Here is a 266,160-nt window from a genome sequence, read left to right as displayed (position 1 = left end):
AAATCTTGCTATAAAGAAACCTAAAGGGTGTTATGATTCAATTAAAAAAAAGAAAATGGAAAAGTCCGAAAAATGGAAAAAATGGAAAAATTTTTGAAATATAAACCGACTCTCACATGATGAAAACGTGTTAATTTTGCCTCAGTACAAGTGAGACTGTGCAGGAACAGAAATAAGTGTTCTCATAAGTGCATAATACGTACATATACAAATACGTATACACACATATATATATGATATACATATAAAATATATATTTTTTCTTTTTTTTTCTAGCATGTTTGCGTTATTAGTAAAAAATTAAATCGAACAAACAAAATTATCAATTATATAATTTCTTCTACTTATCTGGATCATGAGGTGAGTTTCATTTAATTTAAAAAAAAAAAAAAGAAAGGAAAAGAAAAGAAAAAGGAAAAGAAATAAATCAGTTGAATACCAAAAATGTTACGCGTTGATTATAATAAAAAAATAATGAGATATTATCATCGTGCGTTATTACAATGATAAAAAGGGAAAAAAAAAAAAATTAAAAAAAAAAAAATAATAAGTAAAATAAAGAAAGGGCGTACGGTACACATATTATAAATGCACATATATATATATATATATATATATACATATGCATAGATATCGCGGAAAAATATAAAACACGTAAACCGTGAGAAATCATATTTCATATCCCCTTAATAAATACACATAAAGGCTATATGGTATTGCGGTCTGACTGAATTAAAAATTTGCATAAATACGTAAATAATATATGTAATATATATACATATACATATATATATATATGCACTATGATACATAAAAAATATACAGATAAGTGGGGGGGGGGGAGTTATTTATTTTTTTTTTTTATTCATTTCTGCATCATTTTAGTGCATTGAATAATAACATATAGTACAGATAGAGTTCGAACTTATTTATTTTTTTTTTTTTTGCTAGGGCACTATATCACTTTTGTTGTGCAGCGCATTTTTTGTATGTACTGTTCAGGTCATTATTTTTCTACGAGTTTTTTTGTGCATCTTAAGTTACTTTTGTTAACCTTAGAAAAAATTATTCGCTCAACCATGGGGCAGGGATACCCTGAACTACGGGCATTTCTTCTTTATCCTTGAAGGATAATACTACTCTGTTTCTATCGCTAGTTTTTCTTTTCACAACTGTAGCGTATAATCTTAATGAAATACTTACAAGTAAGGCAATACAAATACATATAAGGCAAATAACGAGAAATAAGTATATTTTAGAATTAAAATCTTCAACGGATTGTGCACTAACGATTCCTTTATTTATGTAATTGCTTGTTGAAAAGTAATCGTCTTCATCATCATCGTCATCATCGTCGTCGTCATCATCATCAGGTTTTGGACTTAAGTCGTTGATACTTTCTGCATTATTCCCCACAATTTTTGCTTCTTGTAAGTCATCATTATATTCGGCTTCAATATCGTTGAGTACGGAATTCTTCTTTTCTTCTACTCCATCAACAGAGCTACTGCTACCACTACTATTATTACTGTTCGTACTTTCTCCTTCCCCTCTGCCGCTACTACGTGCGTCATTCTTACCTCCAAACCTGAAATGCAACTGTACAATATTATTTTTTTTGCTAGTTTCTGCTCCCTCATTTACTTCAATGTAACTATCCTTATCTATATCTGTTGTACTGTCTGTTCCTCCATATTCTGTATCCTCCTCATATATCTTGTCATCATCCTGCTTTCCTACATTCTCAAAAATATACTCGTTTTCATCAAAATTTTTGTTGTCCTTACTACCGACAATACCACTACTACTACTACTACTACTACTTCCATAATTATTATTGTCCTCTACACTATTACCATGCAAGCTGTTGTTGTTCATCCTATTATTTTCAACATTCAAAACAGATGTTATGAGATCATTCTCCACGTTCTCCAAGTCGTCCAAAGCGTGAGTTCCCTCCTCCTCATGGCCTGCACGTTCAGGTTTCCTGTACTTGTTCATAATATGGCTGAAGTTGCTCTGGTACAACCTGTCAGGTTTGCTAGACTCATCGTTACTACCGCTACCACTGTTGCTACCACTACGGCTAACACTAACAAACGTGGGGGTCTTTTCCGACTGATGCTTCATAACCTGCAATCCTTTGTTCAGGAGATCCACTAATACAAAAGGGTGTATATCTTGCACATTCAGAATGTTAAGCTGAGAATTTTCTTTAGCGAAAATTTCAAGAGGGTATCTATAAGGAGCCATGTTTTTATCAGGTAAATCTTTCCATAAACAAGCAGACTGATAATTTCCATTCGCTTGTACCAAAATTGCATTTTCATGTTCTTTTTTTATTATATCATCATGTTTTTCATAGTTTACATTAACAAAGTTAACATTCTTTACATATATAGCTGCACCAAATTCAAACCAACCTCCATATTTGTAATGCATAGATATATCTTTCAAACAACTAACATCATCATGGATCAGGTTATCGCACTTTAAGTGTTTAGTAATACCAGCAATTTCACTTATTATATGTGGATTTAACTTTTCATAATTTGCTTCATCAGATAGATAATTATAAAGAGTAACAACTGGTTGAATATTATCATCATTAGGATATATCTCTTCCTTTAATGCATCTAAAATTTTTTGTAGTCTTTCTATTATTTCATTCATTTTGTTTGTAAAGTAATTCTTCTTGGCTTCTTCATAATTTTCATTCTTTACAAACTCATCAACGAAAAAATCTTTATTCAATAAGATTAAAAATATATAACCATTTTTATTTTTTACATTGTAATATTTTGAAAGAATATTATCATTGTTATATCCTAATGTATTCATATAATCCTTAACTGATACCATCACTACTTCAAACCCTTTGTAGTTAGTGCTTATCTTACTTTTAATTGTTTCATGCCAATTTTCTATTTCGTCTTTCGAATAACTTAATATTTTTTTCTCGTTTCCCTCATCCTTTTCTTTCAATTCATGCTCTCCTAGTGAAGTATTCGTTGCATCAGGTGTACCTTCCGCTACTACGTTAACTGCATTTTCTCCTGCATTATGATCGTCACTAGTCTTATCACTCCTAATCCTATATCCACTCACTTCCTCAATGCTTCCCCTATTGTAGGTCATGATAAGGTCAGCTGGATGGGGTAACTCATGTGGTAAAACATTCAACAAATCCCATAAGAACAACTCCACTGAATACCTCCAATTAGCATACTTGTTTCCTGGGAAATCTCTCCACAAGCCTACTACATAACCATTATTAAATCCATCATGTTTTTGATTAACTTTTTGTTTGAATTGCTCTATTTGATGTGCTGGTATAACATTTACTTTTTCTAAATCATATTCAACTGGTTTATATGTATAACCCTTTACAACCATAATACCTAGGAAATGAAACCAACCTCCATAAAGTTTATGCATGTCTACTTTTCTACTTTTCATATCATCAATATATATGGGTTGCGTAACTTTGGATAATTCTCCTAGTAGACTCATATCTAACAATTTCTTGGTATGATCATATGCAAAGCAATCATCTTTATATAAATACTGATAATCATAATTTTTAAAAAAAAATTTATTTTTTAAATTATGTATTATAGTATTCATTAAAAATGTAAATTTCCTTTTAATAGCTATATACTTATTACTTGAATAAACTAAATCTTGAAAAAATAATTTATTTGCTGTTACTACTAATACCATTGTATCATCAGGTAACTTAATGTATGCATGTTTATTTGGATCTACATGCTTATTATATTCTTTTACACTTGTCGTTGAAAAATATAATCCATTTCTATAAGCCAATTCATTTTGTACCTCTTTTCTAAAATAATTTATATTATTCAACTGTGGTTTTGTTTTCTTAAATAAAAGAAATAAATTATTCCATGTTTTATCTATATTCATCTGTTTTTCTAAATTATTTACTCCATTATTCATAATGGATTTCCTTTCCATCAATTTTTTGTTTTCCTCTTCTTTTTCAAAGCTATCTTTATTAGCTATTGTTGTAGTGGTTATCTTTCCACCCATCTGCTGCTCCTTTGCATATTCATCGCTTTCGTCCTTCACTTCGTCCTTATTTCCATCCTCATTATCATTATCATCATCATCATCATCATCGTCATCATCGTCGTCATCATTGTCAATAATGTCAACATTATTGTCTGCATCTTTATCCTCCTCGTTCATTAACTCATCCACTTCATCATTCTTTTTCTCTTCTACGGACTTGCTTTCCTTCATTTCGTTAGTAACCTTGTAGTTCTCTTCCTCACTGCCGCTAGTACCATCAACGTTCTGGTTGACATTGCTCTTCACAGAGTCAATATCCTTAGGGACAAATCTAACTTCTATCCCATCACCTGCACTGTAGTTCATTTCCTTCTCCTCTTTTGATTCTTCCATTTTTTCGGCCTGACCATGTTCAGAATTTTTTGCCTCATTACTCTGACCTTGGGACTCTTGGTCATTTTTCAAAATTTGATTGTTTTTGTTTACTTCGTCATGTTCATTATGTTTGATATGTTCCGTATTTTCCATATTTTTGTCATCTTGATCGTTTTTTTCCTCTTTGTCCTCCTTCGATATATCATCGCCTTCTATGATCCCATTGTTCATGTTGCCAGGCATGCGTGAATCATCTCCAAAGGTAATATTTAAAAATCTATTTGGATCGTCATTGTTAACTATATTGTTTAATTTTAACTCTACTGACTCAAAATTTAAATATACAAAAACAAGTACCAAATAAAGAAATACTACAAATTTATTTGACAGTATCATTTTATGATATATGGGAATGGAACCTAACTTTTTGCGTAGTTTTGGCTAATCGTCTTCATATATATATATACAACGCACCTCAAAGCGCTATGCACATATACATATACACAATACACAGTGTATATATATATATAAACATATATGGGAATAAACGTACATGTATTATATACATATATATATATATATATATGTATATATATGTACAAACACGTTTACATACCTACACCTTCGTATACATATATATATTATATATACTAAAGCGCATTACGTTAAAGCTGTAAAAAAAATAAATAAATAATAATAATAATAATAAAAAAGAACGTAAACCTACGGCAATATATTTTATTTTCCTATAATTAATAAAATTTTTAAAATGTCTTCTTTCTTTTAAAAACGAAAATTAAAAAAAAAAAAAAAAAAAAAAAGAAAAAAAGTTGAAGGATTATATATAAAAAATAAAAAAAAAGTAGGGCACGTTAAACGGGGATGAAGAAAAAAAAAAAAAAAAAAAAAAAAAATGGGCTTTTTTTTAATTTGAAGTACTATAATATATTATACATAATAATACCCCAGTGAACGAATAAAAAAGACTAATTACGTTAACCTAAAAATTTTATTCCATGAACATATGCAACTGTAAAGTACATGCAAATGTGAATGTATGTATGGTTCACATAACGCCCTTTGTTTGACCGTAAAAATTTTCTATTAATTATTACTATTATTTATTTTACTATAATATGCAAAAGAAAAAGTTTAAACATACATTAATCGCACCTAGTTATATATACATATATATATAAACACCTTACTATACACATATTATTATTACATTTGTTTAATTATACATAAATACTCATATATCTTTAATACATATGGTTAAACACATATATGAATAATATTATACGTGCAGTTACATATATATATTACATATAAGTATAAATATATGTATAATATTATTTCATACACAAAATAATAGTAACAAATGTACAGTAAAACACAAATTTATATTTATATATACATATACATATGTATATATATATATATATATATATATATATATATATATATATATATAAAAGAATCAAAACATTGTAAATTATTATATATAAGTATATTTTAAAAAAATCAAAACTTCTGGCGTCAATCTGAATATAAGTATTTATTTATTTATATATGTATACATATAATATAAATATATAAATAAATTTTAATAATTTATACGTATAAAATAATAAAAATACGTTTAAAGGTAAAATGTTATTACATAATATATATATATATATATATATATATATATATATATATATATATAAATGTATATGTATATATAAATGTACATGTATATATAAATGTAAATGTATATATAAATGTAAATGTATATATAAATGTAAATGTATATATATATATAATATATATATATTTTTATACTTGAAAAAAAAAAAAAAATCAAACATAAATTTTTGCTCTTCAAATTTATAAAAAAAAAATTAAAAAATGGCACTGTGCACGGTGAGAAGAATATTATATATAGTAATAAATTACAAATGCAAAATTATTATATAGTAAATGTACATTTTTTACTTTAATAAACACGATAAGTATAATAATATGCGATTTACATATATGTATATATATATATACTATGCATATTCTATATATATTATTTTTCTTTTAAAGTTTATCTATTTTTGGATTTAAAAAAAACTCGAAATCTCACCTTCCTAGCATGAGAATTATTTTTTTTAGGTTTTTAAAAAACGGAAATACTAGTAATATCATTTATTATATTTATATATAATATATATATATATAAATATATGTATAAATATATGTATAAATATATGTATAAATATATGTATAAATATATGTATAAATATATGTATAAATATATGTATAAATATATGTATAAATATTTGTATAAATATATACAATAGCGAATTATATAATTCTTTATTTTTTTATGTTTTTAATGTACTCCAAATATTTTAAATGTACACTGAACTTCTTACTTGTTTTCCTCTTTTTAGAAAAATATTTTTTTAAGAAAATTGTACATAAATGTATATGTAATGTATGTACTGTACTGTACTTCTACTGTACATATAATGTATATTTATTTATTTTAATTATTTATTTGTTTGCTTATTTTCTTTTTTGTACCTTTTATTATGAAAATATTAATTTTACAATTTTTTAAAAGTTATGGAAGGGAAATATTACCCTAATAATGGGATATGTAAAATAAAAAATCTTTTGCAAGGTAGAAAGTGTTATATGTATATATATAAGTACCATTATTGTAAGTATTATTATGTATTATTATGTATTATTATATATATATATATGTATTTGTATATGTATGTATTTGTATATGTATGTATTTGTATGATATGTATGTATTTGTATGATATGTATGTATTTGTATGATATGTATGTTTTTGTATGTATTAGGTATGCATGTATTATTATGTATATTTATATAATATATATATATACATTTTTTTTTTTTTTTTTTTTTCCGTAATGCACCATAATTGATCCTTTGCACTCTTATTATCATTTATTTGAAATTAAAAAAAAATTTAAGGCGCCGATACTATGGATGATTATGATAAAATACATACATATAAAAATATTTATTTTATGTATACATATATATTATATATATATATATATATTTAAAGAAAGATACAAACCAAACATACATAAAATAGTATAATAACATTTAATGCATTTATATACTTATGTAATTTACGATTTATCCAAAAAAAGGAAAACATATTTTTTAATTATCATTTCATATACCATATTTTAATACTACAATTTATATGCTACTACATCTTAAGTATATATATATTACATAATATATATAAATATAAAATATATTTTACCCATTAAATAATAAAGAATGGAAAAAAAAAAAAAATATATATATATATATATATATATAATATATAATGCATATAAAAGAATATTTATAGTTCGTTTCCCTTTGTTTAATAATATTTTAATTTTTTTTTCTTTTTTTCCATTTGTTATCTCTTTTTTGCTATTTTCAATGTTTTATTTTCTCAATTTTTTTTTTATTCTCAATTTTGTATTTATTCTCAATTTTGTATTTATTCTCAATTTTGTATTTATTCTCAATTTTGTATTTATTCTCAATTTTGTATTTATTCTCAATTTTTTTTTTATTCTCAATTTTTTTTATTCTCAATTTTGTATTTATTCTCAATTTTGTATTTATTCTCAATTTTTATTTATTTATTCTCAATTTTGTATTTATTCTCAATTTTGTATTTATTCTCAATTTTGTATTTATTCTCAATTTTGTATTTATTCTCAATTTTTTTTATCAATCTTAATCTTTTTTTTATTTTTATTTTTATATTATTTTTTTATTTTTTTTCCTCTTCCCCTTTTATATATAAACAGAAAAAATATGTGCGAGTCTTTTCCCTTTATGGAAAGGTTTAAACTACATAAGTGGGAAAAGAAAAAAAAAGAAAAGAGAATATAAAGAAAAATAAAAAAAAAAAAAAAAAGCTGCTACTACTGTAGCTAGAGCTAAACTGAATTATGTTAAGAACAAATTAAAAAAAAAAAAGACAGTATTTTTATATTTGTGCACAAATTTATGGATAGAAAAATTAAGAAAAAAAAAATAATATAAATATATATATAAGTTATTGATTATAATACGTAGTGGTATAATATTGTGTATATATATATATATATATACATATATATACACTTATAGCAGTAGGATACGGGAGGGGGATGGTAAAAAGGAAAAGTTTTTTAGTACATCGCGCATTTATTTAAAAAGTACTTATTATATATCTGTCTGCGTTTTGTTCAGTGTATAGGATGTACATTCGTGTATATTATTTGTATCATACATAAATTTTGGCTGACCTCTGCTTAATTAAAAATACTACAGCCCAAATAATATGCTTCGAATATGTATACATACATATATACATAATACATAAGCATATATATATATATGTATATATTTGTATTAATTTTACCCCAATACGTGCGCTTGGGTATCATGTACAGTACGCACAAATACAGTGCTATAGTTACATACGGAATGGGAGTAGTAAAATTTTAAATGTGCGCCACTGTACTATTTAATTAATGTACTTATGACTGTACGATTATTTTTTATTTTATTAATTATTGTGCATGAATGCATGAGACTGTTACGACTGTACATAATTAAAATGTATAACAAAAACGGAGGATGGACAATGGAGTTCCTTTGGGAAAGAAAAAAAAAAAAAAAAAAAAAAAAAAAAAAAAAAAAAAGAAAAAAAAAAAAGATATATATATGAACATATATATCAACAGATAGTAATAATATATATGATAGGAACATAAATAAACAATCATTTAATGAGCGAATGATTTTTATAAATAATACGTCGCAAAGCATGCAATCAGGGAGGAGTGCCACTTTGCTAATTATAAAAAAAAAAAAAAAATGATGCAATGAGCATAAAATTTATCTCTTTTGGAAATTTTTAAAAGAGGCCAAATGACAAAGGCCCATTTTGCAAACGGGAAAAAAAAAAAAAAAAAAAAACTATATGCGGCAAATAAATGTATATATATTAGTAAATAAGTGCTTAAATATTTACTTGTGCGCATACATACATATATATATATACTACATATATATATATATCCTACATATATATATATGCTACATATATATATATATGCACAATGCACATCGTTCCCGCGTGCAAACCTAGCTTAGCCCTTCTTCGTGCGCATGTGCAGGGGCTTCTGCGTAGTTAGCGATTGAATGTACGTGATACCTTGGTTATAGGTTTCTTTTCTCGTTCTTGTCTTTCTTAACATATCTTTTGAGTAAATAACTGGTAGAGATTTATCCAGTAAGTTTTCATAATGTTCACTAGAATGCATATTATTCCAAACGTCAATTAAGGTGTTTATAGCTTTTATTTTGCTAGTATAATCCCAATACTTTGATCTCTCTAGTACCTTAATAGTATGAACGACATTATTTCTATACTTGATATCCTTTGGCAAGGAATGAGCAACACACTGTAAGGTCGGGTATCTCATATAGCTCAATTCTTCTTCTTCTGTGTTTATTGGTTTACTATTTTTTATTCCACCGACATATTTTTTTTGTATATTCGTTTTAAACGATTTTAAGTTATAAAAGGGATAATTATCATAATAATACTTAGTATTCTCTGGTAGAATTTTTAATATTTCGTTTATAAATCCAGTAGTATTCTTGTCTTTATACATTTTTTTTTCTCCATCCTTCATATCAGCGTGCTCATAAGATGAACCATCATTTAACAATTCTTTCCCGGTAGATGAGTGTTGCCACTTTTCATGTGGACATTCCTTCTTATCTTGGTGTTTATTCTCATTTGTTGCATTCTTCATTATAGCGCTTAAAATTTTTAATGATGTGGTAATGCTTTCTTTAAATTTCTCTTTAAAATCATAGCTGTAATGTATATCTCCTCTAAAAGAAACTAAAGGTTCATATACCTCAACAGGTACATCGGCACTATTTATTTTTAAAACAGTTAAATTAATTTTTCTGTTCATATAGCTTTCTATTAAACTCTCTTCGTAAGGATTTTTAACATACTGATGAAGAATAAAATTAAATAATGCATTTTTAAATAGCATATAAGGATTTGTATATACGGCAAATTCGTTTATTAATGTCGGTTTTACTTTATCTAAAATATGTTTTCTCAAAGTGTTAATCATAATATGTATAAAACTGTTTGATATGCTGTGTTTCGTCCTATACTGGCTGTTCAGTAGAGTAAAAGCTTTGCTATATATATAAGATTTATACAAGTCTTCAATAAGAGTGTATTTCTCTATATGTTTTAACTCTTTTTCTTTTTCTAAACTAGTTCTTTCTTCATATATATCCATCATTGTTATATCGTTATTGATTCTCTTTTTCCCACGTTTTTCTTGTACAAAAGAAGGTTTCCTTAGCTTCATCAGTTTACTTTTCCGTTTATTTTGAACTGTATCTTGTGTCGCATCATGTTCTTTATTCAATCCTTGCCCTTCTACACAACCCACAGTGAAATCATAAATAACCTTGATATCCCTCTCCTTAATATTTTTCAATTGATCTTTTATTAAATTCATTTTATCATCATATCTTAAATTTTTGTATTTCTCTAATAGCTTGTTCACTATATTTTTTTCCCTATCGTAGTATTTCACTCCTGTGTGAAGATGCATTCTATTCCGCTTGCACACATACCCGTGCATTCCTCTGATCCGTCTTATACGCAAATATATAGCAGTCATTTTCGAACGTTTGGGCAGCACTTGGATTGACGTACTTGCTCTTAGTTGCGCACGTATTTGTACACGTGTAACATTGTAGTGAAGCACGTCACTACATGGTGCGTTTGAAGCCGGTCGTATCGAACGTTTGCTCGTTTTATTTATTTTGCTGTTTTTGCTGCATTTTGCTACTTCTGCTTTATTTAGCTACTTCTGCTTTATTTAGCTACTTCTGCTTTATTTAGCTACTTCTGCTTTATTTAGCTACTTCTGCTTTATTTTGCTACTTCTGCTTTATTTTGCTACTCTGCTTTATTTTGCTACTTCTGCTTTATTTTGCTACTTCTGCTTTATTTTGCTACTTCTGCTTTATTTTGCTACTTCAGCTTTATTTAGCTACTTCAGCTTTATTAAGCTAATTATGCTTCATTTTGCTACTTCAGCTTTATTAAGCTAATTATGCTTCATTTTGCTAATTCTGCTTTATTAAGCTAATTATGCTTCATTTTGCTACTTCTGCTTTATTTTGCTACTTCTGCTTTATTTAGCTAATTATGCTTCATTTAATTTTTTGCTTTCTTTTTTTTTTTTTTTTTTTTTTCCAATACATCATCCATTTCGTACCCTCGCGAAAGCATTAATGCTATAAAAAAGATGATCGTAAAAAGTGCGTTAGTCAGAGGGTTATACTGCACACTTCAGTTTTGCCGGAAGTTCCTTTGCAATATATACAAATATATGTATATAACTTGCTGCCCCTGAGAAGAATGAGCATATGTATGTATATGCATGCCCGTATATGCTTGACGACTGTGGATGGAACTGAGAATGCCCAAAAAAAAAAAAAAAATACATAAAAGTGTACGCAACTGTGCAATTTGCATGGGATTACAATAAGCTTTTGACTAAACTTTAATTCTTTCTCTTATCGCTTTTTCTCTCCATTCCGCGTCTGTATTTTTTTTTTTTTTTTTTTTGTTAACTCATTCGAACGGGCATTCCTTTTTTTCCTTGTGCTAGCTATATTATTATTACTGCCATTGCCACTGCCACTGCCACTGCTACTGCTACTACTACTGCTACTGCTACTGCTACTGCTACTGCTACTACTACTGCTACTGCTACTGCTACTGCTACTGCTACTACTACTGCTACTGCTACTGCTACTGCTACTGCTACTACTGCTACTGCTACTGCTACTGCTTCAGTTTTTTTTTTTTTTTTTTTTGCCCGTTTCTCGCCGCACTCACTCCAGGAAAGAGCAAAACATCACGTGGACCTCTTTGCCAAGAATGATTTTGCAAACTGCTAAAGGATTAAGTGGAAGAAAATGTATTCGCTTTCATCGCCAATTTGTGCATCGTTATAGTGCTAGTATATTGAACAGTCCGACTTGTACAAATGGAAAAAGTGTACGAGCTATTTGTTTCAATAATACCAGTGAAGAAATGAGTAAGGAGAAAATAATTTTTTTAATAAAGAATATACAGATAATAAATTATAAAGAGAAGCATGTGCTAAATCATGTAAGTAATTTATTAAAAAAATTTATAAATGAACTAACTATTGATGATATATATTTGGTTTTACACACCTTTTGCAAACTGAATTTTACAAAATATTCCCTATACAACAGTTTTGTAAAAATTATTATGAATAAGAAGCCTTCAATGAATACAAGGATATTAACACAGCTACTAATAGATCTTCATAAAACGGCATCCCTAGACATAAATATGTTAACCTTTTTTACTGAGTATTATATAAAAGATGCACTAAACAAATTTTCCTTATTTGATTTATCAATGATCTTGTTTATCTACAACAAATATAATTACAACGACTCCGAAACAGTTCGCCAAATATGCCAAGTTCTTAACTCGTGTTTTATGCCCATAATCGATCAGGTGGGGTGTACAAACGGGAGGAGGCGTCGAGCCCACGTGCATGCACGCATATACATATACATATACATATACATATACATATACATATACATATACATATACATATACATATACATATACATATACATATACATATACATAGACAGATATTTATTTATACCTTATGTATGTACGCGTGTCGAGTAAAAGCGAACGTATGTTTGTCCAAATTGATTCGAGGATTTAGAGGCACCGTTGAATAATTTTTTTTTATTTTCCATGTCTTTATTTTGTTTTTTCATTTTTTCTTTTTTCTTTATTTTTTTCCTTTTTTTTTTTTTTTTTAAAGGACAAGGGGGTACTAACTACAATATTGCTAAGCTTATCCATGCTAAATCTGAATTATGGAATGTATTTTAATTTGATAAAAGAACATGTATATAATAATTATGAACAGTTTGAAATTAAATATTTGTGCAATATTTCTTATTCTATTGCCTTATGGATTGCCACTAATTCATTAAGAGATGAAATACTGAATGATGTATTAAAGACTATAGTAAGTTTGTTGTTAAGTAATATAAGTAAACTTAAAAATGAGGAACTGAAGCAGGTAGGAAAAAGGGGGCGAATATGCAGAAAGATGGGTAAACAAGTGCGGCGTGTCAGCATGCACACATAGATACATATACCCACACGCACACTTATATATATATGTACACACATATATATATATATATGTACACACACTTATATATATATGTACACACACTTATATATATATGTACACACACTTATATATATATGTACACACACTTATATATATATGTACACACGCTTATATATATATATATTTACACACACACATACATATATTTATTTATATATACACACATATGTTTATTTGTACGTATGCATGTACCTATTCATACGCGATCATACAATGCAATTTTTCTCCCAACATCTTTTTAGGTACACATAGTGTTATATCTTTTGAAGAACATGGGGGAAAACTGCCAAGACGCTATAAACAAAATTGAAAAGAAAAATATTAGAAATATTATTACGGTTTCAAAGATACAGCAGCAGGTTGAGAAGATTTTCAAAGAAATAGGATTACGTGCTGAGAGGGAACTACCTGTAGGTCCTTATATGCTGGATTTTGCCATAAAAAAAAAGAGGGTACTCTGCAGTGCACGCTGCGGTGCACGCATGCATATCTGCATAATGCGCAAATAAGCGTATGAACATGGACATGTTAATACACACACACGCACGTACATACGTGCGGACCAAATTTTTACCGCGACTGTCAACCTTTTCCTTATTTCTATTCCTAGATTTGTATTGAGATTAACGGATTCATGCATTATTACACTTTTGGAGGAAAAATAAATACCAAAAGTTCCCTTAAGTACTATATTTTAAATAAGCTTAACTGGAAAGTAAGACGTGAAAACTCCAACAAACAAATAGTATGTCTTTCACGTTTGTGCAATTGAGTTTGCTATATATAAGCACTGACAAATATGCATATATGCACATACATACATATTTATACGAACCCGTATGTATGCAACCATATATATCTCTTTTTGCTTGTCCTTTTTTATAAATAGGTTATTACAATCGAATACATGGACTGGAAAAACAAGTCAAAGGAGGTTTGAAAAAAAAAAAAAAAAAAAAAAAACATGAAGGAATGAAAAGCTCGAAAAGACAAAATAATATGTGAATAGCGCGAAAAACAAATAAAACTGTGCACACTCGTTTGTTACACATTTCTTGCTGAAATGGCACAGTGCATACACACACACGTGAATGATTTTTTTCTTTTCTGTGCAGGACAAAATAAAATACTTAGAGACAAATATACTACACGAAATAAAATGATGACATAAGGGATATCCCCTTTTTGCAGTCTTTTGCGTATAACCAGTTAAGAATTAACAAGAAAAAAAAAAAAAAAAAAAAAAAATGCACCATGCAAAATGATAATTATTTAATGCAAAACGATAATTATCTAAAGCAAAACGATAATTATCTAATGCAAAACGATAATTATTTAATGCAAAACGATAATTATCTAATGCAAAACGATAATTATCTAATGCAAAACGATAATTATTAATGCAAAACGATAATTATCTAATGCAAAACGATAATTATCTAATGCAAAACGATAATTATCTAATGCAAAACGATAATTATCTAATGCAAAACGATAATTATCTAATGCAAAACGATAATTATCTAATGCAAAACGATAAATATCTAATGCAAAACGATAATTGCCATATGCAAAAAACATGGTCGCTAATTTTTAATTTTCCCCTTGAGAAACGAAGTGTTGTTCATTGGACATACAGCACTCTGTTTTGCATTTTCTGCTACCGTTTTCAAATCATCTGTATCCAAATTATCATTTTTTTTTACATTATAGTATGTTAATGTTTTAATGTGCCATTTGTCTTTTTGTTTACGTAAAGTGCTTATAATCTTCCCTTTTTTTTTGTTGTGTTTTTTACTTTTGATGTTAATAACTATACTAGCATTGCTTTCATTTATATATCCTGTCCAAAATTTTGAAAATATCACTTCTTCGTATTCATCAACTAATTTTTTATCTTTTAAAACATGCTCTTTTACTATTTTTACGGCTAATGGCTCTTCAAAAATCATCAATAATAAGTTAATAACACAATATGAAAATACGGAAAAAAGAGATAATAAAACTGTGTAATATGTGATATGTACCTTATAATCCTTTAAAAATGTTTTTATCATCATATAACTTATATATTCTTTGTTAACTAAATATTTAGACTGATCTTTGTTTAAAACAAATAAATTTTTTTTTTTTTTGTTTTTTCCTTTATATGACAAAGGGGGTACTTGCTTCTCACCATCTACTTTTGTTTTTACTGACGAGGTGATTTGCTTTTCTGTGGTACTTCCTACAGACGGAGAAGACATTTTCCTCTTATACATATTCCAAAAAAATACCCCATAATTTTTCATTTTCATTTTTCCTCACCTGATAAGGCATATTACACTAATGAAGAAAGTTCTCAAGCGCAATTTTGTTGTTTTGCTTTAAGAGCTGCCCCATTTGAGGAGAAAAAATATGCATTTTTATGAATAGCATATGAAAGAAAGTACGCGTATAGGTATATGTAGACGTACATGTATACATGAAGAAGCAAATAAAAAGTACGCTCCTCTACACAATGGGGCTAACAATTATTCTTTTCCCCTCGTTCAACTGTAGGTAATTTCTCAAATCTTAACAATTGGAAGTGTGAAAATGCATTTTTCATTTTATGTAAATGTAGATACGTCTTTTATTTTTTTTTTTTTTCTTTTTGATCTATATTTTACATTCCTGATATTTTTTGAGTTCTGAACAGGTTATATTTTTCAACCTTAGCAAGCAATGTTAGTTGTTTTTCTCAAATTTTTTGTGAGTACTCTATTTTCTCTTAAAGGGAAGAAAACAAAAAAAAAAAAAAAAAAAATGAATTAAATTAAAGGTATAGCCTTTTTTTGAACACAAAAAACATTTAAATTAAAGGTATCGCTTTTTTTTTATCAAAAGTATATTTTTATTTTCAAGTAATAGTATCTATTACAATACCTTTTTTTCTCCTCTCATAAAGGTATGTGCATTTCGCTGTTATTAGAAATGTAAAATCTTCCTGCACTGTTCAGGATAGAAATTCTAAATTTTTGCTCATACAGAATATTTTTATAAGGTACAATATTACAAGTAAATGATTTATGTGCACTTTTTTTTTTTTTTTTTTTTAAATATCTCATATAATTTCTTGCATGTGCATGTTTTTTTTTCTCTCCACATTTGTGAATACACACAAATATTTTTGCGTCCATTTAACATAATTTAGTTTGAATAAAGTGCTATTGGACTGTACTTTTTAGCACGCAATGTACACATACGAGCATGTGAGCGTGCAAATATACGTATAAACGTATACATATATATATATATACTTACCCGCGCACGGGTATTTGCTGCCTCGTTGCGGATGGATATAAAAAAAAAAAAAAAAAGCATAAAAGTCTGTAAAATAATATGCACAGTAAATATTGTACGAGTCTGCAAAATAATATGTACGAGTCTGCAAAATAATATGCACAGTAAATATTGTACGAGTCTGCAAAATAATATGCACAGTAAATATTGTACGAGTCTGCAAAATAATATGCACAGTAAATATTGTACGAGTCTGCAAAATAATATGCACAGTAAATATTGTACGAGTCTGCATAATAATATGCACAGTAAATATTGTACGAGCTTGTAAAACGATATGAAGATAAAAAGGAACTTTAAAACACTCTCTTTTAATTAGCCAAAGCCGTGTCTGCACTTTTCATACGCCTCTTATTTTGCTTGAAAAACTGCAACTATGGAAAAATGCTATCGTGAAGACATAGTACTTTTCTTTTCCATAGAAAATTTAGAAGAAATATTGAATCTTCTTAAAACTGTCCGAGCAGTAAAAGGAGGATCTTACAAATTGTTAACTTTGGGTAGCTCGAATAATTTATTTTTCAATTCAAATGATTATTTGATAACGAAAAGTAGGGTAGAAAAAGAAAAAAAAGATGACGATTTGCTGTTATCTACTCATGAGGAAGAAGAATGTCCAAAGAATGAAATGTCAGACGTAAACAATATGAACAGGCAAGGTGATGAAAAGGAAATTAAAAAAACCACTAGTTTGTTATCTTCTTTAAATACAAACGAGTTAAAGGAAGGAGAAGAAAAAAAAAAAAAAAATGGTAAAAATAATCATCTCTTCAGTGAAAAATACATAAATGATGAGAACGAACTGATTAGTAGAGAAATATTTAAATATTTATACAAGAATGAAAACAATATGAAATACACAAAAAAGCATAAGTTATTAACACAAATAATAATGGACGCCATCATATACGCAAATAAAATAAAATTAAATATATACAAATTAAATCTATTTATATCAATTGTAATTATGACTTTGCATAAAATTATGGAAAATTTAAAAGGGAAAAAAAATAATAAAAAAAAAAAAACTGTAAACTATTTTATAAGTTTGTTAGAGAAAAATATTAAATATCATGAAGAGTCAGTAGAAAAGGTAAGAATCGCCAATTCGGCTGAATTAGACATTCCAACAGTCGACAGTTTAAATAGAGAATGTATTGAACAAAATAAAAGGACAACGGAGGATGATAAGAATATGGGTGAGAAAATAAGAAGTAGCATCAAAGGGAGGAGTGACAAAGGAAGGAGTAACAAAGATGTAGGCAATAAAGCCAGTAGGAATAGTTTACCTAAAGAAACATGTGTTGATGAAAAGAACATAAAGACTAAATTCGTAGGAGAAACTGATAATTCAAACCAGCATTATAATAAATATAAAAATAATAATAATTTAGAAGACAACAATGTACACATGACCGATATAAATACAGAAAATTATGACGAAAAGGAAATTATACTTTTACAATATGATGAAGCGAAGTATATAATAAAATACATGTTTGACAATATTTTTTCCATTTATCATATGTTTGAATACCTTTTTTTATTTTCCTCTTTTCCTGTAAATTTAACCTTTACCAATAGCTTTACAGCCATATCACCAACACACTTATTTTCTACCAGTGATGAAGTGATACAGGGTAATATTTATGATCTTTGCACTTTAATAAATTAAAACACACCTTCCTTTTTTGCTCGATTTCGATCATTAGCGGTTATTCGTCCTTTTCATTCGTTCACTTATACACCCTTCTAATTTCCTTCTTCACAAGTGCAAACATGTGTGAAGAGCTTCCCTTAATACGGGATACCCTTTTAAGCAAAACATTGCACATATGAGAAGTGCACATACGTACAAATATGTACGCGTACATACCTGCATACGTGTATTTTCATATACTTACATTTGCATACATACGTACATACATACGCGTACACATGTGCGTATACACACCCATGAGCACTCTAGCGCGAAATCTCCGCAGTAATATTTATCCCTCACTTTTAATTCCATTCCCCTGATTCCCCTCCCACCTTATAGACAAAGAAAAACTGGAAGATAATGAATTTTGCTCTAATACTTACATAAAAGAAGCTCTTGACGTCCCTCTATATGTTCTTGATAAATTTTATGATAACATCAACAAATTTAAGGAGAAGATTAACGATATTGTCTCTTAAGTGCTTCCCTTTACAAATAATGAAAGCACATCATGGAAATTCTTGAAAAAATGAAAAATACAAATTGTATACATGAATAATGACAAAACATGTGTATAAAAAAAAAAAAAAAAAAAAAAAAGTAGGCCGTATAAATGAATAATAGAATTCGTAATGCCAGATTAACCTCTTTGTTACGCCTCTCTTCTTTCATGTTTATATTTACGTTTATTTTATTTATTTATTTACACATATACTTATCTATTTTACTTTATTTTTTTTTTTTGCCACCATTTGACTGAAATTTTTATGAAGAGTCTTCTATTCATGGAGCTGTTATTCGTTTCTTTCATCTTCGTAGTTTATGTATAGACTTTATTTTTTTTTTTTTTTACTTGAAAAATTTATCAATTTTTATGCATACAACATATAAAAAAAAAAAAAAGAAATTTTTTTTTTTTTATTAATTTCTCATTTTACTGATGTTTGTGTATGTCTAATTATATTATGCTTGTGTTAAGCCTTTAACAGTTGTAACAAAAAAAAAAAGAAAAAATGAAATAAAAAAAATAAAAATAAAATAAAATAAAAAAAATAAAAATAAAATAAAATAAAAAAAATAAAAATAAAATAAAATAAAAAAAATAAAAATAAAATAAAATAAAAATAAGATAAAAATAAAATAAAAATAATAGTAGCGACTGCAATAGTAATAATAATTAAATACATTCAATAATGTGGAACACGTCGTTGTATTATCCTGTGTGCATATATTCCTGTACGTGTACATGTATGTACGCGAAGGAAGCTTCACAATGTGCTTATGTATTATACACATTTCACACATCATATAAGGATAATTGTAAAGGAAAAAAGGAATTATTATAATGTATTCGAGATTTAATCCATAAGGACATCATATTTAATTTAGTATCTTTTATATCAATTGGTTTTGGGAATAAGGTATTATACGCATAATCAATTTTTGATCTTTCTACATCATCTGCATTTAAATAATTTTGTATGTTTTTAAGAATTCTTGAATCAAACCACGAAAAGTTGTTAAAACATTCGTTCATCATATTTGTATCTTTCCATTCAGATGACATTTCATAAGCTGTCATCATTTTCAAATCTCCTAACAACAAATTTAAATTATTCCCACTTATGTTTCTTTTTTCTTCTTCTATTTTTTTTAAACGAGTACTACAGCTGCTGTTATCATCCATGTTCATTAGTTGTAAATTTTTCTTCTTAGAAAAAAAAAAAAAAAAAAAAAAGATACTCTTCAGCTACGTGGTACGATACGCTAAAGCTAAATTTTCAGAATTTTTTCAAATGTATATATATGTATATACATATATGTACATATATTTGTACGTAAATGCAAAGAGTACCTGTTAACACATTTCCAATATTTCAATGTACTATTACTATGCAATTTTAATTAGCTTCGTTTGCTTTAGGGGAAAAATATTCTTATAAAATGTTTTCTTTTTTTTCCGATTTTTCCGAGAAAATGTCGATATTAAGAGGAATCATTGCAGTGTTTTAACTTATGCATACTTATAAATACATACATATGTATACGTACATATATATACGTACATATTTATACGTACATATTTATACGTACATATTTATACGTACTTATTTATACGTACTTATTTATACATACTTCTGTACACGCACATATATATACATATTTTATGTATGCTCTTTTTTTTTTTTAGCAGGGTGCCGTTCGCAGATCATTTTATGAAATTATTTCTGAAAAATTTTTCAAATAAACGGAATGAATGACATTGTGTTAGTATTATTTCTTCTCAAGTTGACACTTTTTTTTTTTTTTTTTTCTTTTTTTTATCCCCCATTATTTTGTAACATCTTTAAATGAATTGTGTGTTTACACCTATGAGTTATTTTTATGTAAGTTAAAAACTGAAACCTGGAATAGTAATCTGTTTCCCCATTTTTTTTTTTTTTTTTTTTATTTAGTTCTTTTCTCATATGTTGAATAGCACATTTTACACATAAAAAAAAAAAAAAAAAAAAAATTTTCCCAAAAGAGCAACGCTCGAAGAAACAAAAATGTTTTTAAGATTGTTTAAAGAAAGGAAATATATAAATCGCCCTAGCATAATTTGCAATACAAGAATAACTGTAACTTATCCCTTTATGAATGATGTACGTTTTTTAAAAACATGTCATAGTGAATATCATAATATACAGGAATTAAAAATTAATTTACCAAGATTAAAATTGAGAGGCTTACCTTTTGATGTGTCCCAAGAAGAAATAAAAACATTTTTTAAGAATTTTAAATTGTCAAATGAAGAGCATTCTATTCACATAATTAAAGGATTAGGGAACAAACCCACAGGACATGCATATGTTTACTTTGATGATGAAGAAGAAGCAAGAAATGCTTGTCAAGCTTTAAATCGAAAATTTTTAAGGAATCGATATATTGAAATATACATAGATTACGTTTTTAATCACAATATAACACCAGTCAAAGAGCACGTGACAACATTGATGAGGGACAGATATAGAAAAGACAACCAGTAAATTGTGAATTCATGTTTTCTTCCTTTTAGGAAAGCCCATGAATGAAATGGGAAAGTTGATCGTGTCTCTCGTATGATATGTAAAAAAAAGGAAAAATAGGAAAAAAAGAAAAAAATGCAAAACTGAAAATTGATAATTACAAATTGAAAATTATAAATTACAGAACTTTAAAATAAGAAAGATTAAAGGGTTCATTCGTCCCTTTCAAGCTCCTTACATGTTAATTTTTTCTACCCATTAATTTATTTATGCCCTTTTTTTTTTTTTTTTTTTTCTGCTTTAACAACTCCTATACGCTTTTTACCTTTTCAGTTTTTACGTAAAATTTCCATCTTTATGTTGTAAAAACCATTGCACATATTTTATTTATTTATGTAGTTCATTTTTCTTTTCTTTTCTTTTTTTTTTTTTTTCCCCTTTGCAGGGTTTTATTTATGCTTTACATTTTTGTACATATACTTATTTTTTTTACGTTCCCCAATTTTTCACCCAATTGTTGCGTATGAAAGTTGAAATTTTCTCATTTTTCCACTTGCTCATTTGCCCATTTTGTAATTTCACCTTCCTCATACAAGATTTAAACACCAGTTTGGGGGCATATATATTTATATATATATGTATATATATTACAAACCAAGAAAATAAAAAAGAGCTCATATTTAAGATTTTACAATTTAGCTACTTATAATAAAAAAAAAAAAAAAAAAAAGTTTGGAGTTGTTTTTTTCTTTATGCATAGAAAACAAATAATTAAAAAACCTTACGTGTACATGTATTTTGTGTCTTTATATGTATACACATTTTTTTTTTTTATGTGTGTTGTAACTTTATTAAACCAACATTGTGCTTATTTTGTGTGCCATCAATATTTTTTTTTTTTTCCTATTAACATATTTATGAACGTTCATAAAATAATGTACATAAAAAAAAGTAATGTGCATAAAATAACGTTCATGAAATAACGTTCATAAAATAATGTTCATAAAATAACGTTCATAAAATAACGTTCATAAAATAATGTTCATAAAATATTGTTCATAAAATAACGTTCATAAAATATTGTTCATAAAAAAAGAGAATGCTATCAAATAAAAGAATATACATGTATTTGTATATATGTATATATATATATATATATATATATATATATATTTTTTTTTTTTTTTTATTGAACACGCTTGCAGGGATAAATTTGAAATGGCTATAATTGCGTAATTACTTTAATTTCCGGATTTTTGTTCATTTCTTTTAATATACACATGACATATATTTACGTTGTTATACATTCAACGCGTTATAAAAAAAAAAGAAAAGAAAAAAAGTTACGTTTTCATTATTTTTCATATTTAAATTTTACCAATTTAACCATTACAACACTTGTACAATCGCATGTTCATATGTTGTAACACTCACATATGCACACATGAACACTGTTGACACATTTACATCTGTGCCTATTTATACATTATATTTTCGATTTGTCCGTGCATTCATATGTACATGTGTTCATGTGATAATTTATTGTTATAAATTTTAGTAAAACATGAATATTCTCACACACTAGACTACTATGAATCAAATAAGGGTAAAAAAAAAAATGGAGTTACTTGAAATTCGAGAAAAGAAAAATAAAAAGGAAAGGGAGCCACTCACACAAATAACAAAAGAAACGAAAAAAAAAAAGAAGAAGAAAAAGGAAAAGGAATATAAAGAAGAAAAGGAACGGCGTGAAATAATCCTAGAGGACCAAAGGAACGAAATAAATACAAACAAAGCAACAAACGGTGGAGCAAATACAGAAACAAAAACACTATCGAATAGCAGCAGTTTACACATTAAGGAGTATACGGCGCTCCCTTCGAAAGGTAAGGAAACAAAAAAAGACGAAAGTGGTAAGAAAAATAGGAAAGATAAGAATAATATAAAAGACGCAAAAGGTAAAAATGGTAAAAACGATAGAAAAGATAAAAATGATCGAAACAAAAAAAATGATCAAAACGATAAAAATGGTCGAAATGATAAGATATATTTAAAAATCGAAAGAGGAAAGAAAAGAACAAGTTCCGAAATATCAGTCATTCGTAAAAATGCAAATGCGGTAAAGGCACCGTCAGAGGAACTTTCAAATTTTCAAAAATTAAAAAAACAAAAAAAGAAAAAAAAAAGCTTCAAGCAAAATAAAGAACTTAAAGGGGGAAAAAAAGATCTAAACTTAAATAAAGAAAACGGAATTAATAGAATTAATGTCTCAAAAAATGAAAATGAAGAAGAAAATTCACCAAAAGAAAGGAAAATAACAAATATCGGGGTAAGGATTCTTAGCTTGACATCTTCAAAAATTGGAAAAATGAACGATAATAGCACTATAGAGGTTAGTCAATCCAAAAGCTTCAGTAAAAAAAGTATGGAAATGCATAGTGGACAACCTGGGAAGAATGCTAATCTTTCCTTTCAACTTAGCGAAGCGGTACAAGTAAAGGGAAGTGAAACCTCTCCCAGGTATGACAGTGGCTGCAGTAATGCACACAACAATGATTACAATAATAACATCAACAGAAGTGGTCAAAACAACTTTGATAGACGTGGTGATAATGAGTCTGATAGGCGTGGTGATAATAACTATGGGAGAAGCCTGTTTTGTGAACTTACGGAAGCAATAAAAAATGATACCAGTGGTCTAAACGATAACAGTAATTTAGGTATTCTATTGAAAGAGGAAAAAGATGAATTTTACATTAACCTTAAAAAATTAGACATGAAAAAATTGAGCTCCACTAAATGTAACGATCTAATTAATTTAGGAAAGGATTTGAAGAACAAAAAGTCGAAAAATAGTTTCAAATCAAGTATATCCAAAGGTGTACATATTTCATTTTTAAGCGACGCTAAAAAAAGACAGGGAACAAATAAAACTTCTAAAAATGTAAAAAAGAAAAAATATAATAGTATGGGTATAAAGGGAAAAAGTAATACGTACAAGGAAGAAGAGTCTTCAAAAAAAAGAAAAAATATTGAATTAATGCATATCAAGACAGAAAAGAAGAAGATAAAGAGCAAAGGGAAAAGAGAAGAAGCAGAATTAAAAAATAGAAACAGCAATAAAAGGAAAAAAGTAAAAGAACGTAAATGGGTGAAGAAGAAAGAATTACAAGCAGAAATTGTAATGAAAACGGATGAAAAGAGCATGGGAGCACAGTATGAGAAAGAAAAAGAACAGGGAAAAGAAGCACAAACGAAATCATGCGTGCAGGGAATAGGGGAAGTGGGAGAAGTGAAAGAAGCGGAAATAGTGGAAGAAGTGAAAGAAGTGGGAGAAGCGGAAATATTGGAAGAAGTGAAAGAAATGGGAGAAGTAGGAGAAGTGGGAGAAGTGAAAGAAGAGGAAATAGTGGAAAAAGTGAAAGAAGTGGCAGAAGCGGAAATAGTGGAAGAAGTGAAAGAAGTGAAAGAAGTGAAAGAAGTGGGAGAAGTGGAAGAAGTAGGCGAAGTGGAAGAAGTAGGCGAAGTGGAAGAAGTAGGCGAAGTGGAAGAAGTAGGCGAAGCGGAGGAAAAGGATGAAGAAAAGCGGAAGAAAAAAGTGGAAGAAGAAAAAGAGGAAGAAAAGATAGCAGAAATAGTAGAGGAGGTAGAAAAGGAAGAAGCGGAAGAAAAAGTGGAAGAGGTGGAAGAGGTGGAAGAGGTGGAAGAGGTAGAAAAAGAAGAAGCGGAAAAGGAAGTGGCGGAAAAAACAAGTGCAAGGAAAAAACCTAAACCTAAGCAGAAAGTGAAAGTGAGGCAGAAACATAAGGTGGCAAAGGAAAAAGAGAAAAAGAGGGAAAGTGAAATAAAGAAAGGAATGGGAGGCGAAAGGGAGAACAAAAAAGACGCAGAAGGTAATGAGGTAGGCAATGATGTAGGGATCGACGTAGGCATTAGTCTAGACAATGACAAACGAGGCGACGAAGTAAATGTCGAAAGGCGTAAAAGGAGGAAAGGAAACCATCTACTCAAAGAAGAGAATAAACAGTTAAAAAACGTTCATAAATATAATTTAAAAAATAATGAAGTAGACAAAATATTGAAGAAATATTTGAATTTAAAAAGAGAGGAAAATGTAAAAAGAGAAGGAGCATATGGAAATGCTATAAATGATATTCTTGATATAAAAGAAAAGAAGTTTAAAATTGACACAATTAATTTTTTTTCTAATTTTAAATCAGAAGAATGTTTTCATGATATTTTATTTTTTTTTGATTCTTACGATAAAAAATTAAAAAAAAAAAAAACGAATAAAAATGTATTGAAACTACTTAAAAAATTATTTAAATGTGAATCTATTGAGTTAGATGATATAAAATTAATATTGCAAATATTTGACAAAATTACTGAAAAATTTAAAAAAGAAATTAAAATAGTACAAATAGTAAGATGCTTTGCAGAAATAGAGAATATATCTAATTCGAAATCGACGACAGATAAAAAAAAACAAAGTTGTAATGACCATGATCAGAATAATAAGAACACATGGTGCAACAATAAAAATAAAATGTATCTATTATATGACCATATACAGGATGAATCCATAATTAATCAGTTTAATAAAAATAAAATGTACCATATAATTTTTAACCGTCAAAAAGAATATACAAAGGAATCACGAGCTTTTCGTATGCTTCAACAATGGAATGATACAAACAAATTAATTATGTTAAGAGATAAATTAGAAGAAATTAAAAAAAGGAAAATTCTTTCAAATATTCCTCTATCGTATATACACTTATTAAAAGATAAATTAATGTGTAGCATACTTAATATATGTTGTTTAAACAATTACAGTTTGTCTAAATACGAGTTCGAATTCCCCCCTTATCCTTTCTTATATCAACAAAAATATGCTCATGATACCCTGGACAAGAAAAAATTGAATACAAGTTACGGAGCCAATTATTCCTTGAAGATGGGGACAGCAATTCGTGTCTTAGCATCTAAATAATTTTTCTTCTTACAGAAGCCCCTCATTTGCGTAAGGTTCTACTCTGAGAGCTCGTTAGCACATGCACATATGTATATATACATACATATACATGAGCGCGGATGTGAGGACTGCCATTTGTGCTCCGCGCTACTACACAGTACCTTGTTCTACTTCATTATTACTTTGTTTTATTTTATATATTCAGTGTATCCAATATAAGTAGCACATGATCATCCTTTCACCCCCTTTTTTCTTTTTTTTAGTAGAATGTGTTTTTTATAAAATAATTTTTAATAAATGTTTATAAATATAAATTATAATTTTTTTTTGCCATTTACTGCCAGTTTATCGCCCATTTTGTTTCTCATTTTTATATCCCTAATTATGTTGTAATACCTTGCACTAACGTTCAGCAAGTGGTTCTTTTTTACCGTTTTAAACTTTGTTTTTCATTGTATGCATATGGACGTATATGTACATACATACATACATACATACATTTTTCACGTTTTATGCTTTCCTTTTTTTTTTTTTTTTTTTTTTTTTTTTACACTAATGAGGGCGATAAAATGCAATGAATCGAATTAATTCAAATAGAAATAAAAATGGATACTTATTTAATGCCGCTAATATACAGGCATATGTTATCTTCTTTTCTTTGAACAACACCTATTGCTATTTGAACATATTTTATTTTAAAAAATTAACAAATTATACGTAAGTGAAGGGGAGTTATAAAACTTAACTCTCTACTTGGAAATAGAAAAAATGTCCAACACGAATAAAATGAAAAAGGTCTAAATAATTAACGACTTAAGTAGCAGGTAAGCATGTAGTACATATGTAGGTATGTATGTGTGTAAGTATGTGTGTATATACATATATATTTATATATATGTGCACATACAAAAGATCACGTGAAAAAATATAGAGAAGATAGCCATACAACTCCACATTTGGGGACAAAACAAAATAGTACATTTAACATGTGCACTAATAAGATGTACTAAATTACTTCCACTGAGACAAATAAAACGATTTAATGAAAAAATATATTAATTCTTTACTTTTTAATGCATGTAATAAATCTAAAACGATATCAATTTATAATGTATAAGCATATGATGTACACTCGATTTTACGCAAGGGCACAAGGATTGTCTGTCATAAATGTAACAAAAAAAAAAAAAAAATTAAATAAAAAAATTAATAATTGTATAGTTAAATGAATGAATGGATGTACGGGTGAACGATTGAACGGATGAACGGGTGAACGATTGAACGGATGAACGGGTGAACGATTGAACGGATGAACGGGTGAACGATTGAACGGATGAACGCGTGAACGGATGAACGAATGAAAGAATAAAAGAATATACGAATGAACAGTGCGTACTGGCTAGTTAAAACGTAAGCTCATGCACATATAATATATTTATATCGAATCGCATGACAGGTAATATATATATATATATATATATTTATTTTATTTTATTTTATTTTTCAAGCCAAAGAGTTCGCGTTTTTTGACAAATTTTTCAAAATTTGTATGTACTGATCAGGTATTTTCGTGGAATCGTTCAGGTTATTTACGGCTTTACAAATATGAGGCATATCATGTTCAATGGAGAAAATATTGGTTAAAAAAAAAAGAAAATTCAAATCCCTGAAAATATGAACAATGTCCTTTGTATGACGTAATGTTTTTATCATGTTATTAAACTTTTGTAAAATATTATAATAATTCGTATTACTAGGATAAGGGAAAAAGTAATTATAACTACTTTTATGAGAAAATATAGGTACATTATTTACACAAAATAAAACATCAATTTTTTTTAACTCCATTTTTTTAATAAGGACATTGTCTTTACATTTTAAATATAACTCATTCATAATATCTATTTCGCTATCAAAGTTTTTTATTTTCATTTCTTTTTCATTGTTTTTTTTCTCAAATTGTAGTATACTATTTTGTTTTCTCATATCTTTTATCATATCATTATTTATTAATTTAAGCAAATCATAATTAATTTCATAAGCTTCTACTATGATGGACTCAGAATTTTTATTCATACCAACAGTTAGAGTGATAAACGGTTTTACATAAGCATTAGGTATTTTTTTTTTTTTCAAACTTTTCTGCTTTTTATCATGTTCATTTGTTGTGTTGTCATCATACATTCCCTTTTTTCTTTTCACCCCAATTGCAGAAATGATAGTATGTTCATTAGTGCTGCTACTATGCTTTTCATTTCTTACCTTTTCATGTTGATGTAACTCCCCGCCTTCCTTTAGTTTATCACCCACCTTTGGTTTATTTAAAACTTCTTTCATAACCATTAAGGATAATAAAACTTCCTTTCCTCCCATAGGTATGAACAGTTCATTATCTTCATAATTAAGCATTTTCATTTTCTTATTTAATTTAATAAAATTCTTTTTTTTTTTATTAGACATACTGATGTCTATACCAATGTCAGGATAAGCATAAAGGAAACCAACAACTTCCAAACCTAACATCTTAGCTAGCAAATCAGCTCTCTTTCTGTCTTCACTATATAGTAGATAATTCACATCATAGTTCTGTTCTGACTTATTGTTCATAGAAAAAAATACATTTTCGATTTTAACTATCTCATTATTTTCTTCATATTTACCATATAATATACCACAGAACAAATTATTATCATCTAGATTCTTATTTTTAAGATTGTTGTAATTTACTTCATTAAAAAAATTTTGCACATTATATAAGCACGTTTCACTAACACTTACACTTCTACATAGTGAATCAAATAATGGGTTAACTGACACTTTTTTATTATTCCTAAAATGTAGAAATTTCTTTTCCTTTTTATTTTCGCTTAATTTTTTTGTATCATTTTTATCATTGTTTTTATTATGAATCAGACTCTTTTCAGATGATTCTGACCTTTTTCTATCACTTTTGCTTATTGTGCAGAAATTCGGTTTGCTCGTTACACAAAAATACGATTTGCTTGTTGTGCAAAAATACGGTTTGTTTGTTACACAAAAATGGTGTTTCCATGTTATTTTATTTATTTTTAAGCATTCACATTTAATTCTCGTAAAAATCAAATAAAAGTATATTAGAAGAAGTATGCTTCTTTTCATTGTTCAAAAAAAAAAAAAAAAAAAAAAGGAAAAAAAATACTTCTTTACTGAATACACCTCATTATTAACAATTCAGAAAAAGAAAAAATATCCACAAAAATTGAAGAATGAAAATAAAATAAGAACAAATTTTTACTCCTGCTCATGTTGCCGTTCCTATTTTTTTTTTTTTTTTTTTTTTTCTAGCTATTTTGTGTCATCAGAAAAATGGTCAAATATTCAACAGGGAGAGAAATTTAACAATAATGTAGAAGCTGCATACAAACTGAAGTTTAAGAAGAACATTATAACTTGCCAATTTACGAATAAATAGAAATGTAATATTTCATGTAAATGCGAATATATGTGTGTATTTCTGCCCTTACATAAGTGCATACCCAACGCGGAAATATTAACTGTGTGGGGAAAGAGGATGAAGAAACAAAAATATGAAATTATTTAAAGAACACAACCGAACTACTTTTCTTACATAATAAGAATATTGCAATTTGCATTATAAATTACTTTAAAACTTCTAACGAGTTAGCTTCAATTTATTGTGCGTATCAAGGAGAAATATGATAACGAAATTACAAATTAATTAAACCTCAAAATGTATTTTCAAACGTCTTTATTTTTATTTTATTGTTTTAATACATATATATATTTGTACATTCGTATGTATGTATGAATAAAACATTCAGATTACATAAACGTTCAAGAAAAAGCAATCTTAAAATTGCCCTTTCTTTTCTGCAAATTCATATTTTTACGATACACACAAAAATATATACGTATATGTGTGTGCTAGTAGATATAAACATTGAAAGTGTGTAGTAAAAGTACACCATTATTATATAATTAATCCTTCTTATATCCAAATGACTTAACGCTTAATAAAGTTCCCTTTACCGTATAATTTTCAAAAAAAAAAAAAAAAAAGGTTAAACAAAATGACGACAGGACGAAAAACAATAATATATAATAAAATACTGATTATTTTTAAAATATGTTTTTTTATTTCATTTAATTTTGCTATTTTTTGGGTGGAGAAGAGGTAATTGCATACATATATATATATATATATATAATTTTCAAGAGAACAAGAAAAACTTTCCCTTCTGATTATATATTTATTTTAAAACTGAGAACTAAAATACTGTAAACAATTTTAATTTTTCAATTGTTCACAAATATATATATACATAATATAGACATAGAATATGAGCATATGTAGGTAATATAATTTATACTATGTATTATTTCGGCTTAATATGTGAGCGTACCACATACAATGTTACATTGTTTTGTATGTATATATACATATATATGCTTATTATTATTATTATTATTTTTTTTTTTTCCTACATGTTTTTTAATCAAAAAAAAGAATTGTTCTTTTACTTATGACGAGAAATGAAATTATGCCTTAACGGAATTTTTTTTTTTTAAATATAGTATTATATTATAACGCTGAGACATTCTGAAGCTAAATGGTTACAAAATGCAAACGAACATTTGTTACGCGAAAAGAGAAAAACAAAAAATCCTACATGGAAATAGTTTCATAACGATACAACATTGTTAAAGCTCTATATATATGCATTTATAATACGTTAATGGCACATATATATATATGTATATATAACACATAAATTAGTACTACCTTTTCTTTTCTTTTTTTAAATTATCATACAATCTGAATCCTCTTTTTCCTTTTTATACGGTAAAATATGCTAATAAAATAGCAAAGAAACAATTAGAGAAGAAGTATGAACAGCTCAGAAAAAAATAAAAATACTTAAAAATTGGAAAAAGCGTGTACAAAAAAACTCGTTTTAAAAATATACTATAGTGAACACGTGTTAAGGGGACAAGAATAACGGATACCGTAATTTTAACAAAAACAATGGTTTATATATATATATATATATATATATACATAAAATATTACTTATGGGTTTAATATCAGCACATAACGATTATAAGTACCTAAAAAATATATTATATGAAATTATTATTTTTTTTTAATATTATTAATGATAAGCAAAAATATCCATTCAAATAGTGTAAGGATAAGACAAATTCAACTATAAGGTGAATTTTTTACATATATTTTTTCGTAAAAAACAATACACAAATATAAATATATTTATATATGGGCTTATATATTTATGCATTGTGCTAGTAATAAAAATAAATAAAACATTTTAATTCAGAAAAAATAAAGACGGTTAAAGGTAAATTTTTTACTTGTAAAAAAACAATTAACCCTGTTTTAAGGTACGAAAAACTTAAAAATTTTGAAAAATATTTCAAAAAAAGAATTTTAAATACAAAATAACATAGAAATGATACATCATAAACTATTAAATAAATTAAAAATATTGTAAAAATTTTTACATAAATAGTAATTTCAAAGAAATAAAAAACAATTAAATTACAATTTTTTCAAAATGAATTGGAAAAACAAATAAAAAAAAAAATTGAAAATAAGAATACTTAAAAAAAAATTTGTGAAAAAAAAAAAAAAATGAAAAAGAATTCAAATTAAAATCAATAGAAAAATAAAAGAAAAAAAATAAAAAATTTTTGTAGATGTGAACCCCAAGTTATATTTTTTTAACGTACATAAAATATATATATATATATATATATATATACAATATATATTGAATTTTCAACGTATAGAAGAGATTTATACCATTTAAAATAAAAAATGCACATAAGCTCTTGCATATATATACATAAATAATACATACATAAATATATTATTTATGTTTCTTATAACCAACGTGAAAAGGAAAAAATAGTATATTTTCTTCGAAAGCAAAGATTGTCGTTTTTGAACGTAAAAATGAAATTTTTTTAGCATACCCCAAATAATCTTAAATTCTTTTTTACGCATGCTCAAAAAAAAAATATTATCGTATTTATACCCATAAAAGTAGTGAAAAATATAATGTACTTTTCTATTATATTATATTATATTATATATATATATACATAAGCATAAATGTTTGAGTAACTTCAAAATTTACGTTTATTAATAAAAATTTTCACATCTTAGTATGTATTTATTCCCATTTATATATATTATTCATTATACATACTTATTCTTTTTTAATATATTTTTCTTTGCATTTTCATATAATTCAGCAAAATTGATTCTCTTTAGTATTAAAAAATTTTAATTATAATATTTCATATTTTTTTTTTTTATCATTGAGGTCAATTTTTTTAATACATACATATTGTATATATATATATATATACATATATATAAATGTATATAATGGATGTATATATGTAAACTTTTTATATATTGGTGAAAAACTTTTTTTAAACCCAAAAAAAAAATTTGGAGTAATATATAATGTTTTAGAATTTTACCAGTACATATTTTTTCATATACTTTTTTCCATTTAATCTATATTTCTTTGTATGTTTTTAGTTCATCCATTTCGTTTCTATATATTTATAAATATATAAAATATAAGCATTATTGCATTATATAATATATGTTTATGAATATTTATATATATGTTTATATTATATATTTTTATAGTTGTATATATATGTATATTTATTTATTTTTACACGGAAATTTATAGAAGCTTTTGTGAATATATTTATTTTTAATGAGATATAGTATTTTTTTATTTCCTGAATAAGACAGATACGTAAGAATTTTTTTTTTTTTTTTTTTTTAAATAGCGAAATGTAAGAAACGCTAAATGTCGAAAATGTTATATTGTCTGATTTTGTAGAAAATTTTGTTTATTGCAAAAAATTTTAAGTACATGTTTTTGAGGAAACACTATGATTATACGTTTATTTATTTACCAATACATGTTTGCATATGCTTATGTATTTATATGTATATGTATATGTATATATATTTATTTATTTATATTTTTATAAATATACATAATAATTATACATACATACGCATGTACACGAGTACACTACACTTGTATATTTAATTGTACTAATTGCGTAGTAGAGTATGTCTACGTGTTATGTTAAGACATTTATGCTTGTATTTTAATACAAAAAGTACTATTAATAATAATAAAGCCCAAAATTGTGAAGTTTTGAAATATATATAATATATAAATATATATACATATATATAATATGTATGCATATATATATGTATATATATTTTTCTAATTATATTGTTTGGAATTACATTTTGAAGCATCCATTACTAAACCTATTTTTCGTGTTAACGCGCATGTATAATTGTATATACATATATACATATATGTGATATTTTTTATTTTATTTTTTTTAATAGTATATGTTGTATTTCAACTTGTACGTTTGACATATGAATTATGTATATATTGTATAGTAATTCAGAAAAAAAGGAAAGAGACAATATTAAAACATACATTTATTGTAACTTTTAGTAATATATAACAACCTAGGTAGTGATATAATATATATATATATATATATATATATATATATATATATATATATGTGTACATGTATCATAAGAAGTGTATGTCAAAACTATATGCACACACATTTATTTTTAATAAGTAGTATGTCTGCTAGCTTTATATGTTTTTCTTGCATATTCCATATTCATTTTATTAATTTAGGTGATTTCATTTTTTAATTTATTTTTTTTTTAATTTATAATTCATGAAATTCACAATTTATGAAATTTACAATTTATAAAATTACAATTTTATATTTTTTTTTAAATTTAATTTTAATATTATTTTTTATTTTTATTTTTGTTTATTTATTTATTTATTTTTTTTGTGAATACTTAACAGTTCATAAAAAAGTGAATTTTTTTTGAGATTATTTCCTGCACACAATAATTTATTATAAATTTGCACGCACGCAAATATATTAAATTATTTATGCATTCATAAGGGAAAAAAAAAAAAAAAATATATATATATATATATATATATATATATATATATACACATTTATACACTTATACGTATACAGTACATATTTATATATATTTATATACATTTATACGTATATATATATTATGTATATGTAGTATATAAAATAAGGAAATTTTGGACAAAAAAAAAAAAAATAAAAGAAATTAACAAAAACAACAAATACAGGAAAGGAGTTTTTTATACATTCATATGTGTTTTTATATGTACATTATGTTTATTTATATTTAAGTTATATTTATATATATACAGTATATATTACAATTTTCAACGTTTTAACAATTATATGTACATATATCTTTGCGCGTATATATAATGAGTTAAAGCAAAATTAACGAAGTGCAAATGAGAAAAAAAAAATTTATACTATCAGAAAAAAAAAATTTCATTACAGTATTAACTGGTGCATAAACACGCTATATTATATTGAAAAGAACGAAATTTACGGCAGTATATTAAGAAATTTTTTGAAGCTTGTATGTTTCACGCAGACGAATATTTTAAGGTATAAAAAATATAAGAAAAAGGTTGAGAGTAAAAAATATATATTCATGTGTATTTATATACGTATTTATATATATATATATATATATATTTATATATATATTTATGTACGCACATGTGTATTTACTTATATATGTGTATATATGCATTTATATATATATATATATATATATTGTTTACATATGTGTACATTTATAATATAGTTATATTAATATTAAAAATTGCATATACATATGTAAAATATATGTATATTATTATTTAATTTATATGTATGTATATTATATATATATATATATATATATATATATATATATATATATATATATATATATATTGTGGATGTAAATTTATATAAAATTTCTTTTTCCCTTTTTTTTTTTTACAATAAACCCATTTTTTCAATGAGTTGTACATATTTAATAGACACATATTTATATGCATATATATGATTCATTGTCATTTATGTATTTATAAGTTTAGACATGCTTAAATGTAATGCATGATTGATGTTGAAGTATACACATGAGCACGTATAAATATATATATATATTATATACATATATTTTTGTATATGTATATTTATTTACATATATATTTATATGCTTATATATTTATAAGCATTTATTTATATATATACATATTTATAAACATGTATATTTATTTACATATAGGTAATTAATTTTTATTTTATATTTATTAGAGTGTTTGTTCACCTTTCCCCACGTATATAAATTCATTTATTTAAAAAAAAAAAAAAAAGGAATTAAATTTAATTAACAAAATAAGAATAATTTGTTTATGCTTATTTCTATTTAATATATTGTAATTTTCACGTTCATATTATTGTGTGTGTTTTGTGGATGTACAGTTGTGTTAGCCACATATATATATATATATAAATATTTATACATATATTTATGTACAAATACATTTCTTACCTATATTTATGCGTATTATATATATTTTTTTTTTCATAGTTGTATGCTCCGCTTGTATATTTTTCATGTAGTGCAATAAAAACTATATCTTTATTTTCCAATTCAATAAATGCTTGTATTATATAATAACACTTGTCATGATTGTTTATATACATTACATATATACTTATATAATGAGCTGTTTTTATAGTAATGAATAAATTATGCATTATAATTATAGAAGAATATTATTTTACCCTTTTTCGCAATTTTTGATTTGCATATGACAGTACCGTGAAGTTTACTAGTATATAAATGTATATGTTTATGTATGTATATATTTGTATATATACATATTATTATGCATTGTTTCTACCTTTGTATCATTGTTAATTAGAGTAGCTCATTTTTGTGGTATTTTACTATTTATATGAATTGTACACTTATATACGGAACATAATAAAATATGCGTTATTACATTAAAGAATGTTTATAATTATACTTTAAATGCTTAGGTGCATATATTTTCGTATCGTTTGTAACGAGTATGTATGAAACAATTATTTTGTGAAAAATTTAGAGAGAATATATCGTTGTATTTATTTTTTAAGAAAAATAAAGTACGTAGAGTGAAACATATACGTACATACATATTTATGCGTACATATATATGATTACATATTTATGAGTACATATATATGATTACATATTTATACTTACATATATATGATTACATATTTATGCGTACATATATATGATTACATATTTATGAGTACATATATATGATTACATATATATGATTACATATTTATGCGTACATATATATGATTACATATTTATGCGTACATATATATGATTACATATTTTTGAGTTACATATATATGATTACATATTTATGCGTACATATTTATGATTACATATTTATGAGTTACATATATATGATTACATATTTATGTTTACATATTTATGATTACATATTTATGCGTACATATTTATGATTACATATTTATGCGTACATATTTATGATTACATATTTATGCGTACATATATATGATTACATATTTATGCGTACATATATATGATTACATATTTATACTTACATATATATGATTACATATTTGTGCATACATATGTGTATACTTATATATGTTTTATTTTTTATATGTTTTTTTTTCAGTTTTTCATTTTGTCGTTCTGTAACCATTATCAAAAATTGATATGTATAATATTTACATTACAAAATATAAATGTAATATAAATATTAAATTAAATTGTTCTATCCTACTTAAAAAGATTTTTAAGTCCAATTTTTTGAATAATTAAGAGAATTATAATACCATATTTACAAATAAAAATAAATAATCGTAAACAGAAAGAAGGGAAGGAAGCGAAACTGGGGAGAAGAAGACCAAAACTTATTAAGGCGAAATAAAGGTGGGAGAAGCAGGAGAAGTAAAAGTAGGAGAAGTGGTGGCAAATAGACAGGTGGTGAAAAGGTATGCGATAAGTGAAAACTAAAGCGAAAAAGAAAAGTATAAATAAATATATACAAATACGTATGTATGTATGTATGTATGTATACTTGGGTGCAGATACATGTGTATAGATAAGTGTGTATAGATACGAGTGTATAACTACGTATATATTACGACATGTATATATATATATATATATATATATATATATATATATATAATAGAGCGCGTGTGATGCACTTGTTTGGCCTTAGCATATTTACAAAAAAAGGATGGATAATTTTGCACATAATAATTGCCAAAATGATAATGTATTGAATGATAACAAAAACAGTAATAATTTAATGTCAAATTTTTCAACTAGTGAATCAACGGTTGATGGAATTAATACATCAGTAAAAAATTTGGTAATTTTGAGTCCAAATAAAAACACCAAGTCGCTTGAAAATATATCAAACTCGGTGAACACCATGAGCAGCAACAGTAACAACGGCAGTAACAGTAGCGTGAACAGCAGCTTGAACATCAGCAGTAACAATATGAATGTAAATGTAGGGAGAGATACAGGGCATTATAACAGTATTGTGGATATCGAACATTCCAATATGAAAAATGTTACACCAAATTACTTGAACCAAGTTAATAATAATAGTAGTAATAACCACAGTAATGCCAGTATCATTAACAATATGAATAACAATATGAACAACACTAGTAGTAGTAACGTGATGTGCCCCCCCGTGTACTTGAGCAATTCTACGAATATGAGCAACGTGAACTTGTCAAAGAACAACACTTTTAATAATGGCATGTCGAATAATGACACGACCATTAGTATAACGAATAGTTTATTAAATAATAACGAGCAGAATATGCAGATGAGGCAGCAGATAGGAATAATCAAAAATGGAGGTGGGGGGTTGCACGACTCTTACCAAAAATCATTTTTATCGTCATATAATATGAACAATATTTCCATGAATTCAATGAATCATCATCTTTTAAATAATAATGTTGTAAATAGATATAGCACCATGAATAATTATTCACCCCTTCAAGATATCAGTTCCAATGCGCTTATGGCAAATATGAAGTCCGCCGTGCATGGTGGCAGCAGTAATAGCAGTGGTAATAATAATAATAGTAGTAGTAGTAATAATAATAATAATAATAATAGTAATAGTAATAACAATAATAATAGTAATAATAACAGCAACATCAACAGCAACAGTATTAGCAGTAATGATGTGAAGCCAAATAACAAAGACCTAAATTTTATGACACATAATAACATAAAACAAAATAATTTTATAAATAACAATGTGTGCTATCAAAGAAATGATATGCTTTTACGAAATAATTCAAACACGTTTAACATGCATGGTAATTACTATCCTTCGTATGTAAACAATGGGTTATATGGATCATCGTCTAACTGTTTCAAAGCAAATATGAATATAATGAATAGTAATAATCCATCTTTAAGTAATTACAATCACCATCCCAACACCTCCTCCACTTTTGAAAATGCTGCAAAAAGTGGTAGTAACAGTAATAATCATATTAGTAATAATAGCATGAATAACGCTAGTAATAATATTGGTGGTAGTAATAACATTGGTGGTAGTAATAACATTGGTGGTAGTAATAACATTGGTGGTAGTAATAATATTGGTGGTAGTAATAACATTGGTGGTAGTAATAACATTGGTGGTAGTAATAACATTGGTGGTAATAGTAATAACGTAAGTAATAGTAGTAGTACGAATAATTATTCCAGTAATCTAAATACACCAAATTATGTGGATAACATTAATTGTAATGCGCTAGGTATGTTAAGCAAGGGTATACCAGGGGGAATAGTAGTAGGAGGAGGTATAGATAAGTCAATGCAAATGAAGCCCTCTCCTAATAATATGAGTTCAAATAGTTTGAACATGAATAATGGGCATATGATAAATGGTGTAAGTGATAATGGAGGTATGCATAACAGCAACAATAATTCCAACTCGAACGTAAACAAAAGTCATCTAGGTACAGACGCATCAGGCTTACCAAATAACGTAATTATGAATATGGTTAACAACAATATAATTTTAAATAATAAAATGATGAATAACATGATGATGAATAGTACTAATAGTAACAATAAAAACATTAGTAACATGATGATGAATAGCAGTACGAATATTAAAGGTATTGGAAGCATATGTAATATAGCAACCTATAGGACAAATAACATGTTAGATAATAAATCTAATAATGTAGGAGATGTTAATAGTAATATACGATTTCATCCCATGAATAATATGTATAATAATAAACTGCTATCATACAATAACAATTTAAACGAATATCCGTATGATAACTTTTCAATGAACCACATGACTTTAAAAAGTAGTGATGATGGTAGTGTTATTAACAAGGATAAAAATGCAAAGGAGGAAATTCTGACAAATGGGAAAAAGGGAATGACGACAGCAACCGGAAGAGTAATTGGTGGTAGTAATAGTTTATCTTTGAAAGATAATAAAGCTGCTTCTTCTGTGATGCCAAAATCTAGAAAGAACAAAGGAGCAGCAGTAGCAGCAGACAGTTATATTTCAAATGGAATTTTGATGAACAATAGTCTAGATACAGGTGCTTATAAAAAGCATAAACATATCGACATGGAGGGGAGTCATAAAATGAAAGAAGCAAAAAATGAAATGAAGGATCTAGGAAGTAATAACTTTGAAATGATGGGTAATGTGGGGAGCATGCACGTTATGGGCGGTATGAGCAATATGGGAGGTATGAACAATATGAGCAGTATGAACAATATGAGCAGTATGAACAACATGAACAGTATAAAAAATATGAACAGTGCAAATAATGCATATTCGCTGTTCCCCAATTATAATGTAAAATATCCCATGAACGTTGACATGTTTAATAATTTGAATTCATATAATATTCAGAACAAGGGTAATATGAATAACAGCAGTAATAATAATTTTCAAAACTTAAACATAATTAATAGTATAAATGACATGAACAGTGCATATAATAATATGAACAAAATGACGAACATAAATAATTATAATATTATAAATACATATGGAGGGGGGGACAATAGGTATAATAATAATAATAATAATAATATGAGCAATATTGGTAGTAACAATAACATCAGCAGTATGAGCGGTATTAGTGGCATGAGCAGTATTAATAACAATATTAACAGCATTAACGGAATTAGCGGTATTAGTAATAATAACAGTGCGTTAAAATCAATGGACAGCGGGAAGTCTTTTAACGAGTCGCTCCTTAGTAATAATAACAACAGTGCACATAATGGTAATAATAACCTAAGTAATATTATAAACATAAATAATATAAATAATTATAACAATATGAATAATTATATAAACAATCGCAATTATGCAAACGATATTAATATGAGAATATTAAACAGCAGGAATAATAACATTATGCCTGCGCATATGGGTGGTGGTGGTAGTAGCTATCATATGAATATAGACCAGTTCAAGAACGAAGAAGAGTTTAACAGCGGTAGCGTCAACAATAGCAGTAATAATAACAATAGTAGCAACCCTAACAATAACAATAATAATAATAATAAGAGTAATAGTAACAGTAATAGTAATAGTAATAGCAATAATAATAGTAATAGCAATAATATTAGTAATTGTAATAGTATGATGATGATGAGCCACATAAACAGCATGAGCATGGGTAGTAGCAACATTAATCATCTTGTAGGTAGTACGAATAATAATAACAAGTACCAAAGGAAGAACACTAATAATAATGGCCCAGGGAGACAATCGACAAAAACAAAGAAATCAGATATGAACAAGAAAGAAAAAAAAAAAAAAAAGAAAAAAAAAATGTTAGTACTTTAATTGGATCTGAAGATGACAATGATGATGATAACGAATTGTATGTTAATTCATATGTAAAAAAAGCTGCTACAAAAAATGGTAATAAGAAATCATTACAATATGATGCATTTGATGAAAAATATAATGAGAAAGCTCGAAGAAATGAAAAAAATGATATTTTTGTTTCACCTAATATTGGAGTAGTAGAAGGAGGAAGAACAAATTTAAGAGAAAGAAGGAAAGTGTATAATTATGCCCAGATGGATAATTATTTTGAAACCGATGAAGAGGATAAAAAAGTAGATGAAGAGAAATATTTGTTAAAGCAAGAGAAGCAGAGCATGGGAGGAATAGACCGAGTCTTACACCACAGGAAAATTATTGATTATGATAATATTAATAACATAAAGAATAACCCCTTTCTGCACATCAATAAGAAGGGTAATAATAAGTCAACCGATGCGTCCACTGGCGCCAATGATGACAAGGTCGCCGTGGTCAGCCGTACAGCGGTTGGTAGTCAGGTGATTGGTGATGTAGCAGTTGCTGGAAATGTAAATGGTGCCAGTTCTCTCAATGCGGAGGGAGGAGTAACCGTTGGTGGAAATGAGAACGTAAACGAGAGCAGCAATAGTAATGTTGAGGGAGGAAATGACAAAGTAGCGATGTTGGCTAGTGCTACAGTTAGCGGTGAAACAAATGTAGATAATGAGGATGGAAACTTGGATGATTTTTATGAAGAAGAAGATATTGTTGATGTAAATGAAGTAGAATTTTTGATAAAATGGATTGGCAAATCACATATTCATAATTTTTTTTGTACATACGATTATTTAAAGCATTTTAATGGTTTAAAGAAAGTAGACAATTATATTAAAAAAATAAAATTGTCTTTTCAAAAGAGGAAGTATATGACTGCTGATGAAATAGAGCAGGAAAAGATATACACGGAAATAAAGAAGCAAATAGAAATGGATGCAATACATGCAGAAAGAATAGTAACACATAAGATAAGTGAAACAACAAATGAACAATTATTTTTAGTGAAATGGATGAGTTGTGCATATGACCAGTGTACAGAAGAAACAAAACAAACGCTGATAGATCATGGTTTTGAAAATTTAATTGATGAATACTTTGATAGAGAGAATAAAATATATGGAATGAAGGCAATTTCGAGTGTATGGAATAGAGGACCTTTGACAGCAACCAAATTTGATCCATATAATGAAACTCCTTTTTATTTAAATGCAAAGAAGTTAAGAGCATATCAGTTAACAGGTTTAAATTGGATAGTAAGTAGAATGAAAAGAAATTTAAGTGTATTATTAGCAGATGAAATGGGATTAGGTAAAACAGTACAAACGATTGCAGTTGTTGGTCATATGTTATACAAAGAGAAACTAGTAGGACCATATTTAGTAATAGTTCCACAGTCTACGGTTGACAATTGGTTAAATGAGTTTAAGAGTTGGTTACCCCAGGCTAATGTGGTATGTTACCATGGGAATGCAGTAAGTAGAGAATTAATAAGGACACATGAGTTAAAGAAAGTGTATGTACCAAATAAAGGTTATAGATACAAATTTGATGTGTGTATTACTACACCATCAATACTAAATAGTGTGAGTGATGTAGAGTTATTGAAAAAAATGCCATGGCAATTAATGGTTGTGGATGAAGCACATCAATTGAAGAATAGACAATCAAAAAGATTTATAGAATTAAAACAATTTATGGCAGAATCGAAGCTTTTATTAAGTGGAACCCCCTTACATAACAATTTAGAAGAATTATGGACCTTATTACATTTCTTAAACCCACAGCAATATACATATTATGAATCCTTTCAAAAAAAATATAATGAAATTGAAAACACGAGTTTAATTGGTGAGGCTAAACAAAAACAACTAATACAATTGCAGCATGAATTACATGAGGTTATTTTAAGAAGAGTGAAAAAGGATGTAGAAAAGTCTTTGCCAAATAAAGTGGAAAGGATATTAAGGGTTGAATTATCCCCAATACAAATAGAATTTTATAAGAACATTTTAACCAAAAATTATGAACAACTAGCCAAAGCTTCTGGGGGTGCTAAAAATTCTCTACAAAATATATGTATGGAATTAAAAAAAGTGTGTAATCATCCATTTTTGTGTTGTGAACCAATAGATAAGGATGAATATAAAGAACGACTAGTGTACTCAAGTGGTAAGATATGTCTATTAGAGAAATTGTTAATAAGATTAAAAGAAAGAGGAAATCGTGTTCTAATTTTTTCACAAATGGTAAAGATGTTAAACATCTTGAGTGAATACTTAACACTTCGAGGTTTTAAACATCAACGATTAGATGGAACTATGACAAAAGAAATGAGAAAAAAAGCAATGAATCATTTTAATAGTAAAAATTCTGATGATTTTGTATTTCTATTATCTACGAAAGCAGGAGGATTAGGAATTAATTTAACCTCCGCAGATACTGTTATTATCTATGACTCAGATTGGAATCCACAGAACGATTTACAAGCAGGTGCTAGAGCACATCGTATTGGTCAGACCAAGACAGTTCAAATATACCGTTTAGTAACAAAAGATTCTATTGAACAAACCATTTTAGAAAGAGCAAAGGTGAAGATGGTATTAGACACATTAGTTGTACAAGGATTAAATAAGAAGCAAAATGACAATGTGAATTACATTGGTGCAGAAGGTGGAAGTGCATCCAATGGTTTTACAAGAGAAGAACTATCAAAAATTTTAAAATTTGGTGCTCAAAAATTATGGGAAAAAAATAGCTCTAAATATTCCCCACAAAAAATGGATGAAGAGAAAGTAGAAGAAGAGGAAAATGTAATCAAAGGAGTAGATGTAGATTTGGATAAAATTTTAGAAGAAGCAGAAGCAAATGAAAATGCAAATAATGCAAATAAGGATTTAAATTCAGAACTGAATAGTTTACAAAATGCCAATAACTTTTTTAATAGTAATAATAATAACTTGTTTGGAAATGCAAACAATAGTACTGGTACAAGCGGAGGAGGAGGAATAGCAGACGATCTACTCAGCTCGTATAATAATATTACAGAATTTAAATATGAACCACCAGCAAATTTAAAAAGTAATATATATAATGATTCAACTAAAGCAGATGAATTAGATGAAGAGGAAAATGATAAAGATTTCTGGGATAAGACTATACCATTAGAGGAAAGATTAAAACTGAAGAGGATGAAAGAAGAAGAATTATTAATACATGTACCTAGGAAAACTAGAACAAGAGATATGAGAAATGTGTATGTAGAAATAAGTACACCTACTACTGGTCATAATAATGGAACAAATAACAATATGCTTGATGATGATGATGATGATGATAGTGAAGAATATACTGTCAAATATCATAAGAGAAATAAAAATGTGAAAAAGAAAAGGAGAAGAAGGACATCTACACATATTACTGAAAAGGACAAGTTCCGCTTATATAGATCTCTCTTAAAATTTGGAAACCCAGTTTTGCGTTTAGATGATATACGAGAGGATGCAAAATTAGTTAAAGTCGATAAGAATGTTATTCTCACGGAGTTGAACAGCATAGTAGACACATGCAAAGAGATAGTAGAGAGAGTATCTAAAGAGAACACAAACAATAACAGCATCAACATCAATAACAGTAACATAAACAGTAACAACAACAACAGCAATGACAATAACAACATGATAGTGATGATGAAATCGGAAGATGTTGTCCATCCCCGACGAACTGATGAGGACACACTCGAGAGGGAAAACGACGTGGGTGCGGATGATGAGGATGATGATAATGATGGAGATGTGAAAGGGGAAGTGATGAAGGATAAAGATGAAGAACAGGGTAAGGAGAAAAGGAAGAGGATGAAGAGCGGGACAACTGACAACGGCAACGATAAAGTAATGGTAACACCATGTGATGATTTGAATAAAAAGAAGCAGGAAGTAGAGGAGGGTGTTGATAAGGACAACATAAAGGGGGAAGAACATGTTGAAAGTGATGCCAATTGTGAAATTGGCGAGAAGGAGCACAAAGGGAATGAAGAAGTAGGGGAAGAAGAAGCTGTAAGAGAAGTCGAAGGAAGAGAAGATAAAGAAGCGGAGGAAGAAGAGCAAGGCGAGGAAATAAAAAATAAGGACGGAGTTACAAGCATGCTATCGGCAGATGGAGAACAAAACGATAATAATATAAAAACGAAGGAAGTGGGATGTAAAATAAAGAAAGACAGTGGTACGAGTGGAAGTAGTGGTGGCACTGTTGCAAGTGATACTTTTACAAAGTTTATGGGATCAATGAAAACGAATGGAGTGGAGGAAGAGGGAGAAGAGAAATTCCTGGTTAAGGGTCAGATTAAAGACGAGGTTAAATGCCAGGTTAAGGATGAAGTAAAGAACGAAGTTAAAAGCGAGATAAAGGGAGAGATTATGGAGGAGGTGAAGAACGAAGCGGACAAAGTTGGTGATTCGAACAAATTCAACGAGTTCTTAAATGGTAAGGACAATGAAAATCTGTCCAATGATGAAAGCGATTCAAATATCAAGATAAAAGGTAGTGAACGAATAAGGAAAATAGATGCTTATACATTTTATATAGGTACGAATAGAGCAAATGCTATAGATCTTTGTCAACGATTGCAATTATTTAAAAGTTTACACGATTTTATTAAAGAACAAAATAATGATAATGAATACAGCTTTAAATTACCGTTAAAAGCGAATACTACTAATGTAACACCTGACTCTGTGCAGGATAAAAATGCAAAAAGTGGTAAAGGAAAAGGTAAAAAGGAAGAAGAGGTTAATGGAACAGGAACGGAGGGAGTTACTGAAACGGTTGTACATACCTTTTCATCTCTGACCGTAGATGTGAATGCTACAACAACAGTTGAAACTACTGGAGGTGCAGCAAATGGAGCAGAAACCGGAGCAATAACGGGTGGAGATACAGCAATCGGATCAACAACTGGAGTAACTATCCCCGACGATTCGGAAAATTATTTGAAGTTAAAATTGCCCGATTACATATTCAACCATTTAAGAGATTTAGCGACAAAAGATGTAAAGGCTTGGTCAAAGGAGGATGATGAAAATTTAATTAAAGGAGTATATGTATACGGTTTTGGTGCATTTAATGAAATATGTGCAGATGTAAATTTAAATCTAGCTCATATGAAAAACATTAAATGCGATAAGGTTAAAATGAGGTGTGTACGAATATTAAAAATGATTGACGAATATAACTCTAGTAATAAGAGAGAAACGACTAGTAAGAAGCGAAGAAGGACTAGAAGTAGAAATAAGAATAGTGAAGGGGTAAAAGAGGAGAAGAGTAGTAATAGAGGTTTGAGTAGTCGTAACAACATTACGAAAGATGAAAAATCGGAAGAAAACAGCAATAACAATAACAGTAATAATAATAATAATAACAATAGTAGTAGTAATAATCCTAATGCAATGGGTAGTGGTGGTGGCGGTAACAGGCAAAATCACTACGGAAGAAGAAGCAGCGAAAGGGTAAAAACGGCTAACTTGTTTGAGGAAAGAGAAGCTAATGAAGAGGAGGTTGTAGTAAAGAGAAGAGCAGTGGGATCTGGTTTGAAAAAAGGGGAGAAGGATAATGTCAATAATAATTACGGAGGTGGAGTAGGAGGTATTCATGCAAATGCCTTGTCGGGTCGTCAAGATATTGAAACGCTCGCACATGAAAAAAAAAGAGGAGCAAAAGTAGTTTCATTACGAAATGAAAGTAACAAAAGTGGAAAAAGCAGCAAAAATGATAAAACCGGAAAAAGCGGCAAAAGTGGAAAAATCGGAAAAAGCGGAAAAAGTAGTAACACTAATGGGAACGGACAAAGTAGCATCAGCGGCATCGGAAATTTAAACAGTATCAGCATGAACAACAACAACTGTGTTAGTAATGGTAACGATATTAAGAACAATTGTATGGACTCATCTGAGTACTCCTCATCGAACGAAAACAAAAATAAACGTGGTAAAAAGAAAAACATTGAGGATGAAAATGACGGCAAAGATAGAGAAGATGAAGAAGATGAGGAAGAAGATGAGGAAGACGATGACGATGAGGAAGATGATGACGGTAGTGGAGGTAATAACAATATTGTAAGGAGGAGTTATAGAAAGAGTAATAAGAACCAGTTATACGAAAATCATAAAGTTATTAGAAGAAGAAGCACAAGATCGCGAAAAAGTAATAACGATTCTGTTGTAGGTAGCGAAGGAGTAATTAACAATGAACAAGAAAATTTTGAAAAAAATAGTTATGACAGTGAAGAGGAACAACAAGAACAACAAGAAGAGGAAAAAGGAGAAGAAGAAGGAGAAGGAGAAGGAGAAGGAGAAGGAGAAGAAGAAGAAGAAGATGGAGGAGATGAAAGGAAAAAAGAAAAAAAAAATCAAAAAAGAAAAAAAAAAAAAAGAAAATTAACAGAAGATGAAATTCTAAATAAAATAAAACATTGTAATATAAAAGAAATGAACCAACATAGTATAAATAAATTAGCAAAAAAATATGTAAAGAAATATAAAAAGTTGTTGAAGGTTGTAAAGAAAGTCGTACATTCCAATGATGGAACAGCAATTGAAGAGTCAGATATAGCAATTACTTCAAAAAAAATTGATGATTTTATTTTGTTTATTGGTAAGTACATTGAGAAATTAAGAGATGTATGTCCGGACGATGAGTGTACAGAGATACTGAGTAAATCCGGATGGGAATATGTGTCGAAATTTATGAACGAGTCATGTGAAAATTTAAAAAAAAAATTTGAGCAACTGAAAGTGGCAAACCCCAAGGGGGAAGAACAGTAGTAGTAGTAGTAGTAGTAGTAGTAGAAGCAGTAGTAGAAGCAGTAGTAGCAGTAGTAGAAGCAGTAGTAGCAGTAGTAGAAGCAGTAATAATTACTAAATAACGGAGGATATACATGCATTTTTTTTTATTTTAACAATATCTTGATTTTAAACCATTAGGCAGGATAGCTACTTGGAAATTAAAACATCAAAAACTGTATTCAAAAAGAAGAATGCTGTACCGTATTAGATAGATGCATTATTTTTCCGTTGAAAAAACTTGAGGAAATTGGGAATGTTGGAAATATTGGGAACGTCAGATAGAGACTTATGGCGACACGAGCAAATCTATTTTTAAAACCAGATCAGTGTGATAAGACTCATGTGGAAAATGAACAAAAGTGGCTGACAAGAAAAGGGGAGAGAGGAAGAGAAAAGAAAGCTGATAAAAGGGACAAGTAACCAAATGTTTAGATATAAGCAGCAATAACTAGAAATAAGAAGTGTTAAGTGGGAGAATTGCGTATTCAGCAGTTTGACCGGATAAAAAAATAATAAAATAATAATAATAATAGTAATAATAGTAATAATAGTAAAATAGTAATAGTAACAGAAAAACAGTAACAGTAATGTGAATGGTTTGGATTAATAACACAAAAAGGAGTACATATGGTAATGCTACTGAATACCCTTTTCAAAATGACAACATAAAAATTGTAATTAGTCTTTTTAGCGTGCAAGTGTTACATACCTCTGTATACGTTTTACTACGCTCGCATAGGAGTATTTATCAACTTTAAGAATACGCAACATGGCGTTTCCACATGCAAGTTAACGTAGTTTCCAAAAATTTTTTACATAAATTATATTACCTATGTATACATATATGTGAGCCTTTTAAAAGGATTTATATAAATACAAATTGTTAAAACGAATATAGACGTCGCGTACATTTTACCGAGTTGTTTTTACATTTTCTATTGCGATATCTTATTTGCAGTTTTATTTGTAGTCTTTCTTTTAATTGTTTTTATTTATATTTAATTGAGAAAAGTTATAAACGACCAAAAAGAACAAAAAAAAAAAAAAATAAGAAAATAGGAATCAAGTGTACCACATCCGCACATGCTTTTTATTTCCCTCTACCTATAATAAAACTTTTTACAAATGAAAAAATAAAACATTATTATTTTTATGCATTTTATTTTTTTTTTTTTTTTTTTTTTTTTTATATACCGCATGTATGGACGCGTGTTGTATGCACCTAAATGTATATATATATATATGAGTAAATGCGCACACACCGCGTACATATGAGTATGTTCATGTTTTTATGTTTTATCGTACCCTGTGTTTAATTTTTTTTTTTTTTACATTTTATGTAATAATGTAAAATACAGAACTTTCTTAACCTTACCAATAATTTTTTTCTAATTTAAACATATTTTTTATTTTCCTCCATATGATTCGAAAGGGGATAAAAAACATCGTGCGCTAGTGTTTGTGTGGTGGTGGTTATTGCCCACAAGCCAAGTGCATACCGTGTCATACCATGTGGTTGTTATGTAATATATATATATATATGTATATATGTAAATGCCTGTATGAATACTTAAAGTATTATTGCATTACTTTCTTTAACAAGGTGGGAGAGAGAGCTTGGTATGCAGTGGGTTGGGGGGGAAGTATCCCCATACTATAGGTAAAAGAGAAATGCCTTCTTTTTATGCTGTAGTGATCTTTTCCAAATTTGATGGGAGCTCTTTTCAATCTTTTCAACATCGCTAAGCGAAAATTCGTTGTTATCATTCAAAGATGTTGTGTCCTCATTATTACCACCCATGTTAAGCAGTTGGTAGTAATTTTCATTTGAATTTTTTAATAGTTGTTTCCTTTCTGAAGCTAAGTGATAATGTTTATGTTGAAGTAGATTCACTTCTTTACCTGGGGTATCTTTCTTCTCATTTTTGTTGGTATCATCCATGTTCTTTATATAGTGATAATCTTTTTCGGAGTTAAATAATGTCGTTTCATCCTCTGTTTGTAGAGAAGAGGCAGAGGGAGACACTGATTTTAAGTTATTGCTAATATTTTTACCATTACTACCACCATTTTTATTACTATTATTACTACCATCGTAGTTTTTATTTTCATTTTTGTTATCTTTTTTATTTTCTTTTTCATTTGTTTTCTTCTCTTTTTCTTTTTTTTTTTTTTTTTTTGCTATTTTACTTGATGCCGATTGAGGTGCTCTTTCCCGAAAAATAATATTTCCACGAAGAGAAAATTTCCCCTCATTAAGTGGTATTGCTTCACAAATGCCCACTGATAACTTTTTTTTTTTTTTTTTTTTAATCATGTATTCTGACCAGTTACAACTTGACCCCTTTTTATTTTCATGTGCTATGACTGATTCGTATTTACTACTATTGTATTGTGGTAAAGACCACATTTTTCTATTCTCCATAAAATATGAAGAATATGCCATTTTGTCAGAGTTCTTTTGACAACACCACGTTCCGATATTACTAAAATGATTTGATAGTAGTGATATCTTTTCATAATTTTCCTCTTCACTTTTTGAAGTTAGGTTAAAACATGTCTTTCCATTTTGTGTATATCCATTATCACAATGTGTGACTTCCCCTTTGAACAGAGTTTCGTTTCTCAAATTGCTCCTTACACTTTTGTTGAATAGACTACCACTACTTCCACTATTTGTTACAAATACATGTTGAATGGTATTCGAAATACTGTTTCTTTTTTTACTTTCAAAAGAACTGCAATAAATAATATTCATATTGTTATTCTTATTTGTATCATCTCTTATTATCCTTCTTTCATTAGCATTTTTTTCGGTAGAACGAAAGTCTTCTTTGTTTTGTTTATTTATATCTATTTCTGCAAAATTAGACCAACTCCAACTTTTTCCTATTGGCTTTTCATAATGATACATATATTGGTTTATTATGTTATCATTTTCATTATGATGAATACTGTTGTTTTTGAAAAAGAGTTTATTTCTTCTGCATTTAACATGGATTGCATCACCTTCATTTGGATTCCCCCTCTTCTGCTGTACCTTCATCTCTTCGTTGCTTACCACTTTACCATGAATACTTTGTTCATCTGAAGATGTACAATTTTTTTTTTTTTTTTTTTTTCCAGTACCCTGTAGTTTGCTATCTATTTCATTCGCAAGTACACCACAGTCGTTTTTCGAAATAGCACTTGTGTCAAAAAAATTAAGAGAAAATTTCTCTTTCCTCAATGTGAAATCATTGTTATCTTCCTCACTAGGTGCTACTTCCATTTCGCAGGTGTTCCCGGCATACCCCTCCTCTATTTTACTACTATATGACTTCTTATCATCGTGTATATGTATGTTATTGCTTTTGTGCATGCTGTAAGATTTATATTTATTTTCATCATAGGTCCTTCGCATCTTTTTTAAATTTTCTCCCGGTAGTCCATGCCCTGAGATAACGTATCCCCTATCAAGCAAAGGATAACCCCTTTGTCGGTTATCACTTAGCTGAATGACGACTTTCTGCGTATCATTTTGGCCGATGGCACCTTCCCCGTTACATTTATAATCTCCCTTTACTTGTAAGCTGCTAGTTCTAGCGAATGGATCACTTTCAAGAGGTATTTGCACGTCTTCCTGCATATCCTGCTCTTCCTGGTGGTGGTCCTCATGCTTTCCCTTCCTAGGAACATCCTCCGTTATTTCTTTTATGAAAATGATTTCATCATCGGTATATAAGCTATATTTTAAATTATTTTTTTTGTATATAATATGCTGAGGAATTTTAAGCGAATTTGAATTTTTACTAATAATGGAGTATTTTCTATCAATGTACGAACTAAAATTTTGTTTATTTTTTTTTTTTTCACATTTACCTTCTTCATTTAAATCGTTGCGTTTTATTTGAATATTTTTATCATATCGAATTTCACTTATACTTTTCTGAAATCTTTTTCTTCTTAAATTTTCAACTTCTCCATCACTTGAAATTTTTTTAATATCATAGTCTTCAAAGTAACATCCCCATGTTTTTAAAAAGGGGTTTAGAAAGTTTATATCCGTTTGAATGTAAGTGTTTTTAAATTTTTTTCCTTTTTTCCTTTTACTCAGTATTTTATCTAGTTCTATGTAGAAGTTTTTGTTCGGCTGTGTTTCTTGTCTATTTTTGAGAAGTTCGCACCTAGAAATGAGACACATGAGGGCGCGAACATGTTCCTCTGTCGGTTCATTTGATTGGAAGCACGTACGTACGCAAGTGAACTCGCGCATATATACACACATATACATACACGCATATACATACACGCATATACATACCTATATATACATACATATATATACATATATATACAGACATATATATACATATATATACATACATATATATACATACATATACATACATATATATACATACATATATATACATATACATACATATATATACATACATATATATACATATATATACATACACGTACGTACGTATACACACACATTCATATGCGCGCGTACGTTCCGGCGCTCCGTTTGTGCACTCACTTGACATTCAGGGCCCTTCTGATTTTTTCGCATTTTCCCTTTAAATGTTTTATTTTATTTCGGAGTTTTATATTTTCAACTGCAAACCAATTCTTATCACTTCTTTTATACTCAGAGGAAGGGGGGGTATCATCCCTCTCCTCCGTACTCTCCTTGGATATGCATGTGGAATCGTAAATTGTGGAGGAAGGTGAAGAAAGGCTCCCCTGTGTTCCCATTATTATTGTCTACTATTTAAGAAAAAAAAAAAAAAAAAAAAAGTTGGCTTTAAACGTATATTTTTATATAATAACTAAAATGGCTATTACGCGCTTGACGGGTTGGTAAACGGGAAAAATGGAGAAAAATGAGGGGGAGTAGAAGATGGGAAGTGGAGAAGAAGCAAAGTATAAGATGTAGAGTGGATAATTGGAAATCTAGATTAAATATGAAGCCACAGGAACAACTGTTGTATGTCGTGTGAGGTTATATCGAGAAGTTTACTTGAAGAACAAGAGCTCAAGCAAGAGAAAACAACAACATTAAAGGGGAATTATCCCATACAAACGCATGTAAATTTACGTAAATAGCAGTATATAGACATAAATATATGTAAATAGATGTAAATACTCATAAATACACATATATTGATATGTGTACATATTTATTTATTTATTTATAACAGTACTTGCTCTCACATGTAACCAAGTCCATATTTAAAAAAAAAAATAAAATAAAAAAAAGTTAATCGCACGTTAATGTTAAGTCTGCATGCACATTTTTAAAAATAAATAATTTTCAAAAAATATAAAAAATATATTTAAAACTTCTTAATGTGAGTAATATATACCTCTCAAAGGCATTTGACAGAACAAAAGTTTAAGAGAACAGTTAGAAATTATTTTAACCATATTTTTTATTTTTCTTCATCCTATTCCTTGCGCCACACAAGGGGTTATCTCCAAAGAAGGTTGTCTCCTTTTTCCGAAAAATAAAATAAAACAAAATGCAGCAAATTTAGCAAAATATAACATGATATATCAAAGTGTAACATAACATAACAAAATGTTTCAAAATATGCCAGAATATAGCAAAACATATCCACTCATTTGATCCGTGTGAACAGTAGCTCTAGAGAAAAAAATGGGAACCTGGATGAGCGAACGAAAGAGGATCAAAAACATTCAGCTTAAATGCATTTTTTTTAAAAATTGTGGCAGTCATAATGTATATGTCTACGTATATGTATACGCATATATGTATACATATTTGTACGCGTGCATGCTGAACGATGTTGCAACAACATTTTAGAATAAAAGCATAAGAGTGAAGTACTTCACCTGTAATTGGCTATATAGAAGGAATAAGGGTACCCGTAGAAACATCTGGGGGGGGGAAAAAAAAAAAATAATTGTCCTTGTAAGTGTTTCTTTTTTTTTTTTTCGCTTTTCATCCACTGGATCCCACTTTCAGACTCCTCGTGGATGTGCAAAAGGAGTATTATAGTTACTGTTCTCTTTAATCATATATACACCATTTAACATTTTATTATGCAAAATGGGTCCTTCACGTTTGCAGAGTTACGTGAAACATTTAAACCGAATAATATAAATGCATACTTTCAGTTGTGAGTTACCTGTACAGGTGTGGAAATGTTTAACATGGAACAATTTATTGATATATTTAGAAAAATTAAGTCTTTTTTTTTTTTTTTTTTTTTTTTTGGACTGTTTGTAATGTATATGTAGGCGGCTACTCTAAGTAATGTAAGTGAAAAAATGGACATGAATTTACTCAAAAAAAAAAAAAAAAATAGAAAAGAAGGGTGAGAAGGTGAGAATAAATTAATCGGATAAGAAACAAATTTACTGACATAATATTGAAGTCTTAATGACGTCATAACAACAGTATATTGGCATGGGGTAACAGGGTGCTACATTTGGCCTTCTACATTTTAGCAGGGACGAGTTTGAGATGGGGATGGGGGCAGAGTGCTCAAAATATATGTCTCTGTAGACATAATGCTGACAATTTTAGTTATATATTTATTTATATATTCATTTGTTTTTCTATCTTTTTTTTTTTTTTTTTTTTTTTTTTTTTTTTTATTTCCCTCATGAGCACTGTGTTGTAGGTTCTCTTTTTCACCCCTCTAAGTGATTTCTATTTCCACAAATAAGTAAAATATGCATGTATAACTATCTGAATAAAGTTTACCTATATTGATATAGCGGTCGAATAGGGTGTCTTCGCGCAAGTAGTGTGCAGTTGTTTGTACGTGAGGGTAATCCATTTTTATATAAATAATTATATTTACAATATATAATATCACTTCTTATTCCCAGAAGTATAGGTGCTAACCGCATATCAGCTATCCTTGTCATCATCTACGGAGGAGTTTTGGCTACTTCCAGCATTAACCTGACTGGATATTCTATTTCTTTTGTTATTATTTCCAGTGAGAAAGACAATAACAACAAATATTAGAAATAAGATAAAGAAGAAAACATTTAACAAGTTTAAAGTTTCGTCAACAGTACAATGAGGAATATTCTTAATTTTGCAAATTTCCGTATGTTCTGAACAACAAATGAATCTCCTTATCCCATCAGAGTATAATTTCATACTACTAATATTTTTAGTTTTATGATAAAAAAGATTTCTAATAAATCCTTTTTTATGTTCAACATATGTCTGTACATCATATAACTTAAAAGCACCATAAGCATAAACATTACAATTTTTAAAAAGTTTAAAGGTTTCTATAGGTACTTGAAAAAAAAACAAAAATTGATATACCCCTTCATCATATACTAAATTTTTTTCACTCGTATATTTTCCCTCGGATTTTATATTACATTGTAATTTTAGTCTTGCTTTAACAGCTTCCTTCGATGGGTTCCATACGTGCACGAGGACTCCACATTTGTCTTCATTTACTTTATCACATACATCTGAGTATAAAATGTTGATTATTCTTAACTCATTCAGCGTTTCCATGTAAAAGATGATGCTGTCATACGCATTCCTGTCCTCTTCCCCTTCAGGCGCTTCTCCCCCTTGCACTCTGTAGCGCAGTTCACTACTGCCAGGGTTATTACTGCGCATGCTGCGTATGTCGTTTATGCCTTTTACATCACTTACACTGCTCCTTCCTCCCATCCCCGTGTGGTTTTGGGTAGGGGGATTGGCCTGTCCATAGGCCATTGGGGCAAAGGAATCCCTCATAGCCAGGTTTTGCTTCTTTTTGTTTCTTAAGTTTATAATAAATTCCGTGCGGTCTTCCTTATAATACTCATAAGCAACATAATGATGGATATTAGTATCTGTGAAATAATCAACAGTTCTTTTATCAGCATTCTGTTTATTATAATCTTTTTTTTGAAAAATATAATGAGGATATTTTCCATTTATTACTGGTAATTTTGTGACTATATCTTCATTTCCTTTTGTAAATTCTTTTGCTTTATTTAAATATGATTCTACTGTATTTTGAATACATTCATGTTTAGCAACACAGTGTTGTTCCTTCTCACTTGAATTAAGATTAGAACCTATGATCCCACAAACTTCTTCACTACTCTGTGAAATATAGTGTCTTGGTATTAGTATAGTTTTCTTTAAGCAGTTAGATTCAGTATATGTACACCTACTTTCATCACTTTCTATACATTCAAATTTATCAGCTATGTTGTATGAGCATCCATAATCTAACGTGTCATATTTAATATTATACAATTCTTCAGGATAAAATGGGTATAATAAATAATTATTATAAAATTTAGGAATAATAATATCATCAAAGGCGGATGAAGAATAAGATATACTAACTATCTTGTTGTTATCATATATGTTCATAAAATTGGTTAACTCATCTAATACATATCTATAACTTGTTGCAGTTAAATTTGTTTTTTCTTCATATAAATTATAGTAGTCGGAAAAACTTTTTTCCTTTTTTATAATTGTAATATTAAAAATAAGATATAATTTTACTTCCTTTTTAAAACGAAATATTGCATAGAATGGTAGTAAATGACGAACACTTCTCTTAATAGACACTAGTCTTTCTTTAAATAATTTCCTATTCCACCTGTTATCTGTAGGACATTCTAAACGCATATCTTTAGGGAAATCCGGATATACAGTATTAATATTTTCATATGCAAAAGGAATATCGAAACAGGAACAACACATAGAAAAAGACTTATCATTAAACCCTTTGAAGACAGGAATACTTGACCTTTCATGAAGATTCATTTCATATTTCATGCATCTATCATGTCCTCTTTTATTCTGTTTATCAAAGTCATCATCTCCTCTTTCATAAAAACCTTTATAGCTATATATCGATTTTTCAGGAGCTATTCCAGTATAATACATTGGATAAGCTACTATTAATTTATGTTGATGTATTATTAAATAATACTCTTCTTTATAATGCCGTATAAGCAATAATATCCTCTGGTTATTTCCTATGTTTACTTTTATCTTAGTTTGGTAGTCGCAGTTCTCATCTTCCGCACACTTTACTAAAACTTCCCCGTACGGAGGTGCTTCCTCCTTCTTTAGACCCTTATTATATTTTGGGGTATTTGAAGTCATTATTTAAGCTGCCCTGCTCTTGGAGCCTCGATTCATACGCACGCATGCACGAGTGTGTATATATATGTGAGAGACTGCGTTTGTATATATATATATATATATATATATATATATTATATATGTATTTATATATGCTTGTATGCCTGTACCTTTAGAAAAAATTAGGGCTGCTTCTTTGGGCGTACGCAAGGCATATAAATAAGAATGTGCATGCATACATGTTTATATATGTACACATGTATTTGCTTGTGTATGGTAGTTCCCCCCTTGTATTTGCACTTTCTTATTACATGTTTTCCTCCCCCTCAATTTCCAAAGTTGTCCATTCGCTTCCCCTTCTTTTTATGGCAAAATTGAGGGAAGTTTTATAATATTATATATAAATCTACTGCACTGTTTTTTGTCACTCCTTTCGTGAGTCCGAGAGCATTTTTTTTTTTCATCTTATATAAATGCGAATATTGCTTTTTATGTATTTATTCCCTTTAGTGCCCCACGAGTACGTGTGTGTGTACGTATATATATATATATATATATAAATATAATATTGCTCTAATGAATATTTATTTGTGCCCGTATTTAAGCATTTGCGTTTTATGTTCTTAGTTGTTGCCCTTATATCTCAGTAGTAATAACTTTACTTTGCGTAATGAATGAAATTTTTTTTTTTTTTTTTTTTTTTTCTGAGGAACACAAGATAGGCACTTTTTTCATGTGTCTCTGTAATTTTATGAGTATCAATAGGGAGAGTGAACTATGCATTATATATCTATGCGTATGTATTTATGCATTTATTTATATATTTATTTCCTTTCTCTGTCTTTTTTTTTTTTATTTTTTGCGCCTCCCCCACCTCTACTTTAAATTTGCATTTTTTGAAGGAATTTTTATAGTAAGCTCTTATCTGATAATACTCTATTTTCCTTTTTAACTTCTATGATGTTTATTTTAACTTTCTTCTTTTATTTTGCTATTTAATTCTTGTTTTATGATAAGGGGATAAATTTATTTTCTTTTTTCATTTTATTTTTTGAAATGTATCCTACTAAATATTAGGGATCTTAGTTCCTCCCGAAAGGGGAAAATAAGCAAAGGAAAAAGTGGGAAGTGAATAACATATCTTTCAACTACATTTGAGTTTGGGTTTTCCGCCTGATGCACTTCATGCCCTAGTAAAAGGCTCTGGGTCACACGCACGTTTGTATGTATATATACATGCATATGTGTATATATATGTATATGTATGTATATGCTGGAATATGTTCCTCTTCCTCTCATTGCTGCTAAATCTGAAAAGTCTCCAAACCATATGGCAGGATGAGTGAGGAAGACTTCTACAATGTGAGTATTACTTAACCGCTTATTCATAAAAAAAAAAAAAATATATAACAAAATAAAACAAAATAAAAAAAAAAAAAAAAATTAAAAATAAAAAAGAGAAAATATATAAAAGAACAAAAATGTTGACATTCCCTTTTAAAATAAACTCTACATAATATTAACGCTTCCTTTTTGGTGTAGAATTTAGAAACAATCATTGAGGAATCTAGGAGACGGGTATGCTTAATAGGTTGCGCATGATAAGTTGTATGCCACCTGATAATGCTCCTACACCTTCCCATTCTCCTTCCTATTCACCTCCCTTTTAGCCACCCCATCATCATCATTATTCCTTCTATTATACCTCATATTATTCCTCATATTATGCCTCATTTTATTCCTCATTTTATTCTTCATTTTATTCCTCATTTTATTCTTCATTTTATTCTTCATTTTATTCCTCATTTTATTCCTCATTTTATTCTTCATTTTATTCTTCATTTTATTCCTCATTTTATTCCCTTTACTTTTATTGTTTTTTCCCAAGATAATAGACAAGGAACGACTATTAGCGGGGGAGAACTGTTACAAAAGAAAAAAAAAAAAAAAAAATAAAATAAAAAATAAAAAATTGCGTGTGTTACATATGTAAATACGAAAACTGGAAGGCATATGAGATATATCGCTTTTCTGTCTTCTTTACTTCATATTACAGGTGATAAATTAAAAAGCTCGGAAGAGCAGCCCATAGAAGCCCCTTACTATAAGTATACAAGTTTAATTATTCCATCTTATAAGAGCTCGGAGAATAATTCTTGCACAAAGTATTATTAAAATGAAAAATAGCTGCACTTGTGCATGCTTTTTTTTTCTTATGCTCCTGTTTATTGCATACCATTTGCTCCTTCACAGCTACTTACATATACATACACATATATATATAGTTGTACATGGTGATACATGTGTGAATGTATGTACGTATGAGCTCGTGTGTGAGTATGTATGCAGTTCTTTTTTTTACCTGGTAAACATGTTCATGAATTTACTTTTGTATGCTTAATTATATATATGCACCCCTTCCTTCTAATACGTTTCAACAAAAAAAAGAAAAAACAAAAACCAACTCAGCGATAACATCAAGGAGCTTCTAAAACTCCACGAAGACAAAGATATAGAGGTAATAAAAAAAAAGTTAGAGGAAAAAAAGATAAGCAAAAAAAATTTAGTAGAAATTAGAATAGGAACACCAGATCATAAAACAAGTTCAAGCGAATATAATAGAAAAATTTTTAAAAACATAAATAGCAAAAACAAAAGTAATAATGACAAACGTAATAAAGACAAAAACATTCTACCAAATGAGAGATGGAGGAAAAAAAATACTAGTAATATACGAGATTTCATTAATCTAGAAAAAGAAATATTCATTGCAAGGACTTTGATGTATAAAAAAAAAACAAGGCTTGATGATATTTATAATTATACAAGTAAAAAGGAAAATATAATAAACAATATGAGCAAAAATATAAACAAAGAGGCAGCTAAACTTCAAGAGTCCTTAGTAGAAAATTTCAAAAAAACGGAGGAGCTCATTAAGGTATGCGCACTGATGGACACGTACAAGTGAACAACCAAGTGTGTTCATTAGTGTTTATCTGTTTTCATATTGTTTTCATAAGTGTGCATATGCTTACATATTGTATTTATGGATGTTCTTGTGTTTTTATAACATGTTTATGTATGTCCATGCATATGTATGAATATACATGTGCACCTCACAAACTTTCTCATTTTTCCACTTTGCATTCTGAAAAAAAAAAAAAAAAAAAGGTATCCCTTTGGAGGTCGTTTGTGTATTATTTTCTTCCACATGAAAATGCTTCCTCACTTATGAGCGTTGCTTAAATGTAGCTAGTCGGTGTTACACGTTTGCATACATGCACATATACTACGTACACGTGCATATAACCAAATTATCAATACTTGATAAAGAGCTATTTTTATTTTATTTTTTTAATTTTGAAAAAATCATAAAATAAATATTTCCCCTTATTGTCACTAATTTTCGCTAATTTCCCCCGTTTGTGCTTTTCCCCCTTAACTACATAACCGGACGCAGAAATTCGAAGAGATAAGCTCAAAGAAGAAGAAAAAAAAAAATCAAGTCCAACTGCTGAACATAGAAATTAGTAAACTTAATGTTGAATTTGAAAAAAAAGATGAAAAAATAAAAGAACTAGACAAATATAAAAATTTCTTGAACAAACTAGCTAATAGCGATACGTCAGACGAAAATGCATTGAATAAGAAAAAAGCGAAAAAAAAGGAGGAACAGGGGGAAGAAATAAAAGAGCAAAAAAAAGAAGAAGATCATTTTTCAAAAAATATGGAAAAGTACATTAAAAACTCCCAGTTATTAATCGACAATTTTAATATGTTGGAAGAGCAACATTTACAACTTATTGATGATACACAAAATGCTGAATATGAATTAGAAGAATATGAAAAAAAATATGAAGATAAAAAGAAAAATATGCAAATAAAAAATAAGGAAATAGACATAAAAATTAAACAAGTTAACACATTCATTAAAGAACATAATGAAAAAATTTCAGAATATGAAAATATTATTAAAAATAATCAAGACCAGATATCATTTACAAATATTAACAACAAAATAGATTATATTTGTACACAGTTTTCTTATGATATCAATACAAATGAAATAATGAAAAAGCTGCAAATTCTTGAAAATAAAATTTATTCGTACTTTACCGCTCTAACAAAATACACCGGTAGGGAAAGAGAAGCATACAAACGTACACACACGCATACATATATATATATATATATATACATATGTTGAACGCGCGAAAATATATGGGGTGTTATGTGTTTTGTTAGTACATATAACGTGCTATCTCTTCTAAAAAGCTTGTTATGTATGACTTTTTTGTTTTTTTTCAAGTCCCCTTTTTCTGACATAAATTTTTCATTTTATTAAAAAATCATTTCCTGCCTTCTTGTACTTTCATATACTTTCATCCGAATGCGTTTATTTTTATATTATTTCGTTGTTTTTCGTAAATAACAAAAAATTGTATTCATTTAAGGAGTACTCTCTTTCAATCTCTTTTTCTTTTTTTTTAATTGAACACCGATGGGCGAAGCATTTTCATTATATCATCGTTTCGTTAATTCACCACTTTACCACTTTACTGCACGCTTTTGAAATTACTTTTTTTTTGAAGAGGAAAATAGCCAACTCGTGTATGAATATCAAAGGGAAAGGGAACAAGAAAGAAGAAAACAAATGCGGTTTGAAATTAACTTAGATAGGAAAGGCAACAATCAAAATAAGCAGCTGAAGAATAAGAAAGTCAACAATAAAAATTCAGCCATTAACCTTAAGGATGTAAGTGGAAAAATTGTTAAACTGATGAGTGAATAAAAAAAGAAAACGAACAAACAAACAAAAACAAAAACAAAAAAAAAGAGCTAATAAGGGAAAAGTTTCTTCATCAGCACAAACTACCAAGTGCGAAATTTTTAATTTACACACATTTATCTCCCTTTTTTGAATGTTTCCCATACGTACAGAGGGAATTACAAAATTTGTTGAATCAGCGTAGATTATCATAATGAAAATATATTTCATTGAATAATTTTATCGGCTATAAAATATGAGTTCTTAAAAGTCTTGCTGATATTAAACATATAATTTAGGCTATCATATATGTATGCAAGTGTATATATATATATATATGTGCATAAAAAGAGAAAAAGAAGTTCGCTTTATCATGAGAAACTTCTTCATTTTCAACAATTTCGTAAATGATGAATGATTAAAATAAGTGGATTTATGTAGTTAAGTGTAATTACACGTAATGGAAGTTGTTCATCATAATATAAATTTTATTTTATTTTACTTTATTTATTTTTTTTTTTATTTCTTAAAATGCAGAAAAAAGAAAAGCGCGAAAACATATATACGCTATTTGAAAAAGACTTATTTAAATGACGTCCGTACAGATGAATATTAAAAATTACTGGAATGTTCAAAAGAGAAAAGCCCATTTTTTAAGATATTAAATTGTAATAGTAACAACAGTTATTATAATATTAGTAATAATAACAATAACGATAGTTACTACAATTATTATAATAATTACTACAATAATAATAATGGCGGTGAAAAAAAATCAGGATATAAAAAGAAACTTCAAAATTTTGTTCGAGCGAAGAATTATATTATCACATGAAGGTGAAATATATTTTGACCAATCAATAAACGCATTTTATGGAATATGTTTAATCATCTTATCCATCACAACAATTATTTTTTCATCTTTGTTTTTTTTTTTAAATATGCATCCTTACGCATCCTATTATTACATCGTAACTGTTGGCTCAATTCCTGTTTATATTTTATATAAATACTTTACGTGGATATCCTTAGAACTTTTTAAATATTCTTAAAAATACGAGCAACACTTAGCTCAATGCACTTCTTAACACGTGTCTTTTCGGCTTTCGACGTATATCTTAAATAGCGCAATTGTCCAAAAAAAAAAAAAAAAAAAAAAAAGGGAGTAAATAGTAAGGGGTAAATGCAAAGAAGTATATGCAAAGACGCACGTGCAAATAAATACATGGAAAGGTCTATACGTGCAAGGATCTCGGTTCGAGATCACATATATTCATTTATGCATAAATATTCATTTACCTGACATATAGAGCTGGCCTTATTATTATCAAAAATATTCATACTTTTTAAAATCTTCTTTTTGTACATTTCTAGGTCTGGTTAAGGTATAAATGAAAGGCTAATTACCAGTTGAGGCAAACACACATACAAACATACATATACTTTACATTTTATACGCTTATGGACATGTACATTTATATCAATCCTTACTATCATATGAAATTATTTCCCAATCATCTTTTAAGCTCTCATGAATGGAGGGGTTTTCCTCATGGTCTTTCAGTAAATCAAAGGAAATCTCAAACGTCTTTTCTTCATGTGTAATAAAAATAATATATATTTCCATTTTTTATTATTATTTTTTTTTTTTTGTAATTTCATACATATATAGCCATCATTTTAACGCTACTTTCATGGATGTATGTATTTGTGTATATATCATATACATGTGTATGAAAATGAATATTAAAACTAATTCTCTTTAAGCTTTTTGAAAGGCATATAAAAGTGACCTCGTTTTTTTTTTTTTTTTTTTTTAATTATATCGTAAAACTTCAATATATTCATATCAAATATTGGAAGGATAAAAAAAAATTTTAAAATATGTAAATATGTAAAAATTATATTGCAGAAAGTTGCAATGAGGAAAAAGCATATCACATAAATACACGTATATGCAAACGTACACATGTATGCATGTATATATATATATATATATACATGTATTAATTTCCTAACCCGTATCACAGTTTTCAAACATCTGCATTTCAAGATACGTAAAAAAGTCCCAAGCAAACTGCTCAAAGGAAGAATAGCTAAGTTGTTTGCTATTTGTTTTGTATAATTGCTCAAACTCAATTGTGAATATTTTTATGACTTCATCTCTCAAATTCTTTAAAATTATTCTGTATTTATATAAGCTTTTATCCAACAGGTATTTTTTTATAGGAATTAGTGCCTTAAAAAAAAAAGGGGGTAAATTGAGTAAATCTTTCATAGCTTCCTTATTGCTTGTATATACGTTTACATTTACATGTAAAAGTTCATACACATGTACGCATGTATACATATGTATCTCTCTTCAGCAGCTGTCTTCAACCTGTTGTATATATTCCTCTACTTGTTTATTTGAGCAATGCCTGTCATTAAAAATAAAAATGCTCCATTTTACTTACAGTTTTGTAATTTAATATACTATTTTTCAATGGTCAAAAATGTATTTACATAACTCTATATTCAAATTAAAGGTGTATTATATTAATGTTTTACATTTAAAAAAATATTTTTTTAAAGCTTTTAACAACATATGAAAAGATAAAAAAAAGCGTTTCAATTTTCAAGGCTGTTCTTTTTTCATAAAAGAAATGTTTTCATTTGTACATATTGTTAATTTTGCTAAATTTGCGTGCTTGGTGTTTATTTCATATTTTACATGGTATATTTATGTGTTAAGTATTATGTGTATTGTGTTACGTGCATTTTATGTAGCATATGTATGTCACGTGTTAAGTGCCTTTTATGTATGAAGTATGTAACTCATATATTTTTCTGCATATTTTGTGAATTTTATAAAAGTAATGCAAAAGCATCTCTCGTGATATAGCAAGGAAATGTTCAGAATTTTACTTTTTATTCATTTTATTGCTTTTTTTCCTTACCATAGGAGGGTATTGAATTTTCTTTTTTTCTTAAAATACTCTGCAAAAGTGAGAAAAAACTATGTTTATATATACATCATACATATGTATTTATGTATAAATGTATGTACATATACATTTTAGGGCATAAATGGTCTTGTAATAAACTTTGTCATTTCAGCTTGTTATTTATAGAGTATTTCAAGTTTTTGCTTAAACCAGAAGAGTAAATGTTCATTAAATAAAGTATTAAATGAGTGAACGCTTCAATAAATTCAAACACATAAGTTTCCATTCTACTTTTTGTATTTTTTTTGAAATATGGAGGTATAACAAATAATTACAAATAATGCTTTAGTGAGCTAATAAAAAAAAAAATAATAATAATACATAAAATATATGAAAAAATATATATATATATATATACATATGTATGTATGTATGTATACACATATGCGTTATAACCATGTATACATTTGGGCGTTTTAGTTTTACAAATGTATGTGACTGTTATAACTTTTTTTTACTCATTAAGGGGCCAAGGAGTTTGAAAAAGGTAAACGTTTACAAGCGTTTGCCATATTTGTACGTAGGAATGTTTTTCATCGGAGGTTTGCTTGAAGTAGTTTTTTGTTCCACGAATTTTTATCAAATTTATAACATTGGTATGAATATGTGTATAAGCGAATATACATATTTTTTACTTTTATTTTTTTTGTATTTATTTGTGTTAATTTTTGCATTTATGCCATATATTTGCAATTATATATATATATATATACATTTAAATTATTGAGCATGCAATGTTTTGTAAATACTCTATTTGTAAGCATTGCACACCGGTAACACTGCACTACGGTAACAATGTGAGGTTTTCCATTGTTTACAATGTCAACATTTTTTATGTCCTTAGATTTTTTTTTTTTTTATTTTAGCACCTCAAATATTTTTATTTGTTTTTTCCCCATGTAAATTTACTCAACATATATGCAACATATTTTCCTTATTTTTTTATTTCATTTTTGTTTTTTTTTATATCAAAGGAGAAAGTGAAAAAGAATTAGAAGATAATGTTACAGAGCTTGTGAAAAGATATGAACTTAGACAGAAAATTAAAGAAAGTAAAGATAATCCTGAAATTACATACCTGTGCATGCATATATATATATATAAATACATGTTATATATTATGAAATTTTCCTGTTTGCCGTATTTACCAAGTGAAACACAGTTGAGTGAAAATGCCGCACACATTTTGTTCCAACCGCATTAATATACAGAATTGTTTTTTCTTTTTAATATTGACTACATTTTAGATATTATTTTGTTTTGTTTTGTGTTGTGATATTTTGTAGTGTTTTACTTTTTTACTGTTCTATTATTTTATTTTATTTTTTTGGTATTTTTTCGCAGAAGCTACACAAATTTCAGAAGAATAAGTTAAAAAGATAGGAATATTGTTTATAGCTGAGAATAGACTAATATTATTTATGAATATGTTCATAATTTTTTTTTTTTTTTAATTTTTGCTTACATTATTAAGGCTTTTTTTTTTTTTTTTTTTTTGTACAATTGCTTCCTATTAATTAATTCCCCCTATATTCGTCACCTTATTTTTCTTTTACTCTACTTCGTTTTTATTTAAAATGATAAACCCTATATTTTACTGTCTAGGTGGAATCCTGTATACTCTTTTTTGGTGTAGCATTTCCTGTTGTTATTGCATATTTAGGGTCATGTATTTTTCGATAACGAGATATTTAGCCTATAAATATGGACAAGTTATTTCCTTTAGCAAAAGTTAACCTCCTAAAGGAACCTATTATGCACATTGCAATGATTTTGAAATAACTTGGGATGAAAACACACTAATAAAAAACGAATATTAGACTTCACTTATGAAGTCTTATTTACAATTTACTAATTTTTTACGGAAACGAATTAAAATATGTATATGTATATAAGTGTACACATAATAAATACATATGTTATTTTTGCATACTTTTTTTTCGAACCATTGTTAGGTATGTGTGTACATTAATTATTCTTTTTGTACATTTACTATTCGTCTATGTACAATTAATTTTTTTTTGCAGTCATTTAAGCAAACAACGAAGCGCATTAAGTGGTGCATGTGCCTTATACTAAAGTTTATTCACTCGTGCATATATATATGTATATATATATTTATTTTACTTATTTCATTCCATACCATACATTATGGAAACAATTTTTTTTTTTCATTTCCATACTTGTTATTATTCATCATATATTTTTGCACAATATTTAACTAAGCAGAAAATAGTGCCGCAGTAAATATAATTTTTTTTATTTTTTTAATTTAAACGAAACAATTACATAAATTATGAAAAAAAAAAAAAAAAAGAAGAAGCAACATTGGAAGGGTAAATCATATATTGATAAAAACCGCCTACTTTTAATTACTCCTTTTGAAAAATGGACAATTCTACGAGGGCACTCAGATAAATATTTATATAAATAGCACACACAAATTAGGCACAAATATATATGTATATGTGTGTACGCATGCAGCGGTATTTAATGGTTAAGCTGCGCGGTATGCTGGGCGATTTCCATCACAGTGGGACTGCCTAATTTTGTAGCCCTTTCAAAATTTGAGTAATCTGATTATAGTACATTTCAGAAGCTTTTTTCGGATCGGCATTTTTCGTTATAGTTCTACCAATATTAATCAATAATTTTTCATAATTTTGAGTGTAACCATAACTTAACGTTTTAAGCAAATCCCCATTCTGTGCTCCTATTCCTGGAGATAAAATATAGCAATCTGGAAATTGATTTCTTATAATTTTCATTTCTTCAAAACTATTGGCACCAACAACAAAACCAATAAATTCGTTATTTTCTTCTATTTTTAAAATGGATGACATTTCCTGGGCTTTTTCTGCCATTAACATATATGCTTGTTTATTACCAGAAGAAAGGTCTTTTTGAAATATATAGGAATCTTTATTTGTTGTTTTAATAAGAACAAAAGCACTATAGTACTGTTTCTTTTCTTCATTATAACATATGTCTCTTAACATTTCGGTGCCCATATATATATTAACAGTGCAGGAGTCACTTTTCAAATATTCAAAAATAAATTTCCTATAACTTTTAACTGTATTTCCAATATCATTAATTTTCATATCAAGAATTGTTGGTATATTTAAATAATGTAATAAATCAAAGACATTTTTTAAAACATCAATGCCTACTGAACCATATGGGATGTAAAAAGCAAAATTCATTTTATATACTAACGCATGTTGTTTTGTTGTATTAATTATATAAAAACAAAAATGATTAAAAAAATAAAAGAATTCATCTTTTTCTTTTAAGTTGTCAAAGGATTCTTTTCCTAATAAAAGATCTCTTCCTATTTCAATTGCATTTATTCCGCTATCATTTAAGTTGTTCCTAATGTTTTTAAATCCCTTTTCTTTTTCATTTTTCTTAAAATTTTGTATATCATCTTCATCAGGGTCTATTCCAATACACAAACAGGTATTTACTTCACTCCTTCTTTTTTCTAATTTTGTTTTCATACCCATTTTTCCGTAATTATGTGTACATACCACTGTGAATTCTTTCAATGGTGGCTACTTCATAATTGCTCATATTATAAAAAATGGGCACTATGAACAACAAGAATAAAATTGGCAATACGAACAAAATGAACCAAATGGGCAGTATGAACAGTATGAACAGTATGAACAGTATGAACAAAATGAACAAAATGGGCAATATGTACAGTATGAACAAAATGAACAAAATAATAATAAAATTTTCAAATTTTTCTGTAACGACGTTTCCAATTCGTTTGGTAGCCTTTTTTTTTTTTTTTTTTTTTTTTTTTGTTAATCGATGAAGAGAGATTTACACTTGATCTCTGGCTACCGCGCTGCTGAAAATATTTTCTCACAACGCTATACTTTTAACTGCGTAGGTAGGTGTTTGTACAAGTATGTATGCATGCGTATATGTATATATATATGTATACGTTTGCACGCCACTTTTAATTTTTATGCTTAATTTTATATTATGTAAAAAAGCATATAATCAAATTAATTGTGCTTATAATCAATGCCTTAATTTTTTTTATTTCCTTTTTAGAAATTTTGGTGAAGTAGAACTGGGATGCTAGCTGTTACAGCTTCTGCTTTTTTTTATCCTTGTTATTTGTTATATGTACACAGTTATATATCATATATATATTTGTATGGATATACCTACGTATGCATTGTATATATATATATATATATATATATATATATATATATATATATATATATATTCATACACTTGTATACATATTTATGTATATACTCTTGCATACTGTAAAATACGCCAACTTTTTACCCTAGAAGTTTGTATAACTTTTTTAAGTGTCTTCTACTATTTGTGTTTTTATACTTGTCAGGAGAAACCTCTTAAAAGGAAATTCGAGAGGAATTAAGTTCCTAGGCATGCTTTATCATCTCTATAGATAATGAAAAGATTGACCAAATAGTTTATTTTTTTTTTATTTTTTTTGTTGGAAAAAAAAATGTGTAAAATGAAGAGGTCATGGCGCTGATAGCGGAAAAACGCTCACCGGGAAGAGAAATATTATATTGTACTAAACTAAATTAAATTATATTGTATTATATTATACTGTATTGTATTATATATAATATTGCGTCATTTTACTTTATTTATTTTCTTTTTTCATGTAATAAAAATAAGGGAAAAAAAAATAATAGCATCAACCTCACTACTTTAAGAAGCTCCACAATACTGATATTTTTATGTAAGCAGTGCCCACATGGGGTACCACGTATACACAGACACACGAACGTAAGTAGAATTTACACTAAGTAATAATAGTGATGTTAAGGTAAAAATACACAAAAATGATGTATTTGCATCAATTAAAAAAGAGAAAAGGCATCACTTATGCACTTATAAAAAAAAAAAAAAAATGAAATAACCGTCCTGCAGAGAACGTAGTCCTTATATAATGTAAAAATAGACACACACACACACCATGAGATCTTTCTATGTATAATTATTTCACGAATACTTTATGGATATATAAAAACACATAGAAAAAAAAAAAATAATAAAAGTGGAAATAAAAATAAATAAATTGTTAGTTATGAATAGAATGATGTTATCGAGTGTCACGTAAGCATTAAGTGCATGAGGCATTAATAAATTCTAATGAAACATTTAACAGTAAAAAAATAAAAAGTAAAGGAAGAAAAGGAAAAGAAAGGATAAAAAGGCGAAAAGGAGAGGAATAATATATTTGTATATATATATATATATATATGTCGGACTAATAGAAGCACATGTGCGTTACTTGGAAGGGAAATATCTAAAATTTTCGAATGAACTTCGATCCTTTTTTTGTCCAATTTTTTGCGGTTTTATCTTTACGTTATCCTGTTGATTGTTTGTTGAACTCTGTAATTGTCCTTCCGTATATATAGACACACCTACGCAAGTGCATAAGCAAATACATACGAAAATACATACGCAAGTGAATAAGCAAGCACTTACGCAAAACCATATACAAATACCCGCACGTACACACTTCCCTAAGCGCGCCTATAATGAGCAAAGCGAATGATGAGAACAAGGACAGCGGAGATTATAGTGGCGATTACAGAGGCGAGTATGACGACCGAGTTGGGGAAATTCTGACGAGCGCTCTGGACTTCTTCAACATTCAGGGGTGCCAAAAGGAAGAGGTAATAAACAGCATCAAGAATGATGAGTGCGCAGTTAAGTTGATAAACAAGTTTTGTGAAGATAATGAAGATTGTTTATTTCTAATTAATGAAAAGGAGTGTATCAAAGTGTTTGGTTCCATCTTAGATATTTTCAAAAAACGAAGATATGAAAAATTTTTAATAATATATAAGACACCTCAACAGAAGATTTTATATTTAGAGATGAACAGTGATGCGGAGAATGTGATAAGGAGGTTTTTAGAGATATTTTTTTCTAATTTTATGAATAATAATGAGGATATTAATTCATCTACTTTATTAAAAGAAATGAAAAAAAAATTTAATAATTTTTTACTTAATTTAAGAATAATATATGGGGAAATAGAAGAAAAATTAACTTTACCATATTTACCGTCAGAGGTAAAAGAGGAAAATGTAAATACGTTAGAAGAATATCTAATACATTTTATCAAATGTTATCATGTAATTTTAAGGAATTTTATGAATTATAAAAAAAGAGATTATGAAAATTGTGGTGAGTTTTTAAATTATTTGAAAAGTAAAAATGAAGACATTAACTTTTTATACAATGAAATAGACAAAGAGAGTTTTAAAAAAATTATAAATATCATTTTAGAAAAAAAAAAAAATTCTAGTTATAAAAATATTATAGAAAATATAAAAAACGAAATAATAGATCATAAATCAGAAGTAGCTGATCTGTATACTCATTTAAAACCAGTAATACATTTTCTACAAAAGTTAGAAAGTAGTAGACAAGATGATATAGAAAGGAAAAAGGATTTCATTATGCCCATTGTACATTCTTTATCAAAATCTGTTGATAAGTCGAATTATTTGATCAAAAATTGTAAATTTGTTTTCAACTTTTTATCCAAAGTTTTGATTAATACATGCAACCAGAATATTAATACTCCGGAAATTATCAACTCGATCTATAACTGTGTAGATGTCCTTAAAGGAAAATTGTATGCTACCTTGAATTTCCTCTTGCACTTCTTATATCTCTTTAAGCTGTATAAGGGAAAGAGCAAAAAGTTGCAGTCGCTTCACGAGATCAACGTCTTCTTCGGTAAGGCCTCAGCTCTCCATAATGATCGCGCCAAAATAAGTGACCAAACAACCATCCAAACAAGCAATAAAATTGTAGATCAAAGCAACAAAGAGAGTACTGAAACAAACAACGAAATTGAGGAGGAATGCATATACTTCCCATCAGTAAGCTTATACATGTACAAACTGAGGCTACTTATTGATTATCTAAAAATTTACCAAACGTATATGAAACTTGAAAAGATTGAGATCCCAGGTGAAAAGGGAAAAAAGCTAACTGAAGAGATACACAATATATGCCGTGATTTTAACATAATTAATGAAATATTTTTAGATATAAATCATGAAATATTAAATGAAGAAGAAACCATTTTTATAAATAAATATAACAGCTTTGAGAGTAAGGTAAAAGAACTAAACAAAAGGTTAATATGCGTTTTTGTCTACTCCTTTGACAATGATTTGAAAAAGAATATTAAGTTGTTAAACTCCTTTCTAATTCTTCGAGATATACATGCGATAGAAGTAGAGTTAGTCAGACACACACTACTTCTGTGTCAGGATCTGAAGAAAGAATTCGTACTGGTGGACAATCTGTTCATAAAAAACGCAACGATTATAGAAAACAATAAAAAGGTGTTCTTAGAAAATTCGTTCGAAGCAGCAAACGTGAGGAAGGTTGATGGAATCGACGAAAGAGATATTAACGGTGAAGAAGGTGAAGGCCGCCTTAGTGGCAGTGGTGAAGACTCAAAAGTAAAGGTGTTGTCTACACAATATAAAGAAGACTTGGAGGAGAACCTGAAACAACTGAACATAAACAGAAATTCTCCCCTTTTCTGCGAAGTAGTAAATTTATTTACGTCTTTATTAAAAAGGGTTGAACAGCAGTATTTCCCTTTAAGAAAGATAATGAAAACACTTAAGATTCAGAACGAAAAGTCAGATGAAATAAATAGTATATATCGAAATATCAGTGAAAAAATAAGTAAATATATATCTGATGTAAGCAAAGAATGGTTTAGAGAAACTATAGATGTTGTTAATAATTTCTTGAATGAAAATATATTTAAAATAAGAGGAGACATGTTTTATGTAAATTTTCATCCATACATATTTATGTTCATAAATAATATAAAGAATTTTTTTCTAAATAATTTAAGTGTTAATGATGATTGTTTGAATATATATAACAAGGCTAATACGTTTAAAAAGTTTATAAATATATTAAATAGTATTACAAAGAAATACAACAACGTTATTTCAAAAACTTTGGATGTAGAAAAAGAATTGTTCGAAGAAAAGCTAGTCGCTATTAAGAAAACATTACTAAGGGGAGTAAGAGAACTAAAATGGACAGAAAATCATATTTACGAATATATTGAAATAGTGGATAAAGACATGTCAGAAATTTATAATAACATTTCCACTCTTCACAGTAATATAGTTTCTATATTGAATTTAACAAATAGTTGGATAAAAAAACCAATAATCGAAAAAAGAAAAAAACATGAAGACATTTACAGTTATTTAAATACATATAAAAATAACCTCTCCGTGTTGAGAGGAAAATTAAGTGAAGATTTTAAAAGCATTAACATGTATATAAAACAGTCTTATGATATTTTGAAAATAAAAAAAAATAACAGCATGTGGAAAAATTACCTTAAATTTTTGAATAATATAATAATAGACAAACTGATAGAATTGACAAACTTTTTATTTAATAACCTGTATGATGTCATGAAATGTACAAAAAAAGATGAACAGATATTTATTATAAAAATTAATTTTATAGGAAATAAACTAAATATGGACTTAAAGTTAACAAGTAAGAAAGCATTTTCTGTAACAAGTATATTTTACAAATGGATTGATGACTTTATGAATCTTTGTTCAGGGATCAGAAGAATAGATATCAAAAGTGGAGATTACATAAATGAAATTCTGCTAAGTTTAAGTGTCAATCATAATAAGAATAAAATTAAAATATTTTTTGAAAATACTATTGAAAAATGTTATAAATATTTAGAAAGCTTAAAAAAATATGAACATGTTTGGAATATTGATATAAAAAAAGAATTCTTATTGTTTAAACAAAAAAATGAAATACTTCTTTATCCGAACTATTTTGAATACAATAATAATTTTCAAGATTCTTTAAAACTTATGAATATAAATATTCTTCATTCATTTCCCAATGTTGTAGTATATAAAAAATTAATTATATCATTAAAGGAGGAATTAGTCACTTTTTATCATCTGAAAACTTATGAATCCATAAATTTTGTATTCTTCTATTCAGAAAATTTAGTGGAAAAACTCATTAACTTTACCAAACAAAATATATCTCTGTACAGTGAGTACTTACAGAACTTCGTCAAGGATGCTATATACGCGATCAACTCGTTTTATGAAAATGTCATATCCAACCTTAACGAAATAGCTGTCGTTGAGTTTTTTGCTAAAAAGGAAGATGGTAATGGTAAAAATACGGCGTCAAAGAGGAGCGTACGAAGCTCTGATCAATCCGCCGAAAGTGGTCCAAGGAGCAGCATTAGCGATATTAGTAATGTAGGTGTTGGTGTTGACGGAGGTGCCGAGAATACAACCGAGGGTAGGGAAAAAAAAGAGGGGGTGCCGAAAAACGATGCTTCCGTGAGTGAAAACAGGCAGTCAGAAATCATGAACAAAAACAAAGACGTCTTTTACAACCTAATGAGGAACCTGAGAAGCGTGAAGCTAAGTCGAAAAATTATTCCTCTAATTTTTCAAAAGCTTAAAGAGATAATGGAAAATTTGAAAGATCTTGACATAGTAACTAAATATAATGAAGTGCTCGACAATATAGAAAAGAACAAAGAAAAAGTAGAAATACATTATAACGAAATAAAGGAAAAAATATTGAAATATAAAAATAACGAAATTAAAAATATCAAAATGGAAATCAAATATTTTAAAGAAGAACTAAGTAAATTGAAAAGACATATATTTTCTAATATACCTAGTAGTTCTAAGGACATTTATTGTAATCCTTATGAAAAACTTAATGAATTTAGAAAGAGCTATGAAATATATAAAGATAAACAAAGATATCATAACGAGTTAGAAATTCTTTTTGAAATTGACATAACAGTATTTAATGAGTTAGATGAAATAGACATAAAACTAAGAGATCTAAAACATCTGTGGGATTTAGTAAATTGTATTATCTATTTTTTAGAAGAAGAAAAGAAAAAATTATGGAAAGATATAGATGTCAACAGCAATATTTACATAATTGATTTTATTCTTCTTTACATTAGAAAGAATTTTTTTGAGTTAAAACATTTACCTATATATGAATATATAATTAAAGAGCTAAAAAAATTGTCGTCCATATTACCACTTCTAGTCGATCTAAATAATGACTGCATATTTGACAGACACTGGAATATCATAATAAATATATCCGGAAGTGTAAACAACTTATACTCAAAGAGGCGAGGACTTGACAATAGTAATAATTCCATTCTAAGTGCATCCTTCAACAGTAAGAGCGGCGAAGACGTGGTACAGGTTAGTGGTGAGATGAGGAGCGGTGCTGAGGATAGAGGTGGAGCGAGTGCCGGTGAATTGAACAATGATGAGTTGAACAGAGGTGGAGCTAATAACAATGAAACAAGTAGCGGTGTAGGGTATAGCTACGAAGTGGACGAAGAAACGCACAACAGTGGTGGTGGCATGAAAAGTGAGGAGGCACAAGGGGTAGAAGGCAGCCACTTAAGTAGTAGAGAAGGTGTAAATCGAACGAACAGCATCAGCAGGACAAACAACACAGACAGCAGCGACAGTGGAGTAAGCAACAAGAATTTCAAAATTAAATACAAAGAATTGACTATGCAAGGATTTTTTGACTTAAGGCTATACAAACACGTGGATGCAGTTCACGATGTAATAGAGCAAGCAAAGAAAGAGAAAAAAATAGAAAATAAAATAAAGGAAATAAACATGATATGGAAACAGATGAATTTTGAATTTTTAAAAAAGCAAAGTTATATTCAAATATCTAACATGGATATGATACTCGAAATTGTAGATATGCACACGTCAGAAATTTTATTTTTTATTAATCAAAAAAAATATATATTGTTCATTCAAGAGACTATATTAAATACGCAGGAAAATTTGAAAAAAATAGATGAAGTAATTAATATATGGAGAAAATTTTTGAACAAATTCGAAAGATTGCAACCAATATATCTGAACTCTGAAGATATACACTCTCAGCTACCTCAAGAGAGTAAAATGTTTTTTAATATAGAAAATGAATATAAAGACATAATTAATAATGCGTATGAGCAGAAGAATGTTTTACAAGTATGCTTGAATGAAGATCTGTTCTATTTATTATGTAAATTTTTTAAAAATATAGAATTATGTGAAAAAGCTTTAAACGATTACCTGGACCAAAAAAAAAAAACATTTCCACGATTTTACTTCTTGTCAAACATTGCTTTGCTGGATATACTGAGCAATGGAAAAAACCCGCTGAAAATATTGCCCTATATAAATGATGTATTTAATGCTATTAAGACGATTGAGTTTAGGAAAGAGAATGGAGATAATAGTGTTGGGGAAGTGAGTTATGAACAAAATAAACCTTTTGATGCAGATGACGGGACGATAGTGGTACACGAGAAAGAAAGCAAATCGGGGGAATACAAAGAATACATTGCTAAAGGTGTGTATAGCATTGAAAATGAGCATCTAGAATTTTTGACAGAACTAAACTTAAAAGGAAATGTAGAAAATTATTTAAAAGATTTAGAAAATCACTTAAAAATAACGATTAGAAGTATATTGGAGAATGCAAAAATAAGCTCAGAAATTTTGGACGAACAGAATAGAGACGAAACAATGATAACAAATTATATCAGTCAAGTAGTGTGTACATGTAACCAAATAATAGTAACAGAAGAAATAAATAAATGTTTTGATGAGTTAGAAAATGGAAATGAGTCTGCTTTTATAGATTATAAGAAGTTATTAATTGAAAGGATAAACAAATTAATAAAATTAGTAGAAAAAACAGAAGACTATAATATCAGAACTAAATTATTATCATTGATTATCTTAGATGTACACACAAGAGATGTAATCATATCTTTTATAAAAAAAAAAATTTCAGATAGTACTTCATTCGACTGGCAAGCACAATTAAAATATTACTGGATGTATGATAAAAAAATTAATAATTATACATGTGAAATAAAAATATGTGATTTTAAAACGAAATATTTATATGAATATATTGGTAATTCCGGGAAGCTAGTAATAACCCCATTGACAGATAAATGCTATATTACTTTAACACAAGCTTTAAATCTAATACTTGGTGGAGCTCCAGCAGGTCCTGCGGGCACAGGAAAAACAGAAACTACAAAAGATTTATCTAAAGCAATCGGAATAGCTATTTTTATTTTTAACTGTAGTAATCAAATGAATTATTTTAATATGTCACAAATATGTATCGGCTTATCACAAACAGGTGCATGGGGATGTTTTGACGAGTTTAATCGTATAAGTATAGAAGTGTTATCAGTAGTTAGTACTCAAATAAAATGTATATTTGATGCTATTAAGGAAAAGAAAACAGTTTTTCATTTTATAGATGATGAAATAGTTTTAAAAAAAACTTGTGGTTTTTTTATTACTATGAATCCTGGGTATGCAGGTAGAACAGAATTACCGGAAAATTTGAAAAATTTATTTAGATCTTGTTCTATGATTGTTCCAGATATAAAATTTATTTGTGAGAATATGTTAATGTCTTTTGGATTTATAAAAGCAAACAAGTTATCATACAAATTTGTAGAGTTATATCAACTGTGTAAAGAATTGTTACAAAAAAATATTCATTATGACTGGGGATTACGAGCTGTTAAGGTTGTTCTCATACAAGCAGGAAATTTAAAAAGAAAATATAGTAATTTTGATGAAGATGTTATTTTAATGAAAGCTTTAAAAGATTTTAATATTCCAAAAATTACTCATGAAGATATTCCTATCTTTCTAGGGTTAATTAATGATCTGTTCCCTAACGTAGACTGTAATATTTTTAAAGAAGAAGAGAACAATTCTCAGCAGAATGGGGATAGACATTACAAGTCTAACAACCCAGAACAGAGTTATCAGAACATTAGTAATAACAGTAGTAGTACGAATCAGCAAAATTTTAGCAATATTAAGAAAAATGATATGTCTAATAACCCCCTTTTTGAAAATAATAGCACTGTTGTGAAGGATTCTAAAATTGCTGCTCCAGAAGACCTTCAACATAATGCCGACGTAGTAATCAAAAAGGATATGAAGAACGAATATTTGGACAGTTCTACAAATGGTGCAAAAGATATAAAAAATGAGGAAGAAAAACATATTTACAGTTTTGACGATGCTATAAAAATATGTATAAAAGAAGCAAATTTACAGATTGACGATAATTTTATTTTAAAGGTTAAACAGCTAAAAGATCTAATGGATGTAAGACACTGTGTTTTTATACTAGGAGTAGACGGAAGTGGAAAATCAAGTGTCATTGAAATGTTAATAAAAAGCTTAAACAAAATAAATGAAAGTTGCTTATATGAAGTTATTAATCCTAAATCTATTGAATCTTACGAGCTTTATGGTTATTTAACGAAAAATAATGAATGGGTTGATGGTGCTTTATCATCTATCATGAGGAAAATGTCTAGGAATATTTTTCCATATAATGAAAACATAAAACATAAAATTACATTACTAGATGGTAATATAGATGCAGAATGGATTGAAAGTATGAACACAGTCATGGATGATAACAAAGTGTTAACACTAGTAAGTAACGAAAGAATTCCTTTTACTAAAGAAATGCATTTGTTCTTTGAAATTACAAATATGAAATATGCATCTCCTGCTACGGTCAGTCGAGGAGGTGTTCTTTACATTAATAAAGGAGATATAAGCTACAAATTATTTATCAGTTCTTGGATCAATTTACTTAGTAATAATATTGCAAAAACTGAGTTTTATTATCTTTTTAATATATTTTATACACAAAATATTGAAATGTTAAGAAAGCAATGCAAATTTGCTTTTGAACTCTCTAACTTAGATATTGTAAAATCGATATGTAATTACATTGACTACTTTCTTTTTAAATATGAAAAGTATATTAACGAGGTCATAAAAAAAATTGAAAACAAACAAAATGAAGAAAACAATTTCCTCAACAGTGAAGAACTGAACGAAGAGTTGTCTTCTTCGAGTACGTTAAAGAAGGACAAAGACATTGCTGATACAGAGGGAGGTGCAGAAGAGCCAGGAGGAATAGACAAAAGGAAGAAAAGAAATGAGCAGAAAAATGGGCAAAAGAACGAAAAAAAGGTCCCTTTAAAGGATGAACTGGTTGAAGAAAACGCAACACAAAGCAGTAGTAATAATAATAATAATAGCAGAAGCAACGGAGGCAAGAATAGGGGCACGTTAAGTGGGGAAAACAGTACAAATACGAAAGAGAGCGCTTTAAACAGTGAAGACAAAAATATTATCAACAAAATTAATTACAACTACGAAATACTTAAGGATTATTACAACTGCTTTTTTATGAATGCGTACATGTGGGTTCTGAACAATTTAATAGTAGATGATAAAATTATGAACGCAAAAAATACTTTTAGTAATAATATAAAAACAAACTTAAAAGTTAAGATGGGTAATGACTACTGCTGCAATTACATTTACAATATATATGAGAACAGCTGGAAACATTTGAGTGAGTACTTGGATGAAGACATTTTATATTTGCAGAATTTGAAATGGCAATCAAGTGAATATGACAATGATACAAAGGGGTATGAGGATAGCCAGGTGACCGCAGAAGAGGAGGTGGACGAAGGCGATGAAGGCGATACGGACGATCAGCTGGGTGAGCAACTTGTTGGACAGTCAGATGAACAGATGGATGAAAAGACTAATGGGGAATACTCCGAGGAAAAGGAAAAAAGGAAAAGGAAAAAAATGAAAAAAAATAATAAGAAGAAGCAGCAGAAGAAAAAGAAGAAAAAAAAAAGTATAAATAACTATATTGAGAATATGCTTCCACATAACTATGACGAAATATATATTAACACAATAGAATTAATAAGGATCGAAAAAATGATAAAATATTCGCTAGAAAGGAATAAGCCAATATTGGTTTATGGTAATAATGGTACAGGAAAAACTAAATGCATAAAGAATAATATAAATATGAATATTGAAAAATTTACACATACAATAATAAGTGTTAATTATTATACTAATTCTTTTGCTTTACAAAAAATAATTGAAAATAATGTAGAAAAGAGAAACACAAGAACATATGGTCCACCAAATCAAAAAAAGCATATATTTTTTTTGGAAGACTTAAATATAACTGCAAAAGATAACTGTGATACACAACAGACATTAGAATTTTTACGTCAATTATTAACCTATAAATTAATATATGATAGGGAAAGTTTAGATGAAAAGAAGTTTATTCATGATATATTATTTATAGGTACTATTAACAATAACACAAACAAATTTATAGATAAAAGAATACAGAATAAATTTAATATTATAAACATTGATGATATAAGTTTTAAAACATTTGAAAATATATATAAAATAATACTAAAACAACATTTACTTAAATTTGATGACACAATTAAAGGCTTACTAAATAATATGATCTCATTTTCGTATGACTTGTACAGTAATATTACAGAAAATATATCTTTCAACTTATCAAATTTTGCACCACATTATTTATTTAATTTAAATGATATACATACTGTATTTTACAATATAATTAAGTCTACAAATCCAGATATATATAACAACAGGTTTAAAATGTTAATGATTCTTTTTCATGAAACCCAACATGCATATATAAATAAATTAATATCAAATGAGCATATAAATATATTTACTCAAATATTCAACAAATTAGTACAACAGTATTTTCCCTTTTTTAAAGATGATTTTGAAAAACACAGACTTATTTTTGATTCCCCCAGCGAAAAGGAAAGGGTAAACTCATTATCAAACCAGTTTATTCCCCTAACGTCTTACAATGGGAAAAGCTCAATGGGAGTAGTAACAGAGGGGGAAGAGGCGGATGAGGGTGTAGCCCAGGAGGACATTGGCACAGATAATTTAGGAATCAGCAGCAATAATATAATCAATGGTGGTATAACCGGTAGTGGTAGCGATTGTGGAAGTGACCGTGCCAGTGAGAAGGGAAAGAATAAAGACGTACGTGGGAACGGGAACCCCAGATTGCAGGTGGGAAATTACGAAACGAGCAAGGGAATGAACAGTTCAACAAATAAGGGAGTGGAGAGGGAGAAAAGTAGTGGTATATATGATCTAAGCAAAAACATTTTTACCTCCTTCATATCAGTGAGGAATGGTCTAGATAAAATGTATTTGAATGTTAAAAAATTTTATATATTAAAAGAAGTGTTGAGCGAAAAGTTGAATGAATATAACAGCACACATGTAGAATTGCCTTTAGTTTTATTTGATTATGCTATAATACAGATATGTAAAATGTGTAGAATTTTAGACTTTAATGTGTCTCATCTAATGTTAATTGGTTTTGGTGGCTCAGGTAAACAGTCGCTTGTAAAATTAAGTATCTTTATAAACTCACTAAATTTACTTAGTATATCGACAAATAATAATTATGATGTAAATAATTTTAAGGCAGATATGCAAGAATTTCATTTAAAATGTGCTATAAAACCAGGAAATGTACATGTCCTTTTACTAAAGGAAAAGGATATATCAGATTCATTTTTGCCATATATAAATGATTTAACATCCACTGGTTTATGCAATGATTTATTTTCGAAAGATGAATACCTTGGTATTTTTTCTTCAATTCGTAATCAAATAAAATATTTAAATATAGGAGAAAGTAATGAAGACGTATTTAATTATTATATAAGTAAAATAAGAAAGAATTTTAAAATAGCCATTACCCATTCACCAATAAGTAATTTATACAGAGATAGATTAATTAAATTCCCATCATTCCTGTCTAATTTTTGTTTTATTTATTTTTTGCCATGGCCATATGAAGCTTTAGTCAATGTTTCTAACAGATTTTTGAATGATGTAGAAATTAATAAAGAATTAAAAAAAAATATTTGTGAACATATGGCATATGTACATACAAGTACAAATGAAATGAACAAAAAATATTTGGAGAAAAAAAACAGATACAATTATGTAATTCCAAAAACATTCCTTGAATACATATATTTTTATAAAAATTTATTACACGTTAAAAATCACGAAATTGATAAGTCAGTTGAAAGATTAAATAAAGGTCTCTTGGCACTAACAAGTACAAGAGAAAATGTGCAGGTGTTAAAAAAAGAAATCGAAATAAAAATAACGAATATTGAAGAGAAAAAAATCGAAGTGAATGATATCTTAAACAAAGTAAAAGAAGCAACAGAAGTTACAAATAAAGAACAACAAATCGTAAATGAAGAAAAGAAGAAGACAGAAGTATTTACTAAAGAAGCTATCGAAATTCAGGTAAAAGCAGACAAAGAATTAAGTGAAGCTTTACCTATAATGAATAAAGCAAAAGAGGCCGTTAACTGTATAACTAAATCAGCTATACAAGAACTGAAATCTTTACAAAACCCTCCTAAGGAATGTCTAGATGTCACCCATGCTGTGTTAATAGCATTAAAAGAAATAAAAAATTATTCATGGAAATTTGCTCAAAAAATTATGAACAATCCTACTCAATTTTTAAGTAAATTACAAAAATTTGATGCAGAAAATATGGATGAAGAGACAGTCAACTTGTTAACCCCATTTATTGAAAAAAAGTTTTTTAATTATGAAATGATGAAAACCAAGTCTTCTGCGTGTGCATATTTAGCATTATGGCTAGTTAATATTGTAAAATATAATGATGTATACAAAAAAGTGAAACCTTTAATGGATAAGTTGCAAGAAGCAACAAATAATAAAAATAATGCTCAAGAAAAATTAGATCAACTGGAAAACAAAGTGAAAGAACTAACAGATAGTGTAGAAAAATTAAGAAAAAAAATGAATGAAGTTAATGAAGAAAAAAATAATGTAATCAAAATATATAATGAATCAAAAGATAAATTAAACAGAGCTGAAAATCTTGTCAATATGTTATCTGATGAATATTCTAGATGGTCAGACGAAATTGCTATCATTATATCGAATAAAAAATATATATATGGTGACTGTTTATTGCTTTCTTCATTTATCACTTACTTAGGAGTTTTTTCTAGCTCTTTTAGAGTAAAATTATGGAAAAATTTATGGTTAGAACATATTAAAAAAAGTAATATTCTTATTAATAATATTACATCCCCTATTGATATAATGGTACAAGATATACAAATAGCTACATGGAAAAATGAAAAATTGCCTGAAGATAAAATAAGTATAGAAAATGCTCTAATAGTAAGTACTTGTTATCGATGGCCTCTGTTAATAGATCCACAACTACAAGGATTAAAATGGCTAAAGGTAAAGGGAGGAGACAATATTACATGCTTACAGTTCAACTGTGAAAATTTTATTAAAAAAATTAAAAATATTATTACAAAAGGAGGGTATCTAATAATTGAAAATATAAGTGAAGAGATTGACAACGTTATAGATGGTTTACTCAATAGAGAATTTATAAAAAAAGGAAATGACACTTATGTCAAAATTGATAATGAGGAAATGCTCTTCAACTACCCAAACGCTATTAGCAGGATTTCAAAAATTCAGTCGTTCTTTGAAAGTACCTCGAGTTCAAATGCAAATGCGAATGCAAACGAAAATGGAAATACAAACGTTAACGCAAACATGAACACCAATGTGAGTGCGGATACGAGTGTAAGCCCTACTTCTGGTAACAAAAATAATGGGAACACTGAAAATCAAGATCAGTTCAACAGTGACCTAGACATGAATTACAAAAACTACAACCAGAAGCAAAACTCGCAAGGCAATATTAATAAAGCTTTTTCTAATGAAAATTTAGCAAAAGTAAATTTTTTTAATCTTGTCTTGCAAACTAAATTAAGTAATCCTCATTTCAAACCTGAGGTTAATAGTCAATGCACGCTGATCAATTTTAGTGTTACATGTGAAGGTTTAGAAGAACAAATTTTAGCTATTATTGTTAATATAGAAAAACCAGAATTAGAAAAACAAAAACAAATTTTAGTTAAAAATAGAAATGAGTATAAAATTATTTTAAATAACTTGGAGGATGAAATATTATATCAACTTTCAACTGTTGAGTCATCTACAATTATTGATAACATCTCCTTAATCAACAGTTTAAAAACTACTAAAGACACATCTATTAACATACAAAGGCAAGTTGCAGATTCTATCAATACTGAAAATGAAATAAACAAAACGAGAGAATTATATAGAACGCTTGCTAATGAAGCATCCATCGTTTATTTTATTTTAATTCTTATGCACAATATTAACTATATGTATCAGTATTCTCTAGATTCCTTCATAAGCTTGTTGCTTAAGTCTATCGAAGCCGTTCACAATGCTAATAGTGTAAGCAGCGGCGGTAGTGGTAATAACAACAGTGGAAACGATGGAAATGACTACAAAGATGCTAGCCAAAAAAGTAGTAATGATATTAGCTCTTCAAGTAGCAGCAAACTAGAGTCCTTCAACAACACGGATATGATCACTATAAACAGACAGGATAATAATAAATTTTATGACTCAAAATCCTATTTGAATGATGGTCGTGGTGAAAATGATAAAGATGATAGTACTAATGGAGCATCGAATAGTATTTATGATGAACATATGAATAAATTAATTATCTCTTTTAGAAAAACTATATATTCATGGATTAATAGAGGGTTACTAGAAAAAGACAAACTACTGTTTAACTGCATATTCGTTTTTAAACTATTAGAAAAAAAAAAAATTTATGATAAAGATTTCAATATGGATTACTTGAACTTTTTCTTAAAACCTCCAAAAGGTAAAGGAATAAACGAGAACCCATTAAAAGAATGGTTAAGTGACGATTGTTGGGAAAATATTTTATTATTATCAAAATTTAAAGAGTTTGAAAACTTGTCGAATAATATTCATATAGATGCTCAGCACAAATTTAAACAATGGTGTTCAGAAATTCAACCAGAAATATGTAAATTACCATTGGAATGGAAAAAACTAAATAATTATTCCTTTAAAAAATTATTAATAATTAGATCCTTACGACCAGATAGAATTACAGTTACTTTAGAAAATTATATTAGAAATATACTACCAAACAGTGAAGAAATTATGGAAAAAAAAAATTCCTTTGTTGATACCTTAGAATCCTCTTACAATTTTATGGTTAATTCTACACCTATTCTATTTATTTTAACCCCAGGTTCTGATTTTATAAAGTACGTAGAATTATTAGGAAAAAAATATAAATTTTATTTAAATCACAATTTACATGTAGTATCATTAGGACAAGGTCAAGAATCTATAGCTTTATCAAAACTTGAGTTATCACACAAAGAAGGACATTGGATTGTTCTTGAGAATATACATTTAATGGCTAAGTTTAATTTAATTTTAGAAAATGTAATAGATAAATATTCTACAGAAGGGTCTCATCCAAATTTTAGGTGTTTCTTAACATCAGAAATTACTACTAATATTCCTATTAGTATCTTAGAAAGATCTATAAAATTAACAAATGAAGCTCCGACAGGTTTTAAGGAGAATTTAAAAAGAGCTTTCACTTTTTTTTCCCCTGATGATTATGAAGAAAAAGATATAAGAACAAAAAATATTTTATTTTCTTTATGTTATTTCCATTCTATCATAGTAGAAAGAGCAAAATTCGGTGCAGAAGGATTTAATATCAAATATCCATTCAGTTTAAGTGATCTAAGAGATAGTGCAAAAGTGTTATTTAATTACTTAGATAATCAAAATTCTATAAAAGTACCATGGAATGATTTGAAATATATTTTTGGGGAAATCATGTATGGTGGTCATATAGTCAATGATAAAGATATGTTAATATGTAAAACTTATTTAAATTACTTCATGAAAGAACAGTCGTTAGAAGGAATGCAACTAATTCCGTTTTCAAAAAATATACAGTTATTCAGTCCAAATAACTATTCTTATGATAAAATTTTAAAATATATTGATACTCAAATTGTGGTAGAATCATCCATATTATATGGTCTAAATCAGCATGCAGAAATGAATTTTAGAACAAATGAAAGTATAAAATTGTTAAAAAATATTTTAAAATTAAAACTTAAAGAAACATCTACTTTTGTGGAAGAATTAACAACAGGGGAAACAATAGAAATAAAGACATCTAATATTTTATCTGAAATTTTAAATGAAATAGATAATGTGTTTTTTAATGTTGAAGAGTTAATGAAATCCATACCAGATGATCAAATTACCCCTTTACAATATTTTCTATTTCAAGAATGTACTTTAATGAATACTTTAACAAGTGTAATGAAAAGTTCTTTAAAAGAATTAAGTTTAGCAATTAAAGGGGAAATTAATATGAATAGTAAAATTGAGAGTCTTATGAATTCTTTGTATAAAGATAAATTACCTGAATTATGGAAAAATAATTCTTATTCTAGTAATAGGAATTTATCTTCTTGGGTAAACAATCTAAAGGAAAGAATTACCTTTTTATCTGATTGGTTTAATGATCCTTTATCAACACCTAAAGTTTTTAATATCTCCTTACTGTTCAACCCTAATAGCTTTTTTAGTGCGATTAAACAAATATTATCTAGAAATGAAAAGTGCGAATTAGATAAAATTATTATGCAAATTGAAGTAACTAACAAATCGTTGAACAACATTCATTCTTACCCTAAAGAAGGGGCTTATATATATGGTTTATATCTAGATGGTGCAAATTATGATGTAGAAAAAAACACCTTATGTGATTCATCATCAAAACAAAAATATTTTCTAATGCCCGTTATCCACTGCAAACCTATTGTTAGCATGGGTAAAATTGAAACCGACGTTTATGAATGCCCTGTGTATAAAACATTATCTAGGGGCCCTACTTATGTAACAAATATAAAATTAAAAACAAAAGAAAGCTCTGAAAAGTGGATTTTAGCAGGTGTTGCATTAATTCTTGATATTGCTGATGACTGATGTTTTTAAGAAAGATAACAAAAAAAAGAAGTGTACTCTTAAAAATGGACTGGGAGCTTTTCGTTTTCTTTGATCAAAAAAAAAAAAAAAAAAAAAAATACCTCAACAAAAGAAGTAATATGTATGTGCATGTTTTTATTATATTTTGTATAACTCATTTTTTACATATAAACATCATTTCTTTTTTTAATGTGCTTCTACGATATTTGAAAAACAGTTACTCTTAATACTCAATTTTGATATTTCTATTTGTCTGAATGCTTACATTTTGGAATTTTTTAACAGAATTTCCACCATTTTTTTTTTTTTTTTTTCTCCGTCCTTTATATATTAATGGATAAAAAGGAAATAATAAAAATGTGAGGGCTAATATGTAAATAAATAAATAAAACAATAAATTTAAACAGCAAATTTAAATTGTTTTCTCATATTTTATAATTTTTTTTTTTTTATTTTTTTATGCCATATTTCACAAATAATAGACATTTGGGCTAAAATTTAAGCGGAAAAAAAAATTGGACTTTTTATGGCACATTTTTTATCTGTAAATTTTCAGTTTTAATCTGATTATTGAGATAAGCTTTACACATATGTATATTAGCTTATTTTTGTACTTTTTCTTTTATATTTGCGTTTATTCCCGCATTTGCTCATTTTTTGCTTGTTCGTTCTTTTATCTTATGAAATTTTTAATTTCGTTATAAATGCATTTTTTAAATTCCCTTCATTTCTACTTTTACAATTTAATGCGGATAAAATAAAATAAAGCTTTTTATTTATCAGCTAGCCAACAATTTTTTTTTTTTTTTTATTTATTTGTTCTTTTATTTTGTTCTTTTGTTCTTTTTTTTATGTACAGTATAATAACGAGGAATAAAATGATATTTGCTCATATATTAACAATAATATAATATTATAAAATTTTTTTAACAAGGCTTTTTTGGTTTTTATGTGCAAAACTTTTCCTGCTATTATTTCTTTGTCTTTCCATGTGCAACATATACCATTATCAGTATACACATTTGTAAAGAGGCACATCCATGCATACATAATGAATGTTTAAGTTGTAAAGTTCTGTGCTGTACAGCTTTTAAAAAAAAAAAAATAATAATTCAAATAAGCGAATAAACGAATTAACTAATTAACGAGTTAACTAATTAACGAATAAACGAATTAGTGAATTAACTACTTAACGAATTAACGAATTAATTCGTGAATAAACAAATTAGGTCCCTCATTTAGGAAGAGATGTTACTTGCATAATGGAGGATCATAAAACAACAGAACTATTTAAAAAGAAGAATAATACGGGAGGGAGGAATAGGGAAAGATGTAGTTTATGTAAAACAGGATACCAAAAATTTATAAATACATTTATAACATGGGAAGTAGTTTTGTTATTAACTCACGTTTTAATCTTTTTGATAATAATATATAAATATACCAAGGATAGTAAATTAGATTCAAAAAAAAAAAATCTGTTTAGGTCCTATGAAAGTACAGGCCATTTCATACAGGGTTTTACGTTTGTCCTTCTGTTAGTTCCATTTCAATTTACAAAAATAATAACCATATGGTTAATTAATTGTTCTATTCAGAAAGATATGCATGAACAGGAAATACAAAGATATTATGACGATATTGAAGGTAATAAAAGGGATAAGAATATAGAAGAACGAGATAAAGATATGTACATTACTTCTCATGAACTTGGGAAGCAATCGATAGGAAATGGTGGACGTAGTTGCATTGATGTGAATAATATGGAGGACTCCTGCATAGAAAATTCTTCAAATACAAATAATTCGGAAACAGAAAAAAAAGTAAAATGCACAAATTGTAACGAAATTGGTGGTAATAATAACAATAATCATAACAATTACAGTAATAATAAAAATAATCCTCGGACACACCAAATTGTGAATACGATAAAAGGCCAAACGGTACAAAATTCGGCAAGTGAGTTATTCGTGAGAAGAATCGTTTTTCCTGTTAATACACCAAAATATAAAAAAAAAGAAATTCAGTACTTTTTTTTATGCGCAAAACTATATTCATTAAAAAGATGCAATTTTCTATTTGTAATAAAATATGTGTGTTCTTTCATACTAATGTTTGCATATCCTTTATATAATTTAATAAAGAGAAAGCTGATTTATAAGTATTTTTATTATTCTTCTTATTTTATGAATGCTTTTGATTTTGCGTCAGGTATGTTAACTGGAGCCTTTCTTGTTTTAATATATGGGCTTATCTTATTTTTAGTTAGCTTTTATAAAAATAGAAAAAATGAAAAATTTTACTTCTATGATAATTATGCCTTTATAAATGATGTAAATTGCTTATGTGATGAACACATAAGAATCAATATAAAAAATAATCCCTATTTAAAAAATATGGTAATAAATTACTTTAATATATATTATAATTATAAAATCCTTCTTTTTATGGGTATACTAATGCTGACGACTATATGCGTTTTTTCATTTATTTTTTCATTTACTTCTCTTGCCGCTTACGAACTACACAGCAGATGATGTGCGCCTACGTTTTTTCCTATTTGCCTTTTCCCGCTCTTTTTTTTTGCTGCATTTTGATTCATTTTGTTTCATCTTGTTTCATTTTTATTTTACTTTATTGCATTACGTTTTATTATATCATATTAAATATTATTATATATAATTTTCTACTTTTTTGTGTGCAAATTTTTTTTTCCATTAACGTTTGTTTGGTAAGTTCGGGAAAACGCTGGCATTGCTATTTGCAAATGGGGAATATGTAAAATTTTTTAAAATTTTTTTTCGTATATTTGCATGTATAAGTATATACGTATACAAATATATATGTATTGCATTTTATATACATATGTGCAAACCTAATTAAGTAGTTTGTTTTGTCTTTTGTTCTTTCAAATATTTCCAACTAATAATTTTTTACTGCTATTTTAATATTTTTAATTTCTGATGCCAACACCGGGAAAATGTGTATATTTTATAACAATATGGAAAAGTGAAAATCGTAAAAAAAAAATTAAATTAAATAAACCAATAAACAGACAAATAAACAGACAGATGAGCAAAAATTCCCATTTCTTTGTACATTTGAAGCAAAAAAATATTTAAACAATTCGATTAAATAGATATTTTTAAAAGCAACAAGCAATTTTTTATAAGACGTACAAAAAAATAATACATAAAAAATACGAAATACAGTTTGCTTCACCTGTATTATTTGTTTTCTTGTTATCAACAGTATTCATAATAGTTCATATATAACTGTGTTTGGTACATATCAGAAGATTAAGGTTCTTATCAGACTTATTCATGAGTAAATGATGAAATCTATTTGGCTGTCTAATATTTAACACCTTTCTTGACAGTAGTTGTCATATAAATATGACAACTTGTTTATTATTATAATAAAGTTAAAAAATATGACAAAATTACGTTCAGGAAATGCTAAAATTAATAATAAGGAATATGTTTCTGTTGTAAAAAAATATTTAATGTGAAGTTATTGCTGTAATATTATTAGTGATATACGTAATAGACATAACCATAATAGATTAATTTTTATATGAACACATACATACATGTGGTATATTTGATACTTAGAAGTGAAAAAATTATGTTCTTAGTTTTTTTGTTTATTTCAACGCTTTAATGTTTTTAAATTTTTAAATTAATTATTCTGTTTAATTAAATAATATGGTATAATACATACATACATACATACATATATTATATATTATATAGTTACATCTTTACAGTTTCCTATATTTTTTTTAAATAAAATAACACTTCTATTTATTTGAATTTCCGATATATAAGGACGAAAAAAGACGACATAGAAAGAGAAAAAATTATGACTAGTGTTATGTTAATATTATATATTTTTTGATGAGATAGAAAAATAAAATAAAAAATGCTTTATTGCAATTGAATGCATATCATTTATTTAATGTCTTTTATAACCATAAACTTTATATTTTGTCAACACCGATGCATATATATTTTTGCAAATTTTTTAAAGTGTACATATTTTATTGTTATTAGCTTCAGTTTTTTCTTTTTTAACTATCTTTATAGGCTGTTCAATATTTTATATTTTGAATATAAATTTTGTCCTAAATAGAACATTCTGTATGTTTCATTTATGCATAAAAATTTAGTAAAATAAGGAATATACTTGAAGATGTATATAATATATATATTTATAAATATTATATATATAATACATTATAAGGGGATTACAGCAAGACTCAGTTAAATAAAAGGAAAAAAAACCCTAAAAAATTGTAGACACTGAGAAAAACATTGAAAATTTTTTTTTTCATATATAAAGGTAAAAACTATTTTAAACGGGCAAATACATAATTAAAAGAAAAAAAAAATTATACTATACAACTGTTTTATACAATTAAAAAGGACTCATTCGTAATTTATTTAAATATTTATCCTTAGAATATATATTTTATTTGTTTTTCTCACTTGTCCTAGTTTTAATTTTTACAATATTGCATGAATAGGAAAATATATAACAAACTAGTAAATAAATTTTTTAATATAAATCCTCAGAGAGATTTCTGAATGAAATAAATTGTCATAAATTGGTATATCACTGCAAAAGTTAATATATTTTATATTGTAGCTATTTAGATATTATTAATACAAATAAAGATTACTTTTTCATTTTTATAAATTAATTAAACAATTTATATTTAAAAAAAAAACATTTTTCATGTACATAAAAAGATAAATGATTATAAAAATAACCATTGCATTAACAACTTTAGCTTAATCTTATTTTTGTTTACTTTTCAATGTATGTTTATTCCATTATACAGTTGTATAAGTCTACAAAACATATTTTTTAATTTACATGCAAATTTTACAAAATTCAAGCTATATAACATAAAATATGATCGCCATATAATTTTTCCCAAATATAATATTTATACATTCCAAATATTTTTTTTTTTTCCTGGTTATTTAAAACTTTAATGTAACTTTTATTCTATTATAATAAAATTTCATGCAGCTCTTTTACGAAAACACATGTATATTTTTATTATTAAGTTAATATTTTTTTTTTTGATTTATTTTTTTTACTTATAAATGTATAATGGGATGGGAGTAAAAGTATAGTATAATTTTGTCTACAGCTTTGAACGCTATTATATTCTGTTAATTATTCTATTAAAATAAACTTCTGCAATTATTTTATAATGAGAGTTTATCAACTTTGTACTTCTACATTTTATAAAAATTATTCAAAGGTGATATTAAATGTTGAAATTATTAACATATATATTATTTAATATATTTTTTTTGTGATAATTATTTGTATAATATATTACAGATGATATATAATCCTATGATATGTTATATATTAGTGTTAATGCCCATTTTTAAATTTATTATATTGATCTAATATAAATCCATCTAGAATTTATAATATTTTTTGCGATGTTATTATAAAGTATACTACAACTGACTATTATAAAATTTATAATATAATATATTCCCTATGAACAAGATATGAGAATGCAAAATTTTATCATTCATCTCTTATTATTGTTAAGTAACTAAATCTTGATGCACATATAATCCTCGTAAAACACAAGATAATTCAAATTATAGCAATATATATATAATATATATAAATAATAGATGTTATAAAAAAAAAAAAAAAAAAAAAAAGTAAAGGAAAGGAAAACAAAAGAAAACAAATAGGAACAAATTAGAACAAATCAAATGAAATGGAAAAACAAAAAAGAAAAAAAAATCAAAACGTAAAGTTCATTATAAATGCTCCACTAAGTCATCCATGTACTGAAAAATATTTTTAAGATATTTTATTCCACATTTATGTTCACGTCATCATGGAGGTAGGCGCAGATTATATTGTTAATTCTGCAAAATCTTGTGATCACTGTGATGATGATGATTCATGTGATAATTTTTCTAGATCTTGTACTGTCATTGGTAATAATTCTTCTAATATTTCCAATGATTCAATGAAACATACATTAGGAGATGCTGATGAACTTGTAGCACCTTTAATCTATAAGGATGAAATTTCTGAGACGAGTTCTCGGGTAGATGACAATATGGAAAGTGATCCATTGGAAGCCGATCCGGTAAAAGAAACTGTTCCATATGGTTCTCCTCCTGGGATATCAGATATGCGGCAACCTAATGTTGATCCCTTAACCACAATGACTGTTAGTAATTCAGAGCATGCTGAAAATTTTTTAACATCTTCTGCATTACCAGGTTCTCTGTTCGGACAAATGGAAAAAGGCTTACAAGTAAGGAATAATAATTTATATTTGCATAATAAAACAACTATCATTAAGACTGCATTTGCAGATCATCCATTCTATTATACTTATATATGTGTATATGTATGTATATATATATATATATAAGTACGTATATACCTTAACATTGTTAATGCTAATTAATTTGGGACTACAAAAAACACCATTTTTAAATTTTTATTAGACCCCATCTCTAATTGGTATGAATAAAACATTAGATAAAATACATGACACAACGGATAGATTACGAAGTCATACAACTGGCTCTTCAAGAGGTGGCAATACAATTAAACCATCTTTTGTATATGTCAAATCTGTCCTAATGCGAGCGGTTGTTATCTCATTATTTATCCTTGTGCATACTGTAATAATATAAAAATTTGCCTTTTAAAACGTTAACATTTTTATTATTCCGCTTAATAAGTTGCACTTGTTATTATAGTGGAACTATGAAATAAAATTATAATATATATACGTATACATGCATATGTACTGTTGTGCTGTATTACTGTTGTAATGTTGTTCCACTATAACAATGCACTATTTTTGTCTACACTTCAGGGTGAACCATTTGGAGTAAATCCTGTTAGTAGACGGCAGAGAAGGACACGGAAAGAATTTCGTAAACTGTCAGCAAGGCCACAAGTCGAAAAATTTGAAAACTTATTTGTGAATACAAATAGATGTAGTAATGTTCATGTTGGAGAAGGAAGAGTGAAAATAAAGAAGGAAGATAATGTACAAGCACGTTCGGATGTACTAAATGAATACAACAGTGATGAATGGGATATGATTAAAGGATATTTCTTAGATATATGTATAGAAGAGCTTATGAATAATAAAAATGAACAAATAAATCATTATATGGTACAAAGTGAATTAGTATTAAATTATGGTGAAGGTGAACTATATAATACTAATGCATTAAAAAGGAAAGAACTATGGAATAAATGGATAAAAAACTATAGGCATTTATTAGACGGCAGAAGAAAAGAACCTTGGTTCCAAAACTTAAAGTTTAAATGGATAAATGAAATGAGGAAATATATAGATACAAATAAAAATTCAAAAAGGATGAAAAATGTAAAATGTACTATTAAAAATCCTATTCTAGAAAAGCAAAAAGTGGTTTGGAAAAATTGGTTTTCAAAGGAAAAACATATGATAAAACAGTATTGTAGAGAAATATGGTTTAAGGAATTAATTAAAGAATATGAGGGAGAAATACTTACATATAGTAATGCAGATGAAGAAAAAATGTTAATTACAATTATGGATAGTTTAAGAAATAAAAATGATAAAAAAGAATTCAACAAATGTTTAAGAGAACTTCTTACAGCAAAAGCATTTGTACTGATATATATGATGGTATTAGAAGATTGTATGAAAAATGAATATAGTAAGAGCAATGATCAATTTTTAGACCCTTCCTTCGAAAAAAGGGATAAAATGGAATATCTCAACAGAAATTTAAATGATGATTCACATGTAATGGATGATCGTGAAATAAATGAAAATTTATTTGAAATGGAATATAAAAATGGAAAATATAGTAGACGTTGTAAAGAATGTAAGTCAGGATATAAAAAATTTATAAATACATATTTAACTTGGGAAGTGGTTTTGTTATTTGCTCTTTTTTCAGTGTTTTATATAATAATATCTAAATATATAAAGGATAATAAAATAGATAACGAAACAAAATATCTATTTAGGTCAATGGAGAGTGCAGGTCATTTTACGCAGGGTGTTTTGTTTACCTTTTTGTTAGTTCCTTTTAAATTTAATGAACAAATTATAAAAAAACTTTTTAATTTTTCTTTTCAAAATGAAATGTATGAAAATAAAATAAAAGGAATATATGAATTTATCGATGGACGTAACATAAACGAGTGTTTGGAAGAAAGAGAACGAGATAAGAACATTATGGCACTTGAGGAAGAGGAATTGTCATTTGGAAATGATCGACGTTATAGTACTAGCAGTAGTAGTTATAGTGATAGTAGCAGTTTCAATAGTAATTATAGTCTTAATGAACATTCAATTAGAAATTGGAGAAATGATGATACGGAAAAAAACTCAGCAAGTAAATGGTTTTTAAGGAAATTAATTTTCCCTGTTAATACACCAGAATATAAAAAGAAACAAGTGGAAAATTTTTTTATGTGCTCAAAATTATATGAATCGAAAGGAATCCGTATTCTATTTTTAATGAAATATATATGTCACTTCATATTGATGTTTACATACCCTTTATATAATTTAATAAAGAGAAAGATTCGTCATGAAAATTTTATTAATTCTTCCTATTTTTTTAATTTGTTTGATTTTGCATCAGGCATGTTAAGCGGAGCATTGTTTACCTTATTATATGGATTTATCGCATGTACAATTCAATATTATAAAAACAAAAAAAAAGAAAACAGAAAAGAAATTCATTTTTATAATAACTATCCCTTTATAAGGAACATAAATTGCTTATGTGACGAAAACGTGCGGATTAATATAAAAAATAATACCAAATTAAAAAGCATGGCAACAAATTACTACAAAATGTATTATATTTATAAAAACCTACTTTTTGCGGGCTTAATAATTTTATATATTATAAGCACGATTGCGTATATTTTTTCGTCATTACCTTCTAAAAATTAGAATTAATCAGAAGATTTATTTCGGTTTTTCCCTAATTTCCGTTTGCTACACTTATATTTTGCTTCTTTGATTTGCTTTTTTTGTATTTAACTTTATTACACTTAATTATATTTTTTGGGCAAGTTTTTTTACCATTAACATTTGTTCTGTAAATAAGCTGGAAAAAACAAAGTAGCTATTCAATATAAACATTGAATATACAAAATTTTTTTAAATTATTTTTTGCACATTTGAATACATAAGTATGATATGAATATATTTACATATATAAATATAATGTATTTACTTATGCACTAACCAGATTACCTATTTTATTTTGTTTTTTGTTCTTTCAAAACCTCCGAACCCTCGTAATATTTTATTGTTTTAAAATTTTCAATTTCTCCTGTAATCTGTTGGAAATGGATATTCTATACTAATACAAAAGAGCAAAAAATTAAAAAAAATAAAATAATAATATAACGTTGAAAATGTGTAAAAAATGGGCTTGAAGTGTACCAAAACCTTCAAAAAGCAAAAAATGTATTTTCATTCGTACATTATGCAAACCGTTTGAAAAGGAAACGTGTTTTAATTTTATTTTTTTAGAAAAAAAGAAATAAACGTATATATTCTTTATTTTATATGTAATTTTTTTCGTTTATATATAGCGTAGTATTCATAAGAACTGCTTAAGCTAATAAAAAATATATTTGAAAAAAAAAAAAAAAAAATTCGAAAATACCCTTAAAAATTTACAGAGAAATTGTATATTTAATACATACATCATCAGTTCCATTTTACAAGTGTAATGAAAATTTAATAAAAAATTATTTTTCTTAATAAATACTTGTATTTCTACGTTATTATTCCTTTTTTTTTTTTTTATAATTCATGAAAAAGCTGAAGTTCCACATAGAAATTATATTTTAACAAGAAATTATAAATTCAAAAAGTATGTACAAAATATATCAATGAGAATAGGGTGAAAGAAGAAAATATAAATTATTTGAAATGTTGTTCGAATTTTATACATTATAGAGGAATTTTTAAGAAAGAAAAAGAGTAAACTTAATAAAAACGGAACAGATAGTAAGGCAACACACGCACACACATACGCATATACGATCAAGTACACGAACACACAATTCGAAACAAATACATATTGTAAGGAAATAAATAAAGAAATCAAAACAGGAAAAATGAGTTGGGGAGAATGGTGGCCGCACGATCCAGTGGTAAAAACAGACTCATTAGATCCGTACCTTGTCAAAGTACAGAAAAATAAGGTATAACAAATAGCGCAGTATGAAAAGGGAACTAATAAATGCGCATATATGGAAAGAATAAACCCATATATATAATACATACATACATTCGTATATATATATATATATATATATATATATATATATATATACATATGAACAATTGTGTATGTGTGAATATATTACTAATATAATTTAAAAGTAGTAACCCGCAACATCAGAATAATGCAAATTAATTAGAACGTTTTCACATTTTTTTAACAAAACGTAAAACATAGGTTTATTGGTACTGTGCTTGCGGAACAAGTAAAAATCAACCGTGGTGCGATGGAAAACATAAAGGAAGCGGTAACAGTGAAAACTAAATTGTCATCAAATTGGTCACATGTACACATATATATGTACACATATGTATGTATATAGTATGTGAACGTTTTTCAGCCTCATGTTCTATCATATTATTTTTTACAATTATTTTTTTTTCAAAGGAATTAAACCACTGATGTATATTCCCCAGTCAAGTGGATACAGACTTTTGTGCGGCTGCAGAAAAAGCACGCACCTTCCGCATTACGATTTTGCTGACTTATGGGTAAAAATAAGATGATGGGATGTTTGATGTAGGGGAAATATAAAATTTCCTCCAAAAGACATTAAAATACTTAAAATTTCTAAATATTCATTTTATGTCAAATAGTTTTATAATTATTAAAATTAATAAAAAAATAAAATACATATGCAAAGTACAAATGTATGCAATTTTTGTTTGTTTGTTTTTTTTTCCCTTCACAATTTTAAGGTTCGAGCGAATAAGAATGTTCCTAAGGCTGCTTTATTTACATACGTTGCGCTTTTTTCGTTTGGCATCATGACATCATGGTTATTTCACCCATGAAAGGGAAAAATATGATAATAAAATAAGCAAATAATTTTTTAATTCATTTATTCATTTTATTTAAAATTTTGTTTTTTGTGCCTTTTTTTTTTATCTTTTAACCGTTATACGTATGTGTATGTATGCATGTATGTATATACGAGTACCATTGATGTACATAAAAACAAATTTATAACTTTTTTATCTTTTATATCCTGCAAAAGTTTAATTACGAATAACGTTTTTACTCTGCATGCTGAGTGGAGGAATACCTAACAAATAAATAGCATACGCATATGTACATACATAAAAACGTATTTATAAGTATAATATTTTTTAAAGTAATATGACTGTTCCGTTATATAAATAAGGTCTTGGACTTATTAATGTGCTATGTAATATCAATAAAAAAAAAAAAAGCTAAACATAATATTCTGCCTAAAAGTTCAGTTCGAAGATGTGCATGCATATACATATATGCACATGTGAATACATGATAACACATGTTTACACATGTCAATACAATGTCAATATATATCGGTATATGTCAACAGATATCAATACACGTCAATATATGCCAATACATACCAACACCTATGTGCTGCCTATTTCCTTACGGGTCCTGCCACTTGTTGTGCTTCTTAATTAACTCTATCAGTTTGTCGTAGGCTTCTTCTTCTGGTACATTTCTTTCTACTATTTCCTTTCCATAATACAAGTCAACTTTTTTAGGTGCACTTCCAACATAGCCAAAATGTGCATCTGCCATTTCTCCGATCCCATTGACAATACATCCCATAATAGCAATTTTAACCCCTTTTAAATGACCTGTTAATTTCATAATTTTTTTAGTTGTTTCTTGGATGTTAAATAAGGTTCTGCCACAAGAAGGGCAAGCTATATAATCCGTCTTAAATAAACGAATACGAGTATCCTGTAGAATATTTAGAGTTAAAAATGAGTTTAAAGAAACACGACTTGATATTTGTTGTTTCTCATCCTTTTGTGCATTAGCAACAGTGGCAGTGTTAGTGGCAGCAGAAGAGTAATTTGTTACATTAATAATCAGTCCATCACCCATTAAATCAATTAAACATGTTCCCACATATAACGATGCATTAACTAGGATATCTTCATAATATGTTGAATGGATGTCTACATAATGTATATAGGGTACATTAATACCTAAGGAATGTATAATTTCATTTACCCTTCTAGTAACTAATACATGCTCAAATACAGTATCTGATCTTAATAGAAGAAATAATGGAGCAGGATCCAAATTTTTTATTTTTTCTACCATTTTAATGTTTTCTTTTCCGTTTAAAATTAGTGCATAACCTTTTGAGTTATTTTTTTGCATCTCATCTTTGTAATATTCTAAAATATTGTCCATATTTTCCAAGTGAGTGTAAAATATTATATTATTATTATAACTACTACTACTATCATTTATTTTTAATTTTTTAACAATATCTATATTTTGTGGTTGATGCTGTACTAATACATGTAATCCTATTTCGATTAATTTTTTAACAGTTTTTTTTGCTGAATCTGTTAATGTTTCAAATTTGTCAATAATAATTATATCCGTAGTTTTGGCTCCTTTTTTTAAATTTCCATTTTGATCTAATTCTATATTTAAGTCTTTAAAAATTTGAAGAGAGTCTTCTAATTCTTTTACTGTAACTACATTGCCCACTGTACATTCTTCATGTAGCACATCACTTTTTACTTTTTTGTCAACTCTATTCTTTACTATATTGTTAAAGTCTCGAAAATTTTCCTCGAAGTTTAGGCAGTTACTATTCCAGTGTTCAATCGTTTGGTATACATCAGTATCACTATGGACAGTACTGTTCTCCTTTGCCTTATATATTATTGCCTCTTCTTTTTTTTCAGGACTACATGACTGAATTTCTCTACTAAGACTATTCTTCATCACAGTTACATCATTATCATTGTTTGGGGTATCTCTACTGTAGTTTGGTCCCTCCTTATTTTGCTTCTTCATAACTGAGTAACTAGCTTCTTCCTTTTTATCTGTATAAAATATTCTTTTTTTCAAATTTTCAATTAATTTTTTACAAGGAGCTAGCTCGTCCCATGGATCTTCAGTTAAAGAAATTCTTATCGTATCACCTATTCCATCATACAATAAGGACCCTATACCTAGATAAGATTTTATTCTTCCATTAGCACCAAAACCTGCTTCTGTAACCCCTAAGTGCATTGGGAATATCAAACCATTTTTATCTCTCTCATACTGCTTAGCAACTAATAACCTATAAGACTGTATCATTACATATGCATTAGATGCCTTCATTGAAAAAACGATATTATAAAATTTATTCTCTATACATAAATCTGAAAATTCAAAGGCTGATTCAATCATACCTAGAGGAGTATCACCATAATAGGAAAGTATTCGAGAGGATAAAGAACCATGATTGGTTCCTATTCTTATAGCTCTATTTAATCTTTTACATTTTTCAATTAATGGTACAAATTTTTCTTTAATAAATAATTTGCCTTCTTCAAATTCTTTTTTTTTATATACTTTATTTATCCATTTTTTTCTTCCATCCACAAAATTACCTGGGTTGACCCTAATCTTTTCATATACTTCTGCTGCCATTAAAGCAATTTTTGGATTAAAATGAATATCAGCTACTAAAGGAATGGTAATATTTTCAGATAATAATTTTTCTTTAATATGATAACTTGCTTCCGCTTCTTGTACCCCCTGAACCGTTAGTCTTACCATATCTGCACCTAAATCTTTACACTTTTTTATTTGATTAACACATTCTTCTATATTTCTAGTGTCACAATTTGTCATAGTCTGAATAGCTATATTGTTATAATTACCAATTTTTACATTACCAATTGTTACTTCTCTTGTTGGTAGTCTCTTATATTTCTTGGTACATTCACAATATTTTTTTATATCTTTTATAATATTGTACTTATCTTCATCCTTTATTATTTTCCTCTTTATTTCCGATTGGCCTTTTTTTTCACCTACTCGTGAATTTAAAAAAAAATGTCTTCTTTTTCTGCTCTCATATTTTACAATATTATGGTTTCTTTTTGTTCCTTCAAAATTACTATTTCTTTTTGAGTTCAGTGGAAATTGATGCATACTTTTTTTAAAATTTTTTTTTGCTCTCACAAATATAATATTATAATAAGATATTTTACCGACGGTATTTTTTTTTATTTCTGCATAATAACAAAATGTTACCATAAAAAGAATTATTCTTATTACCAAGCTCATCTTTGGTATTCAAGCGTTATGGGAGAAAAAAAATTGCTCACACGTTTGTATGTTTATATGTATATGTAAATATGTGAATATGAGGGCACGGCTACACATGCATGCATCTATTAATGTATGTGTTCATGCATGTATGTATTATTATATGTACTCATAACAATTTTAGTTACCCCCCGCCCCCAACTTTGAAGGACAAATTATTGCTTATGTTCCCACATATATACAAATACATATATATATATGTATACATTGTATGGCTGCATATATATGTGCACCTCTGTATGCCTTATTATTTTCTCTTCAATAAATGGTTCCTTTACTATTAGTTACTCTTCTTTGTTTTATTTTCTTCTTATTTTTTCCCCCTCTAAACAAGTTATCCAATTATTGTTCATTTCCATTATTTATTCAGTACAAATTTGATCATTCATCTTGCCATACATATATAATATATATATTTAAATATATACATACATATAAATGTATTTGTCGCTGAGGTACTAATTCTACTCTGGTAATATATTTTTATTCTGAAGGTCTGATAAGATTTATTTCTCTTTTCAGATAATCTCCATGTATTTTTTTTACTATATATATATTTTTTTTTAATTATGGTGAATACTATCTTTTTACAGATTTGCACACCATATTAAAATGAGCTTTTCATGACGTATCTAATTTATTCATCCGTTTATTGAATCTGACAAATGCCATTTTTGCTTTTCCTTTTTTTTTGAATTTTATACACTGTAAATATTTAAGTTATTATTTCGCTTTTTCCATTTTTCCTTTCTTTTTTTTAGCAATTACAGCAAGAAAAAAAACAAAAAAAAGAAAAAGAATATAATGAAAATGATGATGATGATGATGAAGAAGAAGAAAATAAACAAAATTTAAAGATACCTAAAGTTCTGAAAGAGGGTACATTATTATTAAACGTTGAAACAAAAGTTACAGAGTACCGGTGTGTATAAACAAAAGCTAGCTACAGAAAATGGAAATATAGTATTGCACAGCAAAAAGGGATTATTTTATTATTTTTTTTTTGTTGTTGTTGACATGTGGACACTGTGAATGTTAATGTACAAAATGTATACTTCTTCAATTACCGTATGTATATATATATATATGTATATAAATCTATAACAGTGATTGTGTGATAATATTTTATTTGTAACCTCCTTTTTTTTCTTATGTTACGAAGCATTATCTAAATATATATATATATTTATTTATTTATATACTTTTTCTAAAATGATATTAATTCCCTCTATATTATTCGAGCTGGGCGCGCCGTTACTTCATTTCTGGAAATTCCACATGAATAATTATGTTTAAAGGGTAAATATAGCCTTTATATATATACATATATGTAAATTCTCTCACCACAAAAAACTGTGTAAACAGTGCAACAGATTTTTATTGCACAGGAGAGGTAGATACATTTCAGAGTTCATATAATATGTGTAAGGTAATTATGTTTTATCACCTTCCAACGGGGATATCGAAATGATGGCTGATCTACACCATCCAATAAATAAAAAAAAAAATAAAAGAGAATAAAAAAGAACACAATAAAATAGCATAACAGTGAAATTCTGGTAGTTGGGATTTTTCCTTTTTTGTTTTTCCTTTTATTATTACCCAACTGAACATAAATTTAATATGTAGTCACCAATTTCATAATGCCGATTTTTTAATATATGCATAAAAATATACAAACAACTTCGAAAACAGGGCACTTACAGTAAAAACATTAATATGTAGAATTGCGTGAGGATGTTTAAGCAGTTATAAACTACATGTTACATGTTAATTTGTACACATCAAATGGGTATATTAAACCTTTTTTAAAAATTATATTTCTTTTAAAAATGTAGAATATATAAAATTAAAAAATAACTTATAAGCTACTATAGTGTTGTAAAAAAAAGAAACATCTTCCTCCATTTTATATAAGGAAACCAAGAATTTATTTTTGACCTGATATAAAATGAAATAAATTCATTTAAAAAAAAAAATAAAGGAAAAGAGGGAAATTAAATTATATATATATATATATATAATGTGCGTGTATTTTTTTTTTTTTTTTATTAAATGACGTACATTTTTGATTTTACCCTTGATTCATTTTCTTCCCGATATATATTTACATCGATAAAAAATTGTTATTAAAAGATGGGTATATGTATTTTATTTACACAAGTATATATATACACCCATCGTGTCACATTTTTCACCTTTCACCGTTCAGTACTAATTGAAAAAATTTGCATTTAATAAATTCACGACTTGAACAAATTAAAAGGAAATTTTAAATGTTTCATTTAATTCCTTCATCTGTAAAAAAAATTAAAAAATAATCTATACATTAAGTTATTGGAACAAGTAGCAGATTAAACATACATATGTTACATTTCTGTAAAAGTGAAAAAGCACTACGTTATACCCTTAAAATACGTGCGCAAATAAATCTTTTTGAAAGGAAAAAACTTCACCTCAATTTTATAAATGAGGCATTATAACTGTAAAAAGCTGAATATAGAAAAAATAATCATTCTGTTAATTTTTTTTTTTTTTTTTTTTTTTTTTGAAATGCATAAGTGTGCATAATTAAACAATTCCATCAGACTAAATTGTTAATACATAAATATAGAAGTAAAATGAAATGCCTCTTTGAATGTTTTAAAATTTTATAAATATACACATTTGCGAGTATGTATATTCATACACGCCTCAAGCATATAACATAAATATATATATTATTATATTTATAATTGTCTATAAAAAATCCTTCTTTTATAAAAGAAATTCCTCATTTTGAAGAAAATTAGACCCTACGTAAAAATTGCGTAAAAATTAAATTTGCGATAAGTTTTTCATCAAATTTAATCTTATAATTTGGTTTTTAACAATGAAATTTTACTACGAAAATGGTTAATGTCATATTTATATCAATTTAAAAAAGAAAAAACAAAAATAATAATATAACATAAAATGAAAATGAAATAGCTATTATGCAAAGTACATTTTTTTCCCCTATTTTTTTTTTTTTTTTACAAATTGGAAAGTCAGATTTGTATGCTAATTCATTATTCCATAACATATAAACGTAAAAAGTATGTTAGCAAAAAAACAATAATACAAGTATTGATGTTACATAATATATGTATGAAAAGCGGGCGTGCCAAAATAATATTACCTTTCCCCCATTTCCAAAATCTAAATTGAAGGAATTTTTTTAATATCACTTCAAAAAGATGAAACAAAACCCAATTATTTTTAGGGTTATATAAGTGCTAAATGGTATATATATGTATGTACATATATGTATATGAATATTATGTATATGAATATATGTATACGAATGTATGTATACGCTTATATTTGTACGAATATGTTTATATTAATATATGTATATGAATATAAGCATAAATATATGTCTAACTTTACAAGTACAACTTTTTTTAAAAATATTTACCCCTTTTTTGCATTTTTCAACACAGTAGCATATTTACACGTTAAGCTGTTAATTGTACTTCGAAGAAAAATTCTCAAGTAATTCAAATCATTTTTTGCAAGTCAAAATGAATTAAGTAAAAAAAAAAAAAAATTTAAAGCTGAAACACTCACAATAATTAAAAATATACGTAATTATAATGTATTTTGGAAACAAAATAAAAGAAAAAAAAAAAAAAAAATATATATATATATATATAAATATATAATCAAATAACTAATAAATTTGTAATACACTCATTAAATAAAGAAAAATAAATAAAGGGAAAAAGGCCTGAAGAAACTGCATCCACATATAAATAAAAACAAATATTTACAGCTTTTAATGCATAATGAACAACCAATTCACGAATATTCCTATAAAAAAAGCTATTTACACTTCAGACATGGTAAAGAAGGAGGCACAAAACCCCAGTGTTCATAGCCAGTACGGCAATAACCTGAATGTTAGCAGTCAATATGCGCCCAACCCAAATGTAAACAACCCCAATGTTAACAACCCCAATGTTAACAACCCCAATGTTAACAACCCCAATGTTAACAACCCCAATGTTAACAACCCCAATGTTAACAACCCCAATGTTAACAACCCCAATGTTAACAGTCACTGTGCGCCCAACCCAAGTGTCAACAATCCCAATGTTAACGTTCAATATGCTCACAACCCAAATGTCAACAATCCTAATGTTAATAGTCAGTATCCTCATAATCCAAATGCTAACAACCCATATGTTAATAACCCAAATACGAATAACCCTAATATGAATTACCCACATATGAATTATAATTACCCCTATCCTAATATGCACAATTATCAATACACCTACCCAATGGGCCCACCTCAACAACAAATGAATATGTTTGTGAATGACTGGAAAAGTATCTTAGCGCCTTTAAAAGGTTGCAGAATAAAACAACAATTTGATGATAGAGAATTTTTGGCAGATTTTGCTATGGGGATTAAATTAGATTTTAATAACAGATATTTAATTTTAGATGCGTCAACTGAACTTTTAAGATTTACTGCTATAGAGAGCTCGGAATTCTGCAATAGAAATTGTTTACCCAAAATATGCATTCCAATTAATATGAAAATATTAACATATGGAAAAGAATTAAGCAAACCTGATATTATGATTGAAAAAGATTGCACATGTACTTTCCTTTGTTTAAATAGACCAACTATAAAAATGTACGATTATTCAAATAATAATAATAGACAATTAATTGGGAAAATAAAATCCCCATACAGTTGTTGTTCGTACAAATTTGATTTATTTGATTCATCCAATAATAAAATTATATATATGGATGATACTTGTTGTCAGGTGAGTATTTTATTTCCATGCCCATTTGGTCCTTTTAAATTTAGTAATTTTTATTTACGTGATGCAAAAACTAATGAGAAAGTTGCACATCTACAAAAAGAGGTGCCTTTCTTAAAATTCGTAAAACGTGACATCGATAATTATACTATAAATTTTGAAGAAGTCCAAAATCCAGAATGGAAAATGATGCTTTTGGCATTTTCCCTCTTTTTAGATTATATGTATTATGATAGGAAGTGATTAAATTAGTAAAGAAAAAATTGAGATCTTCAGAATACGTTTAAAGAAGCATGAAGGAATAGAGGCACGGAGGAGGCGTACAGAAAAACTAAAAAACTTATAAATTGCATCTTTTTGGAGCTGATTATATTTGTGCTGTTAAAATTTTTATTATTTAGACTTATCCCATAAATAAAAAAACTTGCCTTTTTTTTTTTTTTTTTCATTTCTTTCCTTTTGAAAAATGAAAATTAACTATTTGTATTTAATTTTTTTTTTTATTTCGTAAAAGGTCTTCTTATATCTGTTTATACACATGTGGGAATAAGTATCATTTTTGGTTTTATTAATTAAAAATGTTTAATTTTTTATAATGCATACATATATATGTATATGCATAAATATATATAGAGGTATGTGCATATATATATTTACAAAAATACGCATACAAAAATGTACTTTATTTGAATTGTGCTAAATATGAACTAAATCTAATTAATAAAGAAAAAGGAAAATTTTTAAAATTCAAACCTTAATTAAATGAATGCAGCTAATATAATTAAAACTACAAAATCAAAAGGTTTTGAAAACTTTTTTAAAAACAAAAGAAACTTTAAAAAATGCATTAAAAAAAATTTTTTTTTTTAAATGAATAAAAAAATAAAGACGCATAAAAATTAAAATTTTTGATATTAAAAGAGGCACGATAAAACATGAAACAAAAGTTATTAATTTTTAAGTTCTTTTTGAAACACAACAAAAAAAAAAAAAAAATGCGTTCGAAACGTATGATATATTTACGCGCACTGTAGATATTTACTCGTCTAATCAACTAATAAATTAGAGGACTCTTCTTGTGCAGTGGAATCATCTTCCGTTATGCTTCCTTCGTAATGTTCTTCTAACAGCAATTCCTTGTATTTCTGAATTTTATTATAATATTTTTTGAGCTCTATGTATTTTTGCTCACACAGAATAAAAGCGTCTTTTCTATTTTGCTTATTTTCGTTAAAAATATTTAGTTCATTTAACCAAAATTGTTTTGTTCTTAAAAAAAATTCATTTAAATTCTCATTGACATCAAAATTCAAACCACCACTTTCCGCCTTAATTTTATTTTCTATTTTTTTAATTTTATTACAAATTATTAAATCCTCTATCTCTTTGTCATCTTTATTTTCATCATCTATAGACAATGAAGAACTTGTATCTGATGCATCCACATATATATCATCTAAATTACCTTTATGTACTAATTCCCATTTTTCTCTTTTAAAAATATTAATTTTCCAGTAATCACTTAGAATAATTTCGTTATTCTTATATTCATACATGCCACCAAATAAATACAAGTTTTTATTTATCACAAATATATGACTATTCATTCTTCCTATTGGCTCAATATCATTTATTATGAACTTCATTTTTTTATCTTCTTTATCACTGTCTAAATCTGTAATACTTAAATTATTTATCCGTTCATCCTTATCTTTTTCCACATCTCGATTATTTATATTTTTATCACTATTAACATTGTGCACTTGCAGTACCTCCTTTAAATTTTTTGTATCATCTTTGCAATTCGAACGGTTGAAATCACTTGTATTTTCATTTAAATCTTCAATATTGTTATTTTCTGTCGAGGATTTTTGATCATCAAACTGTACAAAAACGGAATGAGTATCTATCATTTTGTCTATTACGGTATACCTCTCTTTCGTAACTACCGATGTTTTTAGGGTTAAGTTTTGCATACATTCTATGTGTTCTTTGTCCTCATTAAAATTTTCATTTTCTTTTTTGTTATCTTTTACCTTCCTTCCTTCTCTCTCTATTTGTCCCTCCATTTCTTCTTTCTCTATTCTTATTGTCTTCTTATTTCCATTTTCGTCAAAATACACAAACACGTTAGAATAATATTCATCATCACTTTCATTGTAATCATCCAAATGGCTGAAATAACCATCTGAAAGGTCTTTCGATTCAAACTTCCCTTTTTTATGTTGATTAGAGTTTCCCTCTTCTCCTCCTATTAGAATATGTTTATTGCTACTACTGTTGTTGGTAATATCCCCTAAACTGTTTTCTTCTGTTTCCTTTTTTATATTTTCCATACAATTTCTATTTAAACCTTTTTTGTCTTTACTTTTCAAATTCAAATAAGACCAGTGTTCTTTGTTCATGTCAAATAAATATAAATCGTTAAAAAAGATGGACTGCATGTTTAGTGGCTCCTCCAATAAGCTACTATTAGTAATACTTTTACTACTACTATTTTTATTACTATTATTTTTATTGCTACTATCATTGATGTTGCAGACTCTTCCCTTTCCAGAATTGTTTTCCTCCACTGTATCATAAACGCCCCCGAACAAAATTAAGGAATTTTTGTAGATACATGTACTAAAACCGATTCTTTTAGATGGTTGAAAAATACTCTTTTTTAATTTTTTATAATTTACTGAAATGTTATCTTCATTCAAAAAGTTTATATTCAGAATCCACATATCATTATAGTAAACACCAATGGCATTTCTTGAAGTGCTTTTCACCTGAGCATAACCACCATATATATATATTTTTTGAAATTTTATATCTGTGAATAAACTTGTACTAGATCTTTTTGATGGCATATATGAATCTAAATCAAAATTTTTAAAAAATTTACTTTTCATCATTTGGAAATTTTTATCGCTATTTTTTTTTTCATTTTTTGTCGACGACAAATTGTTATTAATACTACCGTTATTTGTATTGTGGTTATGATTAAGATTACATACATTGCTACTATTTTCCGTTAACCTTTTAAATAAACTATTTATGTATACATTTGTTAAGTTTTCCCATTTATTACTATTTATTATATACATATATAGATCATTAAAATATTCTACAGACTTGTTATTATCAAAAAAACCTCCAAACATAATTATACAATTTTTCCATAAAATCATTCGATGACCACTTCTGGGGGATGGTCTTTCCTCTTTTTTGTTTTTCGTTTCTATTTCTTCAAAGGTATTATTTTTAAGATCGAAATACCAAAAATCATTGTAATGAAAAAACTGAGTATTCGTACATAATTCCCCACCAAAGATATACAATTTTTTATTGAAATAAACAGCTTGATGAGAACATCTTGGCTTGGGCTTTTTACTAGTTGTAAAATAATACTTCCATTTATCTTTTATTATATTATATTTAAATAAATCATTATATGCTATTAATTCGTTGTTGTCATTATATTCTCCACCAAATAAAAGGAACTCTTCTTCATTAATAAATGTTACTGAACAATTACTTCTAGGACTAGGCTTTTCGCATTCCACAAATGTATTGTTTGAATTATTGTTTATATTTATATGAGCATATTTATCTTTTTTATTTAAATTTTCATAATACATACAAATAGTATCAAAATCTTCATCACTTAATGTGTTAATGTTTTTTTTCTTCTTCGACTTCAATGACTTTAGCTTCTGTTTCTCTTTTTTCAATTTTAGTTTTTCCTTTTTTTCTTTACTCTTTTTATCTTTCTTTCCCATTATATTTATTCATTTGTTTGTTTGTTTGCTTGCTTGTTTGTTCGTTTGTTGTTCATTCGTTTATTTGTTTATTTATTTATTTAATTTTCAGAGTTAAACTGTTTCATAAAAATTTAAATTAGATATCACACTACTAATTCCTTATTTAATTTTTTTTTTTTAAATTATTAGGAGAAATTTTAAGTTGCCTTACAATTTTATAATATCTTCCCCTTATTTTTTAGAATCATTTGCAGGACAAAATATTTTAAATTAACAAAAAATTTCTTGCCTCATTTTCAGTGCAAAAAAGTTAACTTTTTCACACGTTGAGGAATTCGAACATTAATTATATTTAATTCCTTCGTGGTTTTTTCTTAATATCTGGTAGCATATTGGGATACGATAATTTTTGTTTATCTATTTTGTAGCCTTTTTTTTTTTTTTTTTTTTTTTTTTCATAAAAAATTTGAACGTTCCCTTTTCCCTACAGAAATGACCATAGTCTTTACCCTTCACCTTTTTCATATTTCTAAATTTTTAAGTGCTTAATTTGGGAAATGTGTGTATATGCGTACGTAGGTAAATAAATATATAAATAATTTTCCAGATATTTTTAAGAGTAAAATTCACTATTTTTATTTTTTTGCAAAACTTTACGGATGAAATTTTAAAGACTTACGAAGTTATGTACAGCTTTCCTTTTAACCGACCTCCCTACTCAATCACTTCAGTAAAAAGTTTATGTTCATATTTATGTGTGTACGTGTGATTGCATTTACTTCTTTTATAGTGCTTGTATTTTTCCCATTTTGCTAAAATACACAAGCAGCCAAATTACATTGTTCTTCCTATGCTTTTATAATTATGAACCATATATATATGTATAAGCAAAAGTTATATTTGACTTATACATAGGAGCATGCATCATTTATATTTCATTGATATTTAAAATAAAAAAATATAAAAAAAGCAAAATCTTTTTTTCGACTTAAGAAGCTGTATTTTGCGCTAAGGATATTTACAAGTTACACAGCTCAAAAACAACATGTTCACATGCAATAAAAAAAAAATAAGTAAAAAATAAAGCTATGTTATGAGCTAAAACATGAACAAACAAAAAATTATAGCACACATACAAATTGAAACGAAAAGCTTTAACGATAATCCAAAAACAGAAAAAAAAATGCTAAAAGATGATAATAAAAAATGATATTGAAAAATAATTAAATATACTTTATATTTTATATTAAAACTTTGGATCTTAAAATTTCCCCGCAAAACAAACTCCTTTAATAGGACTTTCTATATTATATACACATAAACTTATGTAATTATATATATATATATGTATATATACGCATTCATAACAAAAATAAATATTTACTTCAGGAAAATATAATACCTTTAATCCCGTTTTTTTCTCAATATGTGAAATTTTGTAAGATCCATATATATTGATTGTTCTTAAACCGTAAAATTTGTACATGTCCTTATTATTTTTCCATTGTTTCATCTTTTATGTTAATATATAGAACTTGAATTTGAAAAAAAAAAAAAAAAAAATTTTTTATTTTTTTATATCTTCGTTTTTTGTGTTTACATATTAGACTTTTTACCCATACAACGCACTATGTTTTTTTACATATACAAAGGTTTGTATATGAATTAATGAACATAAATTTAAGGAAAGAATAACATAAATCAAGTGTACCCACATATATATACATATATAAATATATATAAATATACATATATATATACAGATATATATACAGATATATATACAGATATATGTATATATATTTATGTGCCTTTCAAAAATGGGAAGAATCGGCAACATTACACGCAACAACGCATTTACGAGGAATAAAGTAGAACTTAATAACATATTTGCACATTGTTTAGAAAATGAGAATTTTCATAATAAACGTAGGAATAGTTGTCATGTGATACAATTAAGGAATTATAATGTAAAAAAATTAACAAATGAGAAGAAGAAGAATTCTTTTAATTGTTCAGATGTTCATGGGTTAGTAGGTAATAGAACTAATGTAATGAGAACAAACAATGCTCGTTATTTTTCGAGTAATAATAGTTATGAAAGAAACTTATACTTAGAAAATTATGCTAAAATAAAAGAAAATATTAATAGTATAGATAATGAAGAATCTGTTATTATGACCATTTTGAAGGAAAAAACGTATGACTGTATACAGAAAACGAAAGAAAAAATAAAAACAATTATGCATACATATCCAAATACACCCATATCTATATGTACACCAAATAATGTAATTGGTGGATTGAGAAATACAATAACTTTAATTACTGATACTTCCATTTTAGAAAAAAGAAAAGGAATTTTATTTAGAGGTAGACCTGTAGATAAGATATTAAAAGATTTTCCCAAATGGGACAATACTTGTGAATATCCTATGGCTGAAGCTATGTTTTGGTATTTATTAACAAAAGAAATACCAGCTGTTGATGACTTAAAACTTTTTTCAAGAGAATTATATTGCAGAGCTAAAAAAATTCCGTTATTTGTTTTTGAATTTATTGATAATATACCAACATTTACACATCCAATGAGTCAATTAATATCAACAGTTTCTTTTTTGGAATCTTTATCTTTATTTAAATTAAAATATTCTACAGGAATATTAAAAACAGAATACTGGAAATACATTTTGGAAGATGCTGTTTCCTTAATAGCACAAATTCAAGTTATCGGTGCTTATATTTATAAGAGAACTTTTATAGATAATACTATTAAAAAAGGGGAAGGTATAGAATTAGATATTGATCTTGATTGGTCAGCTAATTTTACAAAATTAATAGGTTATGAAGATAATGAAGTGAGAGATTTGTTAAGACTTTATTTTTTACTACACAGTGATCATGAAGGAGGAAATGCAAGTGCACATGTATCTCATTTAATTGGAAGTACTTTAGGTAATCCATATTTGTCCTTTTCTGGGTGTGCTATCGCATTGTATGGTCCTTTACATGGACTAGCTAACCAAGAATGCTTAAAATTTTTATTGGATATAAAAAAACACTTAGGTGATAAACAACTAACATATGGTTTTATTGAAAAATATGCGCAAAATTTTCTTAACTCCGGAAGAGTTATACCGGGATATGGTCATGCAGTTCTAAGAGTCCCCGATCCCCGTTTTTTAGCTCTCAGAAATTTTGCCTTAACTCATTTTCCAGATGACCCAATAGTACAAATACTTGAAATGTGCTATAAAGTAATACCAGGAATACTTTCAGCTACTGGTAAAGTGAAAAATCCATATCCTAATGTAGATTGTTACAGTGGTTCTCTATTATATCACTATGGCATTAAATACCCGGAATATTATACGGTACTTTTTGCTATCTCTAGATCCATAGGTGTAATGTCCCAACTAGTTTTATCAAGGGGTTTAATGTATCCATTAGAGCGACCCAAGTCGGTAGACATACACAATTTAAAAAAAATATGCGAAAGGAATTATGTTAAAATTGAGGAATTCGAATAAAAAAAAAAAAGAAAAACTTACAAAGTTTTTAACATGTGCATGTGATTATGTGTGCACCCGATAATTTTTATATTTTGAGCATATCTCATTTTTGCATAAATGTATATATGTAAATAATGCATGCATACATACGCCAATACATATGTACGTACATTCATACATATATGTAATTAATGTAAAATTTTGGGTGAAAAATATATTTATGGAGAACTTTCTAATTTACGCGAAAGTTAATATTTTTCTAATTTTTTAGGGTGTTCATTTTATACTTCTAACAGATTCCTATATACGCGTATATAATGAATTGATGTAGTTACATATACGTTGTTCTGCTATAATATGCTTCCCTCAGAACAAATAAAAATAATATTTTAGCAAAAAAAACAGCAAGCTTTTAAAAAAAAAATTGTTACTCTTTTGTAATTTTTTTATATTTTCTATAGCGCTTTTTTTTTTTTGATAATGAACAATTATTTCCAAAAAGGAACAAAAAAATTGACAAAAAAAAAAAAAAATACCATTAAGTTGTATCCATATTTTTTGAATCAGTCGAACGTCATTTGGAAATGTGGTTTTCTAGTTTGAAACTAGGTGCATTTTTGGAGTTAAATTAAGAAAGGGTAAAATCGGATCTGAGTGCATACATATATATCTATTTATTTATTTATTTTATACATATATGCAGAAGACACAGCATGTGTGCTTCGTTTCTTCACGAAAATTTAACTATTCTTTAAAAAACAAAGAATCTATATTTATAATGGAATTACAAAATTCTCACAAATTCTAAAGAAGACATAAACAAATTCTATATCTCCTTATAACTGTATTTTTAAAGAAGCCATTTTATTATCAATCAAATTATCTTTTCGTAATTTTTATAGTAATTACATATATAACAAATAATACAAAAAAGTTTGTTGTCATTTTTCTATTAATATGTATATATTTAAGTATGTGTACATGTAGGTACGTACGTATATATGTATCCTCATATATATATACACTTTCATGAAATATTACGTATATTCATGAATAATACACACAGTTCAGTAAATAGTAAAGCAAGATAAAAAAACATTTTAAACATAAAATGAAATTTATGTACAAATATTTATAATGATACTACCATTCCGTGAACAAGAAATATGATATAAAAAATTATAACAAACATACATATAAGGGTGGTGCATATGCATTTTTAAAATATAACTTATAAATTACACTTTTCCCTTAAACAACAATTCGTTTCTTTGTATTATATACTGCTTTATGCTTTATATAATATTTTACTACCTTTATAAAAACATATTTTTCCATATGTAAAAAGTACTTTTTTCTAAAACAAAAAATATACATTCATAATTCATACAAATTTAATAAAGAAGAAATAAGAACTCTTTGCACAATATCCTTTATACACCTTTTCCATCAACCAGCTTTTTTTGGCTTTTTTTTCTTTTTTCGTGTACTAATATTTGTAGCCTTTCATATATTATTTATATTTTAAAGATATTATGGCAAATCTAATAAAACTTCAAAGCGTTATAAATTTTTTGTATGTGCAACTATATAGTAAATGTACTGCTTTGGATATTACGTAAATAAAATTTACTTACAAATATGTACATATATATATAAATATATTAAATGTATATATACTTAATTTATACTCAAAGAGCATAGGATATTTACCTGATCTGTGCATTTTTTCATAATATTATTTCGATTATAATATATATACACAACATAATCTCCATTTTTATCCTTCATTTTTCTAATGAAATGAAATTTGTATAAATATTCAAAAAGGAGAGGAAAAAAAACATCTAATTTGTATACCCAAATTTTTTCTAATGTTAACAAGAATATATAAAATTTTTTATATTATATAAGGAGAGTCCATTAAAGAGTAATCCTATGGTTTTTAATAGTAATAATATATATATACTTCTTTATACAGAAAAAATGCATATATGACGTTTAGTTGAGCGAATAAAAACAATATAAACCATTTTTCTTGTTTGCATTAATTTTAAATCATATTTTGTACAATAAAAAATTATTAAATTGATTTTTTTTTTTTATTTTAAAATACAGAAAAAGATACAAGAAAATTATATACACTTTTATATATTATATATTTTTTTTTCATATTTTTATGAAAGGATATATAATTATAACTTCAAAGCAAAAACCAATACATATTATATTAATTTTAAGCTAGTATATTTTGTATGTATTTTAAATAATTATGTATGATTATATATATATTCATTTATATGTTCTATTTTATATTTTTTTCCTTATAAATAAATATACCTATGTATGTTATATATATATATATATAACCCTTTTTGAATTATATTTTTAATAAAATATGCATTTCTCAATGTTTTGAAAAATAACCAAAGTATGAAGCAAATAATAATTCTTCTTTCTCTTAAACATTTATTATATATATATTTACATAATTTATTCACATAAATTTTTACTTGAAAAGAAATTAAATGTTAAAGTCAAATTGTTAGACTTTTTTTATTTTATGCTGCAAACTACATATTATTCATATTAAAAAAAAAAATATCTTTAAAAAATATATTACATATGTAAATTTTTATAAAAATGTATATAAAATATGTTACATAAATATTAATTGTTTAAGGGATTTTAAAGGACAACATATAGTTTCTGTTCATATATGTTTTGTTATATGTGTGTATATAAACGTATACCTTCTCCTTATACCCCTTCTTTCTTTCATTCATTATTCTGTTCATTCTTTCCTTCGCCTTTTCCTTTTTTTTCGACGAAACTTTTTTTATTATAATAATATATTTATATACATGATCTTTAATAAGTTGTTAAAAAATATTATTGCGAAATTAATATAAATATATTTATTTTAATGGTATTGTAATTTTAAATAATAAAATGAGTTATAAATCTTCAAGATACAGCAAAACCCCATCGTGTATATATGTAGGAAATTTACCAGGAAATATCATAGAAGAAGAGGTCTACGATTTATTTGGAAAGGTTTTTATATATGTTACACGTCTAATTTTTTTATTAAATTATTATTATTTTTTTTTTTTATATAACATGAAATTTTTGTTCTTATTCATTTTATGTATTTAAATATTTTTCAGTGATAATTTCCTTGTGTACATAATTTATGCTTTATTATCTTACATGAAATCAATAAAAAATATTTACTTATTTTATATTTTTAGTTTGGACGTATAAAATACATAGATATAAAAAGAACAAGGTCTTCTAGTGTTAGTTTATCATACGCTTTTGTCCATTTTTCCGATGTCAAGTAAGATTAAGAAAAAAAATGGAGAATAAGAATAACAAATATACATGGAAAAACTGTATTTATAGATATGTATTATAAATAGTATACATGAATACGATTATATATATGGTATAATGTAAAAAAAATAATGACTTTGAATGCCATCAGTTATGATGAACACAATTATTTGTGCTAGAATTTCACATGAACAGTGGGTGCCTTCTTTATAATATATATTTAAATTTATATAAGTTACACGTTTGTTATATTAAAAAAAAAATGTAAAAATGTTATATTTTCATTTCTTTTAATTTATATCTTAATTAACATATACACCTCTAATCTTTATGTATATTGCAAATTAAAAAATTGTAAAAATAAGAACTTTTTCTGTGAATTATAATAATAAAGATTATTTAGTTTTGTGAAGAGTTGTTACATGTCTGGAATAAGTATTATATAATAACAAATGAAAGCATTATTTATTTTTTTTTTTTTTAAAGTAATTTGCTTTTTAAGAATATATCTTGTTTGGATATTATAAAAAAAATGTGAAATATATATTATTTTGTATCTCATATATGTGTATATAAATATTACATAATAGTTACTAATCCCAATAATTGATAACAAAATATGAAATATTATTTTACAGTTATTAGAAATATTCATTTTTAAATAATGAAAATTACGAAAAAAAATGTTAATGACATAATAGTTTTATGTGTATACATACATTTCTATTTACGCTTATATTTTAAAATGAAAATTTTTAATGTTATTCCATCGTTTTTTTTTTTTTTTTAATATTAGAGATGCAGAATATGCAATAGAAAGAAGAGACGGTTATAAATATGATGGTTATCGTTTACGCGTTGAATTTTCAGGAGAAAACAGAGGGTTCGAAATATTTTTTTTTTAAGATATATTTAAAAAATAAATAAAACATAAAATGTACAATATATTTTTTTCTTTTCTTTCTTTTTTTTTTTTTTTTTATAGCTATGGAAAATATAGAAAAAAAGAAGAAGGAATTGGACCCCCATTAAGAACCGAACATCGACTTATTGTTAGTAATTTGCCAGACAACTGTAAATGGCAACATTTAAAAGACATTATGAGACAGTGTGGTGATGTAGGATTTGCTAACATCGAGTATGGAAAAGGAATAGTAGAATTTATTAGTTACGATGATATGTTATATGCGATTGAAAAGTTTGATGGTGCCGAATTTAAAGTTTATGATCAGGTTACAAATATAAAAGTTAGAAAAGATAAAAGGGGGTTCTCATATACGAAAAGACATAGAAATGATTACTATAGTCCCAGATATAAAAAAAGACGAAGATATAGTGAGGAATCTGGATTATCGGCTAGAAATAGATCAAGAAGACACAACAAATATAGTAACACATCAACAAAAAGAAATAATAGATATGATTATAATAGTGATAGTACAAATTATAATAAAAACAAAAGTAAATACGATAAAATTAGGCAAAGAAAAAATGAATATAAAGGTAAAAGAAGTTACAGCGTAGATGGTAAAAGAAATGAAGAAGGTAGTAGAAGTAAATCAAGAAATTTATCAAGAGGTGATGAAAGAAGTTATAAAAAGAAAAAATATATACGTAATAATTCAAGTGTTAGATTAAGCAAACAATCTAGTAGGTATGAAGAAAAGGAAAATGCAAAAAATAACAGTTATAGTAAAAGCGTAAGTAACGAAAAAAGTGAAAGTGCTAGAAGAAATGGAAGTGAATATAGGAGTAGAAAAAGAAGCTTAAGTGAAGATGGAAATAAAAAAAGTAGAAAAAGAAGTATAAGTGAAGATGGAAGTGAATATAAAGATAGAAAAAGAAGTATAAGTGAAGATGGAAATAAAAAAAGTAGAAAAAGAAGCATAAGTGAAGATGGAAATAAAAAAAGTAGAAAAAGAAGCATAAGTGAAGATGAAAGTGAATATAGAAGTAGAAAAAGAAGCTTAAGTGAAGATGAAAGTGAATATAAAGGTAGAAAAAGAAGTATAAGTGAAGATGGAAATAAAAAAAGTAGAAAAAGAAGCATAAGTGAAGATGAAAGTGAATATATAAGTAGAAAAAGGAGCTTAAGTGAAGATGGAAGTGAATATAAAGGTAGAAAAAGAAGTATAAGTGAAGATGGAAGTGAATATAGATGTAGAAAAAGGAGCGTAAGTGAAGATGGGAGTGATTTTAGAAGTAGAAAGAGAACCTTAAGTAAAAGTTCGAAAAGAGAACATAGCTCAAGTGATGAAAAAAAGGAGAAAAGAAAAAGAAGCCATAGTGAATCCAATAAATCTCATTATAAAAGTGGTTCCCGTGAAATGGAAAAAGTTCAAAAAGATAAAGGCAATGGTAAGTTAAGTGAAACTGAAAAGAGTTACAAATCGCGTAGTAATTCAGAAAGAAACAGCGCCATAGAAAAAAACAAAAGTAATGACGAAAAAAAGAAAACAGTTGATAAAAGAACTAAAAAAGTTACAAAAAATATAAGGAAAAAGAAGGGCACAGATGATAAGGACATAAAGGAAAATAATGATAAAGCAAGTGGAAATGAAGATTTAAAAAGTGTTTCTAATGATGGAAATAAAAGCAATAGAGATAAATCTGAAGAAAAAGAAAATAATAAAGAAAATTCAAATTCAAATAAAAATCAAAAAACCAAAAAAGCAGCAGCTTCAGAAGCAAAACCAAAAAGGGGTAGAAGAGGAAGAAAAAAAGCTAGTGCAGAAGAAAATATAGCTAATATAGTAGATGATAGTGTTAATGGAAATGTAAGCAATTAAATTGAATTAGTAACATTTTATTTTTAATTATGGTTATCTTAAACGTAATCATTATATTATTAAGAAGTGAAATGAATTATAAAATAGAAGATTATATATATATATAGTAAAAATTAAATTTTTTTTTTAAATTTTGTAATTCTTCCAATTTTTTAGAAATTATATATTATTATTGTAGAATTTATTAATAAAGTTATATTTGAAATCAAACAAATTTAGTATTATTATAAACATTTTACATTTTTATGATGTTATACTTGGAATTTTTTTTATTTAATATAATTTTGTATAAACATTTATATTTGTGTTTACATTTAGAACAATTATGGGATCCATATAAAGCTTAGTATTAATATATATATTTTAATAAAATATATGAATTTTTTTTTCCATATTTTGAATAGTACCAAAATTTATATATAAGACTGTCTATTTTATTTAATAATTTTATGAATTGACTTTTTTTTATACATTTTGATATTGTATTTCTTATAATAAACTTATAACAAAAAATGTCACAAAAAAAAAATGTGCACAAATATCTAAATTTATTAAATTTATATACATCTAATACTTTTGTTCTGTAATAAAAAATATATCTATTGGTTTTATAACAAATAATTTATGTATTCCCTTTTTATTATTAATGTACATGTATTACATGTTTCCTATTATAAATCATTAAATATAAAATGTTATATTTATGTAAACATAAGTCCGAATAATATCTTTTGATTTTTTAGCTTATAAGATTATAGTTTCACATATTAAAAAAAAAAAATAACTAAAATTAACTTTTTCGTCCATTTTTTATTAGATATTATTGATGTAAAATAAAAGAAAAAAAAATTTTACACAGACAATCATATTTTTAGCTGTAAACTGATAATTTTTCTTGTAAAAATTATAATGTTTATTATATCTCAAGTAAATATTTAATCTTTTTCTCCATACAATCTATTTTTTTAAATATATCCGTATTAGAGGACCAAAAATATTGTTCGATGTGGAAAAGTTCTACAGATTCCTATAAAAACATAATTTAATGGATTTATATTTATCATAAGTACTCATTAAATAATAATAAAATGTTACTTTTTTTTAATTTAAATCATTTATTATTGTCAGGTTTTTACTCAATTGTAAAATACATAAATTTACCATTTCTATAAATGTTTTAATTCAAGCGTACATCTTTTATTAAATCAAGCGATTATAATAACATATATATGCTAAGGATTCATATTCTTTTGCGTTTTATGCGAAATAAATGAAATACAATTATACTTATAAATTTCCAGAAAATTTTTCGCGTATTTAAATGAAAGTTTTTGGACAATTCCAAGGTGTATTTATTCCATTTTATAAGCATTAGTAACTTTAGTTATGCATAATGTGTTAGTCGATTCATTCATTTATACTATAACATAATTAATTTATCATTTAGATTTTTATATATGTTATAAAAAAAGTAATTTTATTAATTCAGATAATAGTATGTTGATTACTTTGTTCCTGTAATATTTTCGCTAGATATTTATAATATTTATAAAAAAAAATTTATTACAATATTTTCTTTTTTTTAAATCGTTTTTAAGAATTAAATAAAAAAAAATGGCAAGTAATATACTTCTATAAATTTTTGCGATGATTTTTAAAATAATTTTTGAACTGCCACATTTTGCTACATTTTCATATATGTCAATAATTTAATGTTCTATTAAAAGATTAATAAAAAAAAGTGTTTTTTCTTAGCGGTGTAGGAAGTTACAATATTTAAGAATGTCTTTTTTAATGTTCTTATAAATTAATTATACTGAGCCTTTTATGTCATATCATGTTTTATAAATTCCTTTTTACGTAAACTATGAAAATATAATTTTAAAAAAAATTATAAAGTTTATTATTTATATCTTAAAAAATTCATATTTTCCTAATGTTAATATTTGTATTTTCAAAAAAAACGTTTTTTAATTTTTTTTTATTTTGTGAAATTTTTAGTAGTTCATTTACAACATATCTTAATAAAAAATATTATGAAACTTCAGTAGAAATAGAACGAATACACTTCAAAAAATTTTATTGTAAATTTCATTTAGTAAATTACTCAAATTCTCAAGTATATATATACGTTTATTTTAATAAGAATACATATATTCATAAAAAAGTTATTCTAGAATGTTAACTAGCGTATGTTTATTTTCGGATGAAAATATACCATATAGAGCTTAAATATGAAAGAAATGTTATGAATATAATGCACATTCACCAATTCATATGATACATAAAAATTATTACAAAATATAAGCTATAAAAAAATATACTTTATTTTATTTAATCATATATGATGATATAAAATATATAATATAAATTGATTATTAAAAAGGTAAGCACTTAAAGAAAAAAGGTAATTCTATTTTGAGCGAATAAAAAGGACTTCAAATACATATAGAATTTTATTTTTAAGACAGGAATCATATTCAAATATACTTGATTATTTTGAAAATAATACGGAAAATTATAAATACATTATAATATTATATAGTGTAGTATTCACACAAATGTTTAAAAAATAATTCTTTTTTTTGAAAAATATGCCTTTTGGTACACTGATGAAAAAAAGATAGAAGTGGTAACCAACCATTAAAAATATCTCAAATTACAAAATATTAAAATTTTTTTAAAATATTCTTACAAAATGTATAAAGTATTTCTGTGCAATTATAAAAATGTTTAGGATTTCGAAAGAAAACTAATTTCCAATAAGTACATCATACTGAATTCTGCTGTTTATGATTCTGCTGTCCAAGTATTAACTTCACAGAAACTTTATATATTTACGTTGATAACATAAAATTTGTTGCATCAACCTTACAATTATACGTGTTAATTTTTTGTATTGTTCTTACTCATATTTATAGATTTCTTAATTATTAAAAAATTACACGTTCAAGTTCAAAAAGTTATAAATTTTCATGTATGAAATGTATCAAAATATTGGATAAAAAATAATAAAAAAAAAAAAAGAATTAGAAGAGTTCATTAAAATTACTTTAGTGTCTTATCCATTAAAACATATTCTTTTATAAGTTATGAATATAATATGAATAAAAGGAGTAAAAAAAAATGATATCAAGGAATTCTATTCAAAATCGTTAAAACGTAAAAAATGTTCTTAAAAGTATAAAGATGATTCATGCAACAAAAATATAATTAAACACAAAAACTAGTTTTAGATATAGATATACATTTTAAGCATAATAATAATAATGAAAATTGTGTAACTGCTTAATATTATTGTTAATATAAGTCTATCTTTAAGGAAATTACAAAAATCATAAAAAAAAATAAAATAAAATACAAAATTTATTTAATCAATTCAAAAGTATACTGAAATATGTATAAAAAATTAAAACGTTAAAATATTAATTAAATTAGATATTAAATAAACAAAATTAATTAGTAATTATTTTTATTTATATATTTATTGCAATTTATTAATTGATTATTAATTCGTTTATTAATTTATTTATTATATTATTCATTAATATATTTATTAATTTATTTATTAAATTAATTATTAAGTTCTTTATTAATTAACTTATTTATTTATTTATTTATTTATTTATTTATTTATTTATTTATTTATTTATTTATTTATTTATTTATTTATTTATTTATTTATTTATTTATTTATTTATTTATTTATTTATTTATTTATTTATTTATTTATTTATTTATTTATTTATTTATTTATTTATTTATTTATTTATTTATTTATTTATTTATTTATTTATTTATTTATTTATTTATTTATTTATTTATTTATTTATTTATTTATTTATTTATTTATTTATTTATTTATTTATTTATTTATTAAATTAATTATTAATTAATTTATATTAATCATTTAGTTTATTGAATTATATATAAATAAATATAAATGAATTAAAAAATATATTTATTTACAAATTATATTATATTTATAAATAGTTTATATATAATTATTGAACATACAAATTTAAATACATATTTTCATATATTAAAATATTTAGGATTTAATTAATAAATTAAATATAATATATATTCGATAATTTTAACGATATAATTAAAAATATATATATGTATTATTGTATTATTTCAATTTATAATTGAATTAATTAATGATAAATTATAATAATTAATTAATTTAATGAATTATTTTAATTTAATAAATATGTCATTAATTATATAATTGAGATCTTTAATTAAATATAAATTATTTATATTCACATTTAACTTTACGAATATAATATTTTAATTTCTATTAAAATAATATTATTTATAATTAAATTAATATTTTATTTACATTAAATATAATTTATATATATTATACTTAACTTTTCTTTTAAATAAAAATAATTATTTTTAATCAATATTTTAATTTAAATTTAAAATTTTAATTAAACCATTTATATTATATTAAATGAATACATATATATTTATTATTTTTATTTTAAATATATTATAAGCGTTTAATTTAATTATTTATTCCAAATTATTTATTATTAACTAATTGTTATTTTTTGCTATATAAAATTAATTAAATTAAATTTTAATTCTATTATTATGTATGTGCATATAAGTAAGACATTTTATTTAAAACACTATATATTATTATAATGTGCTAATTATAATATATATTTTATTTCATAATTATTTATTTATTTACATATGTATTATTTTGAAAATATTTAAATATGAATTATGAAATATATATTTATTTAAATTATTAGAAACTATTTATTAAAACAATTATATTAAATAAATTAATTTTAATATTAAATAATTAGAATAATTTAGTTATAAATAATATTGTATAAATCTTTTATCTTTTTGTTTTTAGTAATTATTTGAAGAAATTCATTTATTAATTACATAATAATAATAATAAATTATTTTACTTTAAGAAAAATTAATAATTAATATTTTACTTACAATGTCTATATGAAAAAAATAATTAATTATTTCCTAAATTAATAATATAGATTAATAATATATATATATATTATTATTAATTAATTAAAATTATTTTATTTAATTAAATTACTAAATATAATTAATAATTTTAAAATAATATAATTAAACTATTAATATTTAACTAATCTAATTCTTATTAAAATTAATATATTATTATTTAAATTTATAAATAAATAATTCTTTTATAAATAATTAATATTAATAATAATATTATTAATTCTTTTAACTAATACTAATTATATTGTAGTTATATAATATTTTATTTATAAGAATTAATTAAATTATTGATAAATATTCTTATTTCTTATTAATTAATTTAACATTTTTATTAAATTAAATTGATTTAAGTTTATAGTATATATATAATTATTAAATATTATTAATTAAAATAAATATAAGAAAAGCAAATAATTAGAAATAAAATTTAATTAAATATTTTTAATAAATAATATTAAAGTTATATAAGTTAAGTAATTTTTAACTTTTTATTTTAATAAGCAATTTATTTTTATTGTATATTTTTTTAAATTTCTTTTAATTATATATAAACAATTAGAATATTTATTTTAAAGATAAAAATATTATTATTATACAATTTATGTCATTTATTAATTTTTAATTATTTTTAATATTTTATTTATTGTTTTTATATATTTTTTAATATATTTAAAGTTTAATATATTATTTAATTAATGATATATATTTAAATATTTTATTCTTTCTGTTATTTCCTTAAATTGTTAATAAATTCACATATTTCTTTTAATATTAATCCCTTTTTTATTTTTAATTTATTAAGTACTGTATAGTAATTAATGCGTTATATATATTATATAACAATATATTTATTGAACTTCTTTTTTTTTAGTCTGAAGTTTTATTAAGTTCGAACCGCTTATTCCATGTTGAGTTATAAATAAAAGATTCTTAGTTTTTTTTATATATTGTTCCTTTTTTCGAACTTGTATATATATAGTTTAAGAAACTTATAAATATTTTGTGTTTTGTTAACATGTAATTTTTACATAAAAGCTACTACTTTTTAGTTTTACATTCTTTTTATTTAATATTACATTTAGCATTGTTAATCTTTTTTTTTTGTGATTTTGTCATTGTAAAACTATTTTTTCGACACAGTTTTATTTTTATACATAAAAATACATTTTATATAACTTTCATTATATGTCTATATACATTTGCACGAACGACAAAATATTGGTGGTTGATTTTATTCATTATGTATTGTGCTTTATTTATAATTTTAATCTTTTAATAATTATGTTTACTTTTTATCTTCATTTTAATATAGTGCACCTAGAATAAAATGTTAAGCTGAACTCTTTACATTAGAGGAGCCTTTAGCTTTTACACATTCTGGCATAAGCACAATATTTTCATTTATATTATTATTTTTCAAGGAATAATAATTGTCTTTAAGACGAACTTATATTTAAGTATGAATAACTTATTTTAGCATATACAACATATTTTAAGTTTAAAATTTAAAACATGATCATTTGTAACTTGTATCATAATTTATTTTGTATATATATGATATCATATGTACCTTAACTGGAAAACTTCGTTTTTTTTGAGGTAATTGAACATATTTGAAATATATTTTTATAACATATATATATATACTGCAGATTTTTCACTCTATGTATTAATATTCTAAAAATACGTTCTACTTGGTAGAATAATCTAATGTAATATATATGATTTAATTTTTATTTATATTGTATAGAATTAGAAATTTCTTTTTTTTCCCATATTATTCATTTTTTTGTTATTCCATTATATATTCTTACGATATACATAACAGTATTTACACAGGCACATTATTTTCCCTTCTTTTTTGAGGGTGTAATGCCCTTAAATGAATTAAACAAATAGCTATCGTAGAAGCCAAAATATAAAATTAAAAAGATAAAATATAACATTCTAATATATGGATAAATATCACCTGAGTGTTGGAAAAAAAAACATCATATATTTTGGCATAAAAAATAAAAAATTATTTTATTTGCACTTATAAGTATAAAAGTTGCTGGTATTTTAATTTTTTTTATTTAATGCCAAGCAATAAATTTTCTCATTAAATTAGTTGTTCTTAATGCAATGTAATTACAATTTCCAGAAGAAATAAAGTGAAAATTACTTCAAAATAAATAAACAGAATCGGTTACTTTAGAACTCGAATAATGTTATATATAACTTTTTTTTAATATTTTAGAACAATGTTTAATATTTAAAAAATAACAAACATTACTATATTTGAACATATATTCATTTAAGACATGCCGCATAAAAGAATGTTTGTAATTTTTTTTTATAGACTAAAATATTAATAATTCATTTAAAATAAGCACATATCCCAAGAAAAAACGGAATTCTGAAGTTACTTTAGGAAATAATAAATTTTATCAAGATGTAAACAATTAAATGTAAACTTTGATGATAATTATTTTTACTTATACCATTATGAAATTTTTACTTTATTTTCATTTTTACTGCTTTTACAATGTATGGCAGAAAAATAAATAAACAATACTATAGAATACCATAATATTCATATAATGCAACATTTTAATATTCCATTTTTGTTTTTTTTTTCTAAAATGTTATCTAAATTTTATCAATTTTTACTTTTGTGATCTATAATTTATTAGAAAATATGTTACATCATTGATACTTTCAGTAAATGAATATTTATTAATGTTCTTTTATAAATATGAAAGTATGTTTTATTTTAATAAAACAATCAAAAAAAAATAAATAAATAAATAATAAAATTTTACATATACAAATAGACAAGAATATAGAAAAAATAACAATAAAATAACGTAAACTAAATATTTCAAATTTTTGCATTTTCTTTTCTAATCCATATGCCCATTTAAATTATATAATATAAATTTACCGTAAAATAGATAGGAAAATATACAAATTAAAATTCATACGGAGACGTAAAAAAAAAAGGATAAAAGCATATTTGTAATTTCATAAATATTGAAATAAAAAACGTGTAAAATCAATTATAAATTAACATATTTTAAATAGCAATAAAAGGTACAATGTATTTTATACTTCATTATGATGGTGCATATATTTCCAAAATCCTATAAAAATGGTTGTATAATAAAAATAACCCTTGGAATTTAAAAAAATAGAATTGCATTTTTTTAAACCACATTTGAATTTTCAAAAAAATTAAATATTATCATCAACGTTGACATGCTACAAACTCCTAGGAAATAACTAAAAGATATATAATATTTGTTACTTTTCGTTATCTTGATATCCTTGGTCATCTATAAAAAAATGTGTAAACGTAATATTTTTAATTTTTTTTTTTTTTTTAATATAAATATTTCATAATTATTTGAAACGAAAAACTTACATTGAAGGAGAGATACAGAAAAAACCCACAAGCAATTGAGCTAAAAATTATTTCCACAAATTCGTCTGCAATTTAAAAGGTGTAATAAAAAGAATTTTTTTAAAAAGGTCAAATAATATGTTATAATTCTTTTTGTTTTTACTTGATGGAAACGAAAATATTGCAATAAAAACTCCTAAAGGTAAAGATAATATAAATGACCACGCATATATGCTCGATAAAAAAGTATTCTGAAAAAAGAAAGAAATAAAAAAATAGACAAAATAAATATTATAAATAATAATACACCTAATATAAATATAATATATACTTCTTTATAATTTTAACTTCAATATATATTTACAGGAAAATAAAACATAAAATAAAACAAAAAAATAAAAATGTTTTTATTTATCATCTTTGTGTTACTTCTGTTTTGTTAACAACATTCTTGTAAACAATCAAACATTCTGCCCATTTATGAGCTAACATGGAGAGTCCTACGATTACAACGGCATTTTTATCTTTTAAGCTACCCATAAGCAAACCTTTAAAATAATAAAATAAATATATATAGATGTGTAAAATTTATTATTTATGAAAAAAACTCATAATAAATCTTAAGAAAAATACTAAATTATTTTTATTGTTTGTATATATGTATTGTATCTGTTTATTTAAAAAAACGATTTTTGTTTTTTTCTTAAGTCACTATATATGTAATCATTCTTAATATTTTCGCATGGTATGAAAATGAATTTTTTTTTTCAAAAGTAAATACCCTCTATAAAGGAATGGATAAAAAGACTTAGAACAATAAAAAAGGCATTCGATTTACACATACCACAAAACAAATTACTTTTGCAACTGTTATTTTTATCTTTAACATCTAGTGATCTTAATTCTAGATCCTTAGTTTCATTTATATCCATGGATACACAATTTGTATCATTTGTTTTCTCGTTTACTTTTTTAATGGTATTATTCTTATCTTCATAATCTTGTGTATCGTCAAAATCAAAACTATTTTCAGCATGGTGGTCATATAGTATATCTGTTATATTCAGAAATGTTATTGATACAAGTATTAAAGTAAAAGTGTAATATAGGTTAATATTTTTTTTGTTTAATAAAATTATAACTTCTGGTAACATATGTATAAAAGCTAAGGCCAATATTGCTCCTAAATAAAAATAATTAAATGAAAAAAGGTAAAATAAAAATAAAATTTGTTTCTACATATAAATTTATAAAATAATATTATAAATAATGTTCATATTTATGCACTTACCACTTGCAACATTTTCCAAATTTGTAATGCTTAGAAATTTATTTTTTTTCAATTTTGATAATTTGTTCTCTGCAAAGGATGGTACATACACAACTGCAACACATTCAACAAAGATAAGTAATGTTAGAATTGTTGTTAACCACATTTTAACGAAAAACAATGAAACACATATGGATAAAAAAAAATTATATCAGCAAAAAAAAAAAAAAAAATTGGAATATAATAAAATAAAGCAGTCGTAACAAATATTCTAAAATAAATTACATCGTTGTATAAATTATAATATATTATTATTCGTAAATATTGCATAAGTGGGGAAAAATGGAGTTAAAAACATTATTATTAAATTTAAAATTACTTCATCATATAAGTTACTTTACAACTATTTGCTTTTTATTAAAAAGTAAAAAAAATGGAATCTCTACATGTATAAAACTTTGACTATTTTAAGTTACGTAAAAAAAAAAAAAAAATCTATAGAATACTAATACAATAAGTTATGTAATATTTAAAATGAATAAAAGGGAGAGTGGTAAACTGTAATTCAAAACTATAATAAAAAAGGAAAAAATATGAAGAAATTAAACGAAAAAATGAAATAAAAACAATTATATTAAAGGGAGCCAATATTTTATAACTTCAATTTAAAAAAAAAGAAAAAATACATACTGTAAATGTTATTTTATGCTAATCTATATAAATGTTACATTTTTAAATACATCTTCGAAAAAAAAAAGTATAAAATAAAAAAAAATCATAAGAATTTAAATAATATGGAAATATATAATTTTTTCACATTTTAAATGTTGTAATAAAAAGTATACTTAAAAGAATATACAGTACAGACAAGAATGTATTGTATATATATATAATATTTTTTAATTATATATTGAAGTTGTTTATATTTTGTTTAATTTTTTTAAAAAGTTCCTATTTTGTACCACCCATTTCCCTTAACCATACATTATATATATATAGTAATCATGAAAATGTATAATCTCGAATATAAAAAAAACAATAAATACTCCTAAACACTAAATGCTTTAAATATATGTGTGTAATCGGATTAAAATTGTGTACTAGTTATAAAAAAATATTTACTTTAAAAAAAGAAGCATAAAAAAAAAAAAAAAAACAACTGTTGATTATAATATTAAGTTCAAAAATCAATTTTGGCTCAAAGTACATTAAATCAAGAAAGATTGTATACGAAAAAAATTAAATAAAATAAAAAAAATAAAGTTACGTAATTGTTTTTCTCTTACTCATTTATAAAAAAAAATATATATTAGAAACATTTAAAAAGTTCGATATATGTACATAATTTATAGTTGATTTACCATTTTTGTTATTAATTCTTTGTTCCTTGCTAATAAATAAAAATATTTTTTTGGTCAAACATTCATAATAATTTGAATGCGCGAAAAAAACAAATATTATACCGTCCTAGCTACATATAAATTTTTTTTACATATTGTTCCTTTCAAACATATAATATGTATATATATATATTTAACTATTTTTTTCGAGAATTTAATATAAAAAAACAGCTACGATATTCTCCGTCTTATGATTACCCATATTTTAACCATCTTTTGTTTTAACGTTATTTTTACGTCTACAGGATAGGATTACAACAATTTTTTCTTAAGGGTCAACATTTAATTTTTATTTAGCCCATTTGATCATCGCCTTTTCATATTTCAGTATATATGGAATTATTGCACTATAACATAAGCGTATACATGTATTATTTAAAATATAAAAATGAAAAAAAATGTGAGGAAACCTTAGCAAAATGATTTCTGTTAAATTTATAGTGAAAAAAAATTTCCGTGTTAGCTACAAAATGGTTGAACCTGCCTCCCCCGATTCTCAAAAAAAAAAAAAAAAAACGTATATTATATAAACTACTTCGAATTAAATAATTTTTTTTGTTGCACATTAGAAAATAAATAAAAATTATGTTTATTATATAATAATTTATATAGAGGAAATTTCAATATATTTTTATTTTATATATTACTATATACTTTGCTTTTATGTTTTTATTTCCATGGTATACATAATACATGCTTACCATATATATAATATAATAAATAATAAAATTTAATTTTAAAGAAATTAAAACAAAGAGTTTAAAAGAACACTATATTTCATGTACTACTGTTATGTTGCTTTCCATTTATTTGCGATTTTGTCAGAATTATGAGTAACTATATATAAATATAAAAAAAATTTTGATTAAATTAAACAGAACTCATAGATAGCAAGTTATTCTTGTTTTGAACTTTTTTTTTTTTTGTCTTTATATTATTTTTTCTTGTTATATTTATATATTTCTTCACTAGTATTATAGTAAGTACATATAATTAATTTTTATATATTTTATACCTGAAAGTGTTAAAATATATACAGCTTTTATATTGTATAAAAAAATAAAATTAAATAAAACATAAATGATTGTTTTCCAAGTAAGTTTAGCATAAATATTTATACATATATAACGATTATACACAATACTGCACTTCAACATTTCTGTTAAGGCCTTTTTTTTTTTTATTTTTATGTTTGAAAAAAACTTAAATTTCATATTTGATGTTAATAAATATGGAGAACTAAATATTTTTTTTTTTGAAAAACCAAGAATAAACAACGATAATATTATGTTATGCATGTGAGAAATGGTAATTATACTAAAATATAAAAAGGAGAGTGTATAGGACCAATGAAACAATTCTGCAAATTATTAAATAAATTCTATGAAAAAGATGAAAAGCAAAAATGTAGGTATGAAAAAAAAATAATACACAAGAAAACACATATAATGGAAAGATAAACATATAATCTAAGTATTAACTACTAATAATAATTCATAAATAATAAAAATAGTAGATGCTATGGATTTCACAGTTATTGCGCATTCTGGCTAGCTTGCTATGTTTACAAATATATATATATATATATATATATGTAACCGTTTATATAGATGACTTTATATGAAATTTGCAAAATTGCAAAAGTGATACAATGCTAAAATATGGACCACGTTCGTGGAAATGTGCCTCCATATATTATATTTCTTCATTGTGTAAAAGCATTCTTCATTTTTGCGTTACGTATATGCATTTGTATGAATTTTACATTTTAATGTGTTGTTATCAAAAAATTATTATTTATAATATTGGTTATTTTTATTATGATACATAATCCATAAATCGTTAATATACATTCGGAATGAACTAATATGTATTATAGCATGAAGGAATTGCAATTAATAGACTTTATTCCGTTTTAGAATAAAAAAAATGAAAAATGAAGAAAACATGTAAAGAAAAAATATGTAGAAAAACTGTAAAAATTAAAAAAAAGCAACGCTAAAAAAATTTAATAAAATTTAAGTAATTTAATAAAAAATTCACACAAACATCAGAGTGGACCAGTTAAACATATTCGCTTCATCATTTTGTATATTAGCTTTACGAGTATTAAATTGTATTTTCATATTTTATTTTTATATAGAGCACATTGTTAAAATGGTGCATGAATTATTCTTCCTTAAAAAAATATATATAATCTTTTCATATATATATATTTATATAAACAAATTAATACTGCAGGTGTGCATATTTTTAACTTATTATTTTCTAGTATAACTGACATGCCCTAATTTTCCAGCTTTACGGCAAATTTGATTCATTAGGGTAACAATAAATATATCAGTTGTAGTACCATTTAAGGAGAAAATTACGTATATAGCTAAAAACAAAAAAAAATATTGAAGATCTATATGTAAAAATCATTTTACAATATTTTGAAAATTTTATTTCGTTTTATTTTAATTTTTTTTTTTTATTTTATAATCTTTACAATATATGTATGTAGTGTTAATTTTTATTTAAAAAAGTAATTTTTTTAATTAACCGTAAAGGAGCCATGAGAATATTTTTTTTTTTTTTAAAAAAAAAAAACAGTGGAATAACAACAGTTATTACAGACGAAACTGAAAAAATTCTTTTTTTAATTATTGCTTCCATAATTATGTTCACACTACTGTTTTATCATTACTGTGTGTATTATTTACTGGAGCAATTTTGTAACAAGTATATGTGTCCCCCTGCGGTATTATAGGGGGCTAATTTTGAATGTAAGATTGTATACATTTATATATATATACGTATGAATACATACGAGACATACGCATCTACAGGTAGTTACACAAAGTAGAGGATAAAAAATTTCTATAATCAAAAAAGGGTTGATTTATTATAAAATGATTTCCATATTCTTTTACAACATCGGAAGTTTCTTTTTTCGGTTTATACTTACTTAACTGTTCATGTAAAATTTTTTGTTTTTCAATTAACTTGTCATAATTAAAATGAACATAGTATATATTATCCCCTTCATATAAAATACCATAACCATGTTTCATACCTCTATACCAGTATCCTTCATATCTATTTACATTATCATAAACGGATATACCATAGCCGTGTTTCATACCTAAGCAAAATTTTCCATCATAATTTTCTTTTTTTTTTTTATTATGTATTATACATATCCCTTCTCTATGTGGGATGAGGAACAAGTTTTTCTGTTGTAAATATTCAACAACTTCTTTATTATTTTTTAATTTTCTTTCCGTATTATACATCCAACTTCTGTCTAATATTTCGAAAAATTTCTTCATCAATTTTTTTTCTTTTGTTTTCATAATTGTTTCAAGTTTTTTTTTTAACATGGTTTTTTTGATAAATTTAGCATGTTGCGCGATACTTTTCTCATCAGAAGGGGGATGATGATGATAATGTTTCCCTTGAATTTGTTTACCTTCTGTTAAAATTGGAATGGTATCTTCTGTTCTTTTCGCATTTTTTCCTTTTAAAATATTGCAACTGCTGAAGGAGGGGGCACTATCGCTCCTGCTACTACTACTATTATTATTATTACTATTACTGCAAACGTTAGCAGTCGTATCAGCACTGATAATGGTATTAACATCGTCTTTGTGGGTTGTGTCCACTTTTCCATCCATCAGGGAATCGTCATCATTCTGGGGGCTAAGGGTTTCATCAATATTAAGCTTGTCTTGATTCTTAATAAAGGCAATTTTATTTGCAATTAATTTTTTCACTTCAAACATATTTCTGTTTATATTTTCAGATATAGTATCATCAATATTTAAGCTACGACATTTAGATCTTCCTCCATAATTGGATGACAAGATGTAAATTTTTCCTATATATTTATCTTTGTTAGGAAATAGTACATTAAAATTTTTTTTCAATACAGGCTTATCATTATTCCATTTGCCCTCAATACAAAAAATTTCATTAGACGTAGAATTATTATTTATGGTTAAAAAGCCATTTCCATTTTTTTTACCTTGAAGAAAATAACCTTCAAAAACTGTCGAACTGTTGTATGATAAAAAACCATAACCATGTGGTAGAAAATCTTTAATTTCTCCTGTATAGATAAGTCCATTTTGATATAAAATTTTCCCTTTACCAATTAAATTACTATTTTTAAATATACCAATATATGTATTTTTATTAAATATAAGTTTTCCATTTCCATTAAAAGAACCATTTAAAAATTCACCTTCATATTGATTTAATAAATTATCTACATATAATCCATTACCATTAAATAAATTATTTTTAAAATTACCAAAATATTTAAATTTATTATTATATAATAAATGACCTGAACCATTTATTTGATCATTTTCCCATTCTCCATGAAATGTTATGTCATATATATTATATACAAATTTTCCTAATCCTTGTTTACATTTTTTCAAAATACAATATGTACCTTCATATATATACCCCTTTAAGGATATTAATAATATGTCCTTTAAATTTTTATCTATTTCCTCTTTTTTATTATTATTATTTTTTTTTCTCTTTTTTTCAATTATTAACAAATCATCGACAAATTTATAATCTTCCATATACTTTTTATCAAATAACACATTGTTCTGTTCAGCTATTTTTAAAAATTTATTTATTTTGCAGTCCTTTTCAATAAAAAAATTATAATTTTTCGTTTCTTGCCATATGGAAAGAAACGACATATTATAGTTACTTTCATATTCTTCCTTTTTCTCTTTTATTCCTTCTTCAAAATTTTCTTTACTTGATAAAAAAAAATCTTTAAAATAATTATGAAAATGATTTCTTAAATCAGTAATATATTTTTCTTCTACTTGGTCTTTCTTTATTTCGCTTTGGTCATTGTCACTATATTTTATGTTCTTAAGTTTATTCTCACTTATTTCTGGGCAAAGATAAGACTCGCTCTTTCTCAGCGTTACAGATTTAGTGTTTATGATATTCACCTCATCTTCATCGTCAATATATTCGTATTCCTGTTCTTCGCGTCCTATTCGTGTTGAGATGGTGGAGTAGCACTCTGAACTGTTATCACTGCTTCCGGTTCTGCTGCCAATTCTGCTTCCACTTATGCCTCTATTTTTTAGTGCATTTCCTTGCAGTATATTTCTATCCCTCGGACAGGCGCCCTCACCTACACCTATCCCTTCACCCCCCATAGCATCATCAGACATACTCGTCTTGTTATCACAGTTCCCCTCGTTAAATGCACAGTGATAATCATTCCCTTTGCATATATCACTTCCGTTTCTAGCATTAATAACACTACAGTTAGTGGTGCCATTTTTGTCTACGTCCATAAGTAAAGACTTGTCACCTTTTTTGGCGAAAAAATTTGAAAAGGTCGGCGTATCCTGTTCAACAGGAAGTGGATTCAAAATATTGCCCACATTTTTCCCATTTATTAGGCTATGATTTTGTTTGATATTTTCAAAAAATAAAGAAGAGAAATTAAAAAAATATGTAAAAAACGAATGAATTTTTTTTAAATAATTATTTTCATATCTTGTTAATGTTAATGCGTCTATTAAATTTTTATTTTTTATAACTAATTCATCTGTATCGATATCATAAAAAAGGTCCAAATCATTTTTAACAAAATTGTACACATCGCTTTCTATATTAGTTGATATCAAATAATTTTTTTCAAAAGCATACTCATTAAACAGTTCAAGGTTATTTATATGTAATAATAAGATATATTTTTCGTGAAATAATATTAATGGCAACTTTAATTTTTCCCATTTTTCAAAATTGCGTTCATAATTTTTTATATTAAAACCGAAATTAATAATATCAGGAATGAAGGATAAGAACAATAGCAACATCTTACATCCTTTTCCTTTTTTTGAGCATAACATAGCAATTTTTTTTTCTAACAATACGGCTTTTAAAAATATTAAAATGTTTTTTATTTTCATATTGTTTAATTCCTCAATGTCTTTACCTAAATTTACGTAATAATCATTAAATGAGATTTTATCAAATATTGTGCTGTGCGTTCCAAAGGTGTCAATGAATTGTTCTAATACTTTATAATTTCTTTCTATAATCTTTTTTTTCTTCTTGCTTTCTGTTTTATCTTTTCTGTTTTCTCTTATTTTGGTATTCTCATAAGCAGTGATTGCAGTTTTATTGTTTACAGTTATTTCGGTTTTACCGTTTGCAAATATTTCACTTTTATCTTTTTTGTTTTCAATCATTGTGATTATCTCTATTTCCTTTTCTGCTATTTTAGTTTTATCTTTCCCGCTCGGTCTTATCTGAGTTTTTTCCATTTCCTCTTCCATTATTTCATTGTTTTCCTTTTTGCTATCCTTTTTTTCCATTATATAGGATTGCATAACAGTGAGAAAATGTTTGTATATAAAATCAAAATATGGCACTTGACTTATTATCATAATTTCTTTACATTTATTATCTTCCAAATAATTTAATGCTATTATGTAGTACCTATTACCACTAAGTCCGTAAAGAATATTATATTCGTTATTATTGCTTATAGATTTATTGTTCGAAAAATTACATAAAAAATTTTTAGTATTCACTTCTTTAAATAAATACATCCTCTCTAAAATTAACATTTTTACATCTTCCTTCCAGTCACCTTTATATCTGTACCACACATTAAATGGTGTTATCATTCTTTTATTATTTTTTTTTATTTTATTTTTGTTTTGTTTCGATTTAAATAAAATTTCCCCTTCATTTATATCATGAATGTTGGGATGTATAAATTCAATTTGTATATTTTCTTTTTTTGATAAAATTACTACACAACATACATATGGCCCGCATGTAGAAGGGTCAAATAATGTTTTTGTTTTTCGACCTTTGGCATCTTCATATGTATTATTATTACAATTATCATCTACTAAGTTAGTCTTATAACCATCGTAATTTAAAAATTCTTTTTTCTCTTCTTCCTCCTCAATTTCACTATTTTTTACAAAAAATGATGATATATCATCTGCCTTAAATTTTATATTTTCTACATCTTCTTGAAATATCTCTTCAATTTCATTCCCAATTTCGTAAATTGTGCCCCCTGTTATTTCATTTTTGTTGTTGTCACTTGGTCTAAGAGTTGGAGAAGAAAAAAAATAAAAAAAAACAAGAGGGTTAAAAAAGATATATATATGTATATGCATATATATTCATTTGGAAAAGTCTCTTTTCATCTTTTTGAGTGCGTAAAAAAAAAAATATAAAAAAACCACCTTTACTCATATTTAACGTATTTATATCGTTATACAACATGCCATCATTTTATAAAATTATAGGTGTGTAATAAAGAGCATACATCTTTCTTCGCGTTACTAAGTATGCTTAATATGTTTTATCTAAAATGTGCTAATGCAATTACTACGAGAAAAAAATAAAAATAGGGCTTCACATCTGCTTACGAACATACATATATATGTATACATACATAAATATATATGTTTATATGTATGTGTGTGCATACACCGAATGAAGCCTAATATAGGAGAGAACAATTTTACCTTTTATTTTTTGGCAAGAAAATGTGTAAACTATCCCTTAATTTCTTCATAAATCGCTTAAACTTAAAGGAAAAGAAAAATTAATTATATTTAGTATTCATTTCTAACCTAAAACAATTAAAAATTTAAAAATGCATACCAAAAAAAAAAAGAAAGTTGCGAAAAAAAAAAAAATTAAAATAAAAAAAATTAATTTTTTTTAAAACGAAGAATATAAAATCTTAGAGGACTTCCCAATTTTTGACATTAACATGTGGAACTTATTATTTTATCATATTCTTACTCTTATTTTATTTGTATTTTTATTTTTATTTTTATTTTTTATTTTGTATTTTTTTATTTTTCTGTTCATTTTGGGTTAAAAGAACAAAGACCACGAAAACAAATATATTGTTCTTGTATTCGAATTAATATTAAAAAAAAAAGAAATATATAATTAAAACTAGGCAAAAAAAAAAAAAAAAAAAAAAAAATTGTACATTTTTAAAAATGAGCAAATCCTTTTTAGCAAGAGTTATTTTCCTAAAATGGATGAGTAATATATTTGTAGTCATTTATTTATTACAAAAATTAAATTCGAATGTTAGCCTTTTTTTTTCTTTTCCTCCCCTCCTGTTTGATTGTATTAAACATAATATACTATTTTTTTTATAATCCTTTTTATATAAGGGTATTTTTCAGGGTCTTATGCACACATATATTCATACATAAATATACATATATATATATATATATATATACATATGCATAGTCATATATTTAAACACGCTCGAACTTACTCAGAATATATCTACATGCACTTCTGTTTACCTACATATTTGACACTCTTGCAATTTCAGACGGTTGTGCTCATACAAGCATATTTTGAACAGAAAAAAAAAACTGCTAAAGTTCCCCATAGTATATGAAGATGCACACATTCCATACAAGGAAATACAGTTTAAAAAAAAAAAAAGGAAAAAAGAAAAACATAGCTTTCGTACTTGTGTGCGCAAAAAGCATTGACAGATTTTAATTTCTATCAAGTATATGGCAAAATATTTAGTCATCGATGTGTCATCATTTACCTTAACACTTAAAATTGCGCTTTTTCAAAAAATAAGATGTAACGTTTAGCAAACAGTGCTTAGTTTGTTCGCCTCTTTGTCTTTTCGCTGTTTGTCCGTTTTGCTATTGTACTATTATACTACTGTACAATTGTACAGCTGTGCCTATTTTATTTATTTTTTTTTTTTTCATGGTTTAAAAGGAAAATTCTTTTTATTTACACCTGATCGGAACACATTTGCTTAATTGCAATGATATATGAGAAAAAACAAAGTTATAAATTATTATAAAATAAAAAAGAAAAGAAAAGAAATATCACAAGAGCCATAAGAGAATATCACCTTTAGCTAAAGAATTCTCAAAATTTGCCTGTTATGTAAAATATATGTTGTATTGACCTTATAATATTTTAACAAATGATAGCAAAACAGACATAAACCTTTAAAAGTAGTATGTAATACAAGGCAATACAATGTTATGTATCTCAAAAAAATATATTTGTATTTTGCCGAAAACATGAAGCTGTCTTTTTTTATAATTTTTTTGAACAATGGATATAAAAGAACACAAAGATAGTAGCTAAATCACTAACGTGATGAGAGAGAAAAAAAAAGAAAAAAACAAAATTTTGAGGAAAAAAAGAAGCCTGAGACTGAATTGAAAATTTGCGTTTGGAGGAACATGTATATAAAATGCTGTGAAAAATGAACGCAATCTTTTATTTAATAAATACGAATATATGTGTAAACGTATGCATGTATACATGTGCACGTGTGTAGGTATGGAAAATATAAAATGCTAAAAAAGAGAAAAAGGGACTTTTTAAAACATCAGTTTTTTTTTTTTTTATTGAGATATTTACATGCATGCAGTTGATTTTTTCCAGTACAGTTGTAAAACTTTAGAGAAAAACAGCACACTGATGATCTCACTCATATGCAAAAAAATTACTTTCTTTGTATTTGTTTGTTTTGACTTAAATGAAATACATTATTTCATATTAAACTTCAATTATTTTTTAGTAAAAGTATAAATCATTCCCAAAAATACACTTGTGTTTTTTTTACAATTTTTATTTTGCTAACATTCTGCGCACACAGAAGTGATAATTGAAAATTTCGATTTTCTTAAACTATACTTTGTTAATTAAAAATTTGTTCTTCCTAATTTTGCTAAACATTATTTTGTCTCATTTGGTCGCATTTTGTTTTATTTTACTACATTTTGTTCCATTTTGTTGAATTTTATTTCATTTTGTTGAATTATATTTCATTTTGATGCATTTTGTTTCATTTTATTTTATTTTGTTTTGTTTCAGAATTATATTGTGTTTTTTTCTTATTTTTTTTATGTCGTTAAGTAAAAAAATAAACACACTTAAACATGAATAAGTGTCCCACATTTTAAAATACATACACATGTAACTCAAAATTATTATATAGAAGGAAAAATTTAGATTAAAAAAAACATACAACGTTTTTGAAACGCCAATTTTTTTACTCTTAACAAAAAAAAAAAAAAAAAAAAAAAAAAAGAGATAAAAAGACAAGCTTTTCTTTTTTTTTTCTTTTTTTGTCTTTATTTTTCTTTATTTTTCTTTATTTTTCCTTATCATCTATATTTTTTTAAGTTTTTATATTTCTGCCTGTTATTGTCTTTTTTACATTTTTATTTATTGCTGACTTGGTTGTAACACATTTGAGCATGTTTTTTTTTTTTTTTTATTAGCCATTAAAAAGGAACATAAGATTTCATGTTGTTCTTTCTTATGATTTAATTTTTTTTTTTAATTTATTTTTTTATTTTTGTTGTTATTTTTGTCATTATCGTTGTCGTTGTTTATTGTTAGAACAATTTGTGCATTTTCCTTATATTAATGATATAAAAAAAAAACAGCGGTTTGTTTTTTGGGAGTTGATTCGGCACAATACTCTCAAAACGGAGACAAAAAGTTGGAGTATAGAACAATCACTAAAAAAAAAAAAAAAAAAAAAGTGGAAAAATACAGCATAAAATACAGTTCTCCTATACAGAACAAGCATAGAACAAGACGTAGGGGAAAACGCAATCCTTTATTTTACGTTTTTCCCCAATTTGTATAAACACGTAACACGGAAATTGTTTTTTTTTTTTTTTAAAAAAAAAAGAGAAAAGAAAAATAAGGAGTTAAACTGATAATTTTTTTTTTTTTTTTTTTTTTTTGCTTAATAATATTGAAAGTACATTTTTAATTGAGCACAAATTGTTACAACCGCTTTTTAATTTTGTAACATTCTATATGTCATAGGCATATGCACATATAAACACAAACATACATATAAAAACAAAAGAAGAGATATGAATATTTTAAATGTCGGATGCTGTTTCTTAATTTTGTTTCTTTTATTACTAGAAAAAGAATTTTATAACAATATTTTGGTGTTCTTCCCCAGTTACCATCTGTATGAGAAAAATGAAAAAAGTGTAGGATGCTTTATTTTGAATGATGAAAAAAGCTATTTTAATAATAAAAAAAAGATAGACATATTAAGAAGACACAGAAAATTAAAAGAAGATACGCACACTCACAAAATAAATACAGATAAATGGAATTATAATAAGAACACATCAGAAGGGTATTTATTGGACGAAAACAATGATGATTTAAATCCTAAGGAGAAAAAATATAAAAAAGAAAAAGAAAATTATAGTTATGAAAGGGAGGAAAAAAGGGACCAAGGAAAGGATGATAATATAGATCATAATAACAAAAAATGTCATTATATAAAAAAAGAGGAAGCATCAGAAGAAGAAAAAAAAATATATGATTTAATGGATGAAGAGTTGAAAAGAAATGAAGAAGAATCGAGAGAACAGAAAAGAGACAGGGAAATACACGAAAATGTAAAAAAAAGGAGAGAACAAAAGAAAGAGGAAGAGGAGAAAGAGGAGGAAAACATAAACAAACTGATAAAAGAAGAAACGGGGGAAAAAGCAGGAGGAGAAGAAGAAGTAGAAAGGAAAAAGGAAAACACAAATGAGAAGGTAAATGAAAACAAAAATGAGCAGATAAATGAGAACAATAATAGCATATTAACATGCTCTAACAAGCTAAACTATTTAGAGTTAACACCGAGTAGAGGGCAAGACAACCATTTGTTCAGCACAGATAACCATGATTGCAAATCAAATATTGTTAATAATATACAAATGATTGATGAGAAAAATGAAAAATTACACAATTTGAATGATAATCGTGAGGAAGTAAGAAGTGGGGTAGGAAATATATCGCATATAGAGAGTGAAAAAAAAGAAAACAAAAATAATGATAAAGGTTTACTTTTCATAGAAGGATATACTCAACATAAGGACCAAACTTTAATTATTGAAAAAAATAAGGGAAACAAAATGGCATTTATATCACCAACTAATGGGGACGAAAAAAGCCCTTCTGACGTATCCCAAAACGGAATTGAAATGCAAAAAGAAGAGGAAGGGAGGATTGGCACTACCCGTAACAGCGGAAATAGAGGTAGTAGCACTGGAAGTAGCAACTATAGCACAGTCAGTTTTTCCAACTTGCAAATATACGACAAGATGCCTGAGAATATTAGTAACAGTTATAAAATAAGAAATGTGCATAGGCATATTCATCGTCCCATATACCATGCGGAAATTAATTCCAGTTTAAAAAATAATTACTCTTTCATTTTTTTATTTTTAAATACAAATGACAAAGTACGTATGGTTCCAATGAATTTTCTTGTACAACATTCGATTGTAAATTTAACGGATGAACAATATGATAAGTTGAAGGGTGAAAAAAGTGTAAGTATATATGACAATAACAACCCAGTTAAGTATCAATACGAAACATTTGAAATAAAAGAGGATGAAGCGAATGCATTCAAAGACAATTACAATGATGGTAATAATAATAATAATGGGGGAAAAAATAATAAAGAAAATGAAAGTGATTCAAACAAAGAGTCAGAAGCATCAACAGAAGAAAACAACAAAAATGCAGAGTCAAAATGGTCTTTTGATGGTACACTTGTAACATATTCAATTATCATATTATTAGTAGTCATATTACTTTCGTTAACTTTTATAGTTTATTATTATGATCTTATAAACAAAGTTAAAAGATTACAGAAAAAAAGAAAGAATAACAAATCGCTCACTATAGAAAATGATAAGTCCTCAGATATGTACATGGACAGCTCCTACGGAGAAAGCACGCACGTTTGAATTGGATGAAGTTGGAGTAGACGAAATAGTGGATGGAAAGAAATAATATTAAAAAATTCCCATTCTGCAAATTTGTTACATATATGTACGAATTGAAAATATGCAGGAATTTACATTTCGACGTTGCTGTAACTCTATTTGAGTTCTTCACACGTTTTCTATATTTTTTTTTTGTTTCTTTATTTGTACACACTATGTTTGTTTCACATTTTTGATATATAACATTTATATTTACATTCACAAATATATTCATACTTATGCTTTTTTTTTTTTTTTTTTTTTTTTTTTAAAATGTATTTATTCTTATTACTAGTGCGATAACGCATGATATAACAAAATAACAAAATAAAAAATTAAATGCTTATTTGCTAATATTACATACACCTACTTTAAAAATACATAAAAATGCAACAACTGGATGCACATTCAATGTTAAAGGAAATGACCAATTGCTTTATCATTTTACCATTTCGCAATTTTGCCTTTTTGCATTTTTTCCATTTCCTTTTATTTATTTTTTTTTTCGTTATGTTATTTTTTATTACATTTTGTTTTTCCATAGTACGAATATGAACACCATGTGCTGGCTTATTTGTACATGTATTGTCTTACCCTACTTTGTGATTTGCATATTTATATTTCACTTGTTTTGGAAAAACATTTTATTAAAAAAAAAAAAACAAAAAAAAATTTCCTTACAAGAAAACAAAAAAAATTTCATTTGAATTAATAACAAAAGGAGAATGCTCATTATTGGACGTACTTTTACGATTCTCCATATTTAACGATTAAAACGAAAATAAACAAAGGCAAAAAAAGAAAAAAAAAAAAAAAAAAAGTAAAAGAGGCATAACAACACATTTTATTTTTATGTAAAAACGTAGGCACATTTCGGGAAAATACTCACATGGAGCAAATTATTTCGCAGCCTTTTAAGTAGGGGAGCTAGAAAGAATTTCCTTTTTCTTTTTTTTTGTCATTTTATTATTTTTTAATTATCATATTTTTTGTTATTTTTTTGCCTTTTTTTTGTTGGTGTTTTGTATAATTCATTATCAGATTAGTAATAACTATATACACATTTTTGGTTAAAAAAGAAAAAAAGGAAAAAAAAGCAATATTTATGTTCATGCCAATTTGTTAGTATATATTAAATTTCTCCTGGTTAAAACATTTTTAAATGTGTATATATCAAGACATTTTTACGAACAAATTAAGTTTGACTATTTATTTTAATATGGAAAAGGTTTTTTTTGGTTTCCTAAGTTAAACAAACTTAAAATATTTATTCTTTGTAATTTTATGTATGGTGCACACTTTTTTGTCTTAAGGATTTTTCATTAAATGTAGGTCGTAAAGGAAAAGCAAACATGTATACAAATAATACACACTACTCGCATTTTGTACATATAGCATTAAAAAATAAGTAATGCTATGAAAACAATTTCGGCATATTTCCCATAGTAATGACTACATTTATAACAAAAGAAATTTCTTCATTTTGGTATACGTATTATTCTAGTCTAAGCGATTTTTTTTTTTTTTTCTTTTCTCTTATTTTTTCGGTATTATTTATTTTAAAAAAAAATTTTCCATTTTAAGGGGTACAATTGTGTATACAGCAAAATATTTTTAAGAAATGATATATTTTAATATTTGCTTAGAAAAAAAAGAAATATGATGTTAAAAGGAAAAAAAAATTTTGCTTTCGACGTAGGATTTTTCTCCGTACACTCAAAATATATAACAAAAAAATATGACTTCAACTCATGTTTATACATGTAAATATATAGCTTATATGTAACAATAAAAATAAAAATAAATGCATTAAAAAAAAAAAAAAAGTTTGCTATGTACGTAATTTTCTCTTTTAAAAAAGGCAATCTTTGCAGCGATTTGAAAATAATTCCCTTTTGCCACCATATGATACGACTTACAGGAGTTTATTCGTACATATATATACATACAATATGTGCATGTATATATATACATACAAGTTAAATTACTTAGCACGCTACCTAACTTATTCGCGACAATTATAAGCGCAATTTACGATATGTGAAAAAGCGTAAAAATTGTAAAACAGAATAAAAAAGCTCAGATATTGCAAATTATATATACATGTACGTATATGTGCACATACACGTATATATATACGTATATATAAATATATATTTATATATATTATATATATATATAAAGTGCGCTCACATAGTGCCTTTTTTCTCCTACACAAACTTGGGAGACATAAGTAAATAAATTATAGTAGTAGTATGGTCGTTCCTTAAAGGCGAAATTCAAAGCGATTAAATGCTAATGCAGTTTGAAGGTAAAAAACGGTTCAGTAGTTCTGCTTTAGTTTATGCACGTAAATATACATGAGCATATACATATATATGCTGATGTATACTTTTTTGCTTTATTGCAAACATTCATAATAATCTTCGTTATTGCTTAGAAATTGGAGCATCAACTTGAAAAAAGAAAGAACAAAATATAATAGAAGAAAAAAGAAATTTATTTATGCAAATATTTTGCTTCTTATTTGCTATATTTCTATTATTTTACTGCACGCAGGATAAGCTTCCCATTCTAAAATTATATATACATTTGCTTATACATGTATTTAGTATATATGCATACATGTACATGCAAATGCATTCAACGGAGTAAATTCACTGGTGGAATAACTGGTGTACAAATTCTTGCTTTCTCTTATAATTATCGTTCTTTAAATATTGTTTCAACTCTCTGGTTTTTTAGTCTTTTTTTTTTTTTTTTTTTGCTATTCTGTTTTACTTTTTTTGCCTTTTATACCCTTTTTGTTTTTCTTTAAATATATTATAACTTGTAAAAAAAATTATTTTAATATTATTAAAAAAAAAAAAATTTTTAAATATGATTTCCTTTACCTAACTGGTAACCATAATGTTATTATTATATATATGTATATAAGTACATACAGTATAATTGTATTTTTTAAAAATATAGGAAATGCATAAGTACTATAATTATATATAAGTATTTATATATATATATGTATGTGCGCATATATATATATATTGTAATTGTATGCAACTTACTAAAAAATCATTTATATATATTTTATATTATTATTTTAATATTTAATTTTAAAAAGTAAATATTAAAAAAAAAAAAAAATAGGATTATATAAAATAATAATGTTCTATCTACTTAAGAGATAAGGAGACCTAAATCTTGTTTCAACAAGAGCCTTTATATGAAAAAAAGAGTTCATAACTTTTACTTTTATATTAACTGCATATGTAAATATGTATAAACATATATGTATATATTTATAAAGAAATGAAAAAGCATTTATAATATAAAATAATACTAATAAAAAGTGTTACTACTATATTATACTTGTTTTGTTTCTTTTAAAAGAGATATGCTAAACGATGATATCCGAGTGTTTAAGTGTAACTTCGTATTATCTAACAGTACGTTTATACATTATTATGTATGTATAAGGTATTCTTATATATATGTATATATATGTATATGTTTATATATGTATATGTTTATATATGTATATGTTTATATATGTATATGTTTATATATGTATATGTTTATATATGTATATGTTTATATATGTATATTTTTATATATAGTATTGTACGTATCATTGCTTTAGTAATTGCTTACACGTTGATATCTTTGTAATATATTTTTTTAACTACTATTTTTTAGCTTAATGAAAAGTAAGGTAAATGTAATTTTTGAGTTCTTTCTTGTTTCGTGTATCAGCCTATACATTTATATACTTATATACATAAAAGTGTATGCATATATATATATTAAGTATAAATGTATATAAGCATACAAATGAAACACATATATAAAATGTATATATTATGATCATATATAAGTGTAAGTACTACGTATTTATATAACAGGTACACAATTATTCTATCCCCCAACTGTTCAAAAGGAAAAAAAAAAAATTATTACATAAATAATTTTAATATTAAGATTTTCCCTTTTTTTTTTTAAACTTTGTTTTTCTTAAATAACATGAATGTGATATGAGAAAAAAAAAGAAAAAGAAAAAGAAGGAAAGGAAAAGAAAAAAAACAAGAATAAAAAAAAAATTTACTTGATGTAGATTTTGTGTGAGTTTATTTTGAATTTTTCATGTGATATATACATGTATATATATGTGATTGATTTTTTTCCAACTGTTATTAATTTTAAACAAAGCTTTTTGTGAATATTTACTGTTATGTATATACGTTTGTATATATATATATATATATATATATATATATATATATGTGTATATATTATGTAAATATACATATATGTATGTGTATGTATACATATTTGAGTTCATGCGAAAGTATCTTCATCCTCTATATTTTTTCAACCTTTTTTCCTTGATTTATAGTACAATGCTACTGAACACATATTTTGTTTTTTAACTGATTTCTATTGATTTTTGTTAATTAAGTATTTACACATTTTGTAAATAATTTTTTTTACATTTTTGTTTAAAAGAGTATATTTACATCATATATATAAATATATATATATGTATGCATTATGTGTATATGCGTATGTATATGTGTATGTATATATGTAAGCATATGTGTATATGCGTATGTATATGTGTATGTATATGTGTATGTATATATGTATGCATATGTGTACATAATAGTTTGCACTAAAATGAAGTGCCCTTTTTTTTTTTTTTTTTTTTTTTTAACTTCTACATTAGATGAAAAATAAAAAAAGGAGGAAAAATAAGATAATAAAATAAAAAAATTTATAAATAAATAAATAAATATATATATATATGCGTATATGTATATTTGTATGTATTTATACATACAAAAAAAAAAAAGAGAGAAAAAAAAAAATACAAATAAAAAGTAGGATAGTAAGTAGTTGAGGGGAGGAAAATGGAATGTAACGTTTTAGAAGAAGACACATGTGATATGAGTGAATCGAATATAATAAATAAAGAAAATGGTACAGAAAAAAATTATTTAGAGGATGAAAAAAATACGTCGTGTTATAATAGTCATTCGTCCGTAAGTGATGATGGTTCCTTAGACGTAGATTGTGATAATACACAAAAATCAAAATATTATACAGCTCGTTCAAGAATTAGGTATACCAATGACAGTAAATATTATAATAGTAATAATAGTAATTATAATTTTCTAGATGGAAATTTTTCCAGTGATGTTTTTTGGAGTGTAAATGTGAATTCTGTAGATACAGGTAACTACAATAGTGCAGCAATAGAAAGGGGAGCACTGTTAAGAATTAACGAAAATGAAAACAATTACTTTGATTTTAATAGTAGTATCATTCATAACAATATTAACAATAGTAGCAACAATAACAGTAACATTAATAGTAACATTAACAGAAATGGTAGTTATAGTTTTAATAATAGAAGGAGTAGAAAGGCACGAACACGTTCACTTAAGAAGGGATGGAAATGCTATGATGACAGTGTAGCACAACAAAGAAAAAGGTATAGAGTACATAGTACGGATTTCAAGAATAAAGATAAAGGTGATGATAGCAGTGATCGTAGAAGTGATCGTGATAGTGATCGCGGAAGTGAAGATAATTATAATTATAGGCATAGTTATAGTCAAAGATATAATCATATGTATAGTCACAGGTATAGTCATAGTTATAGTTATAACTATAATCGTAAATATAGTCCTAATAATAATGATAGTCATAGTGATAACCATAGCGATAAGTATAGTGATAGGCGTAATGATAAACACGATGATATGCATATTGATAGCCATAATGATAAGCACATTGATGATGAAAAAGGACACGATCACAATGATGATTATGTATTAAAACTAGATAACTCGAACATTAGTGCAGATCAACATTTGACAGAAATGAATAATGATTTTAATTCTAATCAAAAAAAAAATGGTGAGAAAAAAATGTTCGAAGGCCCATTTCTGAGTGTGTTAAATAAATTTAAAAGAAGTATAAAAGAAAATGTTATAGGTAAAAAAATATGGAATAATCAAAATTCATTTAATTCTTTAGATGAAGATATATCAAAAAATGGTCAAAATTTACAGACGAATAATTTAGATGTTACTAGTAATGAATTTGAATCGTCATGTAGTCATAAGAAAGATCATGCAGTTATGAATAGTAACGATACGAAAAAGATAGGAGATGTATATGGACAGTTCATAAATGACAAGGCACATTCTATTAATGATAGAAGTAAAAATGGATTATATGAAAAAAGTATATATCCAACAAACGAACTAGCACAGCGTCAAATAGCACTAAGTACAACTCCTTCCAGTATAGCTAACAGTAATGATGGCAGAAATATTAACATGAATAATTGTGCAGCAAAAAAAAAAAATACGGAACATCAGAGTGATCCCATAAACAATCAGAATGAAAGAACAACGCGTTTGAGCAGCCAGAATGAAGAATGGCTAAGTGAAAGCCAGCATTTAATATCAAGTAAGCGAAGGGGGGTTTGCATAAGTAGCGACGTCGAAGGATACGATTATTCCGTAAAGATTAACGCAAGTGCCAATGTTAATAAATATGAACATGACAAATTAGAATTATTCAGAAGAATCGGTAGAAGCAAAAAAGGCAGAAAAAGCAGGAGAAGGTATATCACTGATGAAGAAGAAGATATAATATCATACGCAGCGAATTCCATAGATAAGCAAACAGGTGAGAGTAAAGATGCTGATTTGCTGTTTGAAAATAGGAATAATAATGTAAATGGTAAAAATGAAAACAATTTAGAGCAAGGTGAAAGGAAGTTCATTACAATGGATGAAGATGTAAAAAATGTTCCTTTACATTTTATAAAAAGTAGTGATGAAAAGAATATGCAACTAGATGATATCAATTATGATGTTGATTTTGTCAAATTGAAAAAGGATAAAACAAGAGACAGCTCTTACAGAAATGCATATGATTCTAATATCGTTTCAACCAAAAAGGACAAATATTTTAACGAAGAAGTAGAATACAGTAAAGGGAAAAAAAAATTTGTAAAAAGAGGGCGTGCATATCATCTTGATAAGGAAAATCAAAGTGATGAAGGGAAAAATACGCCGTGTTATGCGAACAAAAGTTTGCATGAACGAGACCAGAATAAGGAGGATAAAAATATCATAAACAGTAGAAATGGTAGTAGCAGCATAATTAGCGGAAGCCTCAGGCATATGTTAGGAGATAATACTACTGTGTTTAGTAGAAATAACAGAAGCTATTCAAATATTCACATGGAAAGCAACCACAGCGTATTTGACCATAACAACTATATGGAAGTGTGCTATAAGGATGAAGTGCATAACAGGTTAAATATTATAAGTGATGAAAATTTACTAAAATTAATATTACATTGTTCAGAAATGAAAAATTCCCAATCCGATGGAATGGAAGATAAAATAATCGAAAATTTTATTAACAGTCATAAAAAATCTTTTAATTTTTATGTACAAAACAGTTTTATAAATGTATGTTCAAAATGCAAAGTGGAAATGGAGTTATCAAGTTTCCCCTTTTTATGTTTTGAATGCTTTATTAAACAGTGGAATGTAAGGGCTGGGACGAAGAAAAAAAGAGAAAATATTTCGGATCAAACATGTGCAACTGGTGAATTTGAAGAGGCCTTTGATGAGTATAAAAAGATCAGTGATGAGTTTAAAAGTGAGAACAGTAATTTTAAGAACACCAAGAATGAGTTTAAAAAAATTAATAAGTTCATTTGCAATTTTTTTAAGGAACTAGATAAGTTGAAGAAGGATTTTCAAATGGATGATGAAGACATATATTTTATGTTTAGTGAAATGCAGAAATGTAATTTATGGGTCCCAGAAAAAAATATATGTAATATTTTTCTGAACATGTTTAGAAATTTTAACAATATGGCAAATAATAATTCGCAGAAAGTAAAATTTTTAAAAAAGTTTTTCAAAGAGAATTGTGAAAAATGTGTGAGCAGTAATTATAAAGAGGTAACAAATGAAAATATTGCGCTTAGTGACTGCCTCGTTCTGCAGGATAGTCATGGCAATAGGAGTAATAGCAACAGCAATAACAACAGCAATGGAAGTACCAGTTGTAGCGGTAGTAACAAAATTGATGAAGTGCAAAATTTTTTTAACTATTTCAAGAAGAGAAAAATGAAAACACGGGATGCGTGTTGTTACCCCATGAGCAGAAAGCAAAAGGATCAAGTTTTGTATATAATTAAATACAATAATGAAAGGTTAAGAAAAAACAAAAATGTAGTTGTAAAGCGTATATATAAATTAAAACATACGTGTAAATTTTTATTGAAAATTAATATATTCTATTACCATCGTTCTTGTGTTTATGGAAATATCATGAAACGTGGTAAATCTCTTTGGAAAAATAAAGTTAAAATTATTTATATGTCAAAAATGGTAACTACGCGAAAATATGGGGATCTAAATGTAGTGAAAAGTCGAGGAAATAAAAGTAATGTCAATAAAAATGATAAGATGTTACATGTTGAGAAAGATAGTATTAAGTTCAGCAGTAGTATGGTGATCGGGGAAGGTCAAAAAAGAAGTACATTAAACGAATACTTTGATAACACATATATCAAAAGAAGAGTGTATTTAACTACAGAGGATGATTCTATAAAATGCGATAAAAGGAATATATTGCTCATTGAAAACTCCATGTATGCACTGGAGGAATACCATGGGGAAAGTAGTAATAGAAGTATCAGTAATCGAAGTAAAAAAAATCAGCGTGACTACAGTGGCCATGGTAGCAGTGATGAACAAAATAAAAGGAACAACTACTTTAAAAAAAACTACCAGGAGAACGCTATGTTGTCATATTATGATAATTGTGTTGAAGGTGAAAATGAAACTGATTTAATAGAATTTGATGATCAAATATATATGGCGGAAAACAGCGACAAGGAAGAGAACATTTCGTTTGTTCATATGGAAGGAAAGGTTTTAAATGATTACATAATAATGGCAAATAATCTAGATAAATTTATAACGGATATAACAGAAGGTATTAGTACCATTAACGAGTATAAGTTTAAGCATTGTGGAACTAAAAGTAAATTAAAAAATGAGTTTTATCTACCAAATATTATAACACAAAAAGTTATACCTCCCTTAATTGTACCCTTAAATAAGAAGTATACCAACTTATTTTATGAATTACGAAATAGTGATTTTATAAATATCGAAAATATTGATTATTATAAATTGTTTATGCTAAAAAAGAACATTTCAAATTTTTACATCGATAGAAGTAATTGTAATAGTAGTAGCTGTATTAGTAGGTGCTTAAGGAATGTAGAAGCAGGAGGGGGGAGCTTACTCGAGTGTTACACGAATAGTAGATATAGCACAAGCAATTGCGGTGGTGGTTGTGTCAGTGGTTGTAATGGTAGTTGTAATGGAAACTATAATGGTAATTGTAGTGTTAATTGTAGTATCAACTGTAGTATCCATTGTAGTAGCAATTGCAATAGCAACTGTAATAGCAGTAGTAATCATAGCTTTAATAACATACACAGTAACAGTTCATTCAATTCTAAGGTAAATCACAAAAAGAACAACGAAATGATTGAATTGTATATACCGAATTTCTGGAGGAGCATAAAAAGTGTAAATGAGATTAAGTCAGTTGTCACAGGGAATTCAGATGATTTTTATTTCAAACTATTAGTTCATCCGAGAGGTAATTCTAATGATGATAATTATTTATCTGTTTATTTAGAAGTAATAAAGCAAGATTTTTACCCAGCTGAATGGATTTTTCCAAATGTTCGATTTCAGTTAACTGTTCATAATTTTAAATCAAAAAAAAATTCAATTTCTTCTTGGGCCTATTGGTCATTTACGAATAATTCTTTATCAAGAGGATGGCAGAAAATGATAAACCATTCAAAAATAAATAAGTCAACAGGTTTTTTAGATGAATCAGGTGGATTGTTAATTAAAGGAAAAGCAGAGAGATCTTTTAAAGAATTATGGTCCAAATGTATTCATCACGTGCCAAAGCATTTATGGAGTTATATGCCCGAAAAATTTTTTGCAAATTTTGAACAAGGTGATCCTTTACTTCAGTTCTTGTTCAAAAAATCGTATTTTAAAAAGTGTATATACTTTCTTGAAAGAAAAGGGGGGCATAACAGTGGTAACAGAGGCATTAATAGAGATAGGAACAAAAACAGAAATAATAATAATAATAGCAGCAATAAGAAGAAGGCAATTGATAAAAATAACGCCATTAGTAGGATAAACCGAGAGTTGCTACGTTACAGCAAGAATTATATGTACAACCGATATGCAATAGATATATATAATTTTTCCCTATTTTGGTCACCTCAATTTGTTAAAAGTTACCTGAACAGTTCAGAAAATTTTGAAAAATGGGGAAATTCATTTTACCAAAATGTGCATAATATTATTACTAGTACAGGTAGATCATGTAACATAAGAAGTGGAAACTATGGAAATATGATGGACAGTAGTTGCAAACATAATAACAAAAATGCACTTCAAAAATTAAACAAGAAACATATGAACTTAATGTCCGGTATCGATGCTGCATACAAGAATATGCATGTATATGATGAATTGATTAGGAAAAATAATCTGAACGAATTAAAAATGATTACAACAGAGGAAAGGGAAAAAGGAGGTGAGGTCAAAAATGATAACATATTTGTGGACAACAGAAGACATATTTTATCCTTAACAAATTATATTGTTCCTGTTGTTGAGTCTTACAATGATAATGATAATTTATCCATTTTAGTGAATTGTTTATATAATATAGAGTTATTTAAAATTATTGTTTTGAGATATAATGCAAATTTGTATAATCGAATTTTATCGAAATATATTAAAAAGAGAAAACAAGAAAAAAAATATAAATTGAAGTATGTTATAAATAAATACAGCTTAAAAAACGGTCATACCAAAAATGATATATTACTGAAAATAAAAGAATATGACAAAAATAAAAGCAAAAGTGATGATAATAGTAATAACAGTATTAATTCCAATATGTATAACATTAATAATAATGTTAATAGTAATACTAATCAGTACTGTTACTATTATGATCAGTCATCTTTGAAGAAAAAAATTCTGAGCAAGCTAGAAATTATTAACGACAAAGTGCATTATTTGAATTATTACGTGGAAGATAAAATTAACAACTTGAATAATGTCATACATCATAATAGTAACAAATTTTTTAGCACATTTGACATTGAAAATATTCGTACAATTGTGAATGTTATCAGTAAGCAGGAGGAAGGGGAAAAGACAAACTATACCATTATTAACATGAACAGGTACATAAATTATATTAACAATAAAATCAACAACATGAATAGTAATATAATTAATAGAAGGAATAACAAATTTAATATAAATTACCTGTGTAATTTGAATATAATTAAAGCAAACATAAATAGCATAAATAACAACATAGACGAGGTTAATCGCAGCATAAATAGCATGCCATGTATCGGCATAGTAACGAAGCTGCGCAAAAATGATAACAACGTACAAGAAAATGATAATGTTAGCGTTAACGGTAACAATAACAGCAGCAATGATGTTATTAGTTCAGAAATTATAAATAGTATTGTAGACCCTTTTTCTAAGGAAAAGTTCAATGCAACAGACTTAAATAAAAGTTATACGAGCAACGTATCCGATGACAATAGTAATAAAAATGAACAGTATTGTATTAAGGACTATTTAGAATTTCTGCGCAAAGATTTTGTGGATGATCCAAATGAGTTAAAAAATATGTCTTACCGATATGCGAGTGATGTGAAATCTTTTAATATGTTTGAATATTTTAGAAAAAATAGTAAAAATGTTATTATAGCTTTGCAAAGGATTTTTGTGTGCATGCAGTTGTACTCTTTAATTCTTTGTGCTAAGAAGGGCAAGGAACATTTTGAAAAAAATAACGTGCATAATTTAAGTCAAATGTTTTATAAGGAAGAAGGCAATTCGGACATATGTAGTAGTAGTAATAGCAGCCGCAGCAGTGCTAGCGGTTGTAGTAGTTGCTGTAATGGTACTAGTGGTGATGTTAGTGGTAGTACTAGACAAAGTGCAGAAGATACCCTATTGAAGAAGATGCACAATGTGCGTGGAAAAAGTAAAAAAGATGTTAATGAAAATAATTATGCATGTTTTGATGAAAGCTCTTACTCCTCCGCAGTTTCAAATGCAGTGTATATTACGACGACGAATCGAGATGAGAAAGAAGATGATATAATTGATAAGAACAATAGTAGTAGTAATAGCAGTTACAAGAAAGAGGACGCCCTTTCGAATAAAAGGAAGGATGGTGCAGAGACAAAAATAGACGTAGATGAGCCAGATAGTAAGACAAAAAGAGAAAAAAATGATAAAAATATGGACAACAAAGGAAAAAATTTTTACAGAGGAGAAAAGGAGAATTTACTTGAAAATGAGGAAAATTGTTTGAATCGGAAGCATAATGGTAAGGAATTGAATAAAGACGATGTAAATTATTTTAATAATTTAGAATTGTATAAAAAAAATTGTTTATATTATTATAAAAATGCCCTTTTTTATAATACTGTTTACTCGGGTGATGAATACAACATGACTTTAACAGGAGATGACTGTGTGAAAAGGAGAATGATAAATAATAGTAAACGGAGCACATGTTCACTTTTGAATATATATAATAAGAATGATAATTATTTGCATTTATTCAAGCCACTAATTCCTAGCATAAAGATTTTGTTGTTCAGCTTAAACAAAATTTTATTTAATCAGTATAGATGTAATGAACCAATTACCAGAATACACGAGCAATTGTTTAAGCGAATTGTCTGCGATATTGCAAAGGATAAAGTGAAGTTAAATAGAAAGATTAAGAGATTGAAAAGGACGTACAATGATGCTAATGGAAAGAATGGTAACGGAAGTAGTGGCAGTAATAATAATAGTAATAGTAATAGAAACAATAACAGTAGTAGTAAGAGAGAAAAAAAAATCAATGACTTAATGAAGGATTTAAGGGATTTAAGAATGTTTGAGAAGATATGCTACGAGTTATTTAATCTAAAAAGCAAAACCGAAAGTGAAAATGAAAGTACCGACAATGGAGTGGATGTAAGCGACTACACCGATATATCTAATATGAACAGCGAGGATGAGAATTGCTGCAAAGTTCAGAAAAATTCAGCGAAGCAGGAAAATAATTCAAAAATGGGAAGAGCAGAGATTAGTAATAACAACAGTAATCACAAAAGTAGTGGAAACAACATCGATGTGGACGATGATGAACACGTAACTTTGATTGTCCCCCAGAAAAAAAAGGAAAATGTGAAGGATGATCAGGAAGCATATAGTAACAAAGAGGACAAATATATCAATATCTTATCTCATCAGAAAAAAGTGGCGAGTACAGAAAATGTAGTATCAAAGAACGGCAAGAAAAAAAAACAGATGAGTAAAGACTATGAAAATGCAAGGAAACAGATTGAAGTGAATAAAAAAGAGGATAATACCGAGTCGTGCGAATTTAGCAATGGTACGGACATTTTGGATAACAATGATAACGACAACAATTACAAAAATGACAATAACGGCAAGAAGCTAAGTATCCAAAAGAACGTGAGCAACGTGAACCCGAATGACAATTACTATAATTATAGCTGCAATGATGATGATTATTACAATAACAATCGAAGCAGAGACTCAGATAACTGTGATAGCAGGTCGTGCAAAAAGCGCAATATAAGTTCATTAATTTATAACGTTATAAATAAGAAGAAAGTAAATTTTTTCAAAAATTATATTGTTTGTGATAAGGACATATATAAAACCATAGAAAAGTCGTCTTTTACGGAAATACCTTATGTTTTATTTCTTTATATGAATTGTTTCAAGAATTTGAGAAGAGGAGAATTAATTGATATTCCACTGTGCCTTGACATATATGAGGATAGGGGGGAGGAAGAAGAAGTCGAAAGTAATAACAGAGATGATAAGAATAATTTATATTTTGGAATAAAAAAAAATGGAAATAGTAATAGCAATGGTAGCAGCAGTGGTAGTGGCAATGGCAACTGTAACAGTAACGACAACAGCAATGGTAGTATTAATGGTAGTATTAATGGTAGTATTAATGGTAATATCAGTAGCAACAGTAGCAATAGCAGCAGTAATAATAAAAGTCAGGAGTCTTCGAATGAAGATATAATCACTTATCACTTATATGCCCTTATCATATCGGAAAGTAAAGATGCGAATAATTTAACCATACCTACATGTAATAAGCTAAGTGATCTAGAATTTAATGTTGCTAATGATATGAATTGTAATTCATCATACTCCTATTTAATTATAAGGCCATATATTAAAGGATCGTGGTACAAAATTTATAAAAATAGAATAACGAAACTCATACAAACATGTGAGTTTAATGAATGGAAATGCCATAAAGACTTTTATTGTACTAGCTGTATTTATGTAAGTGATAATTATTATGATATGCATAATGAATTTTTTTTAAAACAGTACAATATTAAAGATGTTAATTTCCCATTATATATACATACGTTAAGGGAATTCGAGATAGAGGAAACTGATATTTTTGAAGTTAATAAAAATTTTAAAAATGATTTATATTCCATTCTTACTGATAAGAGTGAAGACAAAACAGACGATGATTTAATTTATGAGTTAAGGATACCATTAGTAAAACAGGCCGAGCAGTTTAATTCTAACACGAGTACAACAATTGACAAGAAGAACAATGGGAATTTAGAGGACGGCACCAGTAATGTGTACAATGAGATTATGAATAGTCAGGAGGCCCGTGATGATGGTGAGTGTGAATTCAAGGGAAGGGTTGTTCATGGAAGGAGCAAGAGTAGCACTGTTCGTAATACAAGTTATATAAGTAATTTGTGTAACAGCAGTAGTGGTAGCAGTAGCAGCAGTAGTAGTAGTAACAGTCGCAGAAGATGTCGCAGTGGTGGTAATAATAGAGCGGAGGAGGAGAAAAAGAAGAAGACACACGGGAGAAAGGAACAAGTTAAAGTAAGTGTAGAGAATTATTGCTCAAAGAATGTGTGTAATGATTTATGTATAAATAATAAGAATACTGAAATGATGAACGTGAAAAAGGAAAAAATGAGTGAGAACAATATATCCATGTGTAGAATGAATAATTACTACCCTTTTATAAATAATGAGAATGATTTAATTTTGAACAGTTTGAATGTACATCACAGAATAATGATAAATATTAAAGAAGAGTTATTTGAAGATGCCATTAATATTAAAAACAATCAAAATGTATCTTATAATTGTACAAAGGATCCAAGGGTTCAAATGTGTATTGTTCTTAATAAGAACTGTAGTAAATTAAAACAAAATAAACATTTTTATGATTTGAGAAATATAATAAAAACATATGAAAAGTTTGATGACACTCACAATTTAAGTCGATTTAAAAATAATGGATTAGATGATAGGAGCGTAACAGATAACATTACTAGAGGTTTTATTTTATCAGAAGGTATTACCCAAATGACGTTTAGTCAATTTTACAGGAGTGATCTAGGGGAAAAGGAAAACTCGCATAATATAAGTAGCACAGAGATTGGAAGTAGCCATGATAATAGTGGACATAGTGAAAAGGAAGTAAAGGAAAAAAAAAAAAAAAAAAAAAAGGGGCTAATGATGGATGATGGAGAAATGGATGATGATAACATCCCAAATGTACAGGAAAAGAAAGATATAAATTATGTACTTCCAGGATTCGAAAATATGGATGTATGTATAGAGCAAGGGGTTGGAAGCGAAATAAGAACAACTCGAATGAATGTTCTGAATGATATACAAAAGTCGAAAAATAAATGTCATATGAAAAAAGAATATCGAAATGTTAATTTTGTAAATTATCATATAAGTAATGGTATAATAAATACGAACGATTTAAATTATATAAAGTATGTAATGCATTTACAGAAATATTTAAGGAATATTCAAATAAACAATAATAAAGATTGTTGGAGTGATAAGAATTCCAAGTTTCGTTTTAATAGTCCTTTTAATGTTGAACTGAATACAATTTTTTATAATTTTTTTAGAGAAAAAATAAATATTAACAATGTGAAGAAAAATTATTGTGATAATGATGATAAATTGGAATTACATAGTTATTATTTAAAGACTTGTGTAAATATATTTAAAACTTTTTTTCATGAATATTTTTATATAAATTTTACAAACAATTCAGAATTAAAGAAAAAAAAAAAAAATGCATACAAGAATTTTTGTATTGCTTTGTCTGATATATTTTATAATAATTTAAGTTTTAACACAAATGATGATGATATTGAGGATGACGAAAATGAAAATGAGAATTTTGAACATATACAAGGGGGTATAGCTGTGTATGAATTTTATGAAAACAGATTTAAAAAATTAAAAATTATTTTAAAGAAAATTTTTATGTATTTAAATATTATCTTTAGAATAATTAAATATATAAAATTAAAAAAATTGTTATTTAATGAAAACTTTGATTTGCATACTTGTAAAATGCATGATGCATTTTTTTTCAATTATTTATATTTTTTTTATAATAAATATTCGAAGAATTGTCAAAATAAATATATCAAAAAATTATGCAGGAGATTTTCCATAAATAAAAGAGAAATTATTACGTTCCTCAAGAGGAATATTAACACTGCCAAAGATGAAGATTTTTATTTTTTGGAGTTTTATGAAAAGTTGTTCATGAGTAATCACGGGCACAAATCGTTTAACACGGACGAGCATGTTAGCAGTAGTAATGAGAACACAAATGGTAGTAGTGTTAGTGTAAGTAGCAGTTGCATAAATGATAACTGTTTAGGTAGTAACTGCATTAGTTGTAAAAATAATGATAGTGCTATTCGGGGGGAGGGTGAGAAAAAAAAGCAAAATGAAGAGGTAAATTTGAATAAATTGAACAAAATAGAAAAGCTGTTCACTTATTGTAAATGTATACGTGATGAGGAAAAAACTGATATGTTTTTTGAAACATCAAATCACAAGGTGGATTGCGTTTTTCGATATTTCTCATCTAGTTTGCACGAAGACATTTTTTTTTTGAATCATAAAAATAATGATTTTAAAAAAAAGATGAATTATGCAAAAAATCAAAATTGGGGAAAGGAAAAAAAAAAAATATTTTTAAATAGTAAAAGAAGCAGTAACGGTGATAGTAACAGTAATAATAACAATAATAATAGCAGTAACAATATGAACAGTAACTATAACTGTAACAGTGGTAATAACGCGAATTTGTGTATGAAAAAAATTATAAATTCGGAAGAGGAAAAAACTCCTAAGCAAATGGAATTGTTTCTTTTAAATTTATTGAACAGAAAAAAAAAAACATGCATTTTATGTTATTGTGTGCGAAGGTATTATTTGAGATTTTTAAAAAAGTTACAAAAAAATTTAAATTTTGACATTTTAGAGATACAAATAAATTTTATATTTGATAATAATTATTCTGAAATTATAAAAATTTATAACAGAAAAAAAAATAACAACAATTTAGACAACAGTAGTAGTTGTAATTGTTCAAGTATTTTTAATTATATACATATTGATTTTATTGAAGCATGCATAATTTATTTATTGCAAACAATGTGGAAATATTATGTATGTGATATTTTAACCATCCCAAATGAGCTAGAACAATTTTATGATAGTTTATCAAAAAAACATAAAAGAAAAAAATATAAAAATTCAAAGGATGAAAAAAATTGGAATTTTATTAAATTTTTGAAGGAGGAAAAAACAAATAACTTAATAAATAAATATTTGTCTAATAATGAAGATAATGATATATTATCAACAAATGAGGACAGTAATAATGACGATAAAATTGTGCATAACAATTTGTTACTTTCTAATTTTCAATTTATCGATATTAACGCCATAAAAAAGAGCATTGCCTCCGCAGGTATCCCTGGAAGCACCAGCGTTATGGCGAAGCACGCAAAACAGGAGGGTACCAATAATGGCAATAGTAATGGAGGTAATAACAACATTAGCAGTAATGCAAATGGTATTGGTAGCAGCCATAACAGTAGTAAGAGCAACATCAATAGTAATAACAATGCCAGTGGAGTAAGTAATAACATTATTACCTCCAGAAGTGGTGGTAGCAGCAAACCCAATGACAGTAACAAAAACTCCAAAGGCGCAAATAAGAACACCGTTGATTATGTGAATGTTGAACAAAGCAGGGTGCAGAATAGTGAAAAGAATAACACGCCAGATATCTCCATTGACTTGAGTATATTAAAAGAAGAGGAGTTACATGAATGTGTTAAGAAACACCAGAGTACACATAATTTGCTGAAAATTTTACAAAGTAAATTACAAAACAAAGAATTAACAATTTTGTTGCAGCAGTTTCACTTTCGAGGTATTAAGGGTAGAACAGTGGCAAGTGGTGCCAAAGAAAAGGATGTTTTAGTAGCAAAAGACTCACAGGAGTTAAGTAAAAATAGCAGCAATAATAAGAGCATCAGTAATGGTGGTGGTAATAGCTTGGGACCGCTTCGTGCTGAGGGAAGCAACGGTAAAAAGGCAGTAGGAGAAAGAAAAGCGAAAAAAAAGGATGACAGTTCATCGGCAGAAGTTATGACGAATGATGATGGAAGTGGGTGCGTAAAAAATTTTACTATGAAGGAGAAATTGAAAAAAGAGAATAACAACATTTCAGTAATGTTTGAAAATAATTTTGAAAATTTCTTTAGTGGAAGCAATAATATGGACGAGAATTTTATATCGAATTTTTATGTAAATTTAAAATTACTAAAAGATAAATTAGATAACAATATTATAACAGATAAGAAGAATAATAATGGAAAGGATTCCGATATTATGCAAGAAAATTCTTTTACAAAAGCCATACATAAAGTTAGTGAAACGATGAGAAAATATAATATCAATAACATTAACGAGATTAAGAGTGTGTTAATAAAAAATGGATATGATATACGTAAATGTTATAACGGAATAGATTTAATATTTTTGTTTTTATCAAAAATTAAAGGAGTAAATGTTAGTTTATTAAATGGTAATAATTTTATGAATAACAAGAATGTATATGAAATAGTTATGCATAATTTTAAAAAATTAAATTTTAGTAATGTAGAAAGGGAATATTATTGTTTAGAATATATTTTAGGAGCATATGAATATATTGATGAAACGTATATATATAAAAGATATAGATCTTTTTTCCATTTTATGGATGTACTTTTTACTATTCACAATATAGTAGTTGATGACGCAGATATAACTCAGGATATATTTACCCCTTTTTTCGATGTGTTAAATAATATATTTTGTTATGGTATAGGTATCGTAGATAATTTTAGTGAACATAGCAGAGAAATAATAAAAATTAATAGCTTTGAATATTTTATAGATAATTTACATAAAAGCATAGGTTCTCTATTAATAATTGATAGAAATTTTGAATGTAAAAGAGATTTATTTTCATTTATACAATACAACTCCTTTTTTTGGTATATCTTATATAAACAGTATAACATGTTTTTAACCTATTATGATACGAAAAATCATTGCCATATTTTCAACGCCTTCCTTTTTCATTTTTTTAATTATGTTTTTGATTTTCCAATGGATAACTTTTTCAACCTAGATAATAAAATATCACCACATAGCCAATTACTTGTAGATCAGCTATTTGCCAAATTTAGTTTTTTAAAAGAAGAGGAGAAATGTTTATTTAGAATTATTTTACGTTTTCTTTTACAAGAAGAGAATCATTTTTATAGTTACTACTATAGCTCTGAGTTGTCCCTTTTTATCTTCAATGCTATTATATCGCTGAATAACTTTTGCCACAACATGAACGAATCTAACCTTTTTTCCAGTAATTACACGAAGTTAAATAAGTGTGCTAATTTTTCAAAGCGGGGAGTTATTGACAAGGTGGAAAATAGACAGTTGGTGGGAGGCGCCGAAGAGGAAGACGAAAAGGTAAAGAAGAAGGATACTCGCTATAAGACTGACAAGCTTGATAGGCATTTCTATAATTTCATTTTGAGCAAGGACAACTTGGTTCCCCTTGTGAAAAGGAAGAAGAAGGATCTCCAAAAAATTAGAGCACTTCTTAATTTTCGAATGACGAATAAATCCATTTATTTTAACAACTCGATAAATATACTAAATTTTATCACGAAAGATTATAAAAAATATAAATTTGTAAATCATAGTAATTCTATTATGAACAATAATATGTTTTACTTGGCATATAACTACCCGGTTATTAACATAAACCCCCAATACAATGATCTTTTAACTATATACCTAAGGAGTGTATATAGAAAAAACGAGAATTTTAGAAATTTGAATAACTTGTTCTACATATATAGTAACTTCTTTTACAATTTCCATAATTTATTTTTATTTCTGAACAAGAGAAATTATTTATTTCATGCCTTTTTCAAGCTTAGATTCAAGAGTAACAAGTGTAATCAGATGCAAAATTTTTTTTACAACTTTGGAAAGGAAGAAAACATGATCGGTACGGAGTTAGAGGAGGTGGGTAGTGGTGGTAAGGACAATATGGAACAGCGAGTTGTGGAAGAAGATGGACTTATACCGAGGGATTGCCAAATGATGCATGAAGAAAGGACGGTAAATAAACAACTGGTCGAAGCGCGACTTATGCCACTGAACGGAGAAGGCATGCTTGCAGAAGGAACAACAAACAAACTATTACTCGAAGTAGGAAACTACGACAGCGCAATACACAACTGCTTGAGTGAAATATTTTATTTATATGATGGTATTATTTATGATGTCAATGAAAGTGTAAATATAGATTACTACTTCAAGGGGGACAAGGCATATTTAAATTTTGTAAAGGATAAAAATATGAATTATTATGAAGAGAAGCAAAATATGTTGTATGAAATAAATGCCAAGGAGAGGGATAGAAATAATGATGATATAGAAAAACGAATTGACAAGTTTTTACGAAAAGAGGTAGTAGCACTTGCAGTTAATAATAATAATAATAGTATTAATAATAAAGGAAATGATAATAATAATACAAACAGTAGTCGTCTACTAATGAATGAAAAGGATAACTTAAATGTTAATAAAAATAAAAATAGTAACAAAAGAAAGAAAAATGAAAAAAATGAAAATTATTTACATGAACCTGAATTAGAAAAAGATATAATGAATATTAATTTTACAAAAAGAGAGTTACTTGGTAAAAATTTACCTTCCTTTTTTTATTTTCGTTCATTAATATATAATAGTAAAAATGTAGTTAATCATCATAAGGCTGACGTTGTGCAAAATAGTTGTGTATCCTCTAGTGTAGCCAAGAAATATTTTTATATTTCATTATTATTTAATATAGACTTTTACAATGTAAGAGGTATGCATATAGAAAATAAAGTAGTATCAGAACGAACTTTGCTTATAAATAAAATATTAAAAGATAACAAAGGAAGACTGCTTAATGTAAAGGTTTTTCACATTTATAATATTTTTTCCAAAATAATCGAATTGTATTACGAGGGGAAAAATTGGAGTGGTGCAAGTAGTGCGAATAGCGGCAATAACATACACATCTCTAATAGTAGCAGCAGCAGCAACTATGTTAATAGCACGAATAACATGCATGTTAATAATAATAGTAATAACTTTAAGAAAGAGGAAACACTTATGAACGGCTTAGACTACAAAACGGACGAAGAATTTTATTACAAGGCGAAAATGAATCCTTTGCATTTCTTTTTGTTGTATGCAATTAAGAAGGATTATGATAAAAAGAATAAAAATAAATTAGTTTTTATGAACGTTAACTCAGATGTAGAGGCATATATTGAAGATAAAAAAGATGCATTATACAATTTTGATCTAAATATTTTACTTATTCCTATCTCGTCGCATATTGTGTTAAGCAAGTACAACGGTAATATAAACCTGTTTAACGACAACGACTATCCGCTGATAACGTTTAAGTATATAACCCCCACGCACGAGCTCATATGTATAGGTAATGCTGTGTGTGTCAGTACATGTGTTTATGTGTATATATATATATATATATATATATATATATATATATGTATGTATGTATGGATGCGTGTGTATGTGTGTGTTTGGTCGTGTGTACGCATATTTTGTGTGTGCTTTTGCGTGCCCCCCCCTTTTGAATATTTCTACGCGCAGTTGTATTAACATATGCTTATATATTTTTTATTTTTTTTCTTTCCCCATCCCATTCCGCTTCTACCTCTACAGGAATCATCATTTGCTATGCCAAGCTGTTGTTGCAAGACTACATATTGAACTGGTTTATTCCGAAAATTAAGGAGAGGAAACTAATAAAAGAAGATGTGGAACTAAAATTAGAAGACATAAATGTTTACGAAGAATCGGAGTTGTATTGCTTAGAGAGGATAAGAAAGTTTTCTTGTAGTATAAAAAAATTATTAAAAAAATATAACAACACTATTGTTATACAAATTAAAAAGAGTTGTAGCATTAATAAAATAAATATAAAATGTATAGAATATTCAAAATTAAACAGAACAAACTACTGCTCCAGTTGTAGAAGTAATTACATATGTTTATGTGAAAAGATTGAAAAGGAGGAATTTAGAAAAAAAATGAATTACATAAAACAGCAGAATAAATTATTCAAAGCGCTTAAGGATAGCTATGAACTGAACGATGCTGAAGGAGGAGGATGGGAAAGGAACCAAGAAAATGGATGTAAAAACATATCGGAGGACGGGTTACACATGGACAGTGAGAACAAGGGTACCTGTTGTGACGGTAAAGATAACTCATTTAAAGGTGAGACAATCATAAACAACAGTAGCAATATTGTCGTTGGTCCTCTTAGTGGGGTACTAAAACAAGTAGATATAACAAGTGTACACGGTATTAAATGCGTTAGTGATGATAGTACCACTGATAGATTATTTGAAAATCCAGATTTAATGAACCATTTAGATATATTAGAAAACTCATATCGTTCAACCAATAGTTCAATTTTGTCCTTGTCAAGTGACAACATATCTAACTTTTCGGCAGATGATAATTCATTTTTAGACGAAATTGAAAATAATTTACCATTATATAAAAATGAATTAGCAGAACAGAAAATACTAGTACGTGGTGGTAGAAATAATGTACATGAAAAAAATTCATATAAATATATAAACAATATTTGTGTTGGTAAGTCTAATAAGAATAAGTATACAACCCAAACGGATGATAATAAAAATTATGGTGTGGCCTATGATATTGAAGAAATTTTGTTGACAGAGTTTGATAAGCTAAGTAAAGAAGATGTAACCAATGTGTATAATGTACACAAATTTTTTGAAAAAAATACAGATAATGCATACAATAAAATCATGCAACAAGATGCTTTGAGGAAAAAAGAAAATGCAAAGAAGTTCAAGTCAACATTTGAATTGAAAGAAACACGAGAAAATTTGACAAAAGGCGATGGAAAAAAAGTGAAAAATATAGAAAGAGATGAAAAGAATGGGGAGCACAAGTGTATGGTCAAAGAGGATATTATCAAGGGCAATCGCACAACAACTTGTGATGAAGGTAGTCTTGAATTTTCATTTAAACTACATGAAGGAGGTGCCATGGGGTTGGTTGATCCCACGCAAAATAAGGATGGTAGAGACAGTGCAAATAATACCGGTGTTGGAAGTATTAACGGCAGTAGTTGTATTAGTGGTGGACTTCTCACCAAATCTAAGGTGGAAGAACGTACAGAATGCGAATTGAAGCAGAATATTTCGAACAGTCATCAGAAGGAGGAAAGTGGAAAGTGTAAGGATAATCGTATTACTTATGATAGTCCTTTATTGTTAAACAGAAAAGAAGGGGTGGTTCACGAAAATACAATAGTCATCGGGCATACATCTGAGAAAGAGGGAGGAAAACGTAATGTTCAGCTAGGTGATAACAGTAGACTTGATGAGCAAAATGTTGGGAAAAAAATAAAGAAAGAAAATGAAAGGGAAAAGGAAAAGGAAAAATTAGAAGCAAACGAACGCATGAATGATAATAATTATGCAAATATAATCATCCAAGGAAAGAACAATAGCAATAACGATAATAGTAATAATAAGAGGAAAACTAAAAAGAAAAATGATAAAAGTAATATACAGAATAGTGATAATAATAAAAAGATTACTATGTATATTGGAGTGGGGGAAAAAGAATACCAGTATGATAAGGATAGCAGCAACAAAAAGGGTAGAAGTGACAGGAATGATAGTAGTAATAGAAACGATAGCAGCAATAGAAATGATAGTAGTAATAGAAACAATAGCAGCAACGTGAACAATTGCAGTAACAACAACGATGAGGAGAGCGAAGGAAATGACGACAGACATAAAGATAGCGATAAGAAGAAGAGCAATAGAAGTAGTAGTAGTAATAAGAAGAGCGAGAGGAAGGATAAGAATAAGAAGAGGAGCAATGAAAATAACAACGAAAGTGAGGAGGAAAAGGGTAAAAATAAAAGTATAAATAATAGAAGTAACGACAAAAGTAATGGAGGAATCAGTGAAAAGATTAACAACACGAGTAACAACAAATGTAACAGTTATGCGGGAAGAAAGTCAGAGGACGTAATAAACAATTATTTCAGTAAGAATGTAACTCAGTATATCGATAAAAATGATAAATTGGAAAATATTGCATCTTTTATATACAATGAACTAATCGAAATAACAAAAAAGAAATTAAAAAAAAATATTATACGAGTGGAAAATCTAGCGGTAGATAGTTATTTAAGTATAGGTGAAGAGTTTATAAATGTTATGAATGAAATAGTTTTAAAATTGAGTAGTAAGTATAGCTTAGAGGAAAATATGAAAAAACGTGGGAATAATGGTAGGAAGAATAATGCTAATAGGAAAGTAAAGGTAGCAGCTAACACGAAAAGAAGTGTTCACAGCCATAATAATAATAATAATGACAGTGGTGCATGCAAGGGAGTGGAGAAAAAGGTAATAAAAATTAACGTATATGACAATGAAAACGTTATTAAATTTATAAATATGTTAAAGAAAAAACTGATATATAAAATTCTCTTTCCTGATGCTACTACCGATAAAAGTAAAAGTAGAAATAAGAAAAATGTAAAGAAAAAAAAACAAGTAGACATCAAATATATATATGATATTTTCAAAAGGGAATATACATTCCATGATAAGATTTTAATACTTATACAACATCTATTAGACATTAATATACGAACAAATATCTTTTTATTTGTTTATCTCTTTGTGGGTAATTTTTTATCATTTGTGGATTTTGATTACATTTTAAACATTATAATTTATTATAATGATTATGTATATTATAATAAAGTTATTTTGGAGGATAATTTTTTTCCTGAAAATAATATTATGAACATGTCAGATATTTTTGAAAAAAATGAGGAAAATGTTCATAACAATAATGACAATTTGATTTTGTTCAATATTGTTGCGAGCAATTTAAGCAGCGATGACGTGCAAATTTGTTGCGGTAAAACAGGCATAATAGTAAAAAATGGTACCATAAGCCATGTGACGAACGAAAGAGAAATAGGCAGTGATAATTACTATAATGATAAGAAAAAGAGCAATGATAATAACAATAATGTGAGTTCTAGTGATAGAGAAAAACTGTCTAAGGAAATGGAGGATGAGGTAAAAGATAGGAAAAGCAGTGCTTTAACGAACAAGGAAGAGTACGCGGCAATAGAACAAGGTGCTCCGACGAGCGTTAAAAACAGCAGCTTAAAGGTAAGAGAGAAATGCGTTTTTGAGCAGAGCAATTATGGAGGTGGTAACCCTAATGAGGAGGGTGAGAAAAAGAAAAAGAAAAATGCGGAAGAGGAAACGGGGGACGATGTGCTAGTAAACATTAATATCTGCAAAATAATTTATATACTAATACTGATTAGCAATAAAAGAATCATTAATGAATTAAATAGAGAAAAATACATCAAAGAATTGAATGAAAATTATTACCTTCAAATTGATAAGTTGTATTATGAAATTTTAAATGATGATTATAGTAAACTTATAAAGGAAAATTTCTCCAGGGAGTTTGTTGAAAATTATATTAAAGATGTATCGTTTTTACAGAATTTAACAATTGATGAGTTAATAAATAACGAGGACTTGCACATAAGAGGGGACAATAACAATGCCCTTGCAAAGGACGTGGATGCGACACACGAGAGTAGCAATAATAGCAGTAGTAATAGCAATAGTAACAACAATTGTAATAGCACTTATAACAAGCTAAAGAAGCAAGTTAATAACACAGAAAGGAAAAGAGGAGGAGAACAGGAGGAGAACAAAAGAGAGGAGGAGGTAGTTATGTCGACTGAAAATGGAGTATCTATAATAAAAGAAAACGAAAATATGGATAATGAAAATATTTTAAAGAAATATATGAATAAACACAATTTTATAAAATTCAAGCTAAATTTCAAAATAGCAATTAAAAAAATTAAATATTTACTAGATGGAGGAGGGGTAGGTAATACATCCTTTTATTTTTTAATTTTTAAATACATGAATGATATCATAAACATAATACACGCTAGCGATTGTAAAGACAATGGAGGGGTATTGTTCGATATAACATCTCCTAGTATGTTGCACAGTTATGACAATACCCAACTACAACTAAGTGTTAAGGATATAGAGCAGTTGAAGGAAATTTACGATAACGTCATTGCGTATAGCAGTAGTGGTGCATGTGTTAATAACAGTGTTAGAAGTGGCAAATTGGGTATGCTAAAAGATGTGTACTTGTTGGCGTACTTATTGAATAGCGAAATATATAACCTACTGATGAAAACATATAACAGGAGGAGTAACGTTGGCACAGGTGTTATTAGGGAAAACGATGCGTTATCGAAAACAGGAAACATTATCATCATCAGCAGCGGAGGTATGAACAGCGATATCATCAACAATAATAATAGTAGTGCCACAATCGGTGAAATTGGCAGTAGTGGTGGCATCAAGGGGTACGTGGTAAAAAATGAAGTTACGGCGAGAGGTAACGAAATAAAAATAATTAGCCAAGGAAAGGGCTATCCCAACTCAGATGTACAAAATGAGAGTGGAAGTTGTAAAGTTGATAATAATAATAATAATAGTAATAATAATGATAATGATAATAATAATAGTAATAATAATGATAATGATAATAGTAATAATAATGATAATGATAATAGTAATAATAATGATAATAATAATAATAATGATAATGATAATGATAATGATAATAATAATGATAATGATAATGATAATGATAATGAGAATGATAATGATAATAATAATAATAATAATAATAATAATAATAATAATAATAATAATAATAATAATAATAATAAAAATGATAATAATAATAATAATGATAATAATTTGTGTGATAGAAAAGCAGCGTTAAAAATTGACCCATGTGCGACAGTGTATGAACAAGCGCCGTCAGTGAATAAGAATATGGCAAATTTAAAAAATAGTAACAACAATCCTTTACAGAGCGTGACAACACAAAATAATAAGAGTAAAAAAAGCGTCGTGATAGATGATAATAAAAGTAGTAGTTTGGCTGCTTACAGCGTAAGTGATATAATAGCAGTGAATGAAGATGCGAGATCAAGAAAGGTGAGTGATCAACTGTCCGTTGATAATGGGAAAAGTAGTGCTTTAAATTTTAATACAACGATTAGTAATAGTATTATTAGAAGTGGTACTAATGTGACTGCTAACAGTAGTTCAGGTAAGTATGTAAAGAAGAGTAAATTTAAAAGGATATATAATAAGGATATACCATATATATGTAATGAAGGGAAAACATGGATGGTGATATACAAACCGGCATATTACCATTGCTCAGCATATACTTCCCATAACAGATACAATTTTCTTGTTAATATAAATAAATATAGTGATTATTTTTATAATATATTAGAAAAGATATGTATGAAATGTAAAATAAAAACAAAATTTATGTGTATAGCATGTAAGGAGATGGAGAATATATGTTCCAAATGTGAAGGTATAGTAGCAAAATTTTGTAAAAAATGTAATCTGTTAATTAAAAAGAATAGAGATGTTTTGAAAATAATAAATAATATTTCTTTGAATGATGTAATATATAGTGGACGAGTAGAATCTTTTCATTTATTTATGATGAAATCATTTCCACACTTAGAAACAGTAAAGAAATGGCAAAAACTGGAATGTGGTTTATGCCACCGAATAGATTTAGAAACATCTGGTAGTTTAATTATTGCAAAAACGAAAGAAGCTAGAGATTTTCTTTTTGATCAATTTAGGAAAAGAAATGTATATAAAGAATATATTTTATTATGTCATGGAAGAATTAAAAAAAAAAAAGGATTTATTAATAAATCAATACAAACACATGAATATAACAATTTCCATAGTAAGAGTCATTTTAGTTTAGTAGTTAAAACAGGAGGTACTGATGCATACACGGAATATAACTGTGTAAAAGTTTTTAAGCTTAAACGACATATTGAGGAAATTATAAAAGAAGTCTTAGAAGGAAAGTACAACTGTAACAGTACTGTGAAAAAAGATATAAATAAAGAAATATATTGTAATGACTATTATAAATTTTTGGAGGACGAAAAGAGGAATGTTGTACATATTGTACAGAGATACCTTGTTGAGGATGAACTGTGTAGTAATAGATTTACCGGATCGACTGTGAGTTCACCTACCGCACCTTACACTGCAACTGCAGCAGGTGACTATAACATGGAAAAGAATAAGAACTCCCTTTATTTCATGCCAGAGGGGGATTACTCTTCCTATGTTCAGAAGAAGAAAAGCAACAATGTTGTGATAAACTACTACTCCGATTCGGAGCTACTGGAGGATAAGAAGAGAATGCAGAAAAGGGGTAAGAAGGGGAAAAGTGACAATGGGAAAAACGGAAATGGCAATGGCAGTGGTAATGGGGTAGAAAATTTAGATCAGGTGGACAACTTATCGGAGGAGGAGTTGAAAAACTTAAGTAAAAGAGAAGCACTAATACGAAGGCTAAATATATCGAAAATAAATAATAATGCGAAGGACAGAAATAGCAGATTCCCTTATCCGGTAATTAAAAGGAAGGTGTGTCATCACTTATGTTTTCGCTGTAACTTCATATCAGAGGAATATTTTCAAACGTTTTCAAAAGAAATAGAGAATTATACAAAGGAATTTACATTATGTAATGTAAAAATTCACACAGGTAGAACACATCAAATACGTGTACATATGAGGCACATAGGTCATCCATTAGTTTCAGATAAGAAATATTTAAATCCATCCCTAAGTAATTTAGACAAGTTTTGGTGTTTTCGAATGTTCTTACATTCAGTTATCTTAGAATTCAATAACCCTGATTATTATTTCCATAATTTAGGAGAAGATTTAAAAAAAAAAAAAAAAATGTATACTAGTAATAATTTGCACAAAATACCGGATAGAACTGTCAAGGCTATTTGCCCTCTAGCAAGCGATTTACAAACAGTACTTAACAACGAGTTAGAAATTGCTGAAAATTTAGAAGATGAAAATAGTTATATTAATAGAATTTTAAAAATGAATATTAATGATAAACGAAGTGAAGCTTTGAAAAATGCGAAACCAATTATCGAAGGACACCGAATGGAAAGCAGTAACAACGATCTAGGTAGAGATAACATGTTGTTCCATACACGTGAAGATAACGCTGAAAGGATAAGTGCACTAGGGGAAGGTTTAGAACAAAAAAGCTATTCAAAGGTGGACAGGCAAAAGATTGAGGAACACTCCGACCAGCTGCAAGGTGAAATAGACGACGAAGGGGACGAAGATGAAGATGAAGAAGATGAAGAAGAAGATGAAGAAGAAGATGAAGAAGAAGATGAAGAAGAAGATGAAGAAGATGAAGAAGACGAAGAAGACGAAGAAGAATTGGAGGGGGAAGGAGACTACGAAGCGGAAGAAAAAACCATTGGAGTGCAAAAAATCAAGCCCAAGCAAAGGAACAAAGAAATGGAAATAAATGACAAGGATTATGGATACAGCGACGATGTGGATGATATATGCAGGGAAAATGGGTCAGATTTGTTAGCAACACAAACTGTTGATGAAAAAAATGCATTAAAGAAACAAAAAGTACATAAAGGAGATGAATTATCAGATGTAGTAGTATCGGCAAAAAATAAAAAATTAACGAGTGAGGATAAAGCAATTTCAGCATCATATGGTAAGGAAAAGAATAAAGATATTCCTAAAAAATCAAAATTCAATGTGGTAGGAACTATACAAAAAAGTGAGGACCATTACGAAAAACGTAAAATTATGAGCAACATCATCCGATTAGTTGATAATAGTACAAATGAGAAACGAACTAGTAAAATCAAAGAAAAGGAAAAGGAAAACGAAAAAAAAAAAGAAAAGGAAAAGAAAAGAGAAAAGGAAAAAAAAAGAGAAGGAGATGAGATAGAAGTTGACGAATCAGATAAAGCAGAACTGATAAAAATTCTTACAAGCACAAGAAATGCAAACAAAAAAGTGCAAACATTAAACGCAGGTGAATTTTTCCAAGAGAAAAAGAAAATAACATCCAACGGTGATATTAAAAGGAGCATTAATAATTATAATAAAAATGATATGGACAAGGTACTACGGCACGATAAGCATCATATATGTAACTACAGTGATGAAAGAGATATCAATACGAAGCTAAAGACAGATTTTCATTTTCTCACGAACGAAGTAAAAATAGTTATTGACAGTATCATAAGGAATAGCTTTATTTTTAAAGTCTTTTTTTATTTTTCAAAATTGAAAAAAACATTATTCTATATATTAAATGCTTTAGGGAAAGAGACAACAACAAAGGAGAAACAAAAGAATTACGTTGAAATGAACATAGTAGAAGAGTTGTCAAAATATACCAATGAAAATGATGATAAAGTACCAGTAGAATTTGTGTATCAATTAATCATTTGTATAACACATTTGTTTAAAAAGAATATACGAGCGAAAAAGAGGGGCAATGGTCTTATTATATACACACTTAAAAAGCACCTAAAGTACTATAAGACTACCGATATGGTTATTACCACTACGACCGTGGGAGCTACTCCTTCTGCAACTGCTTATAATGGTGTTTCCCCCAGAGCGCACATACCTAACAGCAAGAAAGAGAATATATTTGTTTTTCTTCACAATATTCTGTACAATTTGAATTATGCCTTAAAGGAGTACGGGTTTAACCCATGTGAAGACTTAAAAAATCAAATAGAACGTAAGTGTAAAAGCCTATTCTTAAAAATTACGAATATACTTGCCATTATAATGAAGAGTTTTAATGCTGAAATATATTTAAAGAAAAACTTTAAGAGTGTTATGAAAAACAAAAAAAAAATTGTTACCTTAAACTCTGTGGAGCAGTTCTTTTTGTTGTACAAATTCTACCAAGAAAGAAAAGAAGCTTCTGATGAGAAGAGGAGAAAAAAGAAAAGGAAAATTACAAACAAAAGTGATAGTTACTTAATCGAGGAAATTAAAAAGGTATTTTCCCGAGTATATGAGAGTGATAAAGATGTTGATGAAGAAGTTGATGTAGGTATAGATGTGAAAGTTGATGTGGATGATATCGATTCGAGCAAACGGGGTAGAACGAAGGGGGACGTAGAAATTGAACATGCAAATGTAGGTAAGGAAAAGGAGAAAATAAAAGTAGAAGAAGGGAAGATAAAGAAAAACATTCACAAGAGCAATAGTCGTAGCAACAGCAGCAGTGGCAGTAGCAATAGCAGCAGTGGCAGTAGCAATAGCAGTAACAGCTTCAACATGGGTATGAAGAGTAACATGTTTAGTAAAAAAGAAGAGGAGGAGAAAGTATTAACACCAAATGATAATGTACAGGCAAAAATGGATAGTACTAGTAGTAATAATAACGTTAAATCAAATGAGGGTCTTATCGCACCTAGGATAATTAATTATGATAATTACGAAAATGAACCGGTTGATAAAATTGCGAAAGGAGGAGATTATAACAGTGCCAGTAACAATAATAACAAGAATACAAACAATAATAATAACAGTAATAATAATAGCTGTAGTAGTAATAGTAGTAGTGCAAGACTTGGCAATAATGGCACTCAACTTGATACGAGTAACCGACTCATCCATAATTCATATCAGCAGATGAAAAGGAATTTCAAGGAGGAGATAGAAATACCTGACGTGGTGAGAGAGACTCAGCAGTTAGTGTGTCAGAGCAAAGAAAGTAACATACCATGTTCCTCCGTAAAAAAAGATGCATTATATCGTGTTGGTTACGATTTAGCTGATTTAGCGAATAATAATTTATTGCCACCTGACTATGTACATAATAATAGTAATAATGACATTCACAGCAGTTTAATGAGCATTAAAAACTGTAATAATGAGAAAGCAAATATAGAAATGAAAAGTAACTTTGTGAATATTGACATGGACAAGAACCGACGAGAAAACAGTACCTTCTTTGCAATTATGGAAAACAAGAATAATGTGCTCGGTAATAACAACCACGATAATTTTGTTGATGGATTTAAAAAAAGTATGTCAAAAGAAATTATTATGAACGGTGTAGGAGAAAAGTTTAACATGAATAATAACAGTGTTATGAGAAGCAGCATAGACAACTGCTTGAATGGCGGTGTGAATAGCAGAATGAATAGTGGCATGCATAGCAGTGTAAATTGCAGCGTAAATAGTAATGTGAACATGCGCACATCCAAAGATCCCAATGACAGTATTTCCAACGAAGGGGATGAAAATATTTATGACATTTTCATGAAAGAGATAGAGAATATAAAGAATGAAACAAAAATATGTGAAGAGAATTACGAAAAAGAAATGATGGAAATAAAAAATAAAAAAAGTGAAATAAGATATATAAAAGAAAGTAAGATAAATGATGAAATCAATCAATATTTTTCAGATATAAATTTAAAAAATTCCACTATTATTTTATTAAATGCATATCAAATATATGGTTTGAATGTATTTATAAAATTACTAGTGTATGAGAATGACATTACATATGTGAATGATTTTAAAAAACAAGATGAAGCCAATATTGAATTTTTTATAAATCTTTCTATTGATAAAATATTTGATTATTTATTAGTAAAAAATATTATATCAAATATTAATATAAAAAATTTAAAATTGAAATTTATTCAAGGGCAAAATACATTTGAGGAAATAAGAAAAGACGCAGACCACCTTATTAGAGAAAATATAAATGAACATAATTTTTTTTATATTCTTTGGAAAAATACAAAAATAAATGATATATATAAAAGAAAACAAATAATTTATAACTTTTTGATAAAATTAATTGATAAAATTGTTCAGAAATATTTGATTAGTGAATATATTGCTATTAGGAAAAATGAAATTTTAGAAATTATGTACAAAATGTTACATAAAAATAAGAAAAATGTTGTACATACCAAAGAACAACACCCATCCTCATGTGCCTATTATGAAAGCAATCATGACATTCGTTATGCAGGAAAGCAAGCAAAAGCAGATGGTACCATCGATAACCAATACCCAAGCAACTATCACGTGCAAAGCACCAATATTGGAAGTAATGTTAGTGGCAGTATAATCGGCTGTATCAGTGGTAACGTTGGTGATAATATGAACGGCAAGGTATGTTTCGGAGGGAGGGAATACATCACTAGTGGCAACATAAACAACGCTAACTGTAACATCGAAAGGAGGAATATGTATAATGATCAAAAGACTATGAAGGAGGAGAATTGCCATCATGTGTCTTACCCGAATATACACGAAAATGTAAAGAGCAATATGTATTTTAGTAACCTAAATAAATTTTATGATATATACAGTAAATTAAACTACAATAATAATGATGGGAACATAATGATGGGGGGTCTAAGCAATGTGAGTGGTGTGTATAATAACATAAGCAATGCAAACAGGGATGGAAATATTGGCAGAAATGTCAACAATAATATTCTACTTGAAAAGAACAAAATGAGTAAAAATAATTCTTATAATGATGTGAATATGAATATGAATGCAAATGTGAACGAAGTTCAGTTAAAGGATAAGTTATACAACGATATGTACGATGCTAATAATAATTATAAGAGCAACTCCTTCTGCATAAATAATTTAAGCCATTATCAAACTTCACACCAGGCACTAACAAACAAGGGTAGTAACAATCCTAGTAGTAATTCCATGAATTTTAATTGCACTTGTAATCATGGGAAACCGTCTAATTATTTAAACATTTCGAATGACAGCAAGCTGGGTAACTACAGAGGCAGCAGCAACAGTAACAGTAATAGTAGCAGTAAAATTAAGAAAGAAATGTATAATGATAATTACTCCATATTTTTTAATCATGACAGGGATCAGAATCACTTTTATGAAATAGAAGAAAAAAAAAATATACACAAAAAAGGGGAGAATGAATTGCTGGCAAATTTTGGCACTATTAACGATTTGGCTAGTTTATATATGGGCAGTAATAAAATTCCAAAAAATAGTAGTAACACTAACTGTGTAGGTAAGGGTAGTAGTGGAAGTGGTGGTAGTCATGGTAACTGTAGAAGTAATAGCTTGTCATTCCTTGATAACTTTAAGAGTTCAATACAACAGCTGATAAGCGATAAGAGAGAAAAAGGTGAACTAGGAAACGAACTTGAGGATAAGCTGATAGAAGAGCATACTTTACAACTGGGGGGTGAATATAAAGGAAACGAAAAAAATAATAATGTTAATAAAATAAATTTTTTCGAAAATTTTATGAACAGTTCATACGATAATAAAATTGGCAACACGGCAAACATAGTAAATATGGCAAAACTTGATGGTAATAGTAATGGCAATGGTAGTAATGTCGATTGTGATGGACATAGTTTTGACTGTGTTAACTTATTCACTGGCATGAAAGAAAGTCATAGGGAAAAACTGAAGGGGAAAAAGGAACAAAAGGATAAAAAGGAGCAAGAAATAGATATTAGTCAAATTAAAGATAAGATGTGTGGGTACACGTTTAACAACAATATGGACAGCGGTGCAGGAAGTAACAGTAGCATCGCTGGTGGTAATAATAACATGGGAGATGGTAGTCGCAGAAATAGCATTATTGGCGGAAACTATGTGGATGGAGATAAACACTTGAACAGTCAGGTGCCGAATAAAATTTCAAAACATTTTAGGAGTACAATATCAGAAATATTTTACAATAAAAATTTAAATGCATTGAATGAAGAGAAAGATAACATAAATGGAGTAATTAATAGCAGTGACACGTTATTTAACTACTCCAATTTTGATGATCCAAATAAGAGCCTAAATAAGAGTGCAGATAAGAACGTAAGTAAGTGCATAAATAAGAACGTAAATATGAGTGTGAATATGAATGAACATAGTAACAATAACGTGAATGAAAACATAGATAGCAAGTACCTTGAACTGTTCAATAATATTACTGATAGTTTTATATGTCCCAATAATAATGTATTAAATAAGAAAAATCATATTTTGAATGAGTACAAAGATGATAACATATTTAACGTAACAACATCAAATGCTGCTATAAATCATATGAAAATGAAACATACACATGCTTATTTAATTAATAACAATAATAATCATACATCAGCAAGTTTTATGAACGAGCCATCATATGTTCCATCCTTCAATAATTTGGAGCATTTAGAAAAAAAGGCACAGGACGTTAACACCGCAAAACCGTTACCATTTAGTAGGTTAGGAGTAGATGCCCACACATTGAACTACCTGGGAGATAATAATGTTAATATCACTTGTAATAGTAGTAATGCAGTTAGTAATGGTAACAGTAATAGTGTCAATAATAATGCCATTGGAAGTACCATTAACAGTAATAGTGGAAGATCAAACATAAACATGAGCAGTAATATGCAAAACTTGAAGTACGCGCAATTTTTTAAGAACAGTATTCCTTATGGAAGTGAGAATGGAAAAAGCCTTAGTGAATCAAATATCATGAATATCTTATCTGATTTTAACAATATGGACGGCCTCAAAATAATGAGCAATAACAACAGTGACACAGATGATGCTTTCCAATTTGATAGCAACAGTTTAAATATAAACAACAATAAAAGAAATGTGTTGTCTAAGTTTAATATATATAATCAGGAAAACAATAATAAAATGGGCGATCAAAGCAACAGAAGTGATAGTAATAATTATCCTCATCTTAATAATCATAATAATAATAGTAGTAGTAAGATGTGTGGAGGAAATGAAAATAACGTGTACATGTCAAGCAGCTTCAGTAACATGTATGACAGTAAAGTCAATTCTATGTTTTATAAAAAGTACTGCAATTCAAAGGGATTTATTAATATTAGAAAGGAAGAAAAAGAAGACATGTGAGATAGGGGAGATTAGTATTAAAGAAATACTTTCAGCCTATTGGATAAAAGTTGTATGCATAAAAGGTATTAGCGGAAAGGCAAACAAATGTAACAGAATAATAATACCATGATCAACATGCACATAGATGCCAGCGAAAATTTTTGCTTTTTCGAAGCAACACATATGAATTAATCTGTCAAGTGTACAAAAAAGGTGAAACATAGAAATACCGAATAACTGCATTTTGAGATCCTACATAGATGTAAGAAGTGTATATGAGGACATATCGACAGCAATAACGACGGCAGTAACGCTAGTAATAATAGCAGTACCAGAAATGTAATTAAAGTAGTACGAATGTGAATAACAATACGGATATGATTACTCGTGAAAATATTTTGAAGTATAATTTTTTGGTATAATATAATTTTGAATAATATGTATGTAAGCATGCGCAAATGCGGAGTTAAAATCTTGATCTGAGCGACAGAAGCGGAAAGCTTTATATATACATATTTATATATTACGCGCCAGTGGAAGAAAAGCTTTGATTAGAAGCCGCTTGCTGTCCGAAGTGTGCTGCAGTATGAACAGTTCAGTGAACATGGACCCACTTAACATAACAGCTACGTAGAGAGTAAAGTGTGCCATCAATAGTGATGGTGTCACTAGTATAGTAGCAGGAAGAAAGAGCAAATAACCAGCAATAAAACTATTAATAATAGTTGAAATTAGCCGTGGCAATTTGTAAAACAGTTCAACATAACGCGCGTGATAAAAAAAAAAGAAAAAAAAAAGTAAAACAGATGGACGAATAGATAAATAAGTGCAAAATAGAGGAAGCGCACATATATTATATATGTATATATGTTGTGTGCCCCACGTTCAAATTATATCGTATTTGTGAACATACTTAAATTCGTGTTTTGATTTAGCGTCAGACGACAGATTATTAAAATGGGACGAAGTGAACAACATAAAAAATTCCGAAAAAAAGCATAAAATTTTAAGGCAACATAAATACGAATAATTAAATGTTCATTACGTAGTGTCATGTTTTATTATGAATAAAAGTTAAGGGTTTTTATTTTCCATATATCCATTATTATATTTCTGCATTATGCCTTCTCTGAGTATGATAAAGGTAAAAGGGATGATGAAGTGGGGATTTGTATGTGTACTTTTATTTTGGAAGCGAGAAAAACAGGAAAAATAAAAAAATAAAAAAATTAAAAAAATAAAAAAATAAAAAAATAAAAAAATAAAAAAATAAAAAAATAAAAAAATACATGTATATATATATACACGCATACATACTTAGATACCTATATGTATGTATGTATGTATGTGTATTCATGAATATTTTACACACAATAGCATCAATGACGTAATTTTTTTTCACATTTAAAATATTTTTTTTTTTTTTTTGTATGTATGTATGTATGTATGTATGTATGTATGTACACTTTAATTTTTCATGTCCATCTGTTTAACATTTCTTGTTCTTGTTCATATAATTTTTTTTTTTTTTTTTTTTTAAAGCCATACATCGAATATTTCTTTCATTTTTATTTTATTATTTTGTTTCGATATATAATGCCTGTCTCATAATGTGTGCACTTAAATTTTTTTACCCAATCCCATAATTCATTAAAGTATATTTATTTTTTATTTTTTATTTTTTTATTTTTCCTTTTTTCCTGTTCATATTATGTTATTTAGTGCTGTTTTGCGCTATTTTTTATAAATTGAAAAAAAACTTAAAAATGAAAAAGGAAATAAGCAAGACTACGGCAAATGATATAACAAGAAATACAATGTATAGAAAATTATTTTTCCTTTCCTCTGCAATTAGCAAATAACGAACTGTTGGACTCTTTTCAAAATTATAAATATGTTTTTCTTCTATTTGTCCTTGTGTTAACTTAGCTCCTGTGTGAATGAATGACTGTACAATGAATGGAATAAATTTTAAGGAAGCAAAAGAATAAATGCTGTTGTTTGTATTCCCTTTTTTTTCTACATCCTTATTACGTAACTGTTTTTTTTGACCTTCATTTTGTTCATTTTTACTCGTTTGTCCCGCAATGTTGTCATTTTTTAAAACATTTTCTTCCTTTCCATCTTTTTTTAAAATATTACTGTTCATACCATTTTTTAAAATATTACTGTTCATACCATTTTTTAAAATATTATTTTTTATGTCTTTTTTAAAGCAATTTTTCTTTTTTATACTTAATAAAAGAAAGAAGAGAAACAGATGTATTTTCTTCATTTCGGGTGATAATGTTTTCTTTCAAGCGTTTTTATTAATGCTGTTTATTACTACTGTCGTTACGGATGCTGCTGACACTCCAGACACTCCTGTTTACCTCTATTTGCTCATTAAATGGTGTTCAATTATTAAGTTAACATTTGCAATGATGAAAAGGAAAAATATATTGATATTCGTAAAAAACAAAATACAAATTTTCTAAATTATCGCAATTTTTGTAGTATGCACACTTTTATTTTACAACGATAATTACATTTATAAATATATATATATACATAAATGTACGTACGTATGTGTTTACGTATTTGCACGTATGTACATCCCAGTTGTCATTTTTTCAGTCTTTGATAAGCATATTTGAATACTAGTTTCATTTTTTCTTTTTTTTTTTTCTAAAACGTGTTATTCATTCTAATTATATATATGTATCATGTATATATTTTTGTATGTACATATACATATGTATATATATATATATATATAACTGCAAAACACCCGTGCAAGCAAGTGCTTTAAAATTTTATATTCCATTTTCATCTTTATCATAATGTCTTATTAACACCCATTTTTAACCATTCATTGAAAAGTTCGACATCTTCTCTTTTTTTATGTACTTTTGTGTTCGTATCTTTTTCTAAAATTAATACTGAAGAGTTTGGAAATCATTCAAAGAATGCTCACTTGAGGGTAGTGTCAACCTTAGGTTAGTTTTGGGGTTAATTTAGGCTAATTCTGAGTTTTCCATAGAATAAATTTTATTTTTTTTTCGAAGTCACTAAACAAGCATAAGTGTGTAGTTATATTTATGGATGTATACATGAATGTATATATAGATGTATATATGAACTGTATATGGGGATGTACTATATATATGTGCATGTACATGCTTGTATATATGTGCACATAGGTCCACAAAGATCACTTCCCACTTCACATATTTCCCATTGTTCACATTTATTGCTACATTTTTGCCTTTTAGAACATTCTGGACATTTACACTTATTTTAACATATATTTTGTCAGCTTTTTAACACACACATGTTAGGCTACTCAAGCGGATGGTACTACTTATATAAGTACGTAGTGTACATGCGTTCACACATATATATATATATATATATATATATATATTCATGTATCTGTAAGGCGAGTAAGGAACTTTTTGCATTTTCCTACGGTTATGAATGATTCATTTTTCTCTTTTAAAATTAATGTGGAGGGGTTTAAAATATTTAAAAATAAATTTGTATAAAGCACATTTTTTCCTGTTATATGTCTTCTTTTAGAAAAAAGAAAACATTTAAGACCATCTACATTCTTTACGAAAAAAGTACATTTTAAAAAGATCAAGAATTGCACATTTAGGAGAATGTATAACAGTTTTAAAAAAATAAACTGGGATTTTCAAATTATGGAAAAGGTAACGCAACTGATGGTGTTGTTAACAGTGAGTTGTACAGTTGAACAATCAACAAGATTAAATGAAATAGAACCCCAAAAAAAAAAAATAAAATAAAACAAAAATAAAATTAAAAATAAAAATAATGCTCTAATTACAGATTCTTAAAAAAAAAAAAAAAAAAAAAATATGTATATATATATATATATATATAAATACAGTTAATGGCCCTTTTTTGAAAATTTTCATTTTTACGCTCTCCTACGGCTCGTTTTGCATTTTCTCCTATCTGACGATTTCTCAGCTCTCCTTAACGTTTGTTACGTTGTATTTTTTCTTTTTTATGTTCACTTCCCAATTCTTGCCCTTGGCGGAATTGCGTATATTGCTACATTATTTTGTAATGCTATGTAATTTAATGTATGGTAACATTTTGTTTTGTTTTGTTTTACCATTTTTAGCAATTTTATGAGCATCAAAAGGCTGTTTATGCATAATTTTTTGATACATTTTTCTTTTTTTTTTTCTTTTTTTTTTTTTTTTTTTTTTTTTTAATTACCTATAATTAAAGTTTTTAAAATAATAGAGTTTTCCTAACTCTCTTTTGTTCATTTTCCCTTCTACAAAATAAGCTGATAAAGTTGAAAAAATAGAGATGGTCATTACTCATAGGTGGGTGCAGTGAGCGAAAACTGTAGCGATAATATTAGCAAGTTGTAGCACTAAAGTATACATAGGTACATAAGAACATGATATGTATATATATATATATATGAACACATTTGTAGTTACACCATTATTGCGTTATAAACAGGGACAGGGGCTAGCTGCAACTCTGCTGAACTGCTTCCTAATTAGCGGCGAAATAATGGTATAACAAGATGAAATGTGTATAAGTACATAAAGACATATGTACATAGTACTTGCACACGTATTTTACATATTCCTTACGAACATACATACGTATATACTTACATACGAGCACGTTGTGCTCCAATTAACGTTCCTATTGTCACTTAAAATGAGAAGGAGAAAACTATACATTTTAGACGAAGTGCTGGATGTTACACTACTTTTATTTAAAAATGTAGTAAACGCAAAAAAAATTTTAGAGATTTACAATAAACAAATAGATACCCATCAAAATAGCATAAGCCATTTCTTTCTTTTGCTAGATAGCCGCCTGGTAATCTTAAAATAAAATAAAATTGGGGGAATAGGAGACGGCTGTATATATAAATATATATATGTGTACATTTAAAAGGGAGCAAAAAAAAAAACTTAGCAGATGTGATGAAGTATGTGACTCTACTAAACTAACTGTATATTTGAATTTATCTTTGCTTTCTTTAGGTTTTCAATGAAAGTCATATATTGCACAGCATTTATAGAGGATATCATAATTTTTTAACCAAAAAAAGAATAACAAAAAACATCATTTTAGAAATATACTTTTTGCTGTCACCGCATGAAAATGTATGTTCTCGCCATGATCTACGCGGTCGTTTTGGACATTTTTGCTTTTTCGCATTTTCCTTCTTTCATTTCGTGCATACATTTTTTAATATTTATTTTCCTTTATATTACATTACACTTATTTTCATTCATTTTGCATGTTTTTATTTCCTTCCTTCTTTCTTTCTTTCTTTCTTTCTTTCTTACTTTCTTACTTTCTTTCTTTCTTTCTTACTTTCTTACTTTCTTTCTTTCTTACTTTCTTTCTTTCTTTCTTATTTTTTTTTTTTTTTTTTTTCATTGTGTCTTTCTTGGTTCAGATAAACGGATGCTTAAAGCAGTACCAAATAAAGGACGACTCTTCTTCCATAATTTATGTTGGTGTTAACGTTACCAATGATGAGGTGAAGGACATTTTGCCCTTAAAGAATAGGGAAAGGACTTTTTGATTAGCTAGCCACATACATATATATAATATATATATATTACTCTCCAACGTACTTATCTCCTACCTTATCACATATTTTTTCATCCTTCTTCACATGCAGATAAGCACACTTGACAAACAAATACAAGGGGAAGAAGTGGACTTTGACGAAATTTCACTATTACATGATCACAGAAAAATTCTGGAAAATTTCAAATGCTCAGACAGTAGCAACTTAGAGAGATATGTTTATCACAACATCGCGTCCAAGAAGATTAACTTGAGTTAATAAATGCAGCAGGGTACTTTGAAAGATATATTTTGGCTAACTTTTTTTTGAATTTATTTTGTCTTCATTTTTCCTTTTTTTTTTTTTTTTCCTTTTTTTCTTTTTTTTTCTTTTCTTTTCTTTTCTTTTATTTTACATTTATTTATTTTTTATTTATTTATTTATTATTTATTTATTATTTATTTATTATTTATTTATTATTTATTTATTATTTATTTATTATTTATTTATTATTTATTTATTATTTATTTTTTATTTATTTTTTATTTATTTTTTATTTATTTATTTTTTTTATTTTTATCTTAATTTCATAAACGGAATATGCACGACCAGCGGAGGGTTAATGCGGATCATGAATTGAAAATCAGTTTCGCATAAAACACTTCATACCCCAATTGAATGGAAAAAAAAAAAAAATGCAAAATGCACACCTGCCAATAAATATACACATGTTTATGCATACTTACGTACATACATACATACAATACATTTATGTGAACGAGTATAGATACGCAGGTGCACACAAATAAAAGAAAAAATGAAAGAAAACAGCATTAACATTCACAATCACATCAAAAGAAGAGACGGTGGTTTTCCCATTATTCTCATCACTTTGCTTCTACTTCCTCCTTCCATCTCCTCCTTTATCTCTTCTCATTTTACTTCTTCTTCCATATTCCTCCTTCTCGCTCCTTACCCCCAAATGACAAGTAACTTAAACCATATAGGGCAAATCTACGTGGGCATCTATTGGTAACCCACAGATGATCCTAACGAAGTTGCAAATACTTTCGAGCTGCGAGAAAAAGGAGTGCCTGGTTTTGTATACACTTGAATTAAATGGGGACTTACAGAAAAGACTAGAAAGGAATAAAACACTATCCATATTTTTGAAATTTTCATATTTCGTTTTTAATATAGTATGACTTAACTGATAGTCACCTACTTTTATATGTTCACTAATTAACTGTTCATGTTTTAGTGTATTATTTTGAACATTTTTAAAAAAAACTCTTTGAGCAAGTTCTACTACAAGTATAAGATCTAACAACAATGGAGATGCTAACAATGAATCTTGACAAACATTATATAAAGAAATTGTATTTTTTCCATTCATAAATATTTCACTAATATATTCATCAATAGCTTTCTTATCATCTCCTACATAAGGTACATATTTAATTACAATTTCACTATTTACCTTCTGCTTTTCAATTGCTTCAGCATATGCATATTCTTCTTCCATTTCTTTATTTTCAGTAGTTGCTGTTACTAAACTATCCCCTTTATAATACTCTTCATTATTTAGGGCAAATGGATTCTCAATATCTTCATCTGCATACAAATGTTCATTTGCCTTTACATAATCACAAATTAAATTACTCTTTGAAATTTTCTTGCTGTAAAATTGAAGATCTGACGACAAATTCTTTCCATCGTTATTTCCGAGGTGATTATACGACACAATGCTCTTCGGCTTCAGACCTACATCCAGGAATGAAGTATGAACGGATAAGCGGCATGAACGGATAAGCGGCATGAACGGATAAGCGGCATGAACGGATAAGCGGCATGAACGGATAAGCGGCATGAACGGATAAGCGGCATGAACGGATAAGCGGCATGAACGGATAAGCGGCATGAACGGATAAGCGGCATGAACGGATAAGCGGCATGAACGGATAAGCAGTATGAACGGATAAGCGGCAAGAACGGATAAACGATATGAACGGATAAGCGGCAAGAACGGATAAGCGGCAAGAACGGATAAGCGGCAAGAACGGATAAACGATATGAACGGATAAGCGGTATGAACGGATAAGCGGTATGAACGGATAAGCGGTATGAACGGATAAGCGGTATGAACGGATAAGCGGCAAGAACGGATAAACGATATGAACGGATAAGCGGTATGAACGGATATGCAGCGTAAACTGGGGCATAGACCTTAACGCACAGGTTGCGTAGGCATACCTGTGCCAAAGTAAAAGTCGAGGAGGAGGTTCTTCATCTTGGTTTGACCAGTCTTCAAGTCATTGCCAATTAAGAAAATTCCCTTCTGCTCGGCTAGCTGTACAACTGCATTGACTAATGTATTCTGGGGGCTACTATTAATGAAAGCACAGTTTTCTAACACTGCTGCTAAGGCATAAATAATACTAGGAGACACAGAAACATGATTATTTTTGCAAGCTAGTAAAATATTTTGAAATGTGTCATTAACACCTTCAATATGTGGAATATTCTTTTCAGTATTTCCTGACCATAAGACTATTATAGTATCTAAATTATTTTCTTTTTTAAAATTTTTTATTTGTTGTCTTACTTGTTCAAGTATTTCTAACTTGTTTTTACCTACAAGAATGTTATTTACTCTCTTCTGTTGATTACCTGCAATAAAATTCCCTTTAAAATATACACTTCTTAGTGGAATATAATCTAATTCATCTTTTATTTTTTCAACAACATCATAGTCAAATACTTTATTTCTAATTAAACAGTCCCTTAAATTTAAATTGTTCAAGTCCCATCCACCATATACAATATATTCAGGGTTGTACACTTCAATTAACTTATGAATAGGGCAGTAAGAATGTTCTCTTTCTGCTTTATTATAACCCAATCTAATATTTGTTGATAGAAACACGCTACCTAAATAATTTGCTTTTTTAACATCATATTTATTAAAATATGTTAAATTTTTGCTATTAGCACAAATTCCTCCTAACATCGACGTAGCATTGTTACCACCTATACCTACCAATAATACACCTAATTTTTTTCTTTTTAATTTTTCGACCATTATTTCATAATTATTCTTAACCTTCTTACATACCAATGCACCCTTTATCATGTCCTTTTCCACTTCTGTCTCAACATGTTCAAAATTTGAATACACAAAATTATCATCTTCTTTTATATCAAACTTAACACTGTAACAATTTTCTCCTCCTTTGTCAAAAACGTTACTACTACCTTCTTTATTTCCTCCGAAATACAACCCCTTGTAGTTTTCCATTTTTGAGAATGAAAAGCAGCTAAAGCAATTCGGATCCAGGTTGACCGGCGATGAGTATATATGAAATACGTGTATGTATATATAAATATAAGGTTATACTTATATATATATATATACACGTATATATGTACGTATAAATATATTGTATTCTTTTGCTGCACAAAATATGCCGCTCTGACACGGTGGATATTGCAGCAATATCGATGTCGCGTTTAAAGAGAAGAAGCGTGTAGAGTTTGCTTATATTTCTACGAGTATTCGAGGAAGATCGCATAAACATACATATTATGGATATACATAAACATGTACGTACATATATGTATATATATGTGCAAAATTTATGTCAAAAGGAAAGCAGACTATATATGCCTTTCTACTAGGAATGTAACACAATACGCACAAATTACCCACTTTTAAAAATTTTGCAATAAGAAAATTTTTTTTTTTTTGTATATACAAAACACTGTAAATGTCATAACTTATGCAGTAAATCAAATATGACAAATGGTATAGGTAAACAGTAAAAATAAAAAAATAAAAAAAAAACTAAAATAATATAAAATATCCAAAAAAGTATGTTTAAAAATGCAGTCTTTCGAGCAGTAATGAGAATATATTATGTATATATAAGTATGTAAGATTGTAAATATGTTTAAAAAAAAAAAAAAAATTTAATGACTTAACACAAAACCTCAGAAATGATTTCTGAATAAAAGTAAAAAATTGAGATTTAGGAGTATTCCGAAATTTATGTAAATTCTCATAAATGTAAAAAATTTTGAACATATGAAAAAATGAGATATCCTTTTAAAATTTAAAACGTAAAAATCAATAAAAATGGAACTTTTAAGCAAATGGGTACAACATTCATTTGATGATTCGTTTGTTCGTTAGTTTGCATATTTTTTTGTTTGCATATTTTTGTGTTTGCATATTTTTGTGTTTGCATATTTTTTTGTTTGCATATTTTTGTGTTTGCATATTTTTTGTTGCATATTTTTTGTTTGCATATTTTTTTGTTTGCATATTTTTTTGTTTGCATATTTTTTTGTTTGCATATTTTTTTGTTTGCATATTTTTTTGTTTGCATATTTTTTTGTTTGCATATTTTTTTGTTTGCATATTTTTGTGTTTGCATATTTTTTTGGTTTTTTTTTTTTATTCTATTTTGAATACTATTTTTTTGCTGTAATGTAATATATATACGATACATATCTTGTACATATTCGTGCGATGTTTTCGAAAAAATTAGAAGTCTCCGATACGGTGTATAGTGCTATTTTTTCTAAAAACATAATACTCTTATGTAAATATATTATTATATATATATATATTTATGTATAATATAAAAATTAAAAAATTATTTTGTCATGAAAAACTTCTTTTAGCCCGTTTGTGTGACGAGATAAGTTTATATGTATGCATATAATATATATATATATATATATATAAAATATATTTTTAATATACTTATATGATGTATATATATGATATACGTAAATGATATACGTAAATGATATACGTAAATGATATACTTATATAATATAAATACATAATATACATATTTATGTAATGCGTAATAAAAAAAATTTATTTAAAAGAAAAAAAAAAAAAGATTTATTTAAATTATATATATGTATATACGTATACATACATAAATATATAAAATATTGTATATGTGAATTTAAAATACTGTAATCATTAACTACCATTGAGCAGGAGGGGATAACGTTAAGTTATATTTTTATTAGTAATTATTGAAAAGTACTGTAATTGCATCAATGTTAGTATTCAAATAAAAAGAAAAAAGGAATAAGAAATTGAGAAGGGGAAAGGGGTTTGGTCATTTTACATTTAAAAAAAAATATACATCAAACATTTATCATGATACAATATATGTAAAAAAGGGATACATTTTTTTATAAAAAAAAAAAAAAAAAAAAAAGAAGCAAATTAGCATATATATAATACTGTATGATTAAAAAGGCTTTTGTTAATATTATGGTTTAAATATGGAAAAATTATTCTGAAGAATTGTCAGCACAGTTAAAATTTTGAAGTCAAGGGAGGCAGCTTAAACATACATACATATATTTACATGTATATGTTTAAATGTATATGTATGCATATATGATGAAAATTTTTTGTTGAATAGTATCAAGAGTTCAAGTTCCCTTTGCATGTTTTGAAAAACTAAAAAAATGAAGCAGTGCTACAATGCAACAAACATGTTAAACTTAAAGATATACATGTTCTTTTAAAATGATACATATTATACAGAGGTCGTATTTTTCCAAAATACGAATTTTTCGAAATTTTTTTTTATTTTTATAACATTATCTTATGTTAAGAAAAAGCATATTCTTTTAAATGCCTTTTTTTTTTTTTTTTTTTTTCCTTAATTTTCATTTTGTTATTTTGTATAAATTAGTATAAATTAAATAAGCATGTAACACAACTCATGGGGAGGTGGAGGAGGATAGTCTACTGCTTTATTAACGGAAAGAATTCCTTTCTGGTTAGCCCCCACGATTGTTTGTACTTAATCAAAGTACTAATATGTCGCAATATTTGTTATATGTCTGTTCACGCTTATGCATATATACATTAATATATTTACGTATAAATACATGTGTATATATAGTTGTTTATGTATATACCTTTAGTTATTTTCATATCTTAAATTCCGACTTTTTTTTCTCCATCTTTTTTCACATTTCTCCTTACTGTGTTTCACCTGACCATATCAGATCATAGTTGTAATAATGCAAATGTAGAAATTTCAGTCATAATTTTATTTTATTATTATTATTTTTTTTTTTTTCTAGCCAAATCAAAGGTTTTACCCCCTCTCCATGCTCATAATGAGTAATACAATTTAAAAAAAAAAAAAAAAAAAAAAAAAAACGCAATTTTTAAAATATGCACTTTAATAAAGGCGGTTAAAATGCATAACAATATGTTCTCCCATTTTTCTTCATATTTTCTCGCATACCTATTTTTGAAAATTTTCGCTTCTGAAAAGTAAGCTCCCTTTTTTTGTGTAAATAGGGTGCCATGTTTTTCTTAGCTAGTGGTATTTATGCAAGTGCACGGGTATGGCACTTTGTGTATATATATATATATATATATATATATATATACATGTATACATATACAGTAATACATATACGCGTACACCTACACAAGTATATATGTCAAGGACGCACTGTAATGTGTACCGCGTATAAATAAAGAGTTACCCTTAATTGAGTATCTACCAGAACATCAACAATGAAAACAAAATTTTTTATGGTTTATCAGGTGTTTAGCACCTATGGTGGAAGGGAAAAACTTCCATTTTTAAAAAAATTGTCGTATGATTTTTATATAAGAAGCAAAAAAAAAAGTTCGTCCGTTGAAAAAAGCTATGAAGAAGCTATTTCGATAAATAAAAAGATAGTCAAGTTATATAATGACAGTATATATAATAATCAAAGCTATATATTAATATTAAAAGGATTAATGAATATATTGTTAAAAATAAAAGAAAAAAAAAAAAAAATTATGGTAAACGATATAATTAAATCTTTTGTTTCGTACTTCACGCAACATATACCTTTTATGAATGAACAAGACGTAACGTTGTTGCTAGATATTAAAGGAAAGTGTAATATTCATAATAAAAAAATAAGTGAATCTATAATTAGCCGTTTAAATAAAAATGAGAAAAATACTTTATTTTATAGTTTAAATTGTAAAAGTGTATGTATTATTTTAAATAACCTGTACAAAATGAATGATGTGATATATGAAAAAAAGATAATCGATGATATTTATTATTTTTATATTTTTAAAAAATATTCAAATTTTACCTTAAAGCAGTCTATTATCTTGTTACACTCTTTGAACAAATACAGTTATGAAAAGAGTAAAATTATTGATTTTTTAAATTATATTTCACTCGAGGTTTTGAAGGCATTTAGGGGTGGAAATCATGCCCAGGCCAAAAATGGTGTAAATAATGGAGTATATAATGGTGTATATAACAGTGTAAATAATGGTGTAGAAAATAATTTCAAGTATAGCACCAGGAATAATGTTAAGTGTGATAACATAAAAGACGTCCGAAAAATAGAAAAAATGTACGAAGGTTTTTTACACTACGAGGAGTGTAATGCCATTAAAGCAAAGCACGATTCGTTCAAAGCATCTGAGATTACTACTACTGATAAGAGGAGGTCTGTTCCTCTTAGCAGTGGTGAAGACGGCAGGGGAGGCTTCTCCCCCTTCGATGAAAAGGAGAAATTCGAGTTAATATTTTTTTACACTCTCAGCTGCTACAATTATTGCAATAATAGCATTATACATTTACTAGGTAGAGAGATAAAAAAAAAATTATTTTCCTTATACAAGGAAAAAGAAATATGCATGTTTATAAATAGTGTGTGTAACTTCTTCGCTTTTCGAAAAACAAAAAATTTTGAAAAACATGGTTTTAAAGAAGAGGAGTATATAAATGAAGAGAATAAAAAATTTACTTATCATTTAATTCATATTCTTCTGAAGGATAATAAAGAATTGCTCGAAAATTACTCGCATTTTGGTTTAATATCAATTTACATTTTTCTGTCAAAATTAAATTATTTTTATGATCACAAACACGAGGAAGCGTTCTTTTTAACCAAGCTATTTCTTAACGATGTGGAAGGAGTGAAGGAAGTTGAAGTAATGGAAGAAAGCGAAGTAATGGAAGAAAGCGAAGTAATGGAAGAAAGCGAAGTAATGGAAGAAATTGAAGTGATAGAAGAAGATGTAAATGAAGAAGTTGACGAAAATGGCGAAGAAGAAAAAAAAAAAAAAAAAAAAAAAAGGGGAATTTTTTTTTTTTTGTGGAAAAAGCGATTTAACTGCTAAAACGTTGATAAACCTTTTATTTTCCTTTACACTGAACTGTAAGATGAATGCTCCTGTTTATGATACTATATTAAGACAGTTACATGTCTTATTAAATGACCACTTACATTTAAATAAAACCAAACAGCTACATTTAAACGAAAAGGATGGGAGAGAAAAAGACGAAATAAATAAACTGGTGCAATTCTTAACTGTGCAGAATATTCAGTTACTCTGTATTATATACACCTATCTTTTTGTATATAATATATTATTTAAGCTAGAAATACAAAATTTACGTCTCTTTTTATTTTTTATAAATAACTTCCATTACCTAAGTTCAATGTACTTAAGTCAGCACGTATCGTCAAAGATTCACAAGGAAATTAATGCCACAATCTTTTCCATAAGAAGGAAAAGAGATGAAAATGAGATCACAGATGGAAGGAAAAAACGATTTCTTCTTACCAATGAATGTTTCATTTTTCCATACTACGTAGATATATATTTGAAAGAGATTTAGGCACGAATCAGGAAGATGGGTTGAGCACCCCTACTAATAAGAGTTCTAACTATGACGGACTGATCAATGTGCTTCTTGCACGTGTAAAATTAAAAAAGTTGAAGCACTGAAAAACTGTAATAAAGCCTTATCATCATTCACACAATTTTTTTTTTTTTTTCCAATACTACAGGAGCAAAAATGCAAAAGTGCCTGTACATGTGCATAAGGGTTACATATATATATATATATATATATATATATATATATATATATATATATATATATATATATATATATATATATATATATATGTACATTCTCACTTATGCGGTGCCACTAATATGACTTTATACACTTGTCACAGACCTTTTTATGTAATATGTTTGTATCATTTATACACACTTATTACATTAAAAAATTTTTTTGTTTTTTCCTCCTTTCTTAATCCCAAAAAATTTGGGTAAAAATTAAGCATGTTTTCTTTTCATCGTAAACCTGTGCTGTGTTTCCTTGCTTTTTTACATAAGAGTATCACAACAGTTAATTTTGCTATCATTGTTTTTGTACATTTCGCTCTGCTTGTTTTTGCGTATTTTAATTTTTTTTGCTTGTTTTTGCATATTTTAATTTTTTTGCTTGTTTTTGTATATTTTAATTTTTTTTGCTTGTTTTTGTATATTTTAATTTTTTTGCTTGTTTTTGTATATTTTAATTTTTTTGCTTGTTTTTGCGTAAATTTCTTTTTTTCTTTTTTTATTTTGCCTTATTTGTTCTTTTTATTTTTTTATTAACTTTTCTTTATTTTCTTTAACTTGTTAATTTATTTTTGATTTTTTTTTTTTTTTTTTTTACGTCTCATTTAGAGCTACGGTAACGTTCGCTACCGCAGGTACGAAAAAAAAAAAAAAAATGAAAAAACGACAAATAGCAGAAAAATGAGTTAAACATAATTAATTACGACAAATAGCAGAGAAATGAATTAACAATATTTAATTAACCTCGTGTTATTTTCATTACTTTTTTTTTGCAATATTTATTTTTTATATGTTAGGAAAATATTTTGTGAAAAGCTCAGTTCTTTGAATCCTTTCCAGTTTTAAATAACATACAGCATATTACATATTCATGTGCGCATGTACGTATGTATGTATGTACATATGAGTACTTACATGTGTATGCCTATGTATTTAGAAATACAAAACATAAGCAAACAAATTAGCGAGAGAAGTGCAAAGCATAGTGACGTTGTACATTAAACGTAGAAACGCTTCTCTCTGAAAACCCACAGTAGTTCAGGAGAAAAAGTACGTACCGAAAGTTTTTATATATCACAAAAAAAAAAAAAAATAAGGATAAAATAAAGATAAATAAGGATAAAATACAGAAAAAAAAAGTACCTGTCTGTGCAACATGTCTCAAGATAAAATTACAAAAATTGTGAAGGAAATAAATACCTTAAAAACGAGTATAAAAAATTGAACAAAATGAAAAAGGAAAAAAACATAAAAAATGCGCACATAAGTACAAGTATATATAAATACACATAAACGCGCGTAAATGTATGTATACCCATGGGCATTCCCAATTTTCGATGTTATTTATGAAGAACAAGTGAAACAAATTGCAAATGCAAATGCAAATATATATTTTTTTTCTTATTTTTATTTTATTTTATTTTTTTTTAAAGGCTGTGAGAAATTGAATGCTCAATTGGAAGAACTCATTACACAGAAGGTCGAAAATGAAATGCTACTGGAAGTAAGGACAGATTAGCATTTGTTTATGTGGAACTGCTACTACATATACGTGTATGTCTGCCGCGTTTTCAACATCTGCAATGTCTAGCATGTCTACTTATCATTGCGTGTAAATATATATGTATATGTGCAAGTATGCATGTATATATGCCCGTTTACACACATATACAATCGCATGCTTGTATGTGTATGTAAAAACGAAAAAAAGACAAATGAATTGTTGAGACCCCTCCAACATATATATATATATATATATATATATATATATACATACACGCAAACACACCCCTTATACAACATTACATATAATGTTATACATACCTTTCCTTTACACTGATTACTTTATAATAATTTTTTAATTTTTACTTTTTTTAATTTAAAATAGGAAGTTAAGAATTTAGAGGATGATGCCGTTTTGCATAAACTCGTTGGATTAATATTAGTAAAGGAGGAAAAAAATAAATGCTACGATACAGTGACGAGGAGAATACACTATATTAGTGGGGAAATGTAAGGCTAAAAGTCGCACATAATTTGTGGCATATATATATATATATATATATATATATATATATATATATATATATATATATATATATATATGTGTATATACATGTGTATATACATGTGTATATACATGTGTATATGTGAATACTTTAAACTTATGAAGTGCAACATATTGTATTTTTTTTTTAATAAAAATATGATTGCTCTTTTGTAGTGAAAGCAGGAAAAAGGTCATTAGCAATTCAGAGGAGAAGCTGAAGAAACTTTTTAGCGATGTACTTATAATAAAGACAAAAATTAATTATGGCAGCCGTTAAGTTATGCCCTTGCATGTTACGTAATTACGATAAACTTTACTTCCCATTTTCGTTATTATTCCATATTTTGTTTTATTTCTTTTCAGCTCGAAATGCAGTCAAACCAGAGAAAAATTGCTATCCCCCCAACTTGACATAGAACGAAATTTCGCGCTTGCGCAAATTCCCTTTTATTCAGTTGTTTTAAGAAGGATATGAAAAATAAAAAGTGATGGACAAAATATTCAGGCAAACGCATCATCAGGGATACATCGAGAGTAGGGTTTTTTCCTTGAAGAGTTTTTAACTTGAATACACCTCCCCCCTTTTCAATCTTTTCATTTTTTCGTAATCAATATTTTGTACCTTGAAGGCAAAACTACAGAAAAATTGTATGCATAAAAAGTCAAATGTGAAAAAGAGCCGCTTTGCTCGAAAAAGTGAGCATAACGGATGCAGTATTTTTTTTTAAGCGTAGATTCATACGTATATATATATATATATATATATATATATATATATATATATCCTCACACTTAGTTTACATGTACATGTACATGTACAAGTACAAGTACATGTGTGTGCACTTACACATATGCATCCAAATACGTACATAATAGGCATACACGTATGTGCACACAATTATATATATGTATATATATGTATATATATATATATATATGTATGTGTGTGTATAAGTGTCCCCTTTTTCAAAAGAAACTTTCGGACGTCCTTTGTGCCTTTACCACATCATATTATTCTTTCGAACGAAGTAATGCATTTTCTTCCAGTATCCTCTTTTTTGAAAAGCTCTTTTCCTGTGCCTTTTATCATTTCGGACCTTATTGAAAAGCAGAGTATTATTTTGCTCTTCATTTTTCTTCTTTTCCAAATATATAAATAGATCATTAAAAAATAAATTTTCGTGGGAACTACATGAAGAAGAGGGGGTTACTATACTTGTTATTTCTTTATCGCTTTTCATATAAATTTCTTTTAAGAATAATTTTATTTTTACTTCATAGAAATTGAAGCCCTTGGTGTTTCTTACTGCGTTCTTAATCATGTAAAACATTTTTACGATTTGAACAATTTGGAAAAGAAATTTTTTGCAAAAAGAAATTACAAAAAAAAAAAAAAAAAAAAAAAGGAAGAGATACAATGTAGATACTTAAGTCTTTATTTTGTAAATCATATTTTGTAAATCATAATTTGTAAGTCATATTTTGTAAATCATAATTTGTAAGTCATATTTTGTAAATCATAATTTGTAAGTCATATTTTGTAAATCTTAATTTGCAAGTCATATTTTGTAAATCTTAATTTGTAAGTCATAATTTGTTAGTCATAATTTGTTAGTCATAACTCACAGTATTTGCCATGACAAAAATAGGAGATGTGCATATAGCGAAATATCTCTGTCATGTTTGTATACGAAGCAAAAAAAAAAAAAAAAAAAAAAAAAAAAAAAAAAAAAAGCATAAAGTCGCCAATGAAGAAGGTTACGAAATAGAGCAAATAGCAAAATGATGCCAACAATAAAACGGCATGAATAAATCCCTTAGAAAATGTATATAAATTCACAAAAAAGGTCGTAACAAAGAAGCTTTATAATAATACCATGAGGAAATTATATAACAAAAGGGAGTTTCTTTAAAATGCCAAAAAAAAAAAAAAAAAAAAATAAACAACGGTGTTACGTAAAAGTGCCAAGAAAAAAAAAAAAAAAAAAAAAAAAAAATATCATATCAAAAGCCAGTGTCATGTACATTTATAAAAAAAAAAAAAAAAAAAAAATTCAAATTTTTTCTCATCACGACGAGAGGTTTTATTCACGTTTCATTCATTTCTTGAAATTTTAACATTTCTTCCTTAGGTTTGGTATTGTCCGATGATGTACTTATTTGTGCCTCATATTTTTTTGATGCCCATCGGTCCGCTTTACGTCAAGAAGAAGGAATCCAAACTCGATATACCACATATAGCCCCGCCTTCATTCTCCTTGCAATTTTTGGTCCGAACCAGATATCCCTTTTGTTCATTGAGGACATTTTTATTTTTACAAAAAATAAAATTGTGGAAAAGGCTAATTTCTGAAATGGACTGTTCAGGAGAAAATTCGACAAAATAACATTCTTCCAATTGGCATTTGGCATCAGTCTGATTTCCCTTCCATTGTTCATGCCCCCTTTCCAACTGATCTTCATACCCTTTTGATTCTGTCCTGATCGCCCCATCCCTGTGAGGTGGACTTAGTACTCCTCCTGTGTGGTTCTCTCCTGTCCTCCTCGTCCTGCAGTGAATTGTCATAAAAGACGACGGGAACAACTTTTGCATTAAAACATAGCAGCACAACTTCTTCTTCTCTTGTGGTTCATAAAAAAGCATTAATGTGTCCTTAACATCCTGACCATGCAGGTTATTTTTTCCACCTTCTCTTTGAGGTTTTAACAAAAAATTATTTGCATTTTCAATGGCTCGTGAAATGATGGAAGCATTTTTATTTAAAGAAGGATCTACTTGTAAAGCAAAAGTTTTCTTTAACAAATTCATATCATTCATTATTTGTTTTTCTGTTTTATCATTCTTATTTAAATTTATGGAAATATATTTTTTTAAAATTTCATCATCTAGTAGTAGCATTTGCATCCGCTTACACCCAACCAACTGGTATGGCAGGGAAGGAATCTTCACTGCATCACTGTATTCGATCATTTCTCTTATAGTCCACACGATTTCATTAAAATGGTTAGGTGTGTACAGGGATCTGAAGTATATCACACTTACTTCGTATATGTTTCGCTCGTATATTGCGTTATGATCGTGGTGAGCGTTGTGAGTAGACATAGTGGAAGCATTATATGTATGAACTATGCTATCCCTATTGTGTGCTTCCTCATCGTTCATATTTATGAATAACCTCCCTCTTTGCAGCTTTTCCTCAGTAGGGTTAGCGTTCTTTCTAATCCTTTCCAAAGAATCGCTTACAGTCTCATGAGTATAATTTAAAAATAATTTTTTTTTTTCAAATAAGTTTTGTAATTCCGTGATAGTAAAACATTTTAGTCCTATACCTAGTTTTTGTAATTCACATTTCGTTTTATTTTTATCAAAATTATTTAAGTCTTCCTTATCTAAAATGCTAATGATTATTTTTTTAAAATTTTTTTCGAAATTTGAATATTGTTCAGTATAAATCTCGTGACATTTAGAAATACAAGAAATTATACCTTCGAGAAAATTATTATCAAACTTTTTATCCAAAATAGAAAGAATTTTTTTTTCGTTTTTCTTTTCCTTATAAAAATATGGAAAATATTCTCTATATATTTCTTTTATCATATTTTTGTGTGCTTCAAAAATGAAGGAAGACAGATTACCAAAAGCAACTGATATTGTGTTGTATTCGATTTGTTTTATATCAATATTCTTTTCGTTCTGTTTTTGTACTTCCCCTATTTCCCCGCCTTCCCCATTTAAGCGCCTATTTGTCATGTAGTCGGATCGTCCAATAACACAACGAATATCATTCTGTATGTTTCTCCCATTGCTCCCACTCAAATAGACCCGTTGACAAATTTCAATCATCCTTTTGGTAAAAGCATCATACTCTTTAAGATCTTTTAATATGTTTAATAAAAAAGGCAAGTCACAAACAATATTATCAAACAATTCAGCATACAGTAAGGTACATTGCTTACACAATTCCAACAAATATCCTTCTAATTTTTGTGGTAATAAGGTAAATGAAAAAAGTTTAGGTGAATGACAAAAATTTATATTTTCTTCATTTATGTACGACTTTGTATATATATAAAATCCTTCAGTATTTAAAAAGTCCACTAAGTCTCGTATAAATAATTTTATCCTCTCATAACTTAAATATTCATTTTTACCCCTCGGAATAGTAAAATAATTTAATATTTCTTTTTGTATTATTTCGTAAAATTCATTTATTTTATTTTCCATTTTGATGAACAGCTATCGATGCAATCATATACTAGTAGAAAAAGGGGATTTTCACTTGGATTACTTACCTTCTTCGCTCGTTCTTTCTCCCTATCGTTATATGATCGTTGTTTTAATATAAGCCTTTACTCCTTCATTCGCCCCCTCTCTTGTTCATTTACCTTTTGTTCTTCGATTTCTAGGTGCGTGCACGTGTTTGGCTGTAAATAAGTGTATGATCGTGTACACATTTATAGCAGTATACAGTTGTGTACTAGTAAACACATATAAGGGAGTATACACCTATTGGAAGTATATCCTTTTATGAAGCTCGCTTAATGCCCCCCCCTTCGTGCCATCAGTTTTTTCTCAAATCATGGATACTTACAAATCATACAAAAATAAATGTGTACTGTGTATGCGCAAAAGTCAATTTTGTAAAAATTCGTGCTATAAAGCTTCTTAATTTTTGAGTTTATCTTGAAGCTATCGAGAGACTTCTTGCCCCTTATATCTAGCTTTTTTTTTTTTTTTTTTTTTTTTTTTGCACAATATTTAAAACTGTACGTAATTTTTTTTTTTTTTTTGCTTTAATATTCTTCAAAATAAAGAAGTCATTGCACATATTTGTAATACATTTCTTAATGAACTTTATATACGACTTATCTTTGTGCTGCTTTTTTCTCTTTTTTTTTTTTTTTTTTTTTTTTTTTTTCAAATGCATTTTTGTTCTGAAGGGAAAAAATGAAAAACAAAAGATGGTACATATGTTAACCCTGAATAAGCTAAGTCTATGTATTTGATGGAATTTCAAAATAAATTATACATATATGTAGACATTGCATTAGTATACACAAGTAATGCTTACGTATACCCGAACAATGTATACGTATATGCAGGACGTACGTATGCCCAATATGTATATATATATGTATGTATATATATATGTATGTATATCACGTATATGCACAAACATACATGTGTACATTTTCAAAGGTGAAACGGGCGAAATGGCGAGACTCCAAAATTGGAAAAGGCAGCAAAGGGACGCCCATCTTATTTAGGAAAATGACTTTACGGAACGCATAAAATGGAAAGTGTTTTATGTGAACATTAAAATATGTAAATACATGGACAATTTTTTTAGACATAATACTTCGCATGTGTGCATTATTATATAGTCATATATATTTTTTTTTAATATAACGAGTAATTTTAGCATTATATAGTATTCTCTTTTTTAGAAAATAAAATAAAATAAAATAAAATTCCATTTGAATGTTTTACTGCGTGTTATATGTCATAACTGCTACAACATTACGAACGCAACGATAGTCCAAATTATTTCTTAAATTTTTTTTTGTAAAACATAAAATTTACAATTTAGTTAACAAAGGTTTAAAATTTTTTAAAATGTTACGTCCTACAATGATTGTCTATATTTTCTGAGTTGCCCCAAAGTTGTTGTATATTTCCAGGGGGCTTTTTAATTACAAAAAAAAAAAAAAAAAAGGGGGGAAGATAATGGGGACAGATGGAGAAAGTAGTCATGCAAAAAGGAAAGGACCTCAAAATTAACTACTCTTCTCACAAAAATGAAGATATAAGCACATTGGTAATACACATGAAAATGTAAAATTTTTAAGGGGGGGAAAGGGCAATAAACCAAACAAGCGAATAGGTGCAAGCGTATATGTACGTGTGTATGCGCATGTAGACAAACGCTTGCCAAAGAATGTACAACGAATTAGCTCGCGGTTATATGTTGAAGTATATGGTGGAGTTAAATTCTGTGTCACACCTTTTAAAGACGATAGAGGGGTTATACCCCCCAGCGTAGTCGGACTTTTTTAAGTCCTCTTCAGAAGTAAATTTTCGCACAGGTATATCTGTATCATTTTTAATAGATGCATTTAATGGTTGTGGTTGTGATTCGGATATATTGGTTACCTTTATTTCATCAAATAGCTTAGGGTTTTCTTTAATTAATGAATGAACATAAGTCTCATTGTTTGATTTATTTATTATAGGTCTATGTTTAATTATTTCATATAAATTCCCTTCTTCTTTTACTATATCATGGATTTTTTTTTTTTCATTTTCATATATAAGAGCATTATTTTCTTCTATCAATTTGATGTTTTCCTTTTCATACTTTTTTATATATGACTCAATAATTTTTCGTTTTTTCTCATCACATTCGTTAGTTAACATATATATAATATCTTCAATTTTTTCTAAATAATTATTATATAAAGGTGTATTTTCAAAATTATGTCTTCTTTTATTAAATATTTCCATCAATTTGGATCGTATATTTTTTTGATTTGAGTATATTCGTTCTTCTATATCAAAAGGAACAACATTCTTTTTGGTTATTGACACTTTGCAACGAGGACAGTGTTGCTTATTATGCTTATTTAAATGATTCTCTAAGCATTCACCACATATTTTATGTTTACATATATCGAAATAAAACAACTCCTTGTCACTATTTATATATATATCCTCAAAGCAACTGGTGCATTTATAGTCTTCCATACTCGCCTTTACATGTGGACTAATTATATATGATGTTGTCTTTAAAAAAAAAAAAAAAAAAAAAAGTAATAAGTTTTTTTGGCAGATCTCAACTATTTTTATGACTCTGTAAAGAATTATGTACCTGCAAAATTTACGAGCCCACGCTAAGCATACTGTTTCTTTTTCGTCCTTTTTGTTCTTATTTTTTTTTATTATTCTTTTTTTGCATCTCTAATTTGTCTGTTATAATTTCATTTGCACACGTAAAATTTACTATATTTTCAAAGGGCATATTTGTAATGTTACTTATCAAACATTACTGTTACGTCACATAACAAGTACACAATTGTTTTCTTAAAATTGTCATGTTGTTTTGCGTTTTCTCATAAAATAAAGAAAAAGTACACAAGCGGGAATATTCACATATATATATATTCATTTGTATATATTCATTTGTATATATCCATTTGTATATATACAATTATACATATCCATTTGTATATATCCATTTGTATATATCCATTTGTATATATCCATTTGTATATATACAATTATACATATCCACACATATTCTTATCATTTATGTACGTACGTGAATACTCTGGTGACATGTTCATGCGAAAATATTAAAACATTTTGAGAGCACTTTTTTCATTTTATATAATTTCCATTACTTTATTTAGTACTCTGAGAAATTCTGAACATGTCACAAAAAAAGTTAACCCGGATAAAAGGCGCTAGGTATTTATCTTAAAAGAAAAGGAAAGAAGCAAAAACGGAATAACGGAACGAACATAAAAATAAAAACAAATTTAAAAATAACTTTTTTTAACATTTTATAACCAGCATTTGCACGTCGATTCTTTACACAATATATATTGTACACATTGTTACATAGCCAATTATTTCAACCCATTGATTTTTTTTTTTTTTATATTTTTTTTTTTTATACTTTTTTTTTATTAATATTTTATGTTTACTCCTCTTCCCCATTCTTTTAATTAATTCCATGTCGCGAAAGAAGAAATTTTGGAAAAAGTACGATTTAACATGGAGTTACTAATACGTTCATTTTTTTTTTTTTTTTGGTATTTCTTACATATTTAAACAATACCTATTAGACTACCTTTAATATTTCATGTTATTTTATTTTCTTGTTCATAATAGGGTTATAAGCAAAAATGAAAAAAAAAAAAAAAAAAAATATGTATACATTTATGGGTATGAAAATATAAGAGTAAAATTTAAGTTTGAAATTATGTAGAAGTAAAGGAATTAATTCGAATTTTATAGTTACGTTGGTTCCATCCAACTTAAAAAGTATTCCCATTATTGCTGCTCTAGAGTACACAAAACACATAATGATGCGCTTCCTTTTTTTTTTTTTTTTTGCCAAACCGTACACGTAGTAGGAATTTGTTAGTGTATTTACCTTTGTATTTATTTATGCATATTTATACCCGTTTATTTATTGATGCACCTATTTATCCGTTTATTTATTGATACACCTATTTATCCGTTTATTTATTGATACACCTATTTATCCGTTTATTTATTGATACACCTATTTATCCGTTTATTTATTGATGCACCTATTTATCCGTTTATTTATTTATTGTTTCTTTTTTTCGTTTTGCATCCTTATAAATAATGTACGGATTGAGGTTACTGCAAGAGTTAAATAGGATCTCACAAGTGTATATTTTCCAGTGACACACTCGATTCTAATCCATTATTTTATTTTATTTCATTTTATTTCATTTTATTTCATTTTATTTTTTGCGAATGTTTCAAAAAATAATTTTTTCGCATGCACAAGTCATGTCTACATTCGGAACATTTAATTAGCTGATTTTTATTGCGATTTAAAGGGGGGTTACTTTTTTTTTTTTTTTTTTTTTTTTCTCTCCCTTATAATGGAACTTCATTTTAGTGCATAAATGTATATTGTAGAAGTAATCCATTTAGAGTATAACAACCTATTAATTATAACATTTGAAGTTCTTTTACAGCTATAAAATTATTTTGGTAATTCTTCTTTTTTTTTCTTTTTTTTTTCCCCTGACATGTTAATAATTTGTGCAGGTCATAATGCATCATGCAGTTCAATTTGGCTACCTATAACTGTATTTTTACAACTAGCTTTTTTTTCTTTTTTTTTTTTTTTTTTTTCTTCATCATTTTACATCATGAATATAACGTGCTTAAATCTTTTTATTCAAAAATTGTTGGCGAACTTTTTCTCATTAAAATACGTACACACAAACACACACACAAATGTATATATGTATACTTACCTCCTTTTCACATATGAGCATGTTATAAACAGAGTAGCATTTTAATAATTATGGTATATATATTAAACTTTCTTAAGTCGAATTCCCTTTTAACAGCAAAACAGTTTTTTAATTTTTTTACAATTATTTTAATGACTTCATCCGCTTTCGTTATGTTGTCTATATCCAGTATGTTATTATTCTGATTGTATTATATTGTGTTCCTTCCTACATTACATAACATTGTTTTTTAATGGATAACATTATTTTTTTTATTACATTATATTATATAATATAATATTTTACTGTATTACATTTTTCTGTGCTTCATTTTATTTTATTATATTATACTTTGTTACATTATACTTTGTTACATTATACTTTGTTACATTATACTTTGTTACATTATACTTTGTTACATTATACTTTGTTACATTTTATTATTATTTTTTTTTTTTTTTTCCACCGGCTTTACTATAGCTGCTCCATTTACTCGTTTAGTCGTACGATACTTTTGTGTGTATCATCCTGTCCCCCACCCCTCCCGATCTTTTGCAAAATGGAAAAATTAATATATTTAAATGAATACGCCAAATTTTTTGAGTTTTCTAACAAGGGTGAATTATTACATGAAGATAAGTTACTAAAGAATAATAACACAGGACGTTCGAAGAATGATAAGTACTATTCACAGATGAAGAGAAAAAATAATGATATGTTATCATTGAAACTTAATGAAAAAAATAGTTCAAAAAAAAAATTAAATTTTTATAAAGAGAATAACAACAAGTATAAAGTTAGTAAAATAATACACAATAAAAATGAATACGTGCTCGTAAGTACTGTCCCTACGTCATCCAAATTACATGTAACAACATCAAAGGGTAAGAATAAGTTAAATCACATGAGTAATGAGATAATGAAAAGTTTTAGACAAAATACGAATAATAAATTCACCAATAATACTTATGGAAAAAAAATGTGTATATGTAAAAAATGTTATATGAATAGCATACAAGAGCAAATAAAAGAAAGAAAGAAAAGAACTACAGTTTATACTCTTGAATTCAATAACTTAATAAATTATGACCATGATCATATATTATATCAGGATAACAAAACAGAAGAAAACAAAACAAAGGAATATATATTGATCGATATTAACAACAATGGTTACGAATATAACACAGAGTGCAACGAAGGAGTGACGAGGAACGACTCAGAACAAATATCACGTAAAAGATCTTTATTTCCCTTTTTAAATTTCTTTTTTAACTAGCAGTAAGGAAGGGGTAACACGAAAAAAAAAAAAAAAAAAAAAAAAAAAAAAAGAAGAGAAAATGAAAGATAACAAATAACATACACCATGTAACATACACCATGTAACATACACCATGTAACAGATAGTATGTAACAGATAGCATGTAACAGATAGCATGTAACAGATAACATGTAACATATAACATGTAATATGTAAGATATAACATATAACAAACAACAGTGTTAATGATATACGTTATGCGAGCCCATATTAGTACTTGTTTTCTAATCCGCCGTTCGTTGTAATTATGTCCATATTTGATGAATGATGAGGGGGCTTCTCAACTTGTTATTTTTGAATTATGATTTTAAAAAATAAGAGGCCAGTTGTACACTTTTTGAATACACTCCTGTACGATCCTTTTAATTCAAAAACCGGCGTCTTTGATTTATGTGCCAACATTTTGCCTTTACTTTCGTGATACGCAATACAGGCATGCGTAAAGGCATATATATATATATATGTATATGTGTACACTTATGTGCATGTTCATATGCATGTGTGTATGACGTATGCACATGTTCATATGCATGTGTGTATGACGTATGCACATGTTCATGCATGTATATTCCAACGTTTAATGTCTGATTTAAGAAGACACATTTTTTTTTGCCCTTAATTTTCCGTGGCTACTTTCAATTCTGATTCGTGAATTTTTTTTTTTTTTTTTTTTTTTATAGCTTTTTAAAACGTATTTTTTTTACTCCACGTTCGTCTGCCATTTGGCTGTTATTTGTTCTCCATTTGTTCGCCATTTGTTCGCCATTTGTTCGCCATTCATTTACCATTCATACGCCAATCACTCATTTATTTTTTGTTTCTATTTTTTAAAATTTTTTATTTTAATTTCTTTCCTTTGATTTACCTCTCTTTTAATTACCTCCATTATATTTTCACTCCTTACTTTTTTATATTGATTTAGAGCACAGATTAGTTTGATTATTTTTATTTATGTACCTTCATTTTTTCAAAAAAAGCGCGAACACAGCCCTATGCAGGTATATGTATATATATATATATATATATACATACATATGTGTGCGTTCGTGTGTATGCCTGTTTGCGTACATGTTTATCTGTGCATTTGCATAACTTTTTATGTTAGCCTTTTTAAAGGCATCATTTATCATATTTTTTTTCTTTTTTTTTTACTTTTTAAGTTACTAATTTCTTTTAATTTGCTACCCTAGCTTGACAAAAGCCTTGTTTTAATAAAAAATAAAAAAAAAAAAAATATATCACATTATACTATACTATATCGTATTATACCATACTATACCATATCATACTAAGTTTAAAAGGTACATTTTTGATAAGCATAATGCACGGAATTAGAGCACTGTTTTTGTTCAAATCAACGGACTTTAATTACGATTTGGTATACCAAAAACATTTTATTAATGTGGAAATATGCGCCAAAAATGTACAAGTAAGGATAATTTAAAAAATTAATTTTAAGATTGCTTTAAAATGAATATGTTCAGGGAGAAATAAACATGCACTGTGCCATTTTTGTCTTATTATAATCGTTTCCAATCTGTTTCGCTCGTTTGATCTGTGTAACAGTTCAGTTGTGTGCAGCACTTTAAACGGGCCAAGCATTTTTAGCCGTATTAATGTTTTCACGTTTTGTGACTTCCTTTTCCTCTCTCTCTTTCAATGTATAATCTTAATTTTATATTTTATTTTATTTTAATTTATTTTATTTTTTTTCCCCTCTTTGAACTTCTTCACAGGATTCGAATTATGTAAATGTACTCAACATGAAAAACGTCGAAACGATTATTAAGAATCAGATAATTAATAAAAGGAATGAAGATGTGGGTGCACATGAAACTTTTCTTGAGTTAAATAGGACGATAAGTTGCTACAATATAAGGGTAAAGAATAAAATAGTTCATCCTTTTTTGTTAGTAAAAAGAGAAAAGTTTATATTAGTAACTCTTCTCATAATTGATGATTTAAATTGTACAGAAGATATTACTATTATAGAAAATAATACAACAAAATTACTTTATTACAATTTCATGAATGATTTTTTAAATTTTGTTGAAACAAATATTGGTAGATATAACCATAGTATTATTACTACTACAACAAGTTATAATACATTATATAATAAAATAGAATTACAGAAATTTACAAACTGTCTGGACTCATATATAATATGTGTTATTCCCTATGGAAGACTTAATAAAGAGAATTGTTCTTTCTTGAATTATATAAAGAAAGACATGTACAAATGTGGAGATATTTTGGAGAGTAATTTTTTCATTTTTTATAATTTTTTGTTTTTAATAAATAAAGATAATACTATTATGGGAAAAAATAAATCGGCTGATTTTGGAAGTAATTTTGTTGGCCTGAATGAGGAGGATGAGGAACATGTCGAACTTGGCTCGTGTAATGAACCTGGTGAGAACAATGAATACAGTGAATGCTGCTCAGGTGAACATCCAGTGAAAAAGGGAAATTTAAGTTATACAACAAGGAAAAAACACAACGATATATTATATGTTAATAGTAAACCTCCATTTGTAGTTTATAAAAATGATACCTTTATGAACAGTAAGGTAAAATGTAATTTTTTTAATTTACTGTTAAGGTTTTTTATTATACTAAAACATATAAAAAAATTAAATACTTTACAATTTTCCAAAAATTATTATTACCCTTTTTATCTTTTATTCTTTTACAATTATTCTATATTTTTTGAAAAAAATAAAAAAATACCCATAATTAATAAATATGACCAAAATGAGAACATAAAAATTAGCAAGCAGAATATTCAAACCTATGTACCGGTTTACCTGCACGAGTAATAATTTTAATCAAAATGAAAGCCGTTCATAAATGTTACAAATTCGCAATTGGCAATTCACGCGTTGCATTTTTCAATTTTTAATTTTCATTATACATTTTTTAATTTTCATTATACATTTTTTAATTTTCATTATACATTTTTTAATTTTCATTATACATTTTTTAATTTTCATTATACATTTTTTAATTTTCATTTTTCATTTTTCATTTTTCAATTTAAAAAAAAAAAAATCTTTCTCAGGAAGAACAAGGACAACCGACTGCACCTACTCATTAAAGAAGAGCTGACTTGCTTCATAACGGAGTACCAAAATCAATGTGCTGAAATAAAGGTTTGAAAGAGAAAAAATTGGTGCTCTGTCTACTCATTTGTGTACATATAAATATAAATAAATAAATATGTATATACGTATAAATAAAAAAAAATATATATACATATATACACATATATAATTATTTATTTATACAAACACGCATGATGATACACGTACGCACGCCATTAAATCAACCTTTCCAGGGTGATATAATATTAAAATGCGACGACGATAAATATGTAGACCTAGATATGACAATCGAGTTGGACAGCGAATGTTGTGATGTATATGTTGCAGATTTTGTTAATATGAGAAAAAGGTTATACGTTAAAAAAAAATAATAATAAACGAATAAAAGATTAAACGAATAAACGATTAAACGAATAAACGATTAAACGATTAAACGAATAAACGAAATGCTAATATGTAGTGTGCATTGTTTGCATAAATATATGATTACCCTTCATGTTCGTGTGAAGTTTTCTCACCTTCTGCAATGAAGGGTCACATAGTGGCGATCATTTGCACAAATGTATGTACATGCACATGTACATGTGAACACACGTATAAACACACATACATACAACATAGGCATAAAACTGTGAACATTCAACTTTCAAGCAAATATGCGAGTAGCAGAATATTGACCTATTTTTACAAAAATATGACTTGTCCATTTATTGGTAGCGCTATAAAAATATGAAGGAAGAAGGCAAATTATTAAAAATGGAATAACATATTAATTGCACATAAAACTCTTTTTTTTTTTTTTTTTTTTTTTTTAATTCTTTTTAGGATTTTATAAATTTAAAAGAATTAATGAAAAACAAGTAGAAATAAATGTAACACTAAAATGGAGTGATGAAATACCTTGCATAAAAATTGAAAAAAAGTCAAACGAATATTTGTTTTTAAGACTACCATTCCTCAGTGAGATTGTCCATCATAATTTGAAATGGGACTTGGTAATAAAGTTACAACAAAGAGGAATATAGAAAACATTGGGAAAACATAAAAAAAAAGAAAAAAAAGAAAAAAAAGAAAAAAGAAAAAAGAAAATACCTGAATGAACGTGAACGAACATGAACAAGCAATAAAAAAAATTAAATACATGTCAAACTAAAAAAAAATGTTCCTTCTTTTTTTTTCCATACATCGTTCTGTTTTAATTAGGGGAAGGTCAAATTTGAAAGCAAAAAAGAAGTAAAATGGATGCTGGATGATTTAACAAGTAAGGGCGATAAAATTATAGGGAATATTATGCACAAATTAGTAGCAGATATAATTAAAAAGCAGTACATTTTTAAGGGGGAATAGTGCTACAGTTATGTTTTTCCCATACATAAATATATTTAAATTCATGTACATATATATAAGTGTTTATGTGTTTAAATGTGCGTATGTACACGAACGTACATATATGCGTTTTCTTGCAAAATTTTATTGAAGGGGAATCCCACGCGAATCTGTCTGGAACCATAGAATTTAATGATAAGGGTATCGTTCATTTTTTTTTTTTTTTTTTTTTTTTAAAACATGTTTTGTAAAATTAGTACATGCATGACTTTACACATGTTTCATTTTGCATTTTTACATATCGCTCGTACAGTAGCATTATTTAACAGCTCATTAATTTTTAGTTTATCGTATTCAAAAGGGAGTGGCAATTTTCACGTACAGTGCTTTTTCTTGCTGTGCGTGCGTTAATTGTCTTTCCATTTGTATATACATATATATTTATTTATACACTCATACATATTCATATGTATGTAATGTATATATATATATATATATATATATAATATTTTTTTTTTCCCAAATTTTTCTATTTACCTCCTTTTCAGGGATGTCCATGACGCAGATGATTGGGGAAATTCACATTTTTTCCAAATGGAATTATTCAAAAACTAATATTGTTCATGTAAATAAAAAGTGTTCAGCTCAACATTTCATGCAGTCAAAACGGATAGCTCTAATAAGTTCTGAAGTTATTAACAGTTCATAAATTTTCTCATTTTGCTGAATTTTATGTGCCTATTAAAATTTTTTAAAAAGTGATTCAAATAGACATCCTGAAGGAAAAAAAAAAAAAAAAAAAAAAGAAAGGTGTGAAAAAATATTATTCATACTATATATATATCTAAGCGCAATTTTATGTTCATTCGTATATTAATTCATTTGTATGTTCAGCAGTTATAGTTCATTTTTTTTTATTTCTTCAGTTGGTTTTTTTTCTATACGGTTATTTTTTTTTTTTTTTTTTTTTTTTTGCCCTGTTATTTGTTCATATTTTCGTTCATTTATTTCCTTACCGAGTAAGCAGTGTTTGCACAAGATAAAATTATTTTGTACAAATTTTCTTCTCGTATGTTAATAATTTTCTTGATTAAAATATTGGACAGTAGTTTATACAATTCCTCATTATCCTTTTTCTTCATAACTTCATAATAACCGTATTCATTTTTTTTTATTGTTCCTTCTTGATAACCCTGTGTGCAGAAGGAATTTTTTTTTTTTTTTTTTTTATTATTTTAAAAATATGGTAGCATTTTGGCTAGCTATTTATTTCTTTTTTTTTTTTTGTTTTTTTTTTTTTTTGCTTTTTTTTTTTTTTGCTTTTTTTTTTTTTTGCTTTTTTTTTTTTGCTCTTTTTTTTTTTGCTTTTTTTCTTTTCCTCTTCTTCGTATTCTTCTTTCATTTCTTGCTATCATTTGCATTTGTTTTATTTCGCTTACTATTTTTATATACCTGAATAACTTGAAACACCGTTAAAAAGTAGAACAAATCAGCCACGTCATTAACGTCAAGTCTTTGTAAAATGCTTTTGTAAAATGCTAAGGCTTCAAGAGACTCTTTCATTATGCGCTCTTCTTCCTTGCTGAACTGTGCAGTAGATAAAAAAAAAAAAATTAAAATAAACTATAGCAAAACGAAATGAAACAATATAAAATAATAAAATAATATAATAACAAAATAATAATAACAAAATAATTATAATAAAAGAAGACTTGATGCGGTGAGACGATACACGACAAAACCGCTAACGAGCGAACGAAAAATAGAGGACATAAATGGCGATCGAATGGGGGGATTTTTTTTTTTTTTTTGGCCAAACTTGTATTGAAGATAAGTGAAAAAAAATATGAGAAAAATATGTATCATCCTTTAAATTGAATTTGATATCCTGTTTCTCCTTTACATAATTATTAATATCGTCCGATGAAAGGATTATTCCCCTTTGCGTTTTTTCTTTTTTTTCATCTCTCTCATTCTGTGATGTTGTTTCTTCCTCCCATTTATCGTTAGATTCTTCTTTTAAATTTGCGCCATAATCATACGTATCATTATCGCATTGATACTTATTATAATTTAAATAAAATAAAAATTTCAAATTTGTATCATCAAAATCTCTGTCGTGCTTATTTGTTCTTAATATATATTCCATATGCTCCCGTTGTTCTTTACTAATATTTTGAGAAATGTATTTATACACATTTTTTTCGTTATCTCTTTCAAAATTTTTTCTTTTTAAAAATTCAATTTCGGCTAAACGTTCTATTTTTTTTTTTTTAAAGGGAGAAAATGATAGTATTTTTAATTCTACAAATAATATAATATATTTTATTGCGTCAAATAGGTAGTAAAAATTATTGCTATTAGCATGGGATTCATTATACGAGTGCATAATTAAATAATCGTCATTTATGGTATGTCTTTTTAAGTTATTATCATGTATGTTCATATTAAATGGTTGGAAAGGTGCCTTCTGATGAGGTGCAATGAGGTTATCTTCGCGTTGATCAGTAGAGCTTTTTTTCCCTCCCTGCTGCTGCTGCTTCTGATTCTGCTTCTGCTGATTCTGCTGCTTGTCTTCCTCCTTATCCTTATTGTATTTTTTCCTAATAACTATTGCTTCGTTTTTGTGCTCCATTTTGTTCTCATTTTTGTAATCCTTTCCTATTTTTTGCACATTTTTTTTTTTTTTCTTTTTTGCGCACGCGGTTAACACATAATTCATGGCGTTCCTCGCCTCTAACACGCCTCCATGCACACACTCTTCTAGTTTATCGTTTAAGAAGCCATACTTTTGAATAATTAAATTATAGGTGTCAAAATGGAAAGACGTGTTACACATCTTACATATATTATAAAATGTTTTCATTAATAAAATAAAATTGCTGTGATGAGATGTATTCTTTAATATATCATTTTTAAATGTATTCATAAAAAAGTTAGCAGTGTTGTAATATTTGTTTATAAAATTATAATATTCACTTAATGTCGACAAATGATACAACGTTTCGACATTTTTTAAATGTTTATAATTCTCATGATCATACAGATAGATTAGCATCATTAACATATCCTCGTTGAAATGTTTATATTTTAAAAAAGACGTTGATAAGGTGGCGATATCACCGTTATATACTGGCAGAAGAATGGCATCAAAGGCTGCATCGCGTATCCCCCCTTCTTCATTCACGTGTACTTTTGTTCTGAAAGTTATTGTATCATCATCATTATTAGTAGAGGCAGTAGAAGTAGAAGCAGTAGCAATAGTAGCATTAGAAGCAGCAGCAATAGTAGCATTAGAAGCAGCAGCAATAGTAGCATTAGAAGCAGCAGCAATAGTAGCATTAGAAGCAGCAGCAGTGGCGGTATTCGCACCAACGGGCGTGAGCTTCCACCCGTTGCTCTGGGTAACTAGGTATATAATATATTTATAAATTTTGTCCAAATAATAAAAGTTGAAAATATTGAAATGCATCAAAAACTTTATAAAACGAGTTATCTGGCTCATATGCTTAATTTTATATATGTCTAGATAGACTTCTCTACATATAAGTTTACAAAAGTAGGGATTGTAATAATTTAATTTTCTTATATTATCAGTTAATAGTAACACTTGATCGATGGTATAAAGATCTCTTTTTTTTATTACAATTTCTATGATATGTGAATATAAATAAGCATAATTTTTCAGGTCATTTTTTGCACAAAAATGAAATAATTTTAATTCATTATAGTTTTGCATAATTTTTAAAAGACGATATCCTGATAAATTATTTTTAAAAGCATCATTGGTATTTTTATATATTTCAAAATATGGGAAATCATCATTTAAAAATTTTTTTTTTCTTTTGCTACTCGTAATTTTGTGTTTATAGTATTTATACACATTGTTTTTCTTTTCCTCTCGATAACTTTTTACAAAATATTTATTGTATTTAATTACTCCATCATTTAATACCTTATATTTTATTTTGTTATTTACGAAAATAATCTTTTTCCTGATTTTCTTGTTTTCTTCCTTTAGTTCATTTATAAATAATTTATATCTTTCCATCTAAGGGGGGGGGGAAGAGCAGAAAAGGGAAAGCAATGAAACAATGAAGCAGTAAAGTACAAAGTGAGAAGTAGTTCCACTCTCATATGCAAATAAAGCCTGACAGCGTTCTCCACAAAATGTACGCACAGCTGATATATGTATTTATACATACATATTCATACACATATATATGTATGTGCACGTAAGCATAATGTTAAAATGTGTATCTTGGGAGAAAAATTAACAACACTCACAAATTCTGCACTTGTTTATTCGTTTTGTGTTCACCCATTTATTATTTATTATTTGTTACTTTTTTTTTTTTTTTTTTTTTTTTTTTTACAAAGAGAAAGGGCTTTTTATCGGAGGGATAACAAAAAAAAAAAAAAAAAGGAAAAAAAAATTGGGTACTAAAACATTTCCTAACAGTGCCCTAGATGAATAAACAAACTTTTGAATGTTCAAATGTAGCTGACCTGATCATTGTTCGAAAATAAAAAATTTTCACGGGAGTAATTATATATATATATATATATATATTAATACACAGAAATATAATTACCTGTACGTGTACATATAATTATGTGTACACTTACGAAGGAAAAGTATAAATGGCCTATAATTTAAAACTATTGGGGAATTCACTTTTGAGAAAAATAAATTCTTTACAACGTTAATTATAGTTACCATATCTTCCTTCCTTATCCAATGGAACTCTGCAAAAGTGGAGGTAAAATGTACAAATGCATATATACATCCCCACGGTGTATACCTTCATAGGTATTCCCACTGGTAGTAAATGCTTTCTTTCTTTTTTTAAATATATATTTTATATATACATATTTTGAACAAACATATTTTGTACAAACATATTTTGTACAAACATATTTTGTACAAACATATTTTGTACAAACATATTTTATATGAACATATTATATATATATGAACACATTATATATATATGAACATATTATATATATATGAACCTACTATATATGAATATATTTTATATATACATATTTCATATATACACATTTTATATATACACATTTCATATATACACATTTTATATGTACACATTTTATATATACAAATTTTAATTTATTATATTCTTTTTGATATCATAATTTCCTATCAATTGGCTAGCTGTTTACTGTTTAGTGCAATACATTTTTCCCCCCATTTCAAATACTCGTATGTTCATTTTAAAAAGGAAAAAAAAGGATACAAATGCAGAAAGGAAAAGAAAAAATAAAGTAAAAATAAAAATAGCGCAAAAATAAGGCAACAAAAGAGACAAAAAAAAAAAAAAAACCTATAACCGGATGGAGTATCTTTATTTTGTTCCTAAAATTTGCAAAGTGGTCAAAACATGTTATATTTTGTGTTGCTATCAAAAATTCTTAGATTATTTGAATTCTAAGATATTTCCAAAAAAAAAAAAAAAAAAAAAAAAAAAAAATTAAAAAAGTTTCAATCATTTATATTAAACTAGGTAAATAGTTAAACGGATAAATTGATGTGCATTTCTGTGAATGTAAATTAAGGCGGATCTTCCCCTGTTCTGTATATTGCATTAAAGGCATTTCATCTTTTTTTTTTTTTAATTTTTTTGTTTTTTTTTTTTTTGTATTAGCAGAATGCTTCAACCAAGTGCATAGATATAAATAAAAAAGTCAAGTAAAACCAAAAAGTCTAGAATGACATATAACATTTTTTTCATATATTATCAGAAGAGCACAAAATTATAAAAATAAAATTAATGAAATATCGATGCTGAGGAGGCTCCATGCTTATGTTAAGAAAAACGTGAAAAGGTGTAAAAACGCGAAAAGGTAATAAGGTGAAAAGGTAATAAGGTAAAAAGGCAAAAACGAAAGGAGGGAAAATAAAATCATATTTTTTCCGTTCATTTTTTTTCATTTTTTATCTTACTTTTCGCTCATTTTTTATCTTATTTTTTTACTCATTCTTTACCTTATTACAACTCTTAATCCGCTTTTTAAGTCCAATATGAATGGGCAAAATTTACGTTAACAATACATAATCAAAAAAAAAAAAAAAATATATATATATATATAAAATAACAGGTGTGTGAACATGTGTATCATTAAGTTAATTCGTTACTTATAAAATGAAAGAGAAAGGAACGATTGTAGGAAAAAGTTTTCCTTTAAATTATCTTTTTCTGTTTTTTGGACATTATTATACATAGGAAGCCAGGAATTTGCGCATGTTGTCATACATAAATTACGAATGGAAAACAAGAATATTCCATTCATTACGTTATTATCATTTAAATTTGTTATTTCTTTAATTCCACCCTTAATGAGTGCGTACGGGAATAAACAATTATAAACATAAAAACGACTGGTATACTTTTCATTGCATAATACACTGTCATCGTTATGCTGTATTAACCTTTTAATGTTTAACTGTGTACCTTCTTAGGTTCTTTTTTTTTTTTTTTTTTTTTTTTTTTGATTTCCTTTTTATTCTCCCTCCTATTTTTAGTTCATAATTCCTTGCCTATTCATAAAAAAAAAAGTGTCTTATTATTTCTTCATTTTTGAAGGAAAATTATCCTATCACAAGAATGGGGTACAACATTCATTCCGTTGATTGTTAAAGAAGCATAAAAGCGTGCGCATGTCTATGTAGGTGTGTGTACGTATGTTTATACGTATATGTGTATGTATGTAAATATGTATGTCCGTATGTGTGTACGTGCATGCTTTGGAAACGTTAATTTAATTATGGTTCATATACAATCGTAATAACGTTATTTAACACATAAAATACTGTTAGGAAGCGCATATTTGCATATACACATATACATATACATATATATATATATATATATATATATATTTTCTACACTTCAAGAACTATGTAACACGTTTCATATATGCAAAATATAGTATCTTTATGATATTATTCCAAGTGCATTTATAATACATTTATGTTTATATATACGTATGTATATACATAATACAAGGGAAAATATTTAATAAAAGAAATTGTAACACTGTAAGATAAAAAAAAAAAAAAAATGCAAAAATATGAATTTATGCTATGCTCTTAGAGATAATACTGTATTGTATAATAATATGTCGTTGGAAAACGGGAAATACACGTTTATTTTGTCATGTATACACGTATATATGTACATATGTATATGTAGGTAAATATGTAATTCTCATTTTACTCTACGCTGTGTTATGGTCATATATTGTGCTAGTATTATGACTATGCTACTTTCCTGTGGCATCATCATGTTCGTTTTGTTCCTTATGTTTATCATGCTCATTTTGTTCCTTTAGTTTATTTATTATTTATTTTATCTTTTTCCTGTATTTTATTCCTTTTTGTACACATGCGAAAAATTATCCGCGTAAATCTGTAACTTTCCTTATATTTCCAAAAATATGAATTTTTTTTTTTTTTTCTTTTTTATAAACATGTTTAGAATTTATTTCAGTATCGCTATTATTTTAAATGTGTTATATGCTTATACCAACAAATCAATCTTTTCATTTTATATTTTGCATTTTACTATTTAGTATTTTACTGTTCAGTATTTAACTATTTAGTATTTTACTGTTCAGTATTTAACTATTTAGTATTTTACTGTTTTGTATTTTACTGTTTTGTATTTTACTGTTTTGTATTTTACTGTTTTGTATTTTACTGTTTTGTTTTCTGTTTTTATTTTACTGTTTTGTATTTTACTGTTTTGTATTTTACTGTTTTGTATTTTACTGTTTTGTATTTTACTGTTTTGTATTTTACTGTTTTGTATTTTACTGTTTTGTATTTTACTGTTTTGTATTTTACTGTTTTGTATATTACTATTTTACTATATATTTTATTTTTTTATTTTATGAACATGTTCATAATTTATTTATTTTTTTTTTTTCTATTTTTTTGTTTGAATATGTAATATATAAATGAACATTTACATATAACGCGTTATAATCATTATGTTAATGCTGCATACGTTATACATAAAGGTATACATACGTACTATGTACATATGTACATATATATATAAATATATACATATATATATAAGTATATACATATATATAAATATATACATATATATAAATATATACATGTATGATTTTTTTTTCTATCATTAATTTTTCATATAGATGAACAAACATAATTATTTTTTACGCGTTATTATCTTTTTTTTTTATATTTTATTTTACTTTTTTTCTTCTTCTTTTTTTTTTTTTTCCCCCCACTCGTTTTCTTTTTTTTTCAAATTTAATGTTAATTCTAAATATTACATTTGATTGACAATTGTATTTTTTTTTTTTTTTTTTCATGTTTTTTTCATATTTTTTTCATGTTCTTTCATGTTTTTTCCTTTTTTTTTTTGTTTTTTATTATTTTATTTTTTTCATTTTTAATAAATATAGAATTTTTGTAACCCAAAATGAATGATAGCTAGTAAGTTTTCACATTTAAAGCATTCAAAAATAAATATATATGTTCATGTGCCACAATGTTTAAAGTATTTGCAAGTGCTTACATACATGTATATACATGTATATGTATGTGTATATATATATGTGTATGTATAGTATATATGTGTATGTATAGTATATATGTGTATGTATAGTATATATGTGTATGTATATATATGTTTGTGTGTTGTTTTTATTTATTAACTACATGTAGTTCCTTGCGAATACGCATATTTGTACCCTCAGTTGTATACTGCAGTTATACATACATAAATACATACAATATATATATACACTTACACATATACATATATACACTTACACATATACATATATACACTTACACATATACATATATACACACATACAAATATAAAAATATACATATATACGCCCATACACATATACACACATACATGTATGCACAACATTGTATTCCTTTTCGTTATTTTCCCATTTCCAGTGATAGCTTATTCAAAATTTTGTTAATTGGAGATAGTGGTGTTGGGAAATCCTGTTTACTCCTTCGTTTTGCCGTAACAAAAATATAAAAACATTTAAAGAAAAAAGAAAGAAAAAATTTATTATTACTCAGACATGTGACTTTAGTTATATATGTAATATCATGAAAAGGAAGAATTTGTGAAACTAATATATCTACTTTTTTGCATTATTTAAAATACAAGAAAAAAAGGAAAATATAGAAAAACGTTATATCAACATGTTCGTATGGAAATGATGATATAACAAAAATTTAATGTACTAAATATTTTGCACAAATTAAATAATTATGTTGTTGAGAGAACATAAGTTTGATTTTTTTTTTTTTTTTTTTAGGATGATACCTACACAGATAGTTACATTAGCACAATAGGAGTGGACTTCAAAATTAAAACTATAGAAATTGATGATAAAATAATAAAATTGCAAATAGTAATAATAGCATATGTACATTTATATTTAAGTATATGTATAAGTTCATATAGTAAAATAACAATGATAGCAGTAAAAGTGACAAAAGTAAAAATTATAAAAATAAATGCGTAACGAAATGTAAAAAATTTTTTTTTTTTTTTTAATAATTATAGTGGGATACAGCGGGACAGGAAAGGTTCAGAACAATAACATCATCATATTATAGAGGAGCGCAAGGTTTTTTTTTTTTTTATTAAATAATTAAATAAAGTTCATGTTGAAATAATGCACATGTTAATGATTTTATGGAGTTTATGAACATGTTCATGCGAATATATGTAAAACATATGCGTATATGTATGGATATAATTATGTACGCGCTTGTGTGTACACCTTTCTACTTCCTTATTGCGCATTTTTTTCATCTTTTCTGAACATGTCAGGTATTATCATAGTATACGATGTGACAGATAGAGACAGTTTCAATAACGTCAAAAACTGGATAATTGAGATAGAAAAGTGAGCATAAAAAATTGATCAACGAAGAGAAAAATTCGTCACTTTTTAAAATATGAAATTATTACATTGTATTGCGTAAAATGTATGTATATATATATATGTGCATGTGTGTGTGTGTGTGCACCCTCCTCATTGTCATTATGATTTGTTCTTTTCAAAGGTATGCTTCGGAGGATGTTCAAAAAATACTGATAGGGAATAAAATAGATTTAAAAAATGATCGAAGTGTAAGTTATGAAGAAGGAAAAGAATTAGCCGATAGTTGTAATATTCAATTTTTAGAAACCTCAGCTAAAATAGCCCATAATGTTGAACAGGCGTTTAAAACGATGGCATATGAAATAAAAAATAAGTCTCAACTTGAAAATCAGCAAAAAGGAAGGACACACATAAACTTGAACGCAAAACCAGTTAAGGATAATAAAAAAAAGTGTTGCTAATAATTTATCTGTTGGGCATATGTATGTATTTATATATAAAATTGTAAGCAAAGGGGAAAGATAATACAAAAAAATAAAAGCATGAACAAGTAATAATATAAAATAAAAGCATGAACAAGTAATAATATAAAATAAAAGCGTGAACAAGCAATGATATAAAATAAAAGCGTGAACAAGTAATAATATAAAATAAAAGCGTAAACAAGTAATAATATAAAATAAAAGCGTGAACAAGCAATGATATAAAATAAAAGCGTGAACAAGTAATAATATAAAATAAAAGCGTGAACAAGTAATAATATAAAATAAAAGCATGAACAAGCAATAATATAAAATAAAAGCGTGAACAAGCAATGATATAAAATAAAAGCGTGAACAAGCAATGATATAAAATAAAAGCATGAACAAGCAATAATAAAATTTTTTTTTTTTTTTTCAACGTTTTTGTGTTTTGGAGATTTTCCAAGTATACACCAAGTGCCAATTTCCTTTTTTGTATATTTTTATCTTTACAAGAATTGTTCATATTTTTTTTTAAAAAAATGACCCCAAAGTATATGAAAAAAGGTGTTGGAAAAAGAAGAAATATATGTATATTTGTATGTACATGTGCATGTAGATATATACATACTTGTGCATACGCACACATACTCTACCTATACAACACAGTGATGTGAACATTTTTTAATTTAATGATTAAATAATTTAAAATTTTTTTTTTTTTTTATTCATTATTTTGCATTGCGTACTTTTCTTTTTTTTTTCCTTATTTTTACTTAATAAAATTTTTATTTTTTCCTGTCTTCATTTATCACCCCATATTTGTGTTAATCATTCTTTGTTTATTTTATATAGGTATTATATATATATATACTAAGAATATACGTATATGTATGTATGCAATATGTTCGCATATAGGTAATAATATATACATGTACCTACAGAACATTTTTACGTATTAAGTTATACGTACTCCTCTTACTTTTATCTTATTTTTTTGCGTTTGAAACACTTATGAAAAATGTAAATTCATGACAAAAAAAAATCAAAAAATGGGAAAAAAAAAATAAAACAAAAAATAAAATAGAGGTAAAGGGAAAGGGAAAAAAATCAAAGTAAAGGCAAAATAAAAGCAAAATATAAGTCCAAATAGTTGCAAAAAAAAAGAAAAATAAAAGGTAAAAATATTTCCCTTCCACAGTTTCCTATCCAATGATATGCTCAAGGTCCTCGTTGTAGCTAAGAATACTGTACAGGGGGATATGAAATTTTTGCTCAAATAAATCTTTAAAATAAACTTTTTCATTCATTTCATTTATTTCATATTCATTTCTATTAAGAAGAACAATAAAAGCTATAACTTTCAAATTATGATAGCATTTCAATTTATTTATTATTTCTCCTAAAGCAGTACCACAAGTAAATACATCATCAATAATTATTACATTTTTTTCTTTACTATGATTAGTATTACCATTGTCAATAATAGTGGTGTCCTGTTCATCTATATTTCCAACAATAGCGGTCTTATCACCATATTCTTTTTTTTCCTTTCTATCATATAAATAAAAAACATTTGCAAATTTATTGGAACTAAATAAGAAATGGCTAGTCAGAGTAACAATTGGAATTCCTTTATAAGATGCCCCAAGTAAATAATCAAAAGGAATATTCTTTGTCAAAATTAAGTTAGCTATTAAAAAGGAAATAATATTTGCTGAAACAATATTATTAAGAACGCCACTTGAAAAAAAATATTTCGATTTTCTTTTTGATTTTAAAACGAAATCGCCAAATTTTATAGCTTTATATTTTAAAAGGACAGCCATTAATAAGTCCTTCATTTCTTTAATGTAGTCACTATGGGTAGTGCCCTTTTCCATATCTATGCTCTTACGAAGCTGTACATACTTGCCATATAAATCCTCATCTGTTAAATTACTTGCGTTGCTGTATTCTATTTTCATCTTTATAATAATTGACAAGAGAAAAATGTTCAGTGTGATAAGTTTGGCCAATAAATATTAGAATGAAAAAAAATTGCAAAATGTGTAAAAAAAAATGGAACCTAAATAAAAGCAGCAGGGATAGGAGGGAGGGGGGGCTGAGGCTTGTTCTTTCATTTATGTAAGCAAAGGCCCTACATGCATAATACATATGCATATATATACTCATACATATGCACAGATATACGTATATATATATATATATATATATACTTGTATATACATGCGTATTTCTATTTATATTCCTCTTTTTAACAGCTCCATGGAGGTCCATAAAAAAGGAAGTAAAAAAAGGAGAAAAAAAAAAAAAAAAAAAGGTGGGTTTTCTTCTACAGCATGAAAAATAAATCATTAAAAACTTAAAATTTTTTTTTTTTTTTCAAAATACGACTAGCCAATTATTTTATTTTATTTATTTATTTTCAAAATCGCTAAAATGAAATAAAATAATGCACATATATAAATGCGTATATGCATACGTACGCGCATATATGTATATATACGTGCATATATATACATTCTTCCACTTTATTTTATTTATTTATTTTTTTTTTTACTTTTTAATTTTACTTCGTATTTTTATTTTTATTTTTTCTGCTTCAAAAGAGGCCGAACGTGATTCCTACCTGTACAGCGGAGTTTGTACACTACATCAACTGTTAATCAAAAATAAATGTAGAAAGAGAAATGTGCGCACTTCCATGCTGTTAAATTTATTGAGCCTACAGATATGCATGTGTGGAAGGATGGATATACATTTGTATATATGGATGTACTTGTGGATGTTCGCATGAATATAGACCGCGGACATTTATGCGTAACGCGGCATATATTGATAAGGTAACACTACGAAAGAGGAAGGTAAAATGTGAAATTGTTCGTACATAAGTAGTCGGAAAAAAAAGAAAAAAAAGAAAAAAAAGAAAAAATATTAGAACAGATTAATACTAATTAATTAATTAAAACTTATAATTGTGAGCAAAATACTAACAGCAACTGTAACTGACGTGGGGAATACAAAAAGTTCAAAAGTTAATTAAAGAGCTGCAAATTTAACACATTAAAGTAAACAATGAAATGGATGGGCGCAGAGGTACAAGCCTCAAGAGCTCAAGTGACAGAGTTGATTCATAACAAACGAGGAAATTAAAGCAAAGGTAGAAGTAGCGTTGGAAGTTGAGTAAGATGAAGTCAAAACTAAGGTTAACATTGAAATTAACATATAGCAGATACTAATGTACAAAAAAAAATTTTAAATTCGGATAGTTGTTTTCCTTAACAAAAATGAAAAAACAACAAAAAACAAAAAACAAGCATATATTGGAATATGTGTTTTGAAAAGCTCTGTACATTGTTTGACAGACGTGAGAGTAGCTATTTATAAACATGTACACACACATGTATAGATGTATACTAATGTGTGTACGTATACATATATATATATATATATATATGTGTGCTTGAATTATCGCGTTACGTATACTCTACCGGATGGCTTCTCCTCTTTCAGGGCTAGAGGAAAAACATTTCTTTTTTGTTCATGTTCAATGCAGTTTTCATTGAGTACTCTATGGATCTCCTACGAGCAATAAAGTTATAAGCAATGCTTTTATATATATGCTGATCGTTCTGGTTTGTTGACAAAACGTTGATTAGTTTATTCCATTCCCATAAATGGTACGCGTGGGTGCTTGACGTGTGGATGCCTGGCATGTGTGGGCTTGATATGTATGGATTTGCACCTTCTGCGTGTACAAAATTATCAGTAATAGTAGGTCCCTTTTTGTAGGTATAATTTTGTTTATTAAAATAAATATTTGTGAAATCATCAAACAGAGTGTTGCTTAGTATAAAATTATTTTTATTTATGGCATAAAAAATAAAGTCGAGATAACAATAGTCATTATTTGCACTCAAGAGATGATGATATATAGTACTGCTGTTAATAAGTTGTTCTACATTTTTCTTTTCCTTTCTATTCTTGTAATTCTTTAAAAATATTATATATTTAAATAAAAAGAATAAAAGTAATGGATTAACATATGTCATACATGATGAGCACCTAATAAAATGGGATCTAAATATTTTGTTCATTTGTTCCATACAACGCGGTGAAACCACTTGTACAAAATTTTCTGCATGCCTTTTGCTAAAAAATAAAGCTCTTATTTGTTTATTTCTACTTTGTATATTTTGCATATGTAAAAGAAAAACGTATATGAGTACACTCCTTTCGTCTGTACTGAATAACCAGTTGTTCAGGCTAATTTTTAAAATTTCGAACAAATTTTCCACTATCCCTTTTTTTCTTTTTCTTTCTTTTACTTTTTTTTTTTCGTTTGTCATTTTGTGCTCACAATTTTTTATATTCTTTTTTTGAAAAAGCATACACAAATATAAAAAAGTATACACAACTGTTTGGTATAAATATTTCTTTTTTATTTTTTCAATATTTTTCTGTGCATAATTTTTGTACATGGTTAGAATTTTTACACCAATTTCTTCAAAATGTTTAATAAAAAATTTCCCCTTTTTTTTTTTTTTTTTTAATATCTCACTTAAACACATGTGTGTGATAGTTGTTTTAAAAATTAAAAAGGCGTAAACATCATCTCCATTTTTTGCCATTATGTTACTCCCTGATGATAATAAATTATTGAAGAAGAATCCCAAATGAAATACTTTCCTTTTTAATTCTTTATTGCTATATAAGTACAATTTTATCAAATCTAAAAAAGAAAAGTCATAAATTCTTTCTTTAACTATTTTACATATCTTATTGTGCACATCGTCAGATAACTGCCTGACCTTGTCACCACAATAACTTCGTCTATTCCTACAAATATTTTCCACTTTTTTTAATTTATTCATGTATTTGTAAAATTTTAATAAACACAAATTATCGATAGAACGCCATTTCACTTTTTTCATATTTTTAAAAATTAAAAATTGAAAATCAAAATATGGCCAACTATTCGCATACTCCTCTATGACTGCCCTCTTTTCCTGATCCACATTTTCTCTATCGCTATGGCTGGCCGTGATAAAGCCATTACGTAGTACATACCTGCGCTTGACAGGATTGCTTCCATTGCTGCCTACGCTACTGCTTCCACGGATACCTATATCCCTGTATCCATCAATTCTTCTACATTTCACTAAACAGAGAACCTTTAAGCATCGAAGATAGAGCAAGTGATCAGCCCCCTCTTCAACATTATTACTATACTTAAGGAAATTCAATATATATGTGTGTACTGCATCATTCAAAACGTAGTCTTTTATTTTGCTTTTTACTAATTGTTCATATAACATAATCAAATAGAAACAAACATTATGTGCGTAAAAACTGAGAATGATTGACTTGTTAAAAAGATTGTCAGTGCTACATTTAAACAAAATGGAGGAATATAATAATTTGATAATAAAATTATTAAAAATATTTATCTTTCTATTAATTTCAATAATTCGATAAGTGTAAAAATAATGCATATTTCGTAATTTCGTACTTCTTATTAGATCTAAGTATAACTTAACTAAACTATTGAAAGCTTCAACTTTTTTTAAATATAGATAATCATAATGCACCAAATGATGCAACACTAATGTAAGAGAAAATAAATTAATGTTGTAGCAATTTATGAACGGTTTACCTGTAATCATAACACCGTCCTTCTTCTCACGTGCGGGGAAGTTCCCCCGGTAAGCAACGGAACCACTAACACTACCATAATTTTCAGTAGAACCACCAACAACAGTACTGATATATCCCCCTTTTTGCGCAGTTCGATCTACGTTTTCTTCGCAATTTCCCCTTTGTCTTGTGGAAGAACATTTATCTCCCCTGTTTATGGATACACATTGAGCAGAATCAGCATGAGCCATCCTTCCACGCATCATTCTTCCATCGTCCAGTTCTGCCCTCTGCAATGTAGTGAAGCCCCCACCGGCGGTAATATCGCTACCACTGACGTTACTACCAGTTACGTTACTACCAGTTACATTACTACCAGTTACGTTACTACCAGTTACGTCAATACCAGTTACGTCAATACCAGTTACGTCAATACCAGTTACGTCAATACCAGTTACGTCAATACCAGTTACGTCAATACCAGTTACGTTACTATCTATTGCATAGATACCCCTCGCACCTACATCCCTTTGCTCAGCTAACGAAATGCAGTTTGTGTAGTAACCCTTTGGTAAATTACTACGATGAGTATTTTTATTTATTTTATATAACGAATAGAGGGCTAAAAATTTATTTAATTTTTTATTTTTCGTATTACTTTTGAGAATCATATTACTGTATGAGAACAACATCGTTTTTCTTTTTTCCCTTTTCAAATCGTCATCTCGGGTACACTTAAAATTATTATTTTTCAAACTTGTAAAATACATCAAGCAGTTATTGCGTACACCATTTGCTGTTATGCGTTCATCCTTTGAGGATAGCACACTCGTAGGGTAAACCCTGCAAATACCACTAGTGTGGCTAATGGTGCTAACACTCTGAGAGTATGAGTACTTATAGCAAGTGGCTTGTCCACTTGCCCTACTTTGGTTGAAGTAGCAACTAGCATAATTTAATAAGGTGAGAACAAATTTATTGTTCTTTAGATTATTTCTGTTCATTACGTACATATAGGTGAGTAAATCCTTCAGATGAATTAGAGAAATTTTTTTTTTTTTTTTATGTACATCAAATAAGTTGACTTGTTTTAATTTTTTTCTTTTATATTTATTGGTCATAAAAAATGTTTGTGCTGTTTTTGTCAATTTTTTCATTTTCTTTGTAATAATATAAGAATGTATAAAGGAAATTTTGGAGTAGTATAAATTTAGCTTTTCAAAAGCCAAGGATATTAAGGAAAAATAATTAATTTTATGATTACTCTTTATGTGAACACTTTTTAAAATTCTGTCAATTAACATCTCATACAATTGTTTATCATGGACATGGAAAAAGGAAAAAACGAAAATTATTTTGCTCAACACATTCATATCCTTTTCGTCATGTAAATCCTTCTTCAGGTTGCTGACCAACGATATGAGAAACGCCCTTATCAAGCTGGGCTCGACCATGGCGTACCTCATGTGATCGCCACCGCTACCCCTGCTACTACTTACACTGTTACTGCTTACACTGCTACTACTTACACTGTTACTACTTACACTGTTACTACTTACACTGTTACTACTTACACTGTTACTACTTACACTGTTACTACTTACACTGTTACTACTTACACTGTTACTACTTACACTGTTACTACTTACACTGCTACTACTTACACTACGCCGGAACACGTGGTCGTCCAACACGTAAAACGAATCGAAATAGGCGTCCATATTTGCCATATCGTCCTTTGAAAATATGTTCCTTATGATACTTATAAAATAAAATTTGTACAAATTATACATGATTAGACTTAGTTGTCTAATATTCATATAGTACTGCAAATATTTTAGCTGTTTCATTACATTTAGAACTAAATAGTTGTAACCATTTTCATGATATATATTTATTAAACTTGTTATCAAGTACAAATTGTTTATGTCTTTATTTTTTCTTATTTCGATAATATTATTAATGCTATTCATACTTTTTAAATTGCTCCATTTTTTGTTTGCTCTAATATTATCACAAGGATAAAATGTACACTCCTTTGTGTACTTATCAAAAAGCTTGTCTTTACCCTTATGAAGTACGTTTCTATCTGTGTGCATCACTGTTAGTATTACATTCTTTTCTATATTCATATTAGTGTCAATCTGCAAATACTTATTTGCATTTTTTCCTTTATCTTTGACATAATAAATTTGGTTAGACTTAGTACCCGCATTTCTTAAATGACCACTGGTTGGTCCATTTTTATCACTGATGAGCTGTTGTTCTGCTTCATTCTGCTTACAAGAATTTTCCAAATGGGGATATTTCTTCACCAGCTGTAATTGATTATTTTTAATTTTATAAATAACATGAAATGGAGTTGATATATCTTTTAGTTGTTTCCTTTTTATATTATTAAAACGTATTTGTTCTTCTACTTTTTTCCTTTTCAGAAAAAGATAATTAATATATTTAGTAGTTTTTGAGCTTAATTTTTTTTTTTTTTTTTTTGCCCCATCCCCCCCTGTGATATTTATTTTGTTATTTAAGGCAGCTGTTCTGATAAACCTATAAATTTTCTTCTCTGCACAGTAGCGGTATATCGATGGAAGGAGCATACTGGTTACTCGTTCAGAATATAAGGGCAGGTAAGCAAGCGGATGAAAATGAAGTTGACATTGTTCAGCCTGTTTTTTGCATTTGTTCAGCCTGTTTTTAGCATTTGTTCAAACTGTTTTTAGCATTTGTTCAAACTGTTTTTAGCATTTGTTCAAACTGTTTTTAGCATTTGTTCAAACTGTTTTTCGAATTTGTTCAAACTGTTTTTAGCCTTATTTTATTCTTTTTTTAGCATTGTTTCAGTATTATTCCAGCATTTTATTAACACTGTATTAGCATTTTAACATCTTTTCAGCATTTTTTCACGATCCATTCGATATCTTTTCACCTACGTGCTACATACACAGAGCAGGAAAAGCACTCACTTACATGATACCTACTCTTCTTCCTCATGCTCATATTTTTATATCGCCTTTGAAATTACAGCGTCGTAAAAATTGAGTGCGATTTGTAGTTGTACACAGGGATGTTTGTGCATATGGGAAGAATTGCTTCCTCTTTATTTCTTCCGTTTTTCCGCTAATTTGACCATTTTTTTGCCAATTTTTTTGTTAATATTTTTGCCAATTTTTTTGCTACTATTTTTGCCAACCTTCTTTCCATTTTTGCTACTATTCTTTCCATTTTTTGCTACTATTCTTTCCATTTTTTGCTACTATTCTTTCCATTTTTTGCTACTATTCTTTCCATTTTTGCTACTATTCTTTCCATTTTATGCCCTAATTTTGACAAAATTAGGAAAAACAGTGTGCAACGATTAAGAGCAAAAATAGTGGAACTCCTTTTTTATGCGAGCTTTCTTAAAATTTCGTGATAGTAGAAAAGAGAAGGGTTTTATGCCATAAGTGTGCATTTTTTTGTTTGCCATTATAATTTTGAAATACTTAAAATTTGTTTGTCATTCCTTAAGAGCGGGGCGTACGCATACTTATATGAGCGTAGATGTATATACATACGTATGCATAAATAAGTGTACACATTCGTATATATATATATATATATATATATATATATATATATATATAAATGTGTACGTATGAGGGATTAAGGATTAAGTGTTTACATCTGTGTATACAAATTTAGGGCACTTCCTTTGCATAAGAGTAGAAATATGGAGCTATGATGAGCTCCTGCCTCATTCATAGAGTTGTGTTAACGGATTGCTTAGTTTTCTATTTTTCTTACAGTCGAAATGGCTAGCTGAGTGTAGTGACCTGAAGGAGAAGGAACTATTCTCTTTTTTTTTATTTCATTTTTATAGTTCATTTTTTTATTTCATTTTTATAGTTCATTTTTTTTTTCCTTTTTTTTTTTATCTCATGTTTTCCATATTTTCCCATTTTACCCATTCGGAATAACGTGTGTGCATAAAGAACTGCTAAATGAACATAAGAAGAAGCATTTACCGGTGTTTTAGCTTATATCGAGTTTTCATTAGAAGCGATTATCACTATAGTAATGATAATCATTACAGTTATCATTATGAGTACTATTCTAAGTATTGTAATGATAACCACAATATTATTAGCAATACGAAATCTAGGTTGTACACACTGCAGCACAACAAAATGAGCCATGTGAGGCCGAATTGTTTTGTATGCATTCCTCTAAACAATAATAAAGTAGTAACAGAAGAATTAGTGAAAATACAAAATCATGTTATTACAAAATATGAAATGTTAAAAGAATGTATAGTAGAACAAAATAAATTTCATATTTCTCTTTTAATTTTATATATTAAAAAATCGGAATTGGAAGAATCCAGAAAAGCTTTTCATGAAGCTATGAAAGGAATTAAGAAAATGAATCAAATGAATATCTGTTTTGATAAATTAGAAACATTTCGTAATGATGTCTTATATGTTAGTTTAAAAGATGAGAGCAAAAACTATATAATAGATCTTATCAAAATTTTAAAAGAGTCTTTTGAAAAAAGAGATATAAAAATTATATGTAATAGTAAGAAAAGCAAGAGGGATGACAAAAAGAGCAAAAAGAATAACAAACAGGGGATAAAACAAAATGAAGATATGCATAAAATAAATAGTTCAGAAGAACAGATTACTCCACATTTGACTATAATGAAAAACTCGTACATGAAAAAAATATATATGAACAAAAAACCACAAATTTTTCCAGATTATTATTCAGACTTCAATTTAACAAAATTAATGAGCGAACATTTATTGCCAACCAAAATTCAATTTCTTGAAATGGACATAGATTCATCAACACTATACTATAAAATACTAGAAGAATGTAATCTTTCATAATTTGAAGTTTTTCTTTGGGATGACAAGGATATGATGTGCGCCCTTCCTACTCAACCTGTGTGAGCATAAATGGGTTGCATTCGTATAAGTGTTGCTATACATTTTGGGGATGTTTAATCCAAGTTTTATTCTGCTTTTATTCCATTTTATGTTTTATTCTGTTTTATATTTCATCCAGTTTTTTACCCAATTTTTTACCCAATTTTTTACCCAGTTTTTTACCCAATTTTTTACCCAATTTTTTACCCAGTTTTTTACCCAATTTTTTACCCAATTTTTTACCCAGTTTTTTACCCAATTTTTTACCCAATTTTTTACCCAATTTTTCGTTGTTTCACATCCCGTATTTCTTTTTTTTTACGAAAGTTCCATTTTAGGGGAAATAAAGAATATGAACAAATTATGGCTAGTTTTTCTTTTTTTTTTTTTTTCTTTTTTTTTTTTGAAATATGTCCCATTATAGTCAGCATAAATATATGAAAAAGACATAAATGTTTAGAGATACGATAAAACGTTTATTGTATTGTATTGTATTTTTTTTTTTTTTTTTCTTTTTTTTACATGGAATATGATTCATCTCATTTTTGCGGAATATAGTATAGTATGATATTGTAGCCCACTTTCTTTACTTAATTAGAACGAGCGCTTCGAACTGTTACATGTACGTTTCAGTTTTTTGCTCTGTTTTAAAAAAAAAGAAAAAAAAAAAAAAAAAGACGTACACACACAAGCAGTTAAAGGACTTTTTTACCTACACATGTATACACGTACATGTACATTTACAAATGTACAATTTTGGAAATGTAAAAGTGTGCATACATAACTGACGAATTTGCAAAATTCGAAATGAGGAGTATTACATTTAAAGCCCAGGGGTGTAAATACACCTTAAGCTACGTTTGGTCAGAAGAGCGAAGAGTGGCACGTATAGCTTACGTATATGTATATGTGTGCATATGTACATACGTGTATTTTATTTTTTTTTTTTAATTTTTCATGTTTTGTAATTAAAATTTTTCAAATACACTTCATTCGTACCTCTCTGATTTTAGGCTTAATTTGAGTTAAAACTAGGACTGCTATTTTGGGGGGTCATTTCGGGAGCATTTCCGTCCGCTGCTAAATCTTTTGATTTTTTATTCTAAGCTCCTTATTTTTTATATTTTATATTGTAAGCTCCTTATTTTTTATATTTTATATTGTAAGCACCTTATTTTTTGCATTTTATATTGTAAGCACCTTATTTTTGCATTTTATATTGTAAGCACCTTATTTTTTGCATTTTATATTGTAAGCACCTTATTTTTTGCATTTTATATTGTAAGCACCTTATTTTTTGCATTTTATATTGTAAGCACCTTATTTTTTGCATTTTATATTCATAATTTTTGCATTAATTTTTTGGAGTAACATCTGCTGCCAATCCCCGCTAACCGCCGATAAGCATGCCAATGCTGCTGCTCTTTTTCTCTGTTGTTGCCCTCCTTTTGAACAAGGGAGTACAGACCGAAAACGACATATCCGTAAAAGGGAGCTTAACAGTGGCAAACTTACAAATATCGTCAAAAGATAATAGAGAGAACGGAATAACATTTTGGAGTGAAGGAACGGAATACAAGTTAGGACTAAATGCGCAAAATGAATTTATGATAAGTAAAAAAAATAAACCATTGATAAGTATTGATGAACATGATAATTTAAATTTTCTGAACCCCGATTTATCTGTTAAAGTGTTAAATATTGAAGGAAATTTAAAAATTAGGAGTATTTCTCAATTTCAGTTGGTTGTACACGAAAATTTTGCAAATAGCTCAAATACAAAAGGATGGTCAGGTGAAAATTTTGATAATTTTACGTCTATATGTGGTGGAATACATTTATTAGGTGGTTATGGTAAACTGTCTAAGGGACGAATTTATAAAACTTTTGAAAATATTCCTAGTCATACTCAAATACGTATTAAATGTAATTTTCATTTTATTGACAATTGGAATAATCAAACAGCTTATTTGAAAATTGGAAGGGATGAAAAAGAAGATCTTTTTTATGTTTGGACTGATACACATTCACAAGTTAATAAAGAAAACTCTATAAATATTTGTGGAAATTCTACTGGAGAATCCAAATTTTTTTCATTAATTGATGTTATTATACCTCACAATTCGAGCAAATTGATTGTTGAGTTTGGTACTAACATTCAAAAAGATGATCCGAATGACATTTCGTGGGGTATTTCCAATTTTCAGTTGTTCATAGTATGAAGCCACGTTTCCCCAAGATAGGCAGCAACAAGAAATGTATAAACTGTATATGTGCTGCCCACGTTACACACAATGCTATCAAAAAGTGGGAAAAAGGCGCAAAATAAATATATAAAAAAAAAAAATAATATGTGCGCTCAAAAAAGGAAAATTTTTATGCACATGTTCATAATTGTTATAAAAAATTATGCACGGTTCATATTTTTACAATAAGAAAGAAAATTCCCATTTAAAATGTGTTACCAAACTCGTTAAACGTTTGCTTGAACGAAATAAAAAAAAGTTTTGCTAATCATGCTATCAGTGACAAAAAATAAAATAAAATAAAATAAAAGAGCTGAAGATATGTAAAGCGGAGGACAAAATAAAAAAAAAAAAAAAAAAAAAGAAAGCAAAGAGGAAACAATGAGCAAATGCAAAAACGCAAAAATCAAAGAGGGAAAAAATAACTGAGAACAATAAAAAACATGCAATAACTGAGAAATAAATATAAAAAAAAAATCTGTCTGTGCACAGGAAAAGATCCAAGTCCGTCTATCTGCACATACATATATAAGTACGGCCCACTTACACATACATGTGTGTGATCATACACATTCACAAGTTTATCTGAGGTAAAAATGTGTGCATAAATTTCTGTAAAACGAAAAAAAAAAAATACACACTTTTTTTTTTTATTTTTGTTACTTCGTCTTTTTCTTTCTTTTTCTTTTTCTTTTTCTTTTTCTTTTTCTTTCTTTTTCTTTTTCTTTTTCTTTTTCTTTCTTTTTCTTTTTCTTCTTTTTTTCTTCTTCTTCTTCTTCTTCTTCTTCTTTTTTCTTTTTCTTTTTCTTTTTCTTTTTCTTTTTCTTCTTTTTTTTTTTTTTTTTAAATAACTTTTAAAAAATTAAAATGCGCAGAAAAGGGAAATTGCTTTATTAAAATAAACTTTTAATTCAATGGCTCTATTTTCAGCTTTTTGTTTCCTGCTCTTAGCCTCGATCCAACGTCTTCCCCTAAAAATAAGGCGACAAAAAGGAAGCGGCAAAAAGGAAGCGGTAAAAATGGAGTGATAAAAATGGAGTGATAAAAAAAGGTGAACTGTTCAGAAAAATACGGCATAAAAAAAAAAAAAAAAAAAAATGTAATGAAGGATTAAAAAATATTAAAATAAAATGATAAAATAACAATAATAAATTGATGAAGGCATAGCTACACAGATATACACAGGTAAAATTCCTCCCGCACATACCGTCTAACACAAGAACTATTCTACCGAGGGAAACGGGGTCAGTGAGCTCAATCCTTTTCCACGCTTCATAAACTGCAGAAGCTAAAATTGCAACTAAGGTCATTGTAGTAGTGTTATAAACAGCTTGAGATTTTCCTGGCACATTTCGTAATACTATTAAAATTTCACTTGTACATAAATTTAATAAACACTTTCTTGTAGCTTTTCTTAATTCAATCAAATTTAATGAATCTGGTAAATAATTTTTAGCATTAGAAGACATAATTTCTAAAAAGTTTATCCACATATCATCCTCTCGTTTCCATAGTTTAACATTTAATTCTATTGTGTTCTGTACTGTAAATTCTAGTAGTACTTGTAATGAAGATAATGGTGTTCCTAACTGGCAAGAGAAAAGCCAAGGAGCTAATAAATTCTCTTCATTTTCGATTTTTTGATTTTTCCTTTGTTCTTCTTTTTTTTCTTTTAACTCGAGATCAACTGGTATGTCAGTTACTTCTAGTTTGTCTAGCAATACTAGCATCTGCTTTTCTAATCTTATCAATCTCTTTTCTAAGCGATACTTGTCTGAGAGTTGAAATGAGGGCAAACATGGAGTGGTACATGTGGAGTGGTACATGTGGAGTGGTACATGTGGAGTGGTACATGTGGAGAGGTAAAGGTGGAGTGATACAGGTGGAGAGGTAAAGGTGGAGTGATACAGGTGGAGTGGTAAAGGTGGAGAGGTAAAGGTGGAGAGGTAAAGGTAGAGAGGTAAAGGTGGAGAGGTAAAAGAAGAGCTGGAAGAGGGGTAAGTGATGAATGGGAACAATGGACTGGTTACACTACCAACATTTTATAAATATTTTCATTTGTGTTTTTACCTTTTTCCGAATTCTGTAATTTATCATTTAACTCCTTCACAATAGTTAGTAAGGGGTCATACTTAGTGACTATGAACGTTTGTAAATCGCTTCCAAAAATTGCAGTGCTTTGGCTAGTTGTCATTTTGATAGAAAAACAAAACAAAACAAAACAAAAATAATTACAAAAATAAACGAAATATTACAAAAATAAACGAAATATTACAAAAATAAACGAAATATTACAAAAATAAACGAAATATTACAAAAATAAACGAAATATTACAAAAATAAACGAAATATTACAAAAATAAACGAAATATTACAAAAATAAACGAAGTATTACAAAAACAAAGGCAAAGACAAACTCAAAAAAACAAAAGTGAGGTAATTTATTTTATACACGTAAAAAAAAGAAAACACAGGCAAAGACGCTATTCGTACAAGTACATTGGTATGCTTACGCTTGCTTTATTTTTGCTCTTTTTTTTTTTTTTTTTTTTTTTCCTTTTTTATTTACCATCATTTGAGATGGTTACCATTTGACAATTGTTAAAACATTGATAATTCTATTTTAGCATTTTAATTTGTTATCTTATGCTTTTTTAATTCTTCTTTTTTATATTTTTCATTGTTTTGTTTCAACCAATCAGACAAAAAAGAAAAAAGACTTCACATTGGGTAAAAGTGGGATTGAGTTAAATGTGTATTTTTTACACTAAAAACAGAACAAAAAAAATGTAAACATATATAAAGAAAAAATAAAGAAAAAAATAAAGAACAAAAAAAAAAAAAAAAAAAAAAAAATAGAAAAAAAAAAAAAAAAAAAAAAAAAAAAAAAAAAAAAAAAAAAAAAAAAAAAAAAAAAGGAAAAAAAATAGAAAAAAAAAAAGAAACACGTATTTTTTTACATTTAAGCAATATGAATGTTTAACTGTGAAATACATATATATAAAAAAAAAAAAAAAAAAATTATCATATTTTGCTTACTCACACTTCGCTATGGTAAACAACAAAGCTTTAAAAAAATGTATATAATAACATAATAGTAACAGATAAAAGAATGCATTAAATAATGCCTATTATGTGTAAGAAGTTTTAGGTAGTAACTACAACATAACACACGATCAGCAGGTATGAAGCAGTATATGCATATAAATGTATACATATATATATATACATTGATGTACGAGAAAAAGATAAACAAAAATATCAAAATATGCTCAAGCGGTATGCTCCTACTCATATTTGTTGAAGAGCAACGTAGGGGTGCGTATATATATATATATATCACCAACAAATGGCATATTTAAAAAAAAAAAAAACAAAAATTTTGAAAAATTATTTAATGTGAAATGTACACTTTTTTTTTTTTTTTTGTTTCCTCATCAAATGAAGAACAGCACAGCAGTTTTTTCTCTTAGTTGTATCTTTCCATTTTATTGTTTTAATTAATGTTTGTAAATTTTTAGCATTTTAACTGGACTGGAAGTTTTCGCTAGTTTCATTTTTATGCTTTTTTTTTTTCCACATTTGTTTTTCATTTTCATTTCGTTTCATTTTCTTTTCATTTCATTTCGTTTCATTTTCTTTTCATTTCATTTCGTTTCATTTTCTTTTCATTTCATTTCGTTTCATTTCGTTTCATTTCGTTTCATTTCATTTCATTTCGTTTCATTTCATTTCGTTTCATTTCGTTTCATTTCATTTATATTCTTTTTTTTTTTCCCTTTTCATATAACGGATGAAATGCAAATGCTTTTAACTTTTGTTCATTTTTGTTAATTAAAAAAAAAAAAAAATGACTGTTCAGAATTTTAGCAATTCCTATGTTTTTAAAAAATATACAAATGTTAATATAAAAGCATTTCGAAGTACTGTTACGCAGTAGAAGAGCGAAAAAGAGAATCAAAACAAAGCAACGTGGTAAAGCAGCTAAGCGGTTAGAAAGGTATGAGAGTAACCAAGTGGAGCAAACAAATAAAAAATTATGTTTTTCCAAGAAGTACGGTTGAAGATGCCTTGTTAACGTGTTACACGGATAAACCCGGAAACACATAATATAAGTCTTGAGGTTGTTTTTGTTGACTGCTTAGCAAAATAAGCAAAATAAACAAAAATAAAGCGAAACTGAAAGAGCCAGCTGTGCCATATAAACCGCAGAGGAAGTAGTGCCATTTGCTTTTCCTACTGTACAGGATGTGTATTGCGCGTGTTGCGCATATCGACCTTATTATTCATTCGTATATTTTTGATCGTTTGTAAATTTGTTCATACATATGCATACATGCGTACATACATACATACGTACTTACATGCATACTCACATACATACATACTTACATGCGTACATACATACATACATACGTACTTACATGCGTACATACATACATATATACATACGTACTTACATGCATACTCACATACATACATATTTTTAATATATTTTGTTTTCTTTTATTTTACGTTTTGTTGTACTTGTGCGTGCGCGCGCGATCCCATTGGCGAACTTGCAGTAAAGAATAAAATAATGATAGACATAAGAATTGAGGAAGTGAGAAATTCGAGCGAAATAGATCATTGTGAGTGTTGTAATTTATTAAATGAAAAGAGCATCGAGTTTGTTATTATAAAAAATAAAGACTTATATATTTATAAGTTTGATAAAAAGAAAAAAATAAATTATTTATTTTATGAAACTAAATTAAATGCAGCTGTTATAAAATTAGTTACATTAAAAAATGTCTTTCAAAATAAAAAAAAGAAAAATATTTTTTCGGGAATTTTATTAATTTATAAAAATTTGCATTTCATCATTTATAAATATAAGAAAAGTCTTAACTCCTTAGTTGTTGTTTTAAGACATACCTTTATAAAAGAAGATAAATTCCAATCCTTATTTTATAGCCTTCCGCATGCAGTTAACTATACACATAATTATGAAAAAAGGAAATACAATAGGAATGGCATCCAGGGGGCGGGAGTAAAAAAAAAAAAAAGAACAAAAAGGGGTAGCAGTGGAGGTGGTAGCAGTAGCAGTAGCAGTAGCGGTAATGGAAGTATCCACAATTGTAGTAAAAGGCAAAAATTAGTTCCCACTTCCTACAAACTTGTCAGTTTAAAAAAAAAAAAAAAAAAAATCAAGATATTGAACCTATTGACAAACAGTAACATAAGCAGAAGTAATACCTCAAATTTCACTTCAGATTGGAAGAATAATCGTGCACATAAAAAAAAGAGCAGTTCGCATGATGACAAGTGTTACAACGACGAACATATGTTTCATCTTAATTTCAACCAAAATAGTAACAACAAAAGTAGAAGAGAACGTCGAAGCTTCCATTTTTTAGATAGTTTTTATTCATTAAAATTTAAAAAGAGAAAGAAATATAAAAAGTGCAGTGCAAACTTTTGTAATTTCCATATATCTTTTTCATATGATTTTAAAACTGTATATACCTTTTTTTATACGACGAGAGAGAAAAAGCAAATCAGCATAGAAAAATGTAGTAACGAAAAAGGACGTAAACATGCAGACATTGTAGGAGGTATAGATATCAACACGAACTACTTTTCCACAGATCTATTTTTGGAAAATGTTACTACAGTTAGTTTAGAACAAATTTACAAGAATTTCATTTTTGTGAAAAAAATTTTTTTTTACGCGGACAGCGCCCACATATTACTTCAGAACGATGCGGTAAGGAAAAGGGAGCGACAAAGCTAGAAAGAAAATGTGCAAACGTGTGTATATATACATGTATACATAAATAATATGCATGATTACCTGCTTATGTGTATATAAATATGCGATATTGCGTGTACATATGTTTGGCGCACGCCATTTTCTGCCCCTCCCCCCTTTCCGCAGGTGAACATAGGACACACGAAGCTGGAAGACCTGGGTTTGAAACTGCTGATCGTAAAAATAGAAAAGGATAAATTGGACGTGGTTAATTTTATAAGAGACTTCCCGAATGATATACTGGACATCCTGAGAGTGCAAAACATCCTTATATGTGTATGTTACGATTATGTGTACATTTTAAATTTAAATAACTATAAGAAAATAATTTATTTTTTTAATAAAAGTTGTTATATGAATAATATTTTTCAGTTAATAAAAAACAATTGTTTGTTTTATGATTACTCATATTTAAATACAACTTTTAAAAAATTCTATTTATACTATAAAAAAAAAAAAATATTTATTTTAAGTAAAAATTGTATCATAGAAGGAAATTTATCAAAAAATTTTAATGATTTAATAAACTTAATTAAATGGAAAAAAACGCATATTTTTAAATATACCTTAACAAGGTCAGCTATTTTTTCTCTTCACAAGAATGTGTATTTTTTATGTTGTTATGATGGTATATGTGGAAGGGCAGATATTACTGTGTTAAGAAAACAGAATAACAGAAAAGTAAAATATGTGAAGGGGAATAAAAGGAATGATTTGATACTGTTAAATCGTCGGAAAAGAAAGTTAGCAACAGTATTATTAAATTCTTCAAAAAAAAAAAAAAAATGGAAAAAGGATTTTTGTCCGGACCGTCCAAATTTAACCTGTACAAGTAATGACAAAAAATACAAATGTTCAGAAAATAGCGAAGGAGAGAATTCTTTAAAAACAGATAAAATTGAGGTGGAAAAAAATGCGTTATGTAAAAAGGAGATACCACCATTTATTCGTCAAAAGAGGAACGAAAAAAAATGCAAAAAAGATGAAAAATTCCGAAAAGGCAAAAAACAAAGGAAATACAGAAAAGTCAGAAAAGTCAGAAAATTCAGAAGAAACAACAATTTCTTGTTTGATTTACTCAACTATTTAAATAAAAATGTAAACGTTAATGAATACACGAGGGAGCTCAACAACAACAAGTACAACCTCTTGTTTAAAAAGTACAAAAATAAAATAAAAATGCTCGAAAATAATTTCTCTAGAATTAACGCGCAGGGGATCATAGAGTACTCCTCCCCGCTGTTCATTTTGAAGAAGAAAAAAAAAAGCAAAAAAAAAATAGAAATGAATGTAGATAAGGAAAATGCAAATGGAAGAGGAGTCGGTAGTGAAAACGGACGAGGAAATTATGGCAGCACAGCTGATCTTTTGTCGCAGGAAGAGGGAAAAGAAAATGAGAACAGAACGGGAAAAGGCAACAAATACCAAATGAAAAATGGAAAAATTATCCTCATGGACAAAATTAGAGTTAAGGGATTGCTAACTGACTTGTGTAAGTTAAACGAAGAAGGAAACTCACTAGCTAAAAGCATCTATTTTGCTCTTGTTGGATGTAAGCAACATAGCACAATAGAAAAAGTATTCTTCCAAATTCCACTAGTCCATAAATTGGACCTATTGTTTGAGGAAGCGGTTACCATAACAAATGTATGCTTCGCAGAAAGGAAGAAAAGAAAAAAAGAAGGAAAAAAAAAAAAGAAAAAAAAAGAAAAAGCTCTTTTTCAGTATGTTTTAATTACTTTGGAAAAAAAAATGAATGGGGAAAAAGGGAAGAATCAAATAAAATATTCTACGGAAAATACTAATAAGTTAAATGCAGTTATTACCATTCATGAGGAGGATAAACCTGTTCAAAAAAATTGTAAAAATAGAGAGTGTATTTTGTTTTGTATATACAACATTTCATTTTTAAAAAGGAAGAAAGCATGGGAATATTATGCTATTTATGAAAATAGTAAAATGAAGAGATGTTTTTTGCTAAGGCAGTTTTCCAAAAACATGTGGATGTATCGCTCCGATATCGGTGTTGTTAACCACGATGTTGTAATTAGTAATAACTTTTTTGACGATGCGCTCAATGATGTTAATTATTCGGATGGTTATTCAGACACGGGGGAAGAGCAGCAGGACGGGCGAAAGGAACAAGAGGGTGAAGCGGCGGATGAAGAAGTGGGTGAAGAGGGGACGACAGAAGGAACTGCATCCAAATTAGCGATCGAAAGAGGAAACTGCAGTTGCGATAATTTTCTAACCAATGCTATGGGTGCACATATGAAAGGTGAGGATATATACGGAAAAGTTATCTACATATTCACGAAGGAAGAGGAGGAAGTCGTCATAGAGGACGGAGTTGACACAGAGTATGAAACTTTCTTAGAGGAGGACTCGCAGTTGACGGGAAAAGAAACCGTCGAAGAGTGTTTACAATTTTTTAAAAATTTTCATTTTCTTTTCTTCAGCATTAGAGATATAGAAATGTATTTAAGGATGGTCTATGTTCCGCATATCGTAATGCACGAAGAGGATAAATATGAAGAAAAGAAGATGCATTTAGCTACTCATATGAAGAAGTTTACTTCTTTTTTGAACGAGCTAAAAGATAGACATCCGTTTGTATATAACGAAATAAAGACGGTTGAACATATTTTGATATGTAGACTGCTCGACTTTTTTTTATCTGAAAAAAAGGAGCAGAAGACGACGCAGATGAGGATGATGAAGAAGAAGAGTTCATTAAATTTAGAGGAATGCTGCATAGCTTTATTAAATTTTAACCATATATTAATACAAGTTTGCAAAAATGAAATAAATCTACTTTTATATGAAAATACATATATATTAATAAAAAAAATAAATCTACAAAATGTTGTTCTGTCGTGTAAATTAGTGAATAGGTACTTAATCCTTCTACAGGAAAATTGTACCTGTTCTGTATTCATATTTGACAGTGATGCAATAGCAAAAATTGTCGAAAAAATTTTGAAACTAAATTCTATTTGTAATTTGTGCATATTACATTGTTTGATACATGATTATAAAGGACAGCATTTGAACATATTTCATTTTATTAATTTTTTAAAATGTCATGTTTTAAAAAATTATTATTCTCAATATTATGACAATGTTCATGAAAAGGGATATATTTCTACACTTTTTAAAATAAAAAATATGACCATGTTTCATAATTTTTTAAAAAAGTATGACCATGTAAATGTGGATAATATACTTACTCCTTATACACACATAAATAATATTCGTTGTATTTCTGTTCTTAAAAAAAAAGCGGATAGCTATCTGTGCTTTTTAAACAATGAATATAATTCCTTTCAAATTTTTAATTTGGACCAGACACAAACAATTTTTAAAAGCAATTCTTTGTTATGTGTTCCCAAGTTTGTGTACAACTGCGTGAAAAAGAAGGGGACCATAAAAGGGGAAATAAACAAGACCGAAAGAGAAAAGATAAATTTCTTAAACATATATAATAAGGAAAAAATAGTAAACATTTTTTTTTTCAAGTTGGGCATGGATTATATCCTAATTATTTTTTTAACTGGAAGACCTATATTAATATACAAAACATTTGTTCCCATAACAGACTTTAAAAAATTAAAATTTAAAATAATTATTCACAAGTATGTTCAACCGTTAATTAGCAATATTTATTTTTTGAAAGAAGACAATTCTGTTAAGCTAAACAGTTCAACAGTAGTTGTTACCACTTCAACGGATAAGCATGAATTGAACAATGGATGTTATGTACTACTCGATGGTCAGAATTTTATTAACTGTTCAGGTGAAAATAGGGGAAAAAATAGGGGAAAAAATAGGGAAATAATGAAGGGGCGGAATAAGTTGGGAAAAGAAAAAAGTATTGTTAAAAATTGTATAATTGTGTATCCACATATTAATATGGAGAATATAACCATACATGATGTCTCGGATGGCAATAAGGAAGGAGCTCATGGTGAAAAGATAACAAGATTGATGAAACAGTATCACACAAATTTTCCTCTTTTGCTTTTGTCAAATTATAAGGGAAAATTATTTATTCATAGTGTGGACAATGAAAAACTGAAAGGCGGTCGGATTATTGGTAGTAATGATTGGAACTATAGGTATACCAGTATGAATTGTGATATTGCCAATTATGCTAATGGTAATAGTATTAATTGTAGTAATCGAGACGATGGTACAACGAATGTGTTAAGGAGGTGGTATAAAAAGTTGGAGGGTAGAAACGATTGTGAGACTAACATGGACTATGTTAAAGGTATAATACAAATTGATAACAATGAATTCATAAGTTTTTCAAATAAATGCTTTCACATATTTAGTATAAATGATAAGGAATGCAATTATGTTGATGTGAAGAGATACAATCATTCCAGTAGTTCTGGGCAGCCCAACTATTGCGACGAGGTAGAATTAAAAACTGAAGTTACTAATGTGATAAGTGAAGCCTGCTCCTTTTCTTTCCAGTGTACATACAGTAACGTAAATTTCGTACAAGTACGAAATAATTTACTTTTTTTAAAAAGGAATAAGTTAATTAATCTATCCATCAATGATGATATTATTTCGAAAACGTTTGTTACCCACCCTTACATTTACAAGTTTTGTGTTTCTAAATATGAATATATTTTAAAAAAAGCAAGGAAAAGAGTGAGGAAAGGGGAAAAAAGGGCAATCCACAAAGGGGGCAAATGTGTAGATCAACTCGATAAGAACGCGGATAAGAACGTAGATAAGAACGCGGATAAGAACGCGGATAAGAACGTAGATAAGAACGCGGATAAGAACGTAGATAAGAACGTAGATAAAGACGTGGTTAGAGAAATGGCCGCAGAGTTGGACAAGAAGTGGGGTGACGGAGTGAATAATGGGAACTTGGAAAATACACGTGCAATCTGCAGGAACCGCCGAACTCTGCATACTGCGCAGGAGTGCAGAGTAACGTATGGTAAGATCGTGTGTGCAGTTGTTCGAATAAAGTATGATGAATATGATTGCTTAAAAAAATTATTAAAAAAGAGGTTAAACATTCAAAAGGAGGAACTGAAGAATAATACCATATATGCAAATGAAGAAGTGCAATGTGTTCCTAATGTATACCTGAACGACTGCATTAACAGTCAATATACACACAAAGTAAAAAGTTTTTTAAGTGGACAAGCAGAGGATACTAACACACTGGATGATGAAAAGGCAATAAGAAAGAATAATAAATTAATTCAATCAGTGAAAACTTTTGCAAAATATTATAAACTATTGTTATTTCATGAAAATAGTAAAAATGTGTATGGTTATTACATTTTTGAGCATAGTGAAGAAATTCAATGTATATCATTCGGATGTTTAGATGATAGAGAATTCATTTATGTAGGGACAGGTCTTAACATTAATGAACGTATTGAAACTCAAGGAAATATTTACATATTTGATTTTAGCAAGATATTTGTAAGGTATAATGAAAGCGAAAGGGGGCAGTATTTACACAAACATGATGTGGGATCAGAAATTCTTAGCAGCACGAACCATGAGGGTAATAGGAACATTGAAATGGTGGGAAGTTCTACTAATAACGATATTATAAAAGTGGATAGATCCAAAGCTGTTGCAAGCACCTTGTTAGAAAGCGAACACAACTTTGAGGTGAGTAATGAAAAGGGGGGAAATGTTTTGGGAGATACTGCAAATGGAGGAAGCGAAGCGGATAATAATGAAAAGGTGGGAAGCACTCCGGATGGTAATGTAAACAGCTTGACTGATGGTGGGGAGAAAAGGGGAAAATTAGTTTTGCACATGAAGAAGACATATAACAGCTGTGTTACGCAGATTTATCCATTTTATTTTTACAGTAACATTGGCAATAGCAGTATCAATATGAATAGCAGTGGCAATATGAGTAGCAGTATCAATATGAGTAGCAGTGCCAATATGAGTAGAAGTACCAGTAATAGTAACATGAATTACAAAAATGGCGGCAGAACTGAACAGGGAGAAATTCTAACTGTTGAGGATAAATACTGTAAAGATAATAATAAAAATATAGTAAACTGGATTAGCGGAAAAAACAGGCACAATAATATGATGAGTACATGCTACTGCAATATTCTTCATTGCATAAACTCAAAATTATATATTCATGAAGTGAATGAAAATGACTTTACAAAAGGTGCTTTTATTGACAACAATTTTTTTATTAGTGATATTAAAATAGTGAGAAATTTTATTATTATTGCTGATTTGTATAAAGGTATTTATATAAATATGTATAATTATGAACAACAATATGATAGCCGAAGCATTATATCCATATCAAAAACATTCTACAGCTATAATTTAAATATATTATGTTGTCATTATATAATTTTTAATTCCTACATCTCTATTATTGCAATGGATGTGTACAACAATTTCTTCATATTTTCGTATAAAAATTGTCAAGATATTGACCATCTCTATATATTTAATTATTTTAACTTTAATAGAAGAATTATTAAATTTATTAATCTTTTGCACACAAATCAAAAATCAAATTCAGTCATGTCCATTTCAAATGATGGAAGCATTCATCTCTTTCATCCAGTGAACAAGAAAATTTTCCTTTTCTTTAAAGAGATTTATAAAATCTCAAAAAAGTACATTTTCCCAAACTTAGCGTTAAATGTGTACGCAGATATGAAACCTGACTTTTTCATCCAGTCCATATTGCTCAATCTGCATAAAAGATCGGACAGTTTTTTGGTAAAAAATGTTTTATTTGATGATTTGTTAAGGTAAAAATGGAGCAAGAGAAAAAAAAAAAAAAAAAAAAAAAAGCTAGTTAGCTAGTTAGCTAGTTAGCTAGTAATTTTAAAACGAAAAATTAACAGCATGTTGGCGAAGTAGCAACGTAACATATTGACGCAGTGAAAAAAGGGGTACTAAGGTCTTTTCTTCGGAAATAGGCACATTCACACAAAACTGCCATACATGTTCGCTTATGCAATTTTTATTGGGTTTTCCTTTTTCCTTTTCCTTTCTCCTTTTCCTTTTTCGTTTTATTTTTTCGTTTTATTTATTATTTATTTTTTTTTTTTCTAATATTTAATTTTTAATGTTTATTTTGCATTTCACGTTGTGCATTTCTCATTTTCCATTTCATGTTCCGCGTCTCACACTTTTACACATTTTCTTCTCTCCTCTATGCAGACAAATTCCTTTTTACTCCTGCGAGGTTTTATATGAACTATTTTGCAAAAAGGCTAACCTGCTTATCCACATAACGATAGTAATAGAGCAAAACGAATTCGCATCCTTTCCATTTTAATTTACGTTACGTATTTTGCCATTGTGTCATTACGCAATTTTTCAATTTTTCAATTTTTCGATTTTTCAATTTTTCGATTTTTCAATTTTTCCTTCTTTTTCAGGGAGAGTTGTTGAACGAGTTGCACTCATTGAGCGAAAAGTAAACCGGCTTTTGTTTTAACACGGACATTGGATTTTTTTTTTTTTTTTTTTATTTTGTATAATACCATTTATAATATGCCTTATGGTTAAAATGTATATTCAAATTGACTATTCAAATTGACTATTCAAAATGCCTATTCAAAATGTCTATTCCTATATATTTATTTAAAAATTATAATTTGGTGTATGTTACCGCAGAACGAATTTTAATTAAAAATTTTAAAAGTTTGAACTATTGTGTAAGGGTATATATAACTCTAATGCAAAGACAGTAAGTGCTTCTTATTCAAGCACTGCTGACTGGACCACGTCATCCTTGGTGCAGAACATGTATGTTCAAGCGTAAATACGTGCTAAAATATACGTACGCATGTATGTTCAAGCATAAATACGTGCTAAAATGCCCATGCGCATTTATATATGCACATATGCGTATATACATGATATGTGTTATAAAACTATAAATACGCTGGAATTTCCCCCTCCATGGAGTGGTGAGGTGGGGGTGGAGTAATAGGTGCATATTATGTGAAAAGAAAAAAAAAAAAAAAAATAGCTAAATGTATGGGGGTTATGAAGAGCTCATGTTTCGCTTCTATATCTCCCAGTGTGCACATATGCACAAGTATTAACACGGTATAGATATTCACACATGCACAAGTATTAACACGGTAGAGATATTCACACATGCACAAGTATTAACACGGTATAGATATTCACACATGCACAAGTATTAACACGGTAGAGATATTCACACATGCACAAGTATTAACACGGTAGAGATATTCACACATGCACAAGTATTAACACGGTAGAGATATTCACACATGCACAAGTATTAACACGGTAGAGATATTCACACATGCACATATTAAAGCATACAAATATTTGCACTCATTCTTCCTCTAAACTGATAAACGTAGCTCAAGTAACTACACCCTCCGTCCTAATATTTTTTGGCCAATTGTGCACACGCATTAAGAGAAATTTTAATCATATTTTCTAACCTATCGGGTACTAAATTGTTGTCAAAATCTCCTTCATCCCATTTTAAAGGACAACCATCAACAATGAAGATTCCACCTGTTTTTACTTTTCTTAATGTACCCATAACCATGAGAGTAGCAACCTCCATTTCTACAACAGCCACATTTGCCTTAGAATAATCTTCTAGTCTTGTTGGAATAATCTTATGTGGATAATATAAGTCTGATGAAAGGCTAATACCATTGAATACAGGTACATTCAATTCTTGTGCGCACTTATTTAACGTGGCATATACTTCATAATCAGCAACAGCTGGGAAATCAGAATATATTAATAAATGAGAAACTCTATCTTCTCTTACAGCAGCATTACATATACATATATCACCTCTTTTCATTAAACCAGGTTGAAGTGAACCACAAGAACCTGCACGTATTATTACTTTTGCTCCATTATTCATTAATTCTTCAAAACATATTGCACAACCTGCTGATCCAACTCCATGACTTACACATAAAAACTTCTGACCTTTATAATGACATTCACAACTTTTATACTCTCTATTATATGCCAAATCAATATATGAATCACATAATAATTTTACTTTGTCAACTCGACCTGGATCACCTACTACTAAAACAATGGGGGTCGTTTGTTCCTTTGTTAATTTTATATGCCTCTGTGGTTCACTCATCTTTTCAAAAATGAAAAAAAATTAAAAACTTAAAAAATAGGATTTGTACGATTTGTACGATTTGCACGATTTGTACGATTTGTACGATTTGTACGATTTGTACGATTTGTACGATTTGTACGATTTGCACGATTTATGCGATTTTTTTAAAATGCCTGGAATTACTTGTACTCGATTTAAATAAATAATATTTGCAGCGTCCGCAAAAAGGCATGCAAAAGATATATAGTCTCTGATCGGTAAGTGTTATATATGCACGAATGATGAGAATACTACTCGTAAATATTGTTTGTTTTGTTTTATTATTCAAAGGGAGGAGGGATAATATATATATTTTTTTTTTAAACTACTGCTTTTAATTTGCTAAATGGAATAAAAACAAAGGAGGAGTGAAACAAAAAGTGAAACGCGAAGCGAAATGATGTGGCAAAATGATCAGTGAAATATAACTTGACAAAATGTTAAACAAAATGACGTGTTAAAATAAAATCATAAGTAAAATATAACCTGAAAAAAATGCAAAGCTCAGTAGGAAAAAAAGCATAACTTCAATAATTATTTTCACTTGACCAACCACCAATCAGCTGACCTGAAAATGTAGCTCATAGAAACGTTATAAAAAAAAAAAAATAAAATAAAATAATAATTTGCATATCTATACATTCTCGATAGCTAATAAAAAAAAAAAAAAAAAAGTACATATATATATAACACATACAATACGATCGTACAGTATATATATTATACACACCGTATATATATATATATATATATATATAAACGCATACATATGCAAAATATAGCCGGCCCCTTTCTTTAAAAAAAGTACTATGTAGGAACATGAACTCTCTTAACCTACTTTCACTTAACGTGCATTAAACCGTTAATTATATAAATCAGTGTATGCAGGAAAGGAATGATTTTTCCCCAAAGTGGTGGCTGTGCTCTTTGCAAGAAAAAGAACGTCAGCGGGGTTAACTCAAAAATTGAAAATTAATAATTAACAAATGAAATTTTAAAAATTAAAATTGAAAATTAAAATATTAACAAATAAAAATTAACAAGTTGACAAATTAACAAGTTGACAAATTAACAAACTAATTGATATAAAGGTAATTATGCTTATGAGTTAAAAAAAAAAAAAAAAAAAAAGTCAATCACTTAAACAAGCACGTAAACAAATGCATATGCAAGAGAACAAACAAAAGAATAACGTATACTCAAATTCTGTTAAAACCCGTTGAACGGGATTAAAACATTAAACGAAAAAATAAAAAATGTAGATGGGTTACCCAATATATAGGATACACAGCTGTCAAAGTTCACCTTAATTTTTTTTTTTTTTTTTTTTTTAAATACCATACATACACCTATGTGCATAATATATATAGAGGGCTAATTTACATATACAAAACCCACGTGTGCCGTGTGTTTATCTTGCGTATAACTTTTGTTTAATTTAATTGATACGACAACGCTATTCGTCAAGTAGTGAACACGTCCATTCATTCACTTCATCACTTCGTTATTTCTTCTATTCCTCTCGTTTAAGCTATCCATGGCTATTATACTCAAATTTGCGCGTAGCTCCTGAATGCCGAAATGCTTCAAACTAGAAACGTTGAACAAGTATTCATTTATATTGAATTCATACGTTTCTTTCTTTATATGAGTAGTACCCTTTTTATTACTACTACTCTCATTAAATACTTTTACTTTTTTTTTATAATTTTCAATGATGGAAAGGACTTTAATCATTATATTATGCAACTCGTGTGCCTGCAAAATAACAAAAGGGGACGGATAACATGCACGGCCTTCTCCATTCGCATGAACATGCATACAAATATACGTATATACGTAATAATGCATATATGCACATGTACCCACACAAACATCCGCACACACGTGTGTGCATATAATACACAAAGGGTTATGTACTGCTCAAGTGAAGCGATGTTTTCTCATATGAGTTATATCGTCAAATAGCTCAACGGTATTGTTTACTTTTAGTTTGTCAATCTTGGTAATTATTATTTGAAATGGAATTCTTTTTGTTATTAGCATATCTAATAAAACAAAATCATGTGGAGTAAACAATTCTGTACACTCGATTAAACATAAAGCACGTTTTAAATTTTTTGCTTTATTTAAATACTCTTCTATTAATATGGACCAATTATTTCGTAATTCTTTCGACACCTGTGCGTACCCGTAACCAGGCAGATCAACAATAGAAAGGTAACTCATCAAGTTGAAGACGAACAGGTGCCTCGTTCTGCCCTGCGTATGGCAATAAAAAATTGAATAAAAAAATATACATATACATACACGTATACATACACATACACGTATACATACACATACACGTACACGTACATATACACGTACATATACACGTACACATATACATATTCATACACCTATAGACACACTTATTCATTTTTATATCTCCGCTGGATGGGCATTTATATGCAGAAAGAATGTCGGCGGTAACTTTGCACAGCATATACAATGAAATGTGTTTACAAAGGAAACGCAAAGATATACATTTTTTTTTTTTTTTTTTTTTTTTTTTTTTTTTTTGAATGAACATTACTGGTGTTTTAGACGCCTGAGCAACATCCCTATAATTGAGGAGAGCATTTATTAGGCTCGATTTGCCCACGTTGGATCTCCCAAATATGGCAATCTATGTTTTATTTTAAAAAAAAAAAAAGGAACACATTGTTCATAATATCCATTTGATCATTTGTTCATTCGTTCATTCGTTCATATTGTTCATGTTGTTCATATTGTTCATATTGTTCATATTGTTCATATTGTTCATATTGTTCATATGTTATTTATTTATTTTTCTAGCGAAAAATATATATTCTCCTTTTTTTAGTGTGTTTTGTTTTGCTTCTTTTTGCTCTGTTTCATTTTTTTGCAAAAATGTACTTGCGGGATGTTGGAGGGATTGTATTTGTGAATTGTTTGGGCTACATAAACAGGGTATGCAATAATTTTTGAACTAAAAATTAAATGACCTTTTTCGACCTGCAGAAAAAATGTTATGAACATGTGCATGTATTTATTTAATTACGTACTTATGTATGCGCTGAATTTTGGGGGAAAAAAAAAAAAGAAAAAACAAAAAAAAAATTGTCATATTTTTAGTTTTGACATAAATTATTATGAGTCTTTTATTACAAAATTGTAAAATTAAAAATAGTGCATTTTAAAGTTGTGGGACATTAAACTCATTTTAGAAATTTCGCACACATCATAGGTATATATATATATATATATATATATTATATATATATATATATATATATATATATATATATATATTATATATATATATATATGTATACATATATACATATATGCATATATATGCACAAGGGTACATTTTTGTCACTCAACCAGAAGGGTCTTTCCTCGGCGTTTAAAAAATTTATGTTAAGAAAGGGTTTGGCTAGATAAGGTGTTACTGTGCCTACATTAAGTGGAAAAGAATGGAAGAACATCATATGTAGTACGCGCCCATGTAGTATGCAATTATGCAGTGTGCAATTATGCAGTGTACAATTATGCAGTGTGCACATATGTACATGTAACAAGAAGATAATCACGATCGCGTATACATTAACTGCGCTATGTTTTCTTTAATACAGTTGTACGAGTGCAATAAACTCCTTATTCAAGTGCATAGAATTATAAAGAACGTATGCCCCTTCTTATTGTTGTTACCCTTCCGCAAAAAGGAAACATATTCGTTACACCAATAATTTTACTCATATAGCCGTTTTACTACAATTCGGGTAGTTGCTTACATACTCATGTACTCATATAGACGCGCACATAAATATATATACATATACACATATATACATACAAGTACATTTATGTACACATGCATACGTTAATGAGTTTTTCCTTTTTTCGTTAAGCACCTCCTGAAGCCAGCTTATTTTTGAAGAGCAACAATTTCGATTTACTTATCATTATATTTTCCACTTCTAAAAAAAAAAAAAAAAAAAAAAAGAGAGAAAAAGAAAAAGAGAAAGAGAAAGAGAAAGAGAATGAGAAAAAGAAAAAGAAAAAGAAAAAGAACGAAAGAAGGAAGACCGTTTCGAAAGAAAAAACAACAAAAAAAATCGTAGAGGGAACAAAAAAAAAAAAAAAAGATGAAAAAGGAAAAAATTGAAGAAAAATAAGAAGAAAAAAGAAAAAAAAGAAAGAAAAAAGAAAAAAAATGAGAAGAAAAAAGAAAAAAAATGAGAAGAAAAAAGAAAAAAAATGAGAAGAAAAAATAAGAAAATTGAAAAGAAAAATTAAAGAAAAAAAAGAAAAAAAAAAAGAGCAAAAAAAGAGTAAAAAAAGCTGTGCGCAGCATACATTCACTACGAACAACAAATTAACAACTTTCCATAATTCACAATTATGTACGTTATTTTTGACAAAAAAAAAAAAAAAAAAAAAAAGTTGAACGTCAGTGTTTTCTTTTCTTTTTTATTTTTTTTATTCTATTAAACGAAAGAAAGCCGAATAACATTTTTGCTTAAATTGAAAAACAAAAATAGAAATTAACATAGAAATAAAAATATAAATATAAATAAAAATAGAAGTAAATAAAATAGCATAACATAACACTACGACATACTGAGTGAACATTTCATTTTAGCTGAACCTCTATTAAAGGAGAAATGGCAAAAGAAAAATATATACCATAATACATACATATATACAAACATATATACATACATATATACGTACATGTATACATACATATATACATACATTTGTACAAACATATATATATATATATATAATTACGTACACTTATATATGGTATGTATATTTATGCTGTTACTTTTTACAATTCATAAAACACGAGTTGGCTATTTTATATTGTAGCCCTTTTTGTAATTTAATTTTTTTTTTTTTTTTCCTTCAACTTTATATGTTACAGCTTTTTTCCTTTCAAATGAATATTTTTAATAATGGCAATATTTATTATTATTATATGTATCAAATGATAGAAGTCAAATTTTTTTTTTTTTTTTTTTTTAAAGAATAGAGTAAATTCTTTCTTATAGTTAAATATTCTTTTAATTTGGGGAAATTAAAAATGTTACCCTTTAGACCACTAAGTCAATTTGTTTTTCAGTTTTTGATTATAACATCTACAGCATTGGGCAAAGCGTTCATACAAGTAATACTTTGGAGTTTGCTAATGTGTACATATGCATGTACATATGTTTGTACATGAATGTATAAAAATTTGTGCTTACGTGCATGCATACATACGTACTATCTAAAGAATAACAAAAAAAAAAAAAAAAAAAAAACTATCTTTCAGCCTATTTTCCATCTAACTTGCTAATACATAAAAGTTTATGATTTGTGTCCTATTTGAGTATGTTGCACTGTCAATACACGCTCTACCTAATATGTAACGTATTATACATACATACACATATACATACATGCATACACATATACATACATACATGCATACACATATACATACATACATGCATACACATATACATACACATATACATACATACATACATACACATATACATACATACATACATACATACACATATACATACATACATACATACACGCGCGTCAATTGTGGGACATGCGTTAAAACGTGAAATCGCATATTTTTTTGTTGAAACGTATATTTACATTGTTATGAATAAGTGCTTGTCTTATGCTCTTAGTTTAGAGTGAATGAACACGTGTACAAAAACATGTTAAGCATAGTTGTATTTGTTTTTCTTACTGATTTGATCTTTACACATTATATGCATGAAACGCATGTACATGTGCATATTTATCTATGTATGTCCCTATGTGTGTGTATATACATATATATATTTATATATATGTGTATATATGTACACCCTTATGTATTTTCGTGGGTTTATATGGAAGCCTACATGAACATATTTCTCTTCGTGCACACTCCTCTACAGGCATACAAAGAAATCATAAAGAACAAACACAACACACACTTTATAAAAGAAAAGTATAACTCTTGTATGAACGTTGAAGAAGCTTTAAATATATTGAATTTAGACAAAAATAAAATATATAAAAAGTTAAGTAAAGAGGAATTGAAGTCATTAAAAGAAGAAATAAATAACAGGCACCTTGTTTTAAACAAATTAAATGAAAAGAGCGGACCATACAATGGTTCAGCTTATATACAGAAAAAAGCGCAGGTTGCAAAAGAAGTTTTGCTTCAGCATTTGAAGTTGCAATAAGGAAGAATTACGTTGTTTGGCTATCTTTGATATTTTATTTTATTTATTATTTTATATTTTGTTTTTTATTTTGTTTTATATTTTGTTTTATATTTTGTTTTTTATTTTGTTTTATATTTTGTTTTATATTTTGTTTTATATTTTGTTTTATATTTTGTTTTTTATTTTTGTTTATATTTTGTTTATATTTTGTTTTTTATTTTGTTTTATATTTTGTTTTTTATTTTGTTTTTTATTTTGTTTTATATTTTGTTTTTTATTTTGTTTTATATTTTGTTTTTTTTTGTTCTCATTGAGGGATTTGCATTAGCATTGTTTTGTTTTTAGCAAAATTTTAATTAGTCTGTTATGCATAAGTGCATGGGTGTGTAAATGTACATATATGTATATATTTGTTTATTCGTATTTTTGTATATTTGTATATTAGTAAATTTGTTTATTCGTTTGTTCGTATGTTATCATATCTGCTTAATTTGCTTATTTGCTTTATCACGTACAATAAACGTGTACTTTTAAAAAAATATTGTTGACATAACTAATTGTAATGTATAAAATTATTATGTGTGCACGTGCAAACATATATGTGCATATACACATTACTAATACGTATCATTTACATTCTTCCAAAATAACATAGAAACAAAAAAGAAATGAATCTTTAAATAGGCAAATTATAAAATATGAGGACTCGATACGGCACCTTCTAAATATTTAAAATGAACGAATGAATGAACGAATGAATGAACGAATGAATGGACGAATGAATGGACGAATGAAGGAACGAATGAATGGACGAATGAATGGACGAATGAAGGAACGAACGAATGAACGAATGAAGGAACGAATGAACGAATGAACGAATGAACGAATGAACGAATGAACGAATGAATGAATAAATAAATATAAAGTACATTGTTAACCATTTTGCGAATAAAATGCTTCACGTTAGTGCCTTATCTACTTATCCTCCAACGTTGCGTATGTACATGTACGTACACACATAACCACGTGCAAACGCTTCAGGCATGTATATGTACGCTTAAGTATATTTCTCTAATTCATTCCCGTTCGCGCGTTTAGAACGTGTCTCCCCTCCTTTTGACAATTTTTAAAAAATGGATTTGTTCATTGACAGGAAAAGAATCGAATAAGAGTTTCATTTTCTTTTCTTTTTTAATGTTTATGTGTACCACTCGTTAAGCTTCTCTTCTTCTGTTTTTCATTTGTTTTCTCCGTATTTGTTACAATAGTGCTATTTTTCCTTTTTTTTATGTAATTTGTAAATGTCATGGTTGGAATTTTCTGAACAATTAAGGCGTTTTCTTTCCCTTTTGGATATTTTGACATATACATGTTAATATCAAAATTTCTTTTGCATCCATTATAATTCATATATCTAACTTTACCAAATACTGTTCTTTCATTCCAACTTTGGTCATGTACACCCATAATGGACCACATAATTGCAACATATCCATTCGACGTTTTTCCATCAATTGCAAATTCCTCGTTTAATTTTATAGCATATTTTAGAGCAGTTTTGGAATTTTCTGACCAGTTCAGAATTTTTTTTGCCCAGTACATTTTTAAAAATTCATGAATTATTCCTTCATTAATTAATTGTAATTGACAACAATTCCATATATCATTGTGTGTCTTCGCATTTTTAAAATCGTCGTAATCGTATAGGTGTTCTCTTTTATCAGCATCATGTTTTTTTAAACTTTCTTTTGCCCATTCCTTTCCCCCATTAAAATTATCATAATTTTTATTGTAATAACAATAATTGTCAGCTAGCTCCTTTCTCATTATTATGTCATCATTGAAAGACTCCTTTCCGCTTACCGTATTTATCGAAGGAAAATTGTATGCGTATTTGTTAACCTCCAGCACACACCTGCGCATGAGAGGGATAAGAAAAATAAAGAGAAGAAAAATGCAAAAATGGAAAAATGAAAAAATGCAAAAATGCAAAAATGCAAAAATGAAAAAATGCAAAAATGAAAAAATGCAAAAATGAAAAAATGCAAAAATGCAAAAATGCAAAAATGCAAAAATGCAAAAATATAAAAATAAAAATTAAAAAAATACATTCCATTTTTCAAGCTCAATTGGAAGTAAAATTTAACGCACACAAAAGTGTAAATGATCAAATGAGCAAATGGTCAAACATCTCAATTAGCACTTTTTCTTCCTAAATACCTCTGTGCAGATAGAATTCCAAAATTTATGTATGGCAAGAGCAAGGTGTATGAGTCACTGTTGGGGTCATTTTTCTTCGCGTTATATTTGTCCAATTTTTTTTTGCAAAAGTTGTCCAAAATTTCATGTGCCTTTTTTTCTGTACATACAAAATTTGGCAACACAGAACATGATTTAAAAACAGTAAGTTTTTTAATAACATCATCTATAACAAATGATTGAGGGAATATAAAATTCTGATCAAAAAATTCGACATTTATATATTCGATTAGAAAAGTAGGTAGCAGATTTTGAATTTTAGGTCTTATTGTCCTTGCAGAGCATTCTTCATTTTTCGATGTTAACCATAAAGGAATGATATTATGAGAATCAACTTGAAAAACTTTAATTTTTTTTTTAACTGCTAAATAGGAAAGATTTTGTATAAAATTTTTTTGTTCTTCTAAAGGATGAAAATCGCATACGATCGTGTTAATTTGTTGTATTCTTAGAAATTCCATTAACTCGTCTATCATATATATTGGTAAGACATAAAATGGAATATTTACTTTTTTTAAATTTTCTTCTAAATGTTTCAACACCTTTAGTTTTATATCTATGTATCTATGAGTAAACTGTTCTTTTCTATTAATATATGTACATGCTAATAAATTACTTCTTTTTTTTTTTGCTATTTCGTATGCATATATAACCGACCAGTTGTCATTTACTCTAAAATCTCTTGTCAAGAGTAACAGTACATGCTTCTTCTTATTCTTTTCTTTATCCAAATTAGGATCATCTTGTTGCTCTGATGTGTTATTCTTACTGTAGTTCTTGTTACTATTCTCTTTGGGTAAATCTTTCGAATTTTCAAAAATAGTTAGACACCTAACCCTTTTTGTTAAAACGTTTAGTTTATTCTCCTTAGACGTTTCATACGGATTTTTTTTCTTTTTTTCGTCCTTATGTATTAGTATATTCTCTCTCTTAGTAGACTTAGCCATCGATGGGATATTACAGTTCCTATTGTGTTTAACGAACGCTGTATCCTTTCCTTCTTTCTTTCCGACATATTTTGTGTAAGTTCGGGGAGTCCTACTGCTGTTCGTTTCGTGTGTTATATGTGAATCCTCATATAAGCCGCTTTCCTTGCCATTCACATTTATGCATCCTCTTTTTCCACTAACATTCATGCTATCGTTCTTGCACTGTGCATTCATGCTGCCGCTCTTGCACTGTGCATTCATGCTGCCGCTCTTGCACTGTGCATTCATGCTGCCGCTCTTGCATTGCACATTCGTGCTTCCATCCTTTTTATCGTTCGTACTCTTCTCTTTACCGACCAACTTAGCTATTTTGGTGCACCCATCAATGCTGTTATTTTCCCGTTCATTCTGTTTGTTTATATATATAATATGCTCCTCTGTGTGCATATTAACTGTAGATGCATCTACATTTACTTTTTCGTTCATTAGTTTCTCGCTCTGTGTTTTCTTTGCACAAGTGTATTGACTGAGTTCTGCATTTCCCCCCTCCGACTGTTCATTTATTTTTTCCATCTGGTTATATGTTTTTTCTTTGGGTAAAATTTTAGTTATGCTTTCTTTTAGTATATGTTCATTTGTTTTTTTCCCATCTGATAGTGAGTGACAGGTGGATATCTCTTGTGTTTGTGTGTGGGTTCTATTATCTTCTCTGTACAAAGAATTTAAATATTTCTTTTTTTTTGAATGCTCCGTCAGAACTTCTATTTTTCCGTCATTGTCGTTTTTCATTATTGTTTCTATTTCGTTCATTTAGTTATATTCCTTTGGACACAGCTAAAAAAAGGCTTCTTAGTATGAGCGGTGTGTGCATGTGCTCACTCGGATGAGTGTTCTCTTGGATGATTGTTCACTTAGATATGCGTTCACTTTGACGTTAGTTAGACGTTCGTTTGATTGCTCGTATGTCGGCCTACTCAGTTGTATATTCAATTTTTTTGTCTTCTTAAAAAATAAATAATAACTGTACAAAAAACATTCACATCAAATTCATCTTAACATTTACGTACACATTTATGTTCACTTTACAATCACATTTTTAAAAAATACGAAAATGCATATACATGTACACATATGAGCAGTACTTAACATTACTCTGAATATGAAAAACAAACGCGCCAATTTAAAAATGCACTCTTCATAAGTGCGTATATACATACATACATATACATATATATATATATATATATATATATATATATACGTACTTACAAATACATACATATACGTACACATAAATACATACATATACATACATATATATACATATACATATACATAAACATATACATACATATACATATACATATACATATATATACATATACATGCATACATGTATAAATGTATAAACCCTTTTATCCTTTGAAAATTTTCATAAAGAAAAAAATAAACATTTCATAAAAAAACAAAAAATAAAATTTTCAAATTCAGCAACTGGGCATATTATGAACGTTCATAAAAATATTTCGAAGGAGAATAATTTAAAAATGCAAAGGAGTGTGTTACAAGGTATTGTAAACTTTCATTTTGAATTGTTGTACATATGTGTATGAATGTACGTATGTGTATGAATGTACGTATGTGTATGAATGTACATATGTGTATGTATTTATGTATACGTAATTATATGTTTACGTGTTTATATGTGCACTTGATCCTTTCGCGCAGTCGCGTTATTCTGAGTACCTACTATGTGCACACTGCTCACATTTTTTAATTCCTTTCTATAAGGTGTACTACTGAACATGAGCGCTTAAATTCTGTCAAGGAGCGAAACGTTAGAAAATAAAGGTAAGAAAAAATAGGGAAAAAATGGGGAAAAAATGGGGAAAAAATGGGGAAAAAATGAGGAAAAAATGAGGAAAAAATGAGGAAGAAAAATGGGGAAAAAAAAAAACATGCATGTGTACATAATCTTAACATTGAAAGAAAAGGCATATTTTAGATATTTCCCTAAGATAGTACTTTCAATTTTGAAAAAGTGTAGGAGAATAGATCGGTAAAATAGCAGTTGAGAATGAACTGATCAAATTGTAAGAGAAATGAAAGAAGTTGGCTCTGTTGAAAAATGGTGAAATGCAACAAGCGGAAGTATAAAAAAAATAAAAAAAAAAAAATAAATAAAAATAAAAAAATAAAAAATAAAAAATAAAAAAACAATAGAACGGTCAAACGAAGAAGCGAACAAACAAAAGCAGCAGTAGGAGGTGACGTCAAACGAAACAATAAGCAGAAGGCTGTATCGCGTAAAATTTTTAAGACCTTATTGTGAAGTATATAACGAAATGAGACAAACTCTTAGCTAACGAACAAGATAATAGTGGTAGTGTTCTTATTTCTGCGCTTATAAAAGGAAAACACGGAGATGGCAAAAACAAATAAAAGTAAAAATAATAAAATAACAAATTAATGAAATAATGAAATAATGAAATTATGAAATAATGAAATAATGAAATAATGAAATAATGAAATTATGAAATTATGAAATAATGAAACTATGAAATTATGAAATTATGAAATAATGAAATAATGAAATAATGAAATTATGAAATTATGAAATAATGAAACTATGAAATTATGAAATTATGAAATTATGTTCATATAAACGTGTCAAACGAACTAAGATATGTCTTTAGAAATAATTTTCATGTAACCGATCTTTTGTGGTAGTAGTAATTACAGACAGGAAGCAGCAACATGGGAAGGAGATATCCACAACAGCAATAGAAAAAATGGATGCAGAAAAACAGAGGGGGAGGGAAGTATAACACTAGTATAGTACGAAATTAGTTATGACAAACTTTTAACTCGTTGAGTCGTTCATTTAAGTAAAAAATTTGTTGAAATGAAAAATAATGATGTTTTTATTGGGGTGGTATGTACTGAAGACATGTATACCGTAAGAGAGAACTGAGTCCAGCCAGCTTAATCATTATGATTATGGCTGCTCGCGCTTGGATAGGCTTATTTATCCGTACGTCCATACGCCAATATGTCCATACGTCAACACGTCCATACGTCAACACGTCCATACGTCAACACGTCCATACGCCAACACGTCCATACGTCAACACGTCCATACGCCAACACGTCCATACGTCAACACGTCCATACGTCAACACGTCCATACGTCAACGTGTCCATACGTCAATATGTCCATACGTTCAGACATGCACACATATACACATTTGCGTACATTTGTATGTGGACATATGCCTCCAGTAAGAAGACCTCGATTTATGGATGCATTCGTTCGAATATTACAACGAAATATGGAAAAATAAAAAAAAAAAAAAAAAAAAATCGCATGTACTTTTCTTATGAACTTTTTTTCAAACAGAGATTTCAAATCTAGTCCCTCTGTGAAGCTGAGTAACTGACGAATTTGTGTAATCAATTTGCACACGCGTTAATACACGTACACATATATATGTTGATATACATATATTTCAGAAATCCAAGTTGAACAGTAGAAAAAAAGATAAGACATTTCATTTAAAGGAAAAAGGTGCAAATAACGATGATGTAAAAAAGGTATTATGTCCGCTTTATTTTATTTTATTTTATTTTATTTTTTTAAACGTCATTATTCAATCATTTGAAGGAAATACACAAACTCAGGAGTGTGTGAATGCACATGTACGAGCCACGCTATCCTGTTGAACTAATTTTTAACGCAATACATATGTAGTGCAAATTTGTAGAACATTTTTTTTTTTTTTTTTTTTTTTTTCCATTGTACATATTGTCAGGATACGTACACCTGACGTGGTGGAGTATTTTTTCTGTGTTCATCATCCAGCTGAAGATATATATAAAAAATAATTTATTTATTTTTTTATTTTCCATATTATTTCTATATTTTTTCCGTATTATTTCTTTATTTTTTCCGCATTATTTCTTTATTTTTTCCGTATTATTTCTTTATTTTTTTCCATTTTGAATTAATTTTTTTCTATTTTTTCCTTATTTTTTCTTAATTTTTTATGTAAAGGACGCAAATAAATTTTATTATGCTAGCGTGAAGCACATTAAAAGTCGAGCGTAACTGTGTTCCTATCCATCTCTACCTGTAGGTGGATATAAGAATGTGCATGTATTTCTCCTTAGATCTCTTTTTCCTTTAAATAAACATTTTTTTTTTTTTTTTTTTTTTTTTTTTTGTTGTTGAAAATTAGTAAAACTGCAAACTCAAGCTAGGGCAAGCGGACAGATCAACGCGCAGAAAAAAAAAAGGAAAAACAAAAAGGATATTTAAAAAAGGAAGTTTAAAAAATAATACAAAAGAACAGAAAATATATTACCATATAGAGTCAGCTAATTGCCCATTTCACAGAACACACCTCATCTTTTCTTCCATTTAACTCGAAATTGTAAACATACAAGGCTTCTGTAACGTAGTTGCATGTACACGCACACACGCATACATGCACACACGCATACAAGCACACACGCATACACGCACACACGCATACACGCACACACGCATACAAGCACACACGCATACACGCACACACACATACACGCACACACACATACACGCACACATACATACACGCACAGTGGTAGTCCCAGTTGCAGTCACACGAGTGAAGAACCAGTTTTAAAGAGGTGCACATTGGAAAAGATGACCACGCCGGTTAAGGTATTGTGGGTTTTACTAGTGTGGATGGTATGTGTATATAAAAGAGCACATTGCTTCTATTTCACCGTCGAAAATGAACCTCTGTCCGAAAATTCAAATATTCAAAAGTGTTATCTAGAGCATTATGTAAACTTTAAAGGTCAAATAGTCCAAGTGTGTCTTGACCAGATAACATCTTCGTCAGTTACAAGATACAATATTTTTATTAATGCATTTAATGAGAAAAGAAAATGGGAAAGAAAATTAAAAATTATAGATAACCATACAAGGAAAATGACTAGATATTTCTATAGTTTTATAAGCAATGATGAACTAATAGTAATATACTGTTTTAATAAAAATCTTACTCAACCTCCTTATGAATGTCATCGTATTACAACTAATGATATGCAAACAATTAAAAATAAGGAAAAAATTAATCTCGACTTTAAAGTATTCGAAACATCATCCTTAACTGACTACTCCTCAGATAATTTACAAATTGATGATCATAATTATATTCTTATTTGTGGTGTTAATAATAAGAGGAATTCCCATGGAAAGAACACAAAAATGTTTGTGCTCTGTCAGGCCAGTAGTGACAATGGAGTCAGCTGGAGGTAAGGACGAAAGGGGAGTGGGGTCCATACTCATGTATATGCATATGCTTTACATGCATATACATATGTACTTGTTTGTATGCACATATTTGTATGCACATATTTGTATATACATATTTGTATGTACATATTTGTATGTACATATTTGTATGTACATATTTGTATGCGCTTGCATATATACATGCCAATACCCATGCCAATGCCACTACACTCACCGCTACACTCACACTCACCGCTACACAACTGCTTACCCCCTGCAGGCTATTCAACTTCCAGTACACCAACGTGAGCAGCAGCTGGAGCTACCAGCGGATAGTGCCAAAAATTAGCGGAAATGAAATAGGATTCAAATACTTTTCCCCTAACATATCGTTATCCAAGTATATAAAATGTAGATACAAAAAAGAGAATGATTTTGAGTGTACAGATGTAGACCTAGTGCGATCAAATAGTTATATGTGGGATATTGTAAAAGTGAAAGGGTACTATGTATCCATCTTATCAAATAGTAAGAAGCCACCATGTTATTTATATTACATGTACAACAATACTTATTTAATACCATTGGAAGCACCCAAGAGTATTGGAAATACATATAACAGAGGAAATCTTTTTCAGTTAGATAATTCTAGGGTAGTGTATAATTATATGAATGAAAATGGTTCATACACTTATTTATTAAAACACAATGGAACAAATAAGTTTTGTACATTATTATATATAAAGAGAGAATATATGAATCCAGGGTTTGTGAAAAATGGAAATAATACATACAACTGCAAAATTATGTATGATGATTTACCAGTTCAAGGGGATGAGAGATACTTAACCATAGGTGCTTATAGTAGAATAAGAAGCGATGTAAGGAAATGCTTTTTATTTAGATATGATGATTCATTAGAACCTGTTAGTATAGTACATAAAATATTACTAACACGAGAATATAAATATATTAAATTATATAGCTTTTATATAAAAAAAGATATCGAAAATTATTTTATGAAAGATATAACATTAGAATGTTATTTAGGAGAAGGTTTTTACTTGACCTTGTACATAAATTTTAAAAATAATTATATATTAGATAACACAGATAATAATAATAAAAATGATACAATCAATTTGTATAATAATAATTTGATTTATTATAAATTACCACCTAATACAAAATATGAAGATATTATGACGAATACTAATTTTCCGGATAACACAAAGTACATCAAGGTAAATGATAACAATTATATCTTTAAACTACCTCCATATATTAAAAACAAAATAAAAACTCAATTATTTTTTATAAATACGACATCCAATAAAATACAAAACAAAAATATTATAATACATGAAGGAGGGAAACAAACAAATGTAATCGGTGTAGACTTTTCAAATCGACAAAAAATTTGCTCTTATGGAAATAATACTCAAGATAATTGTGATAAAATAAAAATTAATGAAAATAAAATATTTGTAAATGTTAATACAAATACTAATTCAGAAATTATACTAGGACTTATATGTCCTGTTCATAAAAAAAATAAAAATACTTGTTTTAATGAAATCTATGAAAATAAAAAAAAAAAATTTATACGCGATTTTTTTAAAGACTACCA

General features: G+C 27.2%; 53 protein-coding genes across 53 annotated transcripts in view; 28 read left to right on the top strand and 25 right to left on the bottom strand.

Annotated features, from left to right (window-relative positions):
• Nucleotides 1-1,065: 1,065 nt before the first annotated feature.
• On the bottom strand, nucleotides 1,066-4,809 carry PmUG01_10036100 (conserved Plasmodium protein, unknown function; the record flags this gene model as incomplete). The annotated part of the gene is made up of 1 exon (XM_029005558.1): nucleotides 1,066-4,809. The coding sequence occupies one exon, from the start codon at nucleotides 4,807-4,809 to the stop codon at nucleotides 1,066-1,068; it is 3,744 nt and encodes a 1,247-aa protein (XP_028862135.1).
• A 4,770-nt stretch (nucleotides 4,810-9,579) lies between these two features.
• PmUG01_10036000 (conserved Plasmodium protein, unknown function) lies at nucleotides 9,580-11,112 on the bottom strand (the record flags this gene model as incomplete). The annotated part of the gene is made up of 1 exon (XM_029005557.1): nucleotides 9,580-11,112. One exon carries the CDS (start codon nucleotides 11,110-11,112, stop codon nucleotides 9,580-9,582), a length of 1,533 nt encoding a protein of 510 aa, XP_028862134.1.
• Nucleotides 11,113-12,578: 1,466 nt separating this feature from the next.
• PmUG01_10035900 (RAP protein, putative) lies at nucleotides 12,579-14,909 on the top strand (the record flags this gene model as incomplete). Its single annotated transcript, XM_029005556.1, has 6 exons — nucleotides 12,579-13,037; nucleotides 13,366-13,629; nucleotides 13,989-14,198; nucleotides 14,357-14,461; nucleotides 14,636-14,680; nucleotides 14,862-14,909. The coding sequence occupies 6 exons, from the start codon at nucleotides 12,579-12,581 to the stop codon at nucleotides 14,907-14,909; spliced, it is 1,131 nt and encodes a 376-aa protein (XP_028862133.1).
• A 423-nt stretch (nucleotides 14,910-15,332) lies between these two features.
• Nucleotides 15,333-15,992, bottom strand: PmUG01_10035800 (conserved Plasmodium protein, unknown function; the record flags this gene model as incomplete). Its single annotated transcript, XM_029005554.1, has 1 exon — nucleotides 15,333-15,992. One exon carries the CDS (start codon nucleotides 15,990-15,992, stop codon nucleotides 15,333-15,335), a length of 660 nt encoding a protein of 219 aa, XP_028862132.1.
• A 1,454-nt stretch (nucleotides 15,993-17,446) lies between these two features.
• On the top strand, nucleotides 17,447-19,251 carry PmUG01_10035700 (conserved Plasmodium protein, unknown function; the record flags this gene model as incomplete). The annotated part of the gene is made up of 2 exons (XM_029005553.1): nucleotides 17,447-18,710; nucleotides 19,112-19,251. The coding sequence occupies 2 exons, from the start codon at nucleotides 17,447-17,449 to the stop codon at nucleotides 19,249-19,251; spliced, it is 1,404 nt and encodes a 467-aa protein (XP_028862131.1).
• Nucleotides 19,252-20,069: 818 nt separating this feature from the next.
• PmUG01_10035600 (conserved Plasmodium protein, unknown function) lies at nucleotides 20,070-20,465 on the bottom strand (the record flags this gene model as incomplete). The annotated part of the gene is made up of 1 exon (XM_029005552.1): nucleotides 20,070-20,465. The coding sequence occupies one exon, from the start codon at nucleotides 20,463-20,465 to the stop codon at nucleotides 20,070-20,072; it is 396 nt and encodes a 131-aa protein (XP_028862130.1).
• An 856-nt stretch (nucleotides 20,466-21,321) lies between these two features.
• Nucleotides 21,322-21,801, top strand: PmUG01_10035500 (RNA-binding protein, putative; the record flags this gene model as incomplete). Its single annotated transcript, XM_029005551.1, has 1 exon — nucleotides 21,322-21,801. The coding sequence occupies one exon, from the start codon at nucleotides 21,322-21,324 to the stop codon at nucleotides 21,799-21,801; it is 480 nt and encodes a 159-aa protein (XP_028862129.1).
• Nucleotides 21,802-23,398: 1,597 nt separating this feature from the next.
• PmUG01_10035400 (conserved Plasmodium protein, unknown function) lies at nucleotides 23,399-26,773 on the top strand (the record flags this gene model as incomplete). The annotated part of the gene is made up of 1 exon (XM_029005550.1): nucleotides 23,399-26,773. One exon carries the CDS (start codon nucleotides 23,399-23,401, stop codon nucleotides 26,771-26,773), a length of 3,375 nt encoding a protein of 1,124 aa, XP_028862128.1.
• A 1,485-nt stretch (nucleotides 26,774-28,258) lies between these two features.
• Nucleotides 28,259-29,893, bottom strand: PmUG01_10035300 (conserved Plasmodium protein, unknown function; the record flags this gene model as incomplete). The annotated part of the gene is made up of 1 exon (XM_029005549.1): nucleotides 28,259-29,893. The coding sequence occupies one exon, from the start codon at nucleotides 29,891-29,893 to the stop codon at nucleotides 28,259-28,261; it is 1,635 nt and encodes a 544-aa protein (XP_028862127.1).
• An 8,087-nt stretch (nucleotides 29,894-37,980) lies between these two features.
• CHD1 (chromodomain-helicase-DNA-binding protein 1 homolog, putative) lies at nucleotides 37,981-48,452 on the top strand (the record flags this gene model as incomplete). The annotated part of the gene is given in 2 exon segments (XM_029005548.1): nucleotides 37,981-41,569; nucleotides 41,584-48,452. 2 exon segments carry the CDS (start codon nucleotides 37,981-37,983, stop codon nucleotides 48,450-48,452), a joined length of 10,458 nt encoding a protein of 3,485 aa, XP_028862126.1.
• Nucleotides 48,453-50,127: 1,675 nt separating this feature from the next.
• Nucleotides 50,128-53,219, bottom strand: PmUG01_10035100 (conserved Plasmodium protein, unknown function; the record flags this gene model as incomplete). The annotated part of the gene is made up of 2 exons (XM_029005547.1): nucleotides 50,128-52,639; nucleotides 53,002-53,219. 2 exons carry the CDS (start codon nucleotides 53,217-53,219, stop codon nucleotides 50,128-50,130), a joined length of 2,730 nt encoding a protein of 909 aa, XP_028862125.1.
• A 2,128-nt stretch (nucleotides 53,220-55,347) lies between these two features.
• PmUG01_10035000 (conserved Plasmodium protein, unknown function) lies at nucleotides 55,348-57,585 on the bottom strand (the record flags this gene model as incomplete). The annotated part of the gene is made up of 1 exon (XM_029005546.1): nucleotides 55,348-57,585. One exon carries the CDS (start codon nucleotides 57,583-57,585, stop codon nucleotides 55,348-55,350), a length of 2,238 nt encoding a protein of 745 aa, XP_028862124.1.
• A 1,317-nt stretch (nucleotides 57,586-58,902) lies between these two features.
• Nucleotides 58,903-62,926, top strand: PmUG01_10034900 (conserved Plasmodium protein, unknown function; the record flags this gene model as incomplete). Its single annotated transcript, XM_029005545.1, has 8 exons — nucleotides 58,903-58,926; nucleotides 59,107-59,142; nucleotides 59,453-59,489; nucleotides 59,621-59,729; nucleotides 60,013-60,502; nucleotides 61,025-61,700; nucleotides 62,157-62,320; nucleotides 62,870-62,926. The coding sequence occupies 8 exons, from the start codon at nucleotides 58,903-58,905 to the stop codon at nucleotides 62,924-62,926; spliced, it is 1,593 nt and encodes a 530-aa protein (XP_028862123.1).
• Nucleotides 62,927-63,090: 164 nt separating this feature from the next.
• PmUG01_10034800 (conserved Plasmodium protein, unknown function) lies at nucleotides 63,091-63,384 on the top strand (the record flags this gene model as incomplete). The annotated part of the gene is made up of 1 exon (XM_029005543.1): nucleotides 63,091-63,384. One exon carries the CDS (start codon nucleotides 63,091-63,093, stop codon nucleotides 63,382-63,384), a length of 294 nt encoding a protein of 97 aa, XP_028862122.1.
• A 32-nt stretch (nucleotides 63,385-63,416) lies between these two features.
• On the bottom strand, nucleotides 63,417-65,545 carry PmUG01_10034700 (HORMA domain protein, putative; the record flags this gene model as incomplete). The annotated part of the gene is made up of 7 exons (XM_029005542.1): nucleotides 63,417-63,449; nucleotides 63,632-63,708; nucleotides 63,824-63,925; nucleotides 64,352-64,571; nucleotides 64,713-64,752; nucleotides 65,272-65,311; nucleotides 65,470-65,545. 7 exons carry the CDS (start codon nucleotides 65,543-65,545, stop codon nucleotides 63,417-63,419), a joined length of 588 nt encoding a protein of 195 aa, XP_028862121.1.
• Nucleotides 65,546-65,571: 26 nt separating this feature from the next.
• Nucleotides 65,572-66,689, top strand: PmUG01_10034600 (conserved Plasmodium protein, unknown function; the record flags this gene model as incomplete). Its single annotated transcript, XM_029005541.1, has 4 exons — nucleotides 65,572-65,577; nucleotides 65,786-65,915; nucleotides 66,294-66,371; nucleotides 66,664-66,689. 4 exons carry the CDS (start codon nucleotides 65,572-65,574, stop codon nucleotides 66,687-66,689), a joined length of 240 nt encoding a protein of 79 aa, XP_028862120.1.
• A 1,173-nt stretch (nucleotides 66,690-67,862) lies between these two features.
• OMPDC (orotidine 5'-phosphate decarboxylase, putative) lies at nucleotides 67,863-68,822 on the bottom strand (the record flags this gene model as incomplete). The annotated part of the gene is made up of 1 exon (XM_029005540.1): nucleotides 67,863-68,822. The coding sequence occupies one exon, from the start codon at nucleotides 68,820-68,822 to the stop codon at nucleotides 67,863-67,865; it is 960 nt and encodes a 319-aa protein (XP_028862119.1).
• Nucleotides 68,823-70,874: 2,052 nt separating this feature from the next.
• On the top strand, nucleotides 70,875-87,308 carry PmUG01_10034400 (dynein heavy chain, putative; the record flags this gene model as incomplete). The annotated part of the gene is made up of 1 exon (XM_029005539.1): nucleotides 70,875-87,308. One exon carries the CDS (start codon nucleotides 70,875-70,877, stop codon nucleotides 87,306-87,308), a length of 16,434 nt encoding a protein of 5,477 aa, XP_028862118.1.
• Nucleotides 87,309-88,570: 1,262 nt separating this feature from the next.
• PmUG01_10034300 (conserved Plasmodium membrane protein, unknown function) lies at nucleotides 88,571-89,845 on the top strand (the record flags this gene model as incomplete). Its single annotated transcript, XM_029005538.1, has 1 exon — nucleotides 88,571-89,845. The coding sequence occupies one exon, from the start codon at nucleotides 88,571-88,573 to the stop codon at nucleotides 89,843-89,845; it is 1,275 nt and encodes a 424-aa protein (XP_028862117.1).
• Nucleotides 89,846-93,192: 3,347 nt separating this feature from the next.
• Nucleotides 93,193-96,288, top strand: PmUG01_10034200 (conserved Plasmodium protein, unknown function; the record flags this gene model as incomplete). The annotated part of the gene is made up of 3 exons (XM_029005537.1): nucleotides 93,193-93,621; nucleotides 93,818-93,949; nucleotides 94,195-96,288. 3 exons carry the CDS (start codon nucleotides 93,193-93,195, stop codon nucleotides 96,286-96,288), a joined length of 2,655 nt encoding a protein of 884 aa, XP_028862116.1.
• Nucleotides 96,289-97,469: 1,181 nt separating this feature from the next.
• Nucleotides 97,470-98,430, top strand: PmUG01_10034100 (CDGSH iron-sulfur domain-containing protein, putative; the record flags this gene model as incomplete). Its single annotated transcript, XM_029005536.1, has 4 exons — nucleotides 97,470-97,556; nucleotides 97,814-97,883; nucleotides 98,024-98,127; nucleotides 98,335-98,430. 4 exons carry the CDS (start codon nucleotides 97,470-97,472, stop codon nucleotides 98,428-98,430), a joined length of 357 nt encoding a protein of 118 aa, XP_028862115.1.
• Nucleotides 98,431-99,022: 592 nt separating this feature from the next.
• Nucleotides 99,023-101,689, bottom strand: GcpE (4-hydroxy-3-methylbut-2-en-1-yl diphosphate synthase, putative; the record flags this gene model as incomplete). The annotated part of the gene is made up of 1 exon (XM_029005535.1): nucleotides 99,023-101,689. The coding sequence occupies one exon, from the start codon at nucleotides 101,687-101,689 to the stop codon at nucleotides 99,023-99,025; it is 2,667 nt and encodes an 888-aa protein (XP_028862114.1).
• A 3,851-nt stretch (nucleotides 101,690-105,540) lies between these two features.
• PmUG01_10033900 (phospholipid scramblase, putative) lies at nucleotides 105,541-106,776 on the top strand (the record flags this gene model as incomplete). The annotated part of the gene is made up of 1 exon (XM_029005534.1): nucleotides 105,541-106,776. One exon carries the CDS (start codon nucleotides 105,541-105,543, stop codon nucleotides 106,774-106,776), a length of 1,236 nt encoding a protein of 411 aa, XP_028862113.1.
• An 803-nt stretch (nucleotides 106,777-107,579) lies between these two features.
• On the bottom strand, nucleotides 107,580-110,300 carry PmUG01_10033800 (kelch protein, putative; the record flags this gene model as incomplete). Its single annotated transcript, XM_029005532.1, has 1 exon — nucleotides 107,580-110,300. One exon carries the CDS (start codon nucleotides 110,298-110,300, stop codon nucleotides 107,580-107,582), a length of 2,721 nt encoding a protein of 906 aa, XP_028862112.1.
• A 1,802-nt stretch (nucleotides 110,301-112,102) lies between these two features.
• On the top strand, nucleotides 112,103-113,812 carry CS (citrate synthase, mitochondrial precursor, putative; the record flags this gene model as incomplete). Its single annotated transcript, XM_029005531.1, has 1 exon — nucleotides 112,103-113,812. The coding sequence occupies one exon, from the start codon at nucleotides 112,103-112,105 to the stop codon at nucleotides 113,810-113,812; it is 1,710 nt and encodes a 569-aa protein (XP_028862111.1).
• A 2,934-nt stretch (nucleotides 113,813-116,746) lies between these two features.
• On the top strand, nucleotides 116,747-119,922 carry PmUG01_10033600 (serine/arginine-rich splicing factor 4, putative; the record flags this gene model as incomplete). Its single annotated transcript, XM_029005530.1, has 4 exons — nucleotides 116,747-116,851; nucleotides 117,049-117,137; nucleotides 117,930-118,016; nucleotides 118,119-119,922. The coding sequence occupies 4 exons, from the start codon at nucleotides 116,747-116,749 to the stop codon at nucleotides 119,920-119,922; spliced, it is 2,085 nt and encodes a 694-aa protein (XP_028862110.1).
• Nucleotides 119,923-128,126: 8,204 nt separating this feature from the next.
• ZIPCO (ZIP domain-containing protein, putative) lies at nucleotides 128,127-129,759 on the bottom strand (the record flags this gene model as incomplete). Its single annotated transcript, XM_029005529.1, has 6 exons — nucleotides 128,127-128,255; nucleotides 128,345-128,409; nucleotides 128,487-128,574; nucleotides 128,753-128,871; nucleotides 129,183-129,506; nucleotides 129,615-129,759. The coding sequence occupies 6 exons, from the start codon at nucleotides 129,757-129,759 to the stop codon at nucleotides 128,127-128,129; spliced, it is 870 nt and encodes a 289-aa protein (XP_028862109.1).
• Nucleotides 129,760-133,818: 4,059 nt separating this feature from the next.
• Nucleotides 133,819-138,572, bottom strand: PmUG01_10033400 (MORN repeat protein, putative; the record flags this gene model as incomplete). Its single annotated transcript, XM_029005528.1, has 2 exons — nucleotides 133,819-138,097; nucleotides 138,523-138,572. 2 exons carry the CDS (start codon nucleotides 138,570-138,572, stop codon nucleotides 133,819-133,821), a joined length of 4,329 nt encoding a protein of 1,442 aa, XP_028862108.1.
• Nucleotides 138,573-141,906: 3,334 nt separating this feature from the next.
• Nucleotides 141,907-143,799, top strand: PmUG01_10033300 (conserved Plasmodium protein, unknown function; the record flags this gene model as incomplete). Its single annotated transcript, XM_029005527.1, has 1 exon — nucleotides 141,907-143,799. One exon carries the CDS (start codon nucleotides 141,907-141,909, stop codon nucleotides 143,797-143,799), a length of 1,893 nt encoding a protein of 630 aa, XP_028862107.1.
• A 4,925-nt stretch (nucleotides 143,800-148,724) lies between these two features.
• On the top strand, nucleotides 148,725-180,397 carry PmUG01_10033200 (RNA pseudouridylate synthase, putative; the record flags this gene model as incomplete). The annotated part of the gene is made up of 2 exons (XM_029005526.1): nucleotides 148,725-165,927; nucleotides 166,176-180,397. The coding sequence occupies 2 exons, from the start codon at nucleotides 148,725-148,727 to the stop codon at nucleotides 180,395-180,397; spliced, it is 31,425 nt and encodes a 10,474-aa protein (XP_028862106.1).
• Nucleotides 180,398-182,120: 1,723 nt separating this feature from the next.
• Nucleotides 182,121-182,654, bottom strand: ARNP (apical rhoptry neck protein, putative; the record flags this gene model as incomplete). Its single annotated transcript, XM_029005525.1, has 1 exon — nucleotides 182,121-182,654. One exon carries the CDS (start codon nucleotides 182,652-182,654, stop codon nucleotides 182,121-182,123), a length of 534 nt encoding a protein of 177 aa, XP_028862105.1.
• Nucleotides 182,655-185,074: 2,420 nt separating this feature from the next.
• PmUG01_10033000 (EKC/KEOPS complex subunit CGI121, putative) lies at nucleotides 185,075-186,224 on the top strand (the record flags this gene model as incomplete). Its single annotated transcript, XM_029005524.1, has 4 exons — nucleotides 185,075-185,239; nucleotides 185,407-185,529; nucleotides 185,829-185,912; nucleotides 186,057-186,224. The coding sequence occupies 4 exons, from the start codon at nucleotides 185,075-185,077 to the stop codon at nucleotides 186,222-186,224; spliced, it is 540 nt and encodes a 179-aa protein (XP_028862104.1).
• Nucleotides 186,225-186,939: 715 nt separating this feature from the next.
• Nucleotides 186,940-189,243, bottom strand: INO1 (inositol-3-phosphate synthase, putative; the record flags this gene model as incomplete). Its single annotated transcript, XM_029005523.1, has 2 exons — nucleotides 186,940-187,709; nucleotides 188,199-189,243. The coding sequence occupies 2 exons, from the start codon at nucleotides 189,241-189,243 to the stop codon at nucleotides 186,940-186,942; spliced, it is 1,815 nt and encodes a 604-aa protein (XP_028862103.1).
• Nucleotides 189,244-192,516: 3,273 nt separating this feature from the next.
• On the top strand, nucleotides 192,517-194,641 carry PmUG01_10032800 (conserved Plasmodium protein, unknown function; the record flags this gene model as incomplete). Its single annotated transcript, XM_029005521.1, is given in 2 exon segments — nucleotides 192,517-194,079; nucleotides 194,093-194,641. The coding sequence occupies 2 exon segments, from the start codon at nucleotides 192,517-192,519 to the stop codon at nucleotides 194,639-194,641; spliced, it is 2,112 nt and encodes a 703-aa protein (XP_028862102.1).
• Nucleotides 194,642-196,033: 1,392 nt separating this feature from the next.
• Nucleotides 196,034-197,338, top strand: PmUG01_10032700 (prefoldin subunit, putative; the record flags this gene model as incomplete). The annotated part of the gene is made up of 5 exons (XM_029005520.1): nucleotides 196,034-196,088; nucleotides 196,311-196,381; nucleotides 196,766-196,890; nucleotides 197,102-197,162; nucleotides 197,291-197,338. 5 exons carry the CDS (start codon nucleotides 196,034-196,036, stop codon nucleotides 197,336-197,338), a joined length of 360 nt encoding a protein of 119 aa, XP_028862101.1.
• Nucleotides 197,339-197,486: 148 nt separating this feature from the next.
• On the bottom strand, nucleotides 197,487-198,249 carry PmUG01_10032600 (conserved Plasmodium protein, unknown function; the record flags this gene model as incomplete). The annotated part of the gene is made up of 2 exons (XM_029005519.1): nucleotides 197,487-197,562; nucleotides 197,930-198,249. The coding sequence occupies 2 exons, from the start codon at nucleotides 198,247-198,249 to the stop codon at nucleotides 197,487-197,489; spliced, it is 396 nt and encodes a 131-aa protein (XP_028862100.1).
• An 875-nt stretch (nucleotides 198,250-199,124) lies between these two features.
• Nucleotides 199,125-201,152, bottom strand: GS (glutathione synthetase, putative; the record flags this gene model as incomplete). Its single annotated transcript, XM_029005518.1, has 1 exon — nucleotides 199,125-201,152. The coding sequence occupies one exon, from the start codon at nucleotides 201,150-201,152 to the stop codon at nucleotides 199,125-199,127; it is 2,028 nt and encodes a 675-aa protein (XP_028862099.1).
• A 1,737-nt stretch (nucleotides 201,153-202,889) lies between these two features.
• Nucleotides 202,890-203,672, bottom strand: MAT1 (CDK-activating kinase assembly factor, putative; the record flags this gene model as incomplete). The annotated part of the gene is made up of 1 exon (XM_029005517.1): nucleotides 202,890-203,672. The coding sequence occupies one exon, from the start codon at nucleotides 203,670-203,672 to the stop codon at nucleotides 202,890-202,892; it is 783 nt and encodes a 260-aa protein (XP_028862098.1).
• A 2,817-nt stretch (nucleotides 203,673-206,489) lies between these two features.
• On the top strand, nucleotides 206,490-207,209 carry PmUG01_10032300 (conserved Plasmodium protein, unknown function; the record flags this gene model as incomplete). The annotated part of the gene is made up of 1 exon (XM_029005516.1): nucleotides 206,490-207,209. One exon carries the CDS (start codon nucleotides 206,490-206,492, stop codon nucleotides 207,207-207,209), a length of 720 nt encoding a protein of 239 aa, XP_028862097.1.
• Nucleotides 207,210-208,572: 1,363 nt separating this feature from the next.
• On the top strand, nucleotides 208,573-212,393 carry PmUG01_10032200 (conserved Plasmodium protein, unknown function; the record flags this gene model as incomplete). Its single annotated transcript, XM_029005515.1, has 9 exons — nucleotides 208,573-208,680; nucleotides 208,988-210,069; nucleotides 210,316-210,406; nucleotides 210,592-210,707; nucleotides 210,980-211,071; nucleotides 211,184-211,353; nucleotides 211,562-211,619; nucleotides 211,838-211,885; nucleotides 212,233-212,393. The coding sequence occupies 9 exons, from the start codon at nucleotides 208,573-208,575 to the stop codon at nucleotides 212,391-212,393; spliced, it is 1,926 nt and encodes a 641-aa protein (XP_028862096.1).
• On the bottom strand, nucleotides 212,380-215,735 carry PmUG01_10032100 (conserved Plasmodium protein, unknown function; the record flags this gene model as incomplete). Its single annotated transcript, XM_029005514.1, has 4 exons — nucleotides 212,380-212,460; nucleotides 212,701-212,877; nucleotides 213,137-213,307; nucleotides 213,504-215,735. The coding sequence occupies 4 exons, from the start codon at nucleotides 215,733-215,735 to the stop codon at nucleotides 212,380-212,382; spliced, it is 2,661 nt and encodes an 886-aa protein (XP_028862095.1).
• Nucleotides 215,736-220,164: 4,429 nt separating this feature from the next.
• Nucleotides 220,165-222,069, top strand: PmUG01_10032000 (ras-related protein Rab-1B, putative; the record flags this gene model as incomplete). Its single annotated transcript, XM_029005513.1, has 6 exons — nucleotides 220,165-220,178; nucleotides 220,659-220,731; nucleotides 221,033-221,128; nucleotides 221,284-221,347; nucleotides 221,554-221,629; nucleotides 221,790-222,069. The coding sequence occupies 6 exons, from the start codon at nucleotides 220,165-220,167 to the stop codon at nucleotides 222,067-222,069; spliced, it is 603 nt and encodes a 200-aa protein (XP_028862094.1).
• Nucleotides 222,070-223,274: 1,205 nt separating this feature from the next.
• On the bottom strand, nucleotides 223,275-224,036 carry OPRT (orotate phosphoribosyltransferase, putative; the record flags this gene model as incomplete). Its single annotated transcript, XM_029005512.1, has 1 exon — nucleotides 223,275-224,036. The coding sequence occupies one exon, from the start codon at nucleotides 224,034-224,036 to the stop codon at nucleotides 223,275-223,277; it is 762 nt and encodes a 253-aa protein (XP_028862093.1).
• A 1,551-nt stretch (nucleotides 224,037-225,587) lies between these two features.
• On the bottom strand, nucleotides 225,588-230,309 carry PmUG01_10031800 (conserved Plasmodium protein, unknown function; the record flags this gene model as incomplete). The annotated part of the gene is made up of 1 exon (XM_029005510.1): nucleotides 225,588-230,309. One exon carries the CDS (start codon nucleotides 230,307-230,309, stop codon nucleotides 225,588-225,590), a length of 4,722 nt encoding a protein of 1,573 aa, XP_028862092.1.
• Nucleotides 230,310-231,692: 1,383 nt separating this feature from the next.
• On the top strand, nucleotides 231,693-232,583 carry AKAL (AKAP-like protein, putative; the record flags this gene model as incomplete). Its single annotated transcript, XM_029005509.1, has 1 exon — nucleotides 231,693-232,583. One exon carries the CDS (start codon nucleotides 231,693-231,695, stop codon nucleotides 232,581-232,583), a length of 891 nt encoding a protein of 296 aa, XP_028862091.1.
• Nucleotides 232,584-234,028: 1,445 nt separating this feature from the next.
• PmUG01_10031600 (conserved Plasmodium protein, unknown function) lies at nucleotides 234,029-234,844 on the top strand (the record flags this gene model as incomplete). The annotated part of the gene is made up of 1 exon (XM_029005508.1): nucleotides 234,029-234,844. The coding sequence occupies one exon, from the start codon at nucleotides 234,029-234,031 to the stop codon at nucleotides 234,842-234,844; it is 816 nt and encodes a 271-aa protein (XP_028862090.1).
• Nucleotides 234,845-235,774: 930 nt separating this feature from the next.
• Nucleotides 235,775-237,062, bottom strand: PmUG01_10031500 (conserved Plasmodium protein, unknown function; the record flags this gene model as incomplete). The annotated part of the gene is made up of 3 exons (XM_029005507.1): nucleotides 235,775-235,839; nucleotides 236,076-236,642; nucleotides 236,939-237,062. The coding sequence occupies 3 exons, from the start codon at nucleotides 237,060-237,062 to the stop codon at nucleotides 235,775-235,777; spliced, it is 756 nt and encodes a 251-aa protein (XP_028862089.1).
• A 2,385-nt stretch (nucleotides 237,063-239,447) lies between these two features.
• PmUG01_10031400 (conserved Plasmodium protein, unknown function) lies at nucleotides 239,448-248,122 on the top strand (the record flags this gene model as incomplete). Its single annotated transcript, XM_029005506.1, has 4 exons — nucleotides 239,448-240,617; nucleotides 240,789-247,444; nucleotides 247,860-247,938; nucleotides 248,081-248,122. 4 exons carry the CDS (start codon nucleotides 239,448-239,450, stop codon nucleotides 248,120-248,122), a joined length of 7,947 nt encoding a protein of 2,648 aa, XP_028862088.1.
• A 944-nt stretch (nucleotides 248,123-249,066) lies between these two features.
• PNP (purine nucleoside phosphorylase, putative) lies at nucleotides 249,067-249,801 on the bottom strand (the record flags this gene model as incomplete). Its single annotated transcript, XM_029005505.1, has 1 exon — nucleotides 249,067-249,801. One exon carries the CDS (start codon nucleotides 249,799-249,801, stop codon nucleotides 249,067-249,069), a length of 735 nt encoding a protein of 244 aa, XP_028862087.1.
• A 1,509-nt stretch (nucleotides 249,802-251,310) lies between these two features.
• PmUG01_10031200 (GTP-binding protein, putative) lies at nucleotides 251,311-253,711 on the bottom strand (the record flags this gene model as incomplete). The annotated part of the gene is made up of 6 exons (XM_029005504.1): nucleotides 251,311-251,580; nucleotides 251,809-252,084; nucleotides 252,401-252,493; nucleotides 252,745-252,843; nucleotides 253,200-253,288; nucleotides 253,630-253,711. The coding sequence occupies 6 exons, from the start codon at nucleotides 253,709-253,711 to the stop codon at nucleotides 251,311-251,313; spliced, it is 909 nt and encodes a 302-aa protein (XP_028862086.1).
• A 1,212-nt stretch (nucleotides 253,712-254,923) lies between these two features.
• Nucleotides 254,924-256,076, top strand: PAM16 (mitochondrial import inner membrane translocase subunit TIM16, putative; the record flags this gene model as incomplete). Its single annotated transcript, XM_029005503.1, has 2 exons — nucleotides 254,924-255,007; nucleotides 255,786-256,076. The coding sequence occupies 2 exons, from the start codon at nucleotides 254,924-254,926 to the stop codon at nucleotides 256,074-256,076; spliced, it is 375 nt and encodes a 124-aa protein (XP_028862085.1).
• A 1,173-nt stretch (nucleotides 256,077-257,249) lies between these two features.
• Nucleotides 257,250-260,035, bottom strand: PmUG01_10031000 (deoxyribodipyrimidine photo-lyase, putative; the record flags this gene model as incomplete). Its single annotated transcript, XM_029005502.1, has 2 exons — nucleotides 257,250-257,973; nucleotides 258,279-260,035. The coding sequence occupies 2 exons, from the start codon at nucleotides 260,033-260,035 to the stop codon at nucleotides 257,250-257,252; spliced, it is 2,481 nt and encodes an 826-aa protein (XP_028862084.1).
• Nucleotides 260,036-263,933: 3,898 nt separating this feature from the next.
• The window catches only part of PSOP12 (6-cysteine protein, putative), a gene marked incomplete at both ends in the record, with an annotated part of 2,423 nt that continues 196 nt past the window's right edge, over nucleotides 263,934-266,160 (top strand). The window contains 2 exons of the mRNA XM_029005501.1: nucleotides 263,934-264,550; nucleotides 264,811-266,160. The exon at nucleotides 264,811-266,160 is cut by the window's right edge and continues 196 nt beyond it. Coding sequence (XP_028862083.1) covers nucleotides 263,934-264,550; nucleotides 264,811-266,160 — 1,967 coding nt within the window. The remainder of the gene's footprint in view (nucleotides 264,551-264,810) is intronic.

This window comes from Plasmodium malariae, assembly GCF_900090045.1.
Source record: "Plasmodium malariae genome assembly, chromosome: 10".
NCBI lineage: Eukaryota > Apicomplexa > Aconoidasida > Haemosporida > Plasmodiidae > Plasmodium > Plasmodium malariae.
The sequence above is the reverse complement of the archived record's forward strand: the minus strand, read 5'-3'. Positions and strand labels throughout refer to the sequence as shown.